General features: G+C 41.9%; 10 protein-coding genes and 4 long non-coding RNA genes across 50 annotated transcripts; 4 read left to right on the top strand and 10 right to left on the bottom strand.

The window, feature by feature from the left end:
* Positions 1 to 5,301: 5,301 nt before the first annotated feature.
* Positions 5,302 to 11,162, bottom strand: LOC147243147 (phospholipase B1, membrane-associated). Its single transcript, XM_086188667.1, has 14 exons — positions 11,075 to 11,162; positions 10,911 to 10,969; positions 9,955 to 10,022; positions 9,729 to 9,772; positions 9,503 to 9,623; positions 9,175 to 9,226; positions 8,406 to 8,486; positions 8,267 to 8,332; positions 8,094 to 8,185; positions 7,823 to 7,904; positions 7,250 to 7,351; positions 7,023 to 7,118; positions 6,352 to 6,423; positions 5,302 to 6,077 (listed from the first exon to the last, which is right to left on the bottom strand). Exons 1-14 carry the CDS (start codon positions 11,103 to 11,105, stop codon positions 5,928 to 5,930), a joined length of 1,116 nt encoding a protein of 371 aa, XP_086044793.1. The 5' UTR covers positions 11,106 to 11,162; the 3' UTR covers positions 5,302 to 5,927.
* A 1,510-nt stretch (positions 11,163 to 12,672) lies between these two features.
* On the bottom strand, positions 12,673 to 22,369 carry sel1l (SEL1L adaptor subunit of SYVN1 ubiquitin ligase). Of its 2 annotated transcripts, XR_015110523.1 has the most exons (22): positions 21,821 to 22,369; positions 21,627 to 21,664; positions 21,103 to 21,298; positions 20,123 to 20,290; positions 19,925 to 20,030; positions 18,757 to 18,919; positions 18,605 to 18,658; positions 18,412 to 18,471; positions 18,239 to 18,320; positions 17,977 to 18,131; positions 17,354 to 17,410; positions 17,205 to 17,273; positions 17,013 to 17,090; positions 16,809 to 16,871; positions 16,158 to 16,245; positions 15,901 to 16,049; positions 15,647 to 15,812; positions 15,433 to 15,507; positions 14,986 to 15,158; positions 14,751 to 14,879; positions 14,198 to 14,654; positions 12,673 to 13,492 (listed from the first exon to the last, which is right to left on the bottom strand). XR_015110523.1 is itself a non-coding variant. In XM_086188665.1 (21 exons), the coding sequence occupies exons 1-21, from the start codon at positions 21,906 to 21,908 to the stop codon at positions 14,364 to 14,366; spliced, it is 2,448 nt and encodes an 815-aa protein (XP_086044791.1). In that variant the 5' UTR covers positions 21,909 to 22,369; the 3' UTR covers positions 12,673 to 14,363. The 2 variants fall into 2 exon arrangements, 1 of the variants encoding a protein (XP_086044791.1); XM_086188665.1 differs by having other exon boundaries at positions 12,673 to 14,654.
* A 2,260-nt stretch (positions 22,370 to 24,629) lies between these two features.
* arhgap18 (Rho GTPase activating protein 18) lies at positions 24,630 to 47,662 on the bottom strand. 3 transcript variants are annotated; one of them, XM_086189575.1, is made up of 19 exons: positions 47,552 to 47,662; positions 47,312 to 47,434; positions 36,354 to 36,582; positions 35,027 to 35,171; positions 34,394 to 34,476; positions 34,112 to 34,261; positions 33,080 to 33,143; positions 32,567 to 32,685; positions 31,764 to 31,835; positions 30,680 to 30,773; positions 30,374 to 30,465; positions 29,684 to 29,761; positions 29,340 to 29,499; positions 29,140 to 29,222; positions 28,853 to 29,059; positions 28,594 to 28,728; positions 27,183 to 27,304; positions 27,015 to 27,070; positions 24,630 to 26,890 (listed from the first exon to the last, which is right to left on the bottom strand). In XM_086189575.1, exons 2-19 carry the CDS (start codon positions 47,344 to 47,346, stop codon positions 26,799 to 26,801), a joined length of 2,016 nt encoding a protein of 671 aa, XP_086045701.1. In that variant the 5' UTR covers positions 47,347 to 47,434; positions 47,552 to 47,662; the 3' UTR covers positions 24,630 to 26,798. The 3 variants fall into 3 exon arrangements, with proteins under 3 accessions (XP_086045701.1, XP_086045700.1, XP_086045698.1); XM_086189574.1 differs by having other exon boundaries at positions 47,312 to 47,411; positions 47,552 to 47,602; XM_086189572.1 differs by lacking the exons at positions 47,312 to 47,434; positions 47,552 to 47,662 and adding an exon at positions 45,558 to 45,924.
* A 50-nt stretch (positions 47,663 to 47,712) lies between these two features.
* On the bottom strand, positions 47,713 to 53,049 carry fkbp6 (FKBP prolyl isomerase 6). Of its 10 annotated transcripts, none has more exons than XM_086189581.1 (9): positions 52,826 to 53,049; positions 51,821 to 51,942; positions 51,640 to 51,731; positions 51,338 to 51,540; positions 50,901 to 51,020; positions 50,561 to 50,782; positions 49,612 to 49,721; positions 49,429 to 49,526; positions 47,713 to 47,864 (listed from the first exon to the last, which is right to left on the bottom strand). In XM_086189581.1, exons 1-9 carry the CDS (start codon positions 52,898 to 52,900, stop codon positions 47,854 to 47,856), a joined length of 1,053 nt encoding a protein of 350 aa, XP_086045707.1. In that variant the 5' UTR covers positions 52,901 to 53,049; the 3' UTR covers positions 47,713 to 47,853. The 10 variants fall into 10 exon arrangements, 9 of the variants coding, with proteins under 9 accessions (XP_086045707.1, XP_086045710.1, XP_086045708.1 ...); XR_015110602.1 differs by lacking the exon at positions 47,713 to 47,864 and adding an exon at positions 47,888 to 48,799 and having other exon boundaries at positions 49,612 to 49,795; positions 50,585 to 50,782; XM_086189580.1 differs by lacking the exon at positions 47,713 to 47,864 and adding an exon at positions 47,890 to 48,799.
* Positions 53,050 to 53,614: 565 nt separating this feature from the next.
* tmem244 (transmembrane protein 244) lies at positions 53,615 to 60,930 on the bottom strand. Its single transcript, XM_086189366.1, has 6 exons — positions 60,766 to 60,930; positions 59,028 to 59,113; positions 58,868 to 58,944; positions 57,313 to 57,438; positions 54,941 to 54,985; positions 53,615 to 54,696 (listed from the first exon to the last, which is right to left on the bottom strand). Exons 1-6 carry the CDS (start codon positions 60,856 to 60,858, stop codon positions 54,599 to 54,601), a joined length of 525 nt encoding a protein of 174 aa, XP_086045492.1. The 5' UTR covers positions 60,859 to 60,930; the 3' UTR covers positions 53,615 to 54,598.
* Positions 60,931 to 66,461: 5,531 nt separating this feature from the next.
* On the top strand, positions 66,462 to 86,124 carry tmem200a (transmembrane protein 200A). Of its 2 annotated transcripts, XM_086189365.1 has the most exons (6): positions 66,462 to 67,124; positions 68,112 to 68,190; positions 80,047 to 80,184; positions 80,287 to 80,573; positions 81,175 to 81,338; positions 81,791 to 86,124. In XM_086189365.1, exons 3-6 carry the CDS (start codon positions 80,054 to 80,056, stop codon positions 82,913 to 82,915), a joined length of 1,707 nt encoding a protein of 568 aa, XP_086045491.1. In that variant the 5' UTR covers positions 66,462 to 67,124; positions 68,112 to 68,190; positions 80,047 to 80,053; the 3' UTR covers positions 82,916 to 86,124. The 2 variants fall into 2 exon arrangements, with proteins under 2 accessions (XP_086045491.1, XP_086045490.1); XM_086189364.1 differs by lacking the exon at positions 68,112 to 68,190.
* Positions 86,125 to 108,956: 22,832 nt separating this feature from the next.
* Positions 108,957 to 111,579, bottom strand: LOC147243141 (uncharacterized). Its single transcript, XR_015110590.1, has 3 exons — positions 111,531 to 111,579; positions 110,120 to 110,220; positions 108,957 to 109,261 (listed from the first exon to the last, which is right to left on the bottom strand). It is a non-coding gene; the product is annotated as an uncharacterized LOC147243141 (long non-coding RNA).
* On the top strand, positions 109,683 to 115,538 carry LOC147243139 (uncharacterized). Its single transcript, XR_015110589.1, has 3 exons — positions 109,683 to 109,937; positions 111,584 to 111,794; positions 113,644 to 115,538. It is a non-coding gene; the product is annotated as an uncharacterized LOC147243139 (long non-coding RNA).
* Positions 111,569 to 113,082, bottom strand: LOC147243140 (uncharacterized). Its single transcript, XR_015110591.1, has 3 exons — positions 113,065 to 113,082; positions 112,063 to 112,158; positions 111,569 to 111,666 (listed from the first exon to the last, which is right to left on the bottom strand). It is a non-coding gene; the product is annotated as an uncharacterized LOC147243140 (long non-coding RNA).
* epb41l2 (erythrocyte membrane protein band 4.1-like 2) lies at positions 114,788 to 172,199 on the bottom strand. Of its 19 annotated transcripts, none has more exons than XM_086189347.1 (25): positions 172,109 to 172,199; positions 155,464 to 155,693; positions 155,142 to 155,324; positions 153,738 to 153,992; positions 149,190 to 149,294; positions 148,983 to 149,025; positions 142,973 to 143,048; positions 140,887 to 140,983; positions 140,472 to 140,596; positions 140,185 to 140,272; positions 137,453 to 137,605; positions 137,243 to 137,340; positions 136,584 to 136,756; positions 135,278 to 135,363; positions 131,703 to 131,753; positions 131,478 to 131,510; positions 128,125 to 128,292; positions 126,507 to 126,692; positions 124,131 to 124,187; positions 123,107 to 123,742; positions 121,906 to 122,034; positions 121,127 to 121,225; positions 120,606 to 120,686; positions 118,858 to 118,972; positions 114,788 to 118,569 (listed from the first exon to the last, which is right to left on the bottom strand). In XM_086189347.1, the coding sequence occupies exons 2-24, from the start codon at positions 155,677 to 155,679 to the stop codon at positions 118,868 to 118,870; spliced, it is 3,243 nt and encodes a 1,080-aa protein (XP_086045473.1). In that variant the 5' UTR covers positions 155,680 to 155,693; positions 172,109 to 172,199; the 3' UTR covers positions 114,788 to 118,569; positions 118,858 to 118,867. The 19 variants fall into 19 exon arrangements, 18 of the variants coding, with proteins under 18 accessions (XP_086045473.1, XP_086045471.1, XP_086045472.1 ...); XM_086189345.1 differs by lacking the exon at positions 172,109 to 172,199 and adding an exon at positions 170,980 to 171,136; XM_086189346.1 differs by lacking the exon at positions 172,109 to 172,199 and adding an exon at positions 159,406 to 159,669.
* Positions 172,200 to 178,895: 6,696 nt separating this feature from the next.
* On the top strand, positions 178,896 to 210,752 carry LOC147243137 (inositol-trisphosphate 3-kinase A-like). 2 transcript variants are annotated; one of them, XM_086190315.1, is made up of 12 exons: positions 178,896 to 179,398; positions 184,037 to 184,222; positions 184,339 to 184,501; positions 185,152 to 185,433; positions 186,100 to 186,957; positions 200,548 to 200,647; positions 201,204 to 201,241; positions 201,373 to 201,548; positions 202,580 to 202,784; positions 204,688 to 204,789; positions 205,210 to 205,281; positions 206,633 to 210,752. In XM_086190315.1, the coding sequence occupies exons 2-12, from the start codon at positions 184,176 to 184,178 to the stop codon at positions 206,840 to 206,842; spliced, it is 2,253 nt and encodes a 750-aa protein (XP_086046441.1). In that variant the 5' UTR covers positions 178,896 to 179,398; positions 184,037 to 184,175; the 3' UTR covers positions 206,843 to 210,752. The 2 variants fall into 2 exon arrangements, with proteins under 2 accessions (XP_086046441.1, XP_086046440.1); XM_086190314.1 differs by having other exon boundaries at positions 184,336 to 184,501.
* An 878-nt stretch (positions 210,753 to 211,630) lies between these two features.
* Positions 211,631 to 242,377, top strand: coq8aa (coenzyme Q8A, genome duplicate a). Of its 3 annotated transcripts, none has more exons than XM_086190318.1 (18): positions 211,631 to 211,918; positions 218,136 to 218,235; positions 218,444 to 218,526; positions 218,646 to 218,896; positions 218,974 to 219,169; positions 219,269 to 219,335; positions 222,459 to 222,533; positions 223,451 to 223,579; positions 225,594 to 225,679; positions 226,220 to 226,360; positions 227,588 to 227,669; positions 227,790 to 227,883; positions 228,475 to 228,616; positions 228,709 to 228,816; positions 228,952 to 229,017; positions 229,381 to 229,467; positions 235,935 to 236,005; positions 242,155 to 242,377. In XM_086190318.1, the coding sequence occupies exons 2-18, from the start codon at positions 218,142 to 218,144 to the stop codon at positions 242,177 to 242,179; spliced, it is 1,797 nt and encodes a 598-aa protein (XP_086046444.1). In that variant the 5' UTR covers positions 211,631 to 211,918; positions 218,136 to 218,141; the 3' UTR covers positions 242,180 to 242,377. The 3 variants fall into 3 exon arrangements, with proteins under 3 accessions (XP_086046444.1, XP_086046443.1, XP_086046442.1); XM_086190317.1 differs by lacking the exon at positions 242,155 to 242,377 and adding an exon at positions 241,127 to 241,172; XM_086190316.1 differs by lacking the exons at positions 235,935 to 236,005; positions 242,155 to 242,377 and adding an exon at positions 230,730 to 232,742 and having other exon boundaries at positions 211,634 to 211,918.
* Positions 226,067 to 230,512, bottom strand: LOC147243136 (uncharacterized). 3 transcript variants are annotated; one of them, XR_015110730.1, is made up of 4 exons: positions 229,176 to 230,512; positions 228,060 to 228,123; positions 227,689 to 227,806; positions 226,067 to 226,315 (listed from the first exon to the last, which is right to left on the bottom strand). It is a non-coding gene; the product is annotated as an uncharacterized LOC147243136 (long non-coding RNA). The 3 variants fall into 3 exon arrangements; XR_015110731.1 differs by having other exon boundaries at positions 229,572 to 230,512; XR_015110732.1 differs by lacking the exon at positions 227,689 to 227,806 and having other exon boundaries at positions 229,572 to 230,512.
* Positions 242,378 to 242,450: 73 nt separating the features above from the next.
* Positions 242,451 to 253,854, bottom strand: stum (stum, mechanosensory transduction mediator homolog). Its single transcript, XM_086189140.1, has 2 exons — positions 252,908 to 253,854; positions 242,451 to 242,800 (listed from the first exon to the last, which is right to left on the bottom strand). The coding sequence occupies exons 1-2, from the start codon at positions 253,116 to 253,118 to the stop codon at positions 242,451 to 242,453; spliced, it is 561 nt and encodes a 186-aa protein (XP_086045266.1). The 5' UTR covers positions 253,119 to 253,854.
* Between the last annotated feature and the right edge of the window lie 10,673 nt (positions 253,855 to 264,527).

The following is a 264,527-nucleotide window of genomic DNA, read 5'->3' as shown; positions in this document are numbered from 1 at the left end:
TTTTGAAGTGGCAAGAAAAAGAAAATTTTGTTTTAGTCAAGAAACCTGCAGGAGGTGTCGTCCTTAATCACTTCGACATTTGCATCATGGGTCACTCTTGCCGTGGCACCAAGAGGACTGCCTTTCAACCGTGAACTTTTCCTTTGTAAATCTTCCTTTTTATCGGCGGCACAAATTACTTGGCTCACTTGTTTCGTATATTTTTGGAACAAAGGTTCACGTCATTTCTTGCATGTGAGGAAAAGCAACACCTGAATCTACTTCAATCAATCAAGCTGTGTCCATACGGCTCATTGGTTGGATCAGGTGTTGCTTTTGCTTGGTTGGAATGAAAAGCTGCAGCCACACGGCCCTCTACTGGATCAGTTTGACACCCCTGCTTGGTGCACCCAGACTCAAAGTTCTGACCTGAAGGCTCACAAAGTTTCGTTTTTTTTATAACCTGGCTTTCGGCAATTTTGTACCAACTGATGAAATTCTTGAATTCAACGTCCACTGCAGGCTCGGCGACGGAGGCACAACAAGTTCCTGATATATCGCGGGTGTAGTAGCGCTTGAAGAGACTGAGCTGATTCGCACAAGCGACATTTAAAAGCAGGATATAAAAAGGGCCTCTTGGTCGATGCCTGGTTTCTCCAAATCACTGCAACCGTCCCTGACTTTCTGAGCAGCTGCTGACCTGATAAACAATATCCTCCTGAATAAAGGCGGTTAGCATCAGGAACCGCTGCGCCGTGTTCCCACAGAGGACAAAGCTGTACTCGTGCTTACAGATTGTGTGGACTGATCGCACTCGTGTGTCGCTAGGTGACGGTTTATTGAACATTACCGCTGTAACATTTGCCGTTCTGATCATGAGCAGATGGTATGAATAGGGCAGGTTTGGTTTTATTTCATATCTCATAATCCGAGGCAAAAGACCGAGCGGGTGCTGTGTCACTGTCTAAATGTTTATTTTCCAAATTGGCAAGGTATTTTATGAAAATGCTGGTCTTTATTGGAAACATGTCTCACATTGTCCCTCAAATATATTACTTCTCTTTCTCAGAGGGATCTGACAAGACAACAAAGCCATCGTACGACTCAAAAAATGGGTTGAAAATAATAGACATGAACGTCCTGGAGGACCCCGGCCAGAGCTCCTTTTGATAGGAAGTTGGAGATAGAAATCCTCTCAAATCTGATATTGCAGGAGTAAAAGCTAACTAACTGTAGGACATCTTTTTATGATCATTTACTGATGTGGTTGTTACCTAGCAACCTAATTTTCCAATCTCATCTGACCAGGCCATTTTACATCCCATTAGATTTTCTTACTAAATAGCACAAAGTAGAAATACCGCATTGCAGTAGCACGCCACCGCCATGTGCTCCTGTGACCTTGACATTTTTCATTTCATCTGTCCCAGTGGATATTTGTACCAAATTTTGAAAAAAAAAACCAAACTTGGAGGGTTCCTAAGATATTATGTTATCGTGAGGTGACCGTGACCTTGCCTTTTGACCTCTAAACAGCAATCTTTTCAGTTCATCATCAAGTCCAACTGGACATTTGTGCCAAATCTGAGGAAACGACATTGAGATTTTCCTGGTGCACTGAGTTCACCTGAGGTGGGAGTGACCTTGACCTTTATCAGTTCTTCCTCAAGCGCCAGTGGATGTGAAGTGGCAGCGACCCCGATAAATCGTATTTATTTCATCCCTTATGTCCCAGTGGACATAAGTGCCGAAATTTTAGGAATTTCCCGAAAGGTGTTTCTGGGACATGGCGTTCACATAAAGGAGACGCTGATCACCCAAATCTTTCAAATTCTTCCTTGAATCCCAGTGGACGTTTGTGCCAAAGTCTAAGAGATTCCCTCGAGGCGGTCTCGTGATATCGGGTTCACGTGTGGCGCCGCTGATCTTTGACCACCAGAAATCTCGCGAGTTCATCCTTGAATCCCGGTGGACGCTTGTGCCTGAGGCCTTCGTGGGCAACAGCATCAGCTGAGGTCAAGACAGCTGTACTGGGTCGTAGCTCGTAGTTCGGTCACCAATCTGCAAGCTCGGTGAAAAAGTTTAACCGTTGTCGTTTCATTCGTTGTGCAAAACAAAGCAAAAAAAAAAACGACAGAGAGAGAGAAAAGCTGGATTAGACAAGTTAGCAAAACAAGATGGTGGAAAAGTAGGAGGCCAGGCTAGAGGGCCTGCACTCCCGTCTACTGGTGCCAACTTAGTGATGGCGAAAATGCAAGCAGCTCCTTTATAGCCGCAATTCATTTGGATCCAGGCTCTATAGATTTAGTTCCATTTGGGCGATAAGGGATGTGCTAACAGCTACATGAGTCAAACAGATCAATACGACTTTCAGGGTGGAATGAGTGCTTTTTAAAGGAAAGTCATCTGATACGGGGAGCTCAGGACTAAGAGCATAAGCATTTTGAAAGTGAGCGATCTGCAGCTTCCTGGTGGAGATGCCTTTGTGATGTACAGTGCCATTGTTGTCATCTAAATGTCATCGTCAAATATTTGCCTCAATTTACCTCGCCAGCTCACACACAGGTAGTTGATCATGAGCTCATTTCCTCTTTTGTTACTGACACGCTCGTAAAAAATAATAAGAAGAAGGAGGATAACCAAGACAACGAGGTCTCCAGGCTGGACTGTTTGCTCTTTTATATTTTCGACTGCGTCGTCCACCGAGATCCCAGGGATCTCATTACGCTTTCAGAGAAACAATAAAGGCTGATTTGCATCAAAGCCAGATCCATATTTGCTCTGGATAAACCAGCAGCGGCTTTGTTTGAACATGAAAAGGCTTTTCTTTGAACACAATAAGGTTTTCACGCAAGTCAACAGCCGACAAGGGCTGATTGGTATTCACAGGGAAGTCCAAGAGGACGGGAGATATAATCAGAGGATGAATGTACGAGACAGATAGCTGCATGTACTTTGATATCTTAAGCGGTTGTTATTCCTAAACCACAATAATTCCATGTATTCATACATGACATTGGCCTGTACACATCAGATACAGCTACTTGCTAATATCTTTATATTATTGATAAATATTAGCTCTATATAAGAAAGACACATGTATTTAGATTATAATTACTATTGTTAGTAGTAGTGTAGTACTCTCAGAAGTAGATGTGGATATTTAACTGAATTGTTTAATATGTGGGGAAACATGCAGATATTAAGATACTAATATGGACTGTAGACAGACAGACAGACAGACAGACAGACAGATAGACAGATAGACAGACAGATAGACAGATAGATAGATAGACAGATAGACAGAATGGTTTATAGGTCCAACAGAGAAATACACATGTATTTATGACATCAGAGGATATCAAAGTGAGTTGTGTTGACCGTTCACTTGAGTGGGTGTTTGTCCTTCGCATGAGTGTTTATGGAATTCTACGTTTAAGAAGGGTTGAGCTCTGTGTGCTCCTGCCCCTTCTTGAACAAGCATTATGTCATTTGCTGGCTTGATTTTGTCTGCATGGAGTCCATGTAGTTTGATGGTGCGATCCATGTTGTTTATGGAACTTGATGAATGTTCATTCTTCTTGTTTTACCCATTTATTTGCTTTCAGTCTTGTGTTTAATAGGTTAAACAGAGATCTCTTACACTGATAGAGCCTGCAGCACACCACGTTCCAGCTACATTCACTGCACCCTGGTGAAAAAATGAAATGTCCTCTCAATTGTCAGCGGTTTTCATGACCTTTCGCACAACATCCTGCGCTGGTGTTGTACTACACAAACATTCTAACGTGTTTCCTCCATTCATCAGGGCTCCCTGCTGATCTGTGCAGCTCAACTCCAGCATGCTGCGCTGTCACAAGCTAAACACACATTTCTAAGCCGACTAAAGTAACGTGAGATGGTTGATATGAGCCTCCACCTGCTTCACTGTTCTCTCTGGGTGGTTCAATTCATCCAGCAGGGTCAATAACCGCCGGGCGGACACACGTCACTGCTCTTTGTGCTGAGGTGTTTGCGAGTACCTTTGCTGTGCTGCACAGGTTTGTGGAGGGACTCGCAGGGGCGCTTCTCTTTGCTTCTGCGTCTGCTGCTTGCATAGTAATGCAGGTACCAGAGGACACGAGGCGCAGCCAAATGAAAGTGGGCCAGCGGCGGCGGCGGCTCAGAGACGAGAGGAACTGACGTGCGACTGAATTGTCACAGCTTTCTGGGGAAATCTGAAACGGGTAATGTGGAAGACGCTTTATTATTTTTTTTCTAGAAATCATTTCATTTAACAGGAGGGAGAATGTAAGCAGCAGTGAGATGAAAGTGCATGAATGTAAAGCAAATCAAACTCAAGTCAGCTCTCCCATGTAACTGCTATTTTTCAGGGGGGGGGGGGGGAGATTTACAAGTAAAATGTTGATTTAAAGTGAGGGATAATTGGATCAAGTCAGGATGGGGGATTCAGTCAAAGCACCCGTTCACAAAGAGGTCAAAGCTGAACTTTACGCACGTATTTGAGATGTCATGCTATTTTGCCTCCTCAACACTCAGACAAGAACATTTCCAAAAACACACAAAAATGTTCATCTGAATTCAGGTTTTGTTTTTTAAGTCTTCAAACAAGCACAAGGACCGGTGGACTAAAGCCTCTCTGCTTTCGCCTCCTCTTCCTTCACCTGAAGGGATGGAATCATGATGGTCAGTGAGCCGAAGAACATTTGGCAATTGAGCCGAGATTTCCCAACATTGCTGTTTTAAAATATGAGAGACGGCAGCAAATACAGCCTGAGGGCTTTTTCTTAGAAAGTAGGAAAAAAAAAAATGTATCAAATCAAGATAAACTGACTGCTAGAGACAACACTGTTTAGAGTCATTAGAGCCATGAACACCTCAGCAGGAAGGTTCCAGGTTCGAGTCCCGGCTCCAGCACAGGATCTTTCTGTGAGTCTCCATGTTCTCCCTGTTCCTGTGTGGGTTCTCTCTGGTACTCCAGCTTCCTCCCACAGTCCAAAGACATCAAGAGGGGACGAGGCTGATTGATACTCTAAATTGACCGTAGGTGTGGCTGTGAGTGTGAATGGTTGTCTGTCTCTATGTGTTGGCCCTGTGATGGACTGGTGACCTGTCCAGGGTGAACCCCGCCTCTCGCCTGAAAGCAGCTGGGATAGGCTCCACCCCCGCGACCCTTAACAGGATAAGCAGTAGAAAATGGATGGATGGATTTACCTTTTAACCTCTCAAACAGATGTCTCACACTCACAGAAATCAAATTTACCTTTTTTTTCCACGTGCATTCGGAAGTTTCTGCAAAAATGTTTGTTCGTAAAGCCTCAGATATTTTATTCCTACAAAACACGGAAAAGTGTGTCCGTTAAACGGCCGTTGACAGCATTTTCTTACTTATAAAGTCAAACCTTACAGAGAAAATATTTGATCCTTTTATGTCAACATTCTGGAAATGTATGCATGTTTGGTTAAGAGGTAATTTAATGTTTTAGGTATGAGTGTATAAAGGTCACATGAACAATTCAAAAATGTTTACATCTTTGTTTCAAAAAAAAAATTACAATATCTGCAAAATAGATTAAATAAAAGCTGCACAAGGCAACAATTTTCATTGAAACACACCAACGTTATCAGCCCGGATCATCGCTGAGGGAGAAACTGATCGCTCCGGTCACGACAGTGGCGTCGTCCTGCTGCATCAGTGATGAAAAGAAAATCAAAAAAAAAAAAAAAAAAAGGAAAAAACAGAAATCTTCCAGCAAATAAATGAGCAGCGATGACTGTAGGGAAAGCTGCTCACCTCCATTGTCTTCAAAGAAAGTATTCAGTAGACATGAGTCTGCAGTTCATTGTCTGGAGCTCTGGAACCGCAGGTAATTACTAGCAAAGTGTGGCCTTCCGGAACTGTGGTGTCACCTGCTTCCACAAGAACCACCGTGTCCCGCTTGAATGCTTCAGCAAAGAGTAAAAGCGACGAAAAGCTCGAGACGTCCCAAACCTCCAAGGAGCGACAGCAGCAGGAAGATGGCCGCCTGTGACGGAGGCCGCAGCGGAGACTGACCTGACGTGGCTGCGACTGGCCGGGTGAAGATGTACGGGTGCTCCTGCAAACAGGATCTTATCAGTTCCAGCTGATACGCACTGCTGTGATACACAGGTATTTCTATACGTCACAGTGAAAGGGAAAATGGCCAGAAAAGTGTCTTGGCAGAACATTGGGATGTCACAGTCAAGCTTTGGATGTAAAATGTTGCGGAATTTTGTCTCGGATGCAAAAAGAGATGATAAATATGTCTTTAAGGATAAAAGTCAGCGGTTAGTTCAGGTTTAAAAGTTGAAAAACTTCCGTTTGTGTACCGCCCCGGGGACACTTCTTACCATCGGAGGACAGATGAGTCTGATGGGGTCAGAGAAACTGCTCACGATCATCTTCCCGCCCTCAGGTTGAAACTGTGAGCAGGGACAGAGGAGAGGAGGCAGCACCAGCTCAAACAGTCACACTACACGTTTTTTCTCTCTGGTGAAAGTGAATTCCTGGACATGTAGAAGATGGCATGTACGCGAGCTTGACGTGTGGAATCTTATTTTTCACTATGAGTACGTGCAGTACATATGCCAGTCTAAAAACATCAAACCTGAAGTAACACAGTAATAAACACAAGCAGGCTGACTTTTGCAAAGTTTTATGAGATACTGCAGAAGTCTAGTTGTTGTTTTGGTTTGGTTTGTTTTTTATCTCAAACCACTGATTTATTTATTTATTTGTTTTTAGATTTTAATGACAGGAAGAGTTTTGCAGAGTAACTTTTGCGAGATCTTGCAGAAGTACCATGGTATTGATTTTTTTTTGATCGTCTTTTGTTTCATGGTGATTTCTAAGGGGCTGCAATCTGGATACAGGCTGATGTGAGGACGTTTATTCAACAGCTCCAGCTCCTCCCATGAACCCCTGCGTTCGTTCACTTCGACTCTGAGCTCTGGAGAACAACTGGCTGTGCTTGTTGTTCCTCTGTTGGTTAGAAATGCTAGCATGGAGGGCTTTTGTTTACCATGTTGTTCCAGAGCCCCTTGGCCAGCTCTTCGTGCCCCTTTATGGTGAAGTGGAAGCAGTCGTGGGTGAAGAACGTCATGTCGATCTTGCCGCTCTGCTCGGAGACACAAAACATCAGCAGCTGGTATCAACCACACACTCGCCGCTCCAACCACGACTGAGTGAGACGCCACACTGAGCCACGCTTATGTTGTTGTTGTGGTCATTGGCGTGAGGGCGTTTTACCGGGAGGCGTGGAGGGTCAGCGTGTTTCAGAAAGGGTTGAAGGACGACGGCAAAATCCTTCTTGAAGAAACGGTTGCTGTGCAGCAGCTCCTCCAGTCTCCTCTACAGATGGAGACACCAGAGTAAACAGGAGGAGAGGTTCATATTCAGCCCAACCCCCCCGACCTGCTGAGGCTAACTTTTTTTTTTTTTTTTTTTTTTTTTTTTTTAAATGGCATCCAGGAGCAAGTGGAGCTGGGAAAAAAATCTGTCGTTGAGTGTCATGAGTTGATCCCATTCAGTTTTTTTGGGCTTGTAATGATTGAAAATAAATAAATATATGAATCTGCTTAGAATTTTTCAGAATGAGATGATATTGTCTTGAAAAACAAGCTCCTTGGTGTAAAGATTTGAGGAGAAATAAAAAAAAATATATACTCAAGACTTTTTTTTCCCCCTATAACTGCCTTTTTTTTCTGACCTGAGGAAAAGCAAAATCCAAAATTTTCAAATTAAGACAGAACGCTGATTTACAACGCATCTTCCTTCACAGATCAATGAACTCCTGGATTAGATGAAAGCTTCTATCGTCACCTGAAACTCCAGGTTGACTTCCACCAGCTCCCGGAGCTCAGGAGACCTGGATTCTGGCTCGATCAGGCACGAGCAGAAAGACCTGGAACCGTTAGAGAGGATATGAAGAGAAGGAGCGAGGTTGGAATGAAGCTTGGAACTGGATTTGAATGACAAAACTGAGACAAAATGTCACAAGAATTGAAAGAAACATGAATCCATTGGTGGATTTTCACATGCAAACACGGTACATCTGACTTCCCGGATCCATTCAGGTTAAGAGGTGGCTCACCGCTGGAGCAGGCACCCCGGGGTGGGCTTCTGCACCTCCCTGAGACTCTGCATGGGCAAGATCTGAACCACGTTGACAATCATGCGAGGAACCTGAAGCAGAGACAAAAGCAGGTTCTAAACGCAACAACCTAGAACCTGAAAACATTTCAAGTACAGCTTCGTGTTCGTCACCTCGTTCATGAGCATTTCCAGGGAGACGGTCATGTAGTGAATGAAGTTATCCACTGAGAAGAGAGCCTGGACACGACACAGACACCGCAGAGATGAGTGAGCCGTTTCACTGAAGCACTCGGGTGAGAAACACACGTACCTTATCTTTGCAGTAATCACAGATGTCGTTCATGCCCATGAGAATCGTCAGGAGCTTCCAGTCCTCCTCAAAATTCAGGCCCTGGGGGAGGAACACAGACAGCCAGGCATCAAAAGAACATCTCAGAATATTCAAGTCCTGATGTCAGCTTGTTGCGTTGCAACCCATTTCACAGGAGGCTCCTTCAGATTCTAGAGGCCTTTATTTCCTCCACCAAGAGGGTCATGTTTGGAGGCACTCGCCTGACTTTTAGGGGTAAACTATGAGGCTGATTTCCACCAAAGCTGGTGGAGAGGTGTAGTACCAGCCTGGGAAAACCTCTTACGTTTGGGGCACAACAGTCATAGTGCCACCTTGTGGTTATAAGAAGTAAGTCTGACGAAACAAATATTTAATTTACATCAAAATTACACATATACAGAGTAGAGTATAGCAGGTGTTTGCTCTCTAGCGCCACCTACTCGATGCAGGGAGTGAATCAACACCACAGAGCAGCATCAGTCTGCTCCTTGGTTCAACAGCCAAAGATTATCAGGTTTATGTCCGAGTTCGTCTTGTTAGAGGCACAGTTAGATATTTCCAGATATGAATGTATATGCCAAGAACCTCCATGCTGTCACAAGGAGAGCTCTAAAATGTGCTGACATAAAAATTAAAATAGCTGTCAGTCTGGCAATGAATCAATCAATCTGGAATTTGTGATGCGGCTCCTGCGTGAGCTCTTGGAAGTCTTCACTCAGCAGTCACGTTTTCTAGAAACTCACTGTACCTCGTAACCTCGAAGCGTGTCGATCAGGTGTCTCGTCTGGCCGGGAAGGTTGCTGGGAACGGGAGAAACACCTTTGACATGGTTATTAGTAAACACAGCAGAAGGTCACAGCTTGTATACGGTGTAGTTTTATGGGCTGAAATTTAGAGAATTGCTGCAAAATGAGATATTAGATGAAAACAAACTAAATACCAAGTATTCTTGGTGTTTAGTTGCGATGTGGTAGCCTATAGGCATCACAACATGAAACTGAACAGACGTCACTCGTGTTTAGAACGAGGGGCGGCGGCGTGCAGCTCGTGTGTACGTGACACTGTCGAGACCTTACAAGGTGTTGTGTCCCGTCACGGCCAGGTTGAAGCCGGTTTCACTGATATGAGCCTGCATCCCGTGAACCGTCTTCCCCGGAGCTGCACCAAGAAGATTGGGATTGAACAACTTGATGATATCTATAAAAACACAATTTAACAAAAAAAAAAAAAAAAAAAGGGTAAGTACTTGTTTTATTGACTTGTGCGTCATGTGGAGTATCATGGGTGGTTAAAACATCTTACTTGCCAAAGTAATGACATCTCGAAATGACCCGAAACCTCCGATGCTGCAAGATTAAAAACGCGTTGAGATGAAGATCAAATGACAATAAATTCATTCTCCATCTGTGTAAAATCTGTTGTTGTCAAGCTCACAACTCGGTGAAATCACACTTCCTGCCTCATGGTCATGAGGTTTAAGAAGCATCAGTGACATGGAGAGTTTGAGTTTATGCTCGATATCGTTCACCTCCATGAAACGTGACGAAACTCGATGGGAATGCCCAGGACGGTGGTGGCGTTGGCTCCTATGGCCGTCTGAAAGAAAACAACACAACCTCTATTAAGGAGAGTATTGATGTGTGTGTGTGTGTGTGTGAGAGAGAGAGAGAGAGAGAGAGAGAGAACAAAGTCCTCATAACACTGAGTACACAAAGTTTCGAGTTACTTTTTGGGGTCGTATTTTAGAAACATGAAAGGGTAAATATGAGGTCTGACGGGAATCGTCTTCCGTCGCTCTCCTATCTGTCTCACGACCCCTATTTTGAGAAACCCCGCTTTAACCTGAAAGCAAAGCAAATGAGCTTGTCATCTTTTCGGGGTATACTTGAAGTGACGTATATTCCAACACAATGTAACACATTCTGAAGAGTTTTTAAGTTCGCTCCAGCTCCAGACGTCTGTGGCACCGAATTACTCTGTTGATGCTAAAATGGACGTACAGTGAAGTGATGGTTCTACTTCAGCACAGTAAAACGCTTGATAAAGTTTAACTTGTGCCTTTGCAAACAGTTATTAATATTTAAGTGCACAAAATTAAAGATGAAATATTTCACACCTTTTGTTTTTACACCATATCGTCTGGATGGAAGCACAGATTAATGAGTGTATTATTTCGAGAGGCTGGTTCATCAAAACCCATCCACATTTTGCAATCTGTGACAATCCATCACATGCATTTTATAACGCACATGGATCATCAGAACTGTGGCTTTATCGATTGTTCGTTTGAAGGGTTGTTGTTTTTTTTGTGGGTAGTTTTGCCTCGTTGGAATTGAGGCTCCAAGGACAGAAGGTGATGTACCATCTACAGACTGTGAAGCCCCTGAGGTAAACTGGGATTTTTTTTGTTTTGTTATATAAAGTAGATATTTTGTCATGCACATCAACAGTTTGACAGAGGAAATAGCAACAAGCAGCACTTACTGTCAGAGAATCGCCCAAAGCGGCGATGACTTTGATGTCAGCCGCCTTCACGAATTCAACTGTTGGAAATTGCGAGAGAGGGGAAGGGAAAGAGCAGGAGGCGATGGGGTGAATGGATGACAAATGGATGTGAGGGAGGGAGGCTGGATGTGACCTTGACACACCTGAGGAGGGCACAGAGGGAGAAGGGCTCATGTCTGGACACTGGAAGGCTGCATGTTTAAAGTTTGCAGGCCGGGTTTTCTCTGGAAACTCCTGAGAAAGCACAGAGAGAGAGTGAGAGAGAGAGAGCGAGAGAGCCCTCCATCTTGTTTCAATACTTAAGGAACATGGCAACTTTGAAATTTTGCTTTCGGAAATCAACTTATTGTTGGTTCTCCCCAGTCTCGGACAAGGAGTTAGACATCCTCTCTCCTCTGTCAACAAACCGTTGAAAAATGACTGTAACCATTAATCATATCCAACTTTGCAAGAAGGACTTACTTTTGACCGAGGCATGCTAACCTGCCCATTCACTACCATTCACTTTGCTAAGCTAACTAGCAACTAGCAGGTCTCAGCTCACAAATGCACACGCAGAAGAGATCTCTGTCTCATCTTGTTTTGAGGAAGATAACAATTAAGATTGTTTCCCTCAAGAACAACAACAAAATATGGCGGTCCTTTAATTGTTTTATTTCAAAAACCGCCAAATGTGACTGGATTTTCTTGTGCAACACCATCATCTGCCAATCACTGCGCCTGCTTCTGCTCGTCTTTAGTGTGTTCCAGCTGTGCTTGCTCTGCACATACTCAGGATGCCTGCCGCTCCGTGTGGCATGTCCACTTGTCCCCTCATTCAAACTCAATCTTAAAAAGTGGGTTGCTTTCCAGGTGTTTTCGAATCCTCCAGTTGTCAACTGAATCCCGTCGTAGCACTCAGGTTCTCATAGTGAACCTGCTTACTTTTGCCAAAAACCTAATACAGATTTCAGAGAATCAAAGTCACTCACTCAAACTACATTGTCTTTTTTCAGCGACAGGCAATAAAAACATTTCCCATCTCTTACGCTCATGTAAACAGTACCTGGTTGAGGGCCTCCTGGCTGTAGTGTCGTATCCCCTCTTCATACTCCGACCACCAGTCGTTGCCTTTGAGAGAAGCATTACTCCCATCCTGCTCATTTGAAACTGGCCTAATAGATCACTTTTAATCATTTCTATCTGAATTTTTCCAAAAGACAGTATCATTTACAGCAAAGAGATACTTTCAGTTCAGTTTTCCCTGAAGTGCAGCAGCCTTTACAGTGTTTATGCGAGCAGATCGCAAAATTATGTGAACTAGAAACAATATGCTTTAAAAAAAAAGGAGAAAAAAAAAAAGGCCCAGTGTCAGAGGCCGTTGTAACAATAAATACAGGCACGCTGCCTCACATGTGCTCTGCCCTCCTGCTTGTTCCAGCACTTACCTTTGACAGAGCAGGACACCAGCACACATGTTGCCACGGCGATCCAAAGCCACTCCATAGTAGTGTGCATGGGCCAGTCAATGGGTCACCCCTGCAGACTGCACAATGTGATGCTCAGTTTTTCAGCACACCGTGTTGAGCCCGCCCTCAAAACGCTGATTGACGGGTTGCAGGTCCAGTGAAAGAGACGCTGCTGTTCACTGTTGAACACAATATCTCATTGATTGTTAAAGCAAATCAACTTAACCGTACTGATACGTCAGTTCCCTGCAGTACTCCTGGTGACAAAACACTACAAATTAAACTGACAACTATTAAATATCCATAGACCGTTTATTAATTTCTTTATAAACTTATAAACAATGTGATGTTAAAAATGTACCAGTGTTTTTGTCGATTGTGTTCCTGCAAATAAAAAGTTAAATGTTCCTTTGACTTTCATGCAGATGTAGAAGCACAATTTCCAAATATATTCAACAACAAGCTGAAGTTTTGAAACTGACTTTTCGAAAATAATTTGCAGATGGAAAGATGAGAAACTTAAATCTTATTTTGTTAAATACTGTTTGGTCTAACTGGCCTTGTTTGTTTGCCTGATTTAGGCCCATCTGAGCTGAAATGCGTAGGCAGAAAGCAGGACACCAACTTCTGGTGAGGGGGTGGAAAATCTCACAACAGCTGAAGTTGTGTCTCTCACTCTCTCACACACACACACACACACACTTTCTCTTTATGTAGAAACAATCCAGAGTTGGAGGTGTCGCCACCTTTCAGGCTGCTGTCATTTCTGCCTTGGCAAACAAGGTGAAGTAAATGAAGGAGGAGGATGCAGGATGAAAAAAACTTGAAAAAAAAAATCACCAGAGTGAAATCAAAGCCTACTGATAGAAAAATATCACACCAATGCATTAAACCGTCATCTGCTTCCTTCCACTGAACCTTAAACGTCCATTTTGCTGACATTTGCTTTTCAAAATGATTCTTTTTATTCCAGAAACCTGTGCACTCTGCTCTCAGTGTGCTGGGAGATTTGAGAGACGTGTCAGGATGAATTTCAAACAGGATCTGCAGCAGGGATTTTGGTGACGGCTCCGTTTTAACTTCAGCAGCTTCTTACTTTTCTAAATGTTTCTGCTGTGAGAAAAAAAAAAAAAATCAAGACAACGTCAATGTGTGTGCTTAAAATTAAATAATTTATCAAAAAAGCGGGGTGCATCCAGCCCAGCTTTTCTATAAATTAAACAGCTTAACAGGCTTCTTGTCCTCATCCCGGTGACGTGACTTCAGTACATGTAGCACTAACGTTGAATGACCCAAACACCATTAGAGAACTGCACAAAAGCAAAAGGTAACAATAAGTGTGCAGATCAAATGAGTAGTAGAATGCAAAAGTGGGGAGAAAAAGGGGCCAGAAATGAAAGAAAAACATGCAGAACCATGTTTCTTTATCAGTGAGCCTGGGGCTTGAAGATAAAATGAACTGTTCACATTTTCCCACTTGTTTTTCTAAACACTGCTTGTAATTAAGATTAAAGCAGATAAATTGAATGTAAATTTCTCAAAAGGAAGAGGGAGATGAAACTAATTTACATATCAGATTCAAACTATGCTTCTTTGTTGATTAGTCAAGTTCCAAATGTCTTTCATGTGGCAACTGCAAGGTTACTTCCATGGAGAAAACACGGGTACTTCTGGCAGTATCCTGAGTCACAGGCTAACAAGACCCCAGTCTGTTATCCTCTCAACACTCTTCTGTAGTATTGTCCAGTCACTCCCCCACAGTCTTGCTACACCACCCCCAGCTTATCTTAATAGAGGAAGAGAGTTGGGAGACTCAACTGTTCAGTAGCCTTCTTAGTCTTATTTAGCGTGTGGAGGGGAGCAGCTGAGTAGGTGTAGTGCTCAAACTAACAAGTATTCTGCTTGTAAGCACTAGCTGCTCCGTGGAGCGCGCTGGCAGAGCCTCTGTCTGTCTCTCACTGCCCTCACTCCTTCTGGCTTCCTCTCACTGCTGCTGCTGCTGCTCCTCCTCCTCCTCCTCTTCTTCCTCCTGGGCCGGGGCCTGTGGTTGTGTTTCTGCCTGAGCCTGGGGCTCTGCCTGGGCTGGTGGCTGTTCCTGAGGCGCTCTAGTAGGAGGCGCAGGGGCAGGGGGGCGCGGGGGCATTATGATTTGGTGTTGACGCTGTCGATAGGCAATGACTGTGCCTAACAGTAGGGCGATGACTGTCATGAGGTAGAGGTCCCACTCTGGGCCAAGAAGCTGGTCCAGGTCCACCTGGGAAATCAGCTCCTTCAACTGACAGGAGACAAAACAGATAATGTGCTTTTACTTCCACTGGTAAAGTAGCTTGTTACTAGGATGAAATTGTATTTTGAATCAAAAAGTACTCACATTAAGATCTTGCAGGTACTGCAGGGTGTAGATCAGACCCAGCTTGCACAGGGCCAGGAAAACTGGGACTTGGGCATCAGGACTGGCTTCAGCAGCCATGTCGTAGAAACGCTTTGCTAGATGGATGTCCTGCAGGAAACAGAGGAAGGTATTCTGAGCACATGTCAGCCTCTGGGCTGCATCCTCTAAACCGTTATTGACTTAACTGATGTCACCGGTGGAAGTCCACACCTACCTGTTTGATGCCAAGTCCTTTCTCATGCATGTAGCCCAGGTTGAACATGGCCTGTGCACTGTTCTGCTGCTCCGACGCCAGGCGGTAGTGGATGACAGCCGTCTCATAGTCCACATCAGTCCCGTAGCCATAGAAGTGGTAGTCCCCCAATTTGATCCTTGCCACTGTGTAACCTGGGAAAGTGAGCCAGCATAAATAAATTCAAACCAGAATGACCGTCTCGCTGCTGTAAGTCCCTGCTTCTGGTTCGAGTAGAAGCTTACATTCGCGCTTGTTCAGGCTCACAATATACTGGATGTAGAGCAGATTTAAAGGCATTGCTGAGATTTAACTGAATAATGACAGATGTATAAACAACCCCAAAAACATAGGAGGCAGAGAAATTAACCAGGCAGGTCAGAGGAGAGGTAAAATTTAAAAAATGTGTCGAAGGATTTATGAACCAACCCTGAGCAGCAGCTCTGGTCCAGTGGAGCAAAGCACGAGGGTACGTCTCATTATCACTGAAGATCTTTGCCCCTTCTGGTTGACACAAACACAAACAGACTTTTAATCTCCTGTAATTCATGAGCGATTATACACTGTCACACAATCACCTGCAGTATCAGTGTAAGTCAAAGTGAATGTCACAATAGAGACTCCTCATTATGTCTGCTCTTACTCTGGTCCAGAATGAAGGCCACGTTGCTCTGAGCCACCTCATAGCCCTGCTCAGCCAGCAGCAGATACTGCACAAGAGCCGCGTCGGTCTCCCCCTCCTTAAAGCTGCCATAGGCCATCATCAGACGCTCCGACCAGCGGCCGCGTTCACACACATTCTTGAAGAGCTGCCAATAGGATGAAGTCACACACGATCAGGCTTCGTTCATAGCTGACACACAATTCTGTTAACGCAAAGCAGCAGTGGCAGCTAACCTCGACAGCAGTGTGGCAGGAGCGCATCACGCCAGTGCCAGTGGCGTGCATCTGGGCCAAGTTGTAGAAGGCCAAGATGTGACCCGCCTGCGAGGCCAGGTTGAAGAATTTCAGAGCCTGCTTGTAATCGCGCTTCACCCCGATGCCATCTGAGTCACGAGGGGCATGAGGACAATAAAATGAGCGTGAGGACTTCGATACAACACTGCACACACAGAGTTTCTCTTTACCAGAAGCATATAGTCCTGAACACTCACTGTAATACATGGTGCCCAGCTGGAGCTGCCCATCCACCCAGCCCTGCTCTGCTGCCTTCTGGAAATACTTCAGCGCCAGCTCATAGTTCTGAGAACACACACACACACACACCTTTAAATGGCCGATTTCGGCACGAGCCACACCGTCTTCACTCTCAGTCAACACAAAGGCCTAAGACAAACCTTTTAGCTGTTATGTATATGGTATGTGACCTTCTCTTAATTTCATACACCTGGTGGTGGTCTTAAAGCCACGGTGCAGAATATTACTCAACAGAGATGAGGCCACTCTGCTGTGGCAGTTTCCACTGTGAAACACATACATTTACTGTGAAATGACTTTTCCACTTTCAAATTGTGATACATTTGGTTTAGGAACATTTGTGAAACAATGTAATTATTTATCTACACTCAAGTTAGCAGATGGCTAACTGGAGGTAGCATGCAAGCCAACAGAGCATGCGTCCTCTCGGCAGCAGGGGAATGTCGCCACATACAACGCCAGCAGCAATGAGCATTGTGTGAAATTATGAGGTGAGGGCACGAGTGCAATGGATGTTCATTTATATCAAATTATCAGTCACTATGAGGTAAGTAGATTTCGGGGGGATTTATCAGGATTTTATACTGATTTACTAAAGTGTAATTTACCACAGGGACACCTCTTCCATACAAGTAAGCCATGCCCAGGCCACTCTGTCCTACTGGATTACCCTGCAGAGTAAAAAGAACACCAAATAGTCAGGGATTGTGTCACAAAATGAAAAAAACTTGGCTGTGGGGCAACCATGTGTGAAGGGACACTGGGTAGATGGCATGTGAGATACTGACAGGAGTCGACCGCTCCATTCTTACCAAGTCAGAAGCCCTCTTGAAGTACTGCAGGGCTGTCTCATTGTTCTGAGGGAGGAACTCGCTGCCCTCTGAGTACATCTGAGGGATTTAAAATAAGGGCTGAGTATTCAATAAAGCCAGGTACTACTAGAGAGATTAGCCTTCATCACCATTCCACAGAGAAGCGGATGGCGTCACAGACGTGTCACCCACCTTGCCAAGAAAGGCCATTGCGTGCGTGTTCCCTGCATTAGCAGCCTGTGTGAAGTAGTCATACGCCCTCTGTTGGATAAGAAGCACCAGGACTGATGTACTGATACGGATCACAACCAAACAAACACAGTATTTAAGTCAGCTGATACCTGGTGATTCTGTTCTACTCCACGTCCTCCGTGCAGGTGGAGCTGACCTAATCCAACCTAACAAGGGCGTAAAGGACCCCAGTTAGTATTAATGACTCATTGTGTGTCTCTCAACACAAACAGTGTTGGACTGCCACATCCTTCATAATTCAGTTCAGTTAATTATTGACCCACCAAGTATAATTTAAAAGGAAAGAGGAACTGACAGTAGGACACAAAAGATGCGCAATTTTGATGCACCGATTTCAAATCTGTCTTTCACAAAACAGGACTGAGAAGAAACGACCTTTCAGAAAACACGAGTGGCTGCTGCCTCATTGATCGGTGCAATCATTAATCATATTTGAGTGCCAGACCAAAAACTGGATGTGCAATTTTCCACCCTGATTATTCAGCAGCTAGCCAGCACCAAACATGAGTAAAGACAGCTTTCTGTGAATAGTAAAAACCAGGAAACAGAAAACCTAAGAGCATGCACATTCTAAAACTCACAGAAAAAGGATCAGAAAACCATTCCAGTAAAGACGCATTTGTGTTCACATCTGTGCAGGTATATTAGCAATTTCTCTTTGTTTTTTGCTGAAATGTATTTAAAAAAAAAAAAAAACACCTCCCATTCTTACCTGAGCTTGCACATCTCCTTTCTCAGCAAGGAACTGGTAGTACTGGATCAGGTCCTCTTCCAGCATGCCGCTGGTGGATCCTGGGTTTTCCACCTCATCCAGCAGCCTGATCTTCTGCACAGCCGAGCCCCCCGTCAGGGACACATCGCTGGCCACTGCCGGTGGGAACAGAGAGAAATACTTCGATCAAGTTCTGTGTCCAAATAGAACGAGAAAAACAGTTCTGAATATCATGTAACAGTTCATAGCAGTCAGTTCTTACCCTGATTAGCCACCAGCCTGTAGTGTGTTAGCGCTGACTCGCAGCTTTGAGGAACACCCACACCTCCCCAGTATCTGTATCCCTGAACATGGAAATGAGAACAACCCGTTTTTTTTACTCTTGAGGAACTATGGAGGTTCATTCATTGCTCGCTGTCAGATGACTCATCTCACCAGAATCATGTGAGCAACCAAGTTTCCACCCAGAGCACCAAATGTGTAGTAAACCAAAGCCTGAAAAGCAAGAGATGGAAAGGAGACCGACATTAAGTTGCATTTGACAGAATCATTTCCCAGAGCTACGTAAGAGTTCCACAGCTCCTAAACATAACATCTTCCATCCACAATAAAAAAAATATTAAAGCACCTTAGCCTGACTGGAGTTCACTCCGAGTCCTGCAGCATACAGAAAGCCAAGAGCCTATGAAGCCAAAAACAAAGTAGTGTTAGACACAGACTCTCTACAAACGAGTAACCAACAGTTCCAACTTTTAGGTGCCTACAAGAAGAGAGATTTACCGTCTGAGCTTTGGGAGAGCCCTCCACAGCGAGCTTCTCAAACATTTCTTTAGCTTTGGTAATGTTCTGGTTCATGTAGTCTCCAAACAGCATGGCGTACGCCACCTTCTCCATGGCCTTCTGATGGCCTTTCTCTGCCACTTTCTGCAGTTTCTCATACAGTCTGAGAAGGTGGTTGGGTAAGCAGAGGTGACACGGGTGAGGCATACTACAAATGCTGTGTACACAACAGAGCCCTCTGATAGAGAGCAAATAAGGATGTTCTGAGCACAGTGACATGGAATTACAGCCAACACAAAAAAGATTAAGCTCGACCAAAATTAAATTTCCTATCAGATCAGATACTGTTAGCTGTAGGAAATGTGGTTTAAAAAAAAAGAAGAAAAAAAGCAATGAGCTTTCTGATCTTCCAGCGATCACAATGGTTGAAGTAAAAACAGGAAAAAAGCCCAGTGGTTGATGTTTGAAGATTCTAAACTTGCAGTCAAATCTGGTTAAAAAAAAAAAAAATAAAAAAAATTTAAATCTAGCTGCTCATTTGACAGACGTTTTTAAAGGAACAACAGATTAATCCTTATATCTGGCTGCTACACCCAGATATTAAGGACTAAAATCAATATTAAAAACATGGGAGAACATGAACATCCCATAAGATCTGACTAATTTGTAATACGTTAATTCTGAGAATATAGATTCCTCTTCTGATTTATGATAAATTATTTCAGAGAGGTGATTCCAGGGAGTTGGGCTCTCACAGACACTTGTGTGACCAAACATGACTTCAGATAAACAAACAGAGGTGGACTGTTGCTGTCAGCTGGTGGCAATGATGCGTGCAGTGTTTGTCAGAAAAATCAAACACGAAGTGGATGAAGTCACGGGTGAAAGAACCGACATGGCTCATATATTCTGCAGCATGGACTGGATGCTACAAGCTAATGAGTCCGAGAAACAGTATGTTGGAGAATTCCAACTTGAAGTCATCCTGATTATCTTTGAGAGTCAATCAGACACACAGTAAATTAATGGTTTCCTTCAATGGCAACTACAACCCCTCAATTGATGATTACAAATTAAAACTCTTCAAATATGTTTGGGGACGTTATGATAAATATTCAATGGCAGTCTCAGAACAAACAAGGGAATAAAGCAGCAGAAAGAAACTCACTCTTTCTTCTGGGTTTTCCTGGTGGTTGCATTAAGCATTTGCACAACAGTTAGATACTGATCCTCCACCTCCTCCGCCTGCAGTCTCTGCTGTGCCTGCTCCTCCGCTAATAGGGGAAAAAAACAAAACAAACAACTTAGTACAAACAGAAAGTAGTACTTCCTTAATGAGAGTCGGTGCATTGAGTTGCAGACTTACTCTCGCAGAAACCCCACTTTTTGTCCTGGTCATAGTCGTAGGTTGTGGAACACCACAGTCGTCCATCCCCTCGTCCATCAGTGGTACAATCAGAGTACTCCCTCCCCTGGAAGAGGAAGGGGAAGATGCAGGGCTCTCCATGGGCTGTACCTCCATTGACCACAGGTACTGTGTCAAAAAGAGGATTAGAATAAAGAAGTTGACAGTGGTTTTAGTATGTAAAATAACCATTCAAATCACATTGATCAGTTTCCATCCTTTCACAAGTAACACTTGTCAGACGTAAAATGTCATATTGTACATAAAAGGTTTTGTTTAATTCAATACATTTTACCAAACCATGAATGAAACTCGCACATAACACAAGCAGGAGAAATGACTAATGAAGAACCAGAGTAAAAATGATGTAACCGACTGCAATTGGGGCCACAGGTGCAGGGCGCTTTTAATTTCTCATGGGGTTTCACCATTTAGCAGAGAAACCGCAGGCACTTCCAAGTGTCAGCAAAACTGAAAACAGGTAAAATGTCAGGACTCAAAAAAGCCTGCAAAGGGTTCGTATTCAGATTAAGCCAGACAAGACGCTGTGAGATTAGGGCCTTATTTCAACAAAATGTATGCATAAACCCTGCAGTTTGGGAACACCATGGGACTTACATGAGCTCTTTATAGCTGCTATTTTCTTAAAACAGTGGGAAATATCAACCCCAGGCTTTCTTGTAGCTCAACAAACCTTTGTTGTGCAAACTATGAAGTTAAACAAATGAGTGACGCAGCTTGTCCTGCCAGGAAACACATACAAATGGACGTTTTGAAGCACAACAGTCAGATTACTGCAACATTTTATTTTGGATGTGGAACTAAAAGTTACCTGGAACCAAATTTTTATCAAGTGGCCGGGTTGTATGCAACAGCTTCAGTTTATTGTTCCTCATTTTGCACGCTAGTTTACTCTTTGAGGTAAAATCTTAACCCCTTACCTTCTTTAACTTTTGCTTGTATGGGAGGAGGCTGTTCAGGCAGATCTTCCTTCTCCTCTCCCTCCAGTCCATCTCCAGGTTGCTGCTTACCCTCTTCTGGCTTGGAAACTTCATGACCGGAGGTCACTGAAGCACCTGCTACAATTCCTGACGCCAAACGCACATCCTCCTCTTCAGATTCTGGATCATGGTAGGACTAGAAACAAACAAAAAAAAAACCAAAACAAAACAAATGGTATTCAGAGGGAAGAGACTAGCCATAGATAAGCAGTTTTAAAGATGCAACTCTTGGCCAAGCCGAACTTTAACGTGGAAAATTCACCTCAAGTGCTTCAACACCAAGATATTAATACTTAGATAAATTTTGCAAAGGTGGAGTTAAATTAATCTGCTTGGTACAACATCAACACATATTTAGTGCATGCATTTGCAAGCAATAACAGCTGGGCACCTTATATTGACCTTTTAAATATACATGTTGAAAATTAAGTCATTTATTCTCTTCACATGCAAACTTGACGTACTTTTAGTTCCGGCCCGTCATTAGCGTGTTGCTCTTCATCTGAAAAGTATGGAAATGAGTCAAAATGACCAATAATGTTAACCATAAAACATTAACGGCTTGCAACAGTTAGCATTAATGACAGCTATTACGGTGTGAAGATAACACTGCAGTTCCACGCTGCTGGAAGGAAACTATTTTCTTTTAGGAACTTACCAGATGTTATTCCTTTGGCAAAGACTATCAGGAGAATGGTCAAAAAACAAAACGTTCTTGCCATCTTAAAACATCCCTTTAAACCCATTGTTGCCGTTGTCGACAAGCTAACAAACTGCTAGCTGTAGCTGCTGCTGTTTCTATCCGCGAACATTCAGTTAGCGCTGAGTCACACTGTGAAGGCTAGCGTAAATTAACTAACCAAGGGCTCATTACAGCGAGGAGAAAGTAGTGGATAAGAACGATGAAAAACTAGTCTAGCTGTCACACAAGCTAACAAATTCCAATACAAAGCTAAGCTAGCAGGGTTACGTTAGTTACCTGGCTGAAATGACGTTGGCTAACAAGCTAACAGCCACACAGAGACGTAACTAAACAGCGGAATATTTCTGCTCGACGCAACTCCTCGGACTAATTATCGGTCGCCGACTGCCTCTGGGTATATCAAAAGTTTAACCACAGACCGCTAAAGCCCTAACATTTGATTTGGAGAGTGTGCAGACCCTACTTAGCTGTTAAGCCCCCACTACTGATCGACACTTCCTATTATCAGAATTTGACCAATCAGAGCATGCCCAAGTCGACAGTGGCCAATCAGCGGGGGCCAACGATTTACCAGCCAATCAGGTACGTACACAATTATATTTCTAGCATATAGGCTGATCCACGACACCAAAACATGCTGTGAAACCCAGATGTGTGCTTTAGGCATAGTTGGAGGTTCCAGATGTGTATATGATACAAAAATAAATGAATGAAGAAATGAATGTTTATTAGGTGCATATATGGTGTAAACAGCATGTTCAAATGCACAAGCACAGAAATATCTATACATATATTTTATGGGAAATCACAAATATGTAAGATAAAAAATAGATAAGGCAGTGCAGAGGCACAGAGAATCATGCAAAGGGGAAGGGCCACAATAAATTAGGTCAAGGGGTGGAGACTGCTGGCTACTCTGCCTCTTTTGATTAAAGTGCTACCTGTTGGATAGACTGTTTTGTTCGTTTGTGTCCCTGGTATCTAACAGCTAAGAGACTATTGACTTATTTTGATCATCGGCTAGGCACAGCATATGGATTTAATTCTGTTGCTGAGAAAGAAAATTTTCTCAACAAGTTCTTTAGGGCTCAATAACTTTAAATCATTATAAAAAAATCCATCCATCCATCCATTTTATCCTGTTGAGGGTCGCGGGAGGGGGGGGGGGGGGTTGGAGCCTATGCCAGCTGCTTTTTGGTGAGGTTCACCCTGGACAGGTCACCAGTCCATCACAGGACCAACACATGTAGACAGACAACCATTCACACTCACAGTCACACCTACAGTCAGTTTAGAGTATCAATCAGCCTCGTCCTCTCTTGATGTCTTTGGACTGTGGGAGGAAGCTGGAGTACCAGAGAGAACCCACACAGGAACAGGGAGAACATGGAGACTCACAGAAAGATCCTGTGCTGGAGCCGGGACTCGAACCTGGAACCTTCCTGCTGAGGTGTTCATGGCTCGAATGACTCTAAACAGTGTTGTCTCTAGCAGTCAGTTTATCTTGATTTGATAAATGTTTTTTTTTTCCTACTTTCTAAGAAAAAGCCCTCAGTCTGTATTTGCTGCAGTCTCTCATATTTTAGAACAGCAATGTTGGGAAATCTCGGCTCAATTGCCAAATGTTCTTCGGCTCATTGACCATCATGATTCCATCCCTTCAGGTGAAGGAAGAGGAGGCGAAAGCAGAGAGGCTGAGGGGAAGCTGGAGTACCAGAGAGAACCAATGCAAGCATGCAGGTTTTTTTTGTCAAATTCTTAATAAATGGCCAGTTTTCTCAGCACACATTGACTGCTTAAGCCTCTTATTTGAAGCCCCTGTGTCTCAGTCTACTGATTAACCTGGAATAGATTCCCAAATGTTAAAATAAATTAAACAAAAACAAACAAAACATAACAGGTATGTGGGGGTGGCACAGTGGTGCAAAGACAAAGGTCCAAAGACATCAAGAGGGGACGAGGCTGATTGATGCTCTAAATTGACCGTAGGTGTGACTGTGAGTGTGAATGGTTGTCTGTCTACATGTGTTGGTCCTGCGATGGACTGGTGACCCGTCCAGGGTGAACCCTGCCTCTCGCCTGAAGGCAGCTGGGATAGGCTCCACCCCCCTGTGACCCTTAACAGGATAAGCAGAAGAAAATGGATGGATGGAATAGGTGCGTGATATCCATTTTAAACCTTCTGCTCACAAATATAGGTGCCAACAAATATGGAGTTGGTCTACTTTACTTTCTGCCCATTTGTAATGTTCAGTTTACACTAGAAGGATTTTTACTTATGACCTTTAGATCATTTTACATGATGTAATGTGTGATCATGAACACATATTCAAGACAGCTGTAACTATTGTGCAGTTATGGAATATTGCACTTGAGAAAAGAGCTTGTGATTGACACATCATACTTAAAAAGAAAAGAAAAACGGCGGTGATAAGCGAGTTGGGACGTTTTGTTCTTTGGAATATAACGTAAACTTCCCATTCTGATTGGATGACTCTGTCCTTTCTTAGTGCTGATTTAGCAACCCAACTAAAGACCTTCCAGCTGCAAATAAAATCATTTTCAAGTTATTTTTAACCCATCGCAAAATAAATATAGATCCTCCAGCTGTCAGGTTCTTCTTCCCCATGAAAATAATGAGTGGCGTTCACAATTAAACCAATCAAATGACCAAGATGTGACCGGTTTACCTTATTAAGATCATCATAATTCATGAAATATTAACTGGAGGTTCACAAGCATCACAACAACGCAAGCGTGAGGCAATTAAAAACTACATGTTTATTTACAGGCAATCCTAGTGGTCATTTTAGAGGCAGAATTAAGACGAATACATCATGATTTGAGAAAAAAAAAAAACATTCACAGTAAACAAGATTACACAAGGCAGTAGCAGACTTTCAATAATTATCTGAACAGTGACACATTATTTGTCTGGATTTACACTCATCTGACGCCGAGGCGCAGAAACGATCCTCCACAGGATGTTGGAACTGTGTGAGAGGCAAAGATGTTTGCCAAAATAGATGAAGCGGGCATTTTCCACCCTGAAAAACATTTGCCAATAAAAGTACAGTATATCCCCTGCTCTCCAGAGCGAAGCCAGAGTGTCCAGATACTTTGGGGATAAATCATGTGACAGTGCATCATATCACAAGGCCACTTGCAAGGCAGAATTTTCAAAATCAACACGCAAGAGTCCACAATAATTTATAAACTATCAACTATTTGGTAGAAATATTGGAAGGCAACTGAGCCCATGTGAACATCTATAAAATGTGGATATGTTTTTAAAATGGATTCACAAAAAAACAAACAAAAAAAAAAACAGCCCGTGGTTTTAAATGTAATCACAATGACTCAGTGATTACATCATCACTTGCCCTGCTCAGTCAGTTATGCTATTATCACAAAACCCAGGAGAAATTTGTCCAGTTATTGCTGGTTGATGCTCACTGCTAATATTCGTTACTCAGGTGGATTCCGCCCGCAACACAACATAAGAGCAGGTCATAGACTCAACCTTCAAGTTTTGGACCCCCCACACCCCAACACACGACCCTCCCGCATAACTTCAATCTTTTCTTGGTTAGAACAAAGTGCTTGGATTTACTGATGTCAAATATTGTGATAATAGCTTCTCTTCGAATAGAACATAGATTAAAACAAAAACAAATTAAAATTAGCTCCACAGAATCAAAATTATTTTATGAAAAACCAAACATTTATGCAGGGAATTCCTCTTTTATACGATTTTAATATTTCATCGCCCCAAATGTATCACTTGTGTTCAAGGAACATGCCAACTTTTTGGGAAATAAATTTACTTGCCATCCTAACTTTAAGTAGATAGCCTTCTCTCCTCTGTGCCGCATTAGGGAGCTCGAGGCAGACCAACAGCAAGTTAGCTTAGCGAAATGAAGGGCAGTGGATGGGTAGGTTCGCGTACCTCCTTCTTACAAGCTTAGCTTCCAAAACTGTTGGTCCTTCTCTGTGTATTCTGGTTCAAATGGATAGGTTCAGGATCTTCGTTTGACCTTTGACAGAGCTATGCTACCACATCCCATCCGTCACAGATCACCACGCTAAGCTAACTAGCAGTCAGCAGGTCTCAGTTCCAAATGCATGCATTGGGAAAAGAACAACATCTATCTGCTTGTCTGGTTCTCGGGAGGAAGACGCACATCAGTTGTTCCCAAAAAGTTTTCATGCTCCTCTAATCTTGTGGCTCAGTGGGTAGAACAGGTCATCCGCTAACTTCTGGAATGGTGGTTCAATCCCTGGTTCCTCCAGTTCAAATGGTCTTGAGCAAGACACTGAACCCTGAGTTGTACGAGATGGGCCTGCAGCCATCAGTGTGTGCATGGGAGTGTGAGTATCGAAAAGCACTTTGAGTACCGTCAAGGTAGAAAAGCACTACATAAACGCAGTACAGTACATTTACCACACAACAAAGTGATTAGTGGCAATAAATCACACTACACAATTGCAATACTTTAAATATCAACCCAACACAGGTTGGGATATTGGGAATCACCATATTGTGGCTCAAGGGCTGAAGTGGTAGTGTTACTCATCTACCAGCGCTCCACAGAACGTTGATGAGAAAGTCTTTCTAAACAAGTGGCTTCTTTTCACCTGCATAACAGGTACTTCAGCTTACAAATCTTAAAAGTAGGAGAAGGCAAGGTGAAGAACTGTCCTTGTAAAGCTAAGAAATCCTCCAAACAGCCTGTTCAAGGGCTTTCAAACTACCACTGATATGATAGGATTTTTCTTTTTTACTATTATTATTATTTGGACTTTATGAAGTGTGTAGAAAAAATAATGACGTGAGTCCAGAACCCTGAAAACAACAGAAACAACTGCGTGACGTCCTGCTGTGATGAAAATATAAAGCTGTCCAGCATCCGGCGGTGCAGGCAGAGTGAGCTCACCGCTGCACAGGTTTGATGACCCACTCTGCTGTGGGGTTCAGCTGGAAGAGGTCTTTCATATAGGTTTCCCCATCCAGACATCTCTCCTCTGAGGAAAGACAGGAACAGAGACAATGTTACTTTGATGGATTCGTATAATTTCTCATCTCCTGGCTGACTGGATCACCAGCTGAGTTACCAACGTTCAAAATACTGATGATAAATGAACTTACTGATGTTCCCACCCATCTCATAGAGACACAACTCTTCCCTCTTCACCGCCACAGAACTAGAGAGAAAGAGCGAGGGACAGACTAATCAGAAAAGACATGAAGAGGGATTTTTTTTTTTTTTTAATAGACAGGACAAACATTGAAAGTCTCTCTAAATATACACTCTACCTCTCTTGGCTGAGAAAGCGCGTTAATACATCAGCAGCCTGTAAGTCTTCAGTTAGCTGAACAGCCATGGAGACTTTACTGAACTGGGGAGCCTGAACACGAATAAATCCCTGTGAATTCTCCTGGTTTAAACACAAGACAGAAACAGAGAGTGAGAGAGAACCCTGACGAATGCAAAGCACTCTTCACATTCACGCTCCTATGACGCTCGCTGCAACGACAGCCAACAGCTAACATCAACTTACGGCTGACTTTGCTAGAGGGTGATCTCTTCTGGATAAACCCAAGATATTCAACCTTAAATCTCCTTGATGACTTTTGAGGAGGGAGGTATGCTAACCTGCCCATCCACGACCATTCATTCTGCTAAGCTAAGCTGCAGTCAGCTGATCCCTGCGGCACTCAGACGAGAGAAGGTTAAATATCTTCTCGTCTGATTCTGGGGAGGATGGCCAACATGTGAATTACCCAAAAAGTTGGCATGAGCCTTTCACGTGCTCACTCACTCCACTGGATCAGCTGTATTTTCATGTACAGGTACATTTGTGTATTTTTCATGTACATACTGTAGGAGTACTATTATTTTTACTTTATTACCTTCAATCTTATAGTCTCATCCCAACTTCTGTTTTTGAAGCTGCTTATTTCATTCTTCGTTGCTTTTCATTGCTTTTTCATACTTTTAGGAGCTTTGTAACTAAAGAATTTCCATCTGGGAACCAAAAAAGTAACTCTGAGTCTCTGTTTCCCAATCAACAGTCACAGAAGTATAAGCATTAGACTCTGTATTGGTGGATACCCAGTATGAAGGACAGTGATCGGCATCATGTCAGAGGAGCCTGATGGGATTGGACTCCATTTAAAAGAATAAACAGTATCAACATCTCAGTGCTCTGCTGCAAATGGAGGAAATATCTTATCATCAGGCAACTGTTCACTACCCTTGTGAAGCCATTGAGACAAAAGCAACATTAATTCACCACCACTAGATGTCCCTATTCCTCTGAGGCTACACACACACACACACACACACACACACACAGCTGTGCAACATGATATCGTATGACCATATTAGGAATCATCATCATCATCATCAGTATTAAACAACAGGGAACCCCAGACATGTCTTGCACTCACACAGGGAATATTGATGATGCTGGTAAAAAACACCAGTACAGCAGTCTGGTGTGGAACTGGGCTGAATCAATGAATGGGAATTGAATCATATATGTAGCTGAATGACTGAGACTGCAGTCATTATACGCTGTCGTGTAATATGAGTGAATTGTCTGTATCCACTACATCAAGACATTAGGTGACGTGAGACTGACATGAAATCAAAACATTCCACTGTTTACTCTGTATGGTTATGAAAATCATGATCATGTTTTTATGGAATTCAAACTTTTACCTCAGGAATAGTTTTGTCCGGTGGTTTGTCAGTAGTGATTTTCTTCAGCAGCTTTCGTACAGCCCTCTCCTTGTGTTGTTTCCGCTGACTTTCCATGTTTTGTTGTCTGACCTGGGTCAGAATGAACTTTGGGATCTAGGAAAGACACACACAAACGCACGCGCACACACACAAAATTTCTCACCACTGATTCCATTCACTTTATGGTGAAACTAATTTACTGCTGCTGCTGATTCGATAGGCTGTTTTTAAATCTTACTTTCCACAGAAGACTCTGGTATCTTATTAGCAGCCGGACGATATTGGCTGTACTTGTTGCCATGGAGAACTCCTGCTGTCCTGTAACCTTGGAGCGGCAGCCCTTAAACATGAAGATGTTGGGTGCCATGACGACAGAAACATTGTTGAGGGTCATTTTATTCTTGGCCTGGTGGTCAATCACACGCTGGAAAAACTCCACTAAAGCCTGAAGAAGAAAACAAAAGTTACAAAAGCGGTGAGACGACGCTTTAGCAGCTGAAATCCCTCCATGGCGCACGAGTCCACCTTCAAACTGTCCCGATTGGCTTCAGGTAACAAAAGAACCAACAGGTTCAAAGCTTGCAGCTGCTGCTTCTTTGTGGGGAGTTCTGTGAACAAACACACACACACACACACACACACACACACACACACAGAAACGTTATCAACATCACGGGACTAGAAAGCTCTTGTGGAAAAACAAACAGGCAAAGTCAGCTACGCACTGTTGACAGCGATAAATGCGTTGAGGTACTCCACAGTAAGCAGCGGATGCGGTAACTCTCTGATGAACATCTTCAACAGGCTTGCTGCGTCGTGCTGTTTCAGCTGTTTCCATGGAAACATCCCGTCGTAGAAGGATGACTCAAGGTCCTGGCACAGTGACTGGATTCAGGTCAGACACACACAGACAACAGTGTTGGCCCGACTTATCCACCTCAGCACCTGGTCACATCATTCATGCTTGCTAACATCCACCATGACAGGCTGTCAGTGCTGTCAGGTCCATTCTACAGACACGGCGAGATGATTGGAGGTATCAAACTAAACTGTGAGGATTATTTCCCACCTTGACTCTAGTTACCGCTCCAGGGATCCGGAGCAGCCCCTCCGTATCTAATCCTTCCTCCTCTATGTGAGAAATAAGCTGGGGAGGAGACAGAGAGAGCCATTCCATTTAGGTAAAACCTCACAAGAAAAGATGTACAATCCTCAACTAAAGAGTTTGACTTTTTACAAAGTAACAACGTAAATTTGCAGTTTTATTTTATGTTTGTTGCTTCCTGTCATTTAAGGTGCGGAGAGGGGATGCAAAAATTATTGTTAAAAAAAATCCGAACTGCTCAACACACACTTGAGCAGCAAAGGTTACAGAAACTAGGGTGCAATAAAGGACAGAAAAACACATGAGCAACTTTGTATACTTATGTTATTTATTTGTTTCTCCTTGATGTAAAAAAAGCAAACCTAAAAAAACGAACTAAAATGCCATCCCAAACCCACAACGCAAACCACACTGAGGGCTGAACCATTTTACACATCGAAATCGGTTCTGCTCATCCTTGAGAAACTTTAGGTGACTTTACTGAAAAGGCTGGGAAACCCAATAACACAACACCTCTGATCGGGAAGAATAACGACATTTCTAACACGACTATGGGACCTCTGATCTAACTGACACATGTATCGCCGCACTGTTGAATTATCCACGTGTCTAACGGTGTCAGACGACGTGACCAACGTGAGGGGGAAATCTCACCCTCTGCAGGATGAATGGCACTCTGGTTCCAGCCGCCCTCCTCTGGTCCTGATCCAGTAAAGTGGCCAGAGGAACACCAAACAGACCAGTTTCTACACAAACACAGACGAGTTCAACTGGTTATTCATTCTCAAACTTTAACTTTTTGTTTGTATTTCAGTGATTTTTTTTTGTATCCCTGTAATCCCTGATTGTGCATGTCTAGGTTCCTTTTTTCATGTTTAGTATGTTTACCTGCAGTTTTGTTTAGCCCTCAGGACCGTCCCTACTGTATATGTCTAGGTTGATGTGTGTGTGTGTGATTACCTTTAGTCTTGACTTTAACAGCTTTGTGAGCCTTCAGGTCGATCCCAGCAGTGTCAAACAGAGCCGTCATCTCCACGAGTGCTAGTCTGCGGACCTGATACACAGAAGACAGAAACTGAGCGAAAGCTTCTCTTCAGGCGTGAATGGGATACACATCATGACTCACATCTATGACCAAAGGTTGATTACATGCAGAAAGAAAATCAATATTTGAATACATACATTTTTGAGATAGAATGAAAAGGGCAAATATGGAAAGCTTCTTATTCATATGGACACTTTGTCCATTTATCCTCAGTACAGAAATGTGGACAGCGGAGAAAGTGGGATAAGCAAATCTTTAGTTTCATTTTGGTGAGAAAACAGGCCAAATGTTGTTGTTGTTGTTGTTTTTTTACAGAGGATTTTTAAAATCTCATTTCTGTTTGTTTTGTTTGTTTTTTTATCTCAGCCGGAGGAAAAAACAACAACAACAACAACAACAACAGGAAAAACCAATAAATAATTTTTTTTTACCATGTTTCATGCGATAAAATGTTTTAATTAGGCTTTGGTTTATGAAAAAACCCTCTGTGAAAACACAACTCTGACTAAAATGGGAAAGATTAGTGCAGGTAAAAGCTACCAAAGTGGAGATTTTTTTGCGTTATTTTTATTTTTCAATCAAATTTGATTACATATACGCACATATTGATTAAAAGTAAAGGTCAAAACAAAAATTGAATATTTCTCAAACTTCCAGAAGTTATTTGAACAATGTAGCTTTTTAGTTTTTGAGTGCTCGCTATGACCGCGGCCCAAAAGTAGCGAAAGCCAGCCTGGCGCCATTGCGTGTGGTCGCCATGTTATCAGTCTTGTGACGTGGGCGACATAAACCTTAACCTTTAAGCTGCAAAATGAGTAAACTCAACAGTTCCAATTCAAAGCACTTAAGAGGAGGCTGCACTGAAGTGGGTGTTAAAGTTGTGTCGCACCTTAATGCTACTGTGTAAAAACAAGTGATGTTTATTCTGCGAAGGATTCTCCTCATGAAACATGCTGCACATCCACCCACATATCCAGAAATCCAGCTGCAACACGTTACCTTTTTCATATCGAGCGGAGACAGATCTCCTATTCTGGTCTGACCTGTTTTATCTCGGAGCAACTTAAAGTTCTTGGGAGGGAAATGGAAGAGAGAAGGACACAGAGAGATGGAAGAAACATTAAAATGACATCTCAAAACATGAAAGATCATTCCTTTTTTTCCAGTTTCAATCTGTAAGGTGAGGAAAGACGATGTAGTGCTGCATCAACTGAATCTGTGGAACTCATCTGTTACACTAGCATTGACCACAAGATGTCACTACACACCAAGCTTCAACACACACACACACACACACACACACACACACACACACACACACACCAATTATTCACTATACCAGATCTGCGGCTATCTAAAACAACAATAACGCTACTGACCAAACAAAAACTTAAAAACACTGCAGTACTTTCACATTGTAGCTCTTAAATCACCACAAACCCTGAAGATCAAACCAATTCCAGCAAATATAACGAGTTTTGTAATCTAATCTCCAACAATCGGTAAAGAAACCGATGTGATACTGCGTCAGCTCTCTTTGGCCATTGCACCCTCTCTCCCTCTTTTTCTCTCTCATATTCTCTCTCACTCTCCCTGGTAATCATTGATGCAAGTCAATTAATGACTTCATACAAGCTCTACTTGCAGTGTATGTCTGCATGCTTTAAATTAATGTGTCCTTATTTATTCAACACTTACTACTCCACACGCTCTGGCATGTGCATCTAGTCTTTGCATAAGTAGGAGTGTGTGTGTGTGTGTGTGTGTGTGTGTGTGTGTGTGTGTGTGTGTGTGTGACTCACTGGCAATTTGTCGTCAGGTGAGTTAGGACTGGCGTTGACCATTAACCGTTGACGGATGTCCTTGTAACTGAGAGCCTGCTCTGAAAATGCAACCTCATCATTCATGACTGTCTCAGGTTCTGCCAAGACACGACAAAACAAAACCAAAAAAAGGTAAATATATCGACCACACAAGTTGTGAAGTAAAAAAAACCTTGTTTATGTGGGTAAAGTGCAGTTGTGTATACCCCGAGATAAGCAATCAAATATGTTTACTTAAGTTGAATCCAATATTGTTTTAAACAGAGTCCGAAAGAGGCTTGCAAACTTACTTTTAAGTGCTTAAAATACTTTATGGGTTGAAAAAAAGCACTCCCATGTAGGCTTTAGCAGACATTTCGTATACACAAATCAAAGATAAATCTATGTTTATGAATCATTTTAATGTTTAATGAAGTGTATTCCAGCCTCAGTTCGTTCATCTCCCCGCTGACTCAAATTGTCTGTGAGTCAGGGGGAGTGTGTGGCACATACCGGCCAAGTTGACATCGTTCTGTCCATTCTCACTTCCCTCTTTGGCTTCACTGGGCTCCTTGTCCTGAACGGCAGACGGTATAAATGTTCAACCACTTCAAAAAATGTACACAGAATTCACGTTATACATTATCCTCTCTGTTAATTAGTGGACAAAGGTGTCTCTGCGTGTGTTTCCATGTTGGAAATAGCTCATTCTGCAGAGCAGTTTAGTGCAGCAGACACACTTCTACCTACATGAATCCATTACATGAAAGTTAAAATATCCAGTGCACATTAAAGAAAGAAAGAAATGGGATTGTGTTGTAATGGAGTAACTGGGGAAACAGCACCACCAGACCCTAGAAGTAAGGGAGCAAAAGCCAACTTAGCTAAATTGTGACCACTTCCTTTGTGGGGAAAATAAAGAAATGTGTGTGTGTGTGTGTGTGTGTGTGTATATATTGTGGTTGGATGTTAATTTTGTGTAATGACTAATTTCTTTTCCACGTCACACTCTGATTTTTGTTTTGTGGGATGATGTAAAAACTTGGAAGCCGATTTTCACCAAACCTGGAGGAATGTAGCACGAGTCAAGGAAGAATCCGAATATGTGGGAATCGAAGGGAATAAACTATATTTCAGACTAATTAATACCAACTGTATTTAACCCTGTGAATTCTTTCATCACATACACAGAGAAGTTAGCATCTTACACGCTACAGCATGATTTTTGAGTCAAGAATCTCATCCAATACAGCCAGGCAGATGATGAGTTGAGTTGTTTTTGTTGTTTTGATGAAAGGATCTATTAGTTTTGCACATAAATAGTCATAATGTGCCATATTGCAAACATTTGCATGTATATCTGTTTATGAGGACACAATGTTTACGTGTGTATGACAAGGCATACAGTTAGTATACTGCTTGTCATGTTCGAGTGCTGTCTGCTCACCGAGTTCGTAAACGCAGTTACACATCAAGAAATGTGTGTAAATGTTATTTGTCATGCATTTGATCATCGATGTGCGTGTGTGTGAGTTTGTGGGTAACCTTGTCAGGAGGTCTGAATATATCCCTAACATCAGGAACGTGCTGCCGGTTGCGTCGTCGTAGCGTCTGCTGCAATGAAGCCACACGACGTTCTACAGCTGCCGCCTGAGTTCTGGTCAGTGTGGACAGGAACACGGCACTGTCTTCTTCCTGTCAATTAGCAATTAGATGCTGGTCAACAGCACTAATAAACAGTGTGGTCGTTCATAGCTGTGACCTAAAAATAAAGCACAACTCAACCCGGTATCAAGTCTAATCTAATACGGGATAGATGATTAACACCTGATCCTGGTCAGCTGCCAATGAATCATCAAACAGCCGCGCTAGTCCTGCCTCAGTAAGCCACGCCTCCTCCTGCTCCCCATCTGAAAAGTGAAAATGAGAAGGGAGAAAATTGACAGATGATAAAAGACTTGGTTTGAAATATTGTTCAGGAGGTGGTACGGCACCAGAACCAGCTCCAACTCTCATAAACGGGAGAGGGGGAGGAAGCTGCGGGACATCCCTGTTTAAGACACCCAGATACATTCTACAGGTGCAGGAAAAGGAAGTTAGTGACCATTAACAGCACGACAGGAAGTGTGTGTTTGCTCAAGAGAACAATAGTCTTTATAAGCACGTTAAATTTGAAGTATAAATACACATGAGAACTGCATACCTCACCTGCAAAAACAAGTCTGCACAAGTCAAAGCTGGCAGCTTCACAGGGGACACAAACACCTCAAAACAGGCTTACCAGAGTCTCTCAACCGCAAAACATTCGGCACATAGGGCCTCATGCATGAATCGTTCAGATCTTAAATTTCGTGCACGACCAAATATGGAAGAAAAACTGTCTGCACACACTTGCTGATGTAAGAAGAAGATGTAATGTTTTTCCCTGTCAGGTCAATTCATGAACATGATGTATCCTACCCTCAGGAATTTTCTGCTGCTCCTCTTCTTGCACCTCCCCTTCCCCTCCACCGTCGCCCCTCGCCACTCCTCCTTCTCCTCCCGACCAAGAGATGTTCTCCACTTCCTTCCAGTAGTCGTCCATCTCCAACTCATCCAGGGAGTCCTGTAGATATTCAAAAGATTTAATAACCTCCTTTAAATCAGTTCCTTTTGTAATGTTTGCTCCTGACACACAAGACTCCCAGCCAGTCTGATGTGATACTTGGCTAATACTGTTCTCTTTTTTTGTCCCTGAAATGGGACAAATGTTTTTAATACTCTTACATCGCTCACAAAAGTTAGGATTTTACAGCACATTACTGAATCTAATTAGGAGTCGAGTTACAGCCTGTTAACCAAACAAAAAATTCAATTGTGCCGCTTAAAATACTAAATAGAAAATCTTATCATGTCAGTACATCAGGAGCCAGTTACCCTATCCATTTGATTTTGATATTTTCAATTAGAAGACAAGAGCTCTATGAAGGAAACATAATCCAGTCACCGCTGCTTTTAAAGTGTTTTCCCAGCATATTTAAAGTGTCTTAGGCTTAGGTTTCTAGCATAAAATTAGCTTTGGTTTATGTTCATGTTGGTACACAGGTATCCAAGCATCGCAGCTGAAGGAAGTGCAGGTAAAAACACTACATGTTTTTAGTTAAAAAAAAAAACAGCTTTAATTAAAAAAAGCACGTGCACACACACACACACACACACACACACACACACACACACACACACACACACACTCAGCATCAAAGTTGAGGTTCTTCTCATCTTACTCTCTGGACAATCACCAGAGTGCGTAAAGATAATTGCACCGTTCCTGAGAGACATGGATGACGGAATATAAATAATTGCTGGATTGTATTTTACTGTTGTGGAGGGTCTATGATGAAAAGGTACAAATATTGTAATGGAATGTTGTCTACTGAAGAAATGCACCCTTGGAAAGTTGAGATTTAAAATGATTTTCAAATTAGTTGAAGCAAGAGGAAGGAAAAAAAGGCTGATCGATGAATTTATTTGAAATTCGGTGGCCAACACATGCATTTTCCATGAAAACAAGACGACAAAAACAGCTTTTTTTAAATAGAAGAATGCAGTAGTGGAAAAAAGATTTATCAGAAAAGATTAGCTGCAAGAGCAGCAACTCAAAGTACAACAGAGCTTGCTGACGTATGACCTCTGGAATTTCTAAAACTCAATTGTTTGTTCATCATCAAATGGATAAAAACTGCAGCTTCACAAGTACAAATGTAGGAAACAGAATCGAAGCCCTGCAGTAGCATCCTTCACCGCGTACCTGGGAGATGCAGCGCTGACACGTCGGCCGGGGTCTGAGCCTGGAATTGGGGCTGTGTCTGGGGCTGGAGCCAGAACGAGGACTGGAGGAAGACCTGGGGGGTGGTGCTGTACCTGGGTTAGGGACTGATGGCTGCTCATTGCTGGTGGGTTTGGTACTGACAGAACCGTATCTGTCTCCATGGTGTGCGCTCTGGTTCTGCTGAACGGTGTACTGGCCAGTCCTGCGACTGCAACATAAACACAGAGAGGTGTTGAGACGGTGAGAAAGACTCAAATCCGGTTTAATGACGGCCAGCATCGGGCTGACGTGAAGCAGGAACTCTATTAATCTTGATTAAAAAGAGCCTCTCGCTCTAAAGACCTGGACTGAAACTTGCTTGCAGGGATCTGTGGACTTTGTCCTCTATTTAACTGGGATGTTATGACCGATGCCTTATAACAGCACCTGCCATAAAAATATCCCCGGCTTATAAAAGTTTGAATGTCTGAGAACTTGATTGTGTTTTGTTTTCTCAAACCCTTCAACAGTTTAAAAAAGCCAGCCTTGAAATCAAAATGGAAGAGACAGCACTCGACAGTTATTCACTAAGTATAACAACAACAACAACAACAGGGGCTAAAAATAGCAACTACACACACAACACGGACCGGGCTGAGCGCGCCTCTGATGCTTATGTGGAAATGAGTTATTACACGTTCATCAAAACCTCTCATAACGTTACTCTCGGGTTTCTGCAGTGCCTCATTTATGATGCAAGAACACTGTGACACTCGTATCCAGACAGTCCATAAATCTTTTGCTGTATCATTAACCTAGTAAGTGTCTTTCATCCCCCACTGATAGCGTTATATTACATGATTCATAGATACATACATGTCAGTAGTGCTTCACTTGACTCAGTGAAACTTCCACTCTTGAGTATTGACCAAAAATAAAACTCCAAACCAGATTTCTAAACACTGGAAGGAATTTTCCCAAAGTTCAGCTAAACGTGGTTTGAATGGTTTTTGGTTCAATAAGCAAAAAAAACGTTCCCAGAGAGGGTCTTTGCTAATTTTCCACTTTTTGGTTGGTCATGGGATGGGGGGGGTTGGTAACATGAAGGCTTTGTTACCAGCGGGGGACGCTGGGCATCATTCATGGACTGTCCTATTACTGCTGACCACACAAGCTGGCAAAGGCTTTAATGTTATAATCATAGCTAATAATGCGATATTACTGGATGCAAAATACACATAGAAAAGGAGTTACTGTCGTAACTAAATTAGGGGCTAAAAACTTCTAAAGTCCTGAATTCTGTGACAAGTTAAAGCTATCGGGTATCCAAGACTCTGCTACTTTGATTTTGACTATTTTTCCCACAAGCAGCAAACATACCAAAAGCGCTCATTCGATCATTTAAACAAGTCCAGTTAAGCATAAGAACACATCTGCAACTTTGGTTGGGTTTTCACATGTTAGTTCTGGCGTTGTATCTCATACCTGAGAGCCTTAACATTTGCCAGAAGTAGGACGGACATATGTTCTGCAGCTGAGCTGTAGCCTGCAAATACCCCCTCTACAGAATTAGAATGGCTGGCAGATTTGCAGTTTAAAAAGGAATAGTCGGGAGGGACGTACCGACCTCTTCTGTCCTGACACCTGGATTTAGGATTTCAGCAGATAGAGAGTACTGATCTCATACTAATACTTCATTCAAAAGCATTCTGCCTCCCAGCACTGACTTAAACAACGCTTTGCTAGAATTGTAAAACTAAATGTAACATATCTGTGCATCAGTAATGGTAACTGGCATCTTTTATTTAACGGATAAAAGAGAGCTTTTGGCGGAACTGTAAAATCAAAAAGTACCAGACACTCATTCAACAATGAACGTTTTGATTCTCATTTCTTTGGGTTTGTCAGTGTTTCCACTGAATGACCCCTTTGTTGTGACAGAAGGTCGCATCATCCAACAAAGCCGATTGTCTCCTCTCCTTCTCCCACTTCAATTTACAGAGTTTCATGGAGCTCGGGCAGCAGGCTCCCACAGCGACAGTTGTGTGAGGCTGCCAGCATTTGACAATTATCTACCTTCACAACAATCACCTGGCTAAACTCCTCCAGAGCAAACAAGTGCGCAGACAGAAAACAACCATCAGCTCTTGATAATGGAGCGAAAACCCACCACGAAGATAAAGCATGCCTCGATTCTTTAGTTATACCACACAGAATTGACAGAAATGGCATTTCACTGAAAACATATAGTAATGCTACGTCTAAGTTTGACAAGGTTCAGTAATACTGCCCGGAACTTACAAATACTTTCCTACATTTCCTGTCGAATAAATATGGCGAAGAAAGGCTCACATTTGACAGCGACGGGCTTTTTCTGAAGGAAACGACTGACTGAAATGTTTGAAATAGATGCCGATGCTGATACCAATGAGCGACTGACTGACTGACTGACTGACTGACTGCCTTTAAAGGTGGAAAAGATTCTGAAAGATGTATCAAACACCCAGTCGCCGCATTCAATAACTGAAATGAACCGAGTGTAATAGAGGACATAAATTTTCCTGTGAGACCTGGAAAGTCCTGCTAAGAGCATCAAGTTAATGTGCTCTACTAATTAATTTGGAATTATCAGCGGAGCATTACACTGAGGATCCATGCTGCGCCAAGGTCGCATACCACGGCAGACTTCCTGCCACACACACATTGAATACACCTGCTTAAGTGATAAAACACCTGTAAGTACAGCTACAAACAAACACACTTCTCCTCTTTTACTAACAAATAATTTAGTAACACCACCATCGACGATTTTTCTCCTAATTGGTCATCTCCTTTCTTCCTTCTAGTGTTTCTCCTGCCCTGTAGGTCTTGAGTTAAACTCCAAAAAACACAGCTAATGCTTCACCAGATGTGCCGATTTCTCAGGAATGACAGAAATGTCTTTGGAGAAACGTGAGATTTGTTTGACTGTTTAAACCTGGCAGACACAGACTCACAGGGGGAGTTAATCATTGACTTTCATCAACAGCTAAAAAATATATACAGTATATCATGGTTTTCGGAACTATCAATCATATTTTAACAAATGCACAGTCGGGTCTTTGCTGGAAGCACAAAATATTTGGTTGAAGAGTTTACATTCACCTTACATGTGTACATACACTTGCAATCTTTCTTGTTAAGGGTTACAAGTTCAAGCTCAATGTTTAACCGTCATGATCAAGACAAGGAACTACTAACTGCTCAGGATCTGTAAGGGGCTTTGAATTCAGAAAAAAAAAGGGCTGCCACTTTACTTTTTCTGTACAAATATTTATCATTTGTCTGCATCAAATGACATTTAGATCAATTATCATCCCCATCAGCATCAGGAAATAAGAGCGGAACACAGAAATAAAGTCTGCAATCTTGAATATTCAGGTCCTTCACATGAAATAAGTCTGTAAATACCACACTTGTCTATTTCAAGGCCTTTTATGTTTCTATAAAATGGCTTACAAGTGCCTAAACAAGACTGGATAGAGGAAGTGCGAGGCAAGTTCAGTGACAACCAAGTGGTGTAGTTCATTGATAGCATAACCTTAACCTTTGTTCATCTGATTGCATTTTCAAAATCCACCCCCCCCCAAAAAAAAGGTGTTCATTTTTGAAGAGAAACTTGCAAGTCATTGTTTGCCAAAGAATGTGTTTTCTACATTAATCCAAAGGTCAACTACAAAAACACCTCAAAACATCCAAATGCCTATTAGCTGTGGTGACGCCAACTTCTGAGCAAACAATTAGCAAACGTAAATAACAGCCAGCTTTCTTATATTATGAAGATAAAGACAGTGGCTTTCATTTTTGGCTCATCCGTTGTAGGTGTCAATGACGGCTGACCTTCTCTTGTGCCTGTGTGACTAAGTTCATGCGGCTGACTCAGCTGGTGCAGTGACACATGGTTATATCTGCTCAGCCTCGGCATGTTAGCATTCTAATCTGAGCTGATGTTAGCAATTAGCACAAACCGCTGCCATTGCAAGTATAGCCTCCCAAAGCTGCTAGCACGGCTGCTAACGCAAGCTGTGGAGTGAGACTTGGATTTATCTGCTCAGCCTTAGTATGTTGGCACTGTCAGCGTGAGCGTACTGTAGTTAGCATTTAGCTCAAACCACCACTATTCTTGTTCAGCCTACCAGATCAGTTGGCATGGCTGCTACCTCAGGCTGTGAATGAATAACATTAGACCAAAATCCAACAGGTAGAAATAGGTAAATGGTTTAGCCCTAAAAATAAATACTTGTGCACCCTACCAAGTGCTTGGACTTGGAATCCTTTTTCCAAACTTTTTTTTTATGAATGTATAAATAGGTACTTGTTGGCTAAGACAATGAGGCTTCATTTTCCAGTTCACCTTGATGGTTAAGTGTCGGAAAACATTTGAGAACCATAAAAAAGAAAATGGAAGTGATTGTTCTTGACTGATTTTCCAATTTTTAACATCAATTAAAAGCAGGATATATATATATATATATATATTTGAATATGTTTTGAAAATCAGCATTTGTGTTCCAAAACAAAAGCAACACGCTTCAGGCAAGGTTACAATGATGCAAACAAACAATTCAAAAGCTTTAAATACAATAGTACACATGACTTTGCTCTCTTTCCCACACACGCTCAGAGGTCAGGTGGACTGCCCTTGTCAGTAAAACAAACACATTCTCTCTCTGGCACACTTTAGATACACATCTGTGTGTGTGTGTGTGTGTGTGTGTGTGTGTGTGTGTGTGTGTGTGTACTACTCTTTGTACCTCAAACCTTTTATCAGCTGTGTATGGAGAAAAAAACATCTTGGGGGGAAAAAATAACAGCGTGAGGGGCAAACAGACATCGACGTGGTTAAGAGCGTGTTCCGCAACGATGAGTCTGAGGTGAGTCAGGGTTGGAGGAAGTGAAGTCGTGACCACATGACCAGCGTGTGAGCTTTTATAAATCTAGTGACAAATCTCAATAGGAACATGACAAGATAATGAGGATTAACACAAAAATGTGTCATTTCCACACAGGTAGGGTGGCAGTCAAATACATTTACACAAGTGCTCTTGTGTACAGTTGTTCTTATTAATATCTAATCTTATCTAATATTTCTATTTACAATGCTTTTGTACTCCAAAAGCATCATACTGCACTTTACCCAGCCATATTAGAAATTTATACAATATGATGTTTTGTTACAGCACAAACAGTACACAGAATGTCACTTCCACTGGCTGCCACATTAACATACTGCTTTGTGTTCAAGCATTAAAACTATGATAACGATGATGTAGCATCTAAAAACTTAATGCCTCAGACAGTTGATGTATTTAATCAAATATAAATGTCATCTGTTACCGCAGCTGTCATGCAAGCGCCGTCACTGCCCACCACAGCTGCGTATGAAAATAGGAGGAAGTATTTAGTCTGGCACTCATTCAGATGGAAGCTCCTCCAGTAAAATACAGTTCCACATAAAATTTCTTTAAAAAAAAAAAAGCAAAACAATGATTGTCCTTATTACTTTGGCCATGTTTTGCATCTCTATGTGGTATTTTGAGAGTCATTCCTTATGTATTCTTCATGTCAGAGCAATATATTACTGTTATTATGTCTATTATGTCTACTGCTGGCTTGCTCAGGCACTTGCTCACACTATTGTTTGGTACCAAACTGAAATGCATTTGCTTTCTTCTGATGGTGCTTCCTTTATTTTACATTAAAACTTTCATTTCACAAAATTCCAAAAAGTGGAACTGATTGTTTCAAGGGTCTGATCTTCCGCCACCAATGTAGGGGATGGTCAGATTTGTTCTTCTCGTTTGATTCCGCAGAAAAGTGAACAGCTTGAGGACATTTGAGGCCGACATGAGAAACGGGAAAAGAATGAAAAGTGTGTGTGTGTGTCATTCCCTTTCAGATCAACAGGTGCCAGCTGCCCTCTGTGGGAGACAGAGACCGTCTCTGTTCAGTTTCCGTCTCTCTGATACTGTTAGTTCTCTGCGATGATGAATAAATCATCTGACTTTGTTCTAATACATCTCGACATGGAACGATCTGGATGATGATTATTTCTGTTCTTTATTGTTCCTAGCTCCACCCTTGCGCATTATTACATTCCTGTTTTAAAAGCCATCAGTTTCTCAGAATAATTCTTGAGGTGTGTTTGCTGCTTCTGTCCATACAGTAATGTCTACTCATCGTAGCAGTGGTGAGAGAAGTATTCAAGTACAAATACCACTGTACCTGGACTCTGTTTATGATGTAGAAACATGTCTTTTGCTTATTATTACTCAAGCATTAATGTAAAGGCATTTTACTCTTGTCATCTGATATGGAGCTCATTTTGAACTCACTTGTATCAAATTTGGATTAATAAGACAATAATAATTGCATTATACATAATGGAAATGAAACAAGACCAGGACAAAGTCAATTCATTGGAATTGTCATCAGCTTAAAAAAGTACTTAAGTACCTCAAATCTGATCTTGAGTGGACGGACTTTGTTATATTCCATTGATGGGAATCACATAGTAACTCATATGATATTATCACAATACTAGATGATATTATCACAATACTAGATGATATTATCACGATATTAGATATCATCACAATACTAGATGATATTATCACAATACTAGATGATATTGTCACGATATTAGATGATATTATCACAATATAAGATATTATCACAATACTAGATGATATTGTCACAATATTAGATATATCACAATACTAGATGATATTGTCACAATATTAGATATTATCACAATACTAGATGATATCACAATACTAGATGATATTATCACGATATTAGATATCATCACAATACTAGATGATATTGTCACAATATTAGATATATCACAATACTAGATGATATTGTCACAATATTAGATATATCACAATACTAGATGATATTGTCACAATATTAGATGATATTATCACAATACTAGATGATATTATCACAATACTAGATGATATTATCACAATACTAGATGATATTGTCACGATATTAGATATTATCACGATACCAGGTGATATTATCACAATACTAGATGATATTATCGCGATACTAGATGATATTATCACGATATTAGATATTATCACAATAATAGAGGATATTATCACGATACTAGATGATATTATCACAATACCCAATGATATTTTCACAACCTTTGCTCACCAAAAGCAGAACGTGTGTTTATACACTGCATCATGGTGTCAGTCTATTTGACAGCTGAGATGAAAACTGCATCACACAAACTGCAGGTTCTTAGGGTGGAGCCTCTTGAAAACTCTCACGCTTCATGAAGAACTTGCCAGAATGTTGTGACAAAGTTGTGATGAGGATGAGGTGAATCAGTTTACACCACCAGCTGCTGATATTTGGCACCGGTGTACTGATACTACATAACAAGTATCATCATATATCAGTACATCCCCAACCCCTCATCCTGACAACGACAGGGAAAAAAAACCAACAAAAAACCTTTTATATGTTTTTGTTTCAGATCTCATATGAAGAGGTTCTTTTCATAGCCCCCCCCCTTTTTTTTGCAGATGGCATTTCCTGCCTCTGCATTGTATTGCTGCTGTTAGCTGCTTCACGCTGTAAATTAATCTGAACCATATGTGTCCAGTGACCTTCTTTTATGAGGTCACGGATGGTTGGGGAAGCTCTGACACACTTATACAGCTGTCGGCCACCCCCCCAAAGTTCTACGTATCAGAACACTCCTTGTTTGAAACAACAGAAAAAGACATCCATGTTCAAGACTCCCCCTGGACCTTCAGTGAGGCTTCTTACCGGTCATATCGCTTTCTATCTGTCTGCCTCTCTTCCTGATGAGGGGAAACAATGACAAAACTTAGCCTTCACAAGTCAACTAAGACAGGACACACACACGCACACACACATGCACACCAGACACACACTGCTGTGGGAGGTGAGACAAAGGGAGGCTGAAATGTGATGCTGTTTTTTTCCTCTTCTAGCTAGCAGGACAAGCCATCTGGAACACACACACACACACACACACACACACACACATAAGCATGACTATACTGTACCTACCTACCCACAAACACACACACACACACTCAAAGGCAGGTTGGTCTATTAGTCTGCCTGCTGGACTGTTGTCCTACACTATTAACAGAAGTTGCTTGCAACTCTAAACTGGTACACACACACACACATCGGCCACTGCAAATAAACAAGACAGCAGTTATAAATAAAAGAGTGTCACTGCTCCACTGTTTCCATGTGAGCTTAGTTCCCATTCAGTGACAGCACTTTCAGAACCGGTCTTTTCCTCATGCCATACTCACATTAAGTTAATAAACTCATTCATGCGTCTTCTAGTATTATAGATGCATGAATGAATGGAGGTATGTGATAAGTGTTCCCTTCGTTAAACAACAGCTTCATGGGTGATGAAGATGTCATCCTAGCTGAGCACCGATTTGGAGTGACATGTCTAAAGGAAAGAACAAGTTTGGAGGAGTGTTGTTTTTAATCTTTTGAGGTAAGATTTTGTAGAAGCTGTTTTCATTCATCTTTTCTCAAATTTAATTGACACATTATTGCACCGATTTGTGCTCAAGGCACTTCAGCTTAAGTGTGTAACTATCTTTGAATTGCTTGTTTGGTCCAACATAAAGTGTAAAACTCAAACGTGAATCTGCAGTTACACACGAGTGTTAAAAAAAAAAAGAAAAGTCATATGTGAGACAGGGAACTTTAAAATATAGATGATTCATTTTCTTTTGACTAATGAGTCTGAGTCAAAGTTCTGGCATGCATATTCCAGGGTAAACATCACCCTGCAGAAGCACACACACAGTCTAGATCTCTGGCAAATCTGGGCTGTTAACAAAGTCAAGGTTAAATTGCTGATTAGGTGGAAAAAAAAAAAAAACACAACCCAAGAAGGCCAAGGGAGCTGGCAACATGGAAGTTAAAGAAAAAAAAATGTTTACGACTGCTTTTTGTAGTTCAGTCGCTGCTGGTCAACTCTTCCCAGCAGACAACCAGATCAGAGTGCAGCAACTGTGACCTTTGTTCCCCTCTGCATAACACTCTGCTTCTGGGTCCGGCTGTATTCAGTTTTGATATAGCAACACACACACACACACACACACACACACACATACACACGCGCGCGCGCGCGCGTCCCACCTGGCCGCGGTGGGCTCCTGGTCCTGGGCTGAGGGAGCACAAGGTCCAGTTTTCGGCAAAAGTTCGGCGTTGCTGTGGTAACCCGTTAAAACCACTCCCTGGGACTGCTGCTGCTGCTGCCGACTCATGTTTCCCCTCCTGGGCTTCTTTCCTCTACTTCATACACAGCTTACATCCAGTCGCTGGTTAGCCGCTCAGACCAGCCGCTAGCTAGCCTCTCTGTGTATCTGTGCCTTCCATCGCCGGACTGTTGTGTTACCGACTCATTGTGACACAAAAACTCTCCTCTTTCCTCCCTCCGCCTTCTCCTTACTCTCGTCTTTCACTCACAACTTGCGTGTTTGACAGAGAGGCGGGACACGTCACAAGACACGGCGCTGGGATTGGATGAAACCGCAGGCTACGTTACAGCGGCGGTAGTGCCCCCTGTTGTCCGGGGCGAGTACTGACGTTGACTGAGCAAGTTTTTAATATTAACAGTGCCAATTTCAAAATTTCTAATTAAATTTACAGATAATTAAGTCCAACTCAAAAGTAAGGAGCCCTGGAGAGACCAAAGAATTTTTTGTGGGCAAAGAGAGAGTAAAATGTATGTTTGTCAATGTCGTTAATTTCCATCCATTTTCTTCCGCTTATTCTGTTAGGGGTCGCAGGGGGGTGGAGCCTATCCCAGCAGCCTTAGGGTGAAGTTCACCCTGGACGGGTCACCAGTCCATCACAGCGCCAACACATACAGACAGACAACCATTCACACTCACAGTCACACCTACGGTCAATTTAGAGTCTGGATTAACCTCGTCCCCTCTTGATGTCTTTGGACTGTGGGAGGAAGCCGGAGTACCAGAGAGAACCCACGCAGGAACAGGGAGAACATGCAGACTCCACACAGGAAGATCCCCTGCTCCAGCTGGGGATCAACCCCGGAACATTCTTGCTGTGAGGCGACAGTGCTGACCACTGCACCACTGTGCCACCCACTCTATTTTGAGTTGCCACTCGTTCCCTCAGTATATATAGAAATATAGCTTGTTCAGAAATATAAAATAAACTTAATTGTGGGAGTGAGTTTTATCTTTTGTCCTTAAAATAACTCAGTTGTGGGGACAAGTTTTATTTCCTGGCCACAAACGAACTAAATTAGGGGAACAGGGTACATCTTGCGGCCACAAATCTGTCAAAGTGAGGGAACAATTTAATACTAGTGGCCTCAAAATAACAGAAATTTGAGGTACAAGTTATGTATTGTGGCCCCAAATAAAGTGAACTTAGGGAACACATGTATCTCATTGTGTTTCCTTCCATGTCCACAAACAGAAAAAATCTCAAATATGAATTAAACAGCCTTGAAATGAGCTAAAATATGAGCTGTTTTCATGACGGACTACATCCTCCGCTACCCATCTAAACAAACTCTCATCACTTTACAAAGCTGTTACATTTAGAGCATACAGAGTTTGGGGGGGGGGGGTAGTGTTGTTTTGAGGCTGCATTCCTGTGAGGGGCTGTTTGAGGCTGCTCACACCCACACAATGTGGGAGTGTAGGAATCACACTTCCTTTTAAAAGCTCCCCCACATTTCTGACAACCTTCCTAATCATAAAGCCAACAACAAGGACAAAAGAAACAAACAAAGAAATGAAAATTGGTCCAAAATAAATCCAAAGAAGATTTACCAGCTCAGGTATACACAAGCAGTACAAGTACACACACAAGAGCTCAAGCACAAAGACGTCCTCTCACTCTCGTCTTCCTACCTGAGATGAAGGTAGTAGGTCAGTCTGGAGACCATTGTGTCTCTGTCAAGCCAAAGTGATTTTCACTTAGGATGATTTCCTGGCCACGTGCTTAGCCGTGCTGTGAGAACACACACACACACACTGCAGCCACAAGTCGATTAGCCAGAGAGGTCAATGAGATTTTCCAGCTTCTCCATCTGCCTCCTCCACACTTCTGATCCCATTTCATCCCTTCACTTCAATCCTGCTGCTCCCTACCTCCTCCACTCTCCCGTCGTGTCCTCCTGCCGCTGTCACCTCCATCTTCCGGGACACCTCCACAGCTCCTCCTGACCACCAGGCATCTTGCAGTGGTTGAATGTTCTAACGCGGTGGAGGAAGCAGAACTTTTGCCGAGATAGACGGTGAAATCCTGACAAATTTAACAGCCAAATACTTGAAAAATAGCTTGAAAATGACATTATAAAATGAAATGGTAACATTTGCACCCAATTCAGTTGACAAGGCTTGTTGATGTGCTCCCCCCAGTGTTCTTCATTGGTACAGCAACCGGGAATGACTTATGTCTCCACTAGTTGACCCACCAAAATACACACACACACACGCTCAGACCACATTTAAGTATCACATTGAGTTCTCTGGGGACATGCCAGTCATCTGTTGCCGGGAAGAAAATCCTCTTGCTAGTTTGATCGATGTTTCTCTAGCAGCTTTACGCTGGGACTCCGATGAAAAACTATTCTATTACTATTCTAGTAGCACAACCTTACACCATGTAAACTGTGAGTACAACAGGATGCATGTCCAAACAGCCGAGGTTCCTGGATGAAGTGGCCATATCAAGTCCAAAGGGTTCAAATATTCAATGACTGATAAAAAGTTTGACATGTCCAATATGTCATCAAAATCACTGCAAAATTTCTGTCCAAAACACTGATTTATTTTGCACCAACCTGACATGGAAAAATACTGCAGTCATTCAGATACAATCGTATTTTCCTCAGTCAATGTTAGGAAAAACAGCAAACTCAGCATGACAATAATTCAAAATCATGTCAACTTGATGAATATATCAACAGGAGAAGATCTGTCAGAGAGTAAAAGTTTTATTCGTATTATTATCACGTCAAACGTGCTCCAGCACAGCGTTATGAGGGACACGAAACGAGAACAGGAAACCTCTCTTCCTTCCATAATATTTAATATTAGCGAGATGAAGTCGAGAGGCGAAGCTTCGAACACAAAACGAACTCTTGCGCCAAAACTGTAATAAAAAAAAGAAAAAAGTTGAGAAACATTTAGGATGACAAGAATTTTAAGGAAATTGTGTTTTCATATTAAAGTAAAGTAAAACGTAAAGTAGCGCATCCCTGCAATATTATTCCCATAAACAAAAATACAATGTTTCACACAGGAATTTTAAGGAATAAAGTAAAAAGGAAAAAAAAAAAAAAAAGGGGGGGGGGGGGCTTCTACATGTTGAATTTCATGCTTTTGTGCTGCCACCTGAAACACAGAAGTCATCCATTAGCGGACCGGACAGTGAAACCTGAGCACATCCTCGTTTCATCCGGTTCAGATCAGCACACACGGACATGAAAACTTCAATATAAAAACCTGGGCTGCTGAATGCATCTGGTTGCCTGGCCTCAGTAACCTTGTCGTATATCACACCATTCCTAGTCATCTTGAAAGAGTTGTTCTGCCCCTACTTTTTACATTTTTTTTGTTTTGCTTTGTTAATATGCCAACTGTAATATTCTTGGACGTTTTTACTGATGTGTTGCTTATTTTTTTCTGTTCATTTTTATTCGCCTGAGGGATTTTCCAGTGTTTTTTTTGGGGGGGGGGGGAGAAATCAAGTTCATCTGATGCAAACATTTGAAAAATTAATGAATTAACTTATGTTGGATTGGGAAAAACAGCTACCAAAAATGATGCAATGCAAATTGGAAAAACACACGTCTAAATTCTAGGTAGAGCAGCACCACTAGATGAGGTCTCCCGTGTTCCAAATCAGAGACTTGTGGGAAGCAGCAAGCATGACGGTTGTGCCCTTCACCTCACGAGCACTGCGCTAAATTGAGGAGTCAAGACAAGTGGATTACAGCCGGATAATGAACCGGATCTCTTACCTTTCCCCCCACGTTTTTCCATCTCGCCTGAGCCATTAAAGTCTTTGAACATCTTGGAGTATATTTCTTTTTGTTTGTCCAAGCTGTCTTTGTAGCTTCTGGAAAACACACACATCTTCAGATTAGCTTCTGGCCAATCTGTGGACGAATTCTGCGTCGGTTTTAGAGGAAAGTTCGTTTTACATGGCCACTTTCATCAGGAGGCCGTTGATGTCGCTGTCAAAGGGCCTCTTGGCCTGGGCACTGATGAGGCAGCCCTGAGCCCTCTCGTACTCCTGCAGCTGCAGATACGCCTGACGGGGACAACAGCAGTCTGAGCGACGCACTGATAAGCTTCAGCTACAGTTTGAGGACGTGAAAACAGAACCTGGGGAATAAAGCGATGTTAACCATTTCTCTCATGGTGCAATTGGGGATCATCGATCAAAATTCCCCAGGGAATACAGCATTGAAATAAATCCATAGCTGCTCTGGTGCCAATTAAAGCTAAAATATGACTATGTGGTAATATGACATCTTCAACTAACAGGACGGTGCGGGAGGAATGAGTTAGCATTGCAGTCAGTTGACTCGTGTCAATGGGATATTTTAATGGGTTTTTGGTTAAATGCCTGAAATGAGGTTCACACCAGCACAAGATATACTCTCATGTTGTTTTATGAAGTAAATGAAGTTGGTAAATACTGTGCTGGTGCAGTTTGTAGATTTTAATGTCTTAAGAACGGCGAATGTGGCTTAGTTTATTCACGGAGACGAAAGGTGTGTGCTTGTATTTGTGCTTCTAACAATCGCGTGATGAAGAAGTGCCCATTTGAAATAATCCACAGTAAAAAATACATTTGCCTTATCGTTGAGTGAACCCCTGTTGATTCTAACTTCAGGGTTCAACAATACGTCCCTGCTCCATCACTGTTGTCATGTTGTGGATCAAGACTATGAATATAAGTTTGAACCACTTTAACTGATCTAACAAGGAGAGCAAACGTTAGAATTTGCAGCTCCTCAGACACCGACTGCTATGGCCTCTGTGTTCACTCATCGGTTACATTTTCAACCACCTCTGCAGCTTTTTATTCTTTTTAAAGCAGTGCTTCAGAACCCTGAATATTATCTGATCCTTGGAAATACAAACCAACCAAGAGGAGCCCAGTCTGACCTGCCCACTGCGGAACAGAGCCTTTGTGTTGGCACAGTCCATCTCCAAGGCTTTGTTGCTGTATTTCAGAGCTTTTCGTGGGCTCTCCAGACGGAGCTCGGTGAGGGACAGATTCAGATAGAGAGGCAGCAGGGCACGTTTGATCGTCTCCCTCTCCGCATCACACTCGGTCTCCCTGTTCCCCAGCAGTGCCAAGGCCTGTTGTCCAAGCAGATTCCCATTAGGAAACAGACTTTCATCCTTTGGTCTATTCAAAAGCAGGCTTTGATTCGAGCAGAACTGGGAACTTCCACTGCAAGCATGGAAACAGTTGCACCTGTTTATAGCGGTCTTTGGCGTGGTGATAACGGCTCTGTTTGAAGCATCGGTTGCCAAAACAGCGCAGTGTTGAGACGACCTCAGTAAGTGTGGACAAAGGGTAAGTATTCTGCTCCTCCTACAAAAAAAACCCCAAATAGACCAAAACACTCATAAAGCCTCCTGGCTCGTTTTTGACCATCAACAGATTTTATATGATAATCATTATCATCAATTTGATTTGTCATATCAGAAAATGAAGGGCTATTCATGTTGTGTTGCACACACAAGCATGAGTGTACATTATAATAAGATGTGTGTTGTTTCTTAAACCAAAAATCTTTGGTTAAAACTAAAAGGGTATTCTAGTACCAAGCCTTTAGCAGGATCTGTACTGTTGTACATTGTAAATTACATGTCCTGCTGGTTTTTCTCAGACTTATAGCGCCCCCCTACCACACTCAGCGTGATGAAGTCATCCACTTGTCCCGAGTCCAGGAAATCGAGGATGTGGACCTCATACAGAACCACGGCAGCAGCAGGGATGAGTGGAGGACAACCCATGTCCCCATAGGCATACTGAGGTTGGAAGAGGAACCGAGAGAACTCTCCCTTCTTCATGGTCAAGAGGCCCAGCTCCAGTCCAGCCAGTGTCACGTCTGATTAACAGTTTGTTTCAAACACACAGCAAGTTCTCGTGTTAGAGAAAAAAATGTTAGATAAAACAAAAGCAGGACCCTGCACGGGGAAGGTCTGACCTCTCCCTAACTTCATCATCCGAGGATACTTGATGTGAGTGGTGGTCTCAAAGGGCTGATCAGAATATTCCAGGAAACCAGAGTAATGAACTACGCAAGAGGGGGGAAAAAAAAAGAATAAAGTTTTGATTTAACTACAGTGGTTGGCAAATAATAAAGGGTTTTAAGAGGAAACCTTCCTTTACTCAAGACTGAAGCATTCTCAGGCACGGGGGGGCCTTGTCCAGCCTGGACCACCTCCTTCAGGATCCCTCCATCTCCCAAGATGTCATCCATCTGCTGGCGTAGCTGTTCAAACGCATTCTACCACAGCAAGAAAGACCTTTAATACTCTTTTATATACTGTTTTCGTAAGATCGCTCACAAGCATCATCCAGCATTTGTTTCCTGTGTCATTCTTGACAGATGTACGCTGTGAAAATGTTGTATAGTTCAATGTGTCAGTTAATCTCTGAGGTGAAGGCTGGCCCTCCTCCCAGCATCTTTGTTGTCAACCCTCGACCCGTCAAACCTACAGCTCGAAGTCCTGCCAGCTGAAATTGATACTTGCTGACTTAGAAGACCGTTAAGCTGCTTTAATCTGCCGTCCTGCCAGACACTTGTCAGCTGCTGACCCTCACAAACTTGTCACCATGGTGTTGATGTGTCTGGTCTGCCCGCCTTCAAACCGAGCTTTACTTTAATAAGCAGAGAGAGCAATTCTCATTTAATAGATTAAGCAAAAGTAGAAGTGAATTGACATTCATTTACTGAGCGGCACAAACTTAGTTTAGGCGAACATACAGAGTTCAGCCAGTTCATCTGTAATTATTTTCACTTGATGTGTAATATCACCTCCACTTTTAAGAAAAAAAGACTACACAATCCATGATAAAACTGATCATGGTATATTAATTAAGCTAATATCAATGAGAAATTATGTGTTTTGATGCAGCGTTACACGTTAAGCACAATTTTTTCTCTTAGCTGATCCAGCCATAGTAATAATACTTCAAGATTAAAAAAAAAAATTCTCCACAAAAACATTTCCAGTACTAGTTTTGTTTTTGTTTTTTTTAGCTCACATTGTACCCCTAGCATTAGCCTTCCGCTAGTCGCATCTATCATTATCATTATGCTAGTTAGCGTCCATCCTCGACCTTCAGCTGCTAGCGAACTGAGTTAGCCCCGCCAGGGACGAACTCACCGGAGCGCCGGACCTCAGCCGCTGCTCGGAGTCAGTTAGCCACTGGGCCGAGGATATTAATCCGTTTCCTGACATTTTCTTGATGGTTAAGCGGCGGTTCCTCAAGAAAACTTTTAGAATCCAAACGGGAAATTTCCACCTCAAAGAAGAGCGACCTTCGCGCTTTGTTTCAACACGCGGGGATGATGACCGACTCAAATGAGTCACGTGACGTCGAGTTCAAATGAAGGCCCAACAAAAACCCGGTTATTTCACTTTTCATGGGACAATAGATGCGACCGCCAGATTGCACTCTTGATAAATAATGGTTGTGCCAGACTGTTTAAATATTTAAAATATTTAGAAATACTGACTTAACTTTGAAAATAAAGAAAAAAATTACTACAATTCGTTTAAAATTCTATCGTTACAGTATGTCAACAGCTACTCACTGTGGAGAAAATGGACGCTATTTTTCAAGGGGGGGGGGGTGTCACTGCATACATTTCCTCCAGTTTAAATTATCTTTATATGACCTACTAAGATACATTTTAGATTAAATATAATAAACTGCTTGAAACAGTAAACATACACACTTTTTATGCAACGATTCTGCCTCAAAGTCTCCTTTTCACATCTCATTGCCAATAATGTCTGCTTATGCTATAAAGTCTTTGTACATGTCTTTTAAGAATAAGTGTTTTTTTGTAATCTAAGATTAAACTTAAGTTATTGGTCTGTTTCAGTCACGGAAGAAACACAGTGACACACATGCAAGAATACACTGACAAAACAATCACTTTGCATTGCAAGTATTTAATGTAAATACAATTCTAACTCATATTTACAAAATCATGACATATTTGTGGTGTAGATGGATTTTCTCACTGCACCCAAATCTAATTGATCTTGCTGAAATTGATCTTGAAAATGTATTTCCTTCACTGTGTTGCTGCGCTATGGACTCTACAGAAGTATTTGACACGTTCAAAAATGAAAATTATCTGAAAAGCTCATCTCTTGCTACATTTAGCTCACAGTGTGCAGTTTGTTCAGAAACAATACAAAACAATAACTGTACAGAATGTTAAAAAATGAAGTTTGGGTGATTTATACAAGGAGGGATCATACTAGTTACTGTTTAACACGGTTAACTAGTTGACTGTAAGGGCACGTTTCCACTGGCTCACTTCGGCTCGGGTCGGTTTGGCCCCGTCTCCACTGGTACTAACCGTTACCATTTTGGTCCCTGCTCCATTGGGGTTCCAAGCGAGCCGAGCGGGGACTAAAATGTGACGTAAACACATAGTGGGGCGCTGATTGGGTAACTTACCCGCTTACGTCGTCTACTTCGTATCATCTTGGCCTCGGAGGAATACTGGTCGATCGCTTGGCTAAGTCCTTTATGCTTTTCTTGGGTGTTCTGTTTCGCCGCTTGAAGCCTTGCCTGTCTGTTGTCCCTTACTTTTAGTTTAAGCAAAAACCACAGACCGAGCAACAGGCATCACGCTGCCTCCATGTCGTCCGTTGTGGTTGTCGTGTCGCACACAAATTACGCCTGAGAACTCCCGGCCGTTGAGTCCACCCATGGTGACGTGGTACCCAGTGCTAGTGGAAACGCACCTGTACTGAGCCGTACCGACCCGACCCGACCCCACCTGACCCGAGCTGAGCCAGTGGAAACACGCCCTAAGTCTTGTGGTTGCTTTACAAAAATGAATGTCGTATTGTACCAGAGTTAACAAGAAACTAGCAGTGAGTCAGATTTGCCGACAAGTCTGTCAAAAGTCTTCATCAGAAGTTCTGTAGCTCTGCCGGATAGACAAAGTTGTTCCTGAAGAGTTTATAGGCCAACATCTGTCCTCCAAATATCATCATCACCAGGCCTGAGCCTACAGAGAGAGAAAAAGAGAGGGATTACATGAATAAGAGAAAGAGCTCAATCAAAGAAGGGTTCGAAAACCACCAGCAGAGGGGGATTATAACTAGTCTGGCAACAGGAAAAGGTGAGATTCTTTCCAGATGAGGAGAGATGTGGAGACAAATAGAAAGACGAGTGGTCCGGAAACAGTATGGGAGACAGATGAAGATACACACGGGCAGAAAGATGGAGGTGAAGATACCACAAAGTCTTACCAAGTGCTATCCACCAGTGCTCAGCTGAAGGAAAATCTGACATCACTGCAGAAATAACAGGAAACTGTGATTAAAAAAGTATATTTCTAAAAGAAAACACACACACACACACACACACACACACACACACCACCTGCTCACTCCACAAACTCTTACAATCCCGATAATCACGAGAGATAAGATAAAGAGAAGGAATGCAAGTTTACAATGTCTGGGCTTTCTTAAAATGGTTGTTTTTTTTTTAAAGTGTGTTCATGAGCAAGTGGGAAAGTTCCAACCTCCGAGGTCAGAGAACACACCGAACGTTTGTTGAACTCACAATCTCACACTAGGGAAGTGTTTGTGAGTGCTCTGAGGAGAAGGTTGACATCACCTGACCTGGCAGTGTTTGTGGCGACAGATGAGTAAGTTCCTCACTTCGAGCCTAAACAAGTTTCGTTACGGACGGCTGCATGGACGATGTATTTGGAAAGCCAACCAAAAAGTTAGCTTCCCGTGGATTCCCTACATCAAAGTCCGATGAGATTTTTATGTAGATTTTAAGACTACTGCCAAAAAACTCTGCAGCAAACAAAAGTTTATGATACTTTTGTTTAGCAAGATAACTACTATGATTTACTGAAACACATATTATGACATACGAAGTGTAAATGCAGTCTTTAGGTGTAAAGCTAACACTATGCTACAAACAAACTACACAGCGAACTGATTTGTTCAGCGTGACCACAATTAGCTTAGCGCCTGGTGTGATGATGTCGCTACCAACCTCTGCCGTCTCATTTAGCCACTTGTTTACAGCCACATAAACACTTTCAAGACGCATACGCAAAATGTTGAAATATATTTAAACAAGCGTGAACCACATATTTCATATCAGGCACTCCACTGAAAACCCATCAACTTTAGAGTCAGGGGAAGCAAATGTTATGCTAATTTGTTTTTTTTTTAGGACTTTCTGGGGAGCTAGCAGAAGGTTAGCATTCTGGCTAGTTTAATGACGTTTCCATTCTTCGGTCAATACAGGAATACTGACAGATATCATTGGCCTCTTGAAATGTATTTCCTTTGTATTAATGGACAATGACGTCAAACTAATGATGAATGATGATAAACTAAGATGGTGAATACGGTGAACATTTAAAGCATCAGCCCAACAGGATTTAGCACAAAGCAGTTTGATCAAGTAATTGGTAGAGATGTATATAAGACCCTTGAATTAAAAAAACAAAACAAAACCAAAAGCATCCCAATATTGTGTGTGTGTGTGTTTGTGTGTGCCGGTACATCTCTGAACTACAACGTCTGCTTCCAGTTACATAACCAGACTTCCAATCCTATTAGCTCTTCCGTTCCATTGATCCACTTTGTGTTTGTGCTTATGCTTATTAGGGCCTGAGCCGGGAGGTCCTCCGGGGCGAAGACCCCATTATGTTTGCTCGGCACACTCGCCACTTCAAAAGTTAACTTGAGCCCCTAAACACGCTCTAAAAACTCACCAAATTTGGTACACACATCGAGTGCAGCTACAAATTCCATAATTAAACAAAAAAAGCAGCGCTCTACTCAATAGCGCCACCTAGATACAAAAAAAAAAACACGCCACAGCCTGTAGGAATGTCCTACAGACATGGGACCAACACCGTTTTATTCGTCTCATAAAGACGGACAAATCATACACGGACACCCCTGACCTAACTCCAACAGGACGTCCACAATTTGGACACAAATGTCCAATTTTGGAAAATTTTGCGCCCCGAACAAACGCTGTCCCTTCCTAAGGCGTTCATGGTATTGCTTCTAAAACTTCATACATGACTCTTCAAACTCTGCTGATTAAAAGTTGTTAAAAGTTTTTATAGAGGGTAAACGGTTTGGGTTTTATAAGACCTCAAAGTGGGGGAGACACTTTTTACACTTTTTCACCTTACAATGGAAACCAATGGGGCACCTGTCTGCTCTCATGGAACATACTCTCAAACACTCGCTTCTCACATGTAAACTAAAACTCCCACAGCTTCAAAATACACACCACTGTATTCCTGACAAGAATCCCTACAAAAATATGCCCTTATGTTCCACTTTTGCCCGACATGTGCAGAGCTATTTGATTTTGACACACTACAAATGTCAACACCCTCCTCTGCTCTCCACTCTGACACAGACAGCAGAGAGCAGTGGGGGAGGGGTTCTTAAAGGGCCGGCTCTCAGCTCTGCTCTCTCTCTCTGCATCAGACTCAGGCTTCTATCTCCTAAACTACAAGGCCCAGGGATTTGCCAATAACGCCGTTGGATTCGGGCCGGCGTTTGGCACCTGGTCGCGGCCGCGCACAGGCTCAGGCCCTTCCAATGCTGCTTGCAGCTTTAATTGTTACCTGCAACAGTCATGGCCACATGCAGCAGAGTGACCGTAATGGCGTAATCCCAAACCCACTCCTCCACAATCCAGGCGAATACCAGCCCTCCCAGAACATAGGTCACTTCTGTGGAAATTACACCGACTGCAGAGACACAGAGGAAAACAATACAAGACAATTCTTCTTAGCTTGGATGTCATTTTCTTCATTTAAAAATTTTTTTTTTCAAAGTTCTTTGCATTTATTAGACAGTAGACAAAAGAAAAACAACAGGAAGTAAAGGTAAAGAGAAGCTATAGCTTGAATTTTGTCAACTCATTCAACATAAAACTATACTACATATCACAATACCATTCTCATATTGATTTTATCAATGAATATTATTTGGTAGGTTACTGGGGTACTACTAAATTTACAGCGCTACAGATTTCTCCACAGCAGACATCTTGACTTACAAGAAAGAGCACATTTTACTGATGATATTCACAAAAAATGTGCTCCTCTTGCCAAAATGTCTTGGCAAGAGAGGCACACGTTAACAATCACGATGGCTGCACCGAGCCAAGAAGCACAATATACTAGAAGAGGCCGAGAACCGGCGCTCCTAAATGGAATGCAGCCGTGTGCTGCTATGAGAGCTAAACATTTCCTCTGTGAAAAATGTCCAGCTGAAAATAGAGGTTTTTGAGTGAGAGAGGGGAATATATCAGAGGGTTGACACGATAGAAATTTACAAATCCCGCCAACACATCATCTACCTACTTGTCCTGATTGCTCAGGTGACAGCCACACTTGCCTGACGTCTGAGAAACTTCAGCAGCAGGCAGCCGAACAAGTCCCGACTGTTTATGAATTCACTTTAATTAAGACTGTGTACCCCAAATCCTACCATTCATTCATCCATCCATCCATTTTCTTCCGCTTATTCCTGTTAAGGGTCGCGGGGGTGGAGGGGTGGAGCCTATCCATGCGGCTACAGGTGAGAGGCGGGGTTCACCCTGGACAGGTCGCCAGTCCATCACAGGGCCAACACATAGAGACAGACAACCATTCACACTCACAGTCACACCTACGGTCAATTTAGAGTATCAATCAGCCTCGTCCCCTCTTGATGTCTTTGGACTGTGGGAGGAAGCTGGAGTACCAGAGAGAACCCACGCAGGAACAGGGAGAACATGCAGACTCACACAGAAAGATCCCGTGCTCCAGCTGGGACTCGAACCCGGAACCTTCTTGCTGAGAGGCGACAGCGCTGACCACTGCACCACCGTGCCGCTGAAAACCCTACTTAATCAAGAAAATCCCTAAATACCATTCCCGATGTACCAAGAATCCCATCTTTATAGTCTTCCTGTCATATTACAACAGTCAGACGCTTATTTTTGGTGGAGCACTATTCATGCGTTCAACAGTAAAAACTTTACGAGTTTGGTTCCGTATTGTTGGTATCAAATAGTCGAGGCTGCTGCTCAGCAAAACTACATAAAAGGGACAGGACATTTGGCAGTAAAAGCCAAATAAAAATTAATCTACATTTTACACTCAGGTGCATGCAACCGTCGCTGCTACTCACCCAGGTATTTGGGGTTCTGCCATGATGGTGGTGTTGTGTAGTCAAACGGTGCTAACAAGCTGTTGATCTCATGAACCCTGCAGAAACAAATCATACACGTCAGCTACTGTGAATAAAACCTGTTCAGGAGCTAAACTCAAAAGCACGTCTGCCTCTGTACCTGAGCATGCCGATGCAGAGGCTGACCACCATGTAGTAGAGAGAGTAGAAGCAGACCATGCACATCAGCAGGTTCTGTAGCACCACCTGAAAACACATCAAGGGTTTGCACATGAAACTGCGTATTTGATAATAAACCAGCTGATTTTAAAAGAAGAAGACTTCCTGTAGTAGAAAGGTTGTTTTTCCTGAATGAAAGAGAGAAATTTAAAAAAAAAATACTGCCACAAATACTGTTACTAAAGCTAAAGAATGCATTTCCATGATCCCGTATCCTAACTGTCACAGGCTAATGCTGTCACAATCATTGAGCTCTTCTACATTACAGTCAAGATGAACACAGCTTCATCATTTCCATCATTTGAATCAATGACTGGATGCCATTCTTTGCCCTCTCGCAATTTGAATATGTTCCAAAAACAAAATAACCAGCTAAATATGGGCTGTCATGTCAGTGGCTTTAATCTTAATAACGAATGCTTCTCACATGAGTGGAGTTAAAGATGCACACATCACACACCGGGGCGTGCAGCGGCCCTCGTGCTGTTAATGTGGACGGGGAATCACGCGTGCAAATACCACGTCCTGTTGTGACATTAAATCAACAGTGTTTTTCAGTGCCCCTATCAGTAACAATGTAAATAAAGGTTTTAGTACACTAAAGGCCTCAGACTGATGCAGTAAATCCATCACCGCTAATTCCTGTTGAGCAAAATCTCTTTAAAGAAGTGAAACGAGTTCTTTGCGAGCATTTTTGCCTGCTAACGATCCCCAAAGCTCCTCCCACCCAAGGTCTCCAGGGCGACCTCCTCAAAGCTTCCTCGCAGAACAATTATAAAAACTATACATTAGCTTGTGACATTTGCTCAGACCCCGAACTACTTCAATAAATAACGTGGGCAGTGTTCCACTGTGCCAGGGCGTTTCACTGGTACACATTAATGGAATGGAATCCTCGTAAGTTCTATTTGTTACACCTGTGCTTTTCCTTCCATTTGGCAGCAAAAATGGGCAAAAATGGGCAACTGATTACATTTGAAACCTTCTGGAGTTTTTACTTGAAGTTACGTCAATGAATCATGAAAGAAACTTTGTTTTGTGTAATTTAATCAATTAACTCAGCAATCAGGAAATTTAAGAATATGAGTCCGCAGTGAAGTTGGAACGAGCAAACTGTAATATTGTCTGTGAATATGAATGATAATGTTTTTTTCCAAAACACATTTTCTTGGAATGAACTACTGGGAAGAACGTATTTCAGCCCTGCTCAGACACCCACGAGTCTAGGGGTGTGTCTGAAAGCAGATGCGCAGCTGAGCTAATGCTAATACCCTTGGACACAGTTAAACACCTAAGCTAACTCCCCGATTTGTTTTCCACCTCCTGACTAGACAGGTTTAAGAAAAAAAAAACCAACATATGTATATTTTAAGTTCTGATTGAGAATCTAAATTCAATGATAAACACTTGCAGGTTTTATTAGGCGTTGCCGTGACATCATAGGGAACCAAAAATCCTCTAAGGAGAATGATATCCTATATCTTTTCCTTCAAATCTGCACATAATTGTAGTAGAACCTTAGTTGTAAAGTCAAGTGCCTTCAATATAATCAGTAAAGTTGCATTTACTGAAATATTAAGTACAGTTAGCCTTTGGTTGAGTCCTTCTGCAGAGCTCGGACCCTCCGTCATCTTCCCCCTCTGTTCTACGGTTTTCCACAGCACCCAGGCTGTCCTTACCCAGGTATCATTGGGTGTAGTCTTGAGAGACAAGGGTCCATGGCGTTTGATGAGGGTGAATCCACAACAACGACAGCAGTAGTCCAACAACATGAATGGCTGCTGGTCTAAAAGAGAGAATGCTCGCGAGCTACACGAGTTAATGTGTGTGTGTGTGTGTGTGTGTGTGTGTGTGTGTGTGTGTGTGTGACAGAGCAAGTTGGGTGGGGAAGAGGGTTGGATTAGGTGAAATGGGATTACTACTAAGAAGCCTGAGTAAATCCCAAAAGGGATAAAGGTGTATATAGTACTGTGCACTTTTACATAGAGCACAAAAAATGAGGGAAGTTTTTATGTTATAATTCATAAAATTAAAAGTTTTCAAATTTCTGTCGACAACCCTTTCATAGCATAACACATTCAAAAAGACAAGGGAAACTTTCGAGGGGTGGGACTTACAACTCTCCGATAGGAGCCAAATCTTAAGGAGTTGTTCGTTTCCGGGAGTTGTTCAAAGGAAGGATATCTAGGACTTGACGTGTTAAAGCTTGCTTACAGGTTTGAGCTGTTTGAGTAGGTTTAGCTCAGAGCTTGACTTCTTCCTGCACTGCAACTTTTCAGCAGAACGTGTCTTCATTTGCGTTTGATCGTCAAAAGCAGTCAGACTGAGCCTCCCAAACAAAAGAGCCACCGCAATTTCACAGCTGTGTGCACTTGACAAGCTCTGGTGCTCTTGTAGACAACTCTTCTACTGATCATGCAAGGGATGTGGATTGTGACACAAGAAGTGAAATCCAGGACAAACTAGAGACAACGGCTTTCCCCAAGCAGGAGCCAGTTTGCCAAAATTTGTCCCATAGAGCCATTAAAAAGATCCGGATTGTTCATGAATGTTACATCACTCAATCATTGCAAAACAAATATTAATTATGCTCACATGTTTGCATTTATGATTGTTTTGTGTGTGTGTGTCTCAATCTGGAAGTTCAACGTGAGAAACCTTTCAATTCCTGATATGAACAGCAGGTGGCAGCAGAGCCTTTCAGGCACAGAGAGAAGTTCTATCAATCATGAGCCAGAATGAGATGCCACATGCACGGAACTGGAAGCAGCAGATAAGACACAGTCCATTCATATGGCAGATATCTGATTACGGTGTCATAAATAATTTGTTCTGTTAGACTTGTGATTGAAACTAGGACAGAGGGAGAGGGAGAACACGAGGAGGAGAATGAGATCCGCCAGTCTGTTGTCGTCTGATTATAGAGGTTGTGATGCAGGGAAACGCAGATGATGAAAGTTCCCCTCCTCCCTCCAGAAATAGCGACAGAAACTCTTTATTCAAGTGTTCGGCGTCACAACCTGCGTATGTCTGAGTGCGTGGTGAAGCAAATGCACGTGCTCCTTTGTAAGTGAGTGAGTGGGGCTGACTTGGCTGCCACGGTAACCTGCATCAGTGTAACCATAGCGATGAAGAGAAAGGGGATGGGGGTGGGAGGGGGCATGCAGAGCAAGGTAGGCTGCCATCTCTATGTGTGTGTATGCGTGTTCAGGTACATTAATATTTTATGACTCTGACGCTCACTAAACCCACCAATTACTTGCTCATACTCCATTTATACCTCTGGAGGTTCCTGGTAATGACTCAAACAGAAGACTGCAGCTACATTTTTTTTTTAATGTTTCAATAAAATAAAATGTTACCTCTTCACTGCAGATACTAAATGTTACAATTTGTTGTTGTACTCTAAGTGGCAGCACAATGACTCAGGACGCCTCACAATCAGGACGGTGAAATAAATGTGTATAAACCGCATTATCGGCAGACGCCGCAAATAGTGAAATAACAGCACCAGTGACACCTTTAAAGGAGAAAGTCACATTGTGCTTATTTTCCATTCGTCCTCGGTTCAGACAAGAAGAGGCCCTCCTCTGTGCGTTCATTAGGGAGTTCAGACTCACAGGAAAAGCTTTACTGCTTGTTAGCTTAGCACAATGAATGTTCGTAGATGGATGTATTCGCATACCTCAGTCAAAAAACATTAAATACACATTTTTCTCATCTTTATCAGAATTAATACAAGTAGGTTTTTGTGTAAAATACACTATGAAAAAAGCTAGCAATTTTAGAAGAAGATACAAAGTCGGAACTACTTCTGTGACAAACCGCTTGGCGTAGTGATTTGAGGCAGCACCTCAGTGTTTGCTGATGGCTCGAAGAGCGACCGCTGCGGCTGATTTTTTTTTAAGAGAGGATGAGGACAGTTACATCTGGACAAACTGATGACTTTTGTTGGACGTACGCCAACTTCCTATCAACTAAACATTCATTATGCTAAGCTAACTAGCGGTCAGCCAGTCTCTGTAGGCCTCAGCTCCCTAAAAGGAGACAGGGGTATCAATCTTCTTGTCTGGCTCTGGGGAAAATAGCTGATTTAGCGTATTTCAGAAACGTTTACAGGCTCGCATGCTCCAACTCTAAACCTCAAACAAGCATTTAATCATAGTGAGGTTTTTCCAAGTTCTAACATTTTGATGTCCCTGTTAGCAGTTCCAGAGCCGATAAGATGAATATGAAAAATGGGGACATCTCAACTGTGCGCTCTTGTATCTCAAGAGTGTTTATACCGCAAGTGAGATAAAAAACAAAACCCAACTGTTTTGTATTCACAGGAAAAGAACAATGACTACACTTTCTTCACCGGCATCTGCTTTAAAATCCTTTGAAAATCAATTAAAGCTGAGGGGAGGAAGTCACACTGATGGGAACACTTGACCCACATGGCAACATGTAGTCGGAGCAGCGAGGTTGTAATTACCATTCTTCATGCGCGCGCACGTGTGTGTGTGTGTGTGTGCGCGCAGATGTCGACGTCACATCAGTGCTCACTCACAGTATGATGCATCATAGTTGGTTGAAGACAGTGACAAAAATAGGCCGTGACAGGATGAAAGACGCGGGATGACAGACCGAACAGAAGCGAGCGAAATGCTGTCTTCACTCAACTGATCAGTCGCCTGATGGAATATTGTTTAGATGTTCTCAGGCACAATGCAAAATAATGTCTAGTTCAAGCTCCCAAACAGTGAGCGTCTGCTTTTTTACATCAGGTTTGAACTCCTAGTCTTATCAAACGTGATAATATAGGATTTAGTCCCCGTTGTACAATGACTTTTTAAAAATTTTTTTTAAAAGAATTATCAGCAGACGTTCACACTGAGTTGTAATGAACAAATGACATCAAACACAGCTGGACTTTGTTTCAGGGTTTTTTCAGGGTGCCTGTATTCTTCCCTGCTTTCAGTTGTGAGATTTGTTTCCATGTGGAATAAACCCCCCCCCCCCCCCCCCCCCCGATGTGGTTCACAGGTGCAAATCAAACCTCGGAATGTGTACTGAACGGCTCTTTTTTGTGGTTCGACTCTGGTTTTACTCAGAAAGCGAGATGAATTATCTCTGTCTTATAGAAGAATTATCTCTGTATTATAATTTTCAGGAAATCAATTCTTTGTTCTAAAGCATGAATTACCGATGGAAGCGCAGCACACTTGACTACGTAGTCTGACGCTACTGTTTTAGATCAACTACAAAGTTTTGTCCGAAATCTCTGCAAATAATGCGTCGATTTTGATGAAGCTGGTTTCATATTTTACATTTCCTGAGATACTGAGTCCATATTTTAGATGACCGAAGGGGTTAGAGGTCTTTTTGACATAATAAATGTAAAGGATAAGATTATTTAGGTCCAAAAATATACAAAAATGAAACTAATGGGTTGATTTTTATGTGGCCTTGTCTACACAAAGACCTGTGGCCTTGTCTACACAAAGAAATAATATATATTCATTTCAGACAGACTGGCACTGGGACAGTACTCAGTATCAGCTGTATTAGGAAGGAAAGATCACAATATTTTATAATGCAACAAATCAAGGAAACAACTGAAAAATGACCCCAAAAGCAAAGCACCAATCCCAGCACCTCCATTTGACCGTCCTCCCTTCCACTCAGTGGATTCACTGATTTATCAGCAGGTGGAATGATCTTTTCAATCTACTGTACGTTCTCCAGCCCTCTCTCCCTTCCTCTGTGTAACTCTTTGCTTTCCAAATATTCTCTCACTTGCAGTTTCCCTCCAATCGTGTCGCTCTGGACCCCGTGGACACAGCTGCTTATAATAAGTGTAAAATTCAACATTTTGGAAATCCCGTAATCCCGAGTGGGCTAGTAAACAAGAAATACAACCGTCAACAATGTACGCTTTGTTTTCCTCACACTCCCCCTGACTCTCTGGGCTCCTCCGTGTTTTCGTTTCCATCTTGTAGGGAATGTAAATACAGCAACTGACTGACCGCTGTACCACAATATGGCTGATGCTGGCGTTCCTCTAGAGCAGGCGCGGAATTGTGCTTTTATGAGCTTACAGGCTCCAGATGTCTTCACAAGAGTAGAGAAAGCTGTGAGGTGATCATATTTGAAGACTTCTGAAGGGTTACTAGTAGTGGTTGAGTGTGTGTGTGTGTGTGTGTGTGTGTGTCAGAAAGGGTGTTATAATTAGATCTATGGCTGTGGTTAAGGTCAGACGTGTCACGGTCAGGTTTGAGGTCGAGGATGGCAGCGATGGAATGACACTCTCTTGTAAGTGTGTGTGCGGTGTGTGTTTGTACGCTGTCAGCTGCCTGTGGCTGAGTTTCACTTTTCGCTAACTTAATCTCAGCCATCTGAACAAATAATGGTCTCTTACACACACACATACACACGCGCACACACACTCTAAATGAAGCTGGCCAAATGTCTTTCCTTCATTCTCTGCAGCTCACTCTATCACTTCCAGCATATAAACACAGGAAATGACACACATGCCAGCATCTGCAATGTTTCTTTTTCTTTTTGTGTGTGCATGTGTATGTGTGTGTGTGTGTGTGTGTGTGTGTGTGTGTGTGTGTGTGTGTGTGTGTGTGTACACGTGCGCACAGAAAACCTTCACAATCAAGAGGTAGGTGTCACAGTGTGAACAGGAAGCTGGAGTGGTACAGCAAACACACAGAGCCTCCCCAGAGGACGTCCCTGATGCAGACGCGTCGCCACAGGGCTTAATCTTCTCCTTGAATATTGATGACAACATGTTTAAGCTTCCATCATGAGGCTGTAGACATCTACTCATCAGCTACAGAGAGCAGAAAACACACACACATGCATTCAACTCCAATGTATTCCAGAGACATTTATTTGAGTTCTACGGTCCAGTGCGAGCTATGGGATGGACTCTGGATCAGCACTGTATTCCAATCTAATTGTCCATGTCGTTTAATGTTTCTGACCCCAGATGACCTCCCGTGATTGGACGCACTCGTTGTACATTCTCACACACTCAACACACTCTTTGTTTCTGTTGCTGTGAACATCCATAACTTCTTTGAATCATCTGCGAGGTTCATAATTTAAATGTAAGTGGCTTCATTTCCCAACATTCCCAGCGTTCACCGCCTCTCTCTCGATCTTCATCCAATCCAGTCACCCCCTTCATCATCATCATCATCATCATCTGCGCTCTGCACATGCGGGCATACCGTGGCACAGCGCCTTGTTTCCCTCCATAAACACACGTACACACACACACACGCAGCGCACAGTAACCCCCCCCCCCCCATCTCTCTTTTTCTCTCTCACCCCCATCCCCCTCCCTCTGTGAAAACCTCTCACATTCCCACAAGCACAGACGCGCTTTGGAAGAACTAGATTACGCTTCCGCTTTCCGTCTTTCTCCAGCTCAGAGGAATAAAAACACGCGTCTTTCCAATATTCTTTAAACGCAACAGCTTGCCACTGACATTCTCCGCTCTCAAATTTTCTGGCTCCCATTTCACAGCCAATTTTTTTTTTGGACGCGAAAAACGGGAGTTTTACGCATTAGAAAGCAGCCAAGAAGGACAGCACGTCGGCGAGGTTTCGCTGTATTTTTCTTCCACCAGTTAAGGAATATCACTGTCTTTCTAAATGTTTCTTTACCCACGGAGGGGAATTAAAAGACTTTTATCAGCTGGAGTGCGTTTGAAGATTGTTTCTTTTGTTTTGAGAGCGCATTGAGCGCTGCACGTCTGCAGCTGAGTAAAGTCGTAAAATAGAAAACTAACAGAGCTAATCAGACGGTGACAGTACGTCCTTGATATTAAAAACTTGGATGGAGTAAAGACTTCCTACAAGGGGGGGGTGGGGGGGAGCTGGACTGTCTCCTGTCATCTTGATTTTCTCTGGCATGGCTTCTCAGTGGAAGTAGCCTTCAAAAGAGGAAGATGGCTTTTTACTTTCCCCCGGGTGACGCTCTAATCCCCCTCTATGACTAATGGCACACTGACAGAGAAACTGGGCTTTTGTCAAGGTAAGGACTGACTTGTGATTGTCCTCCGCAACTGTGAACACTCATCATGGAACCGACAGCTCTGCAGTTCATCTTTTTTTATTTCCATCTATATTTGATGACGTTTTGTTTAATATTAGATGAACAAGGAAGTTTTAAAAAAGAGCCATCAGCTCCTGATGGACTAATAATCTAAAGCCTGTTCATTATTTATTGACCTTTCACTGTAATTCGTCCTTTTATTGGACTCATGACTGAAAGAGTCCAACGTGTCTTATATTATGATGCATTCATGGACTGATTTAGAAAGGAGTCAGTTTATCGATCGAGATTTAGTTTCTTCATGCCAGAGATGGTATGCTTCCACGGTTGGGGTCAGAGGTCATCAATAAAGGGTCAGTGATCATTTGCAAAGCACCTCCAGTTATAATGGTTAAAATATAGCTGCCTCCTTCAGTAGATGATAGTGAGAACAGCTTTTCAGTGTCAGAAACTGCATGTGCTGTACATCGCCTGAAGGTCGAACATGTAAGTGAATAACAATAAACTGGAGAGGTGACGGGCTTCGAGACGCGCGCTCTTCCTCTGTGAACCGTGAGAAGAGCAGCACTCACCTTGAGAGCCGTTTAAAAAAAGAGCTCAACAAAGACATCTTTCGCCGACAACGGGCGGAAGAGTTTAATTGAAGAGTCATTTAGAAGCGACATGTGAGCTAATCCGCCTTCACAGATATAATACTAATCCTGTTTAAATACCCCCACTAGCACGCCAGCTCTTCCTTCACACCCTCACCCTAACATCCCCCCATAGAAAAACCTCAGAAAACCACCTGATGGTAAAAATCATTCTTCACAACCCCACCTGAGGGGAATCATGTGGCTCATCTGATTTAAAGGTGCATTGTGAAGATTTTAGAGGTACATTTTTGGCAGAATTGAACGTCATATTCGTAAATATAATCTCATCTAATGACTCAAATATAAGAACTGTCTTTTTGTTTGCATCCAGTGATCTCTTTATATCTACAAAGGGAACATGTCACCTTCTGCAGAGCGCGCCATGTCGTATCTACAGTAGTCCAGAATAGGTAAACCTTAGAATTTCAGTTTGCTTTTTTTAAACTTTGCACGTTTTGTTTTCGAGGCGGCACTTTGGTGCAGTGGTTAGCACTGTCACCTCACAGCAATAAGGTTCCCGGTTCGAGCATATTTCTGTGTGGAGTCTCCATGTTCTCCCTGTGTCTGCGTGGGTTCTCTATGGTACTCCGGCTTCCTCCCACAGTCCAAAGACATGCAAATAGGTTTAACTGAATACTCTAAATTAGTAGGCGTGGCTGTAAGGGTGAATGGTTGTCTGTCTCTATGTGTTGGCCTTGCGGTGGACTGACCCATCCCGGGTGAACCCTGCCTCTTGCCCGAAAGCTGCTGGGATAGGCTCTAGCCCCCCACCACCCTTAACAGGATAAGCAGAAGAAAATGGATGGATGGTATGTTTTGTTTTCACCATGGTTTTAGTTTGTTAATCAAACTACAGTTTTTGCTGAATGCATTTGTGTTATTGTTTACGCCACTACTGATGGAGAAACTGGCCATCTGATCGTCATGGTGACGACACCTACAGACATTATTTATGGAATCAAAGAGGATGCAGATGAGGAAAGAGAGCTGGGTCACGAGTGATGAATACGGAACTCTTAAACGGTATTCTTGTACCAAACTCCATGCAGAAATCAAGCATTTTAAAGTTTGCTACTGATTTATCTTGCACAGAGCAGTGACAAAGTATTAATTAATATAAAGTTCTATTTAATACCATAATGTGGTTACTTCAATATAATTTTCATCCATTCAGTGTTGATAAAGATGGAGGCAGTACACACTCAGGCACAGCTCCAGGAAACTGCTGCGAGAATCAAAGCTGCGTGTGTCTCAGACTGGGTTTAGTTTTTACGATGTATCTGGGACTTCCACGAGTACAACGGCAGCAACATGCTTATTTCAGCCATGATTGATGAAGGAAATAAAAGCTGTATCTACATGGCGGTATTCAGCCCCACATTTTCCAGACAAGCAGGGTGAATATTTACTGTGTGACACGACTGTGCAGACTCCACACTGTCTGCTCTCCAGCACTTTCCCCATGATCTCAGCGGACTTTACTCATGTGATACGGGACAATTATTTCCTCTTTCTTAAGTGTGATTGAACAATTGCAGGCCATCAAAGTCGTTTCCTCATCAGGAGCAATTATATTTTTGAATAAAAGACTGACGGTGCTGGCCAACAATTTACAGCAATCTACAGCCCAACTTCGAATAGTTGTGTGTCACATCTGTATGACCCTACAAAATGATCCTTAAAAATCTAACATCGATTTATAAAAGGCATAATGAAACCAGAGCTGCTAGCTTATTGAAAAAGTAAATAGTGCAATCAATACAAAGTTTCGGGTCCTCAAAATTATAGCACAGACTCCCAAGTGTTCTTGGTGGAGGACCTTGAGCTGCAGGCCAGTTGGGGACAGGTTGTGTCTCGATACAAGTGTGGGTGATTGACACAGTCGGGAGTGTGGGGAGGAGAGGGGTGAGTGATTTGGCCGGCATCAACAGGGGTCTCACTCCGACACACACACACACATACACACACACACACACGATTCAATTCAAAACTTAACTCAGTTGAGCAAAGCTGAATTCATCTCATGAGGCATGGATATTGATTCAGTGTGAAAGGATGCGAGACATTACTCCAAAAAAAAAATTGAGAGAAAAAAACACAAAAGTGAAAAAAGAGGTTGAAGAAGAGGTTGTAGGATTCCACACTTCATGGACTGCATCAGACAATGCACAGCTAAAAGGTCAATACACAATGTGACTTATTCTCCTGACGAATGACTCAGCCTTGACCGTGAGTCTGACGGAGCCTCCTCCTGAGGATGCTCGGGGTCTCGGGTGCTCATGGATCATTTCCTCCAGAGAGAAGGAAATAAAATTGACATTTAATTTGTTTGGAAGAAGGCAATTAGAAGTTTGTTAATTGAGGAAGAGCAAACACAGGCCTCTGTTTAACTGGTGTTGATGTCAGATTGTCTGATCTTACGAGTCTCGATTTGTTTGATTCTGTCATTTTTGGACTAAACAGACAGACGTTGAGTCTCAGGACCCTGAAACCTCCAGAGATATTTTGTGTTTGTGCAGGTGGTTCCTCAGGTCAGACGTGCTGTCACGTCAACTCTGCATTCTGGATAAGAGAGTGTTAGCTTTGTACACAGGAATGACATCGCATGGTCTTGTCTATTGTTTTCTGGCACCCAGATGCGCTTTGAGGTGGCAAAATTTGTCACCAACCAATAAGCACAACAGTCAGTTATACCGACTTCAAAAGCACCGGGTTCGATACCCAACCTCTCCGAGTACAGAGGCGGCTCAGTTCTTCCTCTATTTGCTGCTGCTCAGTTGCACTTGAAGGACGGAACGCTGCGCGTCTTCAGTGACATTCATTTTAGTGTATTTTACTTTGCTTGCTAGCTTTCAATGTGATACCACAGGTGAACCACCAGAAAGTGGGATTTCAACTAATTGTAATGGAGCACCACCACCTACCAATCCAGAGTGAGACACACTTCAACTGATCAATACTGTGAATAAATCTTTTCCAGTTCCTGTATACTGGAACAATTACTGTAGTCCAATTAAACAGCAGTCGTCCATCTATTTAATTGGTCCTCTGTCGTTATAACTACAGCTTGTAAACCCACTGATTGTGAAGTATGTTTTATTGCAGCACTTAATTTAATAGCTGTAATACAGTGTAGAGACAGCGGAGTGTCAGACAGAAGCAGGTCCCCAGTTTAACAGTGGATGCTGTGTTTACAGCACATGGCTGGCGTGTTTCATTCCTCAGGGTATTTGAAGCACATCCATTCCAGCTAGTACACCCAATTTGGTGACCTCATTTAACATCCACCCTTGCTTCGCCCACCTCCAGCCACAGGTCCAATCAGCCAGGAAACTCAGCGTACTGCATGTGTCCATTTAAGACATTTCTGCAGTAGAAAAAGCGCTTGTTTTATTCAGTTTAACGACGTATATAAGAGCAACAAATCTCACGATGGGGCAGGATCGCCTGTGGAGGGAGGACAATGGTCCTCACCTTTCCCTGGGTAATAATAGTGATACTGGGGACGAGGACAACAGCAAACAGAGTGGGACATATCAAACTACAGGGACCCCAAAGCTTCAAACAAGACATACGAGAGGTTTAACAGAGTTTAACACCATGCAGTCACATTCGCCCTGCAAAATGAATCAAAATAATAAGGGAAATTGCAACCTCACCTGCTCCAATTTTCAAATTGCAGGAAGGTGCAATATTTGTGAAAGCCTACTTGTGTGTCAAATACCATTTTTATCTCCTGCAGACTTAGACAGCTCACCCAAAAATGAAAATTCTGTCATAATCTACTCCCCCTGATGCCGATGGAAAGACGATTGCAGGTTTTCTTTTCTTTTTTCCCACGGAAATATTGCCGTTGTTTCACGGGATGAATGGCGAGCAACTTTCAACTACAAAAAAATTCAAATGATAAAACCATCGAATGCCTCCGTGCTGCTCGTCTGTAGTGATCCAAGCGTCCCGAGGCCTCGACGTGTTTTGGGCAAAAACAGTAAAAACGCATTATCAGTGACGTTTTCCAGAAAAACCTGGTATGCCAAAGCTTCAGAACACGGAGTACTTTGGAGGAGCGCTGTGGAGGTATTTTATGGTTTTATTATGTATTTTATTTAAATTTGTCACCATTCATACATTCATTTGAAGATTAATGCAACACCCTTTCCTGTGAAAGTCCAGAAATGTTTTGTGGACTAAATATAAACTTCCATCAGCACGAGGGTGAGTAAGTGGTGATGGTGAACTATCACTTTCAGAAAAGATCTCTGCTTGAAACCAAAAACATGACATAAGTTAAATGTTTTCTCAGTGAAAATTAGAAGTATGATGTTTCAAAATCATGCAGCTTGAAATAGTAGGAGGGTTCCTGCAGGCAGCTGAGGGTTCTTGGGGACAGCAGGGCGATGAAGATTGTCTGGTCTGATCGTGCAGCTGTGGGAAGCTGACACTGACCTTTCTAGAGAAGCAAACAAAGATTTCCACTTCAGGGATCAACAAAGTCGATTACTGAGATGCCGGCTATAACAAACACAGATCTTGTCCTGCTGCTTTCTATCACGTCATCTCATCTCTCTCGCTCTCTCTGTCTGTCTCGCCTTCATGTCATGTTGTACATGGCAAAGACAGATCGTCCGACGAGGATTTGTTACTATTTGAAACAAAGCGCTCAACATTGTCGTAGACTTTCTTCCTTTAAGGCAGCGGTTGGTTTGACTTCACGTTCCCCTCGATCATCCAACTGTCCAAAAATAACACCTTTGGATAATCCCTCACTGGAGACATTTATAGGTCAAGTAACACCATCATTACATTGCAAACACGTGTTCCTGGTGTTACAGTCTTCTTCTCGGGGACACGTGCTCCCCCCCCCCCCCCCCCCCTTTTCAGACAAACAATACAACAAGTACATATTGTTAAACTTACTGAATGTTAGTCCTGTTTTCACTGGTTTTACAGTTCAGTTAGCAGTTTCTTCTTCAGTTAAAATCTGTTGTTTCACTTCTACTTATGTTACAAGAGTGCAGTACTCTGCCAAAACTCATGTGAACAGATCAGAATAGGCCGTCATCCTCGCTTTAAGGCAGCGGTTGGTTTCACTTCACGTTCCCCTGGTTAATCCCTCACAAGAGACAGAACATTTCACTGTCATATTCTTCCTTAATTACTTAATTACACTGTTTATATTAATTATAGTTTGTCTGAAAGAAAAACACCTTACAAAACAGCCGTGTGACCCTCTAAATCAGACAAAAACAATCACATCAGATTTACTGTATTGTATTAATAAGCAGAATTACGACAGCTGGCCACTGAATGTACTATTTTACTGGAACAGCAAGAAAACAAATCCATTTATCAAAAACAATTACCCTGTTTTTCACCATATTGCAACCGTTTGTATGGTACTTGACGGCTGCCTAGTTAATTTTAACCAGGGTAGTAAATCATCAGCTGTCTCTTTATTGCACTATTTCAAGTAGAAAGCAGTGTCAGGATGATGCTCACAGCCCCACAGCCTTGATGGGAGAGCAGAAACAGACAGAAGAGCTAGTAAACTGCTTTGTCGTGCTGCCATTCTGCCAGGTTTGACTCCCAACTCCACCGTATTATGGCAGTTGACCTTAACAGCACCAGCAGGGGGGCTTTATTTGTGTCTCCATCTAAAGCCAGGTCAAGGAGGGTTAAAAAACAAAAAGGCCTCTGGAACTTTTTGATCTGAACAGTTATTTCAGTTATTCAGCCTCAATTCACCTCGAAAGCAGTTAATGACACTGAAAGAGAAACACATGACCCACTCTGACGATTATGAGATATTATCTTCCTCCATCGGTGTCCACGCTTTGCTGAAATGACTCCAGGATGGGGAAATTTCCCTCAACATGCTTCTATAGTGGCTGGAGTTTCTTTCACGTATCAAAGCAAGTCCTCCATGTGTTCCCCCTCTGGTTCTCCAACACATCTGTATTCATCCCTGCGGCTTTCTCTTCCTCCCCATCCATCCAAACACGGCTTCTCTCTTTCTCTCTCTCTCTCTCTCTCTCGTGTGAGCTTGAGCTCATTAAGGAGACCCCATTAACACGAAAAGCACATGCCAATTTGTAAATAATGCTTCTTCTTTTTTAAAAATCTTTTTTTCCTTGCAAGCATCTTTCACATCAAAGTCAGTGTTGCTTTCATGTTCTGTTCATCCCTGGCGTATTACCCTGCAGTCCTCCTCCATCTTCCTCCATTCTAAGCAAGCATTCTTAACTAAATCACACCTAGGAGTCAAATACATCCTTCAGATACCCTGCAACATAAAGGTTTCTATAAGCTCAGTATCAGTGCATCGAAAAAAAAAAATGTTTTTATTCATGGGGATTTTCCCTCTTTTGTTGCTAGGATGGAATGTTAATGACATACCTGTCATTCCTGTGAACACAGCTGCTAGTCGCCATAGAAACGTGTCACCTCACAGCAGGGCATGTAGTTGCTATAGGGACAATAACATCACATGACATCTCCTATAGATTAGGTAACTTATCGTGCTACAAACGGAGTCTCCTCACTCGTAGAGGAAGCTGCTCCGCTCCAACAGATGTACTGAGAATGTTTTTTTTTTTCCCTCTGAGTAGACGGACTGTTTATAAATGGATGAATTTATGCCCTGAGGGTTGATGTATATTAAATAGTTTTAATAGCTTAAACGTGTTGCTACGAGGAAGCAAATGGAGAGTGAAAAATCAGTTTGGACAACATGCGATCACACAGACGCAAATTCATAATTCACTGAACACTCATTTAGAAAAGTGCTTATTAAAGCAGTGGAGTGGATGTCGCATTATTAATAGATTTTTCATGATCGGAGACATGAAATGATTCATTTTCATCTATGCTGCGCATGAAAACTATGGATGTAGAAAACTGCCTAACAAATATGTATGCAACCTTTTATTTCTAGACTGCTTTGACAGCCGGAGCCGACAGGATATGAGGTGTGGAACCTTGTTAGTATTATCTTGTCATCCCACATGGTCCAGCAGACAGCCTTGCGGTATCAGAGGCTGAGTGGTTTCTCATTAAGCTGCTGGTGTGTTACCTCAGCATTCCCCCCCCCCCCCCCCCTCCAATTCTATCCTTGTTAAAACTAAAGATGCTTGTTTTTACTGCATCTTTCAGTCACCAGTGGAGACAGCAGCAGCACTTTGCTCTCCTCTCCTTGATTATCAGACCTTTCTGGCCTCTCTTCAACCCCCATCACATTTTCTCCTCAAAATCAAGCTTCAAAAACACTTTCTGTAAATGATGAAATGTTCACTTTGCTGCTGTGACTCAGTGTTGCCCTTTGGTACGTGCACTCATACAAATAAGAGCTCCTCTTTGTCCTCTGGTCTTTATCATCCTACCCTCTCCAGTATTCCCATCTTTCCTCTTAGTCTGCTAATCCCAGTCTCTTTTCCTCAAATTGGATAAGCGTATGCCTCGCATCTCCTTCTCTGCAGAACATTCTCAGCAACTTTGATGTTCCAAAACCTTCTGGTGTAATGATTTCATCCTCTTAAGTGGCGGACAATATTTGTTAGATATGAAGGAACATTTCCAGTCTTCTGGGGGCGTATATAGGATGCTCCTTCTAGGTTTCTACAATATGTACAGGGCTAAAAAGTCATCAGCACACTCTTCTTCAACTCTAGAATGTTGCAATGTGACCAGCAGGTAAACAAATGGGGACGTTCTTTCCTTTTATGTTCCCTCAGGGTTATCAAGCAATCTAAGAGATAACGGTTCCGTATACGATTATGTAACGTTAGAAAATGTTGCACAAAGGACAAGTGGTGCAGAGATCTAAATAACACCGCAACAGAAGATTACACCTTGGTCCCCCGAAGGTTTCTGTTTATTGGCTTATTTGTCAGAGGCCACGTGTAACGTAATCGTTGTGCCAGAGTTAGCATTATAGCTCATCTGCACCAGTGGTCAACGGGCAAGAAAACATATACCCATGTATACACACACACACACACACTACACACAACAATTAAAAACAGGAGTGTATGAATGTTTCATGATGTTATTTCAGTAAATAACCTCTCCTCTTCAGTTAAGGGGACATCCTTTATACTAGCAGGACCGTCGAGGCCAGAAGGTGATGGGAATCTAGATTTGGAGCTGGGAACTGGCCCTTCAATTTTACCACCAGAGAACCACACAGGGGCCTTCACTTCACTCTCAGGAGTCATTGTTGTAATCTACTGGGTCCCTAAAAATGCTCCGAGAATCTTATAGGGAACTTCGAACTTCAGTACTGTGGGGCGTTTCCGTGTCCAATGAAGGTTTGTGCAAGAACGTCTCTTGCGCTTCAGCATCTCCACAGGTGGAGGTCACTGATTATAGAACAGGACCAAACCATAATGGAACCAGTTCAACGGGATAAAGACTGAACCCGAAGAAGTTTCCAGAGCGCATGATTCACTTTAATGAGTGGCATAAGGATGCTCTCGATGCAGACCAAGTACCTTCTTTGGAGTCAGTCTTGGTGAAGTGGACTATAGCGAAGCTTGAGCCAATGGGTAGGGTACCCAGACCATCCCCCTCCTACGTGGGTACAATATAAAGGGTGCTACTGTACAGCCCCATGGGGACCAAGTACCTTCCTCTGTTGATGTGATTTGTTGACAAGGGAGACAAAAGGAAATGGTCAGGATGCTGGAACAGGGAGCCATGCAGCTGTAATGAGAAGGCAGCTGAAGACATAGTCGATCAAGGGAGCCACTGCCAGAATAAATAACAAATGGTGGAGAACCACTGGCCTCCCCTTGTCCCATCTATCCCTTTCTCATCTTTCAGTACACGGAAGAAATCTCTCCACCTGCTCTTGTGTGGGTTCGTGCTTAACACACACACGCACGCACGCACGCACGCACGCACGCACACACACACACACTCAAGAGTGAGCGAAGACAATCGAGTACAACGAGCCAGAGAGGGACAGAGCAGAAAACATGAGAAAAGAGGCTGGTTGTATTTGTGTGATTCACCATCTGTGGTAAAGCACTTCCCTACAGAAGTATTGCCAATAAGATGATTGACATGAAAAAGACATTAAAATGTGAGAAAAGAGGGTAGTGGGAGGAGAAAATGTCTGGTCTTTTGTGTGATTCACGGTTACTTTGAATATTAAAAGCTCTGTGTGATTCTAGATCCTAAACTAGACATTATTGCTTTGAGATGTACAACAGAGAGGAAAGCAAAGGAGGCAGAAACGAAAAAGTGACCGAAGATTAGGAGCAGATTAAGAATAGATCTAAAATGGCAGAGTGTGTGGTTGGGGGGCAGGGGTGGGGAGAGATAAACAGAGGGAGATAAATGAGAAAGTAGCTGGGATGGAGGAAAAGGAAGTAAACGAAAGAAAAAAGATACTCAGGGTCACAACCCGAATACATTAGCAGACGAACGGAGGGTTAGAATATAAGAGATTTACTGATAGTGCGCTCGTGTGGAAGAAAGAGATAAATGACAATGTGGAAACTCAGAAAGAGAGAGAAAGAGAGAGGGAGGGAAAACATTGGAAGACAAAGATCACGGGTATGATGTTCCCATGCTAAATCTGTTACACACACACACACACACACACACACACACACACACACACTTGCACAGCAGGCTGGTAACCACAAATATAATGCTGTTGAACATTTGTAATGAACACTACTGTGGTAATAAAATAACACCATGGTAATACTACAATAATGCATATTTATTCATATTTTGCACCTAAATCAGAATGACAATTGCACTCCGTGCACGAGAGAGTATATCACTGCCAAGGATGTTATGCGGATACAGAATATGAGCACAGTAACGCCAAATCTGTATGTTTTCTTTCCATTCACCAAATTTGACCCAGAAGATGAGCCTCGAGGTTGACAGGTATCCCTCAGGTGAAATCCCTGACTGACAGGCTTCCTCCCTTCTCTCTTCTCATCTGATCATGAAATAAGGGTCATCACCGGAAGAACGGATACAAGCTGCAGAAATCGGTTTCCTTCGTGAGAAACTGAAGAGTTGAGCTGCTGCTCCTTTGCGTTGACTGAGAAAAGAGCCAGTTGAGGTGGTGAGAAGGAATTTGATCAAAAAAATTGGCGCGTCTAGAAATAAACCACCAGTTATAGCTAGTCCAGGGACCTAGAACAAGATCCAGGATCTACAATTTGATCCAAATCGCCCCAAAATTAATGGCATAAATTGAATTAAAATCCTTATTGGTTTCTAAGATATCCTGCTGACAAACAGACCCAAGAAAGAGTGACCACATTACCTCCTTGGCAGAGCTAATAATGCACTACTTTGAAGTCAAAAACTGATGGCATACTGGAGGTGAGGACTCCTGTTCAAGGTTTTCTTTTTTTTTTTTAAAGAAGTTTTTCCTTCACCTTGATCCAGGGGCTGAGGACGCTGCATCCCTGAAAAGCCCCTTGAGGCAAATTCTTGTTTTATGATTTTTGGGCTTTGTAAGTAAAACTTGCTCGGTTGACTGATTGTAATAAAAAAAACAACAAAAACACCAAATTCCTCAAAAATGTGCTTAAAGCTGGGTGGTGATTCAAAAATACTGCAGCTGTGATTGAATAGCACCTTTCCAACCTTTCCACCTTAACAGCATTCAGTCTTTTTACAATTTTGCCTCATCTGCCAATTTTGCCTCATCTGCCCATTTACACACACGCACAATGGCGAAGGCTGCTGCACAAAGTGCCAAACTGCACATCTGGATCAATTAAGAGGTTCAATGTCTTGCTGAAGGACACGTCACCACTGGAGAAGGCAGCAACACAGCAGCCAACTCCCAGTTTAGGGAGCAATCGCTGAATTTTACCTGAAGAAAACCCTTGAAATTGCCCTCAAAATCTTGATTATTTAACATCCAATATAGTGTGTTTAATCTTCTTAGTGCTAAAAAGAACAACGCTAATATTAGCGTGATCCCAGCTTATCAGGCATCTTAACCCAAATGAAGGCTTCGGAAGTGTAAGCCCGTGTTTGTTTTAAGCTCCCTACCGTTTAATATCTATTAATAGACATCCGAGCAGCTGATGATGATTCATTTGAATATTACTGGAGCATTGCAGCATGTTAGGTGTAATGTCATAACTGCAGGAACTAATGAAAACAAAATGCAGATGGCAAATTCAAGTAAATTACCTTAAAATTGTCCGCTCCGTTTCTATTGCACTGATTATCCTGTTTCTGGTGGGAAAGTGTCTCTCTATACAGTGCGCACACAAATACACACGCACACACTCCCCTGAAGGCTGACGGCCAACAATTAAACATTAGCAGTGAACAGACGATGATTTGGTGTTTGTGTGCCCACATCTGGATCACAGTTTGACTCTGAACAGCAGCTCTCCGAGGAGGATAAACCCATTTTCCCTTGCAATGAGTTACCTGCAGCTTTTGAAAGCTCCCTGTTGTACATGAGGTGATACTCCTGCATAACACAACACTTCCAGCTGAGATCCCTGGAAGTCTGCATATTAACACGTCCTAAATTCAGAACATCAAGGAGACTTTGGCTTCTCTGTCACACAGAAGAGGATTTCTCGACTTGTTTCTTCCAAGTGGTTGTTCGTAGTGTTACATGTCACTGTGCGGTAAATGTCATGATGTCATGCAAGGTAAAATTCAGCCTTGATTAAAAAGGGGAATGTGTCAGGCTTTTATTTTGAAAGACTGTACTTTATGACTAACGGTAATTTTCTTTGATGATACTCTGACCCTACGTTTTGTCTGCTTCATTCAACTTTTTTTTTGGTTTTAGAGGGATGAATAAATAGCCTACTGTAAATCTCACCTCTCAAATTATCTCCCTGACCAAGGACAGGACTGGAACTTTCATAATCCATTTGGAGATTTTCAGTGTTTTCTTAACCGTGATCTCCCCATTCACAAATCAGCAAGCCAGACATAGAGCTAAATAACTGTACCGCAAAATCCATCCATCCATCTTCTTCCGCTTATCCTGTTAAGGGTCGTGGGGGGGCTGGAGCCTATCCCAGCAGCTTTTGGGCGTGAGGCGGGGTTCACCCTGGACGGGTCACCAGTTGTACCGCAAAATCAAATATTAAAATCCTACTGGCTTTTGGTTGAGGGCACTGTAACAAAAATACACCATTGCTGCTTTTATTTTCACAAGTTTGGAAAAGGGACTGATAATATCTTTGCTAAATATCTGTGAATGTTCTCACAACAGGCAGGATGTACATGTTGAACCTATTTGTCTGGACTTGCAGGTAAAGTATGACTGCTGCAGCAGGTGTGCTAACAGGCTTGGCTAAGCTAAAACGCCAAGACTCTGCCCGTTCTCAGCACCGGCCCATACCGCCGACATCTCCAGGCTTGGGTAACCCCACATCCGAGGCTGCTCCCAGGTAATTTTAGTCTTTCAGTTAGTCCTGATTATTTTAAGTCCTTAAAAAAACATACTGGACATGCTAAACGTGTCAGTTGTCTTTTCATTGTTCTTCATCTAGGAAGCGGAAGCGACGCGCTGATGTTGTGGTGGTGCGTGGCAGGATCCGTCTCTACTCCGCATCTGGCTTTTTCCTCCTCTTGGGACTGGTCATCCTGGCGATAGGGATCGGTATGGCAACACTAGGCTACTGGCCACAAAGTGAAACCATGGCTTCGGCCAAAACACCAAGTGGAGGAGGACCCAAGGCCACCACTGCCAAAATATCAGCCTCAGGCCAAGCAAATGGAGGCAAGCTGGCTAAAGAGGCAAAAGTGGGCAACTCCAGCACCAATCACCACGTACAAGGTAACTGAACAAGTTCTCAAAAATAATCAATTTAGGCAACTCTACTCTCCTCGTGTAAGTGAAGATGTTTTGCCTGCCATCCAAGAAGCTTCTTCAGTTCTAAATTTCTGGTGACTGCATAAAGAAAAAGAAACCATCCACCATCCACTTTCTACCGCTTCTCCTGTTAAGGGTCGCGGGGGGGCTGGAGCCTATCTCAACAGCCTTTGGGCGAGAGGCGCCAGTCCATTGCAGGGCCAACACATAGAGACAGACAACCATTCACACTCACAGTCACACCTACAGTCAATTTAGAGTATCAATCAGCCTCGTCCCCTCTTGATGTCTTTGGACTGTGGGAGGAAGCTGGAGTACCAGAGAGAACCCACACAGGAACAGGGAGAACATGCAGACTCCACACAGAAAGATCCTGTGTCCGAGCCGGGCTTGAACCTGGAACCTTCTTGCTGTGAAGCAACAGTGCTGACCACTAAACCACTGTGCCACCCGGAAAAGAAACCAGCATGGTTCAGTCGTACTGGTTCAGGAAGTGAAAACAAACCTTCATTAATAGCATATGGCACGATGAGAAGTCGATTCCCCTACATGTTTCTGCATGCAGGTACACCCTCGAAGCAGGCTAGAGGCGCTCTGACTCGGTTCCTGGAACAGCATCGTCACTCGGAGAGGATGAAGATGCTTGGGCCCTTCACGATGGGGATCGGGATTTTCATCTTCATCTGTGCGAATGCCATTCTTCATGAAAACAGAGACAGAGAAACTAAGGTAGGATGGAGCCCCATTATGGAAGTCATGCTTGTCTGTCTGCAGGATCAGGCAAGCAGGAATGAAATGATATTCAAAACATTTATTTCAACAGTTGAAGCTCAAGGAAATAAAAATCCTTTTCCTCCTCTAGTTGCTACAGAATGAGCATGCACACTGCAATCATCCATATTCATCGTTTTTTCATGCAGATCACATTTCTTCTCCATCCATAACTCTGCAATTTTCCTCTGATCACATTTCTTCTGCTCTTCCGCCCTCTCCTTCCCCTCTCTTGATCGGATTAATCCTCTCCTCTCTTTCAACCTTCCAGGTAATCCATACATGAACTCCAAGGTCACAAACATCCTATGCAAATTTATCACGAATTACAATTATATGTGAAAGGAGCAATATTCTGAAGTGATGAATATTATTGCCATTTGCAATAAAGTAATTCACCTCTGTTCTAGATCATCCATATGAGAGACATGTACTCAACAGTCATCGACATCCATCGCCTCAGACAGAGAGAGCAGAAGCAACACCTTCAGCACAACAATGCCTATGCAAGAGAAGATCGAGCCTTCGGTGCTGAGAATGCCGGCGTAGTTCGGGTTCCCAGCAACTCCCTCCTTGCCGTCTCCTCGTGGGCTGGAAGCAGCACTGGAGGTGGAGGGGGGCCTACAGAAGAGGAGGAGGTTCTCTTAGGGGAGGAAGAGTTTCGCAGACACAAGGAGCAGGCTAAACTGGATTGTAGCTTTGTGGGACTCTTGGCGCCGCTCTACAAGGATCGGCCCTTCTATGGCCCGGGTCTTGGGTTGGCTCATCCAGATTCTGTTCGCCCCCAGTGGTCTGTGGATGTCGATGGGGAGAAGGGTGGACACCATGCACGCTCCATTGTCTCCTCCTCCATCTCTGCATTCACTCTCCCCGTTATAAAACTCAACAACTGTGTGATTGATGAACCGGAGATGGAGGCGATTACAGAGGAGGAGAGAAGTGGACACAGGTGTGACGGTGAGAGGTTACAACCTCTGAGCTCCATGGAGTCCTTGGTGGTTCCTGTAGCATCTGTCGCCAAGGCCTCCAAACCACCAGGATTACACCGGAGTAACTCTGCTTCATCCTCATCCCATTGCTCCTCTGTCTCGGCCACCTCCCTCTCCCCAGCTCCATCCTCTACCTCAGGCTGTTGGCTGTCCCCCGGAGCAGCAAGGACTGACTTTGGTTCCAACTCCTCTCTGCACATGCTCAGCAGTCATTCTAAATCTTTGGACCTGGAGCGCAGGCCGAGCATGCTTAACGTGCATCCAGAGCAACGGAAGCACCCCAGCTGGCCCCGACTGGACCGTAGCAACAGCAGCCGCAGTATCGGTGGCAACCGAGGAAGCAGTAAAGGCTACACCAGGCTTGAGGACAGGGAGGAGCAAGGGGAGCGGCTGTTGGATGTGTCGCAATCAGCGGCAGCGAGGCGTGACTACAGTAAAAGAGAAAAGCTGCTAATGATATCAAGGTCACATAATAATCTGAGCTTTGAGCATGACGAGTCCAACAGCAGCACACTAAAGAGAGGCAGCTCTGAGACTCGATTCTGAAGAAGCTGAATGAAAGCTTGGAGACAGTTCTGTCCTTCTTTGTAAATTACTCTCCAGGGTGTGCTTCAGCGTGTGTCAGCAGGAAACTGACAATTAAACATCTGCACCGTGAAGGAAGGATCATTTCAAAGGTACTTTTTCAAGTAGCAGGATAGAGGGTGGAGAGTAATGGACTACCTTGCACAGTAAAAGGTTTGATGAAAGCCAACTGGACCAGGCCTCCAGGTGCCTGCTGTCAGGCAAGTGAAAGGAGAAGTTCTCTGCAGGGATCATAAGAAAAAGGAAATCAAACAATGTTCTTTGCAGAAAAATTGTCCTAATGAAGTTAGGATCCTGAAACGAGGCTTTAGGGTTGGCACTGTTCCATCGTATTACAAACTATCGTCCCAGCAGCTGTTGGTGAAACCGAGGTCATACTGGAAGCACTTAATACAAGATGAAAAATGAAGCTCTACAACAACACTAATAATAATAACAAGCTTCTTAAGGACGGCTGTTTTGTAGAGAGGTTTCACTCATCATTTTCAACAGGTTTACTTTGCACAGTTGCAAATCAGTTTAAGCTCTAATGTTAGAGCCAGACTGGGACTTGGAGTTTTAGTTCAGCTCTTTTTCCAGTCTGATTTTTTTTTTATCAAGATAAGGATAAAAGAAAATGGTGAATTTGACCACATCAACTCAAAAAAAATTTAGCCCCTTAATTAGTCAGACTTAAAGCTATAGTGCAGAATATTATGTCACAGGCTCTACTGTTTTGGCTGTAAACATGAACTTGTGTTCAGCATCACAAAATCCCTGTGGAATGACTCCTGTTACTGTCACAGTTTGGTCATTTTGGTCTGATAACATTGAAAAGGTGACAGTTAATAATTGTAATCGCTAATGGCTTACTGAGCTCTCACTGGTTCAAAACAAAAGCTAAATTGTGTGATGGAACCCCTGTGAAAAAACTGTTTCCGTTTACATTTTGAAAGTCTGTAAGCACCATACAATTCATTATTTATCCACATACTGTACTTAAGCAGGCTAACTGCAAGCAGCTAGCCCTGCCAATACAGCAGTAGTCCATGGGTCCTCCCAGCAGTGCCAGAATGTCGCCACATGAACACCAGCTCGTACAAAAAGCAGAGATAGTGGCGATGAGCTGAATGAGCAATGTGTAAACTTATTTAGAAAGGGATGTTTATTGATGTGACCTAACAATGCACTACAGCTTTAAAACAAACTACCCTGCCAGCAAGATGACCTGTCCTTTTAATCAGCGACTTCCTCACCATTTGCACTAATACTTTTTCTCCACATTGTTCCTGTTTATCTGTCACTGAACCACCCGTAGACGTGACTCCTGCATGCAGAAACGTTAACAATAGTGTTAATTTCAGACCATACCTTCGCGGGACCAAGTGTTCTTGTGCCTAAAGGAAAAGCAAAATCTAACCACAGCACCACCACATCATAAAGCGTCATTCTTCTCAACAGTTTTGGAAGCATATCTTGATGCTGACAGAGGCGACAGTGTTTCACTGTGACGACGCAATCACGCTCACGTACTGGTGTATCTCGCCCTGATCGAGGAAGGAGAAGGAGCCTGTTTGTTTATTCAAGTTAACAAACTTATTTGTTCTGTGCTTTCATGGTGGTTTGCATAATTCATTTTAGTGAAACTATCTTGTCAGACATTGTGATTATTGCTATTGATAGAGTGTCTATCACAGGTCCATAACGCTGTAGGTTTATCGCCCAGGCCGAGTTTCATGTGGGTTTGTGTGTCTGTCCGACCGTCAGATAGAAGTAGATGTCGACAGTGGGCCACGCAAACGCGACAGCAAGTTGAATTGGAGTGCAAACATACAATTAGCTTTTTGAATCAACAAGCTCCAGCATCTTTAGGAACGATCTAGCCTTGCACAGTCTGAGAGCATTTTCTGTTAGCCAGTCCCAATCGTTGTGGCCAGGGCCTCAGCCCAGGATGCAGCAATGATGGCTTTTAAAAAACAAAACAAAACAAAACAAAAAATGGTGTGAAATATTTGTACATTCATTTGTTGTATATCTTCACAAGTATTGACCAAATCAACCCAGCCAGACCTGCCTTGTGTTGCGATCCAAATCTTGATCAAAACCTGCCCATTTCGGTGGTGGGTTGCTACTAGCTCGCTAGCTTGAAGGCTGTTGTGTCACATCACATGGGGAACGACACAAAAATCAGAAAAGGGGGAGAATGCAGACTACAGTAATCACCCATTGGCTGGCTGGAACGCACTGGAAACGTGCGTAATGCAAAACATCAGCGGTGCAGGATTTATAAGCAGCTACGAAGCCTCTGTTGACTTCGGTCACAAAGCACAAAAAGAGCTGCTTTTACTGAGATCCTCTCTTTTTAAATGACTCGAGCAATCGTCCTTATGTTGTCACACATCGCCAATGTCCCCGATGGGTTCAAGGATTCACTCCTGTAATGTTCGACTCAACGAAACTTGAAACTACCCATGAGCATTTAGCTTCTACTGAACTCATCTTGTCTCTACAACTGCGTTGCACACATTTCCACTTTCTGAGTACAAGAGTACTTGCATAGACTTCACTCAGGATATGCACTCCCTTACTCATATGGCGACCTTTTTGTGAACCTGAACAGTACATAGAGAAATCCTGGTTGAAAAAAACAAACCCAAAACAATCATAAAAATATGGTTTAAAGATTACATACCAGATGAACAATCAATAACTATGAGCACATTCATCATGTGCTATCCTCATAAATCCAAGTGGCTGTGATAATAAAGTAGAGCGATGCAGGAATGAGTCCTACAACCCGGGAAAAAGTTACCGTTGGAAGAATGTCTGATTCCCTCATCTCCAACTCATACGGTTTGTGCCATCCCTGTGGTACTCTATTTGATGACATGTTTTGTGTTTCTTTATAATTTTCTTTTTCTTTTTCTTTTAGTCACCAGGTGAGAACATTTTTCAGGATTGACTTCAGGAATTCAGCAACTGAGCAACATCATAATAATGTCTCAGTGCATTTTGTTATAAGAATAACTAGTTAATGTCTAGTTTTATCCTGTCTAAGAATAAACTGCATTTTCACTGAAACATGTTTGGTGCTAATGAGTTCATTAGACCATTATCGACTGCTTCACATGAATTCACACAAAGGAGCTGTTCTAGATGCTTAGTTGAGGGTCAGTGGGAGGCAACAGCCTCCCTTGGGTATAAACAAACAAACACACACACACACACACACACACAGGCACAAAACGCGTGAGCCCTACACTTAAACACAACTTCTCAAATACGTCATTAATTCCTCCCTCTTTCTTCCTCCACCTCTAGCCAAGTTCTTCATGTAAAATAACAATGAAAAGGTCTGATGAGTCATCGTCAATTATCATAAGCTCTGCAGCTATGTGGTCTAATGACATACACACATTTATAAACAAAAACAGAAACTGCCTTGCCAAGAACAAAGGCTTACGTGAAAACATGCTAAGTCTTGCCTAAGAGGACACAAATAACTATATACATACACATATCCCACACATGCTATTACAAAGCAGAAGGCTGCTGTTGTCCCCTCGCACTTGGTGCCGGGGAACCCAAACCTTCTCTCCAGGCAGGAAACATATTAATGCAGCAGAGATGGATCATCCAGTTAACATTCTTCAAGTACATTTAATTAAGATGAGGCCTCTTAAGATTTTTATCTGAATATTTAAAAAAACCAAACAACAATAGCTCTGTTTGTTCATCACCTCCTGAGAACACGGGACTTGGCGCCTCTCCTCTGCAATCTGTACACTGATCAGATACCACAGTTTGTCTAAGAACCCCTTTTCTGCTGATAATTGCATCAAAGTACAGTTACCAAGGGCACACGAGTGTGTAACTATCCATCCATCCATCCATCCATCCATCCATCCATCCATCCATCCATCCATCCATCCGAGGGTCGCAGGGGGGCTGGAGCCTATCCCAGCAGCCTTCCAGCGAGAGGTGGGGTTCACCCTGGACGGGTCGCCAGCCTGTAACAAGATTTTGGTTGCTGAGCACGTCCCCACATTTGCCCCCTTAAGACAGATGGTTGAGTAATTAAAGCAACTGTATTAAATACTCCAAATGTATCACGCAATGTGTGTGTGTGTGTGTGTGTGTGTGTGTGTGTGTGTGTGTGGAAATAAACCCAGATAATTGAAATGCCTTTCACAGTAATCTGGAGCTTTGCAGGAGCAGGTGGTGTATCTGAACACACCAATTTCCTGTTTTTGAGAGAGCAGGAACAAATAGGGGCACTTACTGTATATTCACTCCATCACTCTTTTGGGTATCTCTTCATTACGGAGAGAGAGAGCCGGTGCATTCTCACCTCCTCGTCTGTGTCACACTCTTCTGCTACATGAGGGACAGGGAGTCCATTTAAGAGTGTCTCACGATCTCGCAAGACTGTGAAACCTTTTATGATGTGTTTCAAGACAACTTTTCTCATGTAATTTTCATGTTTTTTTTGTTGTTGCTAGGACCATGAAATTTTGGGGTATTTTGATTGTGCTCAAAAAAATCCCATGAAACAACAACAGCAAACACGGTTGTGAGCATGAGGAGCGAATGAGGAATAATTCTCAACTGAAAACTGACAACAGTCCCCCAAAGAAAGGGCAACTTAGTTCTGTAAGAGTACATTTTTTTGCTTAGTTTTTCTGAAGAATCTTGATTACATCCTCACATTGACCCTCATTTTAAGATCACATCAGTACAATACATTTTAATATTCTGCTCGACAGCTTAAACTACGTGAGTAAATACTGCGATTGTGAATTTCGGAAGCCGCTGTATTTATGCATCTTAAAAACGGCGATTGCAAACAAGTGGCGAAACAGAATAAACGACAGAGGTCATCAGGAATGTCATCAGGCGAAGTGAGGTGGCAATGGAGTTCATGGTACAGTTATTAGTTTTTTGTAGCATAATGTTTGCATTGAACTGCGACAGTAGCTACAGCATTCATGCTTCGATAAACACTAAAGCAGTGTTCAGTTACAAAAACTATCTTGCCAAACACAAAATTTCATGAGTGTCTGCTCACCATAGGGCTTATGTCCTTTATAATCCAAAAAATCAAGTGGAAAAATCAGACTGGCTTTCAACTGAGGGAACCCATGGTGATGCTAAGATCCAGTTTAGCCTCCTAAAATACATCATCCCTTCGGCTCACTATATACTATTTAAAACTTGGCTACGAATGTCATATTTTTGACAATAATCCATCCAATCCTTCAACATACTGGAACTTTAAACAAGTACCAGCCCATCGCTCACACACGCAGGGATGTCACCACACAGACATACTGTAAATACTTGCCCACGGCAAAAAAATAATATCAATAAATCCCAGTTGATCACGTATTTATATCCACATCAATAGAGAAAATGACTTTGAAGAGACAAGAGAGACAAGGCACGGAGACAACTGATTTTTCATACATGTATTCTTTTCTTTCTTCTCTCCTGGTAAGAACAGCTTCTCATTGTGTGTGTTGAGTGCTTGTAACAGCCTGTGTTATGCCCTTGTGTTTTGGGCATTAACAACAGCAGAGATGTGGGCAGTTTACTGACATAATCAGCTAATAAACAGGCTAACTACTCCAGCACATCTGGAGGGTAAATTGAATGGTTTGCAGATTAGCCAAGGAGAATAGCTGCAGAGAGGACACAGTGCATTAGCACATTATCATCTGTGGCAACACAGCTGCTGCGGAAAACAACAAGGCATCACGGTTTAGGGTAGATTACTGGGGAATTACGATTGGAGAGGAGTCACCCATCAGGTACATGTAACTTTGTCAGACTGAATTATTTATATTTTCGGATAATGAAAAAAAAAAACGGATATATTTAAAACATGATTTCCTCTGACTACCTCGAATATTCAGGGAACTATACTGCAGTATCCTGGTTGACATGCAGATTAGCGTAAATCACTTGTTCCACATAATTTACGGGGTTGTTTTGTTCTGCGGCGAGGCCACAAATGGCCGAAGGCGTCTGTCATGGGCTTCACCTCAGTGCCATGTGGTCATGACAGTGTGTCCTGCCAACCACTCGTCTGTCGCGATGCGTCCCTTTCCACTGAATCATGATTAATTCATCTCCCTACATCGCGTGGAAGATCCTTGTGGCAATGCTTGTGTGTACGTGTGTGTACGTGTGTGTGTGTGTGTGTGTGTGTGTGTGTGTGTGTGAACAGTCTATCTGCGTGTTGCCATGAGGCAGCAGTGGGTGTGTCAGACTGGTTGCCATAGCAACCTGTGATGTGCTCAGGACCCCTCCCTGAGAAGTAAACACACACTCAGAGAGTCGGAGTTACTATCTCCGTGAGGTCCCCTCATGTATGTAATGCATAATCCAACACCACTACCACAACCTTTACAGTACAAATCAATGACTTGCCCCCAAACCAAGTATGAACCCTCAAATATCAATTTAAATATATGGGCCCCACATCACAACCACACGTTTACTTAAGTTACTTTTTATGATTTGTTCCCGAACAAACTGAACATTGCTTAATTTTTTTCCCCCAGAGAAGAAAAAGGTCGATTACAGGTGTCTCAGTCACATGCAGCTCTGTCTCAAAATCTGGGCCATCATGTTTAATTGGGTCCGGCAGTTGGAATAAATTCATGTACTGTATAACACATTAACAGAGGTGTTTATAGTTAAACGATTTAAATTTAAAAAAACAAAACTGTAAATAAGTCTTTAGACTCTTTACTTTGTGAGAGTGACGTTGGATCTCTAATAGTAACGTTTTCATCATTTGATCAGGGCCTCAGAGTAGAACTGTTTAGGTTTGGCTTTAGTGAAATAAGACAACAGTAAAGAGGCAACAGAGACGTCGGTTCACAGAAAAAGGACTAAAAACATTGGCAGAAGGTGTGTGTGTGTGTGTGTGTGTGTGTTTAAGTGTTAGTTTTTGGCCCCAACTCAGGGAGCATGAGGGCTTAACGCAACGTTGCCACAAGTTCTCTGAGTCAGCACAAAATTAACTTGTGGGGAGACACATCCTGTTTCAAATTAACTGGTCTTTAGTCTGGTTTTTGTCCCCAAAAGTGCCTTAAGCCACACACACACACACACACACACACACACACACACACACACACACACACACACACACACACACACACACACACACACACACACACACACACAGAGCTTAACTGCCTGCCTTCCAGTAAATGAAAGAAAAAGAAAATCAAGATAGTAAAGGAAAGCTACAATCTCGCGTTAATCCAGTTGGCTGTTGCTCTGTGCCACTGTGATAAAAGACAGCTCTGGTAGGGTCAGAACGCTCCATCTGATAAACCTGACCTGGATTTTTTTCAGTCTATTCTAATGGGGGGGGGGGGGGTGGAGAGGATGTAACGTACTGTATAAATATATTAAAGCATGCATTCTGCTCTAAATATAGACAAAAAGAGCAGATGTGGGATGCTCCCATGTTCTCATACCTGCTCCGTATGACATCAGCCACGAGAGCCACATGTTCTTACCAGCCTTGTTATAAGCTTGTTATAGGAATCCCAGCTTCCAATTTCGAAACGGTCTTTGACCTTTTCAGCTTTGTCTTTGGGGATCTGAGTCTAAATTTAGAGAGGCCTTGTTGAATTGTTTCATGGGACTTTTTCTTGGGGATATTCTACACACGTTCCTTCAGATTTATTGGATTTATGGCACGGGATTCCCGACCTGTTCCCTTTTGTGAAAAAGACCCTTGAGTGATTTCATTCGTCAACTTCAGACGAAAGCTTTATTCTGAGTAGAGGAATAGTAGAGTAAAGGAATGAGTTTGGCCGTCTCTAAAGCATGTTGACAGCTGTTGGCGCAGGCCCCTGTACAAAGTAGGTGTGGGGGCAGAGCCTGATCTGGACGTGGAAAGGGATCAGGCCGTGGTGACGGTGAGGGGGCAGACAGGGGCGTCCTGCATTGATAGAGAGCTGAAGCCATTATGAAGATGTCTGCTCCCTACTGGATGGTAGTAAGGCCGCCATGGTTGGCTCACCTATCAGGTCTGTACCTGAGTCAGAACTGTCTTCAATTTGGCTGATTAGTACAATAGTCTGAAAATAGAGATAGAATCCAAATAGTGGTGCCTACTTGCACAGTGCTTTGTCTCTGAATGAGGATAAGCATACAGCTGCTCTCTGGTCACAACTCTGCACTTTGGGACTGCATTTCATAATGAAATGACAAGTAACAATTCTGTTATTGATGGTCATCACCTCAACAAACTTGGGAAAAACACAGGGCTGCTGCGGACAGCATCAAGGGAAGCTAATGCTAACAGTCTCCGCCAGCGGCAAGGTTTGGTAGAGCCAGATGTGGGGCTGTTTTTAAAAGCATGCCAGACCACTCACCTCACCAGCTGGTCCTCACTGCTCGCTGGCGTCATTGCTGATGGTCACTGGCACATATTACTGTAGTTGGGCGAATCAAGCTGTTCATTCTCTCTGAAAATATGATTAAAATGTTCTTAAATGCTAGTAGCGCAACAACAGTAGCAAAACTCTCTTCCTATGTTGCAGAGGATAATGCACACAGTCATTTCAAGGGCTTCCTGGCTAAAAAAGTCAATCCCGTAAGTTGCAGGAGGTTTTTGGAGGTGATGAACAGGAGGGCTGCTAAGATTCTTCCAGACAGAACTAACGTTACTTCCTGACACGTTTAAGGTAATAAACAAACAACAGCTGAAGTCTTGAAGCATAACTGCAGCAGTTTTTATGTGATTAGTGCAAGAAATACATTGTGTGGTTCAAAGAGCAACGATCTGCATGAGATCTGTACGTAAGGGGGAAAATGACGTTTCGGACTCATTAAGAGCATTACCACGTAAAAAGCACGGCTCCTCTGGTGTTCTGTACAGTTGCCTCGCAAATATCGAGATGTAAAAAGCATCATTATCGCCAAGAGACACTGTGAAATAGTTCAGTGTTACGAGCATAAATAATGTATTATTATACTTATGAATATTCTTCTGGACAAAACTTTATCCCCTCAAAAATTACAGTTCTTTGCCTCGGAAGCTGCAGTCTGAATCTTAGAAGAATTTCAACTCTCTTGTGCGCAGTTTATTACTCTCAATGCAGTTTATTACCCCAGCCAAGGAGGTTGTGATTTCACCTGCATCTGGGTTTGTTTATCTGTCACTGTGATTAACTACCAGGCAGATTTTCTCAAACCTGAAGGAGGGGTGAAGCACAGGCCAAGGGAGAAGCCGTTGAATTTTGGGGCTGATCTCTTTTAACACATCAAGGTTTGGGTTTTTTTCCATCACCGTGAGGAAAACCAAAGAATGACTGAGGTTTCAGTCAAGGACGCAACCCGAAAAAACACAGGATGATCGTGAAAACCGCGCAAGCCCTTACAAGACTGGAAGCCCTTGAATTGTATTAATGGAAAATCTAATTCTTTAGGGTACAAAACAAAGACACGGAGGTTTTTTTGAGCTGAGCAAAGACTTTCAGAGGAGCCAAATCCTGGATTTAGGAAAATGCCAAGAAAAAGAAGAATTATCAAAACGCATCTGGACTTCTTGTAGATATGTGAAACAAAATGAGAGAGGTTTCACACCGAGAAGGTTTTCACGACAATAAACTATCACTGACAGAATTTTGGAGCTGCAGTCACTCAAGTGGTCGTGCAGACAGCATTGATTGATGTTGTTAATCAGATTATGAGACATCTGATGAGGACACATTGCTTTTGCCCAATCTTCTGAATGCACATAGACTGATTGATTTGACTTCTTTCATTATTTCGAATGGCCGCATGTACGCAAGTGAAGAGGACGAAAGAGGATGTTGTGGGCAGCGGTGATAAAACGTATTGTTAAGAGTTACACAGAGACAAAGTTGTGTGTGGTTTCTGCATGCCTTTGTGTTTTTCCTTTTTTGTTTGTGTTCTCCGTTTTGTTTGCCTTTGTGTTCTTGCCTTTTCATCTGTATATTATGTGTCTGCTTTTGTGATTTTTTTTTTTGTTTTCGTGTCTTTTTTTGCTTTTGGTTTTTCATTCGTTTGTGTTGCGTATTTGCTTTTGTTTTTACTTTTTGTGTGTTTCATCTGCGTTTGTGTTTTTTTTTTGTTTTTTTTTCTCGTGAATGTGTTTTCTCTTTTTGTTTGAAGAGCACAAACATCTTACACCTCCTCAACAAGAGAATACAGGGGAATGTCGACATATTTCAAAAAGTATCTTTTGACCAATCTCTGAGGCTGGTGTGAATTCCTTCACCACCACTCACTCCCAACAATCCTCATTCTGGAACTGGATCCAGCAGGCATGATAGTGGAGGAGGACCGATGCTCAGTCCAAGAGCTGGGGACTGCTGCATTAAAGCTTGTTGCTGTTTCCTGCTTGCTGAAGTGGGACAAAGATGTTAAAAAAACAAACAAACAAACAAACAGACATGTGAGTTTTACATCATGTACCTTTTTTTTCTCTCCATATTTTGCTTTATTAAAGTGCATGTAAACCTGTCGAAGTGGATTACTGAGAATTATTCCCTGTTATCCAATTACGTAATGAACACAAACTCAACGACAGAGGGATGAGAACAGATATGTTACTGGTGCTCAGAAAAACCCTCCACAGGCCGGCATTTCATTTGTAGTCAAGCACATGAATAAAATATTAAATGGAGAGAAATATCAGTATACAGTATCTGATGATATCAGATGATTGCAGCTGGTAAAAAATGGAGGACAGGTTGGGCAGAGAGACAAACAAAAAGGAAGAGACTCGTGGGAAATTAAGACATGGTGGAGGTTTGTGGACGGATGCATCCATGTGTGGAGTGCCAGTGAGCGTGGGCAGATTGACTGAGAGGTCACACAACCGGCTGTGTGTTTGCTTTGTGTTTTGCGTGCACGTTTATGGTCTCCAAGAGCGACTTATCGAACTCTTTAGAGTCAGCAAACTAAAAGCTTTTCTATAACAAACACACACACTTTTAGTGTCTGTCTACATTTGTTCATCACACAAAAGGAAACACACGCACACGCACACACACTCGCACGCACACACACACACACACACACACACACACACACACACACACACACACACACACACACACACACACACAGAGCCTGGTTTGAGTCCCTCCAGGAAGATGTTTGGTCTCCATCCTCATTAATAAACTACAGGGCATGCTTGAATGACCGTGTGTACGTGTGTGTGTGTGTGTGTGTGTGTGTGTGTGTGTGTGTTTGTGCTTGAGAGTTAAAAATAAAGTGTTGGCGTGTGTCTGTATAATATGCATTTGTGTGACAGTGTTTCATTGTGTCCTAAGGGTTCTGGACTAATCTTAACACATACGTGCTCACACAAGTGGGTAGAAATGCATGTGTGATGCATGTTGCGTGTGGGCGTCCATCTGTGTGTGTCTGCGTGTTAAAAGTTTAAACGCCCCCTCCTGCATTTCCTGTCTCTGCAGGCATCATTGGCCCACTCAACCAATCAAGCTGAGGCATCCTACGTCTCTCTCAACAAGCCAATTAAATCAGCGCTGTTGAAAGGAATGACCTCAGGGCAATAACCCCCATTCTTCTCCCTTTCCTCCTTATCATCTCCTCCTTCATCCTTCTGTCTTTAAATGTTATCATCTCTTTCTATCAGCCTCCCATCCAGAGGCGCCTGGTTGTCTGACTCTCGTCTCTCATCTTATTGTCCCTCTAGCTTCCTCTCCAGACCGATCTCCTCTTTCTTCTCGAGAAATTCTGCCCTTGACTCAATTTATCCAATCTGACTTTGACCATAGCATACGAACACATGTTCTTCACATGAAAGATCAGAGAAAAATTCAACAGAACTTCATCAGAGGAAGGGCTGCAGAGTTCATCATAATATGGCCCCAATATTATGTTTTTTTTCTGATATTTCTTGCTGACCAACGTCATCTACGGGACTTTAGAAAATATATTTGTTTGTTTAAGATCACGACATTGTCTCCGATATCAAAAATTATATGGGAATCACATCATTAGTCGATATGTTACATTTTTTCATCGTAATGCAGCCCATATTAAAGTGTGCAGGTAGCTGGTGCTGCGGAAATGTGTGTATGTATGTAGTTTTATAACTTCTCGGATATCATGCTGCATATACAAGATGCTGGACTAATTGGCAGAGCCAGCTTTTGACTGAGGAAAAAGCTGCTTGACAAAAGTTGCCATGGGATTAACAGCATATATTACAACAGAGATGACACGTATTCAGCTGAGGCCGGCTCTGTCCCAAAAGACGATGAGGGTCACTTTGACTTGAGAGGGTTGAAGCAGGTGCATTCTAAATGTGAACTGAGGCCAGGAGGCTTTACTGAGAACGTAACTGTAACTGTGTTACCTCCTTTAACCGCAACGTTTTTCATTGCATTTTTGTGGTTTCACACTTTCTGACCACATTTTTGAATGTTCTGTCCGTGCCTGGTGAACATCAAACACAACTGGCGGAAGGAGGTATCTCTATGGAGGAGGACACCAATGATACGACCGTGTGTCCATGACCTTAACAGCATTTTGGAACACTGGTGCCAGTGTAATAACCATCCCTATAAAAAAAAGAAGAATGTGCGGTATTATCTTGCATGACTGTGGCACCAAAGTCAAACTAGTCATTGCACTGACCGAAAAAAAGACAGTGAGGGTTAGAGGAAGAGACTGGACTGAATTTGTCCCAACTCGTCAAAAACATACACAGACATCAGTAATGTCTCCAGCCATCTGCCATGATTGGTTCACAGGGAACAAACACAGCTCAGCCAGCAAGACACACACACACACACACACACACACACACACACACACACACTGAAGTAACAGTAACCTTAAGAGCCTGGAAATGGTAACAGATACGTCCTTAAAGTGAAAGCACCAATTAGTTTTAAGACACAACACACTGCCTATCTGTGTATAGTCAATACTGCAATTACTTCCAACAGGTGTCCTCGTAACCTTTGTTAATAACTTACAAGCCATCTGTCTGTATATAAGCAGTGTGGCAAAGACTGTTACTACTTTCTTTGAAGTATTAGCAATATCTCTCTCCAGGAAGTCTTATATGGGCCAATATACTTCAAAGTGTAAGTCGTTCCTTCAGAGGAACTGCAAAGCGAGCCGCGGTATCTGTGGCTCACAGGGCAACAGTGTGAAGCAGGGTCAGGGTTAAACAAGAGAGGTACTTACTCATCAAGTTAGAATTATCTGCCATGCAAGCTACCGACCTACTCATCATTCAGGTTCAGTATCTTGCTCAAGGACACTTCAACACATCGTCTATGGGGAGTTGAGGATGGAACCAGCCGCCCCTTGACTGTACATCCCTGTACTCAGCGGAGAAATGGAGAATACAGCCTGCTAACAACAAAGCTAATGAAAAGGAGAAGTATTCATTTCAAAACCGTGATTATCAAAGTCAATAAATCTAGTAATTTGAGGTCCCATCACACCTTCCAGCTCGATTGGTAGTAAAATTTCTTGAAGACCAGTATAAAATTGAGCAAACCACCTTAAATAGAAATATTACAGCATGTTTGCATCCAGGCAAGTAAACACAGAGGACTGTTCATTTTTTTTTGTTTTGTTTTTTGTGCCGAAGCTCAATGATACATGATCTCACAAGCAAGCAAACAGTTCCATTTCCACTTGTAATATAATGCATATTTGATCTGAAGTCACAGAGTTATAAATTATACACACACCAGCCTAAACACAACTTAAAAGGTACACTGTGTATGACTGTGTGTGAACGATGGAGGGAGAGAGAGAGAGAGAGAGAGAGAGAGAGAGGGGTTTTGTGTGACAACTGAGTAAAGTCGTGCGCACGAGTGTCCTTTTGGCTCAGTTGGATGATGTGAAAAAAAAAATTGAAAAAAAAAAGCAGAACAAGGGGGGTGTTCAAAGATTGATTGTTGTCTGTGAAACGGGGGTGCTTTGAAAACACCCCCATCAGCACTTGGTACTTTCCTCCTGATGAAATTAACGTGGCAAAAAAATCGACCAATCAGAATTTTGGTCGAACCAGAACTTATTGACTAATAAATCGACCAGTCGACTGGGACATTACAGCCCTAAAATTTTTGTTGGAGTTGTAAAAAAAAGAGAAAAAAGAAAAGCTTGACAAAAATCTATTTTATTGTAACATTGAAAAATGAATTAGATTAAAGTGATACTCCACCCAGAAAGCGTATTTTACCTTTCAAGTATATTTTTCTGCCACTGCTTTTAGAATCCAGATTGCAGAAAGAGTCAGCCTTGTTTATCTAGCTTGAAGCTAGTGGCAGCCGGTGGCTAACAACCACAGAACTGTTCAAAAAAGGGCCTGTTTAGGAAAGTCTTGAGTGCGCTGCTATGATCTACGTCTACTTTATCCATCTGTACGCTCAGAAATCCATAAAAACTTGGATTTGAAAAACAAAACCAAACATTGAACAGTTGGCACATGCAGGAGAACCAGCTGACCAACCCAACAACTTGCACATTCTGGCCCCACTGCAGCTTTGAACCGGAGGGGTTACTGTTTCCTTTTTTAGGCAGTTTTGCTGCTGTCAGATTTAGCTGCCATGAGCTTCAAGCTAAATATATGTGACTGGTTCTTTTTGCATTCTGAAGTCACAAAGAAGGGAAGCCAGGGATGGGGGAAAAAAAAAAAAATCATCTTCATGAGCTCAAGACAAGTAATTGTGAGTACTTGAAAGGCAAAATACACTTTCTGTGTTAAGTATCTTTTTAATTACCAAGTAGCAGTTTCCATTTTCCTTGCCTGCTTCTTTTGACACTTCAGCGAGCAGCAAGCGACATGACAATGATGGATAAGGTACAACATTCTACTTTGTGAAAGATGTTTCTCAATAAAAATGTAATGTGATCTCAGTGAAATCTCAGTAAATCCTTTTTTTTGGGGGGGGGGGGGGTGGGTGCAAGACACAGATATCATTAACCACTGTGATGAAATAGGAATATGAACTTTATGCAATAAAACCAGAAGACAATAAAAAATATGGTAATATTTCATCCTGGATGGTGCAAGTGGGGCAAAACAAACAAGTGGTAGGAGTGAAAGCTGTGACAGTATCGCAGTAGTAGCAGCATCCCAGAATACATCTGGTTGCGAGGGAAGAGAAATTGAGTCATTCACAGTCACAGTCAACAAAGACATGATTTTTGTACAAGCTGTTTATGACTTAAGCAAATTCTGAAATATGACTTTTTATTTTTCCATCATTATTTATTCTGACTTTGTCTTGTACCTCAAGTTTTTATTCATGCTTTATTCACACCAATCCGTTGTTTTTTTCCCCCCTTCTTTTATTTGTGCGACTGCTGTTATTATTGCTGCTTCAACAAAGTACTTTTCTCTTCGCGGGGATTGATAAAGTACCTTTCTACCTTCGACGTTCAAGTGAACGACTGTCAAGAGTGACCTGGGTTTTCCTCAACACCTTCTTAATCATTTCTCACATTTCTTTAATCACACTCGTGATGGGTTGACTGTCCCTCTGCACCTTACTCACCCCCTTTCAGACGTTTCCAACTCCACAAGATTTCCCTTCAAAGCTGTTTTCCTCTTGCCTTCTCCCCTCAATTTTTTTTTTTTTTGCCATTTATCCTTCCCTCAAATCTCTTTTCTCTCTAAAAATCCACCGACTCTCCGCCGTAAATCCTCTTCCCAAGTTTTTCATAAATGAAACAGGATTAGACGTACGCTGATCTCTGTTTAATCCTTAATTTATTCTTAAAGGGATACATTCAATAAGGGGATACATGTGTTCTCTTGTTTACAACTTGTCCAGTGATTTCAATGAGAAATTAAAAAAACAGGCAAACTAATCGGAGTGTGTGAGTGTGTGTGTGTGTGTGTGTGTGTGTGCGTGTGTGCGTGTCACTGGATACTTTCCTTATATACCAGATTCATCATACCAGAGGGATGAGAGAGGTGACATATGACTGTGCAGATTCATCCAGGAGGAACGCTCGTGCACTTTCCACAACTTTTATTTATGACAATAATGTGACATTAGGCAGTGTCTGTGAATTCAGCCAGACACCGGAGTATTCAGCACACTGCAGGTGCCACGGAGAAATGTTTGCTTTTATTCAAGCATGATTTAATTCTAGATTAAGTAAATAAGGCTATAGTGCTGTTTAGACATCTAAATAAGGCCAAACATGCAAGTGCTAATGTCCATTTATGGCAGCAGCATAGTTTCCTGACTGTTACAGCAGCTAAGATCAATATTTGAATACATGATCACATGACTATTTGTTTATTAAGGAGGTTAGGATGATGAATCTGCACTTCATCTCTCCTTCGCAGATTCATAACATCTTTCAAGTCATTGTTGATGTTGTTTCCATCTGGCAACTTTTCTGTTTACCCACTCGGTAGCAGTGTTTTTAAGGAGTGTCTCTAAGAGCTGATGTGCCCGGCAACCACTGGCAAGACTTGAGCTCGCGACTAGCATAGACTGGGAAAAGAAAAATGTCTTCATAATATAATAATGTCAATAATGTCAACATTTTAAAACCTTTTGACATTTATATTTTGTTGATTCAGTCCAATGTTGGAGATGAATGTCCACCTGATTTTTCTTCCAACAGTTTTCTTTCATTCAGCTTTACCACCTCGAATTCTATGTCTTTCTGGCGCTGATGTAACGTCCAGCGCCAACTGGGTGATTATGTTCAGGAAATTATGATTTTTGTTTTTTACGTTACAGGACATGTTAAACGTCCTCCAGCTAAAAGTACCGTCTGGCTTGAAGTTGTCAAGTTCGACCTCACCTCACCTACTCAATTCAGGGTGGATAAAGAGTGAGTAAGTGATCGTAAACGCAGCCACAGACTAAATCCACAAGGAGGGAAGAATAATGTAACATAACACATCAGGCAGAAAACAAAAGAGGACAGAATTGAAACAAGAGATTACCTCAGTGTAGAACTGTAAAAAAAAAAGGAAAGGAAACAAATCTGAAAATATGACCCAGGTGGCAGGACAAAGCCCACATTTCTGGGCTCTTGGTTGACAATCTGGGTGATCAGATGATTTTCAGATGACGAATCCCACTGACTGTCCTTCCGCTGCCATTTGTTCACTGTTCTGATTTATGACCAAATATCTACCAAACTAGTCCCACTCCTGAGAGCCTCTGCTGTTTAAGCCTGATTAGCTGATATATTAGCATTCTAGCATGATAAAAATGGAAAATTAAGCAGCAGCTGGTTCCTTTCCTACAGAGTAAGTGTTATACCAACATGTCCTAAAAAATGGTGCCAATAATCAACCATTCAGACCTGGAGACTTGGGTGATATCATAAACATCATACATTTTCTTCCGCTTATCCTGTTTGGGGGTGGAGCCTATCCCAGCAGCTTTTGGGGAAGAGGCGGGGTTCCCCCTGGACAGGTCACCAGTCCATCACAGGACCAACACATAGAGACAGACAACCATTCACACTCACAGTCACACCTACGGTCAATTTAGAGTATCAATCAGCCTCGTCCCCTCTTGATGTCTTTGGACTGTGGAGGAAGCTGGAGTACCAGAGAGAACCCACACAGGAACAGGGAGAACATGGAGACTCACACAGAAAGATCCCGTGCTGGAGCCGGGAACCCGGAACCTTCTTACAGTGAGGCAACAGCAGTAACCACCGCACCACCAGGCAACAAATCAAAACAATAAAATCAATAATCATAATGTTTTTCATATGTCACTGATGCTGATTCATTTAATACACCCGCTTTATCCATTTTTCTGCTGAGAGCTACTTGTATTTTAAATGTTGTACTTTAGCTGAGGGCCAAATATTATGACTGTTTTATCTGCAGCGCCGCTGTAATAATGAGAGGGATTACAGCTACCGATCTGGAACCGGGGATTATATGTGTGTAAACGTAATAAAAGATGCCACTGGCTAGTGTTATGTAACAACCCCATTGGCCCTGATGCTAAATCATCACCATAGCAACAGAATTAGCTGCTGGAGAGCTGTCTCTACCCCCTGTGTCAGCCTCTATTTCTCTCTGCCTTATTATTTTCGACACTCACCTCCGCTCCACACTGTCCTGCTTTTCTCTGAGTTTTAATTCTAGTTAACTTGCTGAAATTAAATGGGGAGGGGAACTCTTTCAGGACTTCCAACTGCCTCCCCCCCCCTACTTGTGCCCATGCATGTCTCATTCCCTCAGGTCTCTTTCATCGCATCTTCCTCTCACATCCGCCCACCGCCAGGTCTCTCTATCACTCATGTTTCCCTTCCTCTCTCACCGTCTCTCCCCATTCTTCATCCCTGTCAATCCATCACTCTTTGAACAATGGCTTAATTAATGGATTAATTATTTCTGCAAGTTTTCTGCCTCTGTCAATCCCCCTGTCCCTGTCAGCCTCTCACTGACAATGTGAGAAATTAAATCAGCAAGAGATGACACGGCAAATATTTTACTGCCCGTTTTCCGTTCTCTCTTTCATCGCTGCCTAATTGCTGTTCCTCTCCCTCTGTCTCACACTTCCACCCACCATCCTCTCACACCTTGTCTCACTATTAGATCTCCCAGCAGCTCTGATCTCTCTGGATACACTCTCTGGTTCCTCTGTCCCACTATTAATGCTTAATTCAGTGACAGATAAATGTAACAAAATGTTATCTTCCTCCCTCCTCTTTCACGCCAGTTCTTTCCTCAACGTTCAGGACATCTTTTAGAGAGAGCCAGCGAGAGAGTAGTAATGAACAGTTTGTACTGTATGAGTGTGTGAGGAGGAAATATCTGGCAAGGACACAACCCATTTTTTTTTTACTTTCACTCACCCTCCTCTGCATGTCTTTAACTGCTTACTATCACCTCAATGTTCCGGTGCACTTTGCTCATTTCAAACCGTGAAAAAAAATGGTCGGTTGATATTGAAAATCCCGAATGCACTGCACACTTGTTTTTTACATTGTGGTCGCAAATATGAGTCATAAGATTTAAAGTGCTTCCTGGATTTTCTGCAGTGAAGGTGAACATCTCCAATCCAGTTTCCCTCGGCAGTTCACCCCTGCAAGACAAGCTAGCTTACTGCCTCTGATCATGGTCTAAGATCAAATATTAAACACAACAGCCACATGTCTAGTGGATGAAAACGTCCAACCGCCTTTGGTACCAGGACAGCGAAAGAACAAGAACAAGATAATCTTGACTGATACATCCATCCATCCATTTTCTACTGCTTATCCTGGTAAGGGTCACGAGGGCTGGAGCCTATCCCAGCAGCTTTCGGGCGAGGCGGGGTTCACCCTAGACAGGTCGCCAGTCCATCACAGGGCCAACATAGAGACAGACAACCATTCACACTCACAGCCACACCTACGGTCAATTTAGAGTATCAATCAGCCTCGTCCCCTCTTGATGTCTTTGGACTGTGGGAGGAAGCTGGAGTACCAGAGAGAACCCACACAGGAACAGGGAGAACATGCAGACTCCACACAGAAAGATCCTGTGCCAGAGCTGGGGCTCGATTCCAGAAACTTCTTCCTGTGAGGCCACAGTGCTGACCACTGCAACCCTGTGCTGCCTGAGTGATACATATTTCAACAAAAGAAATGATCAAACAAACAGAATCTTTCTCCTTTAAGATCCTTCTTGGATTTCAAGATAGATTTCTGAACTTGTGAGGTGCAATCAAATGCACTATGATGTCTTGCAAGCTTTTTCCTACAAAGCGATTTGGTTTGCTATCACCTCACGATGAGCTCGTTATAGTGTTGCTGCTACACATCTGTTAAGTTTTACGTGCGTAAAGTGTGACTACACCTCTCAAAGTGTAGATGGGGTGATGTGTCCTGCAAGGTAAAAGAGAGATCTCTGCAGAAAGCCTCAGAGATTTGCATGCCAAGCTGAAAATCAACATCATTTGTTCTTGTTGTTTCGTTAAATGGCACACAAAACATATCACATCAAGGAGAATTTATATATTTTTGCTGAGCAACAGCACATTCAAATCTATCAAATTGAGAACTGGCCGAGTGCCGCACTACCGTATTGTCATTAGTAATGGGACAACATCATCAAAGTGATGATGAAAATGTTCATTTAAGCTAGAAAAAAGTGAATCACATTAATCTAAGTCGAAACACAGTTACACAATACCAGGCTCTTTCGCCAGTGAGTCAAGAGGTGAGTCTGAACCCAATTACAAACCAGTGACCCCAAACACAGAGAAACCCACAGCAGAGGAACAGAGTCCCCTTCTGGTTGTTGGCCACCTCAGCAGCTCTTCAGTGTTCCTCGAAAGCTGCCTGGTAACAAGCGATCCGACTGTGATCCAAGTTACTGATGAATATCTACCAGTCTGCTTTGTGGTTCGAGGTGACAGTCTGGGACCTGCAGCAGTTCTACCAGGCAGAAGTCTGCTTTTGCGTTTTCAAACTTGAAAATGGAGCCAGTTACCTATTTGTTTTTTCCACACACTTTCATTTCTGTCTTATTTTCTTTGGGAAATCTGTGTTAAAAAAAAACCCCCACTAAAAACCTACAGAAAATTGTCACCTTCCATCATGTTTTCATTGGTCCATCAGGGAAAAAGTTGCTAACTTAAGTTGACGGTAGTCATTTTTTGATTTTTTGGGGTGTAATATAAAACTCGTTCGTCCCTGAAATATGAAACTAAAACATCAGTTCTGATTTAAGGGTGTAGAAAAAAGATTCTGAACATCACGCACCATTTTAACAGACTGACACTTCAGGGGGCTCGTAGTGATGGGACTTCATGTTAAAACTTCTGCTGGTCGATGTTTAACACAGAGAGGTTGGGAGGAACGTTTGACGAATGTCAGAACAAAGAGAGAACGAAGTCAAAGTACCCATGGAGATCAAAGGCACAACACCTGTCAACAGATTTAACGCTATTTCTAAGTACTGCCATGAATAAATACAGCTTTTTTATGAGGTTTGATGCCTTTACATTTTACTTGTGACTAATAGTGGGATTCATTGACAACAAACCTGCGCATTCTTTCCTCAATTAATGATTTTTTTTTGTCTATAAAAACAGTCAATTTTTTTCAGAAAACTTCATTTGCCAAGTGTTTCAATTACAGTGAAAACAACTCGGAGCACAACCCACAGACAAATACTGATAGATCTTCAGCCATTTGGATTAAAGTTCTTTTCACACTCTAGTTTCTGTGCATATCAATGACATGGTCCCCCTGACTACACACTCTAGCAGAGTGTCTGTGATTGGAGGTAAATGTCACATATCTTACAAAATGCAGGAAAAACCATTAACAAAACCCTTGTAACTATGGCAATGAGCATCATCTCAGACCCTCGATGTAACTTAAGCTAAAAAGGCCAAGAGGTTGCTATGACAACTGGAAGAAAACCAAGAAAGAGGGAAAGTTGGAGGTGGTTTCTTGAAGAATGTACGACAAGACACACACACACACACACACACACACATATTTGAGCTACTATTTTTGAGAGCGCATTCATTGACGTCATACACTGAAGTGCCCCCCCCCCCCCCCCGACCTTCATAAAAGACTAACCCTGCAATCGGAGTCTAACAGGAACCTAAAGACAGGTAGTTGACTGCCAAACTGCCCTGCGTCTCAGAGAGTCAGGGACAAAATTGTCCTCACCTTCCAAAAATTTCCTAAACCTGTTATGGTCCTCAAGATGTGGCATGCACGCGCACGCACGCGCACGCACACACACACACACACACACACACACACACACACACACACACAGCAAACTCACCTGTTGATTCAGAACGATATGTGAGCAGAGTTTGTTCCATCCTGTCATCCAGCACTTCAGAGTATTACTTCCTTGAAAACATTTCTCTCTCTCTCTCTCTCTCTCTCTCTCTCTCTCATTCCAAAATCTTTATGGTTAATATGTTTCATGTACTTGACCTCTGCTCTTTTCTGCAAACACTGCAATGTTAATGACCTCTCTTTACTTTATGAAGGCATCATTGCTCATCCGGGAGCCTGAGGACTCCCTGTGGTCTGTGTGTGGCTGAACCTCTGACAGCTTCCTGCCAACTGTTAGCGCTAATTAGAAGACAAAGCACTGAGAGAAGCGTTGGCCCTCATCTTTTTAATAATGGACAGCAACAGAACAAGTTATGTTAAGACTAGGCAGATCGCTTCTATGACCCAGTGGAACCAGAAATACATCGCGGTGGTTAGTTGCTCCAGTGCAACATTCAGACACGTCAAGAGAAAAGTAACTGAATTACTCCGACGGTAAAGGCATAAACACGGCAGAGGACGTCGCCCAGGAGAGGCTCTTCTTATGAGAAAGGATGATATTCAGACTTATAAGTCGATTAGGCAGTGAAATTCAATTTAGAAGATGGATGACATATTCACTCATGGAACAAACGATGCACGTGTGGACGTGAGGTGATTTCAGGTGACACAGACCTACATGAGAATAATTTGACTCATTTTCAGGTTATGACACTGTCACGTATTTACCAGATGAAGGATAGTGTGAGATCTGTGTCCTCGTCAACTGGGCTGTTTCACTTTGCCTGAAGATGTGAGAGCGGTGGACGGATGAACGCATCAAAGCTTGAATCTAGTTATACTCTATTGATTTGTCTGCCTGGTTATTTTCTTGTAAACTGTTAAAAATTCACGACACAATTTCACAGCAAACAAGTTTTCAAATTGCTTGTTTTGTCTGACTTGCAACCCCAAACTCAAGAATATTACTTTTGAATGACAACCACAACATTTTTGCTTGGGGAAAAAAAAAAAAAAAAAGATAGTTGGAAAAAAAATGATCATTTACCCAAATACCTGACAATTAGTTTTGGTCAGTAGAGTGGTGCAGGAATTAGTCCTAAAATACAGAAAAAGGTTTGAATTGCTGAACATCTCTCCACTTCCTCGTCAGTGGGTTTATGATTAAATGTCTGAATGAGGTTATTTTAATGGTTTGCACTGTGGCACGACATCTGTCAGGAAACTGGCACATTTTAAAGCTTTTAACGCCAGAAATAGCTGCTGCTGACATGTGGCTAAACAAGATTGCCCAGGTTATCAAGGACATTAAACATCATGACTCCAAAAACACGTCACCCCCTGCTAGCTAAACAACAAGCAAGTACACCAGACATACGAACGGATGAATGCATGTACAGACAGAAGACACTTCTCATGTATTAAAAAGTTCTCCTGCTCTAAACAGCAAGGAAAATTCAATACCTACATGGAAACTGCATTGCTAATATTTAAATAAAAGCCACTGGTTTAACAAGAGGAGATTTATTTTACCCTCTGGAAGTAAACGGTATACATATACTGTACATATGGGAGTCAGCAAAAGTATAGTGTAACATGTCCATATCCAAAAACTGTGATATCTATCTTTGAAAGTCCCATAATGCATAGAAAACCCGAGCCAGGCACAGAGGATCCTCCTTTGATTCACTCACAATGATTCTTTCTCACATTTTATGACAGATATGTACGTGCTACAAGCTGTGAAAAACACATTTCTCATTACTTGTGAGACAAGAGCATTTTTTTTTTTTTTTTTTTTTTGCTTGCTTCCTCCTAATTAGACGTTCTTGGTACCGTGAGAGATCAAGAGAGAGAGAGAGGGCTGGGTTCCATATCAGTGTACAATCAATAAAACACAGGATCTGTTCTCACGGCACCGACGACACACAACCACCCACCCACCCACACTCACTCACTCACACACACACACACACACACACACACACACACACACACACACACACACACACACACACACACACACACACACACGAGGCCACACAAACAAACACAGGCGCTTATCAAAGTGGTCGCTGTTTAATAACGGGACCAACTATTCAGACCCGCAAAGATGGGGGAGGATTTCTGACTCGGCGCTGCACCACAAACTGAGGAACAGGATAAAAATACCAGAGGCTGACATCAAAGCAGGATAAAACCTGTGAAATGGCCCAAACTGACACCGAAGACAGGCTCTGTCACTCTGCAACCCACCTCTACACACACCACAATACTGATCCTTCACTGCCATGACGTCTCACCCCTGAAGCGTTGATTCAATTTCTTCCAAATTAACTAACTGGAGTGTGATCCAGTTTTCTCTTTGGGAACATTCTCTGCCATTCTTACAAATTATGAGTGCCAAAAAAAGAGAGAGAGAGAGATAATGAGAAAAATAGTAAATTGCCTGAAGGTTTTTTTTTTTTGGGGGGGGGGGGGGGGGGAGGTGGCTTGGATGAAACACCGACACACACCAACACACTCCTTTTTTGGTTTTAGGAGCTTCTGAAATGATCCAAACTTCCTCACCAGCATCAGGGGAGCAGTCTAATCTGAACCGCAGTGAAGGAAACAGTGAGCCAGAAACACTCCTTCACTTCCTGTTTTCACGAGGGCTGCTTAAATGTTTCATCAGTCACGTATAATAAATAATAAACAGTTCTTTGTGTATTTGCCCTTTTTATTTCTTTTTCTTTCGCACACTATTGATTCAACGGAAAAGAATGTGAAGCTATCAGCGCATAAAAGGCGTCAAAAATATGATGAATTATAACTTCAAAGAAGCTCCTGTTGGCCTCCACAAACAGAATAAACTGATCAGTAAGCGAACACACAGGAATAAAAAAATAATCTCTATCGAATCATTACTTTGAACATTTCTAAATTTACAAGCACTGACCCGCATTAACACAAAGAGAGAAAGCAGTGTGTTAATGTCCAAGAATAGCTCAAAGTCAATCAGGAAACAAGCTCTTAGGCACAAAAGCACACAAACTGCCTGAAAGACACGTAGGGTTCTACAAAAAAATGCTCCATTATCTCCCGATCAATCAGCAGAACAACAAAGCTAATCAATTCCATTGATTTGGATGACAGCATCACTCAATTAGACAGCACTTCTAACCAGCTTCAACCAAATTAGGCCTGTGATTTGATCACCCTAAAGCCTCCTTTAGCTCCCACGGGAAAAGAGAACAAACACCTTTTAAATGAGCCTCTGCGTGACTGCAAGAGTGTAAATGTGAATGAGTGTCAAACTGCACTGAGGAGAAGACACTGTGTCCGCCGGTGAGAGTGAACATGTGGGTGCCAAAGTTAAAGGGAAAACCTGAATAAGAGTGAGTCGAAACAGAAATGGAGTGTGTTCACACGGAGCAGGGAGGTTGACCGAGCTTGAAATTATGTAAATTGCATGCTTCAAACTTCATACTTACCACACCTCAAGCCAGACCATTTGGCAGACTTTGGCTCAACACCTCGGAGAGACGAATAACTGTGTGGAGAAGCACCATCGATAGCAAAAGGCTTTCATTTAGCTCACTCGTAGCCTGTTAGCTTGTTGTGGCTAGCAAACTGTTAATGGTCAATCCAAATGTTGAATTTTTTACCTTTCTATCTGCACCGGAAATTAAAAAAAAAAAAAGTCAAGTGTGACGATCTGGTTTCACCGGCATATAATGTGCTGATATTCCAAAATGACATTGGTACCATTTGTCTATTAGCCTGTAAACTAGGTGTGACTGGAAAAAAAAAGTGAATATAAAATTGGAATCCATTATTATTTGTAACCATACAGACCCACAGCCAATCAACATCTGCCTCTCACAGTGGCTGGGAATCAACAACACTTTAGATCCTGTTCACTAATTAATGCGTCTCTGCCAACGTGATGCAACTGCGACAGCATTTTTTTTTTTTTGAAGAGGCTCATGTGGGTGATGTTAACAAGCCTCCCATGAAGAGAGCTGGGATTCATTGTGACACCTTGTCCTACAAAGACATAAATTACTTCATTGGCTAAAATCAATAAGTGTGATCAAAGTTGCTTGGTTCACCCAGAGAACAATCCTGGAATACAGTTTCCCAGATGAAGTTAGTGGTGGTCAGATAGAGGGCGCGACACCGCAGTTTCAAATTAAAACTTTAAACCCGTGCACCACTTTTCACAGCAATAATACAGTCAGTATTGATGGTATCAATGCCTTTTTATTTAAAGATTACAATAATCCAAATGTAACTGGAGAGAGACTCAATCAATGCGACCACAGATTAGAGGGGGTTGTGCTGAAGGAGACAGATACTGAAAGGGAGAGATGGAGGAGACGAGTGCATCAAAAAAGGAGATAAGAGGAGTGAGAGAGTGAGTTTGCTTTATGAGCACAGGAGGCTAAGGTTCAACGATCCCGGCCTGACTCACGATCCACATGCCTGCGCATCAACAGCAGGCACAACAAGACAGAGACAAGTAATCGTTTTCTCCTGTTTTCATGTGTGGTTTGACATCTGAAAAACACACACACACACACACACACACACACACACACACACACACACCCTTGTATTTATATCTTTGTGAGGACTTTGAGTGACGTAATATATTCCCTAGCCCCTCACCCTAAACCTAACCATCTCAACTGACAGCCTGACCCTAAACCTAAAAAGAACCTGGTTCTAAACTCGACCCTAAAACCAGGTCTTCACCTTCAAACGGCCCTTTGAAGATGAATGTCCTCACTTTCCAAAAATGCCCTCACTCTGTTGGTTAAATACGTTATCTAGTCCTCAATATGTAGCAAGTACAAGAACACACACACACACACACACACACACACACACACACACACACACACACACACACACTCACCATCTTTCTAGCTCCCATAAAGATATGAACACATTAGCCAATGTGGCTAATCCTCTTAGCAATCACAAGGTTTGACAGTTAGAAAAGAACAAAGTCCACAACAGCAACAACAACGACTGAGGTTTTCTCTACCAATGAGAGAGGGAGAGACCAGAAGCACAGAGGAACAGATAAAACAGAGACGTAAAAGAAGAGACAGAGACATCGTTCGACCCCTGGAATACGGGGGACAATTTCACAACTCTCACTGTTAGGATCTCATCTAAAAAGCTGTTGGAATATCTGCGTCTGACAAGTGGTGGCTCTTCACTTCATGTGAGTTTGTGTTTATATTTGTTTTTAGCAACTATTCACTGATGTGAAACTTTCACTCGCTTGTTGACGAGGCCTTCTTTACTTTTTTTGCATGTAGTTGTGGCTGTTTTTGGAAACAGATTCAGAAAGTCAACAGTTTTCTGGTGTCTCTAGCTGACAGCTTGTAACTCTTAAGGTCTTACCTTCAAACTAGCGTGGATGATTTCACCCCTTACTGTGGTCAACACGGCAAACGAGCAGGTTTACTCGCGATGTTTTCACACGACAGCAACACGACTTGTGACTTAAACACAAGAGAGGGGATTACAGTCCAGATATAAATATTTCAAAAGCAAATCCAAGTCACATTCTGTTCAATGCCAGTAAAAGAACACATAGTGAATCAAACCATGTCTGCTAGATACGCTGCTGTTTGCTGTGACATCAAATAGAATTCCCTTATGTCTCATTGCAAAAAAAATGACTCATACTTTTAAATACAACTGCATAACTTTCCCCAACCAGCTTGGCAATAACTGCTTTATGGTAGCATGAAAAAACAATCATCCAAACTGTGCAATGTATAGTTATTCCGATACCCGGATTGAAAATACCTCTGATACTGGTAAAAATGCAGTATGGCGAGTATCCAAGCCTGTGCACCAACTCAATGCCACATAATTTATTAGCCCAGTAACCCAGCTCCTCCTAGGTTATCTAAGAGCAATTCTTCTTCACTGCTCTAAGACAGAGGTCCAGCGCTCCACAGGACGTTGTGCTACACTTTCTGTGTCGGCTAGTCACAGAGAGCTAGCAAAATGCTAATGATGCATTACGTGGTACTAAAAACTTCCCACCAATTAAATGATGCGTACAGTATCAAGGCAGGAGTTTGGAGCGTAAATCTCATAAAAGATGAATAAAGTTCTATGGCTTCATTCCTTGGATGTATTTGTTAATGTTTTACAACGTAAAGCCAAGCATCACACCAGTGATGCCATCATACTGCATCACATCTGTAACAGCTGGTAGGATATACAGTGAGTTGGTGAACAAAAAATGAATATCTCTACCATTATTTGTAGTTCTAGCATTATTTATATCTTTCGAAACTTAAAATATATCTATATGTCTATCTATCTACATATATAATATATATGTAGATACACATACATATATATACATATATACATACACATACATATATACACATACGTATATATACATACATATATACACATACAGATATACATACATATATACACATACACATATATATATACATATATACACATACACACATATATACATACATATATATACATATACATATATATATACATACATACATATATATATATGTATAAATATATATAGTTGTTTTGTTTTTTATTTCTGGAACTATTTTGGGAATCCCTGAATTAAGGGAACACTGAAAACACTTTGATTTCACTAACTCCTCATGTATTAGAATATATTCAGTCAATTTTAGAGCCAGAAATCACAAATTTGTCACAAGGGGCATTAAAATTGTCCTGCTTTTCAATCAGACGTTCCCGTGGGAGGATTTCTGACACTTTAATCTCCAAATCAATGCTTACTGTGCCACGTTACCTCATCGTAGTTATGACGTGATCTCATCGATCCTCACCTCCTGTCCCCTCTAGCTTCCCCCTCCCCCGCTGAGCAGGAGCAGCATGGAGGTGCTGAGTGGCCCCTGGGCTGAGCTGACTCTGCTCCTACGACAGACCTTAACACAGACAGACAGAGAGTCAGACGTTTTCCTACCTCCTTGGCTGTTGGGCCTGCTGCTCTTCCTGGCTGTCAGTCTGCTACTGCTGCAGCTGATCATCTACCTCTGCTGGAAACTCAGACAGGGTATGCATACTAACTTTTCATATCCAGACCAATATCCATGTTATATTTACCATGTTGCTGCATAGCTAAGTGGACAGTGTAGGTCTTTCTCCAGGTTTCTGCACACTAAAAACACATGCAGACTCCATATTGACTGGATTTCTGCATAAAATGTGGGTCCAAACGCAAGGTTTTAAAGCAGCTAAAAACATTTATCCTACATCAAAGAAACGTCCTCCTTTTACTCCAACTTCCATTTCAAAATAAAACATGACGTGCATCATCTTACCCGCAAGCTTACAGGCTCACGCAGCTACCAACAGCGTCTTGAAGAAGTCGCATATTCTCTGTTTCTTGAACAATACTCGACAGCTCATGCAGCTCCCTGGTTTTGAAAAAAAAAAAATGTCAGTGGGCCCTGAAACAAAGCTCCACTCTAAATAATGAAAAACATCAAAATAGGCCACAAGAGGAAAAAAACAAAACAAAACCAAACAACTTGGCAAAGTTAGACTTTTAGGATGAAATCTGAAAAATTTGATTCTCGTCTGCGGGCTTGGGAAAATGATCAACTAAGCCTTTTCAAAGCAGATGTTCGGACTAGTCAAAGAATGAAAAGCACAATAAGCTCAGCGATTGCTGCACTTCCTGGAACACTGGGACCAATAATGAAGGGGAGACATTCCTATTATTTACACTGGAGCATTTCCTACTTTGACGATCCAACGGTTGCTACAAAAATCTAGAAAGGCAGGCAAGGCATCTTACATTAACTAACAATATGCATTAACAGTAGCTTTAATATAAATTATTTATAAATTATTATCACCTAAAGGAAACAAGGTCATAAAAGATAGTAAGAATACACTCATCACTCAACACATCACCGAGCCTGGATACCCCTCCAGGCCCAGGGTTTGAATTAGTCCATTAGTAACACAAATGTTTGTATGACACCTATTAACATGACATTGTGTTATGAATTTTTATATTCATAATATTTGTGTAATATTTTAGAACTTTTAGATTTTTAAATATTCATTATTATTACTTCCAGTTTCCTGTGGCAGTTTGGTTATGTTTAGGTGACAAAACGCTTCTTAAGACTGGAGTCATCAGTGCTAAGCTAATTAAGCTAACTAAGTGTTAGCAAAGTGAACGTCCGCCACACATTGCCGTTAATGTAAGTGTCCAACGTCTTTCCTTCAATGAAATACAACTTCTCTTAAATTATATTTCCAATACGTTGGTACAATAAGACAAACTGACTCATGAAATCCTATTTTCTTACCTGCAGTCACACCTGCTGCCGCAGCGAAAGCTAGAGGAGCATTACGCATGCGCAACATTGACTTTCGCTCGTAATTAGATGGAAATTATTGTAAATAAACGCCTGTGGCACTGCTGTATTTCTGTTTCACATGAGCCGTTAGCTTGCAACATTAAAAAAAGTGGTATAGTTCATACTAAATACGTCTTACTTCTAAGTATTTCACTTTTGTGTATATATTATTGCATAATTATGCAAATATCCAACATATTTCTCACTTTCGGAGGAGAGCAAAGGAGAAACCTCACATACAGTTCTTTTAAAATCTGTTTTCCTTGTCGTCTTTGCTTGACGTCTCCCTTTCTGAGTACAATCAACTGCAACGGCGCCTAAATTCTCTTTAGGGATTAATAGATGATTTCTGATTCTGATAGTTTATCTCACATTTCCCTACATTCCCAAATCAAGAGCACCAGCAAGCTGTTTTACTCATTAAGCCCCTGCTGCTGTTATCCGTGTTTGCATGATGTGACCTCTTACATTCTGTATGACATTTAAATTTTTTTTTTTGAATATTTTTTCCTTCTTCTTCATCCTCAGTTGAGGCTGATTTTACAGACTTTCCACAGGACAGAAGCGCCATCTACAGGCCACTGTATAGAAATGCTCACCAGAGGAGGAGGAGGAGTGTTGGGTCACACTCGTACACCTGACAGGACACGCACATATCTGTTCCCACACCTGAACACTTCCATCTTTGAGGTCATCCTAAAGAACGAAACCAGCAAACGCCTGCAGTTTTGGATGTACGCCGCCACCAGGAAACAATGTACAACAATACGGGTGTCTTCATTTGGATGTTCCAGCCTCTACGGGAAATAATGAGCAGAATCTGTGAAAAACAATGGTTTAATTCTGAAAACATATCAACCGTTTAACACTAAACACGCTGAAAAAACACTGAACAATACGTTTTTTTGGGGGGCATTTAACTGTAAGGTCATTTAAAGCAATGCTTCCACCATAAAGTGTTTTTATTATTTAAAGTATGTACAAATGTGTTTTCAGCTCACAGACATGTTCTTTTTCCCCTCCAAAAGTACTTTTTTTTTGTGAGTTTGTCGCTCTTGCTAGCCGCCGTAAACCGTCAGACAGCATAAGATTCAAACTTAATATGCACGGCTGACTCTTCTTGCTCTCGGCGGCTAGCAAGAGAGACAAAACAGTACAAATGTCCAACAACATTTGTACACACACCTTCAAGTACGTATAATCCGCATCTTTATTGAGAAGTAAACTCAGTCGTGCACAAACACTTTGATTTTAGCTCAAAACAAACTAAATTAATCCCGGGCGGGCGCTGCCAGGAGCAGGCGCAGAAAAGCTAAGGAGAAGGTTCAACTGTGCACCAGCTGGTTGCACTTGATGCTCATCAACAGAGGAGTTACCATGTGTTTGTTTTTAGCTCAGTTATTAGCAGACTGTGCCAGATGATGCACTTGAGCTCCGAGACACACACGTGGCTGTAGCCTGACGCTCAAAATATATAAGAGTCCAGCTCTGTGCGAAATGAAAATGTCAAAAAGAAGCCGTACAGGAGGGAATAACGCCTCTTTTGAGCTCGCATCTGTGAAAACTAGAAAGGCAGAACCCACCTTTAGGCTTAAGTATTGTTTTAAATCAACTTGAATAGAGAGCAACAAAGATTAAAAATTAACAAATGCATGTGAGAAGGAACGAAGAGACATATCAGAGTATAACAATCCTTTATTTAAAATGTTACACAGGGGAGGAGTGGCTGTGTGTGTGTGTGTGTGTGTGTGTGTGCGTGCGTGTGTGTGTGGGGTGGGGACACGAGACGATTAAGCTGCTAGATAGAAAAACACGACCTGTTATCATGGGTTGGTTAAAATGGAGCCATGGGGCGGCTGGTTGGCTTTCCAAAATAGTCTCTCCTTTTTTTTTTTAAATTAATTTTTTAAAAAGTGAGTAAAAATACAAAACAGGTGCTGGTTTTTAATTCATCATAAACTGTTCCATTTGCCCAGCCTGTGGTAAAACTGCGCCTTCTCAACCCCACGACGAATCATGAAGTACAGTGAAGGCAGCATTTGTAAGAAGCTGCCATGGAAAACTTTCAACAGTGTCCTGTCATTTTTTTTGTTGTTGTTTTGTTTTGTTTTTTAAATCTTAATAAATGCTGTTGTTGGCAAGGCATTCATTTGTGGTACCGTTTTATTCGCAAACTTTTTGGAAAAGCATCACCTTCCAGCCCCAAAGCTCCAGCTGTGACCAGTTAAACCTAAGCCCAGACTAACCCAACAGAGGTTAGGCCTGCAGCTGCAAGTATGAAGAAATGGTGGCAGAAATTTGTTGTTGTTTTTTTGATTTGTTGTGGTTCGATGTCAAAAAACACTGTGAAAACATTAAAAAATACCTATGAGAGGGCACGACAATTCCCATCTTTCAAGAACTACTTCAGTTTCACGGAGAAAGACAACATTATGGGAAGCTACAGATATCGTTGATAAGACTTCTTTGAGCAGAGAAAGCCTCCAAAGCTGCCTAGTGTGTAGTTTATTTTGTATTTATTTTTAAAAAATAGTTCTGTCTCTTTGCGAGAAGGTTGAAGATAAAAGCTTCTCCTCACGTGGAATGTCAAACTGCATAGTCGAGGTCATGCCAGCGCTTCCCATGAGACAGCCTAGACAGCCGTTACCACTCCATCGTCTGGACACGTCTTAAATAAAACAGAGCCAAAGTATTCTGACACTCCAAAGAAAATGAGGTTAAAATAATTTATCTTTTATTCAAAGAGTGTAAAAAAAAAGAAAAGAAAAAAGGCTTCATCCAATTCAAAAATGCCAGTTTTCCAGTCAGACAGGAGGGTGCCGACAAATCTAGGCAGCTGGAATGTTGAGAATGTTTTTTTCAATGTGCGGCACTTCCTTGTTGGACTTTAGTTTTTCTCTGCTCACACTGAGAAACTATGTCAACTGAATGCATCGGACCAAGCCAAGTTGGTTTTCTCTCATGCATTTCATGCCACAATTATTTACACAAATGAATAAAACATAATGAAATTCCATTTGGGGGGGGGGGGTGTTCAAGAGCACGTCAGACCCTCCATTACTGTTCCCTCTGGGCTGTGTTTCACTGCTGTGTTCTAACTAATGTCTCCATGTGACAGATTTAAAAGAGGGGGTTTCTTTGTGGTATGACAATGTAAACCACAATGAATTCGCATGAAATCAAGTCAAAGATAACCTAATCTAGACAAACCATACGAGCCGTGATAATCCGTCATCTATATACTTTCAAACAAATCAACACAGTAGCCTTCTATCTAGACTTGCTCAAGTTCTCTTGCGAGATAAAATTGTGTGTGTTAAGAGATTCCGAACACGTCGCAGATCTCTTATCTAGACAGTTTGGATATTTAATCTCATATTAAATGAAGCTGGGGGGGGGGGGGGGGTGAATCTATATACTGAACTATTCCAACAGATGCAAAGTGACAGCAAAGATGGCTCTGGCTTCAAAATGATATTTCGCCCCGAAAGTGCAATTTGCTTTTCGATGACTCACTGTGAGGTGTCTTAAGTCATGAATACGGTTTGCTTACCCGACTGCATCACGTCTCAGCGACCCCAGAAGTCAGAAAATGCCAGCTATGTATTTTTAACTTTTGAGCTAATGGAGGCTGACAACTAACAACAGCAAAAAAAAAAAAAAAAAAAAAAAGGCCAAAAGTGTCAGTTTACAAACTCTCAAGCACACCATGAATGATTTCAACAAAGTGTGTTTGGCCAAAATCAAAGTTTGTGTGGAGTATTCCATGTGTAGCTAGACAAAGAAGACTAGGATAACGCTGGACAAGGTGTTTGAGAGTGACAAAAGAGACATTTTGGACAGTTTCACATTTTAGTCAGTGTCCGTTAGCTTCAGGCTAATAAGTAGCTAACGTTTTGGAGTCACGAAGACGTAAGGCACCAGGAAAACATGGTTCTGCGACACCTAATTGTGAGTCATTGAAAGGGATATTACATTTTCGAGGGTGAGGTACCACTTGAGAAAAGTCTTGTTTTTGGTACCGGTGATTTTACCACAAAATATTTTATACTTTAAATTTGAGATTGACTTCAATTAACAACAAGAGATTAGATAACAGATTTACTCCCTAAAAACAACCCAACTTGCACCAGTGATTCATTTAACTTGAATCACAATCTCCCAATGATTCCTCAAGTTACTGGTCCTCTCTCCCAAGTAAAAATAACTGCTCATTTCCCCCCCCCCCCCCCCGTGCCCCAATAGGAATGGTTAGTCATACAGTGGGCGGGGCCAGGGGGGGAGCGCATTGCTAACACAAAGCTGCATTACTGCTCCCGACTGATTCATTTTCACGATATAGAAGTTGTGTACACCAGCTTTCAAGTCAGGTCATTTCTTCCTTCCAATTTGTAACCACAGATGTTCTGTATTGTAAACTTTCTTACAAGTAAATCAGGACTTTAACTCTCCTTGCAGAAACTTTTCTCCCCATCTCTACATAACTAATATAATGCCTTTTTTCAGTGAGTTGCATGCATCTGAACTGAAAACGAACTGACTCAAACGCTCAACAAAACACAAGGAATGTGGATGAATAAGTAACTATACTTACAGAAAACGACAGAATCATAAAACATTCAAAAACCCGGATGATTGGTGGTTTTTTTTTTTTTTTTGACTGAAATATTTAACGTTACAGCTCCCTGTTGTCTGTATTTGCGGTGTGATTAGTGAGAACAGTTTGTTCTACCACTAGCATAACTGTGAAGGTGATTTAATGAGCTGGATTTTGTTTTAAAAATAAGCAAAAATAGATCATGAAACAAACAAAACAAAAAAAAAACAGTGCTCCTCCCCTTTAAATTGAAGTTCTACGCGTTATTGTAAAAATTTAGAAATTACTGTTACATTTAATGAAGTGAGTCAGGGAGCTGTAGCTTCACAAATATTTATTTTTGGTTAGGAATGCACCGATACCATGTTCCGCTATAAATTAGTTTTCTGACATTAACACTTAAGTTTTTGAGATCACCAGCCTCCTTAAATGTATGAAAAATGACCAATGCCATGATATAGTAATCATTTTCCTGACTCGTTTAGTTTGGTCTGGTGATCGGTGCATCCCTATATGTTTTATCTTTATTATACATGACACGCTATCATCTCTCTTTTTGTAAAACAGTTAAAGAAAAAGCACTATCAAAAAATAAAAACACGCTACAAATGTTAAGCTAACAAAGTGGTTCTTTTGTTCCCTCAGAAGAGTAAGGATTTTTCTTTTCCTTGGTTTTAGGAGTGAGGGATTTAGATGCACCAGACATGGAAGAAAGACCAACTCCTCGGAGGAGAAACCTCTCTCCCGTGTCTCCTCCTCCTTCTCCTCCTCTTCAGCCAGTCAAGGTTGGTTGTTGCAGGGTGATGAAGGTCGTTAAACGTCAGCGGAGAGAACAGTCTCAATGGGCCCCTTCAGTTCTGAATGTCGGGGTGGAAAAATAGGGGCAGTCAGCCTTGGTGGAGTGATGATTAGCGCTTAACATTTGTGTCCCACACAAAACATTCCCTCCAGCACCAAACAGACCTCAATCAGTCACTGCATACCTCCCTAAATTCAACACACGCTCTCATCAAAATGCGATGATGCTCAGCTTCATGTGGAAGAATTCTTGAATTATTCATCCCTAACACACTGTAGAAGCTCTGCCATGAATATTACCATGAATGATAGTAATAATAATAATGAGCTACTATTATTATTATTACCTGAGTTCTGTCAATCCTCCTCCTCAGCCAGTTCAGTTTCTTTATGAACCACCACTTTGGTGACAGACATGTCCGGATGTTGTTCTTTGGCCTCCTTAATAGCCTGGGCCAGTGCCTGCAGTAGCGAGGGGCAACCACACAGTGGCAGCACCGAGCACAGCACGGCAATGAAGGTGGAGGTCGAAAGGAGGGGAAAATGGTGAAGTTAAATGAAAAATAATACAAGAAGCATAAAGAAAAAGACAGGAATGCTGGATTTACCATCAACGTGCCATTTTACATCTCTGGGTTAGCTGAGTGTCTAACAGGGATTGAGGATGTAAAATGGCTTCAGATGCGTCACATTATCGACTCAATGTGACGCAAATCTTCTTAATTATGTTCATCAAATGTAAGTAAGAGTTCTTACATTTGGTTTAGAGTAAATCCAGCAAATATAAACAGACAAGCAACTTAAATAAACCAGTGGAAGAGATCCATGCAGATCCAGACCTGAGCTATCAGACTGCTGCGATGCATTTTTGTAGTCCTATTTGAAGTTGGCATCACCGCGAGCTCCCTAGACCGAAGGCCAATGAGATTTTTATATTGGATTTTAAATCATTGTAGAAAATAAGCTCAGTGGTAAACAAATGTTTATGAGACTTGTTTCTCTCTTTTTTTTTAAAAGCAAGATCATCTTCAAAAGTGAACCCCACTTATGATTTTTTTTTTTTTTTTTTTTTTTTAAATTGCAAAAATTCCACTGACTTCGAGTTGATTGAACCGGTCGATTCCAGGTTTCAGGACTGTTACACCACTCTATTTACTTTAGCAAATGCTGGATACATTTTAAAGATGCTGCATGTGTTCTGACTCCATGATCCTGAGATTTTATTCGCTAGCAATCTATTGTGAAAAGGTGACATAGATAACAGGCGGCCTGGGCAGGTAGAGAGCAAAAACTTTTGTATATAAAATAAAGATGAATTGTGTTTCATTAGATGTTTTTCCAAATTTAGTTTTTCCATCTTCGATACTGCTTATCCATTAAGGGTTGCACGGGGGGCTGGAGCCTGTCCCAGCTGACACTGGGCGAGAGGCGGGGTTCACCCTGGACGGGTCGCCAGTTCATCGCACGGCCATCAGGAGCAATTAGGGGTTCAGTATCTTGCTCAAGGTTACTTGGACATGGTCACAGAGGGAAGTGAGGGTCGAACCAGCGACCCTTTGGTTGCTAGACGGCCACTCTACCTCTGAGCCATGCCGCCCCAATTTAGAAGGCCGATAGATTAAAAAAAAAAAAAAAATTGCTGGTGTACGCAGCAAACATCTGACAAAGACAGGAAATTAAAGTCACAAAGATGAGTGATGAATTCAGACACAGAGCGTTAGGAAATAAAAAGTTAAAGCATCACTCTCTAGATGCATGGGTGAGTAAGTGCAGTTCACAGCCAATGGGTGGGATCTGGGATGATGATGATCTCTACAGAGTGATTAGTTGATCCCTTGTGCGTGTGAGCAGCACGATCCACACATCACCACAACTAAAACCACGCTCCTGCATCCTGAGCAACCTAACAAATCTCTGCTGGTGTGCGAGTTTGGCGGCTGAACGTCTTTATTTTTCCACCAGCTTCCCACGGGGCTAAAACTCCACTCTACATTCTTAATAATTAAGCTTTCACGTCAACATACATCTGCATCACATTTGCTGGAATCAAGCAGCAGATAAGGCACATGTATCGGATGGGAGACCTAAAACTGACCTGGTCGTGGTCGATGTCACAGTCGCCAGTAATGACAATACGTTTCTCGATCCTCGTCTCTGACAGGCCACCCTTTAATGTCTGGAAAATAAATATACAATACAGTTAATATAGTACTGAATTATACTGGAATATTGATGCAGTAAAATACTGAATCAGGGTCCATCTCAGAGCAGGGAGGCTTCAGGACAGAAACAAATGTAGGTGTTTGAAAGGCCACATGAGCGAGAAGCACGAGATATCTACCACATGTGTGGGGATAAAGCTGGAGTTCCTTTTAGTCTGGTGAAATGGCATCTGATTGGAGAATTAGCACCACCTGCTGCTGAGCTAGAAGAACCAACTTCTAATGGTGAGTGGACACACGCCTACATCTGTACTTTCTTTTGCAAATTTTCTGAAAATTCATGTCAAATGTCCGAAACACTTGGATGTAAGCCCTACTAATGTGATCGATTGTGCTCAACAGTAAATGTTTCATGGTGCTTTCGTGACAAAAAGAGGTGCGCTGTTGTCTGTACCTTGGTAATGTGTGTGGTGGTTGTAGTGCACAGAGATTCCGAAGTGATTGTCTGAGCAGTCATCAGCACTCCAGGCTCTCCATCGCCGTTACCATCCAACTGATAGTGGGGTGGGGGTGGGGGTGAGGCAAAGGATTCAAAGTTTTTTGTTAGACGTTTAAAATAAGGTATTCTGTCCTGAAATTCAAATTATCTGATTATTTAAAAAAAAAAAAAAAGTTAATAGAAAAAGCAAAAAAAAAAAGAATCTTGGCAGATTGTGTTGCCAGAAAGGAAGTTTTTTTTTCAAATCTTCTGCAGTACATGCAGGAGTAACATCACGTTTCCACACACAAAGATGTGGAGTTGCTAACTAAGTGTCGTGTATGAGGCACACCTCAGACAAGTGATAGGAATGAAAGCTGGGGAGAATGTCGTCTGTTTTTCACCACGTGGCTGTGCGTACTATGCACAAGGAACACTGTAAAGATGGCAATAGCCTGCTAGCTCAGTTGTAGCCTGTTAGCATGGTTTTGTTAGCACACTGTACACAGTCCGGCATTGGTATCCAAAAAAAAAACAAAACAAAACAAAACCTTTTTTTTCCAATGCACTTTGGGTAAAAAGAAGACTTAATATAAACACAAACAAATCAAACATCAGTGTATTATATGGGACTTGAGATTTATGTACGTGGGAACAACGTACAATAGCTGTAACACAGTGAATAAACTGAAACAGACGGTCAACTAACAAAAGACACCATGTGGTTTGAATTGTAACTGCCCTGAAATGTGCACCTGTGCGGCTTCGTATGTGATGGTCTTGGTTTCCGTATGTACGATGGGTACTTCTTTTGTTGCTATCTCAGTTTTCTGGGCTGCAAACGTGTCTGATATAGTCACCATTTCTGTCTTTACCACAGGTGGCTGGGAGGAAGAGGAGAGATAAGCAAGGGACGGTTAATATGTTAAACCTGAGACAGTTAAGGAAACACAAGGAAATACTTGCTGTGGATGCCCCCCCCCCCCAAAAAAAATCATTTCCTGTTCAATAAATATGTTGTTGCAACTAAATTAGCAGCTTAAGTCATGTTTGTTGTATTGAAGGGGAAATGATTCAGCTGTTCCAAACACACACACACACACACACACAACTGTACAAACATGCACATAAATTCAGCATGAAAACAAGAGTTTCCCCGACTCATGCAAGGCAACATCATGAAACAAAACAGATCTACTTGATGCAAAATAAAAGCAACAACTACAACAGCAGCGCGACTATGAAAATATCGCTGAACTGGACGTGCAGCACAGCACACAAACATGCATTAAACATGAGCCAATGCAGCACGCGACACCAGGTACGACCGGCAAACAAAACCAGCGCTTGAAATGTAAACAACATGCAAAGAGGACACTGAGTGGGTGGGCATTTCCAAAGTGGTTGGCAATGATGATTTCCACATTACAGACCAGTTGAACGCTAAGAGGAAGAGAAGCATCACTGCCAAACACATGGAGGACACACAAGTACGCACAGCAAATGTGAAATATACAGCATGCAGGGCAAGTATTTGCCATGAAGAAAAAAAAAAAAACTTAAAAAGCATCATGCATTTCACGCTTGTGCCCCATTTACTTCACGACACACAGAGACACTGCAGTGATGACGAAAGCAACAGCACCACATGACAGTATGTGGGGTCGACTGGGTGTGAAGGTGGTGGGGAGTATGTCAACACATTATCATGAACATCAGACTACAGAAATCAATTATGTGAGGGATGATAATTTGATTGTTTCTTGACAGCTGTGTTCTGGTTTGATTTTGGGCTGCTGACGAGTGTGAGGATGTACATGGGGCTTAAATAATCACGCAAGCAGGAAGGAAACCGGCACTGTGGAAAGGAGGAAGGAGAAACAAGTGGGTGTCTACAGCTGGTAGGAGGGATCAACACCCAGGGAAGCTCTGCAGGTGGCCCAGCGAAGACTTTACCTCAGAGCAACAAATAACCTGTGGCCGTGGCTCTGCTTCAACCAGTGAGGCTTCTCCATTCATTTTAGGCTCCTCCTCCTCCCCCTCTGCCGGAGCGACTGGCCCGGTCACATGTTCCTCAAGTAGTGGGACTCCGTTCGGAGCTTCGTCAGGTGTCATCATCGGATCGTCTGTACTGTCTTCAGTCACGTTTTCTTTCTCAGACTCAGTGTTTTTCTTCTTCTCTTCCTCTGGATCTGTCCTGGACTCCTCCCCCTCTTGACAGGCAACTTCTGCAGGCTGGCTTACTTCAGCAGCAGCAGCAGTAGAAGAAGAATCTTGAGCTGACGTGACTGGCTCAGCCATCTTATTCTCCTGCTCCTCTTCCTCTTCTTTCTCCTCTGGTATTTGGGTATGAGAGATGGATACAGGAACATTCGGGTGATACTCTGCCTCGTCCTCACTCTCGCTTTCAGATGAAATGCTCTCCTGCTTCCTGGCCTGTGCTCCCTCTTCAAGTTTCACTTCCTGTTGTGTTGTTTCCTGCTCTGAAGAGGGGCAAGCAGGGGAACTTGCAGTAACTGTGACAAGTCCAGGTTTGGTTGCTTTGGAAACCTCTTGGACGACAATGGTTTCTTCAATTTCAACCTCGGTTGTCTATACACGCACACACACACACATACATACACGCACACACACACACGCATGTACACAAAGAAGTGCACAGACGCATGCACACACGAGGAAGTGCACACACAAACGCATGGGGACAAAAACAAAAAAGCAAAAACATGATCATTGAACATAAAATTGAAAAGAAAAATCAACTGAGATTAAGTTAAGAGCCGATGAAAACACGGAATAAAAAGATGATCAACTGTTGTGAGGGAGGCAAAATGAGAACGTGAGAAGAGAACAAGAAGTGAAGAGTTGACATTTCAATCTGCAGTCGAAAAGCAAAAGAACGTATGAAGGAAAAGATGGATGAGATGAGTCATGCATGAAGGGACGGCTGGATGAAGTAAAAGAGTAAAGTTAGGACCACCTTTCCAGGTTCTTTGGTGTCAGTGTTATCAGCAGCAGCTGCTTCCGTTTGGGGCATCTGCACGACAGACAGGTTACCATGACAACCATACACTAGAAGTTACACAGTTTAATTGTTTCTATCACAGCATTATTGTGGTTATCACAGCATGGGGGGGGGGGGGGGGGGGTTGTTCAGGAGCTTCCTCTTCTCAGCATCTCTTATTCTCCGTCCTGAGGAAGTGAACATGCACCATCATTATAGAGGTGAAATCATCCACTACTGAGGACATCAAAGCAGGCATTTAAAGAGAGGGCAGATGAAAGGAGGAGAGGAAATGAAAAGATGAATGACAGTAAATATCCCATCGGACATTAACCAGGACATCGGAGTCAGCAGTGTCTCTGACATGTTGACGGCCATTAAAAATGTCCCAACAAATATGCATTTTTAAATCCTTGATTATTCAAGCAAATATAAACATGTTCTATTATTAAAGTACGAACTGCTGCTTCAATATTTACTGATTAGTTTTTTTTTTCTCCCCTGAGGATTAGCGCCGCACAAATAATCACGACACGAGCTTGTGCAATTATATAACCACACAAAAAAAAAACCCTCAATGACTGTTTTGAACGGAATTGGAAAATGATTTTTTTTTTCTAAAAAGCTATTTTTTTTGTTATTGCTTTTATAATTTAGAAAACTTTAATAAAGTAAAACACTGCTAATACAGGAAAAAAAACATCTTTGTTTATGTAAACGCATTTTTATACTTGTTTTAATTTGTCTGTTTAAGTTGATAAATACTTATTTCAAATTGTTTTTTTCTTGACAATCAAGCCACGAGTTTAAAGATTATTCTATTGGAATATTGTACACAATAATGGCAAAATGACTTTATTCACCAAATCGTGCAGGGCTAGTGAATGCAACAGGGAATTGACCTGCCACTCTCTCTCTCTCTCTCTCTTTCACACACACACACACACACACACGCAGGCCATCGTGAAACAAAGAGATGACATGCGCAGCTGTTAGTGGGCTTCAATGCATCATGCTGCTCATTGTTGCATCCACAGTTCATTCACAATGAATGAATGGTCACAACACTAAATACGGATTTCTACCATTCATCCAGCATCCACAGCAGCCCCCATCTATTGTGGGGTGTCAACAGAGCTGGCAAGCATCATTAGTTAACTGAAGCATTACAGGAAGTCAGTTTACTTTCCACGGAGTGGATTTAAAGAGCAGGTACAGGGTTGACAAATTCTTGGACAGGTTTTTATGAACTGGGATGTTAATTCGGAACACGCAAAAACCATGACAACTGGAGTGAATAATGAAGAAAGTTAGTTTTGTCAAGGTTCATATTTACTCGCGCTGGCCAAATCTTTTCTTTTTTTTTTTTAAACTTGCCATCACTCAAAACATTTTCTATCATTCATTGGCAACATTCACTTATGTATTACTCAGGCCACAGTTATACAGTGTGTAACAAGAGCACCAGGCAACTTTTTCATCTGCTTCCACCGATGTCTTACAAAGCTACTGACTGAGCATCTTTAATCGCCAGTTCTTCTTCTCGTAACTTCTGCCTGGCTGTATTAACTCTCAACTCACAAGCTAAAGTCAAAGGGAAGTAATCGCTTGCAATACTTACACCACACTATTTTTTTTTTTTCAATTGATCAAAATTATTCGATATGTAGTCGACCCTTTTTTTTTTTTTCCCCAATAGAAGATCCGTGATTTTCCTCATCTTTGAGGAAATTTTCAGGAACATATATTCTCTGAAAATATGTCTGTCCATTATAAACAAAGAAAAATCCATGTTAAAATGTACCATAATAGATTTAACTTAAACTGGTGACACGTTACATTGTTTGATACGACATCAACATGTATTTAAGATCATCAGTATTAACCAAGTGATTTTTCACAGTCAATCACAACTGAGCTCTAATATGCGGGTATTTTTGATTCCAATTTGTGTGACATTTCCAGAATTTTCTGGATTCATCTATTTGTTTACTTGTCAAAATCCTTTCCAGGCTATTTTCTGATTCCATAACTCTTCCAGGTTCCGCATAGCCTTATGAACCCGTGCGTGCTCAATTCTCTTCTTTCTCCGCTTGCTCTACGTTGTCGTTTTGGCAAGAATTTACATCTCAGTCGAAGCTGTCCAAAGCATGTCAACTTTTGAGTCTTTACTGCAATGGGGAAAAAAAAGAAAAAGAAAAGGCTGACAGGAACCATTCAGGGGCCAGATTTGTAGCGCCTGGTGAGCCTGCAGGCCTTTATTGAAACAACTGCCTGAGTGATAAAATGGCAGATGCAAGTTTAGGAGGAAAGTAAACTGACTCATAAATGTTCAGCAGTAGCAAGAAGCACCTCAGCAGTAGTTGGGGAAATAAGAAGCTCTTGTGCTGCAGCAGTATGACCCACAGCAGTGGAAGGAGCTGATGGGGTAAGACCACCATCTAGTGTTGATTCAGGAGTATTGCAGGGAGCCTCCACAGCCAAAGAAAGGCCAGCATGTCTACTTAATAGAACGGAGGCTATCTCCTCTTCAAGGCTCTACAGCAACATACACACACCACCAACACACACACACACACACACAGGAGTCAACATTTAGCCTCAGAGAAGAAAGAAATACATCAGATCTATAGAGCATTAACATAAGACGTAAAAACATACACATAAAGAATGGAACAAATAAAGACCAGCCATGCTTTGCACAGCACTGCAGAATGATTTTGTAGTAAACAAGAAAACTATGGAGACTAAAGGAAGAAAACAATAAAATAAATGAAGTGAGCACTGCAGAGAAGAGACAATAAATGCCATATGCTGAAAGAAGTGCCATGGGAGTCCTGCTGAAAAGAAGATGTTGGAGCAGTGCTCGAGGAACCGGTTAGTTTTGAGAGTCCTACTGATGAAGAAGATCACATTAAATTATCAAATAATCCATATGCATCGGATGACAAAAACTGAAAACCAAATCACGGTGAAGCATCAAACGATTACAGAGAGAGGAGCCATGTCTGACATAACGTTTATATTTTGGAATGTGAGAAAATGTGCCTTTTTGAGAGTGCGTCCAATCAGTGTTGATGGTGAATGAAGTTCATTCCTCAATCGCTTGCTGTATGGACTCAGAGAGTTGGTCTGGTCAGCATATCCTCGCTTGCACGGCATAAAACGGTTCGCTATGAGTGCTCAAATATTCTACTATTCGACCAGGAAAAAAATACAACAAAAACATAAATTCAACTGGACATATCATTCATTGTGCACAGCTGCAACTACAGACGGAGGAAGGAATAGACATAACCGACCATGATTGCCAGCAGATGCTACGTATGGTGGTTTTGTGCTCAGACAAGTATTACAGGGACAGAACAGAACATCATCAAGAATTTGCTGAAGTTATCTGCTGTCGGAGCCCTGGAAGAAGCCAGGCAAACCACAGAGATGTGCTGTTTCTGGCTGGGTTTACCCACATTGGCTCATACAGTTGCATTCCTACCGCTTTATATCCTGGCTTGAATAACTATATTTGAGTAGCCAAAACAGCCATGACAGCATAACTTTGCTCCTCGTTCATAACATCCTCTACACTCATATTTTGGGATGTCATCTGGTTTTGAGTGGCTGCACACAAACCAGGCGATGCTACGAAGAGGCGGAGACTGAAGTCAAAGTTGGAAAAGCCTTTTAATAAAGGCAGAAGTGTCAAAAGCTGAGCGGCAATTTCTCAGTAAATACAGCACGCGCTGAGGAATTTATAGCTTCAACTGACAACCATCAAAACTAGTTGGACAAGTGCAGAACATTTCCCTTTCAAGTTAAAAGATACTCAGACTACAGAGGAGTCATCGTCAATCAGGCACACCCTCAGTGAAAAGTCTAGTCGATTTTCCAGTTCATTAGAACATTTCCCTTGTTTGCAGCTAAACTCTCTTGTAACTGAGCTGCAGAAACACAAGCGTCCAATCAGACGTACCACTTGTTGCTGTTGAACACGTATCGTTGTAGCAGGAGAGGAGGTGAGACGCTTCTCCCACTGGTTGGGCTGCGGAGGAGAGGGAGGTGGCGCTTCCATAAAAGAGCGCTTTAGCTCGCTAATGCTAGCTTGGTGTTTCAGAACCTCGTCTTGGGTCTTATCATGGTCCTAGTGGGGATTGGAGGGACAAGGGAAGAGTAAATGATGAGGGAGGGGCAGAGGGAAGATGAGATGAGTATGGATAAATGAGGGGATGACAATGGGGGGGTGGCAGGATGGGAATAAGGAAGGGCAGATGAGAGGAGATGGACAAGGGACAACCAAGGGAAAACACACCAGTACAATGAGTATGAAAGGGTGGGACGGTATAGTAAACAAGCGATGTAATGGAAGAAAGACAAGAGGAAGGGAGGGAGGGAGGGAGGGAGGGAGGGAGGAGGTGGGGTAACAAGAGAGGTAGGTGAAAAAATTTGGTTCAACAGGTCACAGGAACATTAGTCTGTCAGGATCTCAAGATGGATGCCATGCCTCACTGGAGCCTCATTTTGATTTGGAATAAATCTTATTTGTGTGTGTGTGTGTGTGTGTGTGTGTGTGTGTGTGTGTGTGTGTGTGTGTGTGTGTGTGATTATAATCAGGCTAGAGTGAAACAGGGCCCCTCCACCTTGTTGAGGAGATTTTCTTGCATTGGCCAGGAGCAGCAGGGCAGGCTGCAGACCATGGAGCTGATAGTGATGATCAGTGGAACAGCCGATAAGCACTGGGGGCATCCCCGGTGTAACATGGCTGCCGAAACAAATCACTCCCATCGTAAAGAACTCAAGCTGCGACACTCGCTGTATTTCTAAAACAGCTGGTATGTCTTTAGTTTCACTCAACACTTGACAAGACAATGACTTAGATTAACATCAACAAAGGATTGAAATGAAACCTCATTGTTACAGAGGCAATGATTCAGCTCATTTTTTTTCCTTTTAAAACAACAGAACTGAATCCATTTGTGTCCGTGATCCTGTGGTTTAAATGATCAAAATGAACTTGATGAAGCTCATAATATCAAATATACCCCAACATTGAGGACAATGCTTCTAGAGTGTATTCTGAGCTGAAACGCATCCCTAACACATTTCTAATTCTGAGTTGGTATCTTTTGTGTTCGCCTTTGAATTAAGTATGTTCATTTTTTGAAGCCTGTTTTCTCAACCCATCAGTGTTGTGTTCTATTTCCTCCTTTCTTTTTTTTTTAAATTTAGCTGATAAATTCATCCTAAAAGAAATATTAGAGAAATAGAGTGACGAGATAAAGGAGAATATCTGTGTATTGAGGCGGAAGATCAGAGATGGAAGTATCTGGAGCACATTTTCACCTTTTGAATCCAAGTTAAATATCCCTCAGCTCGGAATCTATCAGTTGTTTTACAGGCTCCTGCACTAGCAGAGATAACACAACATTATCAGCTCCATGTTGCATGAGAAGATATATTGTTGTTGTTTTAGCGTGTTAAAAAAAAAAACACACACACACACAAACACACACACACACACACACATCACACCACGGCAGCAGCCAATCACCCCAAAACAGGAGGAAAGGTCCTTGTATGGGTAAGGAGTTAGTTGGGTTAGACGGAGCTGCCTGGCAATGATCAAACTCTTCAACTGATAAAGTATGGATAAAAAACAGTCTCCAAAAAAAAAAAAAAGGAAGAAGCATTCAACATGCACAGAGCATGCATAAAAATCGCCAAAGGCATGTTCACACTGCTGACCCCATTCACAAAGCAGCCATTGTAGCACCTAGCCTGGGAAACTACTTGGAACAGTCAGTTCACAGTGTTGTGTCCCAAAATTCACATCATAAATATTTAGCACTGTCCAGATTCAGCTCCGGAAAAAAGATCCGATTGACAAAAGCAGATGTTCTGATGGTTTATCCTGTTTGGTGTTGCATTCAAGGTTCTTTTTTTTTCTTTTTGTTTTTTTTAATTTGAGACCAAACCGAATACACAAATAAAATAATCAACAGGAGGAATTTGAATATGTTAACAAACTGAAAACATTTTAAGCAACATAAGCATTAAACTCACACTTCTAGCTAGGAAGTGAATGAAAACAAAAATTTGGGGCTCTTATGGGGCTATTATGGTTTCTGTGTCCTCAGTAGATCTTCCAATAAATATTTTCTATATATAAATATATATTTGTATAAATACTATATGATCAAATGGCCATCAAGTTTCTCAGCTGTTTCAGTGGCTGCCATGTGAATTAGGACAATAAGCATTTGCAACATTTTTCATACCAAATCATGTTCAATAATACGAGAAATACAGAGGGAAATCATTGAGTGAATCACACACAAGCATGCACACTGAGCCTGAGAGTGCGAGAGGGCAGCGGCCTTGTACAGAGGAAGTTGTAGTTCTGATGGCGTCAGAGTACACAGAAACATGTAGTTCTTATTTTCAGCCATCAGACGACGCCAGTACCAACCTCTAACATTAAATTACTGTGCCTCACATAAATATTGTCCCCATGCACTCTCATTGGACTCTGGAAGGCGGACATACAGCACAAAAATGAAATAGAGAAAATGACTTTAAGTGAGTAAAATCGTGATATAAATAAAGTATGACACTTCAGTAGATGAAATTAAACACATTTTTTGCTAATTCAAAAAAAATAAAATAAGGAAATAGATGCAATTAAGAACACCAAATATAAGCAAACAATACAAAAGATCTAAAAATGTATAAAAACCAGAAAAAAGTACAACAAAATAAAGAAAATAGAACAAAAACCTCTGAAAATGGTAAAAATTGAATAAATGTAATGAAATTCAGACTGTGCTGATGGCTAGAAACTGACTGTAGGCACAAATCAACAGTCTTGCTCTTAGTTTTCGACTTGAAAGGCACTGGCACTCTTATCTGTGTGAAATTCAAAGCATTCAAAACATCACAACACCAAAGCACCAAAGCATTTACACAAATAAAATATCCCCATGAACCTTCAGCAAAACCAGGCTAACACAGATATGCAGCCAGAAATGAGCAGCGGTGTGAACCCATCAGCCACAGCAGAGCAAACCAAAGTGACGGTTTTAGGTGAAAGTGCCCTTTGGGATCAGTTTTTATTGTCAGGCTCAATCTGCAACCTGCTGATTACAATCAATAATATTAGATTTGTTGTTCGCTAAATTCCATACTGGGTTGTTCTTAATTCAAATACTTAAACTGATCCATCACTTCAGGGCAACTTCACACCGAAAAGTTCGAATCATTCCAACCAACATAGTCCAAGCAAATGATTGGCAGACCACATCAATATATAATCAATAACAATGTGTGAACCTGAGAGAGGTCAACCTCACTGGGTCCATGTGACTGTGGGCGGGGTCGGGGAGAGAGTAAGGACAGGTTAGGTCTCCTGCGTGTTTCCTCCACAAGAGCCATTTTCACTCAATATTCACAGACAGCTTTACATGGTCTTCTATTTCTTAATAAAGCAACGATGCTCTTTATTTTTTCCCTGAAAAAATTTGCAAAGCATGCTGGGTAAAGACTGACCCTACAGACCTGGGTGGGCGTGGCTTCCACGGTGCCAGGGCTTAAGTCCACCTCCTTAACCTTGTGTTGTAGTCATGTAGATGGTAGGTGACAAAAATGAGGAGGGCACCAAGAAAGAAAACAAGTGAAATGGATGATGGGAAAAGCTACTTTCTTCCTCAGAACTGTTGCTGAGGGGGAGTCATGTGACTGCTGGAGCAAACGAGTGAAATATGATGGTCGATGAGACAGGGAGGCTGCTGCAGGATGAGAAAAGACCACGCTGTTCCTTTCAGAAAAACAACTTAACGTGTACACGATCCTGCTCTGGAAAAGAAGACGCCGCTTCTACAGGCACGTCAACTGTATTGTGCTTTGAAAACAACGTCAGGGGGCTCACTGTGAGGCAACTGAAATGAAACAGCTGGTTTTTTTTAGATCCACAGAAGCTTCCAAATAGTCAAGATTTGCATATACAGCTTAATTCACTCCATGTGCACATGAAACATTCACTACAAAGGCTGCGCCCTACTATAGATGATAGTGAACAAAGGTCGGGGGAGGAGGGGCAGGGCTTAGGGAGCGTAAAGGATTGAGGTAATTGTCACACTCTTTCTTCTTAACATTCTTTAATATATACAGTTTATATTGATTAGGATTTAAGAGCTAGAGGTTGCAGGGTGATCTATCCTAAGCTTTTATCAATATGTACAGGGATCTAATCCATAATAAATATTCAGTTCAGGGCTGTATATGCCAGACTTGTCTGGATCAGCTCGGATTTGGCTGGACGATGGTTCGACCAATGTGAAAGCTGCATTCTTACAGAAACTCTCCCTTACTGATGGACAAATTCGCAGCAAACTCGCTGCTAGCCGAGGCCGTTAACATTAGTATGGCTACGCTAGCAGCGAGCGCTGGCTCAATGATTTCTCCAAGAACAAATTACACAGTCACAGAGGAAACCTCCACCCAGAAAAGACCTGGGACAGCAGGGACTCGAACCTGGGATGGTTTTGCTGTTAGGCAACCATGCAAAAATGTACACGTAGTACAACAATACCAGCAGTATTCCTTGCCTCTATTTCAGAGGAAAATACACGCAGATTCCTGCAAGGACAAATAAACACAAATTCCTCTGCAGCCAAACTCAAGCAAAGCTGAGCTTCCTGATTTCTCAGGGGTTTCGCCACTGTTTTTTCGAATAATCAAATAATCGAGTAATTTGTTTGTTTTATTTTGAACGTTAATGTCATCATTTCATCTCAATTAGTGATGTTTTGATATTCATCAAATCACAAGGGATGCCTTTCGAAGAATGAAAAACACACTGGTTGAGCCAAACCTTATTAGGCATTATGTTAATCTGTCTTTGTGTCTTCAATCCCGTAACTCTCCATAAATTATCTACACAGTATTTAAATCTATTATCATACACTTTGTTTCGATATCTTTTACAACTAAATCTTAGCCTTATTATTAATATATTTATTCTTATACTTTTCTTTACAACTTCTTAATCTCATCTGTTAAACTGTTCTTTATTATTAACGATATAAGCAAGGTGGCAGAGAGAGGGAAGACAAATCGAGGTAAAGCTGATGGCCACATGGCGGGGGGGGGGGGGTGTGAAACTCACACAGAAGAAGAGGGGATGAAAGTGGGGGTTTACGCAGCAGGATCGCACATCTCTTGTGTGCGGGTAGCACTTGTGTGAGTGAGGTGCCTGCTGTGCGGAGGTGTGTGTGTCGGCGTGAGAAGAGAAGCTGGCTTGAGAATACCCGAGTTGAACAGATCCTCTGACTGACCACTTTCAGTGAGAACAGCTGGCAAGACTGCCTTTCGTTGAATGGAGATCAAATTCTCCAGGTAATATAGGGTCAGGCCGAGGGGTGTGGCTAAAATCAGGGCTAACATCAACGACTGACTCGCTGTTAGCATCACAAGCAATAGGAAGATGACCAACAGGCAGGGCAGGAGCAAAGGAGAAGGCTTTAAGAGGTAGTGGTGCAAAGATGCTCGAGAGCACGAAGAAAGAGTCCAGAGAGACAACGGAGACGGGACAGAGAAGGGCAAAGAGGAGAGAGAGGCAGGAGAGAAAATGGCCGAAAAGGAAGAGACAACAGAGGGATATATTAGAGAGGGAATCAAAGGTGGTTGTCTTGGGGGCGGAGCAAGCACAGGAAGCAGGAATTTAGGCCGTAGATGGCAGGTGACGACAGCCACAGACCGAATCAATTTTGATGCCAAACTGCGAACAATTTGGCGTGAGCTTGACACGGCCGTTTGGGAAACAATACATTCACAGGCACTGGCAGTGAAAATCTTTAATTTGCCTGCTGATGTGGAAATGAGCTTGGACACAGTGACGGGAAAAATGCCCAGTTTCTTTGTCAGTCCCGAAAATAGCTTTGAGGGTTGACATTTGACTCCATTCTTTCCCATCATGGAGAGAAAGCTGAGGATGAGAGAAACATATTTGACCACGCCCCTCAGAGAGTACCAATGCCACCACTTTGGTAGTCCAGACAATTCTCTGGTTTCAGTTTCCTCCTGCACGTCCAGCAGCTCTAACGTGTGTGTTTGTGTGCAGTTTGTGACTGAGGAAGAGGATGGAGGGTTTTGTGGAATGTAACCGAGCTCAGCTAACTGCTGCTCGGAGACAGAGACGGCATGTGAGGCAGTCGTGTCGTCGATTTGGTCGTCATCTTCAGAGATGTCCGACAAGCAGCGCTCGAGCTCGGAGATGGAGTCGAGTGAAGGGGGGATAGAGGAGAGGGAGGATGAGGAAGAGAAGGAGAGAGGAAACATGAAGATTGACTGATGGGGGAGGGTCGAAGAAGAACCACGCACATACAGTGGAGGAGCAAGCAAAATAAAACCCAATTAAAAGTCGACGTGATGTGCCATAAAATCATTTTCAGGGAACAATGTTAAAAATAAGAGCATGCAAAAGGAGGAATGTGAAAAGAAAGGAAGTGAAGGAAAAAAGAGAGGGAAAGAGACATTACATTAGTAGGTGAATCACAAGATCACAACAGGTCAAGCATAGCAGGGCAGAATATAGTGTGCGCAGAAAAAGTGTCAGAAGGGTGTCACCGGTGAACCAAGGCTGCGAGACCAAGTGCTGGGGTGTGAGCAAGGGTTAGGAGGAGAGAAAGGGACAGTGAAAGAGGAGGCATGCATAATCTCCAGTAATAATTTATATTTCAGTATGGGGCACAGACTGGTTGCATTTGACGACAGCAGGACAGCAGAGTGATGCTGAGAAATATGTGTCGGACTCTAAACTGCACCGCAAGAGCTAAAAAAAAAAAACCTAAAGAAAATCATTAATATGAGCACAGCCGCAGTAAACAAGGACAGTCTTGTTAGTCTGGATTACTCTCTGATAAACAGATTATAAAACAAATGTGTGACTGCTTCTGTTGTGCTCCACCTAATGGAGGCAAGGTTAAAAAGTCATGTGGAAACCAACGTGAAGGTATGGGAGGAGGATTTTTTTTTTTTTTTAGAGACTGGACAACAAGTCAGTTTTTAGCTTTTTATCATCCACATAAATACTGTCTGCATTTGACACAAAGAAGACACACACTTGAACACACCTTGGAGTCAGAGTGGAGCTCCAGGTGCGGCTCACGTCCGTTCTCAGCAGTGTCCCTGCCGGCTTCTGTTATGCTGATCATCGGCGCTGAGAAATAACAAACGCAGATTACAGACGAATAAAACTTAACCTCCTGACAAAAAAAGAACCCCAAACATATAAATCGGACACATTAGGATTTCCCTACACATCTAATATAAAACAAATGACGGTAAACACCCAAATACCCACACATTTAAGCTTTTTTTTTCATACTCACTAATTAGTCAGTGAGCAATCACCTCTCGCTCTGACCCTCCTGTATCTGCTCAGTTTGCCGTGATTGCGATGTTGTAGCACAGGTGCACATGTGTGAGTATGACTGACTGGGCTCAGTACAAACTGTAGTTTCATAAATATATATAAATATATATAAATATACATATTGGCGAACCATTTTAGAAGGTCAGAGGTCCCAATCTGTCTTCCCTCGTTCAAGCATCTACGGACAATCGTGTTGTAGTTCAGCAGTAAGTGTGACATGGAAGAGAATTCTAAATTCTGCTCTTAGGCCGAATAGTGAGAAGTAAAGAACAAACAACAACAACTTCGAAACACACTTGAAAATATCAAATCCACAAGAGACTAGATGAAAACAAAACAACATGCAAAGTTGACAAGATATTATCTCATGAGGCCTGAGTTTGGGCTGGTGTCAAAGGTCAGTCCAACTCTATCATTCTCTCAATTCTGACCACCTACGCTCATAATGTTTGGTTCGCTTGTCAAAGGGACAGTGCGAAAGCAAACTAGCGGAAAGCAAGCTGAGACAGAGCATTAGGTTGCAGTGGAATAATGTGGCCAGTAGGGGACAATGTAACTTTAGTGAAACCTGACACAGACTGTATGCTGGTTGTTTTTGCATAACAAAACTAGAAAATCCCTCCCAAAAAAAGTGTTTGCACTTTTCCACAGACATGTTCGATGTAGACAGAATAAAGTCAGTGAGTCTTATGTCACCACGGTCACGGTGCCCGTGCAAAATTCGCAGAGCATGAGAATGTTGTGAGGAATGCTTTCATGCTGCTGACCTGTCATGTGTATCTACATGCTGTATTTCTTTCAAAAAAAGGGCCCCTTTCTTTTAAATACACATAACATTCCTCTGTTTCATCTTTTTCTCTGTGTGACAGGAACCACATGCTGCAGCTATTTCCTGTATCTGGTCAGAACACTTTAAGAAAAAAAAAGATCCAAAACACACTACCCTGAGCAGTCCCTTCTCGTGCGCGTTTGTGTGTGTGTGTGTGTGTGTGTGTGTGTCTCACCTCCATCTAGACTACGGCTGATACGTTTGGATGAAGTGCGCTCGAAGTTGGGTGCGGGTCGGTCTATGAGGGAACTGGCCAAGCGGGTCTGGGTCTGGGTTCTTCCGCTGTAACGAAACTTGGAGCCCAAAGTCAAGAAGCGGGCCTTAGTGGGGGGTTCTGGTGCATTTAACCTACAGAAAGTTGGTGGAAGGGGGGGTGGGGGGGGCAGAGAGATGAATGGGGGGTTAACTCTGTGTTCACAGGGATTTACTTTGGAATCAAAAATGGTCATGTAAAGTGTATGTGCACATTAGCGGGCATTGCATTCTTCAGCAGGATATTAAATCTTCTTCCTCTCTCTCTCTTACACACATACACCATCATTCTGTGTGTGTGTGTGTGTGTGTGTGTGAGAGCGAGAGAGAGAGAGAGAGAGAGACTGTCAATGTTGCCCCAGTATTTGGACAATTTCAACAACTATAACGTACACAGTTAACTTGTATAACTGAAATATCTGTGAAGGACTTTGAGACACAGAACCTGGGCATTCAAATACTAACTCACTTCCAGGTCTAGGATTCAGTCCTGCGCTGCTCTCTAGTGTATGGACATAAAGACAAAGACACAGACATTTATAGACACTGTGTACTACAGTCTGTGTGTTTGTGAGTTCCTACCTGAAGAAACTGTGATTCTCCACGCAGACTTTCCACAGCCTTTTGGCCGATCGATGGTTCTGGAGTTTGAATCCCACAGTGCTCTCAAACTGCTCCGTCTATCCGTAACGCACATGAACAGATTTTAACCACAAAGGAGGAGTTTTGAGGAGCTGCAGCATGTGAACTGCATTGTTGTCAGAATAAATTTCTGTCTATGTGGGTACATACCTCTCCTGGTCTAATCTTAATGTAAAAGTTGTTCCTCTTGTATGAAATCTTGAGTATTTTGGGCCAAGCAAAGCGATTTATCCGAAGTCTGTCCTTGTAGACCAAAAGGCCATTGGCACACACACCTAGCATGATGTCCACACCTTCAGAATCCTGGGACGGTTACAGTAAAATATACGTAAAATTGGTATAGAGTGTCTTTTTATTCTGTACAAACACTGGTTTCTACAGCAGTGTCAACAGAAACTCGATTAACACACACACACACACACACACACACACACACTCAATACAACTGTAACATTGTGTTAGCGGACAGACTAACCCGCTACAAAGCTTTTAAGTCCAAGGCCATCTGGTAATGGTAAGAGGCATATTGATTACAGGAATGAATTAACAACACAGAAAAAAATCTGTTGAACTAATGGAGGATGCAATATGCTCATAATGGACAGTTCGACTGGGAGACACATACACCCCCCCCCCCACACACACACACACACACACGCATCACATGACCTTGCCGTGCTATTAGCTGCTCATCAATCTCTCTGCTGCTACTGCAGATACATTTTAGCACTTAGCCACCGATCACACCAACAGAATGGATGTAGTGGGAAAACATTTTTCCACTGGCTTGCTGTTGTTTCAGCCTCCAGCTATGGTGATAAACTTTAAACAGCCAAGAACGTTGGCAGGAAAAACACATATTGTAAGTATAATGTGTTTGTGTTTGAGTCTATTCAGTCGTTCTGTAAATAGAAGTTACCTGGATGTAACTCTAAGCTCTATGAGTGGATGTGATATTTATCAGAAATGAAGGATTGTTTCACATGTGTATGACTGCTAATAAATTATAAAGATATTTTAAATCGGGGTGGCACGGTGGTGCAGTGGTCAGCACTGTCACCTCACAGTGAGAAGGTTCCAGGTTCAAGCCCCGGCTCCAGCACAGGATCTTTCTGTGTGAGTCTCCATGTTCTCCCTGTTCTTGTGTGGGTTCTCTCTGGTACTCCAGCTTCCTCCCACAGTCCAAAGACATCAAGAGGGGACGAGGCTGATTGATACTCTAAACTGACTGTAGGTGTGACTGTGAGTGTGAATGGTTGTCTGTCTGTATGTGTTAGCCCTCTGATGGACTGGTGACCTGTCCAGGGTGAACCCCGCCTCTCACCTGATGGCTGCTTGGATAGCCCTTCCAGTTCTAAAAAGGCACTCTGCCACTACCAATTCTGAATAACTGAGATCAATCAAAGGGTGCAGCTGAAATGACATCCTGGCTGATTTTGCCAGATTAGTTGGGAAGGCTTTAAAAAAAACAAAAACAAAAAACACATATTGTATTTGAATTCCAGAAGTTTGGGGATCTGTGTCTGTCCAACTGGAGAGATCAGCACTTTGTGGGAGGCTTTTAATGCACTTAAGTGACGATTCAAGTTGACAACTTGTGTTACTCTAACTTTGTGTGACACACGCACAAACGCAGAGACACAGAAGAGACACGTCGAGAGAAGAAGAGCAAAACCGCAGATGAAATCCATTTATGTAAAAGAAAAATGCAGTTAAGACTCACAATGAGCTGAAACAGAATATGTGCTCATAAATCAAATTTTTAAAAATGCAGTTTTGAGATTGCAATCTTTAAATTTGGTTAAAATGCTTAAATGTTGATTTGTTTTGGTTGTGTTGGAAATATATTAAAACTTTTTTTTTTTGAAGTGGCTGCAGTCGGGTATCCGTCAATGTCGGTGAATGTTCTGAGTCGTCCAGGTCATGGTCGTAGGGAACTGGACTTGGTCCAGTTTCCTTTCCTTTCAAGGAAACTGGAACAAGTCCAGTTGCACTGCAGAACTGAAGAGGTTTCCACCAATCAATTAGAAAAGTTTGATGGAAATGTCAAAGTTATAAAAAAAAACAAAAAAAAAACTCCCCTATTTTGCAAAAACACTTTTTCAGTGAGCTTGAGGTGTGCTTAACGTCTCTACCGCCATCTCCTGGCAGCATTATGGAGAATATTTATTTAACTAGTGAACAGAAATATAACTAATGCAACATTTCCACAGTTTACTTGAGAAAGAAATGGAAATGGAACTTGTGATCGAGTGGTTTCTCTGCAAGTCTTGGCGTTGTACAACTTCCACAATAAACTAATGGTAGAGAACAGGAATAGAGCTGCTTCTTGCATTCCCACAACTTCGCTAAGTCATAAAAATATTTAAAATGCTCTCTGGACTGCACTCATCTCCTCTCTCTGTCAGGAGCAACTGGAGCATGCTGATTAAAGGTACCCGCCTCTTTCTCTTTCAAGGATCTCTCCTCATCCCTGCTCAACTTTCTCTGTCCACCAGTTTTTTGTCTCCGTGTGTCCTCAATCTTACATCCTCCTGGTCTATTTAAAGACTCCATCTCCCTCTCTTGCATATTTCCCCCATTTTTTTCTGCCCGTCTTACAAACACACACAGACACACACACACACACACACGCTGTTGATGTCCTGCTATCCCAGAGAGAGCGAGAGACTAGCTGTTCCCATGGCCTCTCTGAGTGTTTATACAGCTGACGTATACACACGTACACACACACACACACACACACACACACACACACACTGAAAGAGTGACACAAAAATTCAGACACACCGATACACTTTTACTGCATCAAAAGAACAAAGAAAAGTACTAATTTCCAGATGTCAACAGCAAGGAGAGGAAAAGTGAGGACTCCTCTGTACCTTAGCGTGGTGCAAGTCGACGCCATACATGGACAATTTCTTGGCATTTTCTAGGAACTGGGCATCAGCCTGTGCTGGTGTCATTCCCCTAAAATAAAAGATAAATGAATACATTATTGAAAAAAACAACAACTCAAAAGGTGTTGTATATGCACATTTCAATATCCAAAGTTCATGAAAGGTGCTCTTATTGAAGAAATATTTGAATGAAAACTGAATGTGCAATAGTTCTTACTTGTTAAGAGTTGATTGACCACTTTTGACTATATGACCCTGCACTCTCTGACCTGTGGGACTTATGGAGCTCCAGAATCTTCTCCTCCATCTCTTTGTTCTGATTGGGCGCAAAAGTTGCTTGACTGATGTAGTCGAGAGGTCGAGGCTGGTCGGGTTCATAGTCACCAAATTCTGCCTGGAGAGCAGCAGGAAAGGAACACATATATATACACATATACACACATATATATATATATATATATATATATATATATATATATATATATATATATATATATATATATATATATATATACACATACATGTAAATATAAATACATATTCTTATACATGTATACACACACATATGTACACATATACAGATATAGATATATCTATATAGATCTCTCTCTCTCTCTCTCTCTCCATCTATCTAGCTATCTGTGTGTGTGTGCGTGTGTGTGTATTTATCTACATGTGTTGTACCTGCAATGTGTATGACCCCAGCAAAGCGTGGGTGACAAATGAGCAAGGCAGTCGACCAGATGCCACATCTTCACGGAGCTGCAGACACAACAGGTACCTTTTTTTGGGGGAGGGGGGGGGGGGGGGCAAAGACAGAGACACAGAGTGAATGAGAAAAAACTTGAAATCTAATCTGGTCACAATAAGAAATCACCCCCTGTGAGCATTTCTTTGAACTGGAACCCGCCCCATTGTTAACAATCATAATAAAGCGACCCGTGTAGCCAAATTGCTTCTCTTCCTGGGAGGCCTGAGTGCAGAGTCAGCTGGTGCGGATTACATCTCTTTGTTGGTGCTGTGTTTGTTGTATAATTTTTCTTGGTAAGCTGGTTTGTTTGGGGTAAACTTACAACTAATCCTCAACATGACAAATCCAAAAATCAGTTGCGTAATATCCACATTTGTAGATCGTCAACGTATACGTAAGCTTCCCTCTTCTTTCGGATGAATTCATTATCTAAATGGAGCTCCTGTGTGAATGGAGACCTTGGTTACCTCAGAGTGTAACCTCAGGGTGCTGGTTTATGTACTGTATCATCCTGAATACTTAGAAACGGCTTTCAAAGTCACTTTAGCAGGACGGACCCTCGCTGACATGGAGGATTAAACCCCAGTCATCCGGTTACTAGGCATCTCATCAATGGGCCACACTGTCTTTTCCCCTCCACAGCTATCGTGTTTGTTATTTTCATAAAAGAGCCAAGAAAGCAAAAGTACATCTTAAGTACAACTGTGGTATCTTAACATATAATGTACAATCTGAGGTATTTCTCCAGCCATATTTCCTGTAAAATTATCACGTACTGTGTGAAAACATCAGCATGCTGGAACATCTTACAGTGTATCTGACCCACTACACATCTCCATAGTTTGATTCTGTTGTTGCTCAGGAGTCAACAAAGCATTAAAGGGTACGCTGAATCAATATTATACAAAATCCTTTCCTCTCCCACCCCTCGCCAGATGTCGTTTCAATGTAGTTCGAGCCGTGCTCTGTAGTCTCCCACCCTCTTCCATCCACAGTACAGTACTTGTAGATATACATTCTGTCTTATTTATATATTAAAATTCATATTACATACATACACACATATATACTGTATATGTATGTATGTGTATATATATATATATATATATATATATATATAAATATATGTGTGTGTGTGTATGTATGTATGTATATACACACACACACACACACACACACACACACACACACACACACACACATATCTCCTTTCTGTAAATACCTATTCTGTTCTGTAAATATCTTTCTGTTCTTTACTCTCTTTATGATGCAATCTCTTGCAATCCCGGGACCTGAGTTCAATTTTTCGTACCACCAACATGGAAATGTGAGTGGTATGACAATAAAAGATCCTTGAATCCTTGAAACAAGAGTGATTGGTTGTGTGCAACCAGACGTCTCTCCACGGTGTCAGCACACATCTGACTCAACTCCATATCACTCTGCTGGATTAGAAGGACATTCTGGCTTTTTCCTGTTCCTGTAAGCCAATTATAATGGTCGTGGGCAGCGCTAACGCCGGGATGCAGCTCCAGGGCAAAATAATGACAATTCAAGAAACCCATTTATATATTCATATTTCTTGGCTATCTTTGTAACCATTCACTAAAATAACCAAGCCCTTTGTGCTACAGAACAGATATTTGTCAATATTCTGTGTGTAGGTTGCTACTAGAGTTTAATGGGGGGGGGGGGGGTGTGTGCACGACACGACTTTGAAAACAGTACCACACAAAAAAAATCATAGCGTTCAGGTAAACCAGAACACACAATGGGAGATATTTTGAAATTAGGCTTTGCTTTCAATTTCGCTCCTGTGCAGAGAAGGTTAGATAATTTCACAGATGAGAGAGTATATTGTTTTGTGTGTGTGTGTGTGTGTGTGTGTGTGTGTGTTTAACTCCTGGATGAACCTTTAGCAATCACAGCGGATGTGCTCCCCACTACACAAACAATTCACCCTGAATGCCTCTATTTGCTTGTGTGTGTGTGTGTGTGTGTGTGTGTGTGTGTGTGTACCTTGTGATGTCTTCGGTGAGCAGCGAGGGGTCGGGAGGATAGAACTTGACGTTGAATGCAAACTGCCAGTTGTTACCTAGAGAGACGGTAACAATGAATAAAAGTACAACAGAATTACAAATGTGGAGTAAATAAAGGCCGATATGTTTGGTGCGTGAATGACAATTATTCATCTGTAAGAGTTCTCGTGATCAGGTTTATCTTTATTTTCAATCCATCAAGCCGAGCTTTCATCTTACCGGCCGCATTTGTGTGTTTACGTTATGGAGAATGATGGAAGCAGGTTTGAGAGACGGCAACAAATACAGAACAGCTTTTAGAAAGCACTAAGCCTGACGCATCACACACAAACACACACACACACACACACACACACACACACACACAAGCAGACGGTCTGGTTTTGCACAACCTCATTCTAGCATACCAAACAGTAATCTTGATGGTGTTCAGAGACAAAGAGTATGGGCCTGATCAGCAACATAAACTGACCTCATCATTGTGTCATGATACAATTTTGCTTTTGCACAAACCACTAATTTCATATCAATCTCAATTTAGCTTCCATTTCCTTGTCTCATTCTTGCAGGATGCCATTTTGCCACGCCTGCCACCTTACCTCCATCCTTCTACTAGAGCTTGGCTCCACACGAATACAAAGACACGCACGCACACAGAAACACATAATATAAAATGGAGATCACATCATCTGGAAAGTTCCATCCGGAAAAAAGCTGACATCACATCAAGCCCATTTCCTCCTCCAAGGTCATACACACATCCATGTGCTTAGACACACACACACCCACACCAAATCCATTTTTTGAAGTGAGAATATTGATTTTCCATTACATGCTGTGATGGAGTTCTTTTTTTCCCCACAAATTCTTCCACTGAATCAATTTTTGTCAATAGATACGAAGATTAAAATGCAGCCGCAGATTCCTTTCTGCTGCTCTGCGTGAGAGTGAACATGTGCAGGAGAAAAGTTGGTGTGTTCGCATGTCTGGAGAACACTAAGTGCTTTGAGGGGCTCTTGTGACTGGTCCGTATCCCTGCACACTCATGTGGCGCCCACCTCTCTCAACCTCTGATTAGCTGGTGATGCTCCTATATCATATAAGAAAGAGTTGAGGTGATGTAACTATTTATATCAAACTGGTGGGATTTGTCCATAAATTCCAAAACATGCCTGCCCTTACAATCCTATTACATAAACATTGGCAGCTGCTCGCGTTAAGGCTAGGAATGGCTGCAAATGTAGAATGACTTTGCATAAACAGTATCAGCGGATCATGATATTGCACGCTTGAGTTGCACACAGGCAACAACTGATTTAAATCAGTACCACCAAGTCATCAGTGCAACATTTTGGTACCTGATAATGCATCTGGATGGGAATGATTGGGGGGGGGGGGGGGGGGGGGGAGAGACAAGCATACCCTGTTGCCCAAAACCAGCTTTCATTGACTAATGAGATGTAGGTTTTTGGGCCTGGCACGGCTGGAACAGGTGGACTTCAGCAGCACGGCACAGTTGCACGTTCCCCGTGTATTTCAACCGTACACATGGCGAGCAAGGGGAGCCAACTCCAGCAGAAAAATTGTCCAAATATTTAACAAACAATGTTGCAGCACAGTGAGCAAATGAGAATATGCGTTATATGTCCTCCATTGTAACTCTGTCGCCTTTTGCTACAGTGTGCGAGGGTAGACTGACTCTGGAGCGGATTATAAAATTGAAACCTATAAGTAGGGATTATACGTTGAATTAAATTTTAACTTTTAGCCGTCTCAAGAACCTGCAGCTTCATTACTGGGCTGATTTCTTAGTCATGAGGCTGTTTCTTACTCAGAGTTTGACTCCAGACAACTCAGGTTCTGATTCCTACTTGGATACATGACATTCATTTTCTTTCACTGGCTTCCGGCTGTAAGGGGCACTTGTCTTTTTACAACTTTCAATCACCTGACCCTCTCTGCAGCTCTTTATCATCTGGGATGTGAACTTTGTCAGTTTTGGTCTATCTGGGCAGATTAATCCCATTCAAGTAACCTTGATGTGTCCTGGAATAAATCTTGTTTTTCGCTGTGTTTGTTGCGTTCTCACTGCAAGATACCAGAGACACAAACAGCAGACATGCCCACAGAGACTTGGTCATAATGACCTTCACAAGCTAATAAAAAAGGAACTAAACACTTGTTTTTATGATGTTAAAGAGCATGTTCAACTCTGAGGTCACTGACATGCTGGCTGAGACAATTAAGTGCTGAAGCTGAGTTTTACTTTAGATATTTGGGTCACCTTTAATTCACAGCACTGCTTCGAAACACATAGCAGGCCACAGTCTTGATCTCTCCAAAACAATTTCAAGAAAAATAAATAAAACTTTCTTTAGGAGAGGTTCAGATCGCTCGTCATGATGTGGAGTTGCGATGGCCTTGTGTAAACTGAGTCGTTCAGAGTAGAGTTGTTTCAAACATATTATTTGTAATCCAGAAACACATACTGGACACATATCCTATTGCAGTGAACGCATATGGAAACACCATCTCTCTCTCTCTACAAAGATTCAAAAGTATCTACTAATATGACACATACAGTGAGACAAATACTACTCAGCCATGACTCACAAGCATATGCAGAAACACCACACCTTAAACATAAGCATGCATGCTCTCCTCAGTCTGTGATGCTAACTCCTTCACACGAAACCGCACAAACTCTGCTGACACCCAGACAGAACGACCCCACGTGTGCTAATCCTAAAAGAACCCTCTACGAGTTTCTACTAAGCCCTCTGTTTCAAACAGCAAATTCGAAATGCTAGGTGATATTTTGAAGTCTTTTGGAGGAATGAGTGAATTATCCTTGTATCATCTCAAGTGTTTATACTTACAAAATCCACGTATAAATAATTACGAAGACAAATACAGCGGTGTAGCTCAAAAATCCACCACTTTTAATTAGAGGAAACTAAACTGGAATAATAATAAACTTCACACTGCAGAATAAAAGCTATGTATGCAGAGTTAAGCTCGTTAGGTGTCTGTCACTAAAGATAAGATACTGCTTCTTACTGCTCCATTATGAACAGCAGTTACAGAGGAAGAGCAGGATAAATACAAGAGCAGCAGAATGAATACAGTTTGGCAACCTCCTCCGCTGATGTCATTCAATGTCAAATGTCTCTGGTTTCCTCCGACTTAGTGGGTTAGTACTGCCAAAAGATGTAAAAGGAATCTTTTAAAGGATTGGATTTTTAAACAGATTCGTTTTTTTATTTGTGCACTGACCAGCTTGCATGGACAACTGAAAATAAATCTCGCTAAGGCAAACACGTATTCCTATGTTTTGAGAGTCAAGTAAAATAAGAAGTTTATCAAAAGCCACAAAACCGACATGTCTAATTCACGTCTGCATGTTTTCCAAAATACTGAGACTGTGTGAGATGCAGCTCATTAGAAACACGTAATGCTGGCATGAGCGTCAAGATCGAGCAGACATCCATTCTCACAAAAACGCTCCATGCCTTTTGCGTTTAACTCTGGATGAGGATACCCACCTACCCACCTGATCTAAACCCCACCCCTGTCCATAACAGTGAATCTCTCTCTGTAGATTCTTCTGAAACCCCCCAATGCTATAACTACATATAGACCCACAAGCTACATTAACTCTACTGAGAGGACCACGTACTCTATAAAGAAAGACGCAGGGGCCATTTCCCTTTGAGCCCCCGTGATGCGTTACCGGGTATCAAATCTGAACGGTTTGTTGAATCTAGGGCTGTAACCTCCCAGTCGACTGGTCGATTTATTAGTCGATACGTTCTGGCTTGACCAAAATTCTGATAGGTCGATTTTTTGCCACGTTAATTTCATCAGGAGGAAAGTACCGAAAGCACCCCTGTTTCACAGACAACAATTTATCTTTGAACACCCCCCTTGTTTTTGCTATTTTGGACTCGCCCGACCCGCTAGAGACAGACAGACTGAAGAGTACTAGAAGGCCAAAGTCTGGTGGTTTGATGAATGCATACTTAATTTTGACGGTTTCATTTAAAGTCAGTCCTCGCCCACCATGTCAAAGACATCTGCAGCGTGGCAGCATTTCATGAAAATAGATAATGGGAAAAAAGTCAAATGCAAAGTTTGCAAACAACAGTTTGCATGTCACAGCTCCACGCCAAACACGACGACGTATCACCTAAAAACGGTAAGCTAACGTGTCCACCTTAGGTTGCCCCGTCAGTTTTGAGTATATGAACATATCAGAACTGATATTTCAATGTTTTAGTCTGATAATTGTTTTGTTTTAATTGTAAAAATTCTTACCGTGGACTTGCCTTTTGTGTTTAAGAGTAAAGTTTTAAGTTAAAAGTCTATTTGTGTCTCAGCCGCGATGCTGAGCTCCTCCGTTCAGTCTCGCTCTGTGCGCGGCACAAATGATAGTGTCGGTCAGTTATTATTACGTGACAAAAACAATTGTCTGAATATTCCTCAACAGGTTTTGTGCTGATAGTTGACACAGTATATTTTTCCATTTATAAAATTAGTCGATTTTTAGTTGAAATTTGAGGGCTTCAGTCGACCAAGAATTTCTTTGGTTGATTGCAGCCCGAGTTGAACCACAAGTCTACAGAGGAAGCAAGCCCATATCAAGCAACTCTTATATCTCTTATTTCACTCCTTGTGTGTTAGTAGGCACATCAGAGACCCAAGCACTGACAAAGGGAGTTTCTCATTATGGCCTCTATCAAACTTACCTTTTGTGTAAAAAATGTAACAAGTGCAGGTGCAGAAGCATGTGCAGACATGGATTTGTAAAAAAAAAGAAAAAAAAGACATCGACTCCAGGTACTGCAGGGTTTCTGATGCTGTACTGCAGTATTAATAAAGCTGATGGACTTTATTTCATGGTGTGACAAAAACCGTTCAGACTTGAATGTGTCCAAAACTAAGGAGCTCCTAATTGATTCTTGACAACAAGAACACAGCTGCAGAGAGCAGCGTACACGGGAAAAGCATGGAAAGGGTTCCTGCATACAAATATTTCAGCACCTATTTTGATGACAATCTCAAATGTGACGTAAACCCTGCAGACATTGTGAAGCGAGGCCAACAGAGGATCCATCTGCTACGCAAACTGAATTCTTGTTCGGTCAGTCGTTTTTAATCAGTCTTTTCCTGAAACTCTCCTGTGTTTCTCTTTTATCTGCTGGTTTCCCAGCCTTTCAGTGAAAGATAAAAACAGTTTGTTGGTTGCAAAAACTCCTCATGTTTCTATAATGCTGTACAAACTCTGAGGGAAGCAAAGAGCATCTGCTCTTCTGATCACATACATGCTTGCATGAATTTTCTTTGCTGCCCTCTGGTTATCAGTATGTCTCACCAGTCTTTAAGACAAACCGTTTCCTCAAATCTTTTACTCCCTCTGCTATTCACCTCCAAAATTCCCTATGATTTTTTTTTATTCTCTTGCCAATGTACTGTTTTGTTTTTGTTTTTATAAATCTTATCGGCAATATTAGTTACGTCCTCTATCTGTTTATTTCTTATTCTATTTATTGACCCTCGACTCTACTCCACTAAACTCCTTGGCATTTTACTTTTACTCAGTGTTTTATTCTACTGTCCTCCTATTTTCTTCTTTATTGAATGTATTTGTGACTGTATGTGATATGCAAGCTGTTCATACAGGTTCCGGTGGGATAAATGAAGTTGTCTGTGTCTGTGTCTGAATCTGACAAGCGACTCCACTGCTGCACATGGACCAGTATGCAAACCCATGTTTACTAAAACCAATGAAGCTACTTGATTAAATCACAAATCTACACAAATAAGCCATTCTGCCTTGAACACTGGGGCTGCCATACGACGTGAAACAGATTGGATTCCACTGCTAAGAAGGAATCACTTAAAACTTTGAGTCAGAATCCAAAACAATGATACTATTTACAAAAGTCTTCTGAACAGAGAGTACTGTTAAAAAAAAAAGAGAGACTTACTACGTATCTGTCTCTTGATTTCCTTGGTGGGATCCAACCAACACTGGAGAGAACAAAACAGAGAGACACAGTGAGACATTGTGCAGACATCCATCTCTGAAGATTACAGACTCGTTTGGCATTCATTACATCCTCTGTGTGTGTGTGTGTGTGTGTGTGTGTGTGTGTGTGTGTGTGTGTGTGTGTGTTTGATGATCGTGTGTATACCTTCTGATCATGGCTGTCCTTGTATGTCAAACCAAAGTAGTCTTTTTCCAGTAGATTGAGGTGCTCACACACCTTGAAGAATAAGTACTGGCCCTTTGCACGTTTCTGTTGCGGGGGATAGTGAAAGCAAGATTTAGACAAAAAATGTATTCGTGAATTTCAAAAGTTTACATTCAGCTGGGAAAGCAGTATCAAAATCAATTTGAACATTTCCAAAATGCAAAGTTTCAGCATCATTTCATGAGCTTAGCAAATAAGATGAAAATGAGAATCCAGGCAGTTTAAAACTTGTTTTGTGAGGTCTGGTGGAACATGTGTATGTATGTGATTCACATCCTGCCCAAGCTGCTCTATCAATGCATCCCTGTTTCTTCTGCATTTGGTTCATGATTCTCTCCATCTGTCCCTGGTGACACATTCCTTCATAAGCCCGATGGGAGCATTGGCCATAAAAATCCTCCACAGTGAACTATGACAATGACATTTAGCACACATCCATGGATCCGTGCACAAGCGCACACCCTCATGCACGCACACAGACAGACAAGCGCGCGCGCACACACACACACAAACCTACAACGGCGGCCTTTAGACGGGCAGAAGGTCAGACAGTGAGAGGGTGGAAAAAAAAGAAGAAAGGAATGAAATAATGAAATAAACTTGGTCTCAATCTGACACTGCTGCGCGCACACGCACGCACACACACACACACACACACACACACACACACACACACACACACACATACACAGCAAATGAGAGAGGCATTCCACAGAGAGACTCACAGACTGGGCAGGGAGCGTGGTGAAAGTGGAGGGAAATAGCATAAAAGACTGCATTTTTCTGCTTTTCCGGGGACAGCAGAAAACATCTGCGGTATTTTCATATACTCACGCACGCACAGTGTAGCTGGATTCTGAGCGCCCATGAAAATGTGACCTTTCATTTTTCTTTCTATGCCAGTATGCCTCCAAGCAAGGCATTACCTAAGGACAGGGTCTGCAGGCAGTCCCAGAGATCTAGATTAATAAACAGCACAAGGAAAAAAAAAAAAAAAAAAGTCCATCCACTCATTTTTGGCTCTTTTGTTTTGATTTTTTTTAGTTTTATTACGTCAGGCCTGTTTCCACATTGCCAAGTAGGAAATTATGAGTAAATACTTGTTCATTTTACAGCTGTATCCCCAGCAACATGAATGTCTTTAGCAGCTGAACGTGTTGTAATCCTTCAAGATACCCAACTGCTTCAATTGCCAAATTCAGAGACATGGGAGTGATTAAATGAACACATGAACTTTTTTGGGAAATACAGTTATTTGCTCTCCCCCCCAGAGCCAGACAAGAAGATAGATATCCCTCTTTCCTCTGTGTGTGCATAAGGGGCTACAGTTGGCTACTTAGCTTAGCGCAAAGAGGGGTGGACTATATGGCATACCTCTGGCAAAAGACAACAATCTTGGCCTGCATCAGTGTAACTAGGGTTGTACATAACAGTCTTAAGAAATAATTACAATTTTTAGAAACAAAGTCAGAAATACTTTGCAACTTAATCCAAGAAAAGAAAACAACGAGAAGAGCAACTACTGATACTGAACATGGCCAACTGTGTCAAAGAGGATGAGGAGGATTACTTCTGGACAAGTCAAGTTCCTGGTCCTTATCTATAGGGACCAGAACACAAAGAGGCGACTACAGGTTTTGGAATCTGAGTGGGAAAGAGAGAGGCGCGCTAACCTACCCATCCACTGCCATTCATTGGGCTAAGCTAGTTAGCAGTCAGCTGGTCTCTGTGGGTCTCATCTTCCTTGCGTACGCACAGAGAAGAGAAGAGTAGCCATCTTATTGTCTGGCTCTGAGGAGGATAATGATAACTGTATTTCCCAAAAAATTGGCTTTTCTGTATCTGCTAATGATGAAGAGGAATTAAACTGTAAATTTAAAATAAAAGCCAGAGCAATAAAACTTTGGGTTTTTTTGTCTTGTCTGTGCAGAAAAAAAGGCAGTAAATGGACATCCATAAAAGCAATGGTGTAAAATATTCTCAACCCCAGGACTACTTGACTCATGTCTGAGGGAAACCTAAACAAAATAGAAGAAAGAAAATACTTAAACCGTGTGACACTAAAATCCCTCTGAAACTGATACTAATGAAATTCTTTGCATGCATTAAGACCATGTGACACTAAGACTCTACTTACTTTGAAAGTACCTTTAAAGAGCTAGAAAATGTCTGGCCGGGGATTGCGTTCGAGGCAGTAAATACTAATAAAATATGTCTTAAGTGATTACACTGGAATAAATTTGGGGTCTTCAGTTAATAAACAGGGCAGCTGTATGATAGACAGATGGACTGGAAGTAACAGTAGGAACGTGTGTGTGTGTGTGTGTGTGTGTGTGTGTGTGTGTGTGTGTGTGTGTGTTGGAGGCCTACTGGGCAAAACAGAAAATGTAATCTCTGGAATGCATTGTGCATCTCTCCCTCTCCCGACCTATCTATGCCAATGTGTGGAGGGATGGATGGATGGCGCTCTGTGTGTGTGTGTGTGTGTGTGTGTGTGTGTGTGTGTGTGTGTCTATACGCGTGCGCGCTCTTCAGGACAATAGCAGCTAGTTGCAGTATCAGCGTTATCTGTTGTGGGACAAAGCAGCTACTGTTCAAACAACCGTGGACACTCAGACGCATGCTGCTGGGCGTTGGCAGACTGTCGATTTGGGAAATGGGTTTGTGACCGTGAAATTTGTCAGTTCAAATTTTTTTTAAATAAGTGCTTCAGCTAGACCAGGAAAAGGCTCCCTGTTCTGCTGAGGTGCTTTTGATTCAGCCACTTAACGACTGAAAGTTCCAGTAGACCTCAACAGTGGCAAACTGGGAAGCTTTTCTTCATTGTGAGAGAGTGATGAAATGTGAGGAAGGGTAAGCTAACGTACGTGTGTAGCTATGTTTGTAGCTCACTAAAAAGTTCTTACTTCCTCTTCTGGAGATCCTTAGTAATTACAGATGTACAAATATGAGAAATAGTTTCCCTTACCACTAACTTCAAATGAAATTCCTCATAAATTGTTAGCACAGCATAGTGATGTTGGGAGTATCTACATACGTGCTGTAGTGTATGTATGTAAGGTCTAGGGGCACGTGTTCAGGAGGGTAGTAGCAGATGCAGAAAACTAATCTGGTGGGACCCCCCTAATCTCCCAAGTTTCTGTGTGTGTGTGTGAGTGTGTATGTGTGTGTGTGTGTGTAGTCACCAGACGACAAGTAACAGCACTATGCTCTGCTTTGCTCTGCATTTATCCCCAAAACCCCGCCCAACGAATCTGAGAGGGTGCTTCTGCCATAACTGCACTTTAAGTCTCTCTCTCTCTCTCTCTCTCTCTCTCTCACACACACACACACACACACACGCACGCACGCACGCACGCACGCACGCACGCTGGATCTGATCCTATTAGTGATTACATCACTGACACAGTGGCTCTCACGTGCGGCCTACTTTACTGGCAAAATAGCCTGAGATGGACAATGTGTCAGTCTTCCCTGTCAGTAGCTACTTCAAACTTCAGTCAGTTGTTCTCTTCACTGCTTATCCTCTACGTGGTGGAGGGGGCTGGGGCCAGCTGACACTGGCCTGGGACACTCTAAACAGATCATAGGGTTCAACTTCCGATTTTATACTCAAATGTTGAGTCTTTTATCGTTTTAGTTTTGATACAAAGCATCTCTGCCAACCGAAGTCTGCTTCTTGTTACCCAAATGGCAGATAGAATGACGGCCAGCAGACCCACACCCCTTACATTTGTCAATGACAGACCTTACCAGGAAACGGTCCTCACCCTAATTGTCCTCTGTCGTGAAATAAACCATAGACACAGCAAATCACGTTATAACATGGAGAGAGCAGAAGTCTGGCTGGACGGATGAATCATGCCCTAATGAAAAACTGATTTGATTTTTTTAAAATGATGAATATCTTTCAAACTCTGAAGGAGTTTTCTTCCTAGACGGAAGTTGGGCCTTCAGGCAATGCACATGTTTCTGGTAGGAAAGTGTTTACAGATACACAACTTCTGTATGTCACCGCCCCAAATTGAAGGGCGGCCCTAAAAGAGTTTGGAGTTGGCTTGATGTACGGTAAAAGCTCCACTGTTTCTGCCCACTTTTAGCCACAAACCTGGGAGATCGTCCTCCATCTCTATGAGCCAAGTGTTTCCACCATGATAACATTCAGGTGGAAGGCTAGAATCCAGCTGAACTCTATACACTTTAAGTATTTTCTTACTTAAGAGACAGATTCCATTGATGTTGGTGATGTCATAACAATGGAAATATGACGAAGAATGGGGGACGGCCAGGATAAAGCACACTAGGCACCTTCAAAAAATATATTTTTGCCGCATTTTAAATCACAAGTAGTTGTTAAAATGTTTATCTAACTTCCTCCAAGATGTTTTAAAGGTACGGAATATGAAACCGTATCATCTGTTAGTTGCCCCCACCTCTTTCCCCTCCTCAACCATGTCAGTGCAATTCATCAAGTGTTTGAAGCCTCACCTCGACCTCACAGGTGAAGTCTGTCCCATCCAAGAGGGTCACATGGCACACCACCAGCTTCATCTTGGTCTTCCTCACCAAACGTAAAGGCGACTGGAAAATCGAGGTTTGTCCTTCTCCTGCCTCCACGTCTCCGTCTCTCACCTCTCCTCCCCTCTCCTTCTGCTGATCTTCTTCTCCTTCACCCTCTGCTGTCTGCTTGGTCTCTTCAGGACTATTCTCTGCACTCTCCTCCACCTTCTCTTCCTTGGCCGGCTGATGGAGTCAAGAAAATAAACAACAACAAAAACTCAAACCGCAGTTACACGATAGGTTTCCTGATGTGGCCGTTCAGAACAAACATAGGAGCTTTGAGGTTGATAAAAAGGAAAGAAGGAATAGTGTTTTCTCTTTATCTCTTTATCCAGCTCTGGTCTGAAGTTGTTTTTACGAAGCACAGGCGTTTCTTTTGGCCTGATTACTTAAAGGTTGATGTCACTGGGTGGGTCTGGGTGGCTTAATAATGTGATTACTGGAACACAGTTTGTATGTGTGTCTCTTTTTCTCCTTTTAAACAGAATGCATTTACTAAATACTCTATGGTTAGTGTGAAAAAAGCCTTAATCTAGATAAAAACATCTCATTAATTTAAGCTTTTTTGATAACCGTAACCATGTGTGTAAAACTACTACATTTGCCTGAATGACTAAGGTTTGACAGTAGCTTGACCCTGTCTGCTGTCACAAGAAACAAAAGACAACTGATTCAACCAGCCAAAGCACGTGGCCTCTTGTAAACCACAAATTCTCAACACATTAAACAAGATAATAGCTGCTGAAAAGTTAAGTCATAAACAAAAAATACACTGTGTCTAAACTCAGTGTACCACTCATTGCTCTGCTATTTCTCAAACTAATAACCGTAACATCAAGAAAACAAATTTGGTAGAATCCCCCAAGTTAAATACGTCAGAATTCCATAACGGACCAATCAAGAGCAGATCCAAATATCCTGCAGTAAGAACCGCGTCCCAGTTCAAACTTCACCTCAGAGCATCTTCAGCGATGTTCTGTCAGTACCACGAAAAGCACCAAAAGCTAAGAAATGTTATCACTGTGCTGAAGGAGTTCATGAGAGAAGGGAGATTAGTGAGGAGCTGAAGGGATGAATTTGACTGGATGTGTTATGTGGAACTTAACTTTAGCCTTTTAGCCTGTTCTAAATCTAAATTTGCATGTGTTTGAATTGGCCTATTAGTGTACACTTGCCAAAAGTTTGTGTGCTTGTGTGTTGTAAGTCAGGGCCAAAACTAATGCGAAGCTGGTGAGTTGCTGGCCCAGTCATTTGTTGGCCTGCTTCCTGTTCTGATGACTGAACAGATAAAGAACATAAGGTGGCGGGCTGAGCTGAGCACAGTCATAGTACCTCGGTGTCAGCGCTGGCGTTGGAATGAGACTCCGCTTCTTTTTCCTTCACTTGCTCCGACTTGACCGTCTCCTTCTCTTCTACTTCCTCTGCGTGACCGTTCACCTCTGGGGCAGCCCCCTCCTCCTGTGTCACCGCGGCAACTGGCTCCTCTGTGGATGGGACCTCCTTTGTTGGAGAGGTCTTTATGAGTCAGCCAAAAAACACACAAAACACAAAAAAAATTTAAAAAAATCATAGGTTTATTAAAATATATAAGAAGGATTTCCTCACAAGTCACAACAATAACGACCATGTGAATTTTACTCATTTAACAGTGTACCTGGCTTTGAGACTTCTGCTTCTTAAGCCATGTTGGCAGGTATCGAGATATTCCTTTGCCCTCTTTCTCCTTCTCCTTTTCTTTTCCCTTCTCCTCTCCCTCAGCGCTGGCGACTTCCTGAGATTCTTCTGTGGCCTTCTCTGATTGGTCCGCCTGAGCAGCTGACTCCTCTGCTTTCTCCTTCACCTCTGTCTCGGAGCCTGCTTCTGTTGTCATGGTGACACGTCAACCTGGAGGGCAGTTGGGGAAGAAACGATCGAGTGTTTCATTCTTGTTGAATATCACAAGTTGGTGACATCACTCAAAACCAGTTTTGTAATTTAGTATTATGATTTGATTGGGGGTTCAAGGGTTACAAGCTACCGGTAGAAATTCTTTTGGCTGTTCTAGATAAAAGAAAGCAGGAGAATCAGGCTACCCCACTGAGTTTTGTCATAAATATTAATTTTTCATGGCACGCAACTTGAATTTTAGTCTGGAGAATCTTTTATAAATGAGCCACATGGTCTCAGGCTTTGAGGGTTTATCAAGGATGAATGCAAAGCAAAAGACAGAATGCTAGAAAAACATCAATCTCTGTAAGTATTAGAACGCTACTATGCACTGTAGTTATGTCATTCGGGGAAAAACACAAATATTACATGTATATTCAGGTTATGTAAGTTAGCCGATTCTGACCCCTTGGTCTCACGGCTGTTAGCACATGAGCTCATAGCTGTTTGAAACATAAGCTCTTGAATTGAAATTGCACCCTTTTACACAAGGGCAGTAAAACACACGGGTGTGGGACGTCATTGTGTCACACGCACTGAGTTTCATCTGGTTGGACAGCATAAAATAACAGCTGGTTACAAGAAACAAGATGTAACACACACACACACACACACACACGCACACACACACACAGTGAGATTCTTCAGTTCTTATTATATGAGTCAGTGGATTTACCCTGCAGCTGTGGTCAACACATAAACACTCTTCAACCCAAATATCTTTGGCAGTGCTGTCCCCACACACACACACACACACACACACACACACACACACGCGCGCGCGCGCACACACACATAAAGAGATTTACTCAGCGGGACACTAATTTGTTGATAACACTAAAGGACAATGACATTGGTCTTGAGGGGAAGTTGAGGTCAGAATGTGCAAAGCAACACACAACTGGTGTCTACCTGTGCACACAACATGCTTTGGTGAAGTGTGTGTGTGTGTGTGTGTGTGTGTGTGTACACAAAGAGCTTGCGGCTGCAGTTTAAGCTTGATTGATTTGTTGTTAAGTCATTATCATCCATGTCATTTCAACTGTTCTGAATATTTCCAGCCTGCTGTCTCCCAAGTCTTCTCTTTCGGACTCTATTATTCATCACGCTGTCTGCCTGTCTTGCCAGCTCTATGAATTTTTCTTTACTGCCCTGCCACCTTCGATAAGAGAGGACACACACACACACACACACAGCAGCAGCAGCGGTGGTGTGCAGGGAGGGGTGGAAGTAAAAATAGAACAGGTCTCCTTACGCATGATCGGCTAATGAGGTAGAGAAGGGACGAGGAGAGATGGATAGAGAGGTGTGTGTTTGTGTTGGTGTGTGCAAATGTCAGAGTCACAATATACTGCATGCATACGGGTAGATAAAGACGGCAAAAGACAAAGGAGTGAGGGCCGTATTTTGTTATAGTGTATCGTCGATGATACCCCCTACTACCACCACAAAAGTACTCTTTCAATGCTGATTTTTTTGTGTTTTCAACCTTTCTTTACTCAGAGTGATACTGTGTTTTACAGGAGTGCCCTGATCACAATCACCCAATAACACATTCACAGCCTATAGCTGCTCAGGACACCACAATCTGAGCTGCTGGCGACTGAGCAGCTCCACTGGAGGAGTCAGGCCTTGCTCAAGCGCACCTAGGTGATGGTCATGTGGGTGGGGTTTCTTCACTTTCCCAACCCACATTTATCCTGCCACTCCTGGGGATTGAACCGGCAACCCTACATTCACAAATTTGCCACCACTACCCACCAGTCACACATTTGCCACCCCTACCTTCACTGCGTGTTGAAGGGGACCATGGGTCCCAAACAGATTTCAAACTTTGGTCTGAGTTCTTACTTTAAACTCAGGTCTGAAATTGATCTTTATATTGAGGTTCTGACTTTTATCTCTATCGCCACAATCTTACCCATCCCTCACAATGCTTGGTTGATGAAGGGGACAAGCCCCACCCCTCAATCTGTACCAAAGTCAATTTAGTTAGGCCGACAGCCTGATTCTGCTTGTCATCTCAGTCAACGCAGGTTACAACTTCTGCCATTTTTGATCTCTGACAGCTTTAATCTCCACATCCATACAGACGGCATGGAAGCCATCCAGAATCTTTCCTTTCTTTTCGTGCATTATCACGTCACCATTGTAACCGCAATTTGGTGATGGAGGGTTAAGTTTTAGTTTTTAAAAGTTTCATCAGGGTTTGTGCTTGTTTTGCTCTCAAGACTGGAAAAACACAGTGTTTTATGGTTCTACTTTCCTGTTGTCATTTATCCCCCACAAAAAAATCCAATCAGCAGTAGATTGTTTCATTTTGGCTGAAATCAGAGTCATCAAACATGTCTGTTGCTACCTACTTAGTGCAGTTCCCACTCCTCTGAGATGCTGTTTCTCAATAGACTCCCTCACAAGCTCACAGTGTGTGTGTGTGTGTGTGTGTGTGTGTGTGTGTGTGTGTGTGTGTGTGTGTGTGTGTGTGTGTGTGTGTGTGTGTGTGTTGGCATCGGAGTACAGCTTTTTGCAAGATGCTGGTCATGGCCACTTAGGCCCGCTTTACTTTGGCCTTCTCTGTACAACTGGGAACAATGTTCTACCTCTCTCATAACTTTAAAACTCATACTCCTCATCTCTTTCTTTCGCTATCTTTCCATCTCTGTCTTCTACTCTCAAAACTAGGGTGCCTGTTTTTTTGTTTTTTTTTAAACAAAATCTCATCACTCTTTTCCCAATCCCTTTCTTCCGGGCCCCTTTTCAATCCCCTCTAGTCGCCCACTCGCATTATCTCCCCCTCAAACCCCCTCCCTCTTTTTCTCTTCTTCCCACAGTCCATATAAACAATAGCGGACATTATTATGGCCTCTCTTCATATATACGGCACAAATACTGAATGGTTTATGGCAGTGAAACTCCTCTGTATAACTTAGGAGGCTGGCAGTCCTTGCAGGACAGTGAGCTAGCTAACAGCAGGTTCAAACGTAGGCTGAGGCTTCATGCTGCGATTTGCTTCATAACCTCACTTAATCGTCTCTCAAATCCAAGAATATACTTGTGTTTCTTTATTTGCTGTCCAAATTAACAAAGCATCTCCTCACACAGCATTTGTCCGGAGGCAACTACTGTACTACTTGCGCGTTGCAACTTGCAGCACATATTATTGGAATATTTCACAGTTAATTAGTACTGTTCCAAGTAACCTAATTATCCAAATAGGCAAGAGAAAAGCCTGGAGAATCATGACAAATGCAAACAGCCAATCCCATCAGATTAAATTACAAGAGGAATGTGTGTGTTTGTGTGCCCACATGTGGTTTAACTCTTTCTTTCGTATCGCCCTTTAACCCACATTAAAAAAAAGACACGTCTCATCTCATTTCCTCATCTTATCGTTACCTCTCAGCTTGCATAAATATTTGCTATTTGCAGATAAAGGCAGTTCTGTGAGCGTTTGCTAGTCCCGGTTAGTACTACTTGCAAAAGAGTGCTGCACATGACTGTGATAACATGATTAAGTTAAAATACTCACCCTTTAAATCAACAGTTCCCTTAAACTTTACTGTTACAGCACAGGAGGCTCAGTCCATCCTTGCAACTCTTTTTATTAATTAAAAGTGAAATGAAAGGAAAAAATGCACAGATGTACGACTGATGCATTGCATGTCCTTACCTACTGTTACTTTCTGTTCTCTGAAATTCCTTTCCTTTGGCCTCTTTCCCTTCTTCACACCTCCTGGTTTCTTTCTCTTTTTTGTCTCACTTTCCTTTAGCAAATCTTTCTTTTTTGCGTCTCTCTATTGCTCACTCTTCCTTCAACTTTCGTTTCTCCCACCTCTTAGCAAATGCGTGCCCTACTAACTGTCATTGCCATTTTCTCTCCTCCATCCTCCTCCACTCTCCCTCAGAGCCCTGTGCTGGTTTCCCGCGGGACTGTCGCTTAGAGAAACGAGGGCAGAGAATACGGAAGAGAGAGAGAGAGAGAGAGAGAGAGAGAGGGGAGGTGGAGGAAGAAGAGTGTGAGAGCAGCAGAGCTAAGGACAGAGAGGGAGAGGTAAAAGATGGATGAAAGGGAGACTGCTGCAGTGCATGACGAACACAGCAAATTACACTTCCTCAGCATTCTTTCTATGAGAATTACTCACTTTCCCAAATCTTATCTTCAATACATATTTTGCAGGATGAAAAGGAAATCACAAACAGGTTTAAAAAAAAAATCAGACAATTACACAAAAGTAGATCTCTTTAAGTTCTGTAGAACAGTTCTGTCAAAACACAAGAGTTTGCAAAGGTCTGGTTGCTATGCCAACAAGCCTGGAACACATTTTGTACCCTGTGGATCCTAGTTCAAGACAGGGGTGGGGTTTAATACGCTGCATCACTGTATACGGTGTCAGCAGTGGAGCGGTTTGCCTTGACACCATTCGAGGCGTGCCCTATAGTGTGCAAGTTGCTTGAGGGACCCCAAGGTTAGGTTGACCCCTGAGTGAAGGACCCCGGAGTTGGAAGAGATGCAGAGAGATGGAAATACATGTGAGCATGACTGGGATTTCTGATATCACGATGACAGTGATACTTCACCCAACTGGGTATTTTGTCTTCAAAGTACTCAGAAATGAGCGTCTTGAGCTCCCAAAGGTTCTAAGCCTCCTGCATCACTTCTTTGTGACTCCAAAATCCAGAAAGAGGCAGGCACATACAGTGAAACCTTTACAGCTATTTTCCTTCATTTGAACCGACTCGCTCACGTTCGTCTGCACTGACTCACAGTTGCACCGAACCACAAGTGATACGGTTTGTTTTAGCTTCAATCAACATGTGACAGAGCATGTGGTTAGGGTAAGGGTTAAGTCACAGAACCACAAACGCCGCGGCCCATCCTTTTACAACTTAACTGCTGTGAGTCTAAGTTTTAGAGGTTGTCGTCATAGCAACAATGTCCTCATCTGGACTGAGGCCAAAAAAAAATTATGAGATAAGTGAAGAACTTAATAGCAGAGTAATCCTCACACTTTCACACTCGTCTTGATCATTATCTGCCGATGACTACGTTGAGACTCCCGAAACAAAACGTACACATACCCAGCCGCCCCATTCTACAGGGTTATAGAAAGGGGAGGCGTGAAGGGGGAGGAACAGGTTTCCATGGCAGCAACATTCATGGTCAACAACCATAAATCCCCATGGAGACAAGAGATTACCACAGCCAAAATACAGATTAGTGAGCAAGCATGGAAGTGACAATGGAGATTATGACCGTGCTTAAACCCATTTCAATTCACACCTGATTTAGAGCCGATATTACACGATGGACCTCCATTCTTGCCTCCCGTGTTTATTTGTGTGTGAGTGTGTGTGCGCGTGCGTGTGTGTGTCCACTGTGGGGGTGTTCAGCAGAGGGGACTGAAACTATTAGCTGTCAGAACCAGCTGGCTTCTAACTCCCATCTCACACCCTCTCTCTCTCTCTCTCTCTCTCTCACACACACACACACACACACACACACACTTTTCAGCTACATAATGTTAAATAAATGTGTTGTAATTATGTTTTATGCATCTAATTTCAAAGTATGCCAAGAAAATCTTTCACATAATTCAGCTACATGTTGCAATTTTTAAAGCTGTAATCGGAATGCCCAACCTTCCTCGATATTTCACGTGCTCAAGAAAGAGTTTGTTGCAGTTGTGGTACGAAGGACATTTGGGACAGCTTCCGGACACTTCGGTTCCAATAGTTGAAGCATCGGACAGCGATTTGCTCTCGTACAGCTGAGACTAATTAATTAAAAAAATAAGCAAATCCTGCGGATCCGATGGGACATCTCAGATGTTACTGATGAAACAAGCTGTCAGCTTATAAAATTCTCTCCAGTCACCGAGCCGCGGCTTGGTTTTGATATGACCCCACATCCAGAGTGCAGAATCGTAATCTGCGCTGTTCTCTTGTGCGATCTGTTCATCTGTCACGCAATGACACACACACACACACACACACACACACACACAGCACAACTCCTCAGCACATAAACATGGACACACACACAGACATAAAACATACAGAAGTAAACGCACTGAATCCCCTGGTAAACTATGGATTTGTGTTGTCAATCACAAAAAAAAAAAATTTACTGCAAAAGCAAAATTAAAGGCCATTTAAGATGGATAACAAATGGAAATAGTCCTTCATTCTACTCTTTGTATTTTCACATCTGAATAGGACGTTTGCAAATACATCTTGTATATAACGTTGGTGTGAAAAATCTGTACATGCCCGTCCCTTGACACTAGAGTCTGCTCCTCACACTGAGGATTACACAAAGGATAATCTCTGTGTACGTTTGTTTGTGTGTGTGTGTGTGTGTGTGTGTGTGTGTGGGTCGTCTGTCTGCCTGTCTGTCTGTCTACCCATTCATCCCTTCATCTGTCTGTCTCTACCCACCTGATTTTGACGTAGCACGGCCCTCAAAGAGCACCTCTGTCTCATTAAATGTACAGTCAGCTCGGAGGCGATGCTTACATGACCAGTACTGTCATTATCATGTCTCCTGCTGCATCATGACTGCTAGCTCATAACAGCTATTGTCCCATACAAAACACCAGGATACTCTACTATAATATTCAGCCCCAACCAATATAGTACTAGAGGTTTTGCATCTTTCTTAGCATGTTCTTCACAACTTAGCTCAAATGATTTGATTCGAAACTAAAGAGTTACCTTTTTATTTTTATAGTAGCATTTAGCCAACAGTGTGCTAACAACACTGCATAAATCCTTCTGCCAGTTTCTTAAATATTACTTGGCTTAAAATGGTCATTACAATTAGAGTTGGGTACCAAGTTCCATGCTTTCAAAGATATCAACCACATTCATACATCGGTACTTCAGTGTCACATTCACCTTAACAGAATCTCTCCAATTTTTGGTACATTTGAGTGAGAAAGTTCAGTTTGTATAAAGAAAGACAGAGAGCAAACCCCTGCAGTGAGTTGAAAGAAAGGTCTGAGTTGTGGCTGTATTTTTTCAAAACCTGACAAAGACAATCTCTGCAATACTTGAAATACAATGTTTCCCATGGAAACACATAAACCTGAGGGAACATCCAGTGGATGAACACAAACAATGTCTAAAAGCCGAGGAGGGAATTTACTTGATGTTAATGTTAGCAGCAGGTCTGGAATTTGGACTTATTCAGATCAAATCCGGTCTTGCGGTGTAGTGCTTTTAAGCTGCGGGGGTTGGGACAGCTACATCCAGAAACAAACTCAAGTCGACTTTTAGAATAATGCAACCTGACGTCACCCACACAGAGGTCAATTAGGTAAACTTGAGACCTGACCAGAAGCAACAGACAGGGCGAGACTGATCACGGTCGACTGGTTGCAGTCAATGCTGCAAAACAGCTATCAACGTCCCTGGTTTGTGTCCATCTGTTTTGAGCTTGAGGAGATGAGACAGGTCCGGTGTCAAGGTTCAGAATCTTATTCCCTTTGTTTGTTTGTTGGCGGTTAGCTAACAGTTCACGACAAACGCACGCACACGTGCACACACACACACACACACACACACACACACACACACACACAACACACACGCCTGCATCACCACAAGGTCTGACTGTCAGACACTGGCCTGCTTACAATTAAGTCCATTGATTTGGGAAATATGTATGTTCACTGGTAATTAAAAAAAAAAGATGGAAATGAACTTAGTTTTCCCACTACACTCACATAACAAGTTTCTACTTTCACATTTTCTCTGTGTGCGTGTGTGTGTGTGTGCGTGCGTGTGTGTGCATGTGAATGTGTGTTAGCACGAGAAAGAATAACGGGTCAGCTCATAACTACTATTGTTAACTGCTTAACTCCCCTTTTCAGCGATTAAAGCAGTCAGGCGTGAGTACCGTCTGTTTGTGTGTGTGTGTGTGTGTGTGTGTGTGTGGGTCACCCGAGTGCACATGTAAAGAGACACAGTTTACTATGCCTGTGTGAGGGAGTGAAGCGAAAGAACAGAGGAAGAAAGCAAACATTAGCCTCAAGGAGAGAAAGCAGGTGTGTATAAAAGAAGTAGAAACCCACAGTGAAACACAAGCCAACTCCCAAGAACCAGAGGGTGTGGTGTTACTATGGCAACACACATCCCATAGAGGGTGGCAGCAACAAGTCCCCTGAACAAAACATATGACTTCATCACGGGCATCTTGGTGGTAAAATTCAGTTAGAAATGTGAGTAATCCAGTATTTATAAGATCAGACTGAGAGCTTTCAACAATCGGCGTCAAGTTTTACAATTGTCGTGAAGATGACATTCACACTACTCCCACTGCGTACCCAAGTGCACTTACAATCACACAGAAAAAGAGAGAAATATCCAAAATGGCACACATCAAATGAGTAATTTAATCATTGATCGATGAACTGCCCCGGGTTGATCCCACCCTGAGACCACTTTTACCAAACGCTTTCCTCTACTTTTCTCTCATCCATCTCTGTTCAAACTCTTAGAAAAATGCACACACAAAATAAATGCATTTCCATATACTTTAGAAAAGCCAAGCCTTTCACAGCTGAAGCTTCTCAGCTGTGTGGATTTGCAGCTCTTCTTTGTCAACAGTGACAGTAAGCTGAATATCTTTGAGTGACAAAACAAAATTCTCTGTCAGTTTAAGCTTTAGGAGACTCTGGCGGGCATTAGTCACCATATCCTGACTCTTTATTGTTTTATCAAGAGAATAAGAGCCATATTAAAAGCCACAAGCGAGAGTGGTCTTTCACACTCGTTCTCCAATGATGTAACAGTGAGAATATGAACCACTCTGACACACCATTTCATGGCTGCCCGCTGTTCACTATTAACCTTCAGCCCTAACTTCAAAATTAGACATCCCTCGTGATTTCCTCCTTTCTAGAAAATAATTCCGTTTTCCTAATGAATGTGAGGACATGATGTTTCTCAAATGTGGACAAACACTCGTGTTTTAGTGTTTTGGTTACTGAAATGACCTGACAAATTGTTTAGGCGCCTACTATCAGTTCATCACACACTCATGACATCTGAACCCCAACCAGGAAACAGGAAGTGAGGCAATGTAGCAACCACGAACCCTCGATCTGTCACCCACCGTCCTTTCATTCTCCATCTTCGTTTCTCATTTCCAGTGACAGGCAAGCCTTCATATCTGCCTGTCACTGTTCAGCGGCCCGTCATAAAAACAGGAACTAACTCACAGCAAAACATCAGTGAAATCACATTATCTGTCTACTACCAACCAAATTATCCTCGCTCAGTAAGTTCACATAGGTTTTGTTTTTGTGTTCTTTTTAATGATTATTCAAGAGTGGGATTTTCTGACCATACTACTGACTCTTGACCCCAGTGTGACTTCTTGGTGTCTCTGGAATGCAGACAATACAAACGTGCTGTATATTATTAGCTTGAGACGAAGGGAAACTGAGTAGCGGGGGAAAAAAACTGTCCAAAATATCTGTTTACAAACTTTCAAAAGCATCATGCAGTATAATCCAAGTCTTCTTCCTCCAGCTGTGTGCTCAATAATCCACAACTGCTTTGATTTGAGCTAAAAATAAACTAAATAAAGCACTTCGTGTTCAGTGCAAGTGTGACCAGCTGGCACATTCAGTTGAACTAGTCTGTACTGAGCATACGGCTGGTCAAAGAAGACTCGGATTATACCGCATGATGCTTCTCAGAGATCGTAAACAGACATTTTGGTCAGTTTTGCTGTCGTTGGTTGATATCCATTAGCTTCAAGCTAATAGTTTCAGGCTGACGTATTCTGACTTCCAGAGTCACTGTGAAGCAATCACAGGGGGGAAAATGTGATTGTGAGATCAGGATATTTCCATCCAAGCTCTTTTAATGCGTGATTACAATTTGTGCATAAAAAGAAACCTGAGTACAAAGACTTAGATGTCAAATAAATCCTTCAATATAGCATGCAAGTTTAAAAGCTATGGAAACAGATTTGGCGAATAAAAGTACTTTGGTCACGTCATCGCCGGGGCTGTAACCTGAACTCCAACAGCACACAGTTGTAATATTTGTTGTTCAAAATTCTACATTTCTATTGTTCGTCAACATGTCTATTATGGTTCTTCTTCTTTTTTGGGGGGTTTTTATTGGCGCTTTTTTTTAAACACATCATCGCACTGAACCCTCTTGTCCTTGACTGGTCGACAGGAGAATTAGCGCCACCTGCAGCCTACCTCATTGAACGTACATTTAATATTTGAATAACAACAGTGGACAGAAACGTGCAAAAACTTGTTTTTCTTTTGCCAGATTTCTAAAAGAAAATGTGGTTAAAATCTACAACGCATTTGGATGCAAACCTGACTTTCATGCCCTTGAGAGGGAAATTACCAACCACTGCTTTCTTTTACCAATGTATCTAATAATAGAGCTCAGTAAAAAAAAAAAAAAATTAAATAAATCCATCACTATATTATCATGTTTTTCTAATTCAGTGTCAGTAGTTTCAGCCACATGCTTCATGGCGTTCTATTCTTTCCAAACAGGCACGCTGTAAAAGACATGACTGATATTAAAGCACAATATTACCAATTGTTCCTGGTGCTGCTGCATCCTAGGAAGAGGAGGGCTCGGCCCCGTCGTGCCCTGCTCTGTTCTGCCTCTGATTAATCTGTTTTTAACTATGCCTGGAGCCCGGCCAACGCCACAGGCCCACTCTCTGTTTTTTTATTCCATCCTTTCTTTTCAGCTGGACACTTACTGGGGAAGGCAGTTTGCCCTCTCTCTTTCTCTCTCCTCTTCTCTGATGTAGTATTCTCCTTCTCTAATAGACCAAAAAGTACAACTCTACTTATCTCTACAATTAAAATAACCCACTGTTATCCTACTCTCAAGTTCAACATGCCTCTTGGCTGTTTTTAATCATACAGTCTGGTTTTCTCATTCGCTCGGCCAGCAGCATTAACCCCACCTCCCTCTCCCCTTCCCTGAGCGTGTCCTCTACATCTCTATCATTCCTCCCCTCTCTGCCCACTCCTTCCCTCACTTTCTCTGTAGCTGTAATAAGCTGAACATTGCATTACAGTTGCTATTCATCCAGGGCTCTCTGATCTTCTCTGTGTGACTTTGAGTCCCGCTGGCCAAAAGAGCCTGCGGGCGAGAGGCTAATACTCTCTGGTCACGGCTGGCTGCTAAACTGTACAATATGTCCACCTTGGTAATTGTTTTGACCGTCCCAGTGTCACCACAATTGCCGAGGAGATGAAAGCCTTGAAAGGAAGTCTGAATAGAATAAAATCGCCAGAGAAAACTCAGCACTTTAATTATTTTTATTCAGAAAGAAACTTTTGTCGTGCTTTAAATCGAGAAAAAAAGGTTAATTTTCTAAAAAACAAAGGCATTCAAATCAATGTGTGTTACGGTAACTTGTGTGTCTGAGTTGATGCGCTCCTGTTGAACTGACAGGGTCAGGGTGAAAACACACACACACACACACACACACACACACACACACACACACACACACACGGGGATGTTCCCATAGCCTTTCCGAATGGTTAAGCAATATCTCTCACTCTCTCTGTCGCTCCCACTCAGACTCTCTTTCACCTCTTACTCACTTCCTCTCTTGCTTTTCTTTTCTCTTCCGTCCCGTTCTCCCATCGTCGCTTCCTCTGCTTCCTATTTCTGTCTACCTGCCGTCAAATCAAATCATAGCCTGCCGTTTGGTTTATATTTTAAGTCTTTTTTTCCAAGAAGAAATGTCAAATATGTGATGGTTCCACGCTTTTATTGTCAAGGCAGAACATAAGGAGCATCTGGGTTTTGACGTTTGCATTTTCTTGACTTTTTACATAGAGAACTCATCAAGTTATCAAGTAAATTTTGATTCGCGCTGTCGGACTCTGCAACTATTGATCTTTTTCATTGATTAATCATCAGATTAGCACACAACAAAGAGTGCAAAAACAGCTCAAATGTACAGTTAAAAAGGCAACAAATCCTCGTGAGTAATCAAATAATTAAACAATAATATTCTTCTGTCACCGACTAATAAATTAGTTGTTTCAACACCTGTTTCAATACGCAACAACCAGCGCAAATCGAGCGGTGGTTCTAGCAAGCCTGGAGTCACTTCCAGCTACCTTTTAATGAGGAGATTCTCCCACCAGAACAACCAATTAAGGCTTCTCATTAGTGGCTTCCACAGAGCCGCCACTGTTCTACGCATCCTGAGAGTCTGAGAACCAACATGGTGATTATAGATAAACCATAAACAGAGAGCAGGGCTGTCAGCCAACCACAGGACAGATATACTCGCAGCTCACATCACCGAATAAGAGCAGAAATCTTTCCTGTTTTTCATGACATTATCACGCGTGGCGATGTGGTGTGAAAACCTCACCCTGAGGACTCTGCCTTTCCTTGCCGCTGGTGTTCTGCCACCTCAAATCGCATGTTAATCCAATCGACACTGTGATGCAATCAACTGACATTTCAGAAATCATTTTGTGAGACTTACAATCAGCATTTTAGCACGAAGGTAAATAGAGAGCACATTTTTGTATCACAACTCTCCACCTTAAAAAAAAAATTTAAATCCAACAATATGATATCACAATTAGAGGATATATGATATTCAGCCCTACCCTAGACTGAACTGATTGTTTTGTCTCTACCTGTAATGCAATACAACACAATACACCATCAGAAAATGACACCTTTGTCAAGAAGAACAGAGGTGATATGACACCTGAACTACGACGGTTCATGAGATTTCCCATAAGCTTACGGACATAAAATCATTCGATCTGTGTTAATGACAGAGGGCCAGTAGGCTAGAAGGACCAGAGCCATGGACAGTGAAACGATCCCTAATGCTAGGCTCAAGTTTCAACCAATTTCCTTGACTTTTCCATAGTTGTGAACAATTTTCAGGACCATACATCCGCTGAAACAAACAGAAATCCATGAAAAAAAATTACCAGCGAATATTTAACTAAATTGAAGAATGTGATGCAACATAAACATGTATAAAAGGCAAAAATCAACTAGAGATTTTCCGCGTTCTGTCTGAACTGAACCAATATACTCTAATATGCAGGTATTCAGGAGGCAAATTTGGCTTTTTTGAAAACATTTCTAGTCCAGGAAATTGCTATTTTTCAATTCCATGGCTTTTCCAAGTTTTCCATGACCATATGAACCCCCAAGTCTGTCATTTTGCGTTGCACTGGCTGAGTCATGGCGATACCGCAGTGGAAAACAAACCCTGATTTACAAAAGGAACCCCAAGGAGGACTACTGATAAAGCCAGGTAGTATTGCACAGAAATATAGCACGTTACAAGATAAACAGCATATTGTCTTTTGTTCTAACATGAGGCCCCACACAAACAGATTAAAAAAGCAAGAGTGACTTCTTGAATGCCAGCACAACCTCCAGTCTCTTGGTCTGCCTGCCCATGTGTCTGTGAATTAGCTGAGGTTGTACCATCTGTCAAAGTAAGACTCCGAAGAATCAGCTGTGAAACACTCACACGCAAGGTACAGTGTGTACACACAGCTCTGCCAGTGTACACAAAGAGGGAAGAGAATGAATTTTGTGAAAAAGTAAGTTGGATTTGAAGCCAAAAGAAGAGTGTTGTTGAAGGGAGACCAACAGAATCTGAGTTTGGCCAACCGCATTGATCCAATTCTTTGTAAGTTTGTTACCCTTAATAAGATTCAGTGATCGGGAAAAAACAGCCACCTGTGGAGTGTTTCATTCATCACTTTGGCATTGTGGTTTATTCAACAAGATTTTTGCAGTGAATCTATCAAAATAAAAGCTTTTATCCTCCTATTAACTCCATGATCATTGCACCACAACAATGTCTTTCTATAATTTGACAGTGTCAGAATGTAGCTGATTACTTACCCAGTAATAAGAGCTAAAGATACAGATGGATAAATATTTTCTCAAGCTGCCACAAATGATATCTGTCCTTTGTGACATAAAGGTGATGCCCTATAGTCGTGTTTATTATGTATATAATTCAGATCATGCCTTAAAACTGGTGGTTTGGAGAGGTTAACCTGTCCCTTTAGTTATAGGGAAGTACATATTGTACAGAAATGGTGTATTTTTTAGTACAAATAATACTATAAAAGGATTGTACAATTTTGAAGAAGAAAAATCCAATGCAATCATTTCATCAGATAATGCAACTGTGACAATTGAGGGAAGGTTTTTCCTTTCTTCATGCAAAATGATTAAGGTGTGATTTTTGTGAGAATAACTTTCAATCAAATCTGTAGAATATGAAGGCCTTTAACAAAAATTGCAGTTTTCTTAAAAACGTATCTTAAACTTCCAGTAGATCGCAATTTCGATTCATCGTGTAATAGTACTACCTTGGCACCGTTTCTTAACTACCACTTCTTATCTTTTCGTCATCGATATCACATGTAACTGACTCAGTACTAATGAGGAAATTAATTATTTTGCAGTCCCATCTTATATTTCCCGTTTTGTTTTGTGTTTCCTACCAGACAAAGACTTTGATTAAAATCCTTTAAAACCAGTCAAATATCATAGTAAATTTACACGCATCGTTCCACGATAACAGGTAAAAGTACATAAAGCACAATTTTGTCGGGTGTTCGGGATAAGTTGATGCTTTCAAGCCAACAAACGTTACCTGTGAAACTCTACGATGGTTTAACCTTCCAAATACGGCTGTTTGGACGGTCATTGAACGCAACGTTAGCATGTTTAAAGTCAGCAAACACACCGTTAACGTAGCGGTTGAGGCTTCACCTACACCAGGAAATACTACCACCACCTGCGGTACTACAAGCGTTTACAAATGTCCTCGAAACATTTGATTGTATCCACTTTGTAGTCCTAAAATTCTTCGGTGAGACTTTGGATGTTAACCCCAATCAAAGAGAGAGAGAACCGGGGGAGGTTAAGCCGGACATAGGTGATGATGGCCGGGATAACATGGAAGAAGATAGGCGCCATGAAGCGCCCAACAACGAAGGGATGACTCAAACTCTCAATAACGGATTTAGAAGGAATTAAGGAGTCGCTAGTTTAAGAGCTGGGGAAATGTGAGCTCCTGGCTCTTAGTCAAGTCGAGTACATGTGTATATACCGCGGCAAAATTTATAATATAGAATGACAAATATCCTTAAAGCTTTCAATGAACAAACGGCAGTCGGTGATGCACATGTCACGTGATTAAAAAAGGGTTAAAATTCAGCGTTACCTGTAATTTCTGACGATGCTGTGAAAAGTGAACTTCCAAGTGTAGCCTCGTCGTCTGTTCTCCGGCACAAAAAAATAACGTACGTCCCCCTCTATCTCAGTCTCCAAAAAATCTCAGCTACACACGGAAAATCTGGCGACGGCTCAAAGCAGACGTGTCCATCATCCACAAGACCCGCCTCATACAGTGAAAAACATCGTTTAGTCGTCTTTCATTGGCTGAGAGGAATTACTATATTACATACTGGATTGTGATTGGTCAACCACGCTGTCCATCCGCGGTGGTGGGACGGTCGCTGTGGATGTGGCGGTGATAGTATAGCAAAGTAGTACCCTCTACTGGACAAAATAAGACCCTGCACCATGTTGACGCCCCACGGCTATTTGTTTCTTTTGCAATTATTTTTAGTCCATGACAGAGTTGATTTCATTTAATTATGTAAAAAATTAAATCTGTAAAATGTGCTACATTTCATTAGTAATCATAAGTAAATTCATTTGAATACTTGAACACAACAAATATTGTCCATACACAGACTTCAATATAACAGTGACAGCAAGTAATATTGTTAATTTGATTTTTTGCAACTGTGTTTTATCTTTTTATACATCCGAGTATGTACCATAGTTCACCAAATAATCTTTGTGGTATAATATGTAGTTTTAAAAAGTGACTACTACTGAAGTAACAGTCGAATAAAAAAAATAGCATGAGATTTCTGAAAATATGTGAATAGTTATTGAATCTGTTTGACGATACTACTGATGGTTAACACGTTATTCAATGTGGATAAATTGTACATAGTTCTCTCTCTCACACACAAACACACACACAGATTACAGGAGCTCAAGTAATTGGCTTATCAAGGAAGGGAGCGTGGAGATTTTATTCTAACGAAAGAGGAGAAATAAACAACCACGTAACAGTTTCTGAGAAAGTAGAAAGAGTGAAGTGCTATTATTAAAATATTGTGAATAACCTGACAAAAGTTTTTTTTTTAAATACACGGAAGCAGAGGAGAGCGTAACATCATCGTGCAGCTTAGCGTGGATGCAAAGCAATATTTTAAGTAAACAGTGTGTGTGTGTGTGTGTGTGTGTGTGTGCAGGGTGTTTTTCAGTGAACTCACCGTTAGTCGAGCAGATCCAGCAGAGAAGTGCAGCAGGCAAGTAAAGCGTGCACACACAAGCAGACACACATGCACACACACAAAGATAGGATCAGACGTGGCTTTGAACACAGGGGCTTATTTAATATCATGGCAAAATTAGTATTTTATGAGCGGCATTTGCTACATCTACATATCTGAGTACTCAGAAGACTTTGAACAACTAAGCAACCACAGTCTAATGTGATTTCATGCATATATTAGATTGCTGGTGGGGTTTTTTTTTTGTACATCAATGAGTAACAACTAGATAACATAATGAAAACAACATAAAAAATAACAAGCTCTTAAACCAGAGACATATAGCAAAGGGGAGGGAAACTAACCAATATGTTAACACATAATAATGCAGAGTTTAGTGAATTAAACAGGATTGCTTGATATTTTAGTCTCGGTATCTTACAACAGAGATACAACAGAGTGTTTAAAGGAGACACCCAGGGAAATAAAAGAGCAAAACCACATAAAAAATAATTTCTCCTGTTATATATGGGGCATAGAAAGCCTGTTTAATGTACACTAATCACAAATCAGAACTAGAACAACTTTTCTACATCACTCAAACACACACAAAAAAATAAAGAAAAGTTGTACCTGGTGGTCAAAGGTCCCACACTGCAAAAAAGAGGACGCTTCTTGACCCTGGACCTGAATGAATCCACCTAGCCTTATGTTATATCTGTTATTCTCCACCTCCTCACTTCCTGTTTGCCCAACACAAACCTGTATGACACTAAAACAGTTTTCTTATGTGACTGATGAGACTCAGGAGAGCAGTGTCCTCCCTTTGAACTAACAGATTTGTGTTGCTAAGCTAATGGGCTAGGCTACAGGAAATAGTGTCCTTCATCCAGGGGGCTGCATGCAGTAAAGCTAGCTGTCCAAAAGCATGAGATCACGACAGTAGAGATTCTCTGGAGGATTAGCTGCGAGCTCTTCTGAGGGGAATTACCCAGACACAACCATCTGGACAGCAAAACAGTGCCTGCTAGCCCAACTTTGATCTGAGGAACAGTCACTTGGAAGTCACCCAGTCATCACGCGTCCACGCTGACCCAATAAACAACCCTGTACTCTAGTGAAAAGATTAATTAACCTCCCCTTTAACTGGTCTGACACGATTACAAGAATAAAAGCATCTCTGGGAGTCTGGAGTGAGACATGATAGCACCTTAAACTAATGGCTAATATTAGCATGCCAACATGCTCACAGGCTAACCGGGTTTTCTGTGTTCACAATGTGTGCTAATTAGCTTAAATTACAAGAGAGGCAGATGGGAAAGCCTTTTTTTGGGGGGGGGGGGGTAATTTTCAGTCATAAACCAATGCACTGGACCAAAATAAATTATGTTCTTGTTGAACTGGAGATTGATTTTGATTGTGACGTGCAAAATATTGGCATTTATTTCAGTCTGATGTGTAAATTCGGTGCGATAGAAACAAAATGTGATTATTTCAATCTAGCCGATGTGTTGGTAGGAAATGTGCTCAAACAGTGTCAAAATATTCTCAAATTTCTTTTGTGAGAAAATGATGAAGCATATGGGTGAGAACCAATGGCCCTCAGCTTCGACCTCGCTGACAGACACGAGTTCCTGGTTGTCATGAATACAAACTCATTTGATGAGTCCTTAAACATTGTCAGGATATTTTGATTATACCCTCCATATCTTTGCAGAATTTATTGTTCTTCACTTGTACACTTATATTCACTGTGCTTCCATTTAAGGATTGAAGTTGAGTGCATTTACAGTATGTTCATATCCTCGTTGCATTGAGGGAAGGTCAAGGGGTCATTAAACTGATGACGGCTACTTGAGGGGAGGATGTCCACTTCCATAAAACAGTTTTTGAATTTTGAAAAACTTTCAGTGAATCCTGTACTCACACGATCCTGTCAATTTTCAAGTGAAAATGAAATATATCACTGAAGAGTGAACTGTCGTTCATGCTGGTAATTGCCCATCTTGAATTTTTAGCTGGTAGTTTTATAACAGATATCTCATCAGATTATTTCAAGTGCTCCTTTAGAAGTTAACAACTTTAGGAAGACAATTCTTTAATTAATTAAATCAACACCGCACCCTGTCTATTCATCAACCTGTAAACTGGAGTTAAACTGCTCTAAACACACGAGTTATAATCCTGAAATGATCCTTCTGAATATTCAAGACAGGGTGATGGGTGTGTCTGCCGTCCTCTATTTGTTTTGGTGAGAAGGTCTCAGACATGAAGGAATTACGCTCCTGTAAATTGTTACAATCAAAAAACATACAACGAGAACAGATATGCCGAGGCGGCACAGAGAGTTCACCACCATGGGATTCTAGTCTGCGGAGATACGCCTGGACCCACTGGAGGAAATAAGTATCTGGATGTGAAACTCACCACAGCCTCAGAGCTCATAACACAAACGAAGAGAGCTGACGCTAATCACTCTGTGAATAAACCTCAAAAGCCTTGACTTATTTGCAGAAAACACAGCTGAGCTTCAGTGAAAACATGAAAACAAAAAAATATACACAAAAATTAGGATCAGAGACGGCAAATTTTACCTGATGATCGGTGAAGCAGTTGAGGAAGATTTCCCTGTAGGACTTTAAACGTCTCCTGTTCTGTGTGTCGAAACAAACACCAAGACACTGAACAAATACTGTCACTTCACACCTGTTTGCTTTGTGTAATATCACCCGCTAGCTGCTCTCTCTCTCTCTCTCTCTCTCTCTCGCTCTCTCTCTCTCTCTCTCTCTCTCTCTTCTTTGTGTGTGTTGTAACTCTAAGCCTCAGGATCAGGTATCAGATAAGGAAGGGTGAAGAGTGCAAGAAAAGACAAGTCATCAGGCGGAAAGAAGATAGGTTAAGTGAGGTTTGAGTGAAAAATAATGCAGGGTGAACCCCCGGGTGGCAGCATCACCTTAAACCACCATCAGGCAGGAAGGGAGACGCTGTGGGACTCTGATTTTACATTGTTGAGAGTTAAAAGTAGTGAAACTGAGTCTGGAACAAGGAACAGTACTTTTCACTGTTAATGGCTTTTCCGAGAGTAGGGAGAGCCAGTGCAGAGCTGAGTGCTGGGATAACTGGTGGTGTAGCCCCGGGTAGCAAGGAGTGAGCTGGGTGTTTTGGTGCAGAGAAGAACTGGACTCATCGTAACGTTGTTGTGTCCCTCCGGGATTAATGCCTGTCACAGTGACCTTTGACCACTAATTTTTTTCTAAGTCATTTTTGGGTGTCAGTGGATGTGAGAACTATTTTTGGAGAAATTTCCTCAAAGCATTCATTAGATTTTAATTTGCGGAGTTTGACTTTGAACTTAGAGAAATACGTTTTTTTTTGTGTTTTTTCGGTTCATCCTCAAGTCCCAGTGCACATTTGTGGCAAATGTATAGAAATGATTTCTAGGTGTTTGAGAGATATTGCTACTATGTGAGGTGACAGTGACCTGTGACCTTTGACCACCATTGTGGTTTCAAGTCATCATTGAGTCAAAGTGGACTTTTGAACCATTTAATTTTTTTAATCCAAACCATTCCTGACCTGTTGACAGTTACCTTGACCTGTGACCTTTGACCACCAACATGAATTAATTCATCCTTGAGTCCCAGTGGCCATTTGGGCCCAGTGTGAAACAATTTTTTTTTTTAAGTATTTGCATAAATAAGACTAATATGCAAACTGAAAAAAAATATTGCCTAAAATATTAGTCCAGACTCCAGAACCGGACCAGAAGCAGGACAGGCCAAGGAAATCCATGCTTGGTAAAACTGCACAGCACTTACAATAAGTGACAAAATTGACAGGAATTTGGCCGCTGATTGTGATTCAGTGGGGTTGGTAATAGTCGGACTCCACCCCTGTAATCACTGAGAGTGCATACAGCCTACACGGAGGGGGGGAGTGTGTGACTCAGCTCGGCAAAACACATTTATTTCTGTTTATTTCAAATCACAGATGAGAGTGCATTAATTCCAAATTAGCCCCATGTGCTTTTAGAACTAACTGGGCTGCAACTCCAGTTCAGATCCTGGTCCCTTACATGGAACACCTGAACCAGTCCGCAGCGTCGGGCTCAACCTTCAAACAATACACCTGAACTGCACGTGAAACTCATGATCCTGCCATATTTACTGTTAGTAATGGTGGTTGTGTTGCTAATAATTCCATATGTATTCTGATAACTGTAGCATTTCACTATTAAATACATACCTCTGACAGCTGTTAATAAATGAACATATTCCACATTAAGTCATGTTTTTTCTCTGTGTATCATGTTTTCAGATGAGCTCAAAATAACATTGTGACTGAAAACACAGGAAGAAAAGAAATACATAGAAATACAACACATAAAGCGTTGGCAAATATGTGCAGGGATGAGTGATACATCTATAGATAAAGAATGAATATGTATTAAATATGTATGATAAGGTGTTTTCAACAGAGGGATGAGTAGTCTTACAGTGTACTTCCACATATTTAACATAAACTTCTTCTGTGCTCTCTCGCCCTGCAGGTCACCCGGGGCTGCAGACGTTGGGTTGATTGCTTCCTGTCCTGGACCAACTACTCTCCTGCCCCGGCCCTGTGTTTCCCTCTCCATCTCTTTCTCCTCTTATCCCCCTGCCCCTACCCCTCTCTCTCCTCTCCTCCCCCACAGCCATCTCTCTCTTCCCCCTCTCAACCCCAACCGGTCGAGGCGGATGGCCGCCCACTCTGAGACTGGTCCCGTCTGGGGTTCCTTCCTGTTAAAAGGGAGTTTTTTCTCGCCACCGTCACCGAGTGCTTGCACATGTGGGAATGTTGGGTCTCTTTCATCTGAGCTAAAAAGAGTGAGGTTCTAGACCTGCTCTTTGTATAAAGTGCCTTGAGGTGGCTTTGGTTGTGATTTGGCACTTTATAAATACAGATTGATTGATTGATTGATTGATTGATATTTAATCATTCAGGGTTTTTTTTCCCACACACCTACTTATTTATATATCTATGTAAATGTACATTGTAGTTTGTTTTTCCTTTGTGTTGTTTGCTGTCGTGTTTCTTTTTGCTTGTTTAATTTGTGTATGTGAGATGAAATTCCCTCTGCACACATGCAGTGCAGCTGATTCTGATCACTGGTGCTCCAGAATGCTGCACTGTACTAAGCGACCACTAGAGGGCAGCAGCTCCCCTTGGCATCACCAGTCGCATCTGAAACATACAAATTGGAGCATCAGTTTAAGTGCAGTTCACAAGCGTTTTTAAATACAAACTGATTCTGAAAATATGTCAAATGGAAAGTTGTTGTTTTTTTCTTCAAGTGGAAAATTTTCACGAAACCGTCAGTGAGTGAACGTCCACTGCATGTGGTTTAATTTTTCATTCTTTGGCTTGACACAAAGTCTCACAGTCATACTGGAGTGGAGTCTTCTTGGAAAAATGTGAGGAATTTTTTTGTGTGCGTGTGTGTGTATTTCATACCAAGAGAATAGAGGGGAAACTTCATCATGTTTCTCTGCAATGACAGTGGTCTACTATAATTCATGACACTGTCAAGTCACATCAAATATCCTCGGCTGGAGGAACATCAGCTGAAGCGTGTTTCCAGTAAGAGCTGAGCAAAGTTTAACTACGACATCAGACATTACACGTTGCCAAATTTGTTGTGTCAGAAACCACCTGTTGTCTAGACTCAGCCCCAACTCATCTCAGACTAACCAGGCACAAGTCTTTCCTGTCTCAAGTAAATCTTGGGTATCCATGGAAACATGTTGCTGTATTGTTCTTAGTCCTATCGCTAGGATAAAATCTTAGATTCTGAAGTTGAGAGGGACAACACTTGCAGTAAACATCTCCAGATGTGATAGAAAATAAAATAACCTGGACAAAGCCTTATCTCTCCCCGGTCCCAGTTATCGGACGTGTGCCAGGCCCTCCCTGATGCCAAAGCCCTCTTCTCATCGCAGCAGCAATGATGGAAAATGTATTTTGATTCTTCACATGTTGTACACTATGCTTATGAAAGTTAACTCTCATCAATAAAAAAAAAGAAAAACGAAGAGAATCCACCAGTACAGGGCTGGATTAAGCAGTATAAAGCTCAGCATGGTCACATTTGGCTAGGAGACACAAAAACAAAAAAAAACTTCAGTTAATTGATGACAATTTAATGAAAAAGATCTAAAAAGAGCAGAAAGTGCTGCATATCTGAACTTAGATTAAAAATGCGACCAACTTGTTCCAGACTTGAGTTGTCATTGACATCTGAGTCAAAGTGTAAAATCCTTAAATGTTTAAATCATAAAATTTTGAAAAAGGCAAGGAAATGGGGACAGTGACCATCTCACAATTCCCACATGTTAAACTTGTTCATTTTGCTGCATTGCCCTGAGCTGTTTTGATAACACCTGGTTTACTGCGACACTTTATAATACATAGTTTGTCAAAAATAAAGTCCACCACAGTTTAAATTTTAAATGCAGACGAACTACAGTAAAACTAAGTATTAAAACTGCCGAATCCATTCAATTGCCTGGATGATGGTTCCATGAAAAGTTCGGATGTCTGTTATTATTATTATTAGACAGCGGCCGAACGGGCGAGTTCTTGTTTGGAATTCCAGTTACGCACGCGTTCACATGCGCCACACGATTTTAAAACCCGAGAGAGAGAGAGAGAGAGAGAGAGAGAGAGAGAGAGAGAGAGAGAGAGAGAGAGAGAGAGAATGAGAGAGAGAGAGAGAGAGACTTCCGGCTTCAGACACACGCGTACACACACACACACACACACATACCAACAGGACTGTACAGCGAACAGAGGTGTCCAGACACACACCTGACAACACGGACCTCCGCAAAAAAAAAAAAAAAAAAAAACTAGAGTGAAGATTTTCTGATCGATCTGTGCTTTTGGGCTTTTAACGACTACGGCAGACAGAGAACTAGTGAACTCGCGGTGGACGAGGAGAGTTTGAAGACTTCAGGATTTTTTTTGAATTTTTTTTTTTATTCTTTTGGTGAAAAGGTGAAGAAACAGGAGGGGGAAAAAAAGAGCGTCGAAAAAAAAAAGTTCGGTTTTAGCAGAAACCAATGCGCACCTAAAGGAGTGACTTTATAGAATAAGTTGCACAGGAAACCGTTATGTAGCTTCGAGTGTGTGTGTGTGAGTGAGTGAGTGTGTGTTTTGACAGACAAGACTCGCTCTCGGTTTTGTTGTCGTATCAAAGAGACGAGTAGAGGTGTCCTGGAGAAGCTCCGGAGAGGACGCGACCACGTTGAGGTAAGGATTTGTTGTCAGATATTGAATTTAAATAAGTTTATTGAACACTAACGTAGCGAACCACACGTTTGCATCAGTCTTGAAGTTACTCAAGTTAAACCTCGAGTTTGCGAGTTCAACGTTTGCTTTGGGATCGAGGATGCGCCCACTGCAGCTTTCACTGATCTGATCACTTTCACTCATATTGTCAATCATTTTGACAAAGATAGACTTATTTTAGCAAACCAGCACTGAATATTTAGCTTTCAGCAACTGCTTGCTTGCTGCTGCTCAAGAAGCCCAAATATTGTTCGTCAATATTTGGGCTTCTTACAACAAGGAGGTATAACTCAGGTTTTTCCAGGTTTTGTGCAAATTTGCTCTTCAGCTAAAGTGCTTCCTGAATATTTTGCATTCATGTTTGTCTTACATAAGAGTAGGTTTAAGGTTTGATAAGAAATGTGCTATGCCAGTATTGCATTGTGTTATAATGTTTGCGGTGTACCCCATGGATCCATTTTGGGAACCTCTGAATTTTAAATGTGTGCATCTGTACTGCACAAAGAAAGTATGATCACAGTCTTTTATAGTGATGTCATACGTGGAGATGATGTCATATGTAGGGATGCACCAATATATCCTCAAACATCCATATAAAAGGTTACATTAAATGCCACTTCCGAACTTTGTGTGATAAAATGCTTAATACATTGAAATCGTTCAATTAACTTTATGAGGATTTTTTTTTTTTTAGTTTGTTTCCTGGGTTTAAAATTAACAAAACAGCATAAACATTGTGAATATCGGCCCAGAATTTTCACAATTGCTGCATCCCTAGTAGGTGTTACACTCAGAATTGATTTATGAAAATAGGGAAATAAATAGCCAGACATAAATGTTGTTGTTTTCCTGGTCAAATTCATTGAATTGGGCATCCCAATATCGACAGTAAGTGAACTAAATCATACCACTTGCAGTGATGCAAAACCCATCCAGACAAAGCTCATATTTCTGTAATAAATCCATCTTATTTCTGCACAACGGTGGCTGCAGCCAAAATACGTAACGCTTTTAGAGACTTTAACTGTGTGTATCTGCCTACCTCACCATCTGCTTGAGTAAATGTCAAGATACAATCCTCTGCAACACCTTCTATCTTATTCCTATGAGTTTCTTAAACAAGTGTAGGTTTAAGTGTGGGCAGTTTTAATGTTTGCATAAGCCTGCACCATCTGACATCAGTCAACATTCTGACTGGGCTTGTTTACGCACGCCAGCATCACAACAAACACTTCCAGGAGAGAGAGAGAGGAAGAGAGAGGGAGAGGACGGGTTTGTTGTCGTGAAAGCAGCATTTTCGTGTTGTTTTTTTTCTCGAAAAAGTTGTGCAGAGCTTATCAGCGGAGTTGAAAGTCACGGCCAGCTTCATGGTCAATTTCCCTGCTCTGAGCGGTGAATGTTGCTTGGAAATACTTGGCACGTTAACGTGGATACATGATCTTATTTTCTCCTCTTTGCTTGGATTTTCTGTGACGGAGGCAGGTCCACTAAAGTGGCACTGAAGAAACAAAAGTTCCATTCAGTTTCTAATGTTTTAGGATTTTGTTCGACACACTCTCAGAAGAAGTTAATTGCCGCGTGTTTAGGTTGGCGAGGGTGGGATGAGCACCCAGGGGTTTCCACAGTGGGATACAGACGGGTGGATGTTTTTTTTTTATATAACATAGGCGTGGTCCTTAGATTTGGAATCTTACATTAGGATCTGCTTGAAAAGGTCTATTAGTGCGCGTGCGAGTGCAATGTTTGTACCTCCCCTCGAGGGGATAGGAGAGGTCACAAGCCTCTGGCACCTCCGTGGATTAAAAGTTTAAGAACGCTTGAGAAACACTGCAGGTTTACGTTCAGTCACAGCCTGTCACAGTTTATGCAACACTGTAACCCTCTGAACCCCGCCAAAACATGGTGCTTATTTCTCATATCTTAGATTTTCAGCTCTACGACTGTCCTTTAACAAATATTTCGCAATCTCACACTTGGAAAAAAAGACCAAAACTGAGCTTAAAACTGTGACATTTCATCAAAATCCTTCTGTTTTGCATGTCTTATTTCATATTTACTTATCTGATTCTGTACAAAGAAAAAGAAAAAAGAAAAAAAGAATCATACTGCAAGTGTCGCAGCGGATTGGAACTTTTCCATTATTGGTCACCAGTCGATGTTTTTTGTAAAATAGCTTACAAAAGAAATTCAACATTCCTTTTCCATTTTCTTTATGATTGCACAAAAAGACCAGAGTCTCGACTGAAGTGGAACGATCTGCTTTGGGTTAATTGTTGATTACTTGAAGGGTTGGACAAGAATGAAGCCCCCGCATGGAAAATCTGCCCACATTTTCAGCCTTGTTGTGGTGGTATAATGGTGCGGGTGAGTGGGTGGGAGGGGGTCTCGATGCCCCCCCTAATTCACTCATGATCCCTTTGGGAACATGTGACCTTTTTGTAGAGCACAGAATCTAGAGATGTCCTGTTGTGCTACTAAAATGCAGCTAACCATGTGCAACATGTAGTGAAAAGAGTTCCCGGTACCCGGCGTCGCTTCAGTATGTCACTTGAGCCAGAAAGTAAATCTATTTCTGCATGAAAGATTCTGAATAGACAATAAGCCTAAAAATAGCGTGTCAGTGTATTCTTTTGCCATTTTGGTTTCCTTTCCTCCCTCAAACTTCCCTCATCCTCTGTAGGAAGTTGCTCACCTAAACTTTGTGATCACTCAGAGTGAAAAAAGCCCGCTGTGGTAGTTAGCAGACCGTGAGCGAGCCGAGCCGTTCAGATTGTTTCCTGCCTCAAACTGCGTCACTCCCCAACAGGGAAACCCCAGTGTTTACCTCCAAGTTGATGACCCGACCTCTTAACTCAGCTGGGATCAAAACACATCCCAAGGCAGTTTCTGGCAGCTTGAGCAGCACATGACGAGAATACCAGTACGCTCAAATGAACTCCAGAGCTGGAAAAGGCTTGAAAAGCGTTTGTCTTCTTTATATGGGAGCTGCTGATCGCTCTGCATGACAGAATTAACGACTTACTCCTCTACAACACACGCAACCTAGCTGACTACCAGTACACTGAGATATTAAGATTAAATCATTACAAAAATATCTATAATATCTCAGTGGGTTCATTTTTCAGATGTCCTTGCCCTCTGCAACAAATCCCACTGTATATTCTAGAAGTACTGCATTGCAGTTGCATGCCATTTCTGCCTCTCACAGTGACCTTTGACAGCCATCATCTTTTCAGGTTGTCCTCCAGTCCCAGTGGATGTTTGCGCCAAATTTGAGGAAATTTCCCGAAGGCGTCACAGATATACAAAACTTACGAAAATGGGACATGCATGGGTGAGGTGACATTGACCTTGACCTCTGACCGTCAAAGGTTTGTCACTTCATCCATGAGTCCCTGTGGATGTTTGTGTAAACCCCCCCCCCCCCCCCAAAAGTCCTCTTAAGTATTCAAGAGATGCCTGGTTAACAGGAATGGGATGGCGTAACGTTCGTCATGCTTATTTTAAATCAGTCACCATGCCAACATCATCCGTCACAATCAAAGACCAGGACATCACCAGAAATGGCAGTTATACATATTTTTATTCACCTTTTAAAAATCTTTTGTGCATGGGCACTTTTAAGATGCTTCCTTATAGTTGTGGTGCGCTTACAATGTCTTGCTTTTGATCTTGACGTCACGCTGGAAGCCGGCGTCTCTAATTCCAGGATAGTGTCTAAAAATCACACGCTGGAGAGGTACGACGCCATCTTTGTTCAGTTCAGTGTATAAACAAGCAAAGCCGGCATAATAACTGGCCTTTTTTAATGGCAGTCTTTATTTGGGTCACTTCAAAAATAAGGAGATTCCATAGCTGAGCTGCAGCTTTCCTGAATTCATTGTTTGACTTTCCATCGCTTTTTCTTCACCTCGTGGTGTTATGGATGAAACCCTTTATCTCTCTCTCTCTCTCTCTTTCTCTCTCTCTCGCCCTGTCTCTTCCTCTGCCTTCTGCCCTTTTTCCTTCCATGTGCCTCCCTCGTTTTGTCTCGGAAAGAATGTTACCTTTATTTGATTTTTTTTTTTTTTTTTTTTGGACCCGAATCTCTTAATGACGTGGCCTCTTGTTTTTTTCAAACGACGACGTGTTACAGCTATGAAGCAAAATCAAGACGAGGTTCATGCATTTCAGTGTAGATACGACGGTTTGGTAAATGACTTGAGAGGAGCTGCTGTAGAAAATTACACCTTGTGCTCTAATGTACGTCAAAAACCTCAGCTTTTGCTTCTTGAGTCTGTTTTTTGCCGTTCATCTACCGTCTTCTTTCTCTTTCGTGTTATTCGTCATATATTTAGTTTCCTTTTCCAGCATGAACAATGATGTCTTTTATTTTGGGCTAACAACAGCAACCACATGAATAATCTTCTTTGTCCATGACGCAGTTAGGGATGGCTTTCCATGAGTGGAAAATTGGAGGTCCAGTATCTGTTGAGTTTTTTTTGTTTTGTTTATACAAACAGCTTAAGTGCTTTTTGTGTGATATTTTCATCTTGAAGAATGCCTCCTGTTCTATATTTGTTTTGTTTTTCCTCTCTCACTATTTTGTTTTGGTTGCAGATTTTCTACACGTGCCGAACTCCTTATTTTGGAGTGGATGTAGAGGAAACACTGAATTATTCTCCAGGCCTCCCTGCAGCTTTAAGGGAGATTGTCAGATGTGTACCCAGCATTCAGATCCCCTGGCCTGGCCGCGGGGATGGCAGCATCTGCCCTGAACCGGAACGGCCTTGGAGTCATGAACAGGTGAGAGTCTGTCGCATTGCGCCTGTAACCGTTCTCAGACTGTACCGTTTTGCTGGTGTGATAACAGAAATACACATGTGAGGTGGCGTGACCTTTGACACTTCTCCTTTCAGCAGTAACCAGTTTCACACACAGCCAGGTTCCTCTAGTACCAACTCTCGAGCTACAACCAGCCCGGTCAGCCGACCAGTGCTGCCAGTTCCAGATCGCAGCACTTACTGCCAGTTAGTGGGCGGGGGAGCACTTGGTGGAGGTCTCTACAGCCTGACCAGCCCCAAGGTAACTCAGGGTCATAGGTCATTTCCATTAATAAATCATGTTTTTTCTAGCCAGAAATGTACGCACACAATCCAGAACTGTTCTTTTATGCATTGACATCAGACTGTCTCAACAATACCTCACTTCATTTTTGAATAAATTTAGATGCTGTGTGATAGTGAATATCACACTGAAATAATGTACCAGGATAGAGCAGGGCGCTTTAAATCAAAATAAAAGAAGATGCTAGAAATACTACATCGCGCTTGTGTCTCCTTGATGTTTACCTGTCACAGTGACCTTTGACCTCCTTTTTTTCCCCCCAGGTTATCCTTGAATCCCAGTGATTGTTTGTTTGATTTGTAAAAATTCCCTGAAGGCATTCCAGAGTTATCATATTCACATGAGGTGACTGTGACCTTTGACCCTTGTCCACCAAAATCACTTCAGTTAATCCTTTCGGCCCTGTTGACATTTGGGCCAAATTTGAAAAAATTCCCGGAAGGCCCTTCTAATATATTATAGTGACAAGAGTGACCTTTGACCTTTGTTCATCAAAATGTTGTCAGTCCATTTTTGAGACTAAGAGGACAAGGTTTAATGGCCATTGGCAGTAAAAGGTTTTCTTAATATATGCAAGTGAGTCACTGTCCTGTCTTGTCTTCCCTCAGAGCCCCACCACACTGGGTCGCACCTTCCTCTTCCCCCCTTCACTCCCGCCCTCACCCAGCCCCACCCCTCGCTCTCGCTCCCCCTCCCCGCGTAGCCCGGAGCTTCTAGGAGTCAACGTGGGCCAGCGAGTTCGACGATTGAGCTCACCTGGTGGTGAGGAGAGAGGGGAAGGAGAGGGGCGGGAAGAGAGGGGAGGTGAGGTGGGAGGAGGGGAGCGTCGGGAGGAGAGGAGGCGACAGGAGCTGCTGCTGCAGATTCACAAAGAGCTGCAGAACGTTGAGGTGATTCTGCTTATCTGCCTGGAGGAGCTTCTAGTTTACAGCAAATATATCGTAATCCTGACTACTTTGGTCAGCACGATTACTCATCGACTCGGGAAACATCTTGTTTGCTCTTTTGATTCCTTGAAACTAAATCTTTGCTTCCTGCATTTGTTCTCGCCTTCCTTGTTGACTAAAAGCTCTCTGCATCATGTTGGCTTGAGCTGAACTAGACATGCCACAACCTGGCTGAGACTGAGGCTGTTAGAGAGGGTCAAAAGTGTGCTGCAGGCAAGGAAAGTGTTGCTCTGGGTTTAAAGCACCTGATCAAAACAAGAGAAAACATGGTGAAATTTAGCGAAATCAAAGGAGATGGAGGTACATTCCAGTTTTGACACAGAAAAGTCAGAAGAACATCTTAAAAAAATGATCATTTTAATAGCTGAGACACGGCCAACTTATATTTTTTTAAAATAAGAGCTGCTATTAGTTCATATTTAACTCAAGTTTTATTCTCTTTTGCTTCTTTGTATCTCCTTGAAAAAAAACAAACTCATCTGTAAAATTGGAGAGTCACAAGTTGAACTTTTGACACAGTCTGATTAATTCCAAACAAGGACACCTCTCTTTTTTTTTTTTTTAATAAATTAGTCATTGTTGCTTTCATATCCTCTCTGTGTCTTCTAGGTCAGGGGCAAAGTGGGTATTTTTGAGGCTCACATATCTGGGATTCGTGCCCAAGTGCTGAACAGCGAGCTCCAACGCAGCCCTCGGTCTCCACGACGATCACCCCTCGAATACCCAATGACCCAGCCACAACGGAGTAAGGTTGTCCAAAATGGGAAAGGAAGGGATGATAAAGCGATGGAGGCAGAAAGGGGAGAAGATGAGAAGGACAGTAGTTCTATTAAAATAAACAAGACTCTGACCGGTCAAAATGGCCGCCAAACTCTCTGTGTAGATGGACTGGATGGTGTTCATGGTTCCTGTGAGACACCAGAAGGAGAGAAAAAAGAGGGAGAAAAAGACATGAAAGCAGATAAACAAATGCTGGGAGATGGAAGAGAACAGATAGAGAGAGAGCTGGGGGATGAAAAAGAGCACCTGTCTTGTCCTGGGATGCTGATCCAGGCAGAGGCAGACAGGTGGGACGATAACCCAGAAACCCTTGCGATACCTGGTGCTCAAATCAGTGAGAGCTTCCCTTGTTTGCTGGAAAAAAACGATCACACCTCCAATCATTCCCTCTTGATCCCTCCTTCCATCCCTGCAGTCATAATTACCGACCATGGTTTGGAAAACCACACTCAAACTTCTGAAGGTGCTGGTTCAGATCAGGGGCAAGGCTGCCTGCCTAGCCCTGGTTCTAGCCCCCTCCCCGGGACAAAAGCTTCAACTCGCTCTCTCAGGAAGCTGTCTTCCTCCTCGGCCTCCTCAGCTGGCTTCTCCTCATCTTGGGAAGAGTCGGAAGAGGATATTTCCAGCGATACGGAGAAAGGGGAGCAGCTTCTCAACCCTGCGCTGCTCAGTTCACAACAGAGAGCGGTAAGTTTAACCGAGAGGGAGAGCTGGACAGCAAATCAGCCAGAGGGGTGCATGCACGTCGCGTTCGACATTAAGATAACAAAATTGAGGAAGGTAATCGGTTGAGGAATACTGGAAGGACTTAGATTTGGAATAATTAAAGAGTTAAACTTTATTTGTACCGCACCTTTCATACAGAAATTGCAGCTCAGTGTGATATACCAGAGAGAGAACACTGAAGCAAGAGTAAAACCATGTTGAATATCATAAGATGGAAATGAAACTGTATTTCCCGTAAAAAATGTTAAAAAGAGTGAAATACAGTGCATAATAACACTTGAAATTACAGAGCGCATTACAGTGCAGTGCAGCGCGAGGCAAAAAGCAAGTACAAGAACAGCTTTTAAGCTTTCTCTCGACATCATCTCACCAGCTGGCTTCCCTTATATCTGCTGGTAATTCTGTTCCAGCATTTTTGAGTGCACAAAGAGTGAGAAAGGACTTTTGCATATTCATGGAATCTGGAATTTTACAGTAGATGAGGAGAGGAGTCGGTGGCATTTTAAGGATTTTAATGTGGCAGTTGTCATGCTTTTTCTGCACAAATGCTGTCGGACACACATGATAGTATTTGTCAAGTGTTCTTGTACCTCAAAATACTGGTGTGGAGGAGCTCTGTGTACATGAAAGGTATTTCTGTGTTGGTTTGAGTGGATAATAATAATTGATCCAGCTTCCTTGTATTCAGTGTGTTTGAAGAGGGATGAACCATCTTAATCGGGTAGAAAAAACCCAATTCTAACTAAAGAAAAATGCTAACTTCCTTAGCACGAGATGAGGGGTGAAATTCTGAACGTACTAATCAATTTGTGTTCCGGCGCTCAGCTCTGGTCACAAGATTTGGGTAGTGACTGAAAGAATGAGATCTTGACGTCAGAAGCTGAAATTAGTCTCCCTCTGTGGGGTGGGTGGGCTGGACACTGCTCCTACGCCGGGTGATCAGCTTTTACTCTTAACACTGCAGTATTAAGGGTTATCTGAGAACAGTTGTTTATTATCCTTTTTTGGGGGGGGGGGGCTGTCACAAACTCTACAAGTGTGTGTTCATGTGTGTGTAAATATGCTTGCGTGTGCCATGGTGCTCTTTCCCTGAGTAATGGTTGACATTCACAGCAACAAGGCTTGCACTGTGCTCCGACCTGTGTGTGTGTGTTTGTGTGTCTGTGTGTGTTTTAGTGTGTGGGTAATGTGAAGGTGTGTGTTTGTGTGTGTGTGTGTGTCTGTGTGTGTAAGTGTGTAAGTGTGTAAGAGAGAGTGTTTGTGATAAAAGAAAAAAGGGGGAAAGCAAGAGAAATTGCCAGTCACACACACTTAGGCTTTGCTTGCATTTGGATGCAGTTCAAAGAGGAGGCTGAGACGTGTGTGTGTGTGTGTGTGTGTGTGTGTGTGTGTGTGTGTGTGTGTGCGTGTGTGTGTGGGCTGGGAGGTGGATGTGTTCTTATTTGTAGTCAGCATAAGTTCACAGGCCATCTCACGTCTCCTTTGAAACACAGTTTGATGCAGGATTGTGTAACTGGTTCCAACCGGTGTTTCTCAAGCACGTCGCCAGTTTAAAAAGTGATTTTTAATCTCCATAAAATCTCCTTGGTCTTTTTCTCTAAGGGGAAAAAAAAATTGCTAAACAGATTATCTGTTGAACTCTCCTGAATCCATTATGAGCTTTTGAAGGGGGCAGTGTTCCTCCTCTGAGGCTACCAGACGATCTTAGCCTTTAATAACTGAATCATATCATCCTGCAATCAATTCTCCTTTCATCACAGAGAATGCGGTCATGCAAAAACCACAATTTTCCATGCTGCTTAAAATTATGAGAAGCAGCAGCAGCGGCGGCAACTGAAATGAATAAATACTTCTCTTATGGTCATGTTGTTAAACAGAATTTATGAGTTGCTCATTTATACGGTCATTTTTCACTTTCTGGATGCACTTTCCTTGTATATTTGAAGTACTAACTTAAGCTGCAGTGTTTATTTTTAACCTTAAACCTTATTTGAACCCAAACTAGGACGTGTTTTACGGCTGAAACTAGGGCTGCATGAGCAGTCATAGATCATCAGAATCCACGTTACTCGAAATCGTGATGAAAATTTTGCACAAAGGTCGCACTGGGCAATTTACCTGAAATATATTGAAAATGAAACTGCTATTTAGAATGTGTCATCTATTTGATCATTTCGGTTCACTTGGGAAATAACCTCGCTTCAATTTACTGTACAGATCTTTTTTAAACAGTGACTTACACAGTGTGAGAAAAGTCTCAGATGATTGTGATGTTGATCTTAAGGTCAGTTGGAGTTCTACACTGAACCACAGGTGTCACGAGGACCCCAAGGCTCGACAAAACGCTCCTCAGAACTGTGAAATAAATACATTATCATGGCAGTGCAGGGTTATGGGATGTTGTTTTTGAAGTAGATTAAATTTATGTGTCTCCTTCATGCAGAGCAGCTGATGAATACAGCAGAGGAAAACGCAGTATCCTGCCTTTCTCTGGAACACTCCTGAAAACCCGTGGCTCGCACGCAGCTGCGCAGATGGAGCAGGTTTATCAGGCAAATAAGACTCGCGCTGCTCTGCTCTGCTCTGTGTATGTGCCCGCCATATTTTAAGGTTTGGAAAAGGCTCAACAACGGGTTATACCAGCCTACGGAACCAACAAGGAGTGAATCAGGTGACCACAGCCTCATTGACCAAGTCGCCCAGTTGTCCCTTCTCCCCAGTTCCCTCCACATTTACCTCACTAAGCTGCGTTTAAACACTACAGCTTGATATTTAGTCGGGGAATCCTGCGTGTCAGGATTTATTTGGGTTCGTGAAATCCTGTGCGTAACACACTCTCTCACGGAAGGTGGCGAGTTTGCAACCTAAACTGTGGGTTCACTACTTTGTTTTAACGTGCAGCGAGTGACAGAACAAGAAACGGGCAGCAGGAAGTATTCTCGTGCCCTCGTCGCACTGCGACATCGCTTGTTGTGTATCTGAACAGTTCGTCAGGCTGCTTCTGCTATTGTTTGCTCACTGTATGTCAAAACTACCAGGCCACTTTACACTTTCCGCACGTGTGCAACCGTACCGTACAGCTCACCGTTTCCAATCATTCCCGGGCCAAGAAGGCGTTCTCTGCCTGGGCGCTGTGCCAAACGCTCTTGCTGGGAAGTTAGGAACCTGATTTTGAGGGACAAACATGCCTTGGTGTGGTACGGATCACCGAGTGTGAGCGCACCCTTCAACTACTGCTCAGTTGCCCGACAGCAGTCAAACCGGGTGTCATATTACACGTCTCTAAACCAAAATCTCTCTCCCAGGTGCCAGGGATTACAAACTATTTGTTTAAGGGATTTTGGCAGATGGATTTGACTTGTGTTTGTTTTGCTGTTTGCGTGTTCTTGGTCAGTGCTTTATTCTTTTTGTTGCTTTTATCAGATAGAAAACCAGACAGAGTTACTCGTAAACATCTGGATTTCCACTATTGTTGCACCCAGGTGTCAACCAGAAGGGTTTTTCTTGTCTGCAGCTTGTCATCGGAGCTCGTTTAAGGAAACCTGTTACATTGCAAACCTGCAGAAACACATAAAGCGCGCTTGATCATGTAGGTGGTATGTAGGAGAGGGGAGAGGGAGGAAGAAGAGCAAATAACAGAGTGAGCAGGAGTGCAACGTTGGCAGAGAGAAACAAAAGAGGAACATTTATTTGTAGTGTGTCTTCTTTTTTTAATTGACATATCCGTGTTTATTTCCTGGCTAATTAGTGAGGAAATATAGCAACGAACACAATGGAACAATTTATAAAAAGACAAAAATAATCACCAAAGGGTCCAGAGAGGGAAAGAAAAACAGATGCAAGAAAAAAAATACTCGATGTTTAGGGAAAATGGATTTATAAAACTGAGATTACAGATACACACGTTGTGTAAAAACGATATAAATATAGCCCAGTGATTCATGGCGGACTCATTGTTCTCCTTTATCTCAACGTATTAGTCACCTGAATATTAGATGTTCAAGCACGCCAGCTTTGCTCTGGTTATCATCTTTTGGATTATATCATATATTTTTATTTAAAGTGTACATGCCTGACTGTTGGAGGCCGGACTCTGAACAGACCCTTATATAGACTCAGTTTGGCTGATCTTTTGACTGTTGGGCACCTCTCCAAGGTTAGAAGGCACATCAGAGCTGCCTGCCAGCGCTCTTCTAGTGATCTGACAGCCACCTGCAACAGATAGGCATCAGTCTTGTTTTTCTTTTGACAAACCTGTGTTTGACGAGGGGGCAGGACTCTGTCAGCCGTAAAGTTTCTGGCGTATAGTTACACGTTTGTGTTTGCTTTACTGAATGAAATGCCTTGAGTTATCACCTCCGTTTCCGCCGTAGGAAGTAGAGCCGCAGCGTTTATATTCTTTACTGAATACGTTGTTGCTTTTACAATCTAAAACGTAAACAGATATTAATTTGACAATTTTGTAAAACAGAGAAAAGTAGAAGTTTCCTCTTTGAATGAAACCACTTAAAGGCACAGTATGGAATTTCTGCTCTCAGCCAAATGAATAACAAAAGACACCGCTGTATTAGCTTTAGCCTGCTAACTTACGACCTGCTACATAATCAAAGTTATACACTGCACACTGTACTCAGCATAGGAATTGCTGGCATGTGATGTTGCAACAGAGTGCATTTTGCTGTAACCACAGGTGTAGTAACTGTCTATCCTGTTTTCAAAATAAAAGCCCGGCCCTTTTATTGTACCTATCTCAATTCTTTTTTTTTTTTATAACAAAAGTTTTATTTTTGTCAAAAAGTTCATTATGTACCATAGATAGCTTGAAGGTATCCCTGACATTTATTTGAAAAAAATATATTATTTGAATAAATTGACTTCATAATTGTTCAGGTATCTCAATTATTTTTTGAAAATTTAGTTCTTAATTAATCTAAATTTAAATTAATTAATTAATCTTCTTTACTTCTTAGTCCGCCAAAGCATTTTGTTTCCAACAGTTCCATCACAGAAACTCCTGCTTTTCTAGTATAAACAAAATCCACATATCATTACATTTATAACACTGAGTATACACTCAGGTTTGCATTATATTATCAATAAAAGCATTAAACAACATCTCCTTCACAGTCTACAGGTCTTTTTTATTAGTTTTAAAGATAATTACAGGGGCCATAACTATGAACAAGTCAGCGACATTTTATCAATAAAACTAAGAGGAGTTCTGTAGTTTTATTTAAAGGAAATAAATGGAATTCATAATGAAAGTACAGAACAAAAGCAAGTTCTCCCTCTCTTAGGCCCCAGTTCAGGCTAATGATTCGAAGCGCAGCAGTTTAGAATGTTGTGGAGAAGAACTGCTGCAGCGTGAACCCGTAGTTGGTGAGCAGGAGAGTAGTCTTCAAAAAGACACTTTGTCATATCTTTGAATTCAGTTTTAGACTTTTTCCAAGACCTTTTGAAATGTTGCAAGTTGCATCCTGTGCGGTTGTGTATTGCTGGTCTGAACTGAGGCCTCTGACTCCCAAAGAGCCTGCCGCGTCCCTTGGTAATACTGGGAATGCGACATGTAACACAACAGGAACTTTGTAGAGTGAAGAAACACAAGCGCAGATGCTGATTGAAAAGGAAATGTTTTAACCCGCCCCCCCCCCCCCAAAAGATTAATATCTGACCTAAATGACACATTTTATTGTTTCATTTTATCCTTTTAAGCTTGACTGGATCCAGAACAATGGCGTAAACATTTCCAGTATCCAAGTGTGTGTTGTGGAATCGATTGGCTTTGTAGTATTTTGATCAAATTTGGTGGAATCATAATCAGTGAATTACTGAATGTATTTAGTGGTACTTGTGTGGAAAGAACTATCGCTGTCATGGTGTTATCAAGAGTCTAATCTAGAAAAACAAATAGGCGAGATAAAAAAAAGGAACGTCTTTGCTTTGCTTCATCACAAAATAGTCAAATTTGGTAAAAGCAACAAGGAGAATATTCCCTGAGGTCTTACCTCTCCATAGAGGCCCAGATCCTGCATTTACACCTGAAACCTGCTGGGCTATTCAGGTTTTATTCTGGGGACTAGCTTGCTGAACTTGACCTCCGGGGCCTGCGGGCTTCGGAGTTGAGGTTTTTCTTTCAGGCATAAATCATGCTTTAGTGCTGGGGTATGTAAACCCACACTAAGAAAACTCCACTATCATGTTCCAGAGAGTGAGACGTGACAAAAAGTGAGACAAGTGAAGCTACAGCGGAACGGAAGCAGGGCAGGACGATAAATGATGCAGATGCTGGTGTTGCCTGTCCTGGAAGTAAAGAAGCGCATTTTATGATTTCTAGTCAGCCTTGGTCCTAAAAGATGTACCTACTATATGAACAGATAAGATGAATGACAGCTGCACACCTGTACTACAAACACACACACACACACACACACACACACACACACACACACACACCCTCTGTACACGCCACACTGCAACTGCTGCTCATGAAGTCCAACACATGCTACTGCATTCACGCACAATCTGTTTTTCTCGCATTAACACAAGTTACTGACACATCCTTTTTCATCATCATTTTTATGTTTGGCCACACACTGACCCAAATATTAATCCTCGCTATTCCAGGTTTATCCTCCTCGCTAATCCAACCGTGAATCAAGCCTTGACTCTTAATACCAAAAAAAGAGTTTTTGTGGTGCTCTGGACTGGATGAAAACACATTTCTATGTCCACAACTGCAGCTTAAGTAGGTTGTGACAAATATGAGCACACACACGCACACACATACACACACACACACACATGCACACTTCTCTGTGAGCTGCAGTGGAAAATCTTCACTACCACGGCGGCCAGTTGCTAAGCAACCTTGTGACGTCAAACCGAGTTTCCCTCTCACAGCTGTGTGTGTGTGCGTTTGTGTGTGTGCGCGTGCGTGTTTGTGTGCGTGTGTGAGTTTATGGGTGTGCATTTATCTCTGTGTGCTTCACGGTGTCTCGACCTGAGAGGGGAAACACCAGTTAATTGTGTAATTGTTGGTGTTGGTGACTGCGCGGGTTGAGGGGGATTGTGCGTCCACGGAGGAATCAGGGGGGCCCACAGCGACTGACGCTGACTTAACGGCTGGAAGTGAAGCTTTAGTTCTGGACTTTTATGGTGTCAGAGAGACGTGCTGGGGAAACCCTGCTGGATGTGATGCATGAATGCAAGTACGAACGCAGAGAAGGAGGATCTCTCCTGGCACGTGAAGGGGGGGGGGGTCCACCAGTTTTACTTTGAAATGCAGTGGATATTCACTGACGAAACATTCTCACACCAGAACAGAATTCAACATTTAGGAGTTGAGGATTCTAACCTCAAGCCAGATTAGCATGTTTTTTGCTCTTGTTACATAATATTCCACTGAGATATAAACTCCTGCACCTATGGAAAAGCAGTCATGGCTAGACGTTGGGAGAAAGTCTTATTTTGTGCTGTATAACAGTTATTATGCAATATTTGATAATTTATTAAAAAAAACAACAACAAAGAACCAAATTAGTTTTTTTTTCTTTTCTTTTCACACCTAAGTGCAGGAAAACATCACAAACACAAACATATATTTGTGCATTTTTCTAACTTTCATGTATTTGCACATTCACGTTTCATTTTCCACCGACCAACCATGGTTGCAGAGATGTTCCACCAGTCTGTACTTCCAAAGCATCGGCTGCAGGTCGTTTAGCCCGTGTGTGCGTGTGTGTGTGTCTGTGTGTGCATGAATGTTTGTGTGTGTGTGCAAGCACTTCTCAGTTCAAACTTTGCAAACTCAGACAATGACAGTGTTTCTATCTGCAAGGGGACCTTGTGGTGAGCGATATCAGGGTTGCAGTTTCCTCCGTGCTTCTCAGTTGAAAACATCAGCATGCATCAGTGTTTCCCTTCCTTTCTCACATTACACACTCTTCTAACCCGGAGTTACCCTTTGCCCTAAACTTGGACCAACCTCACCACAGTTTTCACTCCTCTAATATCAGAGTAGCATATTTAAGTCAGCCTTCAAATGATCATACATCTTCCTCTTCTCTTCTTCTTGACCACGTACTGGGACGGTTTCATCAACAACCTGCAGCTGTGGTACACCGACGCTTCACGAAATCTCCTCTGCTGTTATGAAAATGAACATTTGCAGATAATGAAGAGGACAAACCCCATCACCACTTCTTCTCTTTCTCTCTGCTCTTACTGTTGTTTACAGAGGGCAAGGCCTTTTTTTCTCTTTTGTTTGTAGTCCGCGGCGGATGTGGAAAATACTGTTGCTGAGGCAAGCGGCACCCCCCCCCCCCCACTTCCTGTCTGTAAGAAGTTCCTTTGCTTACCATTTCCCCCCTTTCTCTCTCTCTCTCTCTCTCTCTCTCTCTGTCTGTCTGTCTGTCTCTCTCTCTCTCTCTCTCTCTCTCTCAATGGAAACTTCACTCTTCTCTCTGCCTTTGCTGCAGTCCTCGTGTCATCCAGCAGGTCTTGGGACAGAGATAGGAGCAACCATGACAGAGCAATGAGCTAGAAAAAATGACGACACAAAGACAGAGTTGAGAGAGTGAGGGTTTGTGCATACTTTTACCTTCTTGAACGCTCTTTGGGGACCCTCTTTCCAGGTGCCCATTTCCACTGCACTGCGTGTCCTTCCTCAGTATTCTCACAAAATCCACAGCAGTCCATTATTTCCTTCCCTGTCCTCTTGTGTGATCTCATCGTTGTGTAACTGTTCATAATTTCTCTGTACAGAAATTGCGCACATCTTTTGGGATAAGTATCCGTATCTGCTGATGCCTGCACTCATGTGGCAGATTTTAAATACTGATTTGGTTTTATTTTTACTATATTATGTAATTATCAATATTGGATCTGAGTCAGAAACAAGAGGCGTGTTTCATTAGCCGTTCCACGTCCCCTCAGCCCCTTGCCCTGAGTTCTGGGAGTGACGCAGCAGCACCTTGAGCCTCCTGCAGTCACAATGGTACCTACACTTCTGGATTGTTCATTCAGGTGTAATTTACTCCAGTTGAGCCATGTAGTTTGGCTCGTACACAAACACGCTCTTAATTTGTATTTCTTTGAGATAATGCAATGCATTGTGGGTGATATGCGCCCCAGAGTGTAGTTGACTTGCTACCTGAGCGTGGCTAGCACCGAATGTTACCACAGTAGAACATTCAAGTCTAACATTTTAAGAACATTTTAAAACATTTAAAATAATGGCCCCATAAGGGGGGACTGTGCGCTCACCTCACAGAGTGTGAGAAAGTTAGCGATGCAGATTGTAACGCTGGTGTTAAATAAATGAAAATGTAAACTCAGCAGTGCTGCAGTGTTGGAACTAGTTATCATTAAGTTGTTTTTTTGTTGTTGTTGTAGCAAAAATCAACCACTGCGTTATCGGCTTCAGCCACTGTAAAACAATCAATTGATTGCCAAAAATGTACTCCCGATTTATTCTTACGGAAAATGAATGTAAACATTTTAAATTTGAAAAGTTTAAGCTTTTCTGTCCTCCGAAAACATTTATAAAAACCCATATAACATTTATCTATGCTTCTTTCCCCATCGTTGATGATGAGACATGAAGAAAAAACTGATTCTGCTATATTAAAATCGTGATTTATATCTGCCAGTAGCGGTGACATCCGTCTATAGCATCGTTCATCCCGAGTTATCCATGTTTGGACACACTCTCCTACCTGTAGCTCTGTGTCTTTTAATCTGTTGTGACCTGTGTGCAGATTTGCATGTCCAGATTATGTTTGTCCTCTGTTTTGCCAATCAAATCATCCTCAATTGTTGATCCCACTCAGACCAACACGTGCGAATCTTGTGGGCTGTAGGGACAAAAAAAAGAAAAAAGGAAAGAAAAAAAAAACCAGGAGCCTGAAGTGATGATTTTATCTCAGCAGAGCCGATTACCACTCTGGTTGAGTTTTTCAGCAGAAAGCCTACGGGTGGGTCATGATGTGGGATGGATGGCTGTACTCAGTGTGGAGTGTTGTTGTGTCAGTCGGAGCCGTCCTTGTTTTTACCATCATCCACCTCCAGGTACTGTTACTTGAGCGGATCAAGGCTTCAATGCTTTTTAAACCCGGATTTAGTTCTTGTTTTCTGATGTTTGACAGCTGGACTCATATTTTAGTGAGCAATAATAATGTGATAGTTGTGAACTTGGCTTTTTCTTTTTTGAAGTTACACTAAACCAACCCTCTCCTCTGATCACATTTAATGTTCTCACTCTGACTCTGGTCTGTTATTACTCACACTTGAGATATTCCAGACTTTGTCTGGTCTTTCTATTACTTAGCCTTTCACACACACACACACACACACACACACACGCACGCACGCACGCATGCACACACACACACACACACACACACACACACACACACACACCAGCTGTAAGTGGGCATTCAAGTAGATGGATGGAGTGGACAGAGTATGTGCAGACCCTGGCTACCTACCAAGCTGTAGCCTGACACCCTTGTTCTGTGCTAACAAGCGAAAAATGGTGGTAAAATAAGAAGTGGAATAATGTTCAGCTCACCTAATTTTGCCTTTCGAAGGTGTTTTAAAAAAAATGAATTTGTCAAATTTTACTTCATAAGAAGCCAGAAACTTCAGTTGGAATGTGTTCACTGAATAAAATGTGGACCGCAGCTTTTAAAGGTTGAATTATGTTTTTATACTGAATACTGATTCTCATGAATCTGTGCCAAATTTCTGTATTGGAGAGCACACCTGGGTGACAGAGTGATGTCCCCCGCGCTAAGTACTGGACAAAAAAGCATAGTACTTGAGTCAAAGTATTCAATATTCAGTATTTTGTTAAAAGCAGGCACAAAAGAAATTAAAATTAAAATGTGACTGAGCAAGTTTCCTTGCAGTGGAGTGATGTTAAACCAGGACTAACTTTAACTCAAGTAGGACTGCACTTTGTGTTCGACGTCCCCTGCAACATGTCTCAACACAGTCTCACCTGTGGCTACACTAGAGACAGCTTGGCACAGACGGCGCCCTCTCAAACATTTGTAATGCAAAGTTAGGCCAACACGTCCAACCTGAGGAAACACTTGGACAGATGCAAAAAAAACCTATATCAGAAAGCTGAAGAGTGAACCACATCATGTAGTGGGGAAGCTAAGTTGGCTGCTGCTAACATTAGCATCCACCTGGAAAGAAGCAGCAAGTCTGAAGTAATTTCTTGCAATTGAATCAGAGGTTGTTGTTTTTTTTTATGATACAGAAACTTATAAAGTACCAGTGGGCCGTGGGTTTAATTTCATGTCAAATGTATGCAGGAAAATCTACTCGTGCAACAGCTATAGTTCGTGTGTATGTGCCAACATACAGTACATGTAGCTTCTCAGTGCGAGCTTCCTGCCTGGAAACTCTATATTAGCTGCATTTTGTAAACAAATCCCACGGGCAAAACTGGTTTTGCTTCATTACAGCAGATATACCTTGCCCCTAGTTTCCATTCCAAGTGTGTGTGTTTGTGCACATGTGTGTGTGTGCATATATATATATATATATATATATATATATATGTGTGTGTGTGTGTGTGTATGTATATTTGTGTGTGTGTGTTTTTTTCTCTCTTCTTTAATGTTGCACAGAAAAAACCCTGATGTGAGTCTTTACTGAAGAGGACAGTTTGTGTGTGTGTGTGTGTGTGTGTGTGTGTGTGTGTGTGTGTGTGTGTGTGTGTGTGTGTGTGTGTGTGTAAAACCATAAATAGTCATGCTATCAGCTAATGAATTTTCATCAAATCCAGATTGTGTGACATGGGTGATATATCTCCTTCTATGGGCCTCTCCTCTACTCTCCTCTCCTTTCCTCTCTTCTCTCCTCTCCTTTCTCATTTCTCCTACCCTCTCTTTTTCTCTCCTCTCACATCTTTAACATGAGAAGACATTGTGTTGCACAAGAGTAACAAACTCACCATAAAACCTGCAGATTGCTCACATCATCAGTGCCTCTGCGCTCACTGGTCACTCTAACACAGCAACGCCTGCACAGCCAGCCATTGTTAAACCCACAGAAGAAGACATGTGGAGTTTTTCCATCTGATGTCATGCTGCAGACATAAAATTGTGTTTATTTTTTTATATTTCACTGAGTGCTACTGAGCCTCTATCAGGTCTTGCTGCAGACAGCACATGAACTGAAAAATGTATGGCAGGGATTCGCAACCTTTTCTATTTCAAGGCCTACCAAAATATTTTGCAGATTGGGCCTTGGAATTAAATAAATGCTGTAAAAACAGCCAGGTTCTTTCCAATTTTATGGGTGTGTCTTAATGCTATGTGTTAACTCGCCAGACTGAGCATCTCAAATTGATGTTGTGTGATGGATTTTTGATATTATATTATGAAATTTCAATATTTCTTTAAAAAAAAGAATTCATATTTTAGCTTAAACATGATAGCATGCCCATGATAGCACATATCCCATCCATGGGCCCCAGCCCAGAGCTTGACCAACAACGGGAACAGCAAAGCTTGAGGCAAAAACACTGGTTGGGTTTTTATTTGTCCAGGAAATGTAAGTAATGACTTTAGGAATGAAGCAAAGTTAAATCCAAGTTGTTGAAGTTAAACCTGCAGGGCAATAGAAGAGTTAATTTTTACAACATATGAGTAATTAGACAGTCACTGAATTATAAATTATAGAAAAGTAAGTTCAGTTGCTTGGTTGTGACCGTCCATAAACAGGTTTTCCTTAAAAAAAACAAAAAACTCTACAGTTGAATGTGTGGAGGCTAAAAGTCTTTCCCTCTCTGAAGAAAACAAAACCAGATTTTCATTTCATGGTGACTGAGAAGAAAACCTGTTGAAGTGACTTGCAGTGTGCGTGTGTGTGTGTGTGTGTGTGTGTGTGTGTGTGTGTGTGTGTGTGTGTGTGTGTGTGTGTGTGAGAGAGAGACAGCAGTTTGTGAGTAAGTGAGTTTGTATGTGGCAGGAGTCCCTCGGTTCAGTGTGTTGTTGCCAAGGACGGGGAGAGCCCTCGAAGAAGCTGTGTGTGTGTTTGTTACCAAGGGAAACCCATGCTCAGTTCTCCCTGCTTCAGTTCTTCTACAGCCAAATAAAAAAAAAAAAAAGAGTGTGGGAGAAGCAGGCAGATGGAGAGAGAAAATAACTCCTCCATGATCAGGGTCATCCCTCAGTGGGCATTCGTGTGTGTGTGTGTGTGTGTGTGTGTGTGTGTGTGTGTGTGTGTGTGTGTGTGTGTGTGTGTGTGTGTGTGTGTGTGTGTGTGTGTGTGTAAAGACATGTTTTGCTACTGGCCATTAAATACAACTGAAAAAGCAGAAGTGGGAACCATTTTTTGTGTGACCTTTTAAAATCAGACTTACATGAAAAACATTCAAAATGTTTTCTTGAACACAAAGACAAACCACCAAGATTATCTTTATATGTGATCTAATGGCTATGAGTACAGTACCTCTGCTGATGTAATACCTACAGAAGATTCCAGTTAATCCAACATAATTCTGAAGGATTATCATATTCATCTGTTTCTTAGCACAAGTCTTGGAAGAAGATTAAGAATATGGTCCACTGGTCACCTTTTGTCATGTCCTTTAAGAAGAAATATCCCTGGATACAACTGGCTGGGCATGCAGGTATGGTGGCACGCCAATGATGTGGTCTCCCTTTTCTGCCAGTCACACGAAACGTGTGGATTGAATGTGTAAAGGTCTCCATCCAATGAAAATCAGATTTTTCACCTTTGATGTTGTGATGTTTTTTTATGTGCAAAAAACAGAAATCAGAGACAAATTAAGAAGATTTTTCCAGCCTTTTCTTTAGAATCCGTTTCAAACATGCAACGCTGCAGCACTGTTTTCACATTTGGTATTGGGTAGTGTATTTACAAAAACAAAATTGGGGGAGTGCTTGCAAATTGATTGATTAGTGCATCCTAAATTTTTAAAGTATTTGTCATGAATGTGTCTTTAAAAGCTGAAAATGGGAGCTGACACGTGTTTCCGTCAGGGTGACTTAAGGTGTCACGGCTAAAAAAAAAACAAAAAAACAAAAAACTGGCAAAACAACATGTCAGAAATCCCAAATGTTGGTTCAGATTAATTTCTGAGCTCAACTTAATCTTAACTCCATTAACAAAGCTATCACTACCCGGCTGCAGCTGCTTCACAGTAAAAATGTGTCTCTTCTCAGGGAGCTTCAAGGCAGGAGCCAACGGCCGAATACTGAAAGTAAGACACACATACAAAACGATCACATCCTCTCTGTCATTCCAAAGAAACAGGTTTGAGAGCTTCCTCGTTGTGTTTATACTGAATCAGCGGAGTGAAGAGAGTAATAAAATGTTAATGATCTCTTTTAGAAACACTGTGAATGTGAGCAGCGCTGTTTGTCCCTCCTGATGAGGGACGTGCTGAGACCATACGTACCCGGTTACCATGGAGACGTAGAGAAGGATGGCCAGAAATACAATCAGATGGAGGATCTGCTTGCTGAGTTTGACTTCCCTTGTGTGATGGACTGTAAGATGGGAGTGAGGTGAGAAGATGACATATGACATCACTTGACATCACATGAAGAAGAAAAAGAAGTATATATATAGTGTAAAGACTGTATACTATGTGGTACAGGGGGCCCTGCGCAAAGAGGAAACTACTTTCCTGTGCTTAAATGTGATTGTCTGAACTTTCAGCGTTGATGACGTTAATAAGAAGCCAAAAACTGTTTTCTTTTTTGCTTGGTTACTCCTGTTTTATCACAATCTCAGTCTTTTCTACTGTAGCCTTGACAACTCAATACAACTTATGAAATACCATGCAAACAGACAAGAACTCTAGAAGGCACTGGTGCCTCTGTGGACTCCCGCTCACGCTTGGGCCCTACACCCTAGCAACGATGAGCGGACCCGGGCAGATGCGTAGGTTGTGAGCTTGCTCCGTAGAGCAAGAGCGGGCGAAACCTGATATGAACTAGTTTTTGTATGAAAGAGCAAACTAGATAACACAAATTTACAACATATTATTTGGCTGTGCATCACGTGAAAGCATCACAGTAATTTTGGCGTGAATCAAATTGCTTCTTGTTTTTTCAAGAGGGTTGCTTGCGGTGACTGTGACTCCTGATCAGCGTGTGCCGTTTGGGACAGATTTGACCACGTGGTTGCCAGCGCCTAGAAAATGAAGCGAGTGCACCACGTTTTTTTTTTCTGACCAAACTTGAGATGGATCTGATCGATTCACTAGGAGTACATCAAAGTGTTGCAACATACATCACGTCCTGTTTCCACCAGGTGGTGCTATGACTTATCTGCCCCAAAATATAAAGGGTTCTTCTTCTGTCTTTTCTACACCACAGAAAACATGAACTTTTCACTGAAGGTCCAAAGAAAACATATTAAGATAGAATTAAAACTGCAAATATTGGACTCAAGTAGTAATAAACCATATTTATACATTTAACTTCCCACATTGGGATCTGGAGCAGAAAGAGCTGTCGTCTTCACACAGTCTCTCACGCTGTCTTTTCCACCTCACGTCCCACCCACCAATTTCTTCTTTCTCATCCTTTAGGACGTATCTTGAGGAAGAGTTGACTAAGGCGCGTAAAAAACCCTCTCCCAGACCGGATATGTACCAGAAAATGGTGGAGGTTGATCCTGAGGCTCCGTTGCCAGAGGAAAATAACCAGAAAGCAGTGACTAAGCCCAGATACATGCAGTGGAGAGAGACCATCAGCTCTACCGCCACGCTGGGCTTCAGGATAGAGGGAGTCAAGGTAAGACTCACTTGACCAAAGTATGTGTGTGTGTGTGTGTGTGTGTGTGTGTGTGTGTGTGTGTGTGTGTGTGTGTGTGTGTGTGTGTGTGGCCTTCCTTCCTTTCTTCCATTGTTGGGTGTGTGTGTCTGTGAGGGTTTGTGTGTCCTTCAGGGGCATGATTGAACTTCCTGTTTTGTACAGAAACTTCCTCCAAAGTATATGGTTGTGCATCAGTTCCTTTGTGGTACCGGAGGCCTGTCAGTGGCAGCTCCTTGGGCTTCAGCATCTGGCTCTGACATTACACACACACACACACACACACACACACACACACACACACACACACACACACACACACACACACACACACACACACACACACACACACGTCTGTTTCTGGGGATAACCCTCAGTGTCATGGCAACAGACCACCCGGAGGATGTGAATGTCCTTATATAGCCACGACTCTTAAATAAAGACAGAGCGATCCCAGTTTGTGTGTGTGTGTGTGTGTGTGTGTGTGTGTGTGTTTGTGTATGTGTTGGAATGACTTAAGTCACTTATGGGGACAAAAAAATGTGCAATTGGAAGACACACGTTTGTCTCCAGTTGTTCAAATGTTGATTTCTGGGTCAGCTGTAAGGGTTTGTTTCCAGAAAAATAAGTCTGTTCAAATCGGTAAAATTTAAATGTGTGTGTGTGTGTGTAGAAGAGCCTGTTCCCAGACCTGAACCATAAAGGGAAAAATTGTTCTGTCTGTCTCCAAGTCGTACCTTGTTGCTTGGCAGCCAGCAGAACACAAAAAGCAAATTTACTCAGTTCTGAATCATCCGGCTTGTTGATACTGACTCTGCTGTTAATCTCCTTTGCCACCATCAACACTGTACTTTCATTTCTCCTGCTCAAGTCACAGGGTTCAACTCATCCAAACACTGCTGTTAAAGGTCCAGAGAATCCCTCACGTACAGAAGGCTTCTCCTTGCTCACGTTCATCAAATACGCCTGAATTAAACGACAGAAGGATGAGAGTTCTGATATGATACTCGTGTGGCCTTCACTTTAACAAAGGCTATTTAAGGTCGATCTCTGAGGTTCTCAAAAGTCACAGCACTGGGAACCAGTTTTCCTTGTTACATTTGTTTTACTTATTGTGATATGTTTGTTGTTTTTGTTTTTTTGAAGGCCAATGAGGAAGTTAAGGGTGTCATGGATTCCTTCTTGGATTTATTCTTTTTTTTTAAGATGCTTTGAAATTCAATCGTGCCATATTTAATGACATAGTTTATGCAGTACACTTCAGAGTGGTTTAAGTTAGTGATAAATACAGACCTCATTTCAAGCATTTAACCAAAAACCCATTGAAGCGAGGGACGCTAACTTAGTTGCATGTTTTGAAACTCATTACAAGGCTTCTCCGTTCTTCCAGGTTTTACCAAGGTTTAACATTCAGAAAGTAAATGGGATTTACTGGAACAGGTCGTGTGACAAATACAGGGATACTCCGTCTTCACTATCAAATGTTTTCAAGTGGTATCCGGATACTTGGACAAAAATACGTCTGATACAAGTGTTTTTTGTTAGGGCTGTAGCCCATAAACAGCCAGAGGCACGTCCCTGTTTTAAGGTTCAGTCTTTAAAAATATCTTCCCCTCCTTCCTTCCTTCTTTCCTTCCACCATTGTTTGCTCTACTTTTCTTGTCCATTCTCCTCTCTGCTCCATCCTCCCCTCCTTCCTGTCTGGATTCAGTCTTCCTGTCCCACCTTCCACCTCACATATCTTTATTAACTAGAAGCACATAAGATGAATGAATAAACGAGTGAATATACACTGTCTATACCACCAGGACTGATACGTGTTAATTTGAATAATAAGAATAAATAGACAAGTTTTCATGTGGATTCTAACTTTTCTCCTCATTAGAAAGAGGATGGAACAGTGAACAGAGATTTTAAGAAGACAAAGACAAGGGAGCAGGTCACCACAGCCTTCCAGGATTTTGTCAAAGGAAATAAGGATATACTGGTAAGTGTGTGTGTGTGTGTGTGTGTGTGCGCACGTGTGCATGTGTGTACTTGTCAGGGTGTGTGTGTGCCTGCTGGCCCAGGGAGTTCTCAAGGACTTCCCTTTTCCTCTGTCCCAAGAAGCTTTTGGTCACAATTTGAATGTGTGTGTGTGTGTGTGTGTGTGTGTGTGTGTGTGTGTGTGTGTGTGTGTGTGTGTCTGTGTGTGTCTGTACGCAAGCGGGCATTCTTTCAACTTGAAGTTTGTTCATGTACATATCTTGTGTGTATACAAGTGTTTGTAGTGTGTGTGTATGTGTGTGTGTGTAGGTGTGGGTGTTATTTTTTGGAAAGAGAAACAGTTTATAGTTTGGTTCAGTTTGTTTGTGCTTTGATATTTAATTCAGCAGCTCAGTCTCAAATTGTTTGTGTTTTTTCCCAGAACGGTTATCTAGCCAGGCTGAAGGAAATCAGAGACACTCTGGAGATCTCGCCATTCTTCAAGACCCACGAGGTAAAGACGCCTTTGACTTGGATGGCATCTTCCTTCTTCCCCTCTATGTCAAAATAAAATAGTTACATATTATAGATTATAAAGTTTAGTCGGTGTAATGTGAACAAGGGTACCCACGTACGCAGTGTGTAGAGGCTTAAGTACCTGGCAAGAGTGCAAATGTCTTGGTTGGTTTGTTAGTTCTGTCACTTACATGCCCATGGATTTATCAAGCATACTCATGAATGAAGCTTCTACGGCTCACCTTGGACATCAGTCATATTTGGCAAGTCAACAAATCATTACACTTATCATGAAAGAAACTCAGCCTCCCCTCAGTCTTTGCAAAAATAGCACAGTATCATCAGCATAGCGATGATGCAGTGAATGGCAGACTTAGGGTTGCAGCAGTTCAAACAACGCCTTGATAGATCTAATGCAGTATCGTACATCAACTGTGCAGTAATCCCTCCCTACATGAGGTTTAGCGTGAGTTTTTTGTGTTTTATACTACTTTAACTGACACTTTTTGCAGTTTTCCATCTTGTTTGGTCCTCATATGAAAATAAAGAAATGTATGTGCATGCTTGTGCAAATTAATGTTGTTATTTATCATCTGCTCTTTGGGATTGAAATCAATTTTGCCCCATTTTGAAATATCTACCAGCGGAATTATGATCTGTAAAAATACAACAGTTTTGTTTTGACACTGAGGGAAAGAGGAAGCAGTGATGTAAGATGGATGACATTTCTCACACCAATAGACTTCAATTTTTTTGGTTTGCTCAGATGGCCATGACCACGGTTTTCCAGTGATGGAAAATGTCTTGTCCCGCATGTGTGCAGCCGCTCGAGATGATATGATGCTGCAAGATACTTACCTGTCGATGTCTGTAGTTTATAATGCATCAAAAAAGGAAATGATGCGAAAAATATAAATGCATACACTGTGATTGTGCTGTTGTAGAGAACATATGAACAGTATGTGAATGTGTCTTAACTGGATGCTTGTTTTTATTTCTATGCACTGGATAATGGTCATATTCCAGCAAAAAAAAATAAAAATAAAAATCAAACAAGTGTATTTAGGCTTACTGTATATCACTGTGCTTTAGTGCAACATTTCTGTTTTCCAGAACTGGATTTTTTTTTTAAACTGACTTTGTATGTGTTAAATACAATTTTGAGAGGTTAAAAACTGGAAATATCAAGTAGTACATACTTAAATACAGAGGTTTAGTCTTAGTATGAGTACTTTATTCATAAACCCCAACCCAATCCATTCGCACAAATTCAGTTTCTGTAACGTTTAAACATGACCCTCCTTGTATTGAAACAGGAAGTCAAACCAGAATTCTCTGTGTGTCTGCAGGTGATCGGCAGCTCCTTGTTGTTTGTTCATGACAGTAAAGGAAGGGCGAAAGTTTGGATGATTGACTTTGGGAAAACCACGCCTCTTCCCGAGGGGGAGGAACTAACCCACCGAGCCGTGTGGTTGGAAGGGAACAGAGAAGACGGTTATCTTTTCGGACTCGATAGTTTGGTGGACATTATTTCATCCATGGTGAACTCTGACACTTGAAGTCTGAGTTTGTTTTTAATCCAAGTGAACACGTAGACACACAAACATTCCTGAACACCCGGGACTTCCTCAAGTTCTCCTTCACACTCCTCATCAATGCGAGGCTGAATCCACCGGTGGATGCAGTCTCCATGCTACTTCTTCCACATTCATATCTTTCCTGTTTTGTCCTTTGTCTCTCTCTTTTTTTTTTAGAGCAGCATAAAGCATTAGTGATAAAAGTCCACAGTGGGCCAGCACGCACAATAGGATTAATCTTCCCTTTAAACTTTTCAAAAAATGTATTATACTTCTCCTTTAATGTCAGTTCAGTAGATCCTTAATCCAACTATAGGGGTTGAGGCTGGGGATTTTAAATATTTTTGTGAACAAATCCTATGGAAAAGCTGAAACCAACGAATCTGGCCCTCACTGATAACGTGAGAGATGAATATAGATTTTATTTTTATAAAGGCTAAATACATTGCTCAGTTGAGACTTGTACTTTTCGTGACATTTGCAGACAGCGAGAAAAATACAGATCTAAACGGGGAATTTTAAAATATCGATGAACCATTTGGTTCCCCGGTGGTAGTATTAAAAAGACACTTTTGTGTCATTTTTTCTTTCTATAAATAAGCACTTAATTCATATTGATTAGCCATCTTTGTTTTAAAGATCGCCACATCAGTAGTATGCAGAAAGTGCCTTCCTAAAGTTTAGTTTTTAAACTAAATTAAAAAATTTTTTAAACTAAATTTAAATTTTAAACTAAAGGAACAAGTTTTATCTTGTGGCCTCAAAATAAATACGTTTTCTTCTATGCCCACCAGTTAAATAAATCCATAAATAAGTTCTCTAGGATTTTACAGAATTTCGTTTTATTCCGCCTTTTTTTTTTTTCTGTTTGACCACGACTTCAGCACATTGTCAGAAACGTTTCTGCACTTAATTTACGTAAATGACGTTCTCACTGTTACAGATTGTACAAAAAAGTGTGTTTTACCTCATCAAAACATTTCAATGTAACGTTGCGTTTTAGAGTGCAGAACCGGCTGTTTGTTTGTTTTTTAGCAGTTTTATCATTCACACTGTTTAACTTTTGAAATTGAAAGTTGCGCATTGAGGTTCTCCACTGCTAGTTAGGGCTGTAATAATCTGGCACAGGTGTCAACCAGGTGAAGCGAAACCATCATCTTACAGTGTGTTACGGTGTGCGTTGTTTCACATGTGGCATATTTGCAGCTAGCGTGTTGTCCGTGTGTGTTCTTCCCTGGTCTTGTCACTCTTCTTACACATGGGATTGTTCACAATTTACACAGTAATTAAGAGTTACTATGTTTGATGCAGTTTGTTTTTTTTGTAACATTATTTTACTTCTTTAACACTTACGGCCGTGAACGATCTTATTTAAGCTATATAGTGCCTTGATGAGTCAAAACTGAAGATATGTTGTAAAGGTTTATCTCCAGGTCTTTCTTTTTAGTCTTAAAAGAGTGCATGTTTTATCTTCAATCATGTCATAATTTGTGTTTCACTCCATTTTATTTATAACAATATATTAATTGTTTGGGGTTTTTTTTTGTTTATTTTTTGCTCCGTCGGTGGGATTTTGTGACGTTCTGTTGTTTTGTCTGTAAGGATGTGTCATAGTAGAGGGTCAGCTGGTGGGCAGGTAGCTGAGGGTTCATCCCATTAAAGCAGAAGACAACATTAATACCAGCTCCTCTTCAGAAACCCCACTCCAAACACATGATCATCTTCTCTCACAACTGTTGAATGTGTACAAAAGTTAGTACTCTGCCCTCGAGTTCAACCAGTATTTGGTAGCTGCAAAAACAGCAGACTGAGGACGGCGTTTCTAGGTTTTTTTCCCCAACCGCGCCCCCTAGTGAAGCGGGTGAGCGCAAAAAGAAAAAAGAACTACATTTCTAGAACTGCAGTACCACCCAAATACGACTTTCTGTCAAACTACATACAGTTTTAAAGAGTGCTTCCAATCCAAATCCAAATTTATTTTTATTTTTTGGTAGGTAATTATTCAAAGTTCAGACTTCTTTTATAAAAATACATCATTTACTTACTCATTGCATGTCAGAAAATCAATCAAAGGAAACAGAATATATACAGTATGTAGTGATTGCGAAGTTTAAAAAAAACTTGGACAACAGTTTATAACAATATAAATTGTATACGAATAAAGAAAAAATGGAAACAAAAGGGTACTGGTTATCCAATTGAGTTGGCAGTGCTGTCGCAAAAAACAAGGCTCTGGTTTGTAGGTTCACAATAACCTCCTATCTAGTTTAGAACATCAGTGGTCATAGGTCCATGTTTTATTCCCACGGTTAAAAAAAATCTGTTACTGCAGCTTTAATTTATTGCATCTATTTTGATAAGGAATACCAGCAGTAAATAGTTTGGCCAGCAGAGGGAGAAATCTAGAGTAGTTTTAGCTCTTATAATGTTCAGATTTTCCTCATGATAAAAATCAACAATTTGTCTGTGCGCTCTCAGTTTGAAGAGCCGGAATATTCACGTGATGCCCGCGGTGGCTCTAGTAGGAGGAGACGCAGTGCCTTGCAAAAGAATTAGGCGACTGTTTTGGGAATAATGGAATATATAAGAAACAACCACCGGCAGGTAGTTAGCTTAGCTTAGCACAAAGACTGGAAATTTAATTATACAATTTAAAATTGTTGTACCTCGTTTCTCTAATTGTCAACTGAGGGTTGTTGTTTTTTTTTTGTACCGATTAAGCAAACTGTTTTAATTAATAAGATTTTAAGGTGCTGGTAGGTTTTCTTTTTAATCAATTTACTCTTCATTCCAGTTGTTGTGCTGAGCTAAGATAGATATAAAGATGTTATTTATTTTTGAACTTGTGGCAAGAAAGCAAAGGAAAAAAAAGGTGTGTTTCTAAAATGTTGAACCATTCCTGTAAGACCGACAGTCTCAACTCTTGCTTCTACTCACCAGTGTGCATTAGTTTTCTGTTATACTTTGTTTTTGACTGGGTTTCTCGGCTTGTGTATTTATTTGGATTATTTCTTTAAAAAAGTGTGTATTTGGTGAAAAAAATCAACCGTCGTGCATGTGGTTTCCTTGAATTCTGGGATAAGCTCTGTCTATCTATTTGTTAGATTTAAAAAAAACACATTAAATAAGTCAAGTTTGAGTAATTCATCGAACAAAATTGAAAGATGGTGTATTGAACAGTCACTAAAGCTGCAGGTGAAGAATCCTCAGAGTTGATTTAATCTTTAAAGATGATGAGGATGACATCTGTGACCTGACCTGAGAAATCCCACACCGGCGGCGTCCTCCTGTTGCTTCTTCACTTTGATGGTTGTATTTGCATTTCTCTCATTTGCTATTCAAATCGCAGCTGTCCAGGCATCCGGAGGTGGTGGGAGAAAGAGGATGAGCAGAGGAGAGGCTGAGAGAGGAGGGGACGGAGCAGAGAGGTAGTGCACATTCTATCAAGGCTGATGGATTTGATTGTTTAGGGGTCTTTGGAACACGCGGCCTCAGAAGCCGTCTCGTCTGAAGTTTGGGGGAGTTGTCATGTCTTCCAGCTTCATGTAGAAAATCTTGGATTCATTCTTGACATCATCATCACTTCTGATACAAGTAAAGATTCAAATGCTCTCTCCACAGCTCCCTGCGTTTGAAAAAGCCTCTGTAAGAACAACGTGTGCTGTACTTCTTTACACTACACAACAGACTAATAATTTTATGTAGTTGAGAAATGCAAAATTTCAGGAGGACTAATATTAATTTTTTATCCATACATTATTTTATTTTTTGTATCTTGATTAGTAATAATTTTACTTGACTAAATATTTTTGTGGCTAACTAGTCCCCCCTCTCATTTAACTTTTGTTCAAAGGGAAAGCATGATGAGTTCAAATGGACTTTGAAAATTAATATTATCATAACATCAAATTTGTATGATGAGGTTTCTTGTTGGTACATACATCATCTCATTAAATATTATATTGGGATACATTAGTTTATGATTGTCCCCTTGATTATTATATCACTGCTAATATTTTGAAGTATATTTTTTATGTAATTATTGTCAAATTATTCTTTGCGTTGTGATCTTTCCTGGTGAAAACAGAATCCCGATGGTGCTTTTTGTTGCAGCGTTTGGTTCCTGCATGTCCTCCTACCAACAGCAGATGGCAGCAGAGGCTCATGTTACGGCCACCATGGAAATTGCATCCGTGCTTGACAAATACCTTCAGTCTTTATGTGTAAATACGTTAATCATTACGGATGTTTCTCCCTCATGAGTCCCCTAAATTTCTTCAGTCTCACTTCAACGTTATCAGACCTGCGGTTTGTTTTTCCTTGAGGGACAAACCAATGAGGAGACGCGATTGAACCCCGCCTCCTGTTAACACGATACCAGCCAATAGGAGTGGAGAGTGGGCGGGACTTAGGAGCAAAACCACAGCAACCAAGTGATGGGTCGAAGCAGATTTTTTTTTGTTAAAAAAAAAGGGAACTGTCGCTTTAAATTAGATTAAATGAGGTCAGATGTGCTTAAAAATTGAGTTTATGATTAAAAAATATCAAGAAATACTCAGCTGGCGATTGTATACGTGCATTTAATTTTAATATTATTCAGGAGTAATGTAATGGTTTCGGATATGTAAGCATGTGCTAAATTATTTTTACTTAGAATTTAATACAACTCACTTTGAACCCGTGTGTGTTTGTGTGTGCGTGCGCGTTTGTGTGTGTGCGTGCGTGCGTGCGTGTGTGTGTGTGTATGTGTTGCACAACAATGTGGGTTGGGCTCACAGGGGTGGGTTGTGTTCTGCACGGCTCCGGCTGCTGTGTTGAAGTTGGTAAATAAGGTTTTGACCTCGTGTTGGAGGGACACACTGGATTAAACACTGCAGCAGAAAGGAAGAGGAGGAGGAAGGAGGCGACGTAAACACAACCTGCAGACACATGCTGCTAGCTAGCCGTGTCCTCTATTAAAGCACACGTATCTGCCGTAGTATCTAAGTAGAATAAGTTATTGTTGGTAGTCGCGTTTGACCTCGTCTGACAGTTGCAGAGGGAAAACAAACCTGCACGGTGAGTATCGGGGGTGAAAAAACTTGGGAGAGATTATCATGCATTACCTGAAGTTATTTTCTGTCGACGTTGGCGTTAAATCCTTGTCTGCACCAGCGTGGTGACCTGGTTGTCACCTATCGGCTTCTCCAGTGTTGCTAACTCCACCGCCGGGGAAAATCGCCGTAGCTCAAGCAAAGTGTCAGAAATGCTCGCCCTCAGCTTGCAGCTGTGACTTTTATTAATAACAGCTAGCTAACAACGTGGTGGCGCGTGCATGTTATCGATGCTACACCCCCCACCGCTTCCCCTCTCAAAAGAAGTTTACTTTCCACAGATTTTTTTTTTTTAAAATGGACCGACAGTTAGCATGTTGACGAAACTGGTCATTGTCAGTTTATTAGTGGCAGTAAACAAAGTAAACATTAATAACTCAGCTTTCAATTCGTGGTGTAAGGGAGGTCAAGCTAGCTAACTTGTTAATGATAGCTGCGAACTGTAGGAGGCCATGTTTGCTCTTGACATTTATTGAAAGTCAAGTATTTAATATATGATTCAGAATGCAGAAGAGCCTCAAAAACTTGAAAAAATCCTTTAATAGACTAATGGAGTACTAATATTTAAACTAATATATGAGAAATATCTGCAGTGTTTATCAGTGTTCATACGGTGATATCGGCTTTGCATCGGTATCGCATGTATTGGTCATTCTTTATGTACATCGGATAAAAAGCCAACATTTATATCAGCAAAACTGAGTTGAAGTCTCTTCTTTTTTTGGGCCATCATCCTTCATTCTTGATGAGAAAACAATTTTCTCAGCATAAGATTAACATGTTTCTCCAACTTTTTTCTAAATGACAAAAAAAAGAGAGCACATTTTCACCGTGCTCATATGAGTTTTCTGGCTTTATAACAATGTGTAAATATCCTTGAAATTGTTGGCGATGTTGATTATTGTGCTCTTCTATGATTATAAAGGTTATTAGTTGTGTTTCCAGATGGGTCAGTGCTAATCTGATAATTAGGGTCTATGTTTTTGGAGACTAACATTCATTAACAATTGTTATAGTCGATGTTATTCACGATAATAGATGCACGATTTAGGATTTTTTTGCTTATATGAGCTGTGTTGATGTTTTGACATCTGATTTCGCGGATTGTCAACATACACTGACTTTGATGTCATCTGTTTAAAAAAAAAAGAGGAGTTTATATGGGATTCACATTTTTTGCAACCTAAAAATGAATGTAAATTGTAAATTTGAACAAGCAGTGTTTTCAGTTATTTTTTAAACATTTGGTAGAGGCCATAGGCGGCAAAAATCCACCATATTGCTTCCTGATCATAAACAACAGATGTGCAAAGGAGAAGTGAGCTGGTGAGCAAAACTGGGCTGAAAACGGATGTTTTTCAAGCTCAGTATTTTACACCCTGAGACGTGGCCTGAAGTCTGGCTCAGATACAACACTACTTTTGGATCAAATTGATGTGGCCCTGACTACTAATTTTTTTATATGCTGCTTCAACATCTGGACTTTCCTGACTAGTACACGGATAATCTGGCAGGCTGGCAGCCGACGCTGGTGGACGACAGCCAGAACTGGCCCAGAACTGACTGCTGCCTTGGTACTCATTGGGCAACGTATAAACTGATAACTGTACATGAGCAAATACATCTATGACTGTGGTGGCTGACTTATCAGTTAAGACTAGCCTGCCTGTACATTTAATCTTTTTTTTTGCACATATGTGAAGGAATGAGAGGTATTTCACAAGGAGATATTGAAATAGAATAATTGATGTGAGCTACAGTGCAACTTCAAAAGTAAGAAAAGAACTGTTTTTTTGTTAAGTTATTATAATCAACATGAGAAAGCTTATTTTTAGTGACTTGCCTCTTTATCTTTTGTTTCATTGAGCCAAATTGCGACAGTCAGTTTTTCAGTTCACTTTAATCCACGATTGTCTTTGGCATTGTTTAACATGCAGTTTTTATTCACAGTCACAGAAGCAGCTGTTGAGGAACAGCTCCATATTTTTGGACGTTGTTACTGACATTCTGACATAAGCTGACAACTTCTGACATATTCTGCATTTCTACTCTGGTTCTTGTGCTGATTGAAGTACCAAGATTAACTGAAATAAGGTTTACAGCACAGGTCTGTCCCCTCAGGTTTTGTGGTCCAAGTGGAGTCATTTCCTCTTCTCTGGAAACGTGGGTTCATACACGTCTCCCTTGTTAGTGGTCATGATTACACAGTTTTCCAGCAACAGCAGAACTTTTACAGCTTTTGCCAAGAAGGGTAGTCAAGGACAGTGATGGGAAGCCATGATGTGTCTGAAGCAACGTCCACACACATGCACATATAGACTGGCAGCTATTCATAGCTCTGAGTCAACAGCTAGCAGAGCGACGGCATCAGAGATCAGACAACAGCTGAAGCTTAGGTGTGTGTTTGTGTTCTCCATGGAGTACCCTGGGTAATCTCATCTGGTGCACTTTCACGGGGGGGAACGTGGAGAACTCTCTCCCACTGGGCATCGTACTGGACTCGGTAGATCTCTTCAGCTCCTCCCCACTCTTTTCTTCCCTCAGTTTAATTTACTCCTCATGCCTCCGCTCCAGTGACAACTTTGGCTGGATGGACTACATTTTCAGGTCCATCCCTCTGCCTGTCCCATTCTCATGAACTCAGTATCTCAGTCATACCTTAAGGGAATTTCTGCTAATTTGGCACAAATGTACCATTGGACTCAAGGAGGAACTTGTTAAAATTTTATGGTCAAGGTCATTTTAATCAGGCAAAAACCTTTTTTTTTTTTTTTTTTTGGTCACAACTCCAGTAATCACCTTTACTGCAACATTGTATATTCTGCCAGAACATCCAGTGCCATACCTCAAGAGCAGAGGAGGTTCTCTTAATACATTCGTATTAAACTCTTTCAAAGTCTTCTCCAGGTTTATAATTGTCTCCGGATGTAACCTGCAGTTGTGTGGTACATGCATGCGTGCAACTGCCACATGGCTATCCCAGTTGATGCTGGGCTTGTAGTCACTAAGGAAGCACCCTGTTATCTGACATTACTGTTAGCAGGCAACAAAGGTGATATCAGCTATTGGCAAATAAAACGTAATCCACTGGTGGCCGATGTTTATCTGTTGATATAAAAGAGGGTTAGATAAAGGGTATTTGTGTTGCTGAATTTTGTGCCCAGTAAAAGATACTTTGATGAAGGGATGAGAGATTTTTTTTTTTCTAGCAGTTTGGTGATTATTTTATCTTTTGTTTTCATGGTACAACAGGGGTAATAAACTACGACAAAAACCACCGGTGTTGGCGTCAGCTATCTGGCTGTCCCTGGTTATCACAGGTGCACCGAGACAAGCCAAACACCCACACTGGTAAATGGGAAGTTGCTCAATGGTTTCCATTTTGCAATAGACAGTGAATTCCTTCCTGACTGTATCAGATATCATTTTGACAAAAAAATAAAAAAAATTGTTGAGGCTTTGTGCAGAAATGCTTTGTGGTTCGTTATCAAAATGCTGGCAGGAAGAATCAGTCAATGACTGCTTAAATGCTGCTGCTTTGCTGCAGTTGACTTAAATATCAATCGCTGGAATAAGTCTGCAGTATTTCATTAGTGAAGTACTCAGTGCGCAGTGCGAGCGGTGTATCACGGCAAATTTAAAAGGGCGAACAAAATATTGCACATATGCTTGTACTTCTATTCCACTATTTTTGAGGGCTCTTCTAGAGAAGCGTCAGAAATAAGCATAGTTTACCTACTGGGTAACTGTGTATCCGTCCCTATCATGTAAACATTAAAATGAACTGGTCAATAGTGCACCTTCTACAAATGTGTGGAGAGATGGTCGTTACAAAGTGCTGTAGATAAACTGCAGATACTTTCAGCAATGGCTGTTAAAACCTTTGGTGCAAATAAGTGTTTTTTTTGGGGGGGGGGTATTTTTCTGAGCGAACATTCAAGTGTTCTGCTTGATGTGTGTTAGAAATCATGATGCAGGTTTACTTTGCTTGTGTACCCTCCTATGTAAATACAGAGTTTAGTAGTACATCTTTGCAGGATTAGGAGTACAAAGTTGACTCAGAGTAGCACTACAAATTTGGCATGAATATAATTACAAGCCAAACCTTTTATGAAGCTGTATAATGCATTCCTCCTGGGCTCTTGTTGTTGGTACTCTCTGTCCAAATGTGTGTTCGGCACAGCCTGAAAACACTGATCTCCCCTGACGGAGGACGGATGACCCACTTACTGACTCAGTGTTGAGCTGTGTGTGTCTATGTGCAACGGTGCACACACACATATTGCTTTGACTCTATCAGCAGCAGTTTTTTCCTGATTGGCCTGAATCCCAGCAGAACCTTGTCGAAGCACGTTGTCACACCCTAACACAGCAGATGTAACAGGAACATGCAGTAACGCTGCAGGCGGTAACAGAGAGGAACTGTTCCTTCACTCTCAGGTTGAACTTCAGTTAGACTCATCAGTATTCTCATCAGTCCAGATGAAGATGAATGTGTGTGCCAAGTACTTCAGCTTGTCACAAATATTTGTAAATGATACACCTGCTTGATTCTTGGAAAAGAAATGGTGTCATATATTTAAATCGGGCTTTATAGAAGACCAGACACCATCTTAGAATGGGATCACACCAGCCAGTCACCAGGCTGACCAGTCAGCTAAAGTAGCCTCACCCCAAAGCATACCTGGCCTTTTTGTGTGTTTATTGTAACTTAGAGCAGAAGTTATACAATGAACATGATGCTGCATTGAAGAGGGTTCAAAACTATTGTTTTAAGACCGTAAACGTAATAGAAAAATATTTACTGATGTAGTAAATCAAGTTAGTAATGTAGGGACTTGACCTTTGACCCTCCACTCTCCTGCCTCTAGTGAACTTACACACCCATTTTTTTAACTCTACCTTCATTTTGATTTCGCCTGTAAGACGAAGGACTGTATTTGCAGGGTTGGATGCTGTTGCTGTGATGAAATGCGTACACAGGCGAGCAATCATTGAGCAGCACTTTGTTTCTACTGTGTTTATATCAACCGTGATACGTCGTGATATTTAGGTGTATTTTGTCTCCTTCATCTACAGATATCATGATGTATACGTTATGATATCTGTAGATGAAGAAGACAAAATTTACGTAGAAAAGACAAAAAATAGACTAATTTAGGATTGCATGTATGTATAGGTTTGTGTCAGATGTACAGAATGGACACAAATGGCAAGTATTAGTGGGTGGTGTTCATAAATTTTGCGATCAGTACTGTGACTTCGATTCTCCCTGAAGGGTACTTTGATAGATACAGAAATTACATTACATTACATCTTATGATCTGTTTTCACACTCAATAAAATTACACTCAAATATAGACCAGTTCACTGAAATGTGGTTTAACTTCATTTGTTTGTTTCAACTCTTCAGTTTTATATTTCACCGCATAGGTTTTTTTTTTCCCCCCTCAAGGCACTTTGTCAACATGGAAAATAAACTTTTAGATGTACTCCTCAGGTTTTGAAAATCAAGGCTTCTTTCAGTACTTTATTAGAGATCGATACTCGGCCCCGTTACTGCCTCTTTAAATCAATGCAGTCAGAATCCTCAGTTTCACCTCTGTGGTAGTTCCTGCCACAGTAGCCGTCTCCATGATGGAAACCCTTAAGATCACGCTGGTGCAGCTGAGATCAATCTTACCCTTCTATTACTAGTGTGAAACTGAGTGAGGTGAAGCACCCGTGTATACAAACCAAACACGTGCTTTCACGTTACCTCATGTGCATAAATAACTACTCTCAGACCCCTCCCTCTTAGTTTCCACTGACTCTTTCTTATCCAGTCCAGGATCACACACTCACACCGTATACGCAGCATTCTGTTTTACCTTTCTCACATGTTTATAAGTGCACTGACACGGGTCGGGGGTCATGAATATTTTTAGACAGAGTATTAAAGTCATCTTGAGATGTGACAGCTGTGTGTTGGTGCGGCAGATGAGAGTGTGCTGAGGACAGGTTTTATATCTCTGTGTTCCTCCTCTCTCCCGGCAGGTTGACGAGGGACATTCAGGCATTGTGTTCACTCTTCTGGTGTACAGGGTGAACCTGCTCATGTTACCAGACCTTCTGTGTATGAGAGACAACAAAAGTGTTGATATTTATCATTTCCTCTATTCTCTCTATCGCTCTGTTTTCAGTCCAACATGGCAGGTGACATGATGTTACTGATGCGAGGCTTAGCTAAGTTAAGCCAGGCTGTTATAGAAACTCAGAACAACGCCTTACGCTCTGGGACAGGTAGGCTCAAAGTACCCTTATTATTCCTACGTCTGAAGAATACATGTGTTTCATATCTTGTTGTCACATTATGGACATTATAATGTTGTTACTGGTACATATCATTGACCAAAAACTCTGGTTACTTGTGCTATTCTGTTCTAAAAGATGACTCTTGAGTGGATTGGAGAGCTAATAATAATCTCCTTTGGTGTTTTGATAATCTCAGGTGTTCCAGGAGTTGGTGCTGCAGTCCAAAACATCCAATCAGTGGCTGAGCAAGGCCTGTCTGCAGCCATTATGAAAGTACAGGTCTGTTAGGGATAATTCAACGAATCTGGAGAGTTTTCTGTGTTAATAAATTACATTTATTGTCAAGAGAATATGAGCATGGTCTTTTTGTAAGAGTGTTAATGTGTCTTTTTATGTAGGAGCTCTCTGGTCAGCAGCAAACTTCCTCATCAGAGTCAGAATTTGACTTTCCTCAGGACGACAGTGCGTTCTCAAGCTCAGAGTTCAGGGAGGAAGACGGGGACTTCACGTCAGATCACCAAGGAGGCAATAACGAGGGATCTGGCACAGCTGGCCATTTAAGTGGGAAAAAGTCATTGTTCGAGGGATACGAAGATCCAAGCAAACAGTTTAGAGGACCGACCAGATCGTACCACCAGGACTCCTCCAGGTATAGAGAAGGCTTGTTTTTAGGTGTTTCTCATCTGTTGAGGGTCAAGGTAATCACTTGTTTTTTTTGTGTGGCAGACGTTTTGTGGGACACCGTCATCTTTATACCTGCCATCTGAACAGACACATGTGGGCACAGTTCCACAGTCAGCAGTCAGTCAGACAACAAAGAGGCTACCATCAGGACCCTTCCACAGTGGGAGGGCTGACAGCCGAAGACATTGATAAAGCCAGGCAGAGCAAGAGAGCGGACAGCAAACCACATAGACAGATGGTAATCCAAGAAACTCTGTTCTTATTCACAAGCACAGATGTTGTTGTTCACACTCGGGCTCGTTTAAGAAAGTAATCCTTGCTGCTCGGTTTTCTGTAGTTGAGCGAGAGAGCCAGAGAGAGGAAAGTTCCAGTGACCCGCCTCAGCAGACTGGCCAACTTTGGAGGTAACTCAACTCTCTCTTGGCTGATTCATTGGCATTTTGTCAGACTGTATCTGGAGGAATGTGCAACTCTGCCAGTAGACTTTCCTGCCTCTTGGTCTGTCAATACAAACTTTGTAGCGGCGGCTATAGTCCCTAAATCCCTGTTTATTTGTCTTAAAATGAGCTATACAAGAATACAACAGTCTCTGATTAGTAGCTGCGCAGTTCTACACAGACTAAAAAAAGCATATACACTGGTTTGTGCTGTTGTAATTTGACAAGGTATAGAGTTGAAAGGTCCTCTGCAGATTAACCTTGTAATATTGGTAATATTGACTCTGACCCCCCCCCCCCCCCCCCCCCCCCCCCCAAAAAAAAATTTACTGCAGGGTCATAGAGTTCAGGCATGGTTGTATCATGACCTCTGCAGAAATTTTATGTGGTATGAAATATACAATTAATTACTGAATCACAGGAAACCAGCAGTTGTAATGTGTATAAAAGCACGTCTATGTGTCAGATATCAGTATAAATTCCTATGAGTAAAGGTCAGTCAGATGAAGTTAGGGCTGGAACTGCGTCCCCCCAGTCTCCTAGTCCTGTCTATTTTGGATGTTTTCTTACTGTGAAACAACAGCAAACCTCAGCTGGAGTATAATTTGTCCCCCTAGAGTTTCAAACACCAACTTGTTGCTTTGAAGAATGATGGATTATTCGACAGGTGTAAGTGAAGGGAGACACAAGTGAACTCCAAAGTAAACTAATGAGTCAGACTGATGAAACAGCCAACACAAATACATTTGCAGCTAATTCGAGCAGCTTCAAAAAATGAGGGTTTTAGGCTCTGTGGAGGTACTTAGTTGGAGAAAGGGCCATGTCATTCCTCCAATCTCATAGCTGGTGTGATACCAACTAATTGAGATGTTTGACGCACTCCTAAAATATCTCCAGGGGCTTGTCAGACAACATTTCAAGACAAAGTAAGACACTGGATGCAGGTGTGCAAATAGAGTATGGCCTCATGTGGCCCTGAGCAATAGAACCTCTTACAGACTGTTCAAATTGTGAATACTGATGCACCATTGCACCGGTGTAGGTCTGGTCTGTCCTGGCAGCATGCATGTTGCACCTCTGTTGTGGAACACTGTAATATATACTACACTATATGAATTCACCTGCTGAGCCAGTATGAGCCCAGTGTTTTTTACATCTGTGTAAACAGGCCAAGTGTAATAACGGCAGGGGTCAATTCTATGCTGATATCGTATAATTTGTGTGTGCATTCTCACCGGTATGATTGACACGTGGTAATACCAGGCCCGCGCAGGCTGAAGGCAGAGCTAACTTGAACTGTTGGTGACAGTTGAAAGATTTTGAAGGCATTGGAGAGGGAAAGGGGGTGGAGGAATGTGACCTCTGTCTGTCCCTGACACTCCTGCAACGGTTATGGGCAAAGATTTATTGGTAGCCCTGGGTGAAGATAAAGCATGCAGACTTGAGGCACTTAATAGTTGGGAAGAAGCGGCAAAGTAAATCAGAGATCTGTTAGCATGTTTCCTGGCAACAATGAGTTCAACAGTCCTCCTGCTGCCATGTGTATCACCACCTCCAACGGTTAGCCTTGGAACATTTGTCTATTTATCTGCTTCTGAGTGCCAAATGATGGAAAAATAATCCAGCAGGTTCCCTGGAGACACGTGGTGTAAATGATAGACAGACACTTGTGCTGATCTGGAAACACGACTGTCACCCAGAGATTCTGCTGGGAGTTGCACTTCCTCGTGCTCATCTTGAGTTCACGTGTATAATTACATACGTGCAGTGACAGGATGCTGGCTCATCCGCTGTGTATAAATGAAAGTGTATACATTTGCAGCATGTACTTTTTTATTAATCTTGATTACCTACTAAAGGTGCAATGCAAACACTAAGATTACACGTCTGGTAAGTGTGATAATACACCATCAGTTCACATACACACATATATAGATATGTACATGCAAACAACCAGCCTGTCCTCCGTAGTATGCCAGACCGATGAAGACATGCCCAGTCAACATGTACACCAGAGGCACACTGTGTCCCTATTTGTCCATCTACTGTTGGGTTGCAGATTTGTCTCTTCAGAGGCCGCTGACTAACGGATTATGTAAGACTGTGTTATGTAATGTATAGACATGGCTTGAAGGAACTCGCTTTCACACACACAGCCCACTACTTTTGTATTCTTCGCTTCCTGTATTTTTTTTCTTCCTGCTAAGAGTAGTTTGTCTCTAGATTTAAGATATTTTGTGAAACATATCCACATTAAAAATTATTTTGTCAGATGTTGTTGTTTGGTCAGTTGTGTGCGTACAGTGAACCAAATGTTAACAAGGATGTTCAAATCCATATTATTCAAAGTGATGATGCATGTCCTCAATGGTGTCCATAGCATTTAAGGCTGGTTATTGGCAAGGACGTCAAGATATGCTACGCATCACGATGCGTGTTTCTGGAGATATGTATGTGTATGAAGGTCATAGGAGGAAAATGGCTGTACAGTGACATTTACAGGAGCAGAGGATAAAAAAAAAAAGCCAAAAAAAAAAAAACATTGTGATACAAAGGGCTTGAATACCTGTAGAACATCGCAGGGGGAAAATCATTTTTATTGCACGGCTGTAATATCACAATCAGCAATCAATGATCACCCTACTCAAAGTATATGTCTTAAGTTTAGCAGGATTGTTTTGACACCAACCCTTCCAAGCTACCGCACAACATCATCAAACTGTCTTTTTCCATTGTTGTGACTGAGGGCTGATAAAACTACTTACCGTGTATGTATTTCAGCAGCATTTTTGCTGAGTTATTAGATTATAAATGTGCTCTGTTAGATGGTCGAAGTGTTGCAGCTCTTATTGCCTGATGCTGAGTTAATAGATATTTATCTTTTATTTGCCTGCTGTTCTCTGCTGTTGTTCCTGTGTGACAATTATCAGGGGCAACAGATGTCTTCAAATATGAATGTTCCCGAGGGTTTGTGGGATGAAAATATCATTTTACGAACTATAATTACATTATTCCCAAGACTTTTGCTGTCACAAGAGAATTTGTTTTCTTTCTCATTGTGTAATTGGTTTATGTGTGTTTTTGCCCCAGGTTTAGCTGTTGGTTTGGGCATTGGAGCACTGGCAGAAGTTGCCAAGAAGACCATCAGGCATAATGGTGCTGCAGGTAACACACAAACACACACATCCTCACACCCTGACGGGGCATACTTATGATTGGTGGGAGTGGCCAATGAAGAAAACAACAGCAACATTTGCAGTCAGCAATACTAAAGAGGGTTTTTTGTGCTTCTTAAGTATTCTCTTAGTTGGATATTAAGGTCGTGCGTATACATACAGTCTTTTATCTTTGTGTAGTACTGGCACATGCTCAGGGCTCGTTATAAAGGTTTTCTCTGTCAGAATCTTGTATAAGATGAATACAGGAAAGATGCATCACTAAATGTGCTTTTAAAGTACTAAGGCTTCATCTGAGAGGTAAAACTTGCCTGAACTGTGTTTACTAGTTTTTCATTCACGTTAAGAACCTGCAGAGATTTTGCAGCTACCTCCTGTTGAACAGCACCACTGTGAATGAAGCCATGAACCATCCACCATGCTTGTCGGTACTTGTGGGCCGATAATCCAGCTACTACATACTTTTTCTATGGCAACAAAGTAGGAAGAAAAAAAATCTCAGCAATCAGGCCGCCTTCCTCAAGTTGCCACTTTAACATTCCAATTCAACACTGTGAGCCTGCTAATCCATAAACGGTGCTAAGCTGAAACAGCGTAGCATTTGTGCGTCTGTTTGTCAGTGTTAATCTGTGTGTGCACTTTAATCCAGTAAGGGCACTCGCACAAGTGTGCATGGTAAATCTTTGTTAAAGCCACTGAAATCTGATTCAGAGACACAACAAATGCACTACTTGACCTACTGACACACCTGTGGTGTAAACATAAGCTTGTGCACTTATGACCTCAAAATGAAGTGATCCAGATTTTGATGCTACGGTAGATAAATACACCCTGCCATAGAAAAATGAAGTCTACTTCTGAGGCCAAAAGATTAAATCATGCTCTAAAAGCTTCTCTTTACTGTAGGTGAAAATAAAAAGGCTGTTCTGGACTCGAGCCCTTTTCTCTCAGAGGCCAACGCAGAACGCATTGTCAGAACGTTGTGCAAAGTCAGAGGAGCTGCATTAAAACTTGGACAGATGCTCAGTATTCAAGGTGAGTAATAATAAGAACTGTGTGATGTGTTTAAGGAAGGGTGGTGAGAGACAAACAAGGGCAGTTTTGGATGACATAATATTTGTCTTTATATTTCAGTGTAGGAGTTGAAGGAACATGGCAACTACTTTTGAAATATGCTTCTTTGCCAGACAAGAAGCTAGATACCCTTCTCTCCTGTGTGTGAACATGAGGGAGCTGAGACCCACAGAGACCTGCTGACTGATTGTTGGCTTAGCGCAATGAAAGGTAGTGAATGGTCAGGTTAACATACCTCTGTCCTGCCTGCTCAGCTCCCAAAACTGGCTAAAGATCTGTGTTTCCAAAAGTTATCACCATCATCATCATCATCGTCCTCCTCCTCTCTTACCAAGCCAGCTATAATAAGTAGCAGCAGTTGCTCTTCCAGTCACCAGTGAATGATTTGTTGACTCAAGTTTGAGATGCTGTGTCATATCACTGCAGTAGCTTCAGCTATGTATCAGACTCTACAACAGGAACGATTCATAATTTTTTTTTAGTTGCTATGTCATTGGGAATGTTCCACTCATCCCCAGTCACATCATTGCAGGCAATGACTGTCTTGGAGAAAAGTGTGTTTGGTGACTTTTGACAGAGGTATGCTAACCTGCTCATCCGCTACCATTCACTGTGCTAAGCTAACTAGCAGTCAGCTGGTCTCTGTGGGTTTCAGCTGCCTAATGCACACCCAGAAGAGAGGAAGGCATCTAACTTCTTGTCCGGCTCTGGGGAGGATGACAATTATATGTATTTCTTAGAAAAGTTGGTGTGTTTCTTTAGAAATGAGCTATATTATGTAGTAACAGTCACCAACCATTGAAGGATGAAACGCAGTCCAATAAAATCAAATATCTCCAGGAGCTATGTGGACCACAAGCATTCCTGTCCGGTTTTAGGTCAAAATTGCACAGCGCATAAAACTCTGGATTGCAGATGAATGTCAACAGAGAAAGACGGCACGGAAACCTAGTCGTTACTGGTCAGCGATACATGCATTCGTGTCATCTTTGCTGTGCCAACATGCTGCTGTGGTTTTCAGTAAATACATGCTATGTTAGCGATTGTTTTTATGTGCTACACGCATAAATAAACATATAACTAATAACAGTTATTGCTTATTTCCACGACTGCACGTATGATACTACAGTTCCACAACAGGTGACGGGTAGAGTTGAAGCCAGTAAAAATCCTGGCAGAGTTAAAGAAGCCAGGTCATGTATCGGCTGTAAACACCTCATTATTTATGTTTATGACTGTTGGACACTCGCTCCGACCCTGGTGGGTGCCCTTTGTACCTCCATGGTTTACTAGATAAGTTGAAGCAAAACAGTATTATTATATAATTGGAATAAAATAGACAAACATTATTAGAATCTGACACTGGCTGCCTGATGTTTGCTCGAGGTTTCAGCAAAGTGGAGTGACCTTGCGTGTGTTGTTTGTAGTCATGCCACAGCCTCACTCTCGCTGAGGTGGTGACAAGTTGATTCTTAAATCATCGACAACAGTCTTGTGTAGCTGGACAAACAAACACTTGCAACCTCTCCGCCCCTCCCTGCACACAGTGAAAAGACTTTATTTTCGTCAACTGAGAGCACTGAAACATGAGTCATCAGCATGGTAAAAATCACTGCTGACATTGACCCGTCCTGGCAGCATGCTGTTGTGGGTCCTTTCCAAATAGGCCAGATGATTGTGCACCCAACCATTGGACCCTTCAGCAGGGTTCCAAATAGGGTTCACCTTGAGGGGTGCAACTGTTTTAGAACTGATGATACCCTGCTCTTAGTTTGTAAGTTTTCTTCCCCCTCGTTTTGTCATGAATAGACCTAGGAATGATGTTCCTTATCTTGTTTTTTGCCGCCGTAATACTATACCATTGTGTCTATCTGTGGCTGGTGAATACCCATGAACCGGACCTCTTTATTGCACCGTTGAATGCAAGTTGACTCATAGCTGGATAGAAGATCTTATCACACTATGTCTATTTCAGATGATGCATTCATCAACCCTCAACTGGCCAAGATTTTTGAGCGTGTGAGACAGAGTGCCGACTTCATGCCAATCAGACAAATGACGGTAATGTTTTTCTCCGCCTTTCATTACCGTTACATCAGCTTTTATGATGAAGACATAACATACATTTACATCTCTGAAGGTGTCATATTACTATCAACAGCACTGAAGTCTTTCCTAAAAACCTGTTGCTGTTTGAGTAATCGCCCCCAATACTCAAACTCTGTATGGCAAAGAAATTACAGGAAGAATTGGGCACCCTGGTGGCGCATAGGTTAAGTGCATACCATGGAAGCCAAGGCCGCCCTGAGAACTAGGGATCAATTCCAGCCCAGGGTCCTGTTCTGCATGTCTTCCCTCCTCTCCCTCCCTTTTCCTGTTATTTCTTGACCTTAAACTATCTAATGAAAAGGCCAAAAAAATTGTTTAAAAAAAATTAGAAGAGGAAGGTTTTCTTTTTGTTTTATTTTACAATTTATTTCGCAGGTTGAAATAAGATTTTAGGAATCCACAATGGCAGGTTTATGTATTGCCTACCAGCATATCAGGATACAAGATGAAGACTGAAACATCTTGTGTGAATATGGGTGTGATTGTCCACAGAAAGCATTAAACAGCGACTTGGGTCCCAACTGGAGAGACAAGCTGGAGTCGTTCGAAGAGCGTCCGTTTGCAGCAGCTTCCATCGGTCAGGTTCACCTGGCGAGGATGAAGGACGGCAGGGAGGTGGCCATGAAAATACAGGTTAGATCTACTCGTGCGTGTGCGTGTGTGTATATGTGTGTACGCTCACTACAATCTTATGTTATTGTGACAAACAAGCTGAACCAACTGTAATCTTATCTCTGATTGTTTACAGATCAGACATTGAGTTGGCTTTAAATCAGAGGCGTGAGGTTTCTCTGAGAAACACACTTGTTTATTTTCTGCCTTAAAGTAAAGAGAAAATCCGTCCCACTGTCGCCTCAGTTGACCTTTCGCAAAAGCCCACCCCCAAATGATCATGGTCCAATCATACATCCTAGCAACCGTTACTAGTAAACAAGGCTTGACAAGCTGTGGACCTCAGACGAAATGGTAAAGCGATGTGCGTATGGATTATGTGAATCCAACGATAGGTACCCCAAGAGTTTGGCTGGGGGAGTCGTCTTCTTTCCCTTCCCAAAGCTGAAAACCCAACAGGAGCGGTGCCTTCAATGGATCAAACAGTGTGGACGACTCCACTCCCAGTTGAATGTCTCCAAAATAAACAAGCATGCATATGTCTGCTCCAAGGCGAGGGTAGGCTAATGCTTAGCGATAGCTAGCCAGCTAACCTAACGGTAATACTCGTATTAAAAATTAACAATACTAGACGAACATAAGAAAGAGAACTTACCTGGCAGTGCAAGAGCATGACTGGTCCACAAGGCTGTGCTGGTTGCATTTGAGGTTGAGATCTTGGGGGTTTTTCTGATTTTGCATATTTTAATACTTAGACGACATCCCTCCACTGTACTGTAACCTCTTTTGCCTCAATCTGGAGGATATCACACAGGTATTGCTCGGAAAAGAGTCATTAACACGCACTTTTCCCAGGGTTGACATTTGTTGACACTCCGTCTGCGTCAAGATGGATGTCGGGCTAGCAACAGTAACTAAGGGGGGTGGGGTTTTTGCGAAAGGTCAATTGTCCCTTTTAGATCTTTGGATGATAGATAAATAATGGTTTTTGAATCCTGTTATCACAGATTACAACTCTCATGAATCTGAGTATTCCATAAGACAGTCATGAAAACCATGATTGGAATTTTTTGTTAACATGAGGTAGAGGAATGTGTTTCCAATAAAAGACCATGCACCGGTTTTTATGCCCATTCTCAATTCGCAAATAAATAACGAGTGGAAAAATTTGAATATTTCTGAAAATACCTACACTTTGAGGAATAATATGAAATATTAAAAAGGTTGTCTTCCTGTGATCGTTCTCAGTATCCCGGCGTGGCTCAGAGTATCAACAGTGATGTCAACAACCTGATGACGGTGCTGAATATGAGCAACGCGCTGCCCGAAGGTACACGCTCATACCTCACCTTCTCATGTCTGCAGACGACCCACACAACTGCAGCCAGCTTTTCTCTCCCTGTTCTCATTTCACCCTTTCAGGTCTTGTTTTATTTGTTGTTGTTTATAGGTCTGTTTCCGGAGCACCTGATAGATGTGATGAGACAAGAGCTGGCGCTGGAGTGTGACTATATCAGGGAAGCTCAGTGTGCAAAGAAATTTAGGTGAGATGTCAGATATTTTGAGATGTCTGTTGGGCAAAGTCTAGACAGTGGCCCCCACTTAGTGCGATGTAACATGTGAAATACTTAGGCGGGCCTAATTTATAAATCCCCGATAAACATTTATGAAGCCATCATATGTCAAGTTCACACTCAAGCAGCTTTTGGAGCTCACTGACCATAAGGAGACTGACCGAGGACAAATCTGCACCTCCGCATTGATGCCAGGGCGCCATTTGCCACCTGTTGAAAGAAAGGAGTCAGGACAATCCAGATATTAGTTGGCTGAATATCTCGATCCATAAGCGCCAAGCTTCAGCCAAGACAGTGTGTAAGGGGAAACCTGCTGGAGGGGTTCACTGAAATAACGAGACCCAAGAACTATTATCACCTCCGCTTCACCGTCCCCCCTCCCCAGCTTGAGCTAGAGAGTCCTATTATATTCACATTACAGTCTATATTTAGCTCATTAAACACCCCCCCCCCCCCCCGTCTAATTGTGTGAGCTTTGTTTCAAGGTCAGAACAGAGATTTGGTGTTCCGGAGGACTCAGTGGTTCTAAGCTTGCATGCCTTTTGTATGTGTCTGATCCAGGGAGCTGCTGAAGGATCACCCATTCTTCTACGTTCCAGAGGTGATCGAGGAGCTAAGCAGCAATTACGTCCTGACCACAGAGCTGGTCCCGGGGTTTCCCCTGGACCAGGCTGAGAGTCTCACACAAGAGCTGAAGGACGAGGTGTGGCAGGATCCATGGATGGATAGATAGATATGGTTCTGCCTCACATCTCCGGGCTCTGTTTCTATTATTTACATGCTCTTGTGTTGCAGATTTGTGAGAACATCTTGCTATTGTGCCTCAGAGAACTGTTTGAGTTCAGATACATGCAGACCGACCCGAACTGGTCCAACTTCTTCTATGATCCACAGACACATAGGGTGAGTCTGCTAATACTACAGTTACTACAACATTTATCACTACTACTACTACTACTACTACTACTACTACTACTACTATGACGACTACTTGTATCACTTCTAAAAATGAAAACTGACCATAGAGTTTAACTTCAGGTTGCCCTGTTGGACTTTGGAGCCACCAGAGGATTTGATCGAAGTTTCACTGATGTGTACATCGAGGTAAGATTCACCTGCTTTATTATTATCAGTTATCATATTGTAATTAATAATAAGTGCCAGATCAGGTTGTGCATCTTTGAATGTAGGGAAACCTGTTGACAGGACCTGACCATCACTTAAATGTGATAAAAATAAGTTCAGTGCGATGTAAAACTAACAATGCACTTGACTTCGACACAAATCTTCCCGTATGCACTTCACTTCAAGCTGCAGTGAATTATTGTAGTTGTGGAATATTCTCATCAAGCCAGAACTGGTGCCAAATGTTGTTTGGGTTGAAGGTGTTAAACAGTGTGGAAACCGGAGAGCAAGAGATGGATCAAAGTATTGTTAGTGACATTCCTGATCCGCGTGTGATTGTAGGTAATCCGCTCAGCTGCCGAGGGTGACAGAGAGGGAGTTCTGAAAAGGTCTGTCGAGATGAAGTTCCTGACTGGGTATGAGTCCAAGGTAAACACAGCGTCTGTCTGCTTTACATCACAGTCCACAGCTGTTATATCACCGTCAAACCCGGGACAAATAGGAATAAACTGGCGTTTTTTTGTAAATGTTACCCTTCTGTTCTGGGCGATGAGACAAAACTCCCAAAACAACATCAGTTGTTGCACTTGTTCGATCAGACATCTCACACATTCCACGCCGTCGATATTTATGGACACTACACGAGTGTCTGACTGATTCTGATAATGGAATGGAACTTTTGGCGCGTGATGGCGCGCGCCTCAACAAATGAAGAAATGTTTGACTTTTTTTTTTTGTTTTGCTGAGAATCAGCTCATCAGTATTAAACAGTGAAGCATGTGCGAGCTTCAAGTAGACAATTGTGCACTTCATTCAAAACGTGGGCAGTTCGGACCAGGGCTGTCAAAAAAATATGATATTTCTATCTTAGTTGCTTTTTTTGTTTTTGTGTGTGACATTTAAAGTATTTCTCTTCAGAAACATTTTGGTAAATGCCTGAAGAAACCGAAGAGGTAGAAGTCAACAGCCATAACAATCAATTAGCAATCTGAGGCAGCATGAGCATGTCCGGCACCACTTGTGCACGAGTGGCAACAGCAATTGTTTGTGTTTTTCCGTTCATGTTTCACAAACCAACTGAGAGTCTCATGACGCCTGGGGTCTCCTGATCACTTCTGTCAGACACGATGCAGCCAGGATGTGTTACTGCCCTCCCCTGGTTTGTCACAGCTGTACATTCACAACTTACATCTCCACATGGACTGTGGTTAACTGCACACATTTTTGAAGAAATTTCCTTTTTACAATTAAATTATTGAAATGAATCCACTTTTCTTTTCTTTCTTTTTTTTTGACAACTCAAATTCAGATTGGGTTGGATTGTTTTGGAAAAACAAGCCGAATGTACAATCAAAGATTCTTGATTTGTTAGGAATGATAATTCCATTGGGAGGCTGAGACTCGGGAACACCCATCCCGAAATATTTTGTATTCTGTGTTGCTAACGGTTATTAGCATCCCAGTGTAAAGTGATGTCACTGCCAAACCATTTTTCACATTTACACACTAATTTTTACTCACACATGCAGGGGAATATTGATCCTAGCTGCTGTAAAGAGAGCAGCAGGCTGAAAGGGACAGAACAGAAGTGGATCTTGGTGGTCATGATGTTGGTACCAGTCTACAAACAAAAGCCTGAATCTTCAGGTCGCCTTGGGACATCTCGGTCTAATCCGTGTGTTTCCGCTCAGGCAATGGTGAACGCTCACGTGGACGCGGTGATGATCCTTGGCGAGGCTTTTGCCTCCATGGACAGTTTCGACTTTGGTTCCCAGTCCACCACTGAGAGAATCCACAACCTCATCCCGGTGATGCTGAAACATCGGCTCACCCCACCTCCGGAGGAGACATACTCACTGCACCGTAAGATGGGTGGCTCCTTCCTTATCTGCTCGCGCTTGAATGCAAAGCTGCGTTGTAAGAACATGTTCCAGGCGACATACAAAAAGTACTGGGAAGGCCGCACACCGCCCTCTTCATCAGCCTGAGATCATCAGGTGGTTTGAGTGACAGGACCTGGGGCCAACTGCAAGGTGCCTGTTGATGGTGTGGAGATGGAAACCTAAGAGGAGGCCATGTTACACGCCTGAATCTGTCATTGAGCACAAGCTGATCGTTCCCATTTTGGGCATCCCACTACAGAGAGATTTAGAACTCTCATATTTCTTAGTTCGAAGCAGCCTTAGTTGTCCTTTGAGGCCAGACTCGCACCTTGACATGGCCCTGATAGGACGGAGTGGAAGAACGGCCTTGTTTTGGGATAAAATGAATGTAAAAAGATAGGATTTGTATCTCTGCTCGGATCTCTTCACGATGACTGCTGCTTTTTTTTGTTGTTGTTAATGTTTTCTTTTGCTGTGCTTTGTTGAATTGTGTTGGATAATAACAAACTGTTTTAGTTGGTGAGAAATGTCATCGAATGATTGTATTGAGGAAGAAGACTGGACTGTAAACCCAAAGTCACCGCATCATGGGATTCATGTAGAATCCGTCAGTGTTGATCAGGATGTGTCTGGCTGTTTTTCCCTAAACAGTTTCTGGAAATGGATTATTTCAGATTAAATGTAGCATTTTAAGGGAGGTATGAACAAAACATACAGATTCAGTATCGAAGTTGAAATATTGCCAAGCAAATTAAGATTGTTCTCGGAAAATGGGACAACGGGGGTCAACATAAACACACGCCAATGTCCGACATGTAGGCGCGTTCACCGTCAAGGTAACTGTAGATTAACTCTGCTGAACGCCGCTTATTTCAGTTGCTGTCTATAGCTTTGTGGGTACTATTTGAATTTTGTTTCAAGTGACCATTAACATGACATCCAGTATGTTTGTTTTAATGAACCTCAGGTTGAAACTTCATTTTAATGTCTGAAGAATCCATAGATTTTTCTCCCGTTAGTCCTTTCGAGTAGTTCGCTGATCATCTGGGGATCAGAATTATCAATGAATTCCATTTGATTAAATCATGGTTCAGAAATTCATTGAAGGCCGAATTCAGCTCCTCTTTAGATAATCAAACGTGAAACGTTAGCTGTGGGCCTGTCATGTATATTAATGAAATACTAGGATGGGAGAAGCTCATCCTCTTATCGCACTAGCCTGGTTCAGGGGCTCACCTCCACAAATCTCTAATCTCTCAAAGACATTTTGGGTGCACAATCCTCTGTCACCTGGCTGGTGTGAATACATTTATAAAGCTCTCCACTACGGGCGGGGAGGGGGGGACTGCCGTGCCTGTAGTTTTTGGTGAGACGAGAAATGTCTCCTTTTTATTCCATATCAAGAATTGGTGAAAAGATGGTTTCAATTTTCTAATCAAAATGTACTCGTTAATGAAAGTTGTGAACACAGAAATGAGTAAATGTTTGATCTGTGACTTTGGTTGTGTGGTCTCAGTACTTTGTGTCAGTTTGAAAATGTCTGTTGCTCCTCGAACAAGGAAGATCTCTCCACATTTTCTCAATATATCCTAGCACAATTAAATAAATACTGGACCTAAAAGTGTATTTTGCCCTCAGACGACTCACAAATAAGTGTTTTGAGCACGAGAAGATACTTTTTCTCTCCTACATTACTTTATCATTACAATTCAAAAAGAGCTAGCCAAATATATTTAGCTTGAAGCTATGTGCAACCTGTGGCTAACCATAGCTACAGCAACTACGCAAAAGTTGAACGACCTAAAAACCTCCATTTACATATTTGTAAACACATCCTATGGCTTATTCCATGTCTTTTTTTTTTTTTTTTTTTGCTTAGTAATCCTCGAGCATTTGATTTGAGCAAAAATTAACCAGTCTAGAGTCCTTCTGGTTTGGTGCTAGTCATGGTAGCTATGAAAGCCACCTGCTGTCTAGCCGCTTGAACCAGCTAGCTTGTGCCTTTTAATGGTAGCGCCTAACAGGAAGTGTTTGTACTTTCTTTGTATTTTGCTCAAATGAAATTGAGGATTATTAAAGAGATGATATGGATTGTATGCTTGAGAGTTTTGCTGTTATGTTGCTGTCACTTTTGTTAGGTACCAGTCACCGTTAGCTTCCAGCTAACTGTTTTGACTGCATGCTGGAGTCATAAAAATGTATCTCAGGAAGAAAAAAGGCTGGATGGAGATGATGAGTTTGAGAGACAGTTTTGCTGTTGCCATGTTGCTGTCACTGTTTTTCACTTTCAGCTCCTGTTGGCTTCCCGCTAAAATTTTTGACGGCATTCTTGGAGTTATAAAATGGAACTCGGGAAGGGAAAATATTTTTGTAAGCTCAAGAAAAGAAAAGAAAATTGGAAGGTTTAAAAAACACAATTGAGGGAAAGACACAAGTTATGCGCCTGACTCAGCAGTGCCCTGGCCAGGGTTGGACGTGCCAGACAGCACGGGCAATGAGGGAAACACTCAAATATTCATGAAATGTTCACACAAGCATTTACAAGGATCATCACATTACTCATGCCCAGACTGGTGAGGGGTGAGTGTGTGTGAAGATGGACACGTTCCTACTCCCTCCTCTCTCTTCCTGTATGAGTCGTACTCCACTCTTTCCAACCATTTCCAGTGATTTGAGTGTGTTGTGATGCACCTCAATAGCCAACAGGTGGAGCTGTTACCACGCAGATTCTGACTAGTATACTGTTGTTACCCATGATATTAAAATGGCAAAGTATTACAAGTGTTAACCAGTAATCAAACTGTCTGTTTATACCAAAAGCTATAATCCCCACAGAATCAGACATTTGTAATGTTTGATGCTTTCTTACGGATGACACTTAAAAAATTAAAATGAACCATAAATCCATCCATTTTCTGTACTGCTTATCCGTTAAGGGTCGCGGTAGGCAGCTGACATTGGGTGAGGGGTGGGGTTCACCCTGGTGAGGATCTAACCAGCGAGCCTTCTGTTGCTAGACGGCCACTCAACCTCTGAGCCATGGCGCCCCATAAATTGACCAATTTATAAATAATCTACATCATTTTTTTTTTTATTGTATTTAGCCAGGACCCATTAGTTAAACAGAATAACAAGCTTGCCAAGAACATCAGGGGCACTTCATCAATCCCAGTCAAATGCCATCTGCTGTTTTCCCAGAATACATTTTCTAAAACTGTGCTCTAGAAACCACATTGGACTCCCAGCCAGACTTCTGTGAACGACTGACCAAGCTAGAACCCAAAATAATGTAAAGGCCAATCTCATAAATAATCTGTGTTTAGAGAACACTTGGTAATGATCCTCAGATGCTGTGGAAAATGGTCTCGAACCATTTGTGTCACTGTATTACATCTTGGTGACCCGAATGTTTAGACTCTACATTTTGCAGGGCTGACATGTAAACCTCAACGCCGTGCTTGTGTTTACGCTACTGGAGAGGGAAGTGGCGAGAAATCCTTATTTGGTGAAGCAGGACAGCCAGCAAGTCTCAGCACAACACTTAACGGAAAACGCATTTTACTATTTTTAGCAGTTTTTACACTGCGTGATTTGCATTTTTTTCACCCGTCTCATCAGCATCCTTGCACAGATGGTTAATGAGACTATTTTAGCATCGCCATGGAAACAGATTTCATACAGTTTTAGCGATGGGTGCTCAAGAACTGAGCCTAATCAGATCAGCTTACTGAAGGGATTTCTATGAAACAGGAATGATCAAGACTCACGGGTTTAACATGAAAGATGGACAAGTCTCAAAGACTTTTCTGATTATACCTGCAGTGACAAATATGCTCGTTCAAACCGATTCCCTAATTAGAACCTTGTGGGACTTTGGGTTAAATTAGCATTGGTCACTTTGGCTTTAAAAACAGAGCTGAAGAAGCCTCTGGGTATCTGATGCCAAGCCAATATGAAGTTAAAACTGCCTCAGTGCATCGCCCGCTGCTGATGGCCAGAGAGAACAAAGTCAAGTAACTTGTTTTTCTCACAAGTGAGTCCATGAATTTGCATGAATACATTTTTATGATGCAAAAAAACATAAACACACGAAGGGAAGAAAAAAACATGTCGTTTCTGTCCAAAAGAAATAGAAAATAAATTTAGACCAGCTGTTGCAGCGGGAAGCAAAATGCCAACATTTTGAATGTCTCTGTGTATAAACTTCAGGGCAGTGCTCAGAAAATGATGCTTTAATTCAACAACAACAACAACAAAATGTGAACATAAAATCCTGCCATGCTTCTCTGGGATTGAGAATGCAAAACTATAGTTGTCTGACTCAGATGAAGAATCCATCAGTCATCTGGAACACAGGAAACGGGAAATAGTCCCTCGAGGGCACCGCGACTCCTGAGGAGTCCTTGAGCAGGATGCCAAGGCTGAATGGTTCTCACTGGTCTGGAACATTTACTCTGTTGATGCATGTACATGAAAACGATTGTATCCAACGATTCTAGTGGACATAGAAACGCGCTTAATTACATCAAAACGTTTTTTTATTGCAACTTTTGCGTCAATCATCAATAAAACATTTTGAAATCAAAACAGTTCTGCAAAGTTACAGATTTAAGCTACACTTGTAAAATAGTTTTATGTGGTACTTTATGCAATCAGCAAACACCAGAAATAAGCATGCAGAGTGCTGTACATGGCAGTATGTTCCTTGTACAGTCGAATAAACCAGCACAACACCACCTCTATTAGAGACCTAGAAGAGCAAAGCAGTCAATGTTCCCCCTGAAACGACATGGGAGGAACCAATATGTAGAACTGAAGTCCAAATAACATTTCAGAAGTACCTTTGGACACAAAAGGCTTCAATAGGGACTCGCCAGGAGAACATCATTTTGTACATGGGTACAAATTTGAAAAACAGCAACACACCAGTAGAAAATGCGACTTCACGTCCCTTTGTCCACATGCAACATTGAGATTTCACCCAAAAATAAATGTATCGCTTTGTTTCTCCAGACGTGCTGCATGAATCTCACAGATGATATCCAGAGACGTAACGGACTCAGATTAATGGTGTCATGTTTCAGGTGAGTTGAGCGACCAGCTCGTTCTAGCTCAAGGCTGCTCCTGTTAATTTGGGGAAAGTGAATGTGTCTTGAGCTCATGGGGACATTTTCTCAACTGCGTCGCTTCTTTGTGTCCCCAGAAGGCAGCCCGAGCCAGCTACGTACATTTAGCGTGAAGCTAATGGTGACTAACTGTTGACAACAGCGACCAGCGGCCCCAAATTAAAGCGACAGAACCTGTTTTTCTTTGTTCATATCAAGGTGTTAGTGGATTATCGAGTATACAGCTGGATAAAGAGGATTATATCAGAGAATGAAAGTTTTTAACCTTACTTTTTTGTTTGTTTTTTTGGACAGTTTTGTTGTCGTTAGCCATCAGTCACCATTAGCTTCAAGCTGAATAGTACATGGCTAGCTCTCTCAGCATTCTGGAGCCACAGAGAAGTAATTCGGGAGGTGAAACTGTCCCCCTGAGCTCAAGATATCTATTTGTTAGTACTTGAAATACAAAATACACTTTTTGGATGACGCATGGGTTTAATAAGCAAAAGACCATCGCTTCAACTTGTTGTGGGATCATGGCCTCAATTGGATGAACAATTCAAAGGATATTATACATGTCGGACTCTTCTTGATGCTACACACATCCTCAGAATAACCAAATGTACATGATTTAGGATGAAACTTGTGGCTAACATCCACATGGTCATACTGAGGCCACACTGTATTTAAGAGCCATTTAAAAGGCAGACAATTACAATGTACTTAGTTGAAAAGCCGAGGTGAAATCCTTCCACCAAATAAGTGCTTAGGTTAGGCTGTAGTGATATTAACTATGTTATGACATTTTATATACCGAAAATATTTTTTTTTCTACTTACTGTAAACGTATGACTCTTCACGATTTAATGAAAAACAGCCAAACAAAGCCGCTCACACAGTTGCACTGTATAATTACCACAGTATGCCAGACGGATCACTGTTTAATTAACACTCCTATTATGCAGACTCTCATTTTCACATTTGAGATGTACCAGAAGTTAAAGTGTGATCAAAGAAGATGTCTCATTTCCCTCTCCATCCTATAAATGTAGCACGAAACCAATCTTGTGGCTAGCGTTGCGGTGCGGCATTTTAAATACGTGTGTGCTATTTAATTAGTGAATGAAAAGAATAACAGAATAGGAGTCGCTTATACCTTCACGGATTTGCTGAGTTTGCGTCAAAGGAAGACAGAGAGTTTTTGCTTGTATCGTCTCCAGTTCTTTCCCTCAATGACTGTCAAGATTTAGAGGCGGCTGAACGCTAACGTTGGAAAAAACTGACCTCTTTAATCACGAGAACCACGAAGACTGAAAGTTCAATACCTCTCAGAGATAGGACACCATGTCGAAGTACATGAAGGCTGTTCGAACAACAACGAACAATGAAGTCATTTTTCTAGTATCGTCACTTGAAATTGATGGTGAAAGGACTAAATCTGCCGGCTGGGTAATTACTTAAGCTGAAAACACCCGTTACAACAACATTTATACAGTGTTTACAGCGTTTTGTTCTCTTTTCTTCTGGATTTTGACCAAATTCACAAGCCAAACATGGAAAAACACGACTTTCACTTCAGCTTCTCATGCCGGTATACTGTCCTTCGTTCTTCCTTCATTCTGTCATATTACGTAACATACAGATCAAATATTCATTTTTATAAGCACTTGAGAAAAACACAAACACACTGTTTCTCTTCCTCCTTCTCCATCTTAATCCTTCGTGTTCCTCGTCTCAGCTCCCCAACGACGCCTGATCACGCACGACGACGACAAAAGTCGATTCTTGTTTTCTTTTGCTCTCTGTCATCGAGCATTTGGAAGACAGGCAGGTCATCACAAAGGTCACAGTCAGGCGTTTGGGGGGTGGGGGGGGGGGTGGGGGGGTGGGGGGGTGTTCAAAGAGGTCAAACTGTCCATGAGAGCAACCTGCCTCAGACGTCTTGTGGAACGCCGGGGTCTCTGCAGCCTGAGGGAGCGTGTGGAGGTTAGAAAAATCTTTTCGCTGCTTTTAGAAATATCAGTTGTGCATAAAATCTATTGTCTGGCGTTTTTGGTGAGGTATTTAAGCGTGACATGCAATTACAGAACATGAATGTGGAACTTTTATGACAATTAGGTTCTCAGTTTTACCCGAGGGAGTAAACTGAGAGCTCGATTGAATAAAACAAGAAATGAGATTGGCAGAATGCAAAACTTCGGCCTCCTGTTTTCACCCGACAAACAGGAGGCGTGCGATTTGAAAAGCTACCACAATATTTCGCGACATATGTTTATTTTCTTGCAGTAGTAATATTAACGATGACATGACACTCGAAGCATACATGACCACAAGTTACGTCAGCATACAGTCTTGAGCCAGGGCCTTCATTTTGATTCACATGTCAGAAAATGAGTGAAAAACATACACAGCAACACTGACAGGATTCATAATCCGACCAGCAACTACTCTTAACTGGCTTTCCCTCTGTAAATAATGGAAATATACTTAAGTAAGACAAATATACCAGCCTGTTCCCCCCAGAAGAACAACCAGAAAGGTCGTAAAAACAAATGGTGAATACGACCTAAGTGCGCATCTAACAGAGCTCATTATAACTCAAACCGTCATTTTTCTGAGCCTAACCAAGAGCTTTGGTGCTAAATGTAACCGCTCCAGGCTAAAACACACAACTTACATCGCTGTGTGGGCTGGAGGACTAATTATAGTGATGCAATATTGATGAACACTTCTTATCATGGGGATATGGAGTATCGGGGCCAGAGCCAGGGTGGAGTGTATTACATGGCACATGGACAGGATAGCGCGCTACGAAAGAGTATCCTGAAGGAGCTACCAGCTTTCCATACCTGGGGAGTAAATCTCCAAGTCACTCTTTCTTTTTGCTTTGAGTGGGAAAATGCCAGTGTGCATAAAACATGAAGATAAAATTAAGCCAAACAACATTTTGTTAAATGGGCTGATGAAGTGTGTGAATATGTCCTTTTCCTTTCTTTAAAAGTCCCTAATTCATTCTGAAATGGGGAAAGAATCAGATATTACATCCAATATTGTTGAATGATTATCAATAATCTATCTTGAACACGCGCCTGCACTATTTTGTCTTCCTACATCCGTCTTGAACTTGAACTATTTATTGTCATGTTCCCTGACTTTACTGCACTTGACGGACATTTGGCCGTACATGAGCTCTGCTTGGTATAATGACAATATATTGAATTGAACTCAATAAGTTATGGATTAAATATCTACCACAAACCCAGAAAGCAAAAAAAAAAACCAAAAGTTTGAAGTTTCCTTTGGCCTTAACTTAACCTTGTTGCTGGTTGGAAAACATGACATTTAGATTTTTCTCTTGATATTCTTTTGTTTTGAGCGGAGGTGAATCAGACTGTTATCCCCAAGGTCGGTCACGCTTTTGAGGTCCTTGGCAGGCCACCGCACATACCAGTCCAGATTAAAGATCGTGAGAAAGTTCAGAAATCATGTTTCGACAAGTATTTTGAATCCTGGGAAAAATCCTGCATATTTGTTGTTTTTTTGAAAATCTTTTTAGAAGTTTAGACAAGCAGAATATTTGTGTTGCATCAAGTCACTGGGGAACTGTCATGACAGAGAAACACCTACCGTCTGAAACTTGGGTTTGGTGAGGAGGAGGAGGAGCAACAGGAGGCGAGGGGAGCAGAGAGAAAACAAGGCAGTTAGTTATGACGATCCCAAACATAATTCCGTCTTTTCTGTAAACATTCCTTCCATCCCTCCTTCCATCCCTCCCTCCTCTTCAACATTAGCCAACCTCCTTTTGATGCAGGTGCATTACATGATGAAACAGACACAAATGCAGAAGCATAACCCTCGTTTGCAGGATCAATAACGAGATGGAGACGCAGGGTGGAGGGAGCGAGTCAAAACTGGAGATGAAGAAATAAAGGCAGTCGATGGGGGGGGGGGGGGGGTTAGGGTGGGGTGGGGGATGCAGGGAGTGGGAGGAATAATGTGTGTAAGGGAGACAGACAGAGAGAGAGAGGGCAATGATATGATAAGATCAAATAGGAACAATCATTAGAGAGAAAAGCGGAGGGGAGGTGGAGGAAGAGAATATCGTGATCATTAGATGAGCGGGAAAAAAGAAAGTAGAGAAGGTGTTTGGGTTTATTTTTCTTTCGTTGATGTGGAAGTATGAAAAAAATATTGATCAGATGCAGCACAGTCCCATTAGAGAGAGACACAGAAAGACAAACATGCAGTTTAGAGCTGGAGGGAGAAGAAGCTGAATAAAGCCTGAAGCTGCAGAGACATGCATTGTATCGGTGATGTAGGGAGCAAACAGCATGCATGATTCGCGGGACGCCGCTAACAAGAAAATGGTTTTCATAAATCCGTATAAATATTCAATAAGCTGCTAGCCCGTGAGCGCTAACAGGAGTATAGATTCTAGCAGCAACAGTTGAGTAAGACGTGTGGCCAGAGGCCTGGTGAGCAGTAGGGAGCGGTGAACAATACACACCAGGGGGGCTGCACACTCCCACACGCTTTCTGTACCTCACGCGTACAAATACACACAATCTCGCAGCCTGCTAACTCACACTGGGTTGTGCGCACGGTGGCAATTACCTCACATAGGCACACTGATACTGGCACACAAAGCAGGCAGGGCTTCAAAGGATGCCTGAGTGCTACGAGTGATAGTGACTAGTGTGTGCGTGTGTGTGTGTGCGTGTGTGCACGCGCACTTGTTCATGCATCAATACCCAAGGAGAAGACTACTCTCTGTCAGAGGCGGCAGTAAAAGTGCCCAACCTCCATGTTTGTTGGCTGCATTCACATCTTTATTTCAGTGTTTCTTTATTACAACGGTGTCTTTCTTTTTCTTTGCTTCCTCCTTGTTTTCTTCCTGACTTGCTTTCTTTCTGTGACATCAGCAGTAGAAGAATGAGACCTTGGATTTTTTCACTTTTGTTGTTTTTACAAAATTATGCAACAAAAAAGATTTTGGTTACATTTTGTGGAACAAGCCATTGAGCGAAGAATTAAAAAAATTGCTTTCACTGTCTTGAACAGTGAAATATACAGTATTTTTTTATATTTTGTCAATTTCAGGAAAAATCAAAGGGGGCCCTCTGATGAATAATCCGGTGGGAGGCTTGTATAGTAGAAGAGTGGGCTGTTGACCTTGGCAGAGGTGCGTGCTCTCCTACTGCCCCCTCTAAACTCTAGACAAGAGACAGGATGTCCTCAGCGGTCTGGTCTCTGTGGCCTTCAGGAGCAGTCGTGTTTGGCTGCGGTTCCGTGTGTGCTGCCTGAGTGAACAGATCACATCTGCTGCGGACTGATGAGACTTGACCTTTTAGTTCATCTGCATTCATATGCTGTTGTGAGACACTCCAGTTCGAGAGTTTATGTCTCAGCTAAAGTCGCTAATGAAAGTCAAAACTCTCATGATCAAACAGAAGAGTCTTGGCCCCCAGTTTTTTTTACTTTACCCCCAAAATCCTCACGACTGACTGTGGTAGCCACGATCCTTCAAACGGCACCAGTGTCACTGGAATCAAGCCTAATTTTTAAATATGAGGTTCATTTTCTACCTCGACTGCCTCGACCTCCCGATCCTATTTTGCTAGCAGCAGTCGCTCCTCTAGTCGTCAACATAAGTTTCGTTCCGCTGATGTCACAAAAAAAAAGTGACGCGTCAGATCACCTTACACCGTCATACCACCATTTTTTTAACATCTTTATAACAACAAATGACAAGCGCACCTCTTTTTTTTTAATCAATGCAGGCAAAGGTAGTTTTGAAGAAAGGTACATTTGATGACTTATTCTTTTTTATTTTTATGTTCACGAGCACCGCTGCAAGCATTTATTGCAGCTAAGCTGACTAGCAATCAGCCGTCTGGTGGGGGTCTGGAACTCTGTGATGCACACACACACACACACACACACACACACACACACACACACACACACACACACTCACACTCACAAACACAGAGAAATAGTATCTCTCTTTCTTAAAAAGATTGACAGTAAGAAATTCATTTTAAAACATATTTTTGGAGAAAAAGAAGTTATCACTGTGATAAGAAGCATGTTGTGTTGAGACTTTCCTTCCCGCTCCCTTTTTACAGAGGAGCACAGAGGACTGAAGTGTGACAGCAATCACCTGAAGCCATTACAGTCACACACACCACACATCTTCAACCAGCAGCTCAGATGGCCTGTGCAATCAGTGGCAACTCAAGATTAGTGTCATCAAGTCTTTATCTACCTGAATTTGAAATGTTGCTTCTTGACTTCTGGAGTTATGCTGCTGAATACTGACCAGAAAAGAGTTTCGTTTTTGCTGAACATCACTATGTCACATCCTTGGACAAGCGATGCATTTTTAATTTTTTTTTTTTTTAAATAATCAGTGTATCTTGACTTACAAAAAGAAAATATACTGCTCATATTTTGACTCTGTGACCTCAACTTTTGACCTCTGTGTTCTTGAGTCCCAAGGTGACGTTTGACACACAACCAAAGACAAAATCAGAAGCAAACAGAAACAACTGTCACGCAATAAAATAAACACAGCTTGACAGTACTGACTTGCCAGGATGACCATGTCCATCCCCCAGAAGATGCTCATGATCCATCCAACCATGATAACAGCTGTCAGGATCTGGATGAGGGCTGCGGCCACGTTGAGCCAGAACACACAGCACACGCCGCGCTCCGAGATTAGCTCGCTGCGAGCTCCGCACAGCACCGTGAAGGCTGAGATGAAGGTACCTGTGGGACAGAAACAGATCAAATTGAATTTTCTCTGTGATTTGGGAGGGAATTAAGCAGTCACCAGTGAGTTCAAGTCTTGGTGTTTGTGACATATTGAGCACACGGCTGGATTTAAGAGCTTGTAAATGGAGGTTGTAAATAGGTAGTTAATAGGTTCTGTTGTTGATAGGCAGTCTCCATTAGCTTCAAGCTAATAATATGGCTGTGGTATTCTGAATTCTGGAGAGAAGAAAAAACAAATTACACTTTTTGGGTGAAATATCCATTCATCCACCCATCCATCCATTTGCTATACCACTTATCCGTTAAGGGTCACAGGGGTCTGGAGCCTAACCCAGCTGACATTGGTTGAGAGACGGGGTTCACCCTGGTCCGTTGCAGAGCTTCCATCTAGCTTTCTTGATGGCCACTCCAGGGTAAAATGTCACTTGAATTAAGGGAACTATGGGTTCACATTTGGTAAAGAGAGAATGGCTAGATACTGTGGAATGAGGACATATAATTGAAACACAGGAAGTTTTTTTGTTATTCTGTTGGCAACAAACATCACATAACCTTTTTGGTTGAGATGAAAAATTAAACAAAAATGCAGACACGCTTCGCCGAGCTGAAAACAGGATGTCTCCGCGGACAGTACCTGTCTGCCAAACTGAAACCCAATAAAACCCCGCTATCGGCAGACCTTGACCTTCCAGTGCCCTGCTCAGTTTCCATGACAACATTTCTTCAGGATGCTTCTTTTAGTCTAATTTGTACACCACACTGTCAACTACATATTCACATGAACCAACCAAGCGGCTTCACTGACTCACTGGCAAATCGTTCGGTTCCCTTTGACATCTGTCGTCGTGCGTGGGACGACTGTGCTGTCGTTCAACCAGTAGCCTCACAGCTAGTTGACTTTTTCAAGCTGATTATTTGGCGCTGGCTTTTTGATGGCATGTTTTTGTCGCTGCTACTGTTGTTGTAGGAATTTGGCAGTTTACATCCAATGTCTCTTGAAGTCAAAAAGGCATGATGGGGGGGTGCAGGATTGCAGCGGCTGATAAAAACCTCAGTGAACCAGCTGAACTGGAGTCTTCCTGCAGGATTCTTTTCTGAATATCAAACTGAATACTGCGAATATTGGATTGAACACAAGCGCTAGCTGGTGGGTGTTGCGTGCCTCGTGGCTTTGACCCTCCTCTTGCTTCATTTCCCGTCACGTTGGTGGAACTGAGAAAGTCGAGCAGGTGGGGGGGGCGTCCCGACTGCCAGCTTCCTTCTCAGGAAGAAAGCAAAGTCCATTCATGTAGAGGTCTGTGTCTCAGCTTATTTTTTTAATGTTTGCACTTCTTCACTTATCTCAGACTTCAATTCATCTTTTTATAGAAACACGCAGCACATGTACTCAATGTGTCCTCTAATCGCTACAAATTTGAGCGTAGCCCATAATATTTACCTTCATATGGCCTTATCTTGAAGGGTTAAGACGTAAAACGGAACAATGTTTACATGTGGAAAAAGAGAGAACATAAATAGACTTTTTACATCAACAGGGTTCATAGAGTACACATTTTGTATTTATTTCTACAACTGCTTTGCGATTCTGGGGCGAATTTTCCCGATGCCCTAAAATGTCCGTGCACGCATGAAAAGGAACAAAATCCATGGCAAAGTGAAATCAGTGATAAGCTACAGGGGTCAAAACGAGTAAATTCTCATTCCAACGTGACCGAACAACATTTACTCTCACATTCAGACTTCTGCCTGGAAATTCCTATTCACTCATTCCATGACTTTACACTGTCCCCAGGTGCTCGTGAATGTGTGTCCCCGCTCATTTCGAAGCTTCTCACAGAAAGAGCAGGACTGTTCTATACTGAGAGCTGATTTTCAGGTCGCAGAGGCCACGCCCACCAGCAGATGCTCTGGCTGCTGGTGGGTCTGCCCACCTCCAGACATGTGACTCTGACTCCCTGATTGACAGCAAGCTGAATGATTACATATGAGCGCCATCTGAGTTCCTGGCACATAACACAGGATTTATGTGTTGTCAGTTTTTCAGCTACCTGTCGAATGCATAGAGATAAACTCCATTCTGTTTCTGAGTATCGAATTGATCTTTTTTTGCACGATTGATGAATTCATTTCTAAATTTATTTATATTTTTGGTCGTTGTCTGGACTCTTTCCTATAATCCTGGCACCGCACAAAAGATTTACACTCAAAAAGGTAATTATTTGACTAAATTCTCACCAACTTAACATGCAATACTTTTATTTTTCAAACACAACAAACCATGTATCCTGATATATTATTGCCTTCTGACATTGCTAAGGTGTTACTTATCGACTGTCACTGATAAATCTAAAAAACACAGGGCAACATAATTTGGAGTGGTGTGTGTATTTGTATCCATTTCAGTCGACACCAATTCCTGAGGGGAAAATCTTGCTTCTGAGCAGCTAAACGCTCTGCTTTCTTTAACAAATGCTGACAGGTGGCGTTCAAAGTGGTTCCAGTATTTTTTTTTTGTTTTGCTTCCTCGTGCTGCTGCCGCTGAAAAAAAACCAGGCTTTTGATTAAAGCAGCATCAGAGAATAAATCCAGTTGAGTATCTCGAAGGACAAAACCAAAACAAATGTGACAACTGCTGTGTTGCAGAGCCGCGTGTAAATATCTCAGTCTCCTTTCTCATTGCATTTTGATGAACCGCTCCATTAAAAATATTGATGACAGAAGCTTTAATGATCTGTTCATTAACTCAAACTGATGAATCAGTTTGGCAATTATGAGCCACCAATAACATCTGCATCACAGGCCTCCACCTGCTTATTTATCTTGTTAGCATACATGTGCAGTACTTAATGAGACGCCATTGAAAAATAGTGGCTTCAAACATGCTGGGTTTTATCAAAGCAGAAAAAAAGAAAGGAATAATAACCTTACCTGGTTATGACATAACCATGAATTTGTGCATTCGGGTTAAAGAAATGAATGTGCGCTGAACAATTCTCCCCCGCAACAATAAAGTTTTAATAAATATTAAATCCTCTCGCTTGGAGAAATTACTCTAACAATCCTCCATGTGTGAAAAGCTCTTGGATACCCTACACGCCACATGTGGGAGATTTTGTGTGTGTGTGTGTGTGTGTGTGTGTGTGTGTGTGTGTGTGTGTGTGTGTGCGCGCGTGGGTTTCTGTGCATGTGTTTGTGTGTGTGCGCGCACATGCCTTGATATTACCCAGACTAATGACTATAATTACACTGAGAACTCTACAAAGCACCCACTAGTAGTGTGGGAGGTTAATGATTGAGTGTAAGGGTGTGAAAGACAAAAAGAGAGAGAGAAAGAAAGACAAGGAGAAGTAAAATCAGACTATAAAAGAGAAAATCAGAGAGCAGCAGACAGGGGGGAGACAGGCAGTCATGAATGTACTGGGTGGGAGGGCTGTTTAACTCAGACAGGCAAACCAGCATGCACAATTTGTTTCCTGGTTTTGTGAGTTTTACGTCAGTTTGGACTCATTGTGTAACAATTTCTAATTTTTCATGTTTTTTAATCTTCGATCTTTGTATGCCTTATTCTTGTTCCTGTTTTATTTTGAAAACTCCTCCCTCTGTTTGCTTTACTTCCTTTTTCTGCCTGTTTTCAAATCACAATATTACCAATATTTTCAACCCATAGAGTGAAAACTATTTCTATGTTCATTTGTATCGATATGACTATGTAAAGGTAGAAGGCTAGCTTCTTAACATACTTTATTAAAAAACTATTGAACCATGTCATACATGACAATTTGAGGAAAGACCAAAATAAAATGGTCAAATAAACAATTTGGAGGAAGCAGAGCGCCCTCTGCTGGACGCACTATGCTACACCATTTGCAAATCATCGTTAGCGTTGTTTTCTTTATTTTATGTGCTGTAAAACTTTTTTTTTTAATATCGCGCCTATTGCAAAAACATATGATATATCTGAAGACTGTGATAGGCTGACAAGGTCCGACGTATCAGCTGACCTGTGTTTCGATCTTAAGTTGAGTTTGTACTGTAGTTGCTTACACACCATCAGGTATTGGGGCCAATTCTGGGCCCAACTCCACCGTCCCGACCGAGCTCAGCACAGGCCCGATTAGCTGATGGCTCTAAGGATTATTCTATCAGAATGTCCTGTGGTGTGGGGCGTGTCAGGAGTGTTTTTACCCTCTCTGATCTGCTCAGATGGACAGCGGGTGCCACTGCGATTAGTCACCCTAAATATTAAACCTTTTTAATCATTTTCTAAATCATTTAAGATCGTAAAAATATTTTAGTGTGTGCCGGGCTGAAGTCGCTGCGTCGGTGCTTATTCACTTGCAAGTCTGTTGCTTCAGTTGGTGACAGCCCTTCGTTTGGGATTGCTGCTTCTCCGCTGTTAGTTTCTTTCAGCGAGGGGCCTGACGTCATCGGCTCCCCGTCTGGTCCTTGCCTCCTTCTCTCCCCTCCGTCTACCTCCTCTCCCCCTGGATCTGCTGTGCGTCTGATGTGGGTCCCAGCAGCCAATCCCAAACCTCTGATCATCACCTCCAGCTGATGTAGGCAGCTGCTTGTTTTTGCCATGGGTGGCTGCGCTTTCTGGCGAGAAGTCCCCCTCTTGTCCAAATGATCAACATGATTTGATAAATTGTTTGTTGACAGGGCGCTCTGTTCAACTGTTGTGTTGGTAACATTTTGCTGATACTGTTTTATTTTCTTTTGAATACTGAATACATCTTCCATCACTGACCATAGATTATAATCCTGATTCTGTACCACGTAATCCTCAATCAATAAACGCTAACACCAGCACCAGGACCTTTGAGCCTCACCTCACAGCAGAGTTAATTTGGTCAAAACAAGGACAAACGAACCCTGGCTCTGCAGGTTTGGTCCTCGCAAAGTTCCAAAACACACGCACTCGCATGCATCCAGAGGCAAGATGTCAGCATGACCCAGTAAACCGATGCAGTCTCCAGCAATCACATCATTAAATCACACACACGCACGCGCACACACACTGACTCCAGCCCACACACTCATTCACACTGTAGGCTAAATTCACGGTGTCAAAGCCTCACACTTTCCAGTCCTGTTATGGCAAAGATCGCAGCACAGCTTGTAAGCAGCAGTTTCCTTCACAATATGTTTGAGTAATTTATTTACAAGCGGGCGACTGAAGCTCAATCACTCTGAAATGCACAGAATAACAGCTTCTGTCTTAATCACCCATGGATTTGTACGTAGTCTCTTCTATTGTGGGGATAATCTAATGTTCTGGGAACATAATGTCAAACAAGATTAATGTAAAGTGCAAATAAGTGGGCCAGATAGGAGGAAGTTGTCAGGTTGCATCCGTGAACTCGCTGTGGAGCCCTGAGTCTCATTAGCTACACTTTTGCTTCTACAACAGTGGATGCAGCTTAAACCTGCCTGCTGATTCTTAGAACCTTCTTTGATTTACTTCTTCTTCTTCTTTTTTTTTTTTTGCATGAGAAGTTTCCTCATTAAAATGGATGTAAATTTAAAACGTCAGAAAAAAACATCATTCAACACAGATTTTTTTTTAATTTTTTTATCCCAGCTTCTGCCAACAGTCAATATTGTTGATTAACCTGAAGGCCTCTGTGACCTTGGAACCTCTCAGGGTCAAAGGTCCCTCACATAGCTGCTAGTTAGGAGTTGGTGTTAGATTCAGGGTAGTTTGCCCCTCCTGCTTTCAGTCCCAATGCTAAGCTAAGCTATTTACCTCTTGGATCTAGCTCAGTCTAACTCGTCCAACTCCGTCCCTTTTGAATAGAGGAGGAGGACATTCTAAAATTCCCAAATCTTCTCCACCATCTGGAAGTTCTCCCAGTCCCAGTAAATCCTGCCATCAGAACAACGATGTACTCCTCCCCCATCAGGTCATAGTCCTACACAGAGTTCTCCTGACCTTCAGCGCCTTCAGCCTCCAACTGCCTAACCCGCTTGTGGAAGTGCTCAGTCAACCTTTGGCCAAGGTGCGCTCTGGCAGGTAGATGAGGCACCCAGTAGCTCATACAGATATGGGGAGAGGAACTTGTCAGAGAGGTGGGTTTTCCCCTCCAGGTCTGCTCGTGTTTGGGGTAGAGAAGCAGCGTGTTGCTGAAGGTGGAGGGAGGGAAGGAGGGCTGCTGCAGCAGAGGGGCAAGTTCCTTAAATCTCTGGTGTCATCATCTTCGCTAATATACCTCTTGTCTCCACCTTCATCGTTAGCTACACTGACGCGAGCGGGCTAGTAATCTCCTCTCTGCAGGAAGTTGACATTTTTTGCCTTTAAACTTTAAACTACAACCTCCTTCACCAAACTTTCTCCACCAGTTGGCGGAGGAATGAGATGACAAGCTGGGTTGTAATGGTCACAAAGCCAATGATGTCTTCTAGCCTTCACCGTGATCTTTCACCCCCAAAAATTCAAGAAAGTGTGTTAAATTGTTGTTTTACAGTTTGTAATGAGAGAGTTCTGTGCATGCAGGCAGCAAATCGTGTTGTGAGTCAAATGAAATTCTAGATTCTAGATTGTATTTTTGGCCTCAGGTTGAACAGAATTATATGCTTTTCTCAGTCTCAGTCAATTAGACACAAACAGGAAACGCGCACACACACACACACACACACACACACACACACACACACACACACACACACACAAACGCACACCGAGTTCATTTCAGTCAGTGTTGTCATGGCAACTAGTCGCAGCTATTCAATGAAATGTCAAAGCATCCAGGCAAATCTAGACACACACACACATTCATACACACCTAAATGAGATTGTGGAGTGAATTTTGCGAAGACAACATGTTGAGGAAACACTGTTGCCAAAAAGTAGGAACATTTGGACCAAAAATGCTTCCAGATCCCCGCCTTTTTTTTTTTTAGATAAATAATTAAAAAAAAAAAACCAACCATCAGATGTTTGGAGCAGTTTCCAAAACCCAATGATTTGGGAATTCGTGTGGGAAAGTTCCAACGGTCAATCAATGAGAGAAAAAAGCCTGGTGCTTAGTGGTGATGCTTATTTTACAAACGGGAGCGATGAGTGGACACGCAATAACTCTCCAGAGACTTTTAAGGGGGGTGGGGTGGGGGGGGGGGGCACCATTCAGGAGGTAATTTGGCGATGGAGATCTTATTGATCGCTATGGAAACATCAGTCTCATTCAGATAAAAGACCAGACTTTTTCAATTGTCGCTGTGGTTTTATGTGTTTCTGCTTTTTGGCTTCCTCCTCTTCAGACACAAAATGTGTCTTTTCACCTAATCAGTGACGTATTCTGGTATTAATGAACCCTCTACTTGTCGCTAATTTGTCATCTGCTCGTTCTGTGCATATGTGAAGATCTACACATCAACGTGAGGGTGTGTGTGTGTGTGTGTGTGCGCGTTTTAATGTATATCGTCAGCGATCAGATGTCACTACGCAATCTTTAGAAATGCAGAAGCCCAATCAAGAGGAAGCTGGAACAGCACAACAGAAGGTGGAGATAAAAATGATAAAACAATCTGCTTTCAAATGACAGAAGAGAGGGATAGAAATTGAGAAAAACCTACATCCCGACATTACTTAAGGGCTTAAGAAGGCAACATTTCTTAGCGAGCGGAACCTGGTTGTGTGGCTCACAGTTCACGTGCCGCTGTCGTCAGAAATCATTTGCTGTTACTGATCCAAAAGTTCCGATAATTTCTGTCAAAATTTCCATTCACCCCCAACTGGAATTTTCCCAGGAACTCAAAAAGAAACATTAAAAAGAAAAAAAAAAAAAAACATTTACAAGCAATGTAAAAGGCTTTGTGTTCAATATTTTATGTATGATAAGCTGTTCAGTTATTATCCAACCAATGGAATATCAGATACACATGCAACACGACAGTCTGTGAGTATTTTTCACCTCATTTATGCTGAGTATCATCTGCCTGTGTCTGTATTTACACACTGTGATTAAGTGCGCTAATGTGCTCTTAAGCACAGATCACATCTGGTGATCAGGAGAAAAGCTGCCAACAACACCAGACCTTCAGCCGTGTAAATAAAACAAGGCACCGGTGTGTCATTCAACAGTTTATACCCATGATAGCGGTGCACACGGCGAGTGCAACACTCACCCTGACGCCCTTGTTTACGTGCAGCGGTGATGCACCGCACCTCGAAGCTCAAAGGTTCAGCAAATCATTCGAAGTTGACGGAAAAGGGATTTAAAAGAGATAGAGATAGAATTTGTTGATTATCTTTACAGATATATACGGACACAGCCGAGGGTGCAAGGGGTTCCGGTACGTCTCGAAAAACTTTCCGAATTTTTTTTTTTTTTTTATTATTATTGGGAAGTTAAGCTGTAACTTTCCAAAGAACTGGGGTATTTCATGGGAATTAATATGAACTGACAGGAATAAACAGTTTGGGAATACAGAGGAATATGTGGGTATTGTATTATATTATGAGTATTAGAAGGAATTAATCAGACAGTTTGGGGTTCTTGCTGTATTTACTCATGCAGTGTGCATTTGTCCATCACATGCACATTGGAGTTTTTTCCAACTTTGAATATATCATTGGAATTTTACAACATAAGATAAAACCAACTCTTTTCTTCTGGTCCTTCAAATCTCTCTGTACCCAGAGTGATGGCATTTCAACCTCCACTGACACATGTAAAGCCTACATTGACTGTGTGTTAACACCTGGCTGCTGCTGGTGGTGGTGGTGGTGGTGTGTGTGTGTGTGTGTGTGTGTGTATATTCACACTGTACAAGTGACACTTATTTTGACTCAAAGTGTGAATCTGGTCTCTCACCCTTCGGTGCATGAACTCAACACAGCGCGGAAGGTTGCTTTCAGAGGAGAGTAGTGACAAAGGCGTGAACTGTTTTACTCCGGTTTTTACGGCGGTAAATTCATTTGTGCCATTTTCTGTGTCATTTCATGTTAATAGGACTTGAGAGCGCATTGACTCCCTGACAAGGTTTAACAAATGATGCATAGGCAAATTATCCATGTTATTTACATTTATGGACCTTATCCCACTGATAGGATGTCAAGGCTTTGCCTGCGTCCCATTGTCATCTTACACCGTCTCCACTGATGACACACAATTGTTGAAGATTTGAGAACACACCAGGGGGCTTCGACCCCCACAGAACTGCTCTTCTGACCAAATATCGATTGATTTCTTCCATTGTTACAGCTCTGGAAGAAATGGATCAGTAACTTCGAAATTTGGGCTCCAGTCAGAGCAGCCGCAGTGGTACCTGACGGGATCTAGGTTATTATTCGAGTTGTGTGTTTTGCAAAATAGGGTAGGTATTTTACGCTGGAATTTTACTCCAACAAATGACAGATGGGGCAGATTCTGACACAACCTCACATCACCTCTGTAGTTCTTGTTATTGATGTACACCATGATATGAGCCACTGGTTGGCTTTGAAGCCTTTGGCATTTTACCGGTCCTTATCTTGATCTATTTTTTTCCTTTTTTTCTTTTTTTTTGTAACCTGAAGTGACCCTATTTGGAAGAGAGGGTGGAGCCGGCATTTAGAATCTTTTCTGTACATTAATTTTCACAGTGTGGCCACACCCCAAAATGAGCATCATGCTGCATTAAAGAAGACTTGAAACTTGTGATTAAGAACAAAAACTCCTCAGGAAAATGTTTATTGAGTCAATTAATCACATGAGAGGCTGGCTTGTTTTGCCACAGGCGTAAGAGTAGTGTCTCCCCCAGCCGGCCATAACAAAAATGCATGTTTATTACACCGGCTTCACTTTTCAAACCCCCAGTCTGTCCACTTCTTTACACGGCCTCTATACTGAGCTGTGAAACCATGTGAGCTGAAGACTTTCCCTGCAAACTCTTCAGGCAGCTGCTGTGGTTCATTTTCATTCTTCTCTATCATATATTATTTTTTCTCCACGTGTTTATTTTGTTATTCAGAACTTTTGCCAGCACTGCACGTTCATCTCTCTCTCCTTTCTTTATCGCGAACCAACGTTGCTCATTGCAGCCTTGATTTTACTCGCTTCTTGCTCTTATAGAGGAATAAAAAGACATTAAAAAAAGTAATAATTAAGGTTTCCAACTCACCAAGCCCAGGTATGAAGGTATTAAGAAACAGACAGATGACAGCCAGAGGGAAAGGCATTGTGGGTATCGCAGCCCTCAGAGGTCCCTTCTTCTCCCTGACCTCCACCACCACTCCTCCACCTGCCACAGAGGCCCCAGGCATGACTTTGGCCCCAAGATTGTCCCCTGTCTTCACACACCCTTGTTCTGCTCGCCCTTCTTTCTGAGCCATCTCTCTCTCTCTCTCTCTCTCTCTCACTCTCTCCTTCTTACTATTCCTCGTTGGAGTCTTCGACTAAAAGTAGTTGGTGGCAATCAGGTGAGCTGGTGAATTAAAGTGATCTTCTTAGTCGCTCTTTCTGGTTTCAGCTTAGTAATAAGTCAGTAGAAAGGAGAGGAAAAAAAATGAACAGATATCAGTGCTGATTGATTATCCTCCGATAATATTCAGCAGGACATTTCAACAGTTGGTTCATCTTTTAAATAGGAAGAATACAAATGTATAAATAACATTAATACACCCCTAAAAAAATGTAAAATTCTACTCCAGAGAATTTTTTTTTTCATCAAATATTTGGAAAAATTCCTTGAAATATACTTGGAAAAAAAAAGAGAGGCAGAGAATTCTTCTTTCAAAGATTTCCAGATTTTCCTGGAGATCAGTAATCTTGACAGCTGTTTTCAGGAGCCTCAGCGGGAAACAAACACGAGCAGCAACTATCTGTAGGAGAAATCTTCTCAAGACTGTTGATTCTTCCTCATATCAGTTCCTTTAAGTCCTCAGAAGTGACCACACGATCTCATCAGAGGTCAGTTGTTTGTTTCCATGTCCAGCATTCTGAATAAGTGACCTTAAAAATGGAAAATCCTCAAAAGATGTGAATCTCTTTGCAATTTCTTTCTTTCTTTCTTTCTTTCTTTCTTTCTATGACTGTAAATCACACTCAGCCCACCACACTCGTCTCCACGATAGGGAGTCGAAAGTGTATGTGGCGACCCCCCCCCCCCTTTTCTACTATCGCTCTCCCTCGTTCCCTCCCTCCTTCTATCTCTCCCTCTCCCCATCATTACCCACCATTTAAAGGAACAGTGCACAAATCTAATGTCACACTTGAGAAGCTGTGACTGTGATGCATGCAGGTAAAGTAGCTGATTAGCAGTCACACTGATCCTCATGTGGGGTATGAGGTTACGCGTTTTTTTGAATCCGTTTTATAGCAAATAACAAAGACATGAAAGCGAGAAATGGGAACAAAGGAACACTCCAACTTTTTGGGGCCACACATCCTCCCCAGAGCCAGACGAGAAGATGGACACCCTTCTCTCGTCTGACACCCACAGAGCTCAGCTAACCACTAGTTAGCTTCGCGCAAGGATTGGTAGTAGATGGTAGCTGTAGATAGTCTGTAGATGCACAGCAGGGCAAAACAACACTTCGAAATTAAGAGATATAGTAATTTTAGAATCAGATAGATAGCCGGAACTACTTTTCTGACCAAGAAATAGTTCCAGTGTATCTGAGTGTAAGATTTTTATCTTGCTCGGAGGAGGATGGCAAATTGTATTTCCCAAAAAGTCTAAATAGCAGTCTGTAATTTAATGCAAATACATGTTTATATTTTTATTTGTGTTTATCACCTGAGATTAAAATATCTGGTTAACTCAGAATGAGCCCTTTATGAACAGGAAGTGGGTTGTCTTCATGTTGCATTTACAGCAGCTCAAAATGGATCACTTTTGCGTGTTAGTTTGCTCAACTACCGTAATCATATTAGGTTTTTTTTCCCTCCCCGTAAGCAAATTATCAGAGAATGGTCCGCTCTGTCACTATGGATTCAGCAACTTTTTTTCATCCAACCAAGTGTGGTGCTGAAAGCATTTACACAGCAGTCTTATTGTTTGTACCAGCTGATCGGTGAAAGGGGCCGGCTGCCATGGCAACCACAACACCGGGCAGCACCGAAGAATACATCAGGACACTCATAAAGAGGATTCACAGATAGGGGAAAGAGCTGAGAGACTGATGAAGAAAGAGATTGAAATGGACTCCCTGTACCAAACTCCATTCAGAAAACTAGCTTTTTAAAAGTTGTTTGTCTGTCGTTTTGTGGCGCGACATGGCAAAGCACTGATTTAAGGTTTGCACTCATTGGTATCGTTGAGCAGTTATTTCAGCATCTTCTCTATCCATGTATTGCAATTAAATCACGGCAAAGTGTAAGTTAGAAACAGCAGTCACCCGTGCAGAACACCTACTGACAGGAAAAAGGAAGCCAAGGACAAAGTGGGCAAGGGATGAAAGGAGCTGAAAATGATGGGGAGGAGGGGAGGAGATGAAGGCGCAGCCACTGTTGATATCTCAATCCTGATCCCATATACAGTGAACAAATCTGCATCACCTCCATCCTTGGCTTTATTTTCATGTCTGCTGTTCCCTTCTGTCTCACTTTTTCATCCCCTCATCATCACCCCATCTCCTCTCTGGCTTTATCAACACACAAGTGGCAAACCCACAATGGAGACCGGTGCAGCCCTGACATTGTTCTCAGTGCATCTGCGTATCATATCCTCCTTCCTTTCTTCCTTTTCTTACGTTTCATCTCCTAGCAACACATGAGGCTTAGGGTAATCAGTCAGAGGGATTTTTTTTTTTTTGGTCCCTTTTCTAACCCTTCGCTTCTACTCTTCATGTGCCTGCTTCTTTTTTTTTTTTTTTTTCTTAAGAAAAAAAAATTCTCAATTTTAATTTCCTTTTAATCTCCTTTGATGACTGCGGAGGAAAGTATTTTATTCTATTTTGTCTCGCAAAGCCTTGTTATCGTGTGTCTGCAGGAGAAGCGTGGACCACTGAACTCAATCACCATCGGTTATTTCAGCTACGGGCATGCATTGTAATGTGCTGATGCTTATTACCATGACAACGTGATAAGAAAAGTTATATGGCAGACGTCTTGAAGTGACATTTGGGCTTCATCAGCTCCTGTAGAGTATTGATTTTATTCTCTAAAAAGCAGCATTAGCCTGGTGATTTGTAGCCTCTCTCCCCTTAATGGCGAGCATCTAATGACCTCCTAATTGTGTTTGTTTGTGTCTGCGAGCAATATTGATGGAATAAGAACTGACCTGCTGCTCTGGTTCACTTATCCCTCTGTGCTGTTTTAATTGGCAGCGTTCATTATGTGTTCATTATGTGATGTGATCCCGGAGGTGTGTTTGTTAGGAGAATATCTCAAAAACTAAATGAAAATTTTTGCCCCACATTCTGTATACGTAGCCTCCTTGGCGGGGATATACACAACTTCTGGGCGCTTTCTAGAGTGCTACGTGTCTTTTTGAGGACATTTTCTGCATTGTAATGACATTTTTGCAGGTCCTCCAACCTTCAATTGAGAGTTTGAGGGTAAAGCTGGTTTTTGAACTTGAAGCTAGACGCAGGTAAGCAGCTGGAGAATGTATTCTTGTGTATATGAGAGAGCGAGAGAGAAAGAGGTGTTAGCCTCGACACATGTTCTCACACTTTTGCTAAAAATATCATGTTCGACTTTGTGAACCGCTCTTGCCAACGCTGACTCACCGTGCACCCATCCTCACGGGGACCCTCACGTTAAGTTTAAAACAAATATAGAACTTGACGTTCTATGCGATGGGGACTCGCTCTTTGTCTCCAAAAGGTAGCTGAGACCCCACAGCGTCGCTGAGCAAATGGACATACACACTCAGTCTGGTTCTGTCAGGGTTTAATTTATGATGATCCCATCTGTCAGGAAAAGCTGACATCACACACACCGGTTATTTATATATGTGTGTGTGTGTGTGTGTGTGTGTGTGTGTGTGTGCGTGCTCCTGATGGCATCCTATTGTACTGTATGCATCACTCAGGCGTAGATCATCACCGCAGTGACTGTACCGTTCGCACTCCTCCTCTCCCGCCTCTCATCCACAGACTGGCTCTCGCTAGCTTTTCATCTTTCCATAACACTTCTCCCGATTGTCCAGAGTTTCTTTTCAACCTCACTTATTAACAGTTGTGCAGTGTGCAAGGTCACTAATTCAGTATCCCAGGCATCAGTTATCATTATAGGTGCTTTATACACGGTTGTAGACATCAAGATTAAATTGCTCTTTTCTTTAAGGAGTCGTAGCATTACTGACTGTTTTAAGCAAAACATTCGTCTACTGCATCTCCCTGTCATCGGTCCCTGCACAGAATGACACGTAGATGTGAATGTCACCCCTTTATTCATGTCCTGGCTGAAATGAGTGTTGCGTTACAGTAAGAAGTGTCTCAACCGATGGGAAGGTTCTGGGATCTAAACTCAAAGCTAGAATCTGCCATTAAATGGATATGTATGTGTGTGTGTATGTATGGTCACTCGCTTATATTTAAGACAACATTTATTGAATTAAACTGATTTTTTTTTTAAATTCAATCATTTTATAGTGATATAACTCGCATAAAACTAGTTTTCCGTGTTTACTGGTAATACATCTGAGAATAATAACAGGGAGACAGACAGCTGTTTGATATTCACTGGCTTACACCCTTTCAGACCATTTAAAAGACATTGATAATGTCCCTAAATGTGTCTTTCAAAGTGTTTGATGCCTGCCTCGGCCGTGGACCGGAGACATGTTACTGCATGCCCTTTAAGTATTCACCACATACTTCCTAATGGACTGAGAGATGATATTTCAAGTCTTTTTCTATTCTTATATCAATATATTGAAGGTGTAGTGTCGGGGCTCCTCCCTGTGTCCTATGACTACGGCCCTGCTTTATGCCCTGAATGAAACTGAAACGGTCTCAGTTTGAACAAACACACATTTTCACATTTTGTCCTTCAATCTCCTTGAGGTAGAAATTTACCATAGTGATGACACATTACAAGCATGAAACTCCCGACATCTCCCTCCTGATGTTTTCTTTATTAACATGCAAATCTATGCAGCAGGGTCTTCCAAAATCTAATCAGACCATCTCATGTGATGCACCACCTGTGGTGTGAGTCACAGACTTATTGTGCTTGGAGGATTCTGTGTTTCTGTACACCGTTAAACCAGACAATCTGATGTTACTTTAAAAAAAAAAAAAAAAAAAGGTAAAGAGAAAGTAAAGCACGTTATTGTTATAAGTAAGATTTTGAGTTTTGGCAGCAGAGAAACAAACTCTGGGTCAAGAAACAGGAAGGGTTAGAGGGCATGAAAGTAAAAAATCTGTGTCTTAAACTGCTTAAAGAAGCTCTGAGTGATGATGTCACTGCACTGGTATCATGTGAGGCGTTTTGAAGCAGGAAGAGATTTTAGAGGAGATTGGAAGAGTCAAGCGCACGTCAGGTCTTGACTGTCCATCACGTGTTTTACTTCATCCCAATGGTGAATCCTGCATCACAGATTGCGTCCCAGAAAAATACCTCATTCAGATCTCTTTTTAAAAACACTGTGATGTGTTTTTGGAACCTGCAGAATGTGAGAGAGGACAAGAGCGACATCTACTGGCCATAGAGCTGTGGTGTACCCTTTTCCTTCAAAGAAGAAATAAAATACCACCGTGGTGTAAACAAAAGTCTCCTTTCAAAATTCTACTTGAGTAAAACCAGACAAGTATTTGATATGAAGTCTACTTAACTATCAAAGTACACATTCTATATGATGTGCGTGTGTATTCCAGAACCATTAGAACCTCTACAGTGTGTGTTAAATTTGTGTATTATCTCTGTCAGAAGTTGTCAGGAATACAGTTTGAAAGTATTACCTTTGCTAGGGTTTGCCATGTTTGCTACAGTAAAGTACTTGAGTGAACACTTCCCACTGACGCCACAGACAAACAGCAATTTCAAATTTAAAGAGACAGGACATCCAAAAAACCCCAAATACATTTCCTGTACTGCTATTTATTTAACCAGAAAAAAGATCAGCAGTATGAATATGTGATTTTAAAGGTCAGAAATTAAAAGGCACGTTTCTGAGTTATTTTTTCAAGTTCTTCTTAAAATTATATGAAGACAAAGCTAGAAAGCTGAGTGAATCCAAGTTCATGAATTAAAACAATGTGGGATCCAGAGATGGACTCGTTTGCACCCTGCACGATCTTTTTGGCTGCGATGATTTTCTTGATCCACTGCACATTAGAATCAGCGCAGAGAACAACTCCACTCCTCATCTTGAAGCCAGAGTACAGACAGAGATTGTTGCTTGGTTTTCTCAGTTCCTGCTCTGATGGAATAATCGAGAAGCGACACTCACAGGATGCCCTCCATCGGACACAGGTTATTGGTGCGTCTGTGGGCCAGCACTTTGCTCTTAAGCAGAACATGGGAGAAAAGCTTAAAACAACACTCGTCCGGCCCAAAGCTGTCTGGGAAAGAAGGGAAAGACGTGTAACTAATATAAAGAGAGGATGGCATTCAATGCAATTACTAAAATACCTTACTTAAAAAAAAACGTTACTTTTACCGAGTAACTAAATATTGTAGCCCCAACAGAGCATATAAATCCCTGAGGTGCTCTGAAGCAAACCGTAGCTGGACTTCATCACAAAGACAAGTCATTTAAATCTCTCTAATTTTCTGACGTACTTTGGGAATACAGAAATTTGTTGATTTTAAGTAATTAATCTAGTGTTTTCAACTTTTTTCCTCTAAGACTAAAAAAAAGGTATCAGAATCCTCCACAGGCCTTGAATAAGTGTTGATTTACGTTCTTTTTTTTAAATGAAGAAACAGCATCATTTATGTTGACAGAACACTTAAATTTGAGGGAAAATCAACATGTTAAGAATAAGAAATATAACACAACTTACTTTGAAAAGCCAGGACACTGAGGGAGGTGAGCAGTAAAGTGCAAGTCACCAAAATAATGGGGCTCTTCGTCATCAATCATCATTGTCGTCGTCCACTTATGTTTGTCTCCTAATATTTGATTTGTCCTGCACGTTTGTTACACTGCTTGTTATGAGAGGGGTGAGAAGCACGTGTGGGATAATTCAATTTGTATTTAAAGCACGGGGGGGGGGGGGGTGGCAACACTGTGAGGTAAGCTCAAATTCTCTGAAATGAGTGTGTGTGTGTGTGTGTGTGTGTGTGTGTGTGTGTGTGTGAGTAAATGCCTTTCTATGTGTTGTCTATGTCTTGTGTGAACAACCCTTGACAATACCCCGCACTGTGAGGACATTATGACTTGCGAGGACATTATGACTTGCAAGGACATTATGACTTGCGAGGACATTATGTCTGGTCATCACGACTTTAAAGGGTCGTTTGAAGGTTAAGACTTGGTTTTAGGTGCAGGTTTAATAATTAGGTTCGGTTCAGGCTCAGCTATTGGCTCGTAGGGACACTGAAATGCAACGTCAGTGAAGGGCCTGACAAAGACAGAAATACGAATGTGTGTGTGTGTGTGTGTGCGCGCGCATGTTTGCAGATACACTGTGGTTTTACGTGGTGTTCTTGATGCAAGAACATCAGGTCAGTCTTGTCTTTAATGTTGTTCAGCGCTTCTCGCATCTCCCAGAGAGGTGTCTCACAAGCAGTCATGCACATGTTCGATGATGCTGATGCTCTTGTTTATTGACTTTGAATCCATTTCTGATTTAAAGACGTAAGTTTGATGACAATAAAACTTTGTGACACGGATCAAGTTCTCAGAGAGCAAATGACAACACGAGTCAGTTCACATGAATTTCTGGGTGTTTGGAAATGTTTATAGATCCATAAAAACAACAGAGCCGATTCCTTTGCGCTTTCTTCATCCTTCATCACATTCCAGCTCAGGTTTGCCTGCAGTGCATTCACTTGTGGCTGAGTGGAATGTATAAATAAGCTATAAATAGGCCTGCCAGCAGCTCTTTGAATTATTAATTGGGAAAAAAGTATATATATATATATATATATATAAGATTGTTTTCCTCTTGATAGTCTCACGAGTGAATGATAAAATAGAAAAACCATACAAACAAACAAACAGACTACTGCAGAAATCTGTCCCCAGGAACTCAAACGGAAACCTGTGGTTTGTAAATGCAACATGAATGCAGATGTGTAAAAAAAAACAAACAACTAAAGTGAACAGCTCCTTCACTTCCAGAATTATTCCAACCTCCCGGGGTGTTTTTCACACAGTTAACTATTCCACAACGCACCACCTTGTGAAAATCGTTTAACATTCCTAACATCGATTTGAGTTCACACCCAAAAACAGGGTTTATTGAGAAGTTTGGTTGCTTCAAGTCCAACATTATAAAAATGTCAGGAAATATCTGTTAAACAATCAGAACACCATTCATTTGAAGATTCTGTATTTCCCCAAAACTTCTTTTGGTGTACAGCGTCACCATGTGGAAAAATAAGGAAATTACAATCAAGAGGATTTTTCAAATGGTGTCTGATGACTAAAGTGGATTTTCTAATTCTATGCAGATTTTTCTGAAAGGAGCAGCAGACTTTTGAAAATAATTCCTTCTTAATGAAGTTCTGCATTTTGAAACATTCTTGAATGAGGCGCAATTTCACAATAAGATTTTAAAAAAAAGAGGCCGGAGGGATTTTTCATTCTGTTTTCGCAGTCTAAAATGAGAAAGAACGAGTGGAACTGTGAGTACTTGTCAGATTTAACACACCAACAGAATGATCTACTGTGTAATGATAGAATAATCAGGGTGAGGCAGAGAGCTAAAATGTTTCGGAAACGGACACACGTGGCTTCATTCCTGAGTTCCATCAGGAAAGGAGAGGCTGCATATTTGTCCTAATTAAATCAAATAAATAAATTTGATCATGAATAAATAGAAGTAGGGCCTGTAAACATTTCATGAAATTGAATTGTGTACTGTAATACTGCGTCTTCTGTTTAAACAAATACTTTCAGACTTAGTGTTGACCCGAATGCACCCAAACGCCACTAAGCTGATCTCTCAGCGTCAGTTCCTGATCCCCTAGTGGCAGCAGGGACATGAAGTTAAGATTATTGGCTTGAAGAGAAATATTCTCATCGTTGCTTTTTATTGAATCCACAGCTAATCTACATTGATTACATCTCGGTATCATCTGGCTGTGTCTCTATTTTTGAAATCCGTTGAAATTTTCAGAGTTTTATTAAGATGGGGAATTAAACCCGACCCATCCAGGGTGAACCCCGCCTCTCGCCCGAAGGCTGCTGAGATAGGCTCCAGCCCCCCCGTGACCCTTAACAGGATAAGCAGTAGAAAATGGATGGATGGAATTAAACCATAAATCAGCTAGAAAAGTTTTTTGTTTTTTTTTAAATAGTGTTATCATCATAAAAGTGCTGTAAATTATGCAACACTTTTATGACGAGCAAGTTTATACATAGAAGGATTGTGTTTCCCAGGAATTCATCCTGCCTGTCTGTTAAAGAGGAAACCAGCGGTGTCTCTCCCCACATCCTCTCCTCATCCCGTCTCTGGCGAGCTCAGATAAAAGAACCTTCTCCGTCATCCTTTTCTTCTATTTTCATCCCACATCTAAAACAACAAAACAAAACGTAGAACAACAACACGGCACATCACTAAAACCACAGTAAAACAAAAATGTAAAAATGTCTCAATTAAAATAAAGTTTAAACCTGGAGCAGTGATTGATGCTGGGAATTCCGACACTGTCCCGGATCCAGGGCCGAAAAACACATGATGTAAATCCCAGGGGAACATAAAATGAGTTAACTGGAACATCTCCTGAGGTAAATATTTGTAAATGCAAGAAAGTGTACCTTTAAGAGACACATTAAGAGTTAAGAGATGAGCCAAAACCATGCAACAGGATATCAAACTAGTATCTGAGCATAAAGCAGCCAAACCTACTTAAACTTCAGATTAAATCCATTGATCTTCTAAATCCAACTACTATTTTTTTTTTTTTAAATAAAAGTTATTCTGGAAGCAGAAAACATTTGACTTTTGCAGTCTTCAGGAGGAAGCTTACTAAATAAAGATGTGATGTCAGGTTTGGATGTGGCGTGAACACATACACGGTTAAAAAACAACAGTCAGTAAGAACGTCTGACTGCATCACTCGGGTTCCTGTCGTTTGCGAAAAACATCGTGTTCCTTGATAACATAACAGTAACTCCTTCTTTCGACAGCTCCCATTATAGACATTATGTGTGTATATCATTCAGCCACGAAGTACTTTCAAATGATAATCTATTTCCCTTTAATTCACTGATTCATCCTCCCCTGAAACTGATTGGAGCGCCCTGCAGCGCCCCGTCTCCTGTGTAACAACCTCTGTGATAATGTCAGAAGAGATAAATTGCTTGGTAAGAATTTGGAATAATTAATACGCAGAGGAAATACCAGAACACAATAGCGTGATACGATGTTTTATCTTTCTGTACAACAAGAATTTGAAATATTGTTGTATTTTCGTTCCCAGTGATATACCAGCAATTACAGAACTGCTTCAGGACAAAGTTCATCTCTGAGTACACAAAAAAGGGGGGGCTAATCTCACAAGTATAATCTTGCAACACTCATGTTGTTTCTGTTAGACTTGAGTGTCAGGGGTCGAGGAATCAACAGCTGAGTAGTTGAGCTGAAGGAAACATGTTGCTGTAGTTTGCTGAGAAATAGGTTGGGCTTGTGCATCATGAGTGTGTGTGTGTGTGTGTGTGTGTGTGTGTGTTTGTGTGTTTTCGCAGGATGTTCATGTTGTTCATGTCCTCTGTTTTAGTCAGGAAGAGGTTCAAGGTATGGCCACCGAGCTGACTATACCACAAGTGCAGACACTTTACTTCCTTCAGTCACGGGAAACAACCATGACAGTCACTTCACTTGACATATGTGAAATGTCATTCAGTGTCTTTGTTTTTAGCAGGAGCCGAGACACACCCAGACTCAGCGGGAGACAGCCCCCCCCCCCCCCCCCCCCCATCCCTTTATGTAGGAGTAATGCAGGTGGTGTTCATATTTTTCTTTTTACTTTTAACTGATATCTTTAATTATATGAATTTAAAAAAAAAGCCATATTACTGTGTGGATAAAGTAAGACATACAACGCTGCTACTTCACCCTCATACAACCTGGGAGCGTTGAGTAGTAATGGTGAAGCAATACTTCGCCCTTGAGGTGTTTTTTTAGCAAGTGAAATACTCACATATGTGTTTTTTGATTAAAAACACATATTTTTTCCCTGTTGCATCACTAATTTGTGACGCCAGAATGCAGAACGAGCCAGCTAGTAGCTTGGAGCTAATTGTGATTGATGGGAGGCAACAGCTACACTGTCCACTTATGAGCCCTAAAGTTGTCAAGCCCTATGCTATCATCCACAAAGACGTAGATTTGCACAAAAAAGCAAACAAACTCTAAGCCTCTCAGTTCGGTGCAACTGTGAATGGGTGTGGACCAGGACAAGCTAGTTGGTTCAGCTGGTTTAGAGCTATTGTGAACACATGTTAAATCTGGCATGTTCTACTTTGTTTTTTTAGCTGAAATCAAAGTTGTGGATTACTAAACATACGAATGGATAAACAAGACAGGGATTATAGCAGATGATGCATATAAGAGTTTGTAAATGAACATTTCAGTCAGTTTTGCTGTCGTTAGCCGTTTGTCACCATGAGCGTCAAGCTAAATATACATGGCTAGCTTTTTCTGCTTTTTGGAGACACTTTTTTTTTCTGGTAA

This window comes from Aulostomus chinensis, chromosome 20 (genome assembly GCF_037954235.1).
Source record: "Aulostomus chinensis isolate RoL2024-O1b breed Wild chromosome 20, RoL_Achi_v1.0, whole genome shotgun sequence".
Lineage (NCBI taxonomy): Eukaryota > Metazoa > Chordata > Actinopteri > Syngnathiformes > Aulostomidae > Aulostomus > Aulostomus chinensis.
The sequence above is the reverse complement of the archived record's forward strand: the minus strand, read 5'-3'. Positions and strand labels throughout refer to the sequence as shown.

What these genes read in the sequence shown, in the direction of transcription:
- stum (XM_086189140.1), bottom strand. Translation starts at nt 253,118, where the DNA reads ATGGCTCAGAAAGAAGGGCGAGCAGAACAAGGGTGTGTGAAGACAGGG. An exon ending in TACCTTCATACCTGGGCTTG is followed by an intron (nt 242,801 to 252,907) that starts GTGAGTTGGAAA and finishes TCTGTCCCACAG; the next exon opens with GTACCTTCATCTCAGCCTTC.
- LOC147243137 (XM_086190314.1), top strand. Translation starts at nt 184,176, where the DNA reads ATGGCAGCATCTGCCCTGAACCGGAACGGCCTTGGAGTCATGAACAG. An exon ending in ACAGCCTGACCAGCCCCAAG is followed by an intron (nt 184,502 to 185,151) that starts GTAACTCAGGGT and finishes GTCTTCCCTCAG; the next exon opens with AGCCCCACCACACTGGGTCG. An exon ending in CCAACGGCCGAATACTGAAA is followed by an intron (nt 201,242 to 201,372) that starts GTAAGACACACA and finishes GATCTCTTTTAG; the next exon opens with AAACACTGTGAATGTGAGCA.
- tmem244 (XM_086189366.1), bottom strand. Translation starts at nt 60,858, where the DNA reads ATGTTGTTGGACTACTGCTGTCGTTGTTGTGGATTCACCCTCATCAAA. An exon ending in GCAGAACCCCAAATACCTGG is followed by an intron (nt 57,439 to 58,867) that starts GTGAGTAGCAGC and finishes GTGTCTCTGCAG; the next exon opens with TCGGTGTAATTTCCACAGAA. An exon ending in GCACTGGTGGATAGCACTTG is followed by an intron (nt 54,697 to 54,940) that starts GTAAGACTTTGT and finishes CTCTCTCTGTAG; the next exon opens with GCTCAGGCCTGGTGATGATG.
- fkbp6 (XM_086189576.1), bottom strand. Translation starts at nt 52,900, where the DNA reads ATGTCAGGAAACGGATTAATATCCTCGGCCCAGTGGCTAACTGACTCC. An exon ending in AATGCTTCAGTCTTGAGTAA is followed by an intron (nt 51,732 to 51,820) that starts AGGAAGGTTTCC and finishes CCCCTCTTGCGT; the next exon opens with AGTTCATTACTCTGGTTTCC. An exon ending in CCAAAGACCGCTATAAACAG is followed by an intron (nt 50,783 to 50,900) that starts GTGCAACTGTTT and finishes CTTGGACAACAG; the next exon opens with GCCTTGGCACTGCTGGGGAA.
- tmem200a (XM_086189364.1), top strand. Translation starts at nt 80,054, where the DNA reads ATGACTGCTGCAGCAGGTGTGCTAACAGGCTTGGCTAAGCTAAAACGC. An exon ending in ACATCCGAGGCTGCTCCCAG is followed by an intron (nt 80,185 to 80,286) that starts GTAATTTTAGTC and finishes TTCTTCATCTAG; the next exon opens with GAAGCGGAAGCGACGCGCTG. An exon ending in CACCAATCACCACGTACAAG is followed by an intron (nt 80,574 to 81,174) that starts GTAACTGAACAA and finishes TTCTGCATGCAG; the next exon opens with GTACACCCTCGAAGCAGGCT.
- arhgap18 (XM_086189572.1), bottom strand. Translation starts at nt 45,685, where the DNA reads ATGAGTCGGCAGCAGCAGCAGCAGTCCCAGGGAGTGGTTTTAACGGGT. An exon ending in TGCCATTCATCCTGCAGAGG is followed by an intron (nt 29,762 to 30,373) that starts GTGAGATTTCCC and finishes TCTCCTCCCCAG; the next exon opens with CTTATTTCTCACATAGAGGA. An exon ending in GAGCGGTAACTAGAGTCAAG is followed by an intron (nt 29,500 to 29,683) that starts GTGGGAAATAAT and finishes ACCTGAATCCAG; the next exon opens with TCACTGTGCCAGGACCTTGA.
- sel1l (XM_086188665.1), bottom strand. Translation starts at nt 21,908, where the DNA reads ATGGGTTTAAAGGGATGTTTTAAGATGGCAAGAACGTTTTGTTTTTTG. An exon ending in AAGGAGATGTGCAAGCTCAG is followed by an intron (nt 17,411 to 17,976) that starts GTAAGAATGGGA and finishes CGCCCTTGTTAG; the next exon opens with GTTGGATTAGGTCAGCTCCA. An exon ending in CAATGGCCTTTCTTGGCAAG is followed by an intron (nt 17,091 to 17,204) that starts GTGGGTGACACG and finishes TAAATCCCTCAG; the next exon opens with ATGTACTCAGAGGGCAGCGA.
- epb41l2 (XM_086189347.1), bottom strand. Translation starts at nt 155,679, where the DNA reads ATGACAACAGAAGCAGGCTCCGAGACAGAGGTGAAGGAGAAAGCAGAG. An exon ending in ACTTCACCTGTGAGGTCGAG is followed by an intron (nt 149,295 to 153,737) that starts GTGAGGCTTCAA and finishes CCCCCGCAACAG; the next exon opens with AAACGTGCAAAGGGCCAGTA. An exon ending in AGCTCCACTCTGACTCCAAG is followed by an intron (nt 131,754 to 135,277) that starts GTGTGTTCAAGT and finishes CTACAACACAAG; the next exon opens with GTTAAGGAGGTGGACTTAAG.
- LOC147243147 (XM_086188667.1), bottom strand. Translation starts at nt 11,105, where the DNA reads ATGAGCCCTTCTCCCTCTGTGCCCTCCTCAG. An exon ending in CTTTGGGCGATTCTCTGACA is followed by an intron (nt 10,023 to 10,910) that starts GTAAGTGCTGCT and finishes GTTTTCTTTCAG; the next exon opens with ACGGCCATAGGAGCCAACGC. An exon ending in CCGGGGTGCCTGCTCCAGCG is followed by an intron (nt 7,905 to 8,093) that starts GTGAGCCACCTC and finishes TAACGGTTCCAG; the next exon opens with GTCTTTCTGCTCGTGCCTGA.
- coq8aa (XM_086190316.1), top strand. Translation starts at nt 218,142, where the DNA reads ATGGCAGGTGACATGATGTTACTGATGCGAGGCTTAGCTAAGTTAAGC. An exon ending in CAGGCATAATGGTGCTGCAG is followed by an intron (nt 222,534 to 223,450) that starts GTAACACACAAA and finishes TCTTTACTGTAG; the next exon opens with GTGAAAATAAAAAGGCTGTT. An exon ending in AGGTGGCCATGAAAATACAG is followed by an intron (nt 226,361 to 227,587) that starts GTTAGATCTACT and finishes GATCGTTCTCAG; the next exon opens with TATCCCGGCGTGGCTCAGAG.